Source organism: Aptenodytes patagonicus, chromosome 10 (genome assembly GCF_965638725.1).
Source record: "Aptenodytes patagonicus chromosome 10, bAptPat1.pri.cur, whole genome shotgun sequence".
Taxonomy (NCBI): Eukaryota; Metazoa; Chordata; class Aves; order Sphenisciformes; family Spheniscidae; genus Aptenodytes; species Aptenodytes patagonicus.
The window spans coordinates 19,798,231-20,086,588 of record NC_134958.1 but is presented as its reverse complement, the minus strand read 5'-3'; the positions used below and the strand labels follow the sequence as shown (position 1 = coordinate 20,086,588).

Genomic DNA, 288,358 nt, shown 5'->3' with positions numbered 1-288,358 from the left:
TAAAATGTTGCCACAAATAACCAATGATGATGTAACACAGCATGAGCATTGCTAGATGCAAACTTCAGTATCAGATATAGACCAAAATGCTGCAACAGCTCTATGAACATGATCAAATATTACATTATTGCACAAAAAAAGGATACCCCAGCCTTCCTGCTAATACTGGGAGAGAATGCTTAAGACTCCAGTTCTACCTGTGAAGTTGAAGGAGAGTAATTTTTTAACTGTCTCAGGAAATGGGATGAGGTGGACAATTCTGATTCTAGTCGATACGGAACAATAATGTATGATATATCATTATGCTGCAGATTGAATGAATGAATCAAAAAAACTGCAAGCTTTTCTTTCTCTCCAGCTCAGTTCACTAGCAGCTAAGCAATACACAAAATCTCCTCAGTACAAAATGTTTGGGTCTCTTGATCTCTATTCAAAGGACAAGAGATTCACATAGTAGAAAGGGCAGACAAGCTGTATTGGACACCTACAGCTGCAAGGTTCACCACTAAAAGACAAAGGATCAAGGGGAAGTTTCTGCCTGTAGGATTTTATTGCTCTTCCATTGGGGTTTCTAGTAAAAGAAGCCAATCACAAAGCCCCCAAAGCCTACAGCCTAGGACTTATTCCATGCTCTTACTATCCCTATCCTGTTTTCTAGAATAAAACTAGTAGAGATATAAAAACAAGGGTAGCATGAGGTTTGTGTCACTGCACTCCCACTTCCTGCTCTCTTCCAAGTATGGATATATTTGCAGTGACTCAAGAACCAGAAGTCAAGAAATGCTAACCCAGGCCCTGGAAAACTTTCAAGGCTTCCAGAGCACTTCCCTTTTCTATCACAGTTTGGTGTCAGAAGGAATTTAAAAACAGATCACCATGTCCACTGGACTTAGGGTTTCCATTGGCAGAGTAGCAAATAGTATAGTTTACCTCCAAAAATCAGCTTCTGGATCCGCTGACAGAACCCCAAAGGGAGCTGCTGCTTTAGACACTGTTTTTTCTGGAGATGCTGCAAGGTTCTGCAGACAGGCTGGGCCTGCATACCTGAAGCATTTGGTAAGATCAAAGTCCAGAAGAGTAAGGCAAAGAAAGTTCCAAGTGCAATATCAACTAATCACAAAACTCAGCAATCTGAGATCAATCCTGACTGCTGATCATAAGCTGCTAGAATAAAGATTCCTATGTTGCTCCTTCCTACCTGATTATATATGCCTGTCTGAATTTACTGGAAGTCCTAATTTAAGATCACATTTGCATCACAGCATTTATCTCAAGTCAGGTTACTTGCTTCCTGAAGAGGCAGTTGCCACTACACTCAACAGATTCTACTTTCTGCCCTCAGTCATCCTGACTCACAACAAACAGAAGAAATTAAAATCCAGATCTTCCTCAGCAGCTCCCACATGCCAGACCTTTCTGATGTCCATCTAAGTCCACAACCAGCTGGCTTATTCACTCACCAACTGTGTTTTAAAGTGCTGAGGGCCCTTAGAAATTAGCAGGCCATTTCTTGGGACGTCTTGTTTGATGCACTGAAAGGACACTGCCTCTCTGGCAGGGAGGAAGCCTCTGGGCTATGCTGCTATCATTCCTATGGCATCAGTTCCCACAAACACATCTGAGCTAGCTTGGTAGCACTGTTGCCATGGCGGTACAAAGGTAGCTGAAGACCACAGCTTATGTATTTAGCCAGCTTCTTAAATGGATTTTACAGCCTATTTTGCCTTAGTTATACTACTCCCAGTGGTGAAACAGCCTGTTTAAGGACAGAGGTATTAAACCTTCAGTCAGTGCCTTCCATTCTAATTCTGGTCTAGTCTAATGTCTGGAAGGAAATGTCTCCAAGAAAGCCATTTTCTAGGCATTTTCTTTTTAAAATACAAAAAGCAGAGAAGGAGAAGCAGAATCACGCTTAAAGCAGCTTAGAAGGAAATGCTGAGATCCCCAGAGGGGCCAGGAAGCATGCGGGTTTGCGATGAAAAGAACCAAGCCAAGAGCTAGCTGGCTACTTCCAGCTTTCACACCATAAATCGTTACATTCCTTAGTGGCCAGCCGGCTTTCACATGTAGAAAGAAACTGAATACAGTAGGATGTAGCAGACAAGGTACAGCTTAGTCAAGGGCACACTGTGTCAGGGATCCTTTCGTACTCTAGCAGCAGCGCAAAGAAAAAACTGGCACAAGGCCCAACATCTCTGTAAATCAATACAGCTGTTTATTTAAACCAAATGGCTGGCAAGGATATCAAGCTTTGATTGTTGTAGCCATTTCCAAAAGGAAATTAATAACATTTCAGGAGATGACAGCAAACCCATGTAAGAACAAAAGAATTCTTTCCAACTAAGTTTTTATTCATTATAGGGCATGCTTTCAGTTCACTGCTTGAAGTCCAATAATAGACAGTACCCATTATTAGCAGAATTGATTATCGTAAAACCCAACAGACAACCAGACAGATATTCCTCCCCAAGTGTTCCTGACAACAGAAAGTTCCTAAATGTATTTGTAGTCATGAATGGCATGGGTTTAAGCTTCTTGGTAACGTGTGGGAATCAAATCCCTAGATTAACTGCTGAGTATGTTAAAGACTGGCATGGACAAGTGCTGCTGCAGTGATATATAATCCATCGGGTGAGAAGCCAGACTTGGCATGACTCTGGCCCAAGGTTCTGTCTGCGTACAGGGGTAACTGCAGCAAGAACACTCATTTTCTGCAATGTGATATCTCTGTCTAATCCATTTTTTCCCTTTGTGGCCACAGCAGCAGATAAATAAATCTGTTACAAAAAAGTAGGAAAAACCGAGAGATAAAGAGAATTTGCATCTTTAACTTCCCTTCCCACCCTACCCTGGATCACACAAATGTTGGGTTTTTTTTTTTTTAAAAAGAGATTGCTTTTCATTGTACAGGTGCTCCCTTTCTATCTATTTTCAAGGTTGTTGTTCATTTTTTTGATAACCTCCTAAGAGATGGAAACAGATACTCTTAAAAAAAACTATGACCTTTGACATTTTTAAGTTATGTTGTCACACTTCATTGGAAAGAATTTAAGATGACAGGGCAGGATAAATTTGACAACTTCAAGTGAGCACTGGGAATATGAGACTAAAGTCTCTTCTTTTTACACCGAGTAACAAAATTGCTTGACTGTGGGTCAGACTCACAGTTGGTGCGAGAGGATAGCACAGACATCACTTTGACCCACTGTCAGTAAAATAACAGGAACCTCTCCTTGAACATTCATAATTAGGTGCTAGGGGATTTCTGGTTTGAGCAGCACCAAAAGATCAAGAGTGAGAAAGTGGGAGATTGAGCAAGTGTAAATTATTCTTTAGCCTGCATTTTGTCATAGCTGTTGCAGAAGTCACAGATTCCAACATATTCATATATTTTAAAAAAATCTAATTCCTGACACACAGGAAACTTTGCCTATGAATAAGGTAGCAGAACTGAGGTATTTTCACAAGAGGCCTCCTGAGCTGAAAGTAGGCAACATTAGGAAGTTAAGAACAATTACTGTAATACCAAGGGCCAATAATCTGCTCTATTGAGACAGGATTCCTTTCATGCAGTGCTAACCCACTTGATTAAGTGGACCATCTTGCTATTTTTAAGTCTGGTTTTGCAAAGAAATAAAAACCTGTGTGGCTGACGATTGCAGACTGCTAAAAGATGGCAGAAGAAAAGCTCTTTGTCACTGTGTTGTGACAGATTTGTAGGGCATAACAGCCAAGAAGCACCATTAGGAAGTTAAGTGTTTGGTAGTTCTGTCATTCACTCTCGCACTTTCTCATATTGCTGGAGCCTCTTGGACACAGTGATGATCCTAAAATTGGTCCTTCAATTCTCAGTAGAAGATACCTACACCTTAGATACAACTCAGAGACTCATGGTGAGAGGTGCCAGAGAAGCAGTATTTTCTTCCGCGTTTTATTCCTATTACTGTGATGTTATTGGTAGAAATTTTGGACAATCAGTACAAACATTTTTCTTTGGCATTTTAAGCCTGATTATAGCCATGGTAATCTAAGAGAGAAGGAGCACTGAAGACTTTCCCATAGGTAAGGGTGCTCTAGCTGGCAGCCTGCAGGACTCTCTCTAACCTGTCCCTTTCCCTTGCAGGAGCTCCTACATCCATGCTGACAAGCAGATGCCCTATTGCACCTATGCACAGCTAAGAACGTTGAACCATCAACCACTGCCTCACATAGGCTGTAATTGAGGTCTGAATTCCATTATTAAATGATTGTTCTGCCCTACATAATACATAGCCACCAAACATATGCACTCTGTACCACAATCAATCTTACGTTACATCTTGCCTTCTCCTCTAACTAATGCTTCAGTCATGGATTAATCTTTGTCAGTTTCGAGAAAAGATGACGGAACAGGAAATAAGGCCTATATTGCTTCAGGCACTACCTGAGCTTGGACCCAAAATCACAGCGCTTACTTAAGTAAAGCCAAAGCTGTATCAACAAACAAAAAGAGATTAGAACATTGAGCGATTAAGAACAGAGATTCAGAATCTGTTTTCAGATACCACAGCATCAATCTGGAAATAAGTGAGATTACTCCCTTACTTGGCTCAAAATAACAGTAATGCTAGTCAACACACACCTCGCCAAGTTTCATGGTAAAGAATGTAATACCTTCCCTGCCCAATAAAATAATGCATAGTTAAATACAATAATGCATAATTATGTTTTGTATTAGAGACAGGAAAGCAGTCTATACCTCTTCTGGGGTAGAAGTTATGTCCTGAAGAATCTGACTGCTGCTTTCAGAAGTCTACTCCCTCAGGAAAAACGTGCTTGTTCTGGCCTTTGGTGGGGCTGTTGCAATATTCTTAACCCTGTAATCAACGATGAAGTACAGACGTAACCTTACTGCTGGTCTGAAGATATGGACTTCATGATATTGTACATATGATCAAACACATGCAAAAATCTGCTTCTCAATATCCTGAAAAGTACTTATGATCAACAAGAACAGAAATTATACATATATATGGTATCAGGAATACTGAGTGATCTTGGCCACTGAAACACTGAGTAGGTCCTCACATTTAACTTTTTCAACTCCTTTCCTGACACTGATTTTCAGAACACACATCACACCTACCATGGAAGAGTATTTCTATTATGCATCTAGTGACAGGGGCACTGTACAACTCAGGGAAAGATCACATCACTCCAACCACTTCAGTCTCTGAAATCCAAATCTCAGGAACTGACTAGCATGGTCAAAACCACACTACAAATCAATAGCATAAGGGTAATTCATAGATGAAGGACATTCATATTTCAGTGTTTAGACAGTGCTGTGGGACACATGGCAGGAATGTGTTACCCGCCCATCTCTGCATCGAAACAAGCACATTGCTTCCATTCAAACAAAGAGGAGAGAAAAAGAAGAGGCCTGGAACATTTTAATATACGCATTCTTTAACTAAGGGACCATAGGAAATTTTAGGCTGACTCTTCAGAAATCCAGTTCTAAAAGTAGCATGAGTATATCCATCTTGCTGTGCACGTGTGTCTTACACTCAAATTTCTCTTGATGTCCATGATGACTAATCCCTGCAGGACATCTTGTAAGGATTGTTACAAAAATAAAGGCAGAGAAGACTCTTAGTTCAATTCAAACATATTTTCAATGGTAACAAGCTCATTCTTACACCCATTGGGCAGCTGAAGTTAAGTACTGTAGCCAAGAGCAAAAGGACGCTATCAGCTTTTTAACTGTACAAAATGCTGCAGGGTTTGGCAAGCTCTCTGTTCCCATTTCTATCACACCTCTGTATGCTTTCTCAGTCTTTCATCACTTCAGAGCTGAATGCCAACAGTTACAATGCGAAACTCAGCAGAAGTCAACAAACATGGGAATTCAGAGGCATGGGATGTGCACACTATGCAAATTGCTATTTTCATAAGGAACATCAAGTAGGGGCCCTGCCTCCTTTCCCAGGCAAAACAAGACAGCATTTTCAAAGGTAACAGGTGGAAATTTGGTTTTCAACAGCACAACTTTTTCATGTACTATTGAACATGCAGAAGACTTGTAATGGGATATAATGTTGCTCTGCCTTCAGGAAATTCCACCAGCGCTGAATGGCACATTGCTTTGAGGAGGGGGAGGGGGAAAAGAAAGGAAAAAAAAAAAAGAGAGGAAAAAAAAGAACAGGAGCTGGCTTAGCAAAATATTATTTCTGGATTCTACACTAATAGATGCATTAGAACTGCACAACTTGCAGAGAAGTAGTACTGGAGACGTGCGCATCTGTATACTCTTTAGCTTGAGAGACAGTGTATGGGAATTGTACAGAAATTACAAAGATTGATTTTGAAAAACTGGAAAAAACAGCTCATGTCACATTTACACGGTATAAAAAATAACAGCATCTGACATTACCATTTATTTAGAAGGTTGTTTAGATATTCAGCTTTAGTAAGAAAGAGTTAGGTGGAAGAATTGATCGTAATTCTGAAAAACACATTTCCTTGCTTATGAAACTAATATTTCTCAACAGGAAGATTTTCAAATCTGGAGTTAGTTCTTGCGCTGGCAACTGCACTTTCTTTTTATATTTCCTGTAGCTGAAAAAAGAAAGCAGACTTCTCTAGCCCAGGGCACTTCTGTCTCAATTGCCATGCACTAGTGTGTTAGGGCAATGTTTCTTGCAAAAACCTGATTTTTATTTTTTTTTTATTAAACATTTTCATTGTGCTTTTTTGAAAATCTGTTGATTTAAAAAAGCAAAACAAAACACCACTGTTTATAATCCACTATCCCTTTATCTCCTACCCAACCCCTTTTACACAGGGCTACTTCCTAGGCCATTTACTTGTAGTTCCCTTCATAAACCCAGGAAACAGAAAGAATCATGCTGAGCTAATGACCAATTAAGACCGATGCTTATCCCCCAAACTCTCTAACATTTATCAATGATCAATACAAATGGTTGCATGGTTGCCCAGTTAGTAATAAAAAATAATAATTAAAAAAAAAAGCAGCTGAAGACTGTCAGATCCAGCCCATTCCTGAATCTATTCTGCAAGAAAGAAGCAGTCCTCTGGTCTCTGTGCAGCATAGCTTGGAAGATATTTTGGGTCTCAAAAAAACAACTGCAGAAATACATTGTGACTTCTACTATCCTTTGATAGGTGTTATACCGACCTCTGTAAAGTTATCTTGGTGCTTTGGGATCTGGGCCATAACGTTTGGTGGCGGTTCTTCTTAACTTCTTCTTCCAACATTATCACCTTTATCTTTCTAGAGGAAATCTGCTGCTTTTTCACCAATGTATCTAACTCAGATAGATAGCTAACACAAAGTCACTACGAACATGGTACTTGGAGGTGTCAAAGAGAGAAAACAGAACTGTTCATATTTGTTGGCAGTATCTATGTTCACACTGCTTTAGGCTCTCTAATACGGGCAGCCACAAGAATAAAAGCTAAGTGCCTGGAAATGGAGCTGTAAATTCCACACTAACTAGTTTGAAAGGAAAGGACACAGGCAGCTTAGTCACATGTCTATAGTTATCTTCTTACCCACAGGTGAAAAAATTGAATAGTTTTTTGGCTGAATATCCATCTGGTCACTATTAGAGAGCAATAAAGACACAGATACCAGCAAATGGCAAGGGGGATTACAGGATTCAGTAGCATGCATCAATAAATGTCAGAATTTGTGGACACAGCAGCGGTTTAGGTGATGCTGATGAAAGCTTTTTCTTGCCACTTCATAATCATTCCAAGGACTTCTGGTTATTGCAGATCTAAACTACAGTGCCTGCATAGAGAAAAGATCCCTTACAGGTAATGATGTTCTGCCTCTTCCACTGCTCTGGCTGGATATACTACTATCATCTTTCCAGTCTTCGCAAAATTTAATGGAGTCTCAATTGGCTAACCTGAAGGGTGGATAGCCTAAGCAACCTCAATTTATATGGCACAGATACACATCACAGGACTCCACCTGGAGCGTGAAAGTACTTTTGTGAGCAGCACTGAGAGCAGTCACTAACACACAGACATAGTCTAGGTTTTATGGAACACTGTGTAGTGTTAAAAGCATTTCCTTTTGTCCACAGTGAACAACAATCTGCAAGCCTATCACCTCTGGATATGAAACACAGGAAGGCTTTTAGCCCTGGAGACCAAAACCCCTATGACAGTCTAACCATCCATTACCCACAAAGGAAGCCATGAGAACTGTGTGTGCAGTTTTCCATCATACTATCCAGCAAGAGCTTAAAGTTTTAATCCCCTCTGTGGACACCATGTTATGTGGCAAGAACAAAATACTCCTTAGGTGACCAACACACTGCCAAAGAGTGACGGGGGGGGGGGGGGGGAGAAAAACTGTCCTAGGGGACAAAAAGGAGAAAGACAGTATCAGCCAACAGAAATCTGCTGAGTTGCAGCCAAAGTGGCTTTCAACTACAGCAAAGCAGGGCTTTTTAACAACTCACCGCCCCAAGTTCCTTTCTTTCAAGAACATTTTGATGCTTGTAAATATATTATGCATGTCACACCTGAAGCAGTTGAGAAGATTGATTTTTCACTCAGAAGTTTCACATATGCACAGTTGCACAAAAGGCTTTCTATTTCAGAGCTATTAAACAACAAAATTTCTGATTATGCTACCTCTTAATCAACAGCCTGTCCCTATTGTAAGCAAATACCTGTAAAGAAGTCTTTTGTGTAATACAACCTACTAAATTTATCAAACTACTTTTGCTCTAGTAATATTGATCATTCCAGAAAGTGGACTTAATTTCTTAGGGACATGCTAGCCATCCAGAGGCACCTGGACAGGCTCGAGAAGTGGGCCCAGGTGAACCTCATGAGGTTTAACAAGGCCAAGTGCAAGGTCCTGCACCTGGGTCGGGGCAACCCCCAGTATCAATACAGGCTGGGGGATGAAGGGACTGAGAGCAGCCCTGCCCAGAAGGACTTGGGGGTACTGGTGGAGGAAAAGCTGGACATGAGCCAGCAATGTGCGCTCGCAGCCCAGGCGGCCAATCGTATCCTGGGCTGCCTCAAAAGCAGCGTGGCCAGCAGGTCGAGGGAGGTGATTCTGCCCCTCTGCTCTGCTCTGCTCTGGTGAGACCCCACCTGGAGTCCTGCATCCAGCTCTGGAGCCCTCAGCACAAGAAAGACACAGACCTGTTGGAGCGGGTCCAGAAGAGGGCCCCGAAATTGATCAGGGGGATGGAACACCCTTCCTGTGAAGAAAGGCTGAGAGAGTTGGGGTTGTTCAGCCTGGAGAAGAGAAGGCTTCAGGGAGACCTTATTGCAGCCTATCAGTACTTAAAGGGGGCTTATAAAAAAGATGGCGGCAGACTTTTTAGCAGGGCCTGTTGCAACAGGACAAGGGGGAATGGTTTTAAACTAAAGGGGGGTAGATTTAGACTAGATATAAGGAAAAAAATTTTTTACAGTGAGGGTGGTGAAACACTGGACCAGCTTGCCCAGAAAGGTGGTAGATGCCCTATCCCTGGAAACATTCAAGGTCAGGTTGGACGGGGCCTCTGCCCATGGCAGGGACGTTGGACTAGATGACCTTTAAAGGTCCCTTCCAACCTAAACCATTCTATGATTCTATGCTGAAATATGGAGCTTAAATGTTGTGGTAGCAGACATATGAATTAAAGGAAGCACCTGACAGGTTCTCCACTGAGGTGGTATCCAAGTTATCTTGATAAAAGCTGGAGGGAAGACATGACAGGGAAAAGACAGGTATAAGTCTATTGTGTACTTTCCCTGGACGCATCCACCTTTTCTTCAGAGGTAGGAGGCCACTCTGTTTGATAGGCCTTTTGTTTCTGACAGTAGTCATGTTGGTTGGCACTCTGCGTATTGAACTCGGGAGTCTTCCAAGCTAAACACATCAGCTACCACAACCTGAACTAAGGAGCTAACACTTTCTGGCTGGGGCAACAGCAGACTAATAACATTTTGTGGGTTGGGCACAGAGGGAGACTTACACTACAGGCTCACTGACAAGTTTCATTTGTCCAATTTTTGAGTTTACTGCTGGTAAATCTACATAAAAAGAATGTGCTGAGGAAAATTTCTGCCAAGTTGCTGTCAATTTGGGTAAAACCAGAGCCCTTGCAATAAAACCTGAAGTTGGAGCAGGCAATGTACATTCCAGTCTGAAAGCCCATTGAATTTTCCGTTTCATCCTTCCAGCCCAGTCATACCACAGGCATTTATTTTAACAAGTAGCTTGAGATACACATTTAAAACATTTATTTGCCTCAGTCAAAAATTCTGGGATCAGGGCTTCTCATTTAATGCTGGGGAATGACTCATTGTGCCTTAAATGTTTGACCTGTTGAGGCATTATTTACTAAAGATTTGTAACTAGTAACACTAAATAAATACATGTATCAATTATAAGAAGTGTTTGCTCTGCAAATGCAGGGAGGGGTCTCAGATTTCCAGTAATTCCCCTTCACCCAGTTGTACATGCTCACCGGGTCTTTACTATTACAGCTCCAGGGATTCCACAACATCCAGGCCCTGATAACAAGAGGACAGGTTAGTGATGAGACCAAAGGGAAGTGGAAGCCAGCATTCCAACATGCTTCTCTGCTTGGGGCTAACATTAATTCTAAAGACTTGGTATCAATTCAATCATGTTTTTAGACAGTATGGCTTTCAGCTAACTAACACATAGGTACCAGCAGCATGCTAGTGATTCCCCTCCAGAAAGCTCTTCTACAGTCTGCCTGCTGGTCACAAATGCATTAATTGACAGGCAGCGTTTTGATCTCTGATGCTTTTTCCATACTACTGGAGAACTCTAGGTCTAGGAAGGGGACACTGTATGTGCATCATTCAGAAGCTGCTCTCCTCTGATGGTTTGCTAGATCTTCAGCCTGATGACCTTAGTTCTAAACACAATTGTTTTCAAGGGTTTAATCAATTGATTAGTATTTGCCATAGGTTCTGTCAAAGCAGTATGGCAGGGATCCTGCCCTGGAAGCAGTCATGCATTTTGCTCTCTGGGAAGATCTCCAGATGCCAGGGCTATAGATAACAGTAGTAAGCCTTCAGACAAGGATCTTCCCCTTGGTTATCAACCTGTGCTTATAGAAGGCCAGGATCAACCTGAAATAATTTGCTTTGGTAGTCTGAATATGTTTGCACAATGCCTATTTACATTACACCTGGCTCATACCAACACAATGAGCTACTTACTTTCATTATCACTAAATACATTACCAAGCTTTAAAGAATGTAGCTGTTAAAAATCAAGGAGGATCCCATAGCGCTCCTCTGTTGAGAGCAATAAAGTTTGCCTTGCAAACCACCTGTACTTTTTTAAGCCTCAAAACCCAGAGCCAGCCTGAACCGATAGGAAAAAGGGGATGTGCAACATGAAACCACTACAATTAGGCATTAGCAAACACCATTCACACAAGCTTGTGAACTGGAAGGCTGACATTCATTTTACTTGCCAATTCAGCTTCTTAGCTTGCTTCCACAAAACCTAAAACTCATCTGCCAAAAATCTTTCTGTACGGGTTATGTCATCTCCATCCAAACATAATTTATTTCCCATAATGAGCTTACAAAATACCAAGAATACTTGAATATTTCAAAGGAAAGTACTTATTTCAATGCAAGTAATTATTTGTCTAGAACCTGTATTTTCATTAATGCGAGTTATGAATGCAATCTGTTTTGTAATTAGCGTCTCCCCATTAACAAGCGGCCTATGGTTTACTTGGTCCTCAATATATTTAAAAGGTTTGTCACCCAAAAATCTTAAGTGAAGGGTAACGTAACAGTCTGTGACGTGTTTTTCACAGTTATTTGTGATGAAGTCAGAAAGCATACTTAATTCCTGAGTCTTTCTGTAACTGGAGAAAGATACAGTATATGATATGGCATCTACTGTATCTGACACTGAACTGGGCTGCTGAAGATCTGGACTCCCTTCCTTACTTGACTGCACGCTTACTGACTGCATCTTGTCAGTTCTATTGACTATTAAATAAGTTAAGTTTACTGGTGTTTGCATAAGCTCCTTGAGGCAGACCCTCTCTACTCAGTGCTTGTACAGCCCTGAAGTAAAGGGTTCTCTCCTTTGTAATTGATTCCTCTGCAGATAACTGTAAAGAAAGTAACATATGACTAGTGACCTTATAAAAACAAATCAAGGCAAGACTTGTAGAGTGTATTTCTTCCTCTCATCTGTTTTTGAATGACTTCACATACCTGAAGGACAGATTCAGTGACAGACATACATTCTAAGGCTTTCCAAGGAATGGAAGAAAGTGAACTCAGTTCTGATTTTCTAGATTATGGACTAGCTATGCACGTGCACCCCTCCCTTCTACATCAGTCTCATGACAGATGTGTTTAACTTCATTTTGATGTTTTGCATTATCTGGGTTTTTATTTGTGTGAACCTATGCTATATGCATCCTAAATAAGAGTTGGCTGGATATATGGAAAAGAATTAATTGCATGAGATTATGGGGATATTGCTGATCCTCCGAAATCTTGAGTCAAACTCTCCCAAAGAGGTGAATATTCTAATATCCTAATTTCTACAATTTCATAGAAATAATAAATTGATGTTGGGTTTCTTCCCAGATTTTGAATTTACATGACACTTCCAAGCTTTTTGCCACACATAGTAATTTAAACAAACAACCTGCCAAATCTGAGATTCTCATGCACTCACATTACTCCAGGAGCCAGGTCTTATATTACTCTAGTGGTTGGGTCTCACTGAAAATGGTCATGTATTGTATGACCCCTGCTCAAACTGAGCAAGCCGTCAGACCTGGTAAAATAGGGGGAAATGGTCTATGTTTCAACTGTGCTCTTTATTGCTTACCAGTCACAGCAGACTATGAATCTCTCAATACAGGTTTATTACATACTGAAGAAATAGGAGTGTTGCACTGCTATTTCCACTGATTGTGAATGGAACCTAGACACAAAATTGGCATCCCAGAAACAAGCAGATTGTACATCTCCATGTCAGAAAGGGGACCTCTGACATATTCACAGCATGCAGGTGCATTATCCAACATCTCAATTTATTTCCTGCACTGTAATTGTTTGGGAGTTTTCAGTCACGGGAATTCTGCTGTTTGTCATCCCAGGCATGAAGGATATTAAACAAAGTAATCAACTGAATGAGCTCAGAAATACAGAGTGCTTTATCACATCAGAACCACATATTGCTGCTCTTATCTCTCTCAGAAACAACAAAAGTTTGTGTGTGAATGTTGCAGGTGAAACACCAGTGGAGTGGAGATTACCTTTTAAAAATTCTTGGACAGAGATCTGATAGGAATGTTTCAGTTTGTTATATTTATTTCTTTCATTTGTTATTCTTTTTTTTTTTTTTTTAATAGAAGGTGCAACACATGGTTTCATGTGTTTGCTCACTCTTCACTGAGGTCACAGACACAAACACTGTGGTTAGACTTCAAAAGCAATAAAGTAACATTGACTTTATTTCCTTTGAACATGTCTGAAAATACATGGGGCAATTTCAGTTTTCTCTGTGAGTGTGAACTCTTGTCATTTTGCTACTCAGAACAAAACACAGTTCAGCATACCACTGCCCAACAAATCAAGTAGGGCAGAGACAGTGTGCCAGCAGGACAAGAAGCAACATAGTTAAATACCTTCTCCACTAAAGTCACAGCAGTGATGATGAGTACAAGATCACTAGTTAGCTCAACTTTACAACTGCCTGGTTTGCTATCAACTGAGTTCTTGTACTAACAGGAACTGGTGTGGAAGGTGTGGAATAGCAGAAGTCTACTCGCTAAAAGGGAAAAAAAAGGTAACTTTCAAAGCTCTGAAAGGGAAGCTTAAAGCCCCTTATCCATATTTATTCTTATCTCTGAACAATGCTATTAGCTCATTTTACTAAGCATTAGCCTTGCTTGAAGCAGTGTAAATAAACAAGATCCTCAAACTGCATTAAGGCCAAATCTTCATTAAATTATTTTATGGATCCTTATTTAACATCCTATTCTGCAGGGTGTAGGTGTAGCTGCCTTTCCTCACAAAAACTTATTGTCACCACTTGCATTGTTTTCTGCAGTCCTTGCACCATTACTCTGGAGTCTGCTAGTATTAACTAATTACGAGAGTTGCTGACTGTGATTTTTGTAATTACAGCCTTCAGTGTTTAAATTTGTAACCTGAACTGCAGTGTCTGAATTAGTCTTAATTTCACTGTATGAAACAATTGTGGCTTTGTAGCATACTGCAGGACACAGTGCCCTATTTGGCTGAGATTAATAAAAACAGGTATGCTTTCCTGCTTATCTTCATTCACCTGCAGGAATTACAACTTTTTTCCACAATTCTTACAGTCTTCCTTCCTGACTGCAGTGACTAGCTCTACTCAGCATTTAAAGAGCACCATGAACGTCATTCCACGAAATAAATCAACACCAGTACCTAAAATATTTGCCCAACAGATTTTAAGAAAAGACCTTAGCAAAAGCAGTCCTCTAGACTTAGATGGAAAAATTTAAAACTGTTGAGAATCAGGGAAGTCAGGGAAGCCCTTAGTCAGGGCTGTATTTTGCTGCCCTTACTCAGATACATGATCAAACTACATCAACTCCGTAATTTTCCACTCATCAGCTGAGCCATGGCGACTGTCTGTAGTATCTGGTCTTAGCCTATAGCACACATAACTATACAGTTTAACTTAAACATCATACATTGGCCGGGTTTGATGGGGTTTGATGTTGACCAAGTCAACAGCTGCAGGGCAACTTGTTAACTTGCTGCAGCTTGATTGCAGAGCTAAGCCTTACACAGCAACTGGGGATGGGAGAGTTATCAATCTCCCAAGAACTTCTCTGAACTCTGTAGAAGTGGGCCTTAAATCAGCTCTTATAACAGTAACAAAATAATACTAATAAAAAACAAGAATGGGAACAGCAGCAACTAGCACTAATGTTTAGAGTAGCTGAGACAATGCTTAATCAATGAAACAATACTCCAAATCAAGGAAGAGTTTGCTGTCATAAACTGATCACAGTGCCGGGCAGAATTCACTAAATCAGCTATCCATGGACTTGTGCTGACACTGCTCCTTATGACTGTAGCATTTTATCCTCCAATTGATACTACCACATGAGGTTCATTCTCTTACTCGCTGCCAGGTACCCTTACTGCTCTGGAACTCGCAGATTCAGTTGAGAACTAACTTGATGCCAGCTGCTCCACCATTCTGGCCTCCCTAAGAACTTTTGCAAATGGTATTTGGACTGTAAACGTATTATTTCTAGTGTCTTCCCTCATGTAAAAACAAACACACAACCCAAAAGCAAAAAAACCCCAAACCTACAAACCCCCAAATACAAAAGTCTCAAAAAAGCCTTGTCAGAATATCTGAAAAAGCCGTATTTGTTTTAACAGCTATCATGTTGAATCAAAGTTTGTCTTACTGCATCTAATCAGTACTAATTGTACCTCTGTGTTCAGAAAAGCAACTCCTATAACTGACCGAGGTGATACAGACGGCAGCACTGAGTACCAGCAGCATACAATTTACATTCCAAACCCCTATGGAAGGGGGCAGTGAAGGGTAGAGACACACTCCTCTCTCCATAGGCTGTCACGATGGAGATTTCAGACTAGTTTCCAAACAGATATAATTAAGGTTTTCCACAGAGGGATCTCAGGAGCTTATACAACATGTGTATTTCAGTCCTTCTACAATTGCTTAGCAATCCCTTATCTCTGACTAGCTTTAAAATCAGAATTTGTAATTAAAATATCACAAGAACAGTTAGAGCTAGTGGTTTACTGGTGTTTCATTATTTCCAGCAGAGTTCCTCTACTGCATAGCATGAGCTGAAAGCTTCCATAAATTACTTGAAAAGTGAGAGTGGGCAGATTTTCATCTCATACATATTGTACAGAGGTATACTTACCTAAATCCATTCTTAAACATCATCATTTTCTTGTGTATAACTGATGATGCTGTAAGATTTTCGTTTGTTTTTTGAAGAGCAGAAGGAAAGAATACTGAACGTACTACAAGAAGGTCAGATACTTCTTCCTGTCATACAGAGTAAGGATCCCAACCCCTTCAGCATTTTTTGAAGGGTGACAACAAGGAAACTCACATCCAACTCCTTAAATTCTTTCTGGATCTGGTTTCCAGCCTGAAAAGAACATTTTATATAGGTTTATTTTGCCTGCCTCTAAAGATCTTTAAGGACTGTTTCTACCACAATAGAACCAAAGCAACAGAAATTTCATAGCCCCAGCTCATCTTCTGTTTGGGAAGGCAGTCTCAAAACTATCTCTGATATTGTAGGATCATCAAATCTACTGTAACTGGCTCCCACCTTTGCCCTCATCAGCTACTCAGAAACTCCTGTCTGAACGCTTTCCAGCTGGTTTTCATGCATGTGTACAACTTTGTTTCCTGTTAAGTACAACACAGAATGCAACTCCCTCTTATCTTTGATTAGTCAGAGTGCTGCACACATGGTCACAAAACAAGAAAAAAAAACAAGTACAAGTGATACTATAGCTCTTTAGTCTTTAACACAGTCATGTTCACCACTCCTTATCTGCAGCTGTGCTAACTGGGTTTAGTTCCCCACACTGAGATTTAGAAATACTTATTTCCTTTGTCATTGTTTGTTTAAGGATTGTTGCTGTCTGCAATTCATAAATGCCAAAAGCCCCATGTCCAGTTCCTCTTGCTTCTAACCTGCCCCTAGGCACTGAAATCTGCTCCTGAAATTTTTGAAGAAAGGGAAGCTCCCAAAAAGTCACTTAAGCCTAGGAAGATGAGAGTCTCATTGATTCCTTCTCCTGTTCCCCATCTCAGAAAGCTTGTTCATATGGCACTGTTCTGAAAGACATGAAGCACCTACTCCACATGGTCTCTTACATTTGGCTAAGGCTGCTAGGACCCTGTGGAGGCTTCTGCTCCCACTGACTTTCATGCTTTTCTGACAGTTAGAAGAATTGATTCCCTCACTCCTTCCCTTGTTCCATCAGTCCTGGAACCAACTCTTTTGCAGATACTTAAAAAAACTCATGTGTTGCTTTTGCATGACACTCCAATGCAGAGTCACTGTGAGTCACATTCCATCAGAGTAAAAAATTCTGTCAAAATCCAATGCCCACAGCAAAATAAAGAGCATTGCACTGAATTCTTTTGGATGAAATGTTAATAATATTGAACTATTGAAATTAAATGCTTTGATACTTTTTGTTTCAAAACTAGCATTCTGCACTAGCGGTTAATGGAACACACAATCTAAAAAAATTGAGACTGAACAAAGCGTTTCAATATATTCATAAGTTTCCTTCATCCTCTTCCCTCTCTAGCTTCTCAGCAAATCATTGTGGGGACAACACTACTGGACATAAGCCCAGATCCCTAGATATAAGTATGTGATAAATAGAGGGTCACAAACATATGGGGGGGAAAAAAAAAAGTATTGCCACTTCAGGTACCTGTCAGCAGATGCACATATACAATGGCAATTTTCCGCTCAGCAGTGTTTCAGACATCCTCCTCGGAACATCACGCTTGTTTTCTAACCGCTTCATGAGTATGTTTCTTTACTTCGTAATGCTCTGACATCTAAATTGTGAGCTACTCTGGAGCACAAATTGCTCTCTGAGTTACTCAATTCTGTTCAGGTTTTCTTAGCATGATTACAACAGCAGTTCAGGAACCAAAATGTCAAAGCATATGGAAGACTTACTTCTAGGGAAGGAAGTTACTACACCAGAATGATAAAAATTTCTTATTGCATTCCTGGGCATGAAGCTAATCCATTGCTGAACACTGGGGATACATTAAGCACAACATGACTTGAAAAAAATCCTGTTTTCAAAGCTGAAAAACAAAAAGGGGGCAAATTCTGGCAGATTCTATAAGACTTTAAAATCTATCATGACATGCAACTTTCTGCATCTTCTTCAGGGGAAAGGCAAGAATGGAGAACATTTCAAACTTTGTCCAAGCTACCTCTGCGTTTTGAGCCTTTTTAACTTCACTGATGCAGAAGCTGTAAAAAGTCATAATTTCTTCTGGGAACATGTGCCTGCTTCATGTTGACACTAGCAGATATAAACAGCTGTGAGCTGTATCGATAGCTATTTTCAGAATGGATAGAGTCAAGCACAGTGGTATTAATTCACGAGAGCAGAAAAGGGAGGCAGCATAATTAGCCCAAATGAAATATGAGAAATCCTTCATGTAAGAAAGGCTGGACAATGTCTTGTAAGGAAAAGTTAACGCATGCAACTTCTCACAGTGAGGTAAGATCAACAATTCTGTCTGAAATCCCAGCTCTCTGACATCACCAGCTCTTTAAATCACAGTGAGCTGAGAGAAAGGAAAATGCTGGCAATGCTTTGATGACATCCCTGAATATGGCCTCCTCTTGTCACTTGCCTTCCCTAGAGGATATAGAGGACAAGACTCATTCCCTTTTAAAAGGAAGAACGCTACCTTCCTATCCATGTTCTACATTTTTGCTTTCTCCCTTGAGAGCTGGCATATGTAACTACTCCTGCTTGATGCATTATTGAAACAAACTCCCAAGTAGAGGTTCAGTAGTAGTTAGTATAAGGGCTGAAACTTCAAGAGAAGGCCTCGAGCTCCTTCCTCATATTTCCCCTACTTCCTGTTTTCTTTTAGACTAGCAATGCCTGATTATGGCTCTGTACCTCCTAGTCAGAACTTGGGAGCACACAGAAGTAAAAGGTCCTGAAAGATGAAAGCTATCTGAATGTGGCTGACTTGAGGTTTCAGATATGGTTTCTGAAGAGTTTTTATTTCATAATTATACTCCATTGCTAGTTGCACAGTGATGCCTACATGTGCCAGTTCAGAAATCAAAATCCCACATTATGGTTGCTGCTGCCTCAGCACATGTGAGTTTCTGCTCCAAATACTGTTTTAGTTACAAATGAAAGAATCAAGCAGAGGTTTAGTGATAGTAACATGCAAACATAGCATTCTCATGCTGTTCTTCACTTCTGCTTTGCTATCAGTAAGTGCTGCAGCAGAAACAAGACTGAAAGAGGTAATTAGAAATATAAATCAAAAGGGAAAAGTATGCCTGACATACTGCTGCTTCTGAAGCCTAAGAAACAGAAAAGTAGTTTGGCACAACTGATGTTAACCCAACAGGCTGATGTTCATTGCTGTGTTCTGCCTCCACTTGCTTTATCCAGAAGGGCAATAGGATGGAGGTGGCAGGGAGCCAAGAACAAATTCCCAATCCTAAGACCAGTTTTACATCAGCCTCAGCAGCCCCGAGAACAGCATGATGGCACTAACTCCCCAAGGGCTGTAATCACAGGGGTAGTTAGAATGGAGATACTATCTACTTCTCTCACATTTCTCCCCAGACAGCAAATGTCAAGGCATAGGGCCAACTGTGCTGACTCTATGTCCACTCAGTATCTCTGGCATATGGTAAGTTTGCGCTTTTTGATGTTTTCAAAATATACAGCTGGAGCAGAGATGTGGTTTGTACATCATTGAAAGTGGTCTACGTATCTTTTGTGCTGACAGATATTGGACCGAAGGAATTCAAACTTGTTTACCCATCTATGTTAACAAATTTCCTAAATTTTCTACGGATGCCTCTATTTTTATACCCACCTTTCACATTCTGCTTTAGTCCAAGGTCGAACACTGCAAAACTGTTCTGTAGCTCCCTGTGTATTCCTGAGGGGCAGGCTCTTTAATCTGCAGAAGCAACAAATGATGCAATACATTTCCTCTAAGGCCATCCCCAGAAAGCTGGAACAATTATAGAGCCATCTCGTCAGTCTGGATTTGTACAGCATTTAGCACTATACAGAGGTTCTCTCTAACCCTGTTCATGTAAATTAATGAACTGTAGGAGAGCTAAAAAAGATGTAGGATATATGCCATGCAGTCTCTAGGCAGAAAATAGATATAGTATTTATGAAGTTTTCTGCATCTACACAGCAAACCTAACAGAAGGTCACAGAACAGTTGAAAGTTTCTATCAGGCATTAATTTTTCTGTGCATCTGTGACTATGTTCGCTTCAGCAGTATCATTGTAAATGAACTCCTCAAAAGATAAGTACAGACAGAGCAAAAAAGCAGTGTAGCAGACAGAAAAGTCAGCCCAGTAGCTTCTTTCATCAGTACTTTCAGTGGAAAAATCAGCGTCTCATAACATCAGCCACCATCAGCCTAAAAAGGAATCCCCAAACAAGCTGGCTGAGAGGAAAAAAACAAGGGGCTACGCAATTTAGACCTTTCAAAGATCTTGGAGAATTATTTGACAGAAAACTGTCACAAATGTCATTGCCACTGAGCTTGTCCGCTTTTATGTTTGCTACTGCAGTAAAGTGGAACTCCCAGTGAGTTCCTGAAGATTTATGCTCTTCTTTGGACAAAACAGGCTAATTGCTTGAACTACTGAACTCAGATGCCCAGAAAACAATAGCAACTTGTGCACTCAAAAAATGGCCAGGAAACAGGTGTGAACTGGGAATATCTGGAGATCTGTGATGGTCCAGAGAAAACGGTTCAGAAAAAAAACCAGACAGATTTCTAAGATGTACCCACAATGGAGACCCAGAAAAAAATCATACAAGACACCAAAACCTGTTATTCGGTACCATTTACAGACAATGTTACAGGACATTGTCTTTATTCAAGTAACACATACTGCTTCCCTATGTTTCCTTTCCCATTATTGTTTACTGTCTACATATTATAGAGGTCAATGTCTCGATGCTGTTTGTGCTGATAAATAAATTACACGATTCCTCTCTGATGACCCACACCGTACAGGGTAACAATGTTATGCCGCACTTCAGAAATATACAGAGACAATAAAAAACCCATAAGAGTCAAAACTGACTGTGAGGCTGGAAGTCACTCCACATTATCCCTCTGGTTACATGCTATCCTAATGTATTTAGCTGTACCAAGGGTTCGTTTCACAGAAGTAAAGGAAAAGCAGAATAGCACCTATCATCATCTGGCTGAACTTACAGTTCAGTCATGGAAATCGGTAGTTTTATTCTATTCTATACCAGTGATATAGAATATATTCTTTTCTAATACTCTGCACAGAATATTCTATTCTCTACCATATTCTACAGCAGTGGTCTAGCAAAGCTGTCAGCTCTGTTCCCTCATGGCCACATAGCTGAGCTCAGGGAACCCTCTCTTACTTCCACATTCAGCCATAACTTTAAAAGATATACCAAGGAGGCCATTCAAAAGGTTCACTAGCCAGGGCAGGAAAAAGAAAAATCCTAACCACAAACCATTTTCCAACCCTTTCCTCAGGGTCTATTTCCAAAGCCCATATTCAAATCTAAAACAAGCCAATTCAGAGGGCAGAGCAACAAATTCCCTTGTCTGCCCTTCCTGCCTAGGGAGCTGGAAGGAAAGGGGAACACCCTTCTCCTGATAACCTCAGCCCCAGCTTCCCCTCTGGGCTCAACAGCTGAGCCCAGATCAGCCAGGCCATCAGCAGGAATGGTAACTGCTTACTTGCCAGAACACCTCTAACTTGGCTGTAATATGACACAGAGCACACCAACTATTGGCTGTAAAGCCACTGGCTCAAGTCCTGAGCTGGAAAACGAATGTGTGAATAATACCTAGGATTTTTTGCTTAATCATTCAGCTATGTAGACACAGTATCCTTACAAGCAAACCATTCTGGACAGAGGAGAAAAAGACGACTTAATACTCTTCTTTCCTAAAAACACAACTAGAGATGTTTCCTCTAGGAAAATGAACGTTCTTGCCTCAAACTGGAACTTAATATAGTAATTTTTATTTTTTTAAATGAATTTGCATGGTCAAGCTATAGCTTTGAAAAGAAACCTAATCCATATAAAGTTAGGAAAAATGTGAAACAATCTAAGAACTTTTCCAAAGCAAAGGCTAGATCAAAAGAGAGATTCTCCAGGACAGAAAGAGCCTGTGAGGCATCAGTGGTAATCCATGAAGCAGCTCAGTTTGATTCATTACGTACATATCATAACAATACTTTGCAATTCTAACACAAGAATGAAATAGCATTTTACAAGTTTTGACTAATCAATTTGAAAATACTTAAAGACAACACAGGCATGTTACAAACTGCGGGGATTTTTTGGGGGTGTGGTGTGGGGTTTTTTGTTTGTTTTTTGTTTAGTTTTTTTAAAAATCAACTTCCCCAAACTAAACAAGAAATCTCTAGAAGGGAACTCGGGGAATCTGCTTTGCTGGCCCCAGTTTCAAATGGCTAGCATGCCCTCTGCTTTGTTTACATTTCATATAAAATAATGCATTTGAAAAGAAATTGAAGCTCTACCTGAAAAATAAAGGGAAGTGAGAAAACTGCTTAATTACAAGATAGGATGAGAGTTCATTTATCCTGTTACATAGCCCTGAAGAAATTCCAGTATCATTACTATCTTAATTTACAGATATATCTCAATACATGATCCAAAACAAACCACGAATAACCAAACAAAAAGTATTCCAAGCAGAAGACCCTGAAAACAACTCAAATTCTTACAGCCAAAATATAGAAGTGTCTCTGGAATTTGAGGTTTAATTTAGGAGTCTATTACCATGCTATGAAGTATTGCATATGCCTCCTGAAAGGAGGCTAGACCTGTTACACCCCTAGTGATAGGACTTAGAAGTATAGCAGATTAGTAATTATTCAAATAGAGACTTGTCATGAACTATGCACAAACAGAAGCAGCTAATCTAACACTGACACACCTTAAGAAAAATCTGTTCTGTGATTCACAGATGAACTATGATGCAACCCCAGCTGCTCTGCTCTCAATTCATAATGACAGTCTCAGGTATACTGCACAAAAAGAAAGTCTAGTATCTTGTTCCACTGTTACTTTTTCAATTCACCATGGTTTATAATGGTAGTCTTGGAACAGCCTCAGGGCCCAAGAACAGGCTCTTACAGATGATGCTCTGTCTACGATAGGCTTTCTAGGATTTACAAGAATTTTGTCTTGTCTGTCTGAGGAAATCAACTGGAATAGATATTTGGAAAGAGCAGTACCCTACATAGACATTAAAATAACTCAATTATCTTATCCTAGGATCTGAAGGACAGAAAGAGTATCAGCCCAAGGAAGACCTAGAGGAGGCTAACCAAGCATGAAGAATTGGCAGCAAGGGCGCTAATAATTTTTTGATGTGCAGTTTTGCCCAACAGTTTTCACTTAAGATTCTTTTTCCCAGGAAATCAGAATACACATACCTTACTTCCTCTATAAGTGTCAGCAATTCAAGTTGCTTGCGTGATTTCCGAAAGCTTCCCCATTTATCCTTCTCAACTTCCACAACACAATATCGATGTGGTTTGAATTAGACCTTCCTGATAGCATTTAAAGTGCTCTTTGATGCAGAGCATGTCTTGCTGATTATATTTGAAAGACATCTTGTAATTTCTCTAAGCAGCATAATTGCATTTTTGATTCATCCATCTTTTTATTGGAGTTTACTGTTCACTCAGTGAACAGAGTAAACAAAAGCATAGGCCTGTCAGGACTTGAAGGCACCACTGTGCTCAGCAAATGTGTGCTGCCTTTCTTCACTTGTTTAATATTTTAATAAATTGTTAACAACTGGTCTACCTATAAGCTAAATCAAGGTTCTGAAAAGAAATATTTGGGAAATTTGGATCCATTTTAGGTCCACCTCTGCCCACATCTTACTTTTCAGATGTGTCATAGATGTTAGGTATGACATTCTAGGTTCCCCTCTTTCCTCAGTGAGAGACCTCTGAAGCTGGTGCTGTACATGTACAGCAGCTAGGTCACCACACCGAGAAGAGACACCACCACCACTCATACTTTGCTGCAGAGCCACATCCTTTTAATCAGCCCACTCGCTTTTAGCAGGGTGGTTCAATTCCTAGTCAGGCAACAATGCTGCCTATCTTGGTAATTTTTCTGCTGTCAGTAAGGCCTGCCTCCAGCTGGTAACCTTATGCCAATATTATTCACTCCCCTTTCCTTGTGATGTTTATCCTCTGCCATTGCTTGGAGAAGTAATCCACACTCCCCACAAGCTGAGGAAAACAGATCCTAAATCACTGCTCCCTGCTAGCAATTTTTGAAGACGTTGCTTAGCATAGAACAAGATATACCAGTGATTTGCACAGCACCAAATCTCAACAACTGACAATGGAGAAAAAAGGACACCTCATTACCTTATAATTTTCTTTAAATTAGAGGTATGTCAGAACTCAAAGAAAGGGCTTCATTCCTAGAAGAATAAATCAAGTGACTTGTGTGACAGCAGATCCTGATTCTATGCTGCCCTTCCTCTACAAAAATACTCCCAAGCTCACTGAATACAGGGCTGCATGTAGCCCACTCTGCTAACTCATTCTTGTCTTGCTCAGGACAATACATTGGGAAGGATATTATGGGGCTGAGCCAACACACAGCCAACAGTCTGCTGTTATCAGGAATATGTACTTAAAGTTATCATCCAGATCCTCACCTCCCAGCACAAGGGAAAAGTGCCTGTTCAAATGGCCACTTACTAAGGAGAGTAGTGTGAAGTGTACAACAGCAATGAGGATTCAGTTCCCTGAATGTCACAGCTTTGGGGTTTTTTTTGGTTTTGTTTTTTTTAAATAAGGGGCAAGGGAAGAGCTGCAACCAGGCACAGCTTCTCTGAATACAGAGCACCTGTTTGTGACTGTGGTATAGTGGAAATTGATGAGTGGGATGGGACAGCTTTCTGTTCAGGTCATCAGACATTTGCTTTTTAATTAACCATTTGTTAAGAAAGCTATTTTCTACTCTGACTCCACACGCCTTCAATCAGTAATAAAATCTTTCACTTGCCTTTAGCAAACTGACCTCAACCTTATATGGAATTTAAACAGCTCACAAAGAATGCAGTAAACCTCTTGCCCCTTCTCTGAGGCAACAGTTCTTTAAGTGCTCAGCAGAATGATGCTAGAGATCCTTTAAGAAATGCAGGAATTTCAAGCTCAAGCTACAGCCTGGTTTGTAACTAAGAAGGGAAAACTCAGTTCTACTGTCTAGGAATTTTTCCAAAAATGTAATTTTTACAGTGGTAAATAAAACATGCTTTGAAATACTGAAAGGACATGACCATTTTAATCAGGGGTTCAGTACAATGAAGTTTCACGGCCTAAGTTTTAGCAGTACAAAGAAGATGATCTTGAACATCACTGGGTTAATCTGTTTCTGGGAAATAGTTTGTAGGCTTCCTACACAGTCTGATGCAGCACATGGCCCTTGCATGCTGAATCTCACAGCAGCAAGATCATAGGGCTGCTCACTCCAGGGACTTCCCCAGGATATCCCTGACCATGGGATTCATTTCTGCTAACAAATGGGGTCATCAGCAGACTACACTTTTAGGGTTCACCTTTGGCAAGGGTGGGGGCTACCAAGAAAACAGGCAATCTAAGTGCAGGAGCTGGCTGCAGGCTGGTTGGGCCCAGCAGAAGGACTTGGCAGGGGCAAGTACTGTCTGTTGCCAGGAAAGGGGATCCCATTTCATGGGTCTTTGCAACAAGACCGGTGACAGCCCAGCTCTATGAGCACACTCTGGAAAAAAAGTTAGGGCAGCCAACTTCTACTCAGACATTAAAAGAAGAGTTTTGACTACAAAAAGCTCAACCAAACAACTTTTTTTTTTTCTTTTTCTTTTTTTTCCTCCCCTATATCAGAGAGAGCTTTTGCAATGAAGTGACCTTTTGGAGCTGGATTCAGCAATGCATTCGTACAGAGAGTCTAAGTAAACCTATATTCACCCGGAACAACTTCTGCCTCACCTTCACTGAAAGAAGCAAGGTGTAGGGTAAGCAAGCCTGATTTAACTAAATACTGAGACTTTTCAGAAGTGCATTTCACAGCAGGGCTTGTTTGGACTGCACATTCATAAGCAAACTAGAGGTACAAACACTCAAAATTTAGTTGCCAGATTAAAAGTTCCATATCAAAATAGGATGAAGCTGGATGTAAAAAGCCCTATACATTTATGTTCCAGAGCAAGAGATGCACTGCCTTGCATGACTCTGTTAAAGGATACGTGTGCTTGATCCGTAGATAGAAAACTTCTAAAAATGAAAGGAGGCATAAGAGAAGTCTCTATAAACTTGTGAGAAAAACATCTGCCTAAAGCCTCCCCTTTTCAGCCCTTTCTCACAATTAGTCTTTCAAATTGAAAATCTCCTTTGCACTTTGACAGCCTGCCTATGAGACATCGCCCTGCTTTTCACCACCTTGCAGTGACTGGTATGCAGCAAAACGCAGCACGCTTGGCAGGTCTGTGGGAGAGTGAGGTCATTTTACTGAGGAGGCTGGACACACTTATTTCAGATATGGCATTCTCTAAAGCTCCAAGTTGTTTTGGAGATGGGAGAAAAAACTTCACCTCTTTGTGCAACTGTTTGCCCTCCAGGTAGATACCTGATAGGGAAAGGCTGCTCAAACAGGGGATGGAAGGAGTAAAGTCCAGGTTTTCCGGCACTGCAGACCAGTTTTTTCGTTCTGCCTTCCTCTTGTTAAACAGGCATAAGCTTTTAGTGCTCTGGCTTATACTTCGGGGGCCACTCATACAGGAACGGAAAGTAGAAGCTAGGCAGAATTTGATTTCAAGGCTCTCCCAAAACAAACACTTTGTAAAGAACAAGACCCAGTGTAGAAAGGTAATTCGTATTGACTCAGGAATGGTTCTTCTCTCCCCTTGTCACATTCCAAGATAAGTGAAGGCACCCTGAGCAAGAGGGGGCAATGCAAACCAGAAGATCCTAATCAGTTCGAATCATTTGGAGAGAGTTCAGTAACAGAGGGTGTGCAGAAATGCTCTCCTGTGAGCTCTGCGTAACATTTAAGTTTTTATCCTATCAAAGCCCACTATCCACAGAAGCCCCAAAGCAGTGAAACAGCTTAAACTACCACATCAGCAGCAGGCAGAGCTCCAGAACACTATATGACACAAAAAAGAAGCAAGCAAATAAACCAGCAAAAAAGTGCACTATACCTAGGGTATGGATGGGCCAGGGGAAAAAAAAAGAAAAAAAAAAAAAGAAAAAAACAAAGGGAAAAAAAAAAAGAAAAAAACAAAGGGGGGAAAAAAAAAAAAAGAGTCTTCCAAAGATTCTGATCTTTCCCTCAAAAGATACTATAATCGCACAGATTTTCAGACTTTTAAATCCTGAGACAAAAAGATCAATGTGGTTTGGGAGGGGCACTTCTGTTTGGAGGTCAGCTCACATGCATGCTTCTCCTGTAAGAAGCCTGTGTTTTCCAGTCAATCTGATCTCACCAGGGGAGCTTGCGATCTTGTTCTTCAAGACTACGCTGCAAAGCAGAGGATGTGGAACTGCAACTCCCATTTCCCTAGCTCTCTGCAGGATGGGATCTCCAAGCCCAAGAACATGCATAGCATGGCAAAGTGCCTAAGCACAGAAAACCTCGGCTGGCTGGGGAGAAGGGAACACAGCAAGCCTCCAGCCTCTTAGACACCACAGCTCTTAACGGGAGGCTGGCTGCACTCAGCTCTAACATCACAGGCAGAACACCATCACGATAGTATCAATGTTTTCTTTTTGTGATTCTAAAATTGCAATTTTGAATTTGCTAGTACACACATTCAGAATCACAGTATTAGAGTGGTGCTAGCACCACCACTGTTAAGCCAGGTAAAATCATGAGACAGATATCCAGCCTGAAATTTGCTCCACCCAGCTAAATTACCTCTCATCTCCTCCTTACAAAAGGCCTGTTCCAATGCCTACTATAATCTGCCAGAGTCTTTGCTATGGTTTTCAAGGTTTCTTCAACATTTCGAAGCTTCCCAGGAAAACTATATCAGAAATTTCTTAAAAGAAATGGCAGCTGAGAATAAGCTCCAAAACTCAAATCCAATTTTTAGAAAAAACACTGCTGGGAAATGTTAAGAACTGGGGTATTTGCTTGGGGTCTGTTTGGGTCAGAACATGTTTGGCAAAGGAGAAAAGAGGTGAAGAAAAGGTGGCTTGTGCTTGGCTAAGATTTGGCGTTGGTTTAGGCGCACTCCTGGTTTCAGCACTTTTCTATTCCCCCCTCAAAAAAGTAAATTAATGTATCAAACCCAGGGTGGCACTTCTGACAAAAATCACAGTTTAAATATAATACTGGATGTGCTTCCACTGAACAATACATAGTGAAAATGCCATTTCTACCTGCAAAGGCTGCCAGTGCAACTTGCTGCTCTGAATCCAAATCAGAGACACTGTTTATCTGGCATGAATTCACTGCTGAGGTTGTTTTAGTTCTTTCATACAATTTCATTTTATTTGGAGTAGGACATTTAGTGAATCATACGATATTAATGGTATGAATTCCTTAATGGAGAGAAGGCGTTAGATCAGTACTGGAACTGCTCTCCAAAACCAGACCTTACTGAATGGAAAGGGCACGTGTTTCAAATACAGTTAATGCTCTTTACTAAAATGCTTTAAGTTAAACAATATGTATTTTCCTCCATTAAAACTCCTATCTTCCTACAGCTTTGATACAGTAGCAAAGGAAGATAATAAGAGAACAAAAGGCGTCTTGAGTTTTTCTCTTCCAGGCTTTTGCTTTCAGGAAACTACGTATCTTCTGCCTTCAGAAAGCCACTCCTTTTTTCCTTATGTAACTAATGTGTAATAATTAAGGAGACACCTGCCTCAGTAGAAGTCCACAAAATGAATTGAACTATTCCTCCCTCAACCAGATCAACACCTGTTAAGAAGGTGGAGAATTTCTGGTAGCCATAGCCAGCCTGTTACAGCTTGTTATATGCTGGTACAGGGACCATAAGCAAAGAGCAATGAGTTTGTTTCTGTGAGAATTTCTGTTATGGTACAAATCCTGCACTGCTCACTCCTGAAGTATGCTTATACTCTGGAAGTCTGGGGACAGCGCAGGTCAGCACCCCTCCAGCATTTGCAGCAGGTGTGCAAGAAACTGCTCTGGCCTAGAAGTAACAGAACAAGTCACAGAGCAGGGAGGAAAAGTCCTCCCCACAGTAATTCCAAGCAGAGACCAGAATTGCTCCATTGGTGCACTGGGTAGGGATCTGTGACAGAAAAGAGCAATAAATATCCCATTTTCTCATGGTAAACTAGGCAGCAATAAACAGTTCTACATCTGAGAGACATCATGTTTTCCTTTTATTCTTACCTTCTGTATTTTGCCAGTTCGGTGTCTGCTGCGTTCCTTCCTTAGGGGCCTGCATTTGCTCTACTATGAATAACATTCAACCAGACAAGAAAGCAGCAGATTTTCCCTCCTGCAGCAGCCTCCTGTAGTAACTTTACTGAGCAGCGTGCTGCTCTTTCTTCATGCTCTTTATCCTGTTAAATTACATAAAAAATAAAGTAAGCCATGTGTGGGATACCTTCATAATGGTCTCAGTTCATTTTGCGCCCAGTTTCTTGAACAGGAATCTGCCTAGAGATGTGCCTAGGCTTAGGAAAAACTCTAGCATGCACTAACTTAGTAAGTCAGCTCTGCCCCAGTAGCCCATAAGATTGTTAACAGCACCTGCCACCACGTACAAAAATTCCAGTATAGCATTTTATAAATCAGAAACCTACCCTGATCCTGTCAGGCTGACGCATGTGGACTGTTGGGCCAAAACCAGTCCTGCTCAATGGCAGCCATTTTAGGCTTATGGCCTCCATGAAGCAAGCTAGAGGGACTTTCTCCCATTTCTTCACAGGGGCACCCCAAATGACATGGCTGGAGAAGGAGACAGGTCTGTCAGCTTGAAGGGCTCCATCAAGAGCTGGAAACCGCGGAGAAGGCCGGTCGGCCGGTGAGGAGCCAGCCCCACCGCCTCGCCACACGCCCGCCCCGCGGCGCCAGCGGGCCGCGCGCGGTCCTCAGCGCGTGCCGCGGCGGCGCCGCGCAGGCGCCGCGCAGGCGGAGGCGGCGCCGACCGTAGAACAGGACTGAGGCGAGAGGGAGGGATCGTGCCCTCCAGGCCGGGCAGCCCGCGGGTCCGGCCTCGGCGTCCTCTCCTCCCCCCGCTGGCAGCCACGCTAAGAGCTGCGGCGAGGAGAGGCACCAGCGGGTGAGGCCACCCCGGATCCCCTCGCGGTGAGCCCTCCTTTTTCTCTGGTGTGTTTCTGCTCCGCCCCCACCCCGAAAAGGGAGGGAAAAGCACCGTATCCAGTCAAGCAGGGATACAAAAGGCGGGAGGAAATTGTGGTTCAGAAAGACTGTTTTTCACTTCACAAAAGGGATAAAAAATCTGGGAGGAGAAGAGGTGTCAGACCTCTCTTGATTAAAGCTTGAAAAGAGGTTAGAGGAAGGTAACTTGCCAAATCCCCTTCCTCACACCGGCAGAAATAACCGTGCATTTGACTGAGGAGCCCTGGGAGGCCGGGTGCACCATGCCTGCGCGCAGCCAGGCCTCACTGCCCTGCCTTATGCCCCAACCGGAGCTTACCAGAGGCAGCACTGGGCATATGTACACACCTTGGGCTACACAGGCTGTGAGTAAACACCAAGGCGTTTACATGCCTGCCTGCATAGTCGAGGATGCAATGACACTTACAGAGAAAGACCTGCGTGCCAAAACCCACAAAGGAAAGGGCAGTGAAAGTGCCATTTTGCTCAGCAACATGTGGGTTGTATTATACAGTATCAGCCACAAAATCTTTCTAATGTGTATAGATAAAGCAGACTATTGTGCTGTTGTAAAGATCAGAGCTCAGTGGCTCAGGGAGATTATGAAATGGCCCCACAGGCTTTGACTGCACTCCAGATACTCTCGCCACAGCGGTTTGAAACATTATCAGCCCCATCCAAGTGCCCTGCCTCCATGCCAGCGCTGACATCCCCCACAGCATGAGGAGCAGAAGAGGAGATATGTCTCTGCACTTCAGCGGCTCCAGTATGTAATCCAGCTTAGTTTACCACAAAAATGAAAGTTGATTGAGCAAAGATACCAACCTGTGCAAGGGACAGGCTCAAGCATAGCCTGTTCCTTTCTGACAGCTCTGCCATGAGGGCAGTAAGCTTTTGCAGAGGGCAGAGTGGACAGCAGGAACAGTCATGGTTCCATGATTGTTCCATGATTCCAACAATCACTTACGAGGCTTTAGTGAGGTGTGTCCTTACCTTGTGTTAGTGAGATGAATTGATGCTTGCCTGTCCAAGCCCCCAGTCAGGTAAAATATGCCAGGCCTTGCAAGGAACAGAGCCCAGAACCCAGCTCACCTGGAGTCAACTCTGAGACACTTACCCACAGGGAAATAACAGCTGAGGTAAGATTTTTAATACCAGACAGAAATCCCATGATTTGTTCCGTATAAACTTGAAACAGTGGCTATCAGCCTAGCTTTCTTCCCTTTCTCTGCTCTGGAGTAACTTACTTGACTGTGTCTGTTTCCTGTGAGGTAGGATAAACCTCACTTTAAGGGTCCTGAACTTTCAGAAAGTTTTGATCACGTGTGGCAGCTCAAAAAGTTGTACTTAAATCACCTGCTGGTATCAGAGCAATATAATGACCCACAAGTTTATATTTACCTAGTTGGCTAGCTTAGAAAGAACAGCAACAGCTCCTCAGAGTTGGTAGAATAGTCATTGAAACATCAGGTATTTATTTGCTGCCTGCTGTGCAAATCTGAGTAAGGACTTGTCTAATGTCAGGACCAAGAAAAAATAAAGCTTTTCTATAGTATATTAGGGTTACTAAAAAACAGTATCGGTGCAGAAGAGAATCGCTTTCTGGTATCTGTAGAATTACAGAATACAAAACCTCCTGCAAATGTAGGGTAGGCTAGAGTTTTAATGCCAAAATATAGAGATTTTTTTTCATTATTAAGTGTAATTTTACAAACAGTTGTGCCCAAACATGCCCACACACAATTTACTGACTGAAGTAAGAGAGGCAGTGTGAATTACAGTGTCTTAAAAAAAAAAAGTTGCTAGAGTATTATGTGAAAATAGCAATATACTCACATATTTCTCAAGTGAGGCAAGCAAACATCTCTAACTAGATAAGGGCCTATCAGCCTTCCACATTCTCTCTTTTAGTAGCCTCAAAAGCAGCACCACACAATGTGTTGAACTTTGCTCTGTGCAAATCATAGTCCAGTGCTACGTGTACTACTTTTCCATCACCATAGCATTGCTGCTCAGAGCCTCTGGTCCAAAGTTTGCATGGGGAGACAGATCAGCTCCATTTTTAAAAACCCTTGGGTAGCCTTCTGCCTCACAGAAGCATAGGGGCGGATTCAGCGAGACGCTGAACAACCTGTGGGAGGATCACAGGTTATGTATACGGCAGAGATAACAGACAAGGTGCCAGCAGATGGCACTCAAGAATGTGAGCAGCAGTCCTGAGCTCATCGGAGCTGCAGCCCCGCTGGTTGTGTGATGCACTTGGGAAGTACTTGCATGCAGGCTGTAACAAGCCCAGTATGTTTCTAGACTGAACTCATGCAAAGTAAAAAATAAGTGCTTTCAGTGTTTCACATCTTTCATCAGGGATCTAATTCCTGTCTCCAGTTTAGGAAATCTTTGCATGTGTGCTGCATGTGACCAAAGCACTCTATAAAACAGCCTTTCTGGACTTAGATTAGGGCTGAGTTTTTTTGCTGCGTTACTGATAAGCAGAACCACTTCTTTGTTTTCTTGCCTCTTCCTTGGGTCCTGGCAGTTGGGTTAAGGAAATGGAATTTGAATAGTTATGGGTTAAGAGCTCTTTTTTAAAGGAAAGCTTTGGTCTCCAGCCCACTATTCTTTACTAAGATCACAGCGGTATGTTACTCCTACTGGTCTTAGGAAACGAGTCAATCATCTTCTATAGCTTGACTTTAATTAACAACACTAGATAGGCTCTGTCCACTAGAATTTTACTATTGGAGTCTACGAAATGCTTGGAAGGAAAAATCAGGCTCTGCCTGTTTATGTCACTGAGATTAACCCTCCTCAGGTCTACCAGCTAATCTACTTGCAGGAGCTAAAGACTTCAGTTGATGTGGAAGATAAAGTTACATCTTAGAAGAGAGACTTTAAGTAAGGAAGGGAGTCTTGTTACTCTGTAATTCATGAAGTTAGCCTCTCAGTTTTCTGACAAGAAGTTTCTTCTATACCTGGACTCTAGGGAATAAAGAGCGTTTTTTCCCTTCCTTTTTACACCATGACTGGGTTGAATATATCCAACATTCTTACACTCAGAGTTTTCAGAGTGCCTGAGTCATACTTTTTTCCTTTGGTCTAATATGGGCAGGTAAGAAAGAAGTCTGTCAATGCCAAAAGCATTTTCCAGAACTCTCCCTGTAAGGCTTCAGACTGAATAGTAAGGTCTGGGCTAAAGTCCAGCACACTGAATCCACAGAGGTTTCATAAGCTAAATGGAAGAACTAAATAACATTTCTGCAGTTTCAAGTGTATCCATAGCACCATGGGACTGAGTGTGGCATGCATCTGAAGCTCTTTGAAAGGGTCAAATGCAATTTCCAGTATAACTACAGTTGTACAGTGGTTAATAACTTAGCATTTAAATTGTGTCTGCTGAAAGCTTGGTATACAAGTTAACATGACAGTATTTGTCTTTTGGTGTCAAAAAATGGTTTAAATTGGTAATACCATTTCAAAATATTTTTGTGGTTTATTTTGTGGGGTTTTTGTTTAATAACCCATGAAAATAGGGCTTAATTAGGAAGCTGACATTTGCATACCGATCTGTTCTTCCCTGAGAAAGCCAAAGAAGTGAGCTCTCCACACACGCACGCAAACACACAGCAGCTCTGGCTTCCAGCCCGCTGTGACGTGAGCCTGCACAAAAAAATTTATTGCCAGTTTCCAGAGATTTCACGTGCCACTCATGAATGACTTAATTATTTGGGTTTAATTACCACAGCTCCAGTTGGGATACACTTGTGGGTGGCTTTTCATCCAAACTGTGCAGCTGTCCTGATTGAGGGAACAGTTGTTCAAAAAAAGGGACTGAACTAATTAACAGAAAATAAAAATATAGTTGAGAATGACACATCTATGATTATACTTAGGCTAATAGGTAAGATAGTGGCCTGGAAACATGTGCACTGAGATTCAACTCCAAATCCAGCTTTCTGCTTACCTTCTAACTTTTAGTAAGTCCTGGTGTTCTGAGTTTTCTTTTCCCCATCTCAGTTTTGGCTGGTAGTTCTAGTTAAACCAAACGTATTTACTAGGGGTATTCAAAAAGCTTTTAAGCTCTTCCCTTAACATTGGTTTGTGCAGTACATATGCTTGTATTATGCATTATGTCCCATGCTGTGTGGCTCCAAGGCCCTTAACAGTCAGATTGAGAGTTAAAATGGCCTCTGTCCTGAAGACCTGACCTCTCTTGGAGGCAGCTGATCCCTATGGAGCCTCTAGGACCACTGGAATGCTAACACCAGTTTTGATTCAGTGTTGCACAGAGACATTCAGGAGGAAGTTTGGGGCCTCTGTAACGTTCAGTTAGTTTTGTCTCTGCTACTTCTGCAATCTTGACCTAATTTTTCTCTTACAGTTTGGTTGAAGCAAAGGCAGTAGGTACAACAGGAAATGGAGTGGGGAAGTAAAAAAAAAAAAAGCCAGAAAAGAGTGGACTCTCACTTGGCAGATGAAGACTGAGGAAATATTAGATAGACATTGAAACATAGATATACTCTGGCCATAAGAATGGAGTTTTAGGACAGCAGTGAGCGCTTACGGGACTCAAGTGGAAAATGTATCTATACTAAAAATCAGAAGCATATAAGGTTAGAGTTGAAGGTAAGCAACTTCAGGGCTGTCATGGAGTCTGAGAAAAGACCAGACAAAAGAGGGGATGGTGTGAAATACAACCAGCACAACTAGAGATACCAGCTGGGCCAATTAAGAGGCATGGAGAATAAAGCTGCAGCAATAGAAAGCAAGCAGAGAGATCTGGATGCGGCTCCTGAAAGGGTGACCATCTCTCAGAATGTGTAACAACCATGATTGTTGCCATTAAAGGAATAAAAGCACCATTCTGAGAAAGAGCATAGAAGTTCAGCAAAAGCTTGCTGAAAAAGAGCAGAAGGTTTTGTAGATCATATTGGATTCTGTAGAGGAGGCACAATACATAGAAATGGCATGCAAGTGCTACACTGGCAGGAAAGGAGACCTGCAAGGTAACTGTATGCACGTTTTCCCAAATGCAATTCCCTTGCATAGTCAATAATCACATGTAGACTATGGATTGATCTTTAAGCATTTAGCCAAAATGTCACTTAAGGCAAATGGTAGCTTGACTGGAACTTGCGGTGGAGAGGAGGGGTCCAACACTTGATTCAGAAGCAGACTCTCCCTGGTCTAAATTTGAAATAAGCTCATTCTTTCCTAAGGTAGAAAAAGAAATCCAAGCCTTTCAGGATGTTTGCTTGAGGCAGTTTTGCCCTTGTTTTTATTTTACTTCCCTTCTGATCAGAAGTAACTCCAGGTAAAATGCTTTAATTGCAAGGGTAAAGTCTTGATTCTGATCTCGCAAGCTATTTCATGCCAGGATGACTTCACAGACTTCAGCTGAATTACTTCCAATTATGCTTGGGTAAACGACTTTAGAATTAGGCCCGGGGTGTCCATGACTTCACAATTCTCCGGGATCCTGAAGGTGCAGGTTTTTTATAATTGACACAGGCATGTGCAGAAGTTGGAGCATCCCTGGAGATCACTCCCACTTCAAAACAATTGCTATGGTGGAAAAAAGAGTTTACAAACAGCCGTGGTTCATTCCACCTGTGCGTTCTCCCCTCTCTGAATGCTAAAAGGGCGCCTGCCTACATTAAAACTGCTGTTGGCTGCGTACATAGTTCAGTGTTTATTTTAACACAAGTGAAACAGCTACCACAAATGGCAACTCACACGATCATCAAAGTGAGCAAATGGCAAACATGCGCACGTAAGGGAACAGCATCCTTTGATGGAATTCAGTCTTAATGATACAGCCAAGAGTCGCACAGCCCTCCATCTCGCCTTTAGGATACCAGGGTGAGTGATAGGTCTTGGCAGGCAGCTTCTGAAGAGAGGCAAAAGCATCAGGCTGAGCTCACAGCTGCAGTCAGTCCTGGCAGATAGGATTTCATAGCCATACTTGGGATTTCTCACTGGGTCGAGATTCTGGCTGCTCTCTCAAGCTGAATAAGGAAGTGTAAGTGAACACTGTCTTATGTTGCCCTTCTCATATTGGGAGTATTTGAAATCTCATCCTAGACAATGACAGTACAAGTCAAAACTGTAGCAAAATACTGTGATGGAAATTTTCACTTTGACCATTTTCTTTCTCTTCCTGTCTGAAATTACTTTTTTGAAGGTATTTCTCCATAGTAGTCTGAGTAGAAAAGCTGTAAATATCAGAGCAAGTTAGATTACATCTGAAGTTAAACAAGTATCCTCAAAACCTGCTGTTGTGGAAAACTTCAGGAAAAGCAAGACTGCGGTCTTTTGTCATTAATTCCATTTATAAATTGCAGTCTCACACCTTCCCACATTTCCTTTTCCTATGTTAACTTCCCTTTTAAAGAACAGTGAATGTGCTCTTGTTCATGTAACTAGGCACTACTGACAAATATTAACTCATCTATTTCTAACATCCCATTTCGTGAGCTTTATTTTTAATATGTCCCTTAATATGGAAATACTTTTATTCCTTCTGAAGTTTCATCTGTTATTCCTGTGACAGGGTTTAATCTTGGCATTCATTTTTGCATGCAATTAATCCATTTAATGGGTATTTTTATGAGAGATTGAAGAAGCATTATACTGAACCACCCATCTCAGTCCACACAAAGAGGTAGACATCTACACAATCTGCTAGTCATGTCAAGGTGGAGTGCAAAGAAGCAATCAGAACACATATTTCTCTGCCAACCACATTCTTTGAATTTAGGTTTCCTCAGCTTTGGGATTGGGAATCCCGCTACTTAGAACAGCTCCAGCTATCTATCCTTGGGCTTGCTGTAGCTCATATTTTAAAGAACATGGGGCAGTAGCTGGCAAACTTAGCTGACTATAAAACTACTGTAATATTTAGGGAATACTATTTACTAATAGTAGCGGGTTTCAGTGAAATGGCACTGACTTGCGCTAGCTAGATATCCAACCCAATAAATCTAAAACCATGACCAAGGGAATCTATTTATATATGTACATATACATATATGTGTGTGTGCGTGTACTGATAGTCAAGTACAATTGTATCAACGTTAGCAAGTAGAGTGGTGTAAAAGTAACAGATTTGTAGAGCAAAAAATTTGGTACTAGGGACCAGATTTTGCCCTATATACACTTTAGGGAGTTTTATTTCAGACTTTCTCTAGTCTTATGTGGACTGAATGCCTATTTGTGGTCTGACCACATCTTCTGGTTTCATCTAAAAGGTACCCAGTTTGTGTGCCTCAAGGCCACCCAACAATACAAACAAAAGCACAGGAAGTGAGGTTAACAGAGAAATTCACATCAAAACTACAATCGTGATCTAAATTAAAATGCTAATGAAGATATTTGTTATATCCCACTGGCAGTGCATAGCGCAAATGGGTGATGCAGTCAGCGCTGTACCATTCTTCTGATAACTGTTTGCAGAGAAACCTTCAGTACCATTAGATGTCAATGATATCTTGTCTATATCAGTAATTTCTCTTACGTACATGCAGCCTGACTTTTCCCTTGTGCTTAAATGCCATTCCAAGTTTATTGCTTGCTAGCATGGCTTTAAATCACGTTTAGCTTTCTTGTGGCACCTGAAGCTTGTAATACCACACCATAAATGCACTGTGCTGCCCATTGTCTGTAGACCTGAGAAACTGTTTGCTTTTCAGTCTTTTTTATGAAGTCTCTAAGTCATTAGTCAACTTGGTCAATCTCTATTTTCCACTGGCCTGTAAATTAGAAGGGAAAATAAAATATGCTAAGTTGATGCTAAAATACCATGACATACTTCGCTGATTTACAAGGGAATAAACAAAGGACAGATCATGCCTTTTATAGATGCAGGCTTCTCTGTGCCAAAGTCGTATAATCTGCCTTTGCCAAAGTTTCATTACACACAGTGTTTGTGGGCCTTTGGAATCACATCCTCAGTTAACTTCCATCAAAAAAATAAATCTGTGTTTAAGTATCTCACCAGAAGAATTTTTCCATCATGGGCAGGCTGTCATAGAGGAATCAACTGCAAAATAATATATTACCTATGAATACAGATGCTCTGCCTCCTCCCAAGGGAGAGTATATATATGTAGACATTTCTGATCCATCATAGCAAACACCTTGCTCCATCAATGCCAAGGACAGTAGAATAAATTCTGATGCCCAGGGCTGGCCTGATTATTTAGAAAAGAATAATAAAATCCCAGGTCTCAAAACTGGCTGAATGCTGCAACAGTCAGGATCCACAGCACTTAGGAGTGGGAAGAGAGGGATCATCTGAAGTTACTTACCCTGTAAGGTCAGGACACCACAAACGCAATGGTTTAGTCTTGTCAGCATTACTACCTAGTCTTGTCAGCATTACTACCAAGCATGCTAATGCCATGTGCTTAGGTAAACTTCAGACACCAGGATGCCTGGTGTATGTCAGAATGCCATAGAGCCCTGTTTATTACTGCAATAGTTCCTGGGAATATTTAAAAAAAAAAAAAAAAAAGTGAAAAAACCCCTGTTTCAATCACCTTTCAGCTAAAGATACGCATCAAAGAACAGATTATTCCTGCTGTACGTAGCCACTTGGAATTAGGGGGTTTCTGCTCCATTTGGCAAACACTACTTCTCCCTCTTATCACCACTCTGCTTCAGATGCAGATAGAACTGAGGCTGTGGTTTAAATTCAACTATCCAAGCTTCCCAAGAACAACACAGGCATTGCCAAAACCTTCAGCTGACAGAGCGTTCCAGGACAGGCAGAGAATTTTTAGGCAATCTGAGTAGCTCTTTTTTCAAATGCCTCCTTCCCAGCTCCCCATATAGTCATTTGGTGGCTACCACCAGCTGCTGAAGAGGACTGAGGTTTGGCTGTTCAAGAGGCAAGTGGGAACAGCAAGCAGGATCTGGCAGACAGCAAGATGATGTAAGTTTTGGAGTGCTTCTTTCTGGCCACTGGAATGAGCTAGAGAATAGAGCTTTAATCAAAAGCCACTAGTCTGGAGCTATTTTAAAGCTGCCTCGGCAGCTCACCTGACAACAGCCTTACACATGTGACTTATTATTGCAAAACGTATTATCCTACTGTGCACTGATTGTGCTCACAAAATTATCGTGATAACTATCACTGTTGGATTTCTGCTGCTGAGGCAAGAGCACAACTGGAATGCTAGCTGTGGAGGTATTAATGAAAGACAATCTTTGGGTGTATGCTGTTTGAGCTATCAAAAAAAGATTATCTGATTTATAGAATTCCAAGATATTCCTGAATCAGGAAGAATTTAGTTCTCCAAACTATGGTTTTAAGATATACAGGCCCCATGACTTAAAATGAGAATCCTGGCTGCATTGCTAGTAAAGCTGAACAGTAGCTTTTAACACATTTAACTTTTCCACATCAGTCACGTGATTTCACCCAACCTTGTGCTTACTGGTTACAGGAATTTTACCCACTGAGAAGTTGCCTCCTGCCTTTGTTCACATCAATTCCAGTGGAGTTTAAGGATATTGGATTCCCATGCAGGATAGAAGCCAAATGTTGCAGGAACCTGTATAGCAACAGACGGTGGTGCAGACTGGATGATTAAGTAGCCCCAAGCTCTGTCTGCCCTATGGACATGAACAAGGAAAAAGATGTTTTTGCCGATTATTTGACATTTCTTGCAGGATAACACTGTGTTGCTGAGCTCATGGTTTATATTTACATGCTTGTTCCTGACATCAGACATGCATAGTTACCCAGGAATAGGCACTGACTTCCAATATTGGAAACTCAGTTTCAAGTCCCTGCACTATTGGAATCAGCCAGAAATTTGAAGCAATGTCTCCTGCATCTGAACCGACTGCTATAAATGCAGCGCTGTTGACTGTATCATTTAATTGTAACCTTGCAATGTCAAAGTAGTTGCTAACCACAAAGAAGGAGTCCCAACTTGGCAAATGACAATGTATGAGAAGGAGCAGGGGAACTGGAAGAAGATGGTGGTAAGCATAACTGTTATTAAACAGTGTCAGAGCAAACCAGCGGCTTGGGAGGAAACTCTCTGTAGCTTTCAATGTATTTCTGAAGGCATCAGCTGTGCTAAGAGGGGGGTACATTTGGTCAGTGCAGGAGGGCCTGAGGTTTGCATGTTGTGCTGTACCACAAGTTTGCATGGCTATGTTTTCTCTGTTGTTGAAACTGCTTCTGCCTGTCAAAGAAGCGGGAGTTACCAAATTTGGCCAGTGGCCCTGCACTTTTCCTCTGAAACCCACTAAAAACATGGGGGCTTGAGCAGATTTCATCTTTGTCTTTTCCAAAATCTGGTTTACATTTTCCTTTTCTCTTGCAAGAGCAGGTACTAAAGGATTGATTCAGTGGGTCAGATCTCCAGGATGGCATAAACTAGCATGACCTATGTTAGGGTGATTCTAATGTAGCCACTTCAGTTTACACTGGTTGAACATCTTGCCAAAATTCTTACCCCAAAATGGCCATTATTCCATTTTGGCACATTTGCACTCCTGTGCTCCTCCAGATGACTAATGTTGGTATGAGGAGTCAGGGAAAGGAAGAAAAACCATCTGGCTACTTGCATTCAAAACTAGACATTCCTAACTTATTTATGTTCCCAAATCATGCATTCTTGCAGGGGTGGGGAATTTTCCTTGCTTTGGATTCTTAGCCTTGTGGTCCAGAATATATTGTCTGAAAATGAAAAAGCAGGGAACCAGGAATGTCATGGCTTCTTGCTTGTTGGTACTGGGCTACATAGATCCCCTAGGCCTGGCAGAAGGCACATAAATCTCAACAGAGGAAACATGCAGACAATCAGTAGCCTGTAACATTTACAACTAGCAGATTAGGTAGCTGCTGTCCCCAGTAACACATTTGAAGCACTTGACACCGGTGAGTGCCAGACAAAGTGTGTTACTGAGCTGTGGATGATAAGTCTATCTCCAACAGCAATAACTGCTGTAACTTACCCAACACATTCCCATACCAATTAACATCTTAACTGCACACACATTGCCTAAAGGATCTAGGGAATTTGACAAGGGATTAGTTTAGATAACTTGGCGTTATTTTTATCATGATCCTACCAGTGTTGTATCTTCCCTCTATAAAGATAAGCTTAACAGCGTTGTCTGGTAGGGAGCAAGCTCCAGTTTGTTACTGTTGCCTCCAGGTTAAGTTTTTAAATCTTGGCAAGTAGAAATAGGGACACTCCTGAGTAATACTAATGCAGCAGTCTGTTCCCTCACACTGACCTGGGAGACATCTAGCGTGCTGTAGAAATGCTTCCAGTATAGTTGCCTAGATAGAATGGCACTGGGCTGGGATGTCCTTTTCAATCCTGTTTACCTGCAATTATCTGTGGAGATAAAAACATGAGTACAAATTAGAGGCTGCTTTGAACTCCTTCAGAAAATACAGACAAACATTAAACAAAAAGGCAAGTCGTCTGTCCAGCATGGTCCACTGGGATTCCTTTTCTGCAGGAGAATTGGTAGGTGTCGTTCCAAGTTAGATTCATATTCACATCTCTGCAAAGCTCTCTAGGAACTAGACCAGTGTAAGATCAAAGCACCTCTCAGTCTTTAGTGCATTTAATCTATCTCTGTGAGGTTTATGTGCAACTATCCCATTTTACAGATGGGGTAGAAAGCGTAGAGGCTAAAAGACTTGACTAAGGCCATACAGGAAGTCTGTGGAAGGATGAGGTATCAAACTGGCTAACATCATCTCCTGGGTGACACACCATCTCCAGTGAGGCACTGGAGGTTTGCCTTTATCACTGCAGCGGACTCTGAAAGGAGACAAGGAGAGTCCCTGCTGACAGTGAATGCATCTACGTGAGCACATAAAGGGAAGGAGTAAAGGGAATTGTATGGGAGGGTTTACAGCTTTGATCAGTTTGTTTATGGTACTGTGATAAGATGTTAGAGAAAAGCAAGTCTCTTTGGGAAACCTAAAAAGAATGCAGCTCCTCTCCCTGCCATGGGGGGCTCTGAAACATCTTGGGATAAAAAATCTTGGTTCAAGCTGTAGGATATTTATTGATTAAAAATAATAGCTGATGCTTTTTCAATGCCGTTGATTCTAACACACTTTGCATGCTAGAACTGCTGTGACAGAAGTGATACTTCTGACATGCTGACACTTGAAGAGCTCCATGCAGATCAGCACACCACACCACTGTTGCTGAGGGGAGGAAATGTGGTGAGAATTAGGAATGCAATTATTCAGCTTGGAATTTTGCCAGAATACAAAGAACAACACCCAGCTTCTTACAAAAAAGAAACTCATTAGATCTTTAGTTACGGAATATGGAAAGATTAAAAAACCCTAACACAATAAGCTTTTCATGCTTCAAGGCAAGGACTGGGAATTTTCTCAGAATGCAATAGCTATTATCAAGACTCATTCAAATTTATCGTTGTACTTTCGGAAGCGCTACCCTATGACACCTCTAAGCCAAGATACAGCATATCCCTCAGTCAGAGGCACCACCCCTTTGTTTCTTGAAAAGACAGAAGAGTATCCAAGTCTTACATGTGACAGGCACCCTGCTTCTATCCTCTTCCCCTTCAAAGCCTGTAGGCATGTCAGAGCCTCCTGGCAGAGCTGCATGGAGCTGTGGAGCATATCCTGGAGTGTCTGTATCAGACTGGGTAGCGCAGGGCTAGACCAGACTGCTCACAGCTCTGTCACCAACTCTGCCTTCAGTCTGGGAACTGAGTGTTTGAAATAGAAGACTTTACACTGGTGCACCATGTTACTGGAAATTTCCCAATCCTGCTGGAATTTCTATGTAAAAAAGCATAACCCATTTTCAGATCTATCCATGTATCTATCTAAATAACAAGGCAATCTTACAAATGTCCGCTTCTTTGAAGCGGCAGGTTAAAACTCATAGATGGCCACAAAACTGAACATTGCTATGAGATGACAGGATAACATGCGTCACCTTTTCGATGGTGAAGTAAGAATTCATTTTTCTACAGTCAGCCTTTCCCTATGCCTGAAGAGACCACTTTGTGTAGTTTTTGTTTAGTTTAAAGAAAACCAAACCAACTAAATGAGAAACCCCAGCCCTTCAAACAGTGCTTTTATAGGCCCAGTGCATCTTTTTATCTGGTCTTTAAGGGTGCAGAATCTTCTTGGAAAGCTACTTCCTAGCATCAGTCTACATTGTCTACCCTTGGAAGCAGGTGGCTTTCAATACTGCTCTGGGGTAGAAAGGCAAAGAAAGTCATTAGCCTTTTTAACTGCATGGTTCTTATGAGGGCCAAAACTCTTCAGGTGTGACACTGAAGCTATCAGTTCCCCCTTGTAGTTTTGACTCGGCCAGGGGAACTCCTACTGCAGAAGGTTAGCAGTGCAGATGGGAACAATGTTAAATTGCTGTTCTCCTGCCTTGTGAATCACTGATGACAGCACAGAATCCACCCCAAAAGAAGGAAGGGAGTCAAACGTGCTTACTTACAATGTTTAGCTCATGGAGAAATCGCCAAACGATTTCTTTGTCCTTCCTCTGAAACATGTGGAAGTGGTTGCTGCCTGAGGTGTGACACCAGACTGCACTGAGGAGACACCAGGCTTGATTGAGGTGCGCAGTTCCAGAGGACTGAGAAAGGTTTGCATCCTAATGGGAGTATAGTCCCAGACAGGGACTCCTTTCCCAGCACTGCACCCTGCAGCAAGAGAATTGAGACATAACTCTTCATGATCAAAATCTCTCCCATTCTTTCAGGAAAACACTGTACTTTTATCCACTTAGAAAAAGCCAACTGGGGCCCCTGGGAACTACAGCAACCAATAAATAGCAAACAGCTACTAGAAATGTGGCTGGTATGAATATTGGCAAGTAGACATTTATTTCTAAAGCTGAATGTGACTTTTAAAGAGACAGCTCATAAAATTACTGAGGGAAATTACTTGGTCTATTAAGCACAAAAAATCTACGAGAGTTTCTTAGTCTCCAGCTTTGTTTCCCATTAGATTTTAGGGGCAGATGAACAGATTTATACACACTTGCTACTTACTTTTCTCTGCCCTGTCTCCATCATTTACCCTTTTTAGCATGGAAAGCTTTAAGACTACTGTAGTTAAATTCTGAATTTTCTCCTTTCTTTATCAAGCATTTTAGGCCCCCAATATGATGCTGTGTTTCCTAGCATACGCCCTAATTTCCTCAGAGATTTGGTGATCCCAATGAGTTGCTAAAAATGTCTCCTCAAAACCATTCAACATGACATACTGCTGCTCCAGGCCTTCCCCTATGACAAGCTACTCTTGTTCAATGACTCCCTCTTTTCTTTACACACCAAATTTACCTGGGAAGGAAGTCTAAACACTCAAATCAATGATGGAAAAAATTACAACACTTAAGAATAGTTTAGCTGCACAAACTGCAAAGTATCTCAGGGCTCAGATATTTCAGAGATTACTATGCACTACTGTCATTTGGAGCAGCCCCTAAAAACGTTATGTATGCAAGCAAATAGGATGCAAACAAGTTCAAAGCTGAAAACCGAGAGAATGTACTTACTACCTGGGTGGGAGAGAAGTGCATGGAGACTGACTTCAGTTGTTTTGAAAGTCTTTTTTTCTGTTTCTTTTTCAAAACATTCAGCATCTCTTTAAAGCTGTTTGACAACTCGGAAGATTGAAAGCAGAGCTTTCTAATGCACATTTAACAGCAGTCCAGGAATGCTAGCAGGATGCAAAAGCCTTCTGTACAACCAGACAGGGACTGTGAAGAGAAGTGGCCAAATATGGTACTGCTTCAGCATCCCAAAATGCCTTTGCAGATGCATGTGCCTGAGTAGCAGCAAGTTTTCATCACCACACACAAGAACTGGATTATAACAGAACCTTTTCGATGCTGCATTTTTACTGCAAAAACTACAAGTAGTTGCCCTCCCCCCTTTTTTTTTTAAATTAAGATAGTGGCTTGGAAAGTCCCAGTGTGATAGCCAGAGGAGGCTCCTTCAGCACTAGCGCAACTGAGCCCCTGCCAGAGGCTCTGTCTGTTGGCACATGTGAAGGAGAAAGTCTACACAGCCCTGCTTTTGGAAGGGTTTCACAGCTTGTGCAGAGCTCCCTGGTGCTGCAAGATGACAATTGCTGGCATCAAAGTTAGCAGTTAAAGGCCGTTTGGAGTGGTCAGTGCTTCACTGTGGGCACAGCGTATAAGTTAAATAAGGACAGAGGACGTGTATTGTGTGGGATTGCAATCTCGATGATTCTGACAATGGAGAGAAGGGTTAACAACTACATTTTTGTGTACAAAATGGATCTCTGCCTGCCTTATCACAACAATGATTTGTACCTCAAAGAAGAATTATCCTGACAAGAAGGAATACATAGACTTGGTGTTAGCTTCTTCCATTTGTAGAGCTGGATTTCTCACAGCAACGTAGTATAGAGGTACTCAAATTAGTCCTAAATGAGAGATTGGACACCAGAAGCAGTCATATGAAAAATAAAATACTTCTGAGGAAGACCTTCCTTCTCTTTGTTACAGTTAATGCTGCAGGTTACCACAACTGGGAAATTTCCCCTATTTTTTTTCCTTTTCATGATGAGGGCAGTTGATTCTGAGTCAAACATAGCAAGAATAAGAAAACTATAACAGCTTATTTTGAATTTGGGGGAGGGGAAAAGGGAAGAAGCTTTCTATCATTTCAATTCCTGGGTCTCATGCCTCTGCGCAATACTGTTCTGAATAGATTCTATTTAAAAAACAGTTTAAACAGAGCTGTCTGCAACAACTTGAAAACTAAATTAAGAGAAATTATTTTGTTGACCATTCCTACAATGCAGTTCAGTGTTTTGTGCCAAAACACATCGTTTCCCCCAAATCCTACTTACCTTAGACTCCTGAAGAAGGATGCTTCTCTAATTTAAAACAAACAAACCAACAAACCTTTTCACAGGTTATAGGAAAAGTTCTCCACAGGTATGTGAAATAATTTATTTTCCTATGTCCCCATGCCTGATGGGTACTGGTTCTACTTCTTGTACTTCTGTGGATTTTAGAGGTGTGGGTAGAACTCTTTCCACAAGAAGGGGGCAGGAATAGTGCCTAGCTGTGCTGCTGATATGTTTGGGTAAGTGTTGTGTTGTGCTGGATCTGAATTGTGGGCTATTCCAAGGTATGTTTAAAGAAGGTGATGTTCATTGGTTGATCTACTTCACCCAAATGCCTTTAGGGGGTATAAATAAAGAGGAAGCAAAATAAGTTAAAAGATAATCTAACAAGAGGCAAAATTAGCATTGAAGTTTATCCCATTTTTCAAATTATTATGTCATTTTTATTTAAGAACAGTTTAGAAGTGATGCCAAATTAACTCTTTGCCCAAGTTAACCCTAAATCTCTCTCTCTACTGAGAAAAATGAATGCCATTATCTACACTCAGTAAGAAAACAGAGAGAAGATTGCCAAGAGCTATGTAGCTCAATGGTAAAAGAAATTCAGCTCTCAGGCTTGAGGGCTATAGATCGTTAATGGAAGTTTTGCACAATGAAATAGTGAAAGTACAATTTCTGCTTAACAGTAGTGACAACAAGTATGGGGGAAAGCTTGGCATATTAAGGCAGATGCATAAATTCCACCCAGCTCTTTGTTCTTTTGTTTCCCAACATTTGTTGAATTCTTCCCACTTTCCATGGTTTATTTAAGAACTCTTGCAGATGTTTTAGATTTCTTCTAATCGCAGTTAAGCTCTACTTACATTATTTTTCTAAAAACAATATGCAATATATAATTTTGTATTAAGCTCCATTTTCCAAAGCCTATGTTCCCCTGTGCCTTTTGTTCTCATATGTTACCCATTATAAAAATGGGCTTGTTAACCAGAAATTATTCCACAAATATTTTCAAGCTTTGATCATTCTGTCTGTCTATAGACATTTCATCTGTCTCTGTAGTACAAGGATGCTGTGTGGAATTGTGGTCACTAGTATATTTGCAGTTTCACATTTTGCCTGAAGAAAAACTCTGATATAGTTCAGCATTGCTTGCTGAAGAAGAGGTGAACAGTAGTCGTGGTGTGGGATCAGGTGATGGAGCACAAGCAGCAGCTGTTCTAGGCATAGGACCAACTGACATCACAAGACACAAATGGGAGAAATCAGAAACACTTCCTGGAGAAGAACACTCTTACTGCTTTCCACTGCATATCCCTACAGTGCAAACAGCATCTGTGGCTGTGAGTTAGCTATGCAGGAGCTTTGTACGTCTCTGCGCTCCCTGTCTAGGATGAAGGCCCTGACTTTGTGCTCTGCTGTAGCCCAAACCCTGCCTTGGAGACTCTGCAGGTTTCAGACCACCTTTGTGTCAGAGAGGTGCTAACAAATCAAAACAGCTTTGAGAGAAGGCAAGAAGCCTGGAGAAACATTAACAAAGCTAATTTGGCTTGTGAGGCTGAGTTGGACTGCAAGCAGCAGCTGGGAGAAAAATCCTCCAGAAATCCATCATACGATGATGAAGTTTTCCTACTTTCTTCCTTCCTCCTTCCCTTCAGTCTCTCAACTACTTTCAAGCAAAGCCAAGTGGTCCCAAGCACCAGTATGCCAGAAACACCAGTTAGGATTGATAGAGCTTTTCTTTTATGTTCAGTCTGCAGGCAAGGAACAAATGGAAAATGAAAAAGCGAAGCTTCACCCAAAATGACTTCCTGAATCAATCACTTCCTCATCAACTCACCTCTCTCCTGTGGGCAAAGAGAGAGTGTGAACAGATGACACTGAGCAGGAAATGCTTTCCAGTCAAACACTCCCACAGTGATCAAGTGCAAAGACAGCAGAAGTGGGTCATTCACACAGGCATAAAGGAACTGTCAGCACTAGTAAGCACAGCTGAGTGAAAAGGAGCTCTGTAGAAGGTCCTGGGGAGAGCCTCCAAGCTCACAGTCAAATCATCACCTGAGCAAGTGGAGAGAGAGCCTGAGATTGCACAGCACAACGTATTTGGATTTCTCCAGTGACAGCACTTTTCTGCTGTCAATGAGTTGAATCTTGTCTGTCAACGGCATTTGCCCAGTAGGTGAGAGGTTTCTTTAAATCTCAGGATCTGTTCCCTGGTGAAATGGTGCAATTCAATTGGAGAAAAAGCCATTGAATTGTCCTCTATGGTCTGGTACACAATCCAGAGAAAGCAGATACTGTTCTGTCCCTCAAAAGAAAGGACTCATATACAGCACATACAGAGAATATAACAGCACTTGCAACGGAAGAGGCAGTACTGTTTTGCATGAAGTTTCAGCCATACCTGCACTCCAGGGTGCAGTTTGCATGTAGCGAGTGGCTGTGTAAGAGAAGTTTGCCTGACATATTCTGGAGGCAAATAGGATCAAGAAAATCTTGACACCTATTATTTCTCCATTTAGCACAGGCCCATATGTTAAGAAAGGTACTAAGCTACTAGCAAAGTCATCTGGACTCTCCCTCAGCTATTTCTCTCCATGGTTCCTGGAAGCAGCTGTTTTAAGTGATGTTTATAGAGGGGGGGATGCTGCTAACTCATCCAAACAGTAGGCCTCCTGCAAACTTTGAACAGGTCTCTGCTTGTAGCAGGCATAATTTTCCAGACCTTGTTAAATGTTATTCTGGGCACTGCTCTGTACCCTTGAGAAATTCCTTACTGAGCAGATTATAAGGGCAGCCGGTGACCCAATAACCTTCATTTTCCTGGGATGATGCAATGGCCGATTCATGCTCAGGAAGTACAGCGGGCCGAGCACAACGTGAAATGAGCTGCTGAAATTCCCAAGTCAGCGTTTTGTTTCCATGCCATCGAGGGTAAGATTTCAAAGTGTAGAACAGTCCTTTAAGTTCTCTCTTTTATGAGGTCAGGCTAAATGCTTCCCTTTTATATATGAAGAGAGGGTGATCTTTGCCAGAGTCCACACTGGGTTTGCTCTTGTTTTGATTTCTGCTTTGGTTGAGAGCTCTGTGTAGCAGGAAATGCAGCTTTCCACAGCAGTTCAGGCTTTGCTGGAAAGTGGCCCCTGCAAGAAACAGTGGGCTGCAGAAGAATCCAAGCAATTTAGCAGCAGCAGAGAGACTCTCTGCTGCAACCACATGATGTCTGCAGGCTTTGTCACTCAAATGCCCTTCCTTTCTACCCAGTCCTCAACTTCAGGACTCTGTATTTGATTTTGGGCAGTGAATAACATGTATGAAGGAATAAGAGAAAAAAGCTCTGAAGAGTTGGCCAGGCTGTGAGAGAAGGGTAAAGATTTCAACAAAACCTGACTGTGAGGCAGTGAAAGGCAGGTTATAAACACCTAGGATTGCGTGAGAGGAATCCTGCAAGATATTATATACCCCCATTTCCATCTTCTTGATTTAATCAACTACAGTTGACTTGACAAGAAAAAACAACTCCCAGCACAGTCTACAGGGACCTCCAGGAAAGCATTAGAAAGTATATTAAAACTGGTAGATTGGATGAAAGCACTGGAAAATGTCCTCTATTGGTAGTACCTGCAATAGCAGAGAAATTAACTGAATGCACTAACACACTGGTACATGGGTTGGCTTGACTGCAGACACAAGCAGGGACCTAAAGTCTGTACCAGAGAGAGCGCTTTTAAGATACAGCAGCCAGCAGAAGTGGCTTAGACACTAACTCCAGCCGTGTACAGCCATAGTTGTATCTGACCTTACAGTATGTCTCACATGATGCATGCTTGAGAAGCATGTCACAGTGAAATACAGTCCTACAGGAGAAAACAGCATTGTGCTGGAACACAGTTCCCAGAAAGCTCAGATTGGTTTCCACAGGCTGCAGTAATCTGGGCAATTATTTAGATTAAATGGTTCAGGCTGATTAACCTGTAACCCTAGCACTGGGTTCCCATCACAGATTTCAGTAACACTTGGTAAGGGACAGAGACAGAAGCGCCCTGAGGCCAAACCCTTACTGTGACAGTATAAGCCTGTTTCTCATTCTTGATGTCAAAAGCGGATTGATTTCTGCTCCCCTCTAGCCATGCTTAAAGACTAGTCCAGAATTCCCTTCCTGCCTAAACTAATTCAGGACCAAACCATATCAATTCCTCTTATGCCAACAGTGTTGTGAATTTAAATAGCTCCCTATCTCCCAAATCTGCGCTTACCTTCTTGCTGTTTTTATGCAGAGAAGCCGTATCTGCTCTCAGACACTTAAGGTTAAACAAAACACTTCTCCCTTTGGCTCCCAGGACAGACTCTCTTTTCCTTTCGATTTCAGAATTTCTGCCCTTTGAAATGCTGTGCTTTGACAGCTTGAAATTTCTGATCACAGAAGAGTTTCTGTAGGGAAAAAAAGTCATCAGGGCATTCAGAACTGGCACCTAGAATTAGTTCTGCGGGAACTAGCTTCTCTACAGAGCTCCCTGGGGCTCTGTGGAAGCAGTTAGGCTGAAGAGCTGCCAAGTGGGTTTCGAGCAAACAGATGCCTTTTTCTTTGAAAATCCGAATGAAACAACAGCAACTCGCTGCCGATGGAAGGGGCTGGACATGAGACTGGACAAATACTGCTAATGCAGTAGAATTTTCTAGGGACCATATAACACGTGTGGAAACAAAGCTGCAGCAGGATGCAAAATTTCTCCTTAGGGCTGCAACATTAAGAATAGTCTGTTCTTAGTCCAGAGGGAAACAAAATCAGAGGAATTTGATCCCATGTAGTGAACCAAAATATGCTAGGCATTTTCTGGATGTCTGTGTTATTACAGGGACCAGCCAGGGATGAGTTATTTGTCTTTGAGCTATACAGCTGTTAAAGTTCTAAGAAATGAAGTCATGGCTTTCAACGTGCCTCAGTTATAGCATGTATTTCTGTTTGAACTCTGAAGGTGGCCTGGACTCTCAGAAATTCACGGATGTCTCAAAAGCCACCACCTACTTGTCTGCAAGATCAAAAGGGACCAAAGCAACATCTGAGTTTACCTAATTTTAAACATGATTCTGTAATTCACCATCAATAGTGTCACTGCAGGTCTGACTTACCCTTTCAACACTGCCATTTTTACTGGCAGGGAGCAACTACAGATAGTGTAATCCCAGCTTGGAAGCAAATATCTGAAACAAGCCTCAAATGGTCTGCTTGCTGTCTCAATTTATGTATTTTTTAGAGTTTCGCTAGGAATTTGAAGGTAACCCAGCATTTACTTGTTACAGGAAAATCCAAGTATAGCCCCCCCTCAGTCCTTATCCTGTTTTCCTTTTGCAACATGGTAGAGATGCAGCAATATCTTTCATTGCGTCTATAAAGGGTGGAAAGCTGTTATCTCATGTTTTGCCCCCCTGCTCTTGCTCACAGTGAATGTTTTTTTCCTCCAGCACAGGATTTAGACTTGCCTGTGCTGTGGTGTTTGGCCAGCCCCATTTCCAGTACGTGTTCACACATATCCAAAGCTGTGCTGGCATCTCAATTCCACTGCAATAATGTGACCCACCAGACTTCGAGAGACCTATGCAAATCCCAAAGCCACTTCCTAACTTGTGCCTGCCTTACCCAGAAGAAAAGAATAGGCAGCTTTCTGTTCTGTATCCAGCAGCTCTCCCCCCACTCAAAGGCAACTAGTACATTAGGAACCATCCAGCATGTTAAGCAGGGAGGAAGAAGGGTGTGAAACAACAAAATAAAAGGAAATACCCGTTGTCTTCATCAACAGAAATTATGAATCTACTCATTATGAATCTACATGGGGACCAAACAGTGTGAACTCTGCTGCTAGCAAATACTTTTGAAAAAGGACTATAGGTTGAAGGTTCTCTTTTTAGTGGGTGTCACCCTTAAGAGAGGGAAGAAGATCTGCATAGGCTCGGACCTCTTCTGAGATGGGTGCACTGGCAACCTGTTTTGTTTTACAGAGCATTTAGTCTAGGAGATATTCAGCATATTCAGAGTTTTTCCAGTTTTAGGAGAGGAATAGGACACCCTTACAGATAAATTTTTGCATCTAGCCTCTTTTCAGAGAACAAGATCTTGGACAAACCAAAATATGAGTGATCTGGTCATGTAATAAAGAGCCACTCCCATGATTTGGAAGAGAGCTGAGATGACTCCTGAACAGTCAAGAAACGAAACAGAAAATTCTCTCTGTGGCTTGAATTGCTGAGCTACAGGATCTGGAAGCATCACAGGCACGTCACAGCAGTGGTTTGGCTTGAGAATTACCCTAAATAGCCTTATCACCACCACCAAATGATAGAGGATGGCAACTGGACTGCAAGCCAAGCACAACGGAATGACCAATGCAGCTGTTTTTCTGAAGTCTCCTTTTTGAACTCATTTTTTTCCCCCCACAGTTGTACGTGAAATCTCAGTAACACAAAGTCCCAGATCAGAAGAGATCAGCAAGAACAGCAACGTGTTCGTAGTAAAGTTCTCACTCACTTTCATTTTTCTGAGGCAAAAAGGAAACATGCTCAAAGTTATGCTGGCACACAAACGGTTAGCTAAAATCACTACTGATTTCATGAAGCAAAACTTCAGTCTAGGCTTGAAGAATATATCCAATTTGTTTCCTAACACTCCTCTGTTTGAAGTCATAACACAGATGTTCTTAAAATGTCTGGGTTGCTTGAACTCACTAATTTTCAAATCTATTTAAGAGAATGTGATTATTCATATTTATTTACCATACATACGAGGGGACAAATTCAGTTCCTGTACTGTAGTTTCATGAATTTAGGGACTGAGTGTCCTGCACTAATGACAGTTGATAAATACCACTGGAGGATTTGATCTTGTTTTGCAGGAGATACTGTTCCTGATTTTGGTAATAAATCTTTAAGTTAAGACCCCTGTTTTCTCCACAGACAGACACGATCGTGACTGAACCTGCACATACTGAAACATACTGACTTTCAAGGAAAAAAGCCAACCATGAGCAGATGAAAGCAGGCAAAACCAGATGCAGGCAAAAACCAATAACCAAAAAGAGAAGAGAAATAAACATTTAGCTGAAGTCTCCAATTATTTCATGAGACAAAAGTTCAGTCTAGACTTGAAGAATATACCCATTTTGTTTCCTAACACGCCTCCATCTTAGATCATAACTCAAATATTCCCACAGTGACTATATTGCTTCAACTCACTAAATTTCAAATAACAACAAATAACAATCTTTAAATTGTTAGCAAAGCAATGTGCTTTCCCCCTCAGTAAAAGATAAAAAAATTGTCTCAAGTATAAGCATTTAATATGCACTTGAGCTACTAGAGGTTTCACACCAACTTTGCCATGCATGCCACTTTTTTTTTTTAAAATAGCTAAAAATTTACACAGAAAAACTAGAACTAAACATAATCCTCAGACTGGATCTCGAGAAACTGCTAGCATTTTAGAAATACAGTGTCATTTCAACTCCTTTATCCTTAAAAATGCAAACAAAACGTAAATATTTAGAAGAGACAAAATACTCATGCTTATATAGCTGAAGGCAAAGAGTAAGTAATTGCAGACAGACCGGAATCATTACTGTGGTGTTCTTAATGTCTAAATCTCACGTAACTGCAGATGACTAAAGGCATCTCTGAGTAAACTTCAAACCTGGTTCTGTGGCTAAAAGTGTCACACTAAAGGCTTCAATGCCTCAGGATTTTCATCGTATTTTGCAGGAAGCTTTGTAAAGCAGGAGGCTGATTTAAATAAGCTGCAAAAGCTTTGTCCAAAGTATTAAAGCTGTCACTTCTTTTGTAGAAAAAGTCAGAGAAAAACGCTGCATTAAGTCCTTATTTACTGGAAGAGAACTGAGGCTGGTGCCTTAACAGAAGTGGTTACAACATAAGGCAAAGCCAAGGCACTGAGCAGAGATTCTTGCAGATTAAATTCAACTCTGGAAGACAGGATGTTTGTTTAAAGCATTGGCAGTGAAAGATGGTTGTTCTTGGCACTAATCACAATCACTGTTTAAGTCCCTCTGCTATACAGTTACCGAAAAAGAATGCATTTGATTTCTCTGGAACTGACAGAGTGCAGAAACATTAATGCAAAAAATAACGTAGACCAGTTAGTAACTAGATGGGAATATAAATATTAACCCTTTCCTGGATATGGCTACTACTGGTCTGTCTAGTTCTTGGATCACAGGAACTTGACTGGCTATTACATTCAGTGCAACCTGCTCTGTGGATTTGAATAAACTATCTCCCTTCCTGCAACATAATTTTGCCATCTGTAAAATAGGAGTGACTGATTTGTAGTGCTTTATGAACCACAAATAAGAAATGGTCTGTAAGAGCAGAGTATTCTTATTAATACTTGAAACCCACTGTGGTGATCTTGGGATGGATATGATGGAGAAGGTAGTTCTAACTAGCAGCATGCAGTAAAGCATATGGGCCGTGCATTGTCTCTCTGAGTGTCTGAAGCACTGTCATTTGGGAAATCCCTTAAGCATGGGCTTAATCCCATTTAGGTCAAGTTGAGGTAACTATATTCCAGACAGAGTATGAAGGAATTTTTTTTTTTTTTTTAATACTCTAAGTATGTGCTACAGCATTTGGTGAACTGGGGCATAAACACCTTTTCTGTTTCAGAAGCAAGGCTGATAAAACTATTATCTGGCAGTACATCCTTAATAAAATACGATGTATTTATTGTCAAACTGGAAAACATACAAAACAGTACGTATTTATAATATACCCACTGCCCCAGAATCTGACCACTCTTTCTAAGACTTAATCAGGTCAACAGTTCAGTGACTTATGTTCAAGTAAATAACTTAGAATATACAATGCAATTTGAATGCAAAGATCATCAACTGTAATGCTAGAAGAAACCTCTATATTAACCTTTTTACTTTGTCAATTGCACCTTACAAAATGCAAACAGCCACAAAGACGACTGATTTTGAACCATATTCAGAAAAGATGGAGCATAGTACAGGCAATTATTTTAAAACAAAAGGATTATGCTAACAGCCTAGAAAGTACTGAATATTGATCTGTGTGGGATTGAAGATTCCAACCACTATTATTAAATTCAGCACTTCAAGAGCAAGAACTGTGTTAAGAAAATAGCCAGCAACATTTTCTCACTGTCCTAATGCAATATCTTTTCCACAGACTTCAAAAGGCTTCTGAGACTGCTAAATTAACATTTGATTTGGTACCATGAGTGAATTTTAATCTTCAAAAGTTCTGAACTTAATGTTCCATGTATATTTTTAATAAAGAGATTTTGACTTTATAGCAATTCCTGTTATGGGTAAACGTGCCAAAAGAAACCCTCTTCACCTGGGATAAACCCTCACAGTGGACATTTTAGGATGCTAAGAAGTCACCAGCCCCTACTATCCATTTTTAGAATAAATATACTTAAAGAAAATAACCAGTAGGGAAAGAAAATAATGTTTTTTATATAAGCTTTACATTATCCAAATTAGGCATGGATAAACCCCACATATTAGTATTTCTCCTGCCAAGCTAGACATAACTGACTGACTTGCACAGGTGGAAAACTTAGTGTATATATTGTTAAAAGATGCTCGAGGAAGAAAGAGTCCAGCTTTCATAAATGCTCAGAACAAAAGAGAACGGGAAAAGCAAAGAAACTTGTAAAAAAAGGTAAGGTCAAAAGGGACCCAAGCATGTCAAACATTGTGGTTTAGTTTTCAAGTCCGTAGGCATTATTGTGCAAGCAGAAGAATTAACTTCCCTAGCGTCTCTAAAGTAGTGCCTAGTATGTTTTCAACACAAATTAAAATCGTGCTGCACAGAAAATAAGGACAGCAAACTCACCAAATGCTTTTTTCTAGCAGTTTAAAATATCTATTTTAAAAGATTTTAATAGTTATTTTTAAATATTTTAGCCTAAAACATGCCTAGGACCTCTAGAGCCCCCATTTAAATTCAGCTAACCAACCCTAGAAGAGGGGCTTCTTCCATCTTGTTTCTGTCATGGAGAACACATGGAAGAAAGCTGCCATATAATCAGAGACATGACATACACATCTGGTGATGGATCCACTTGTCGAGCACACAGAACGCCAAAAAGATCCCACTTTGACACAAACGCATTCATGCCAGAAACAGCCACTGCTGGTTGTAACATCAAACTAGTTACAATGCAACTGATCAGTGGCAAGATTTCTGGCATAGATTTCATATGGAGAATGAAGTAGCCTAACTGTACATACACACACAGAGTTATATTTGGCATGGAAAAACGTTGAATGAAATGGAAATCACAACATACATAAAAGCAAAACTAGCCTTCCCCCCAAAACCCCAACAATACCAAGCATCCAACACCCTTGAATAACTGGTGTTTGATTTTTTTTATATATTTATGCGCGGTTAACATCTGCTTTATTTTAAGGATATTGAATGGTCACTGACATATATCACAAAGTAAGCATTCATAGTTTTATCTATGCAGCAGAGCTTTAAATAGAACATTCTCCTTTGTCACCTGGGAATTCTGCCTTTTCCCAGCCTTGCAGATAGATACAACTTCTGCCTTATTTTGCTTAAGGAGCAAAATGATCCTTTGCACGACAACTGGTGCAACACAAGTCACAAATACCTACACGCAGAAAAAAAAGGAATTCCTTCAAGGGCTCATTGTTGGTGAAGAAAAAAAAATTATTTATTTTTGTGGCCAGATAAATACTATACATAATGGTGTGGCAGTATGACTACAAACTCCTTTGTGCCTTTCTTGGGGTTAAAACTTTAACAGAAAGGGAAGACATTAGAGTTCAACCCCCTAGAAACTCCAGCATATAATTACAAAACTGTCTTGAACAGAAGGTTCTTCCACTGCAACAAAGTGTACTAATTTGGGAGAAAACAGAAATCTCTTCTGCTTTATTATTTTTAAAAAGTTAAAAAAGTGACAAAATGGTGCTTATTTGTAGCTCAATAAGTGACAGATAATAATCTTTAGGCAAAATGAATCCTGTTGTCAGATATGAACTGTCATGGGTATAGCGTTTCCACACTCTAGGACACAGGGTTGCTTCAGCCTGCCCCTTGAACTGGGCCACGTCTAGTTTAGATCGATTCTCTTGTTAAATTTCTCTGGTGCTGAAACATTGCAGCCCAGAACTCTTCTGCAGTTATCTGCTTTATGCAGTGGCTAGGCAGATTACAAAGAGTTCGGCACAATCTTTACCATGCCTTCTGGAGACCTCTCTATAGCTCACATGCAGCAGGCTGAAAACAAGCAATACACAAAGTTCAGCACTGTTGAGTTTGTTGACTCCAACTAGGAAGTATCAGATTTGGGGGCCTAATCTGATACCGGGCAGTTGACGTAGGGGAGACTCTGCTTCATTGTGTTGTGCCTCAGTACCAGGTCCTCCCTCTGCCCAGCGCTGACCGAAGCAGCCTGTTTGGCAGTGCGTCCCCCTGTCCACTGTGATGAAAGTAGGGATGTTGCCTCTTGGGCTGAAGTACACCCGTGTGGCTCTACCCAGTGCTGCGTGCGCTTAGCAACGTTCGCTCAAGGATCTCTGCATCGCTTTCCACTGAACGATGCACTGCGCCCAAGGATGAGTTCACACATTAAAGGAAGGGTAGCTCATGAGCCAGATCCAGTCTGTGCATCTGTCTACCTCCGAACTAATTTATCAGACTCCATTGCAGGTGCTATGGTCAGGCAAAACAGCAATTTGTAAGAGACTTGTAACTCACAGGACCAAACAGTTTCTGCATCTGGCATCATAAACTTTGTGCCACAGAAATGTGTCGTTCCATTAACATGAACAACCACAGTGTGTTTAACGTATACTACTGTGAATACGGAAAAGCAGATTTCAGGAATCATGACAGTTATGGGCAGATAACTCTCTCTTTGTTAATCACGATGCAGCTACATAAGGACAAAACTTTTACAGTAGAAGGCCAAAAAACCCCCCAAATCCCAAATGAGAGATTAAGAAAAAAAAGTAGGGAAAATAAATGTAGTGATGGCACATGCCATACTCCTGGGGTGAATATCTTGTCAGTTTGGACTGATAAAAGCAAAAATGTGCTCATGAGCTAAACATTTCCATTGAGGAGGTTTCTAGATTATGTATTCATCCCTTCATTAGGAATTAAGTAATGAAGATGCAGAAAATCAAAGGGAAAGGGACAGATGAAACAAGAGTCTGGCCTTCAATTTTTGTTTTAAAACTTTTCTTACTTTGAGGCTTCTGATGTAGAAAAGTTAAGACGAATGATGAAATGTTCAAATTATTTTCTGAATAGTTGGGGAAACAACACTAGACTATTTGTACACAAACAACTTTGAGGCATTTTGCTTTTAATTTGCATACAATTCCTTAAAGTGAATTCCACATGAAGAAGGGTGAGATACAACAGAGCTCATTTACCATTTCACAAGTTAACAGAACAAAGTAAACATCTGCCCGTCTTATTAATTAGCTTCCGTCCCTTACTCCAACTTGTCACTTCCTGCTGCAAGTCTCCATGCCAAATGAATGCATGGACTAATTCCACAGATGTTCACATGTGGACTTCAGTGGTACTGCAAATTATAACAGCAAGAAAAAATTGAAATAGAAAGACTTTAGATGAGCTTATATTATCTTAATGTTTCCCAAATGAAGACCCAAAATTCAGAGTAAACAAATAATTCAGTTGTTCAGCTCAGCTACTCATCTGACTGTGGTTCCTCTATGGAGCACATAGCTAAGGAGAAAAAAAGAACAATACTTTCTGCCAGGTAAGAGGGGGCATTAAATCAGAAATAGAGAGGTCCCAAAATAACTGTGCTAAAATGGACTTCCCAAACAAATTTATCTGGAACACAATTTGAGCATGCTCTTTCCTTCTACATACTGATAAAGTTTTCTAGCTATACAATTTCCATACATAGTTGCATTTGACCAGGCTTCCAGCTTCTTTCAAACTGGCAAATACCATCCTGATCAAAATATATTACAACAGTATTATACCTACAATAAAATATTGGCATGGTGCTAAGGACAGCATCACCTTTCTTCGTGCTTTAATGAGACCAAATAATAGGTGAAACATAGGTTGGAAGGGAAGCAGTAACAAATCTGTCTGGCAGATCTTTCCAAAAAAGAGATGGGAATGTGAGGCTATCCAGGTTAAAAAAAAAAAAAAAAAAAGAAAAAAAAAAAAAAAAAAGAGAAAGAGCCGTAACCTGCAGAGAAGCTGGACCTACCAACAGCAGCAGAAAATCCCTATCACCAGAGCTGTCTTTATTTAGGTCTTGCAGCAATACACACCCATTTAGCCTTCTGCCTAAAAATTTACAGAAGCCTTTTTTTTGTGTAGGAATTCTTAACATTGAGATTCTGTGATGCTGCTCACAGTAGTTGAGTGAAAAAAATCAATTATGCTGAAGTGGAAAATGACAGAACTTGGAATTGCACGTATCCGATAGTAAGGGTTTGCATATGCACACAAGCCTACACATCACAGCCCATCTGTCGATGCCAGTGATTCCATTTGGGATTTGCCAATTTATTCCTCTCATGATTGTGGATTCTCCAGCAACTCTACTGAGTCTGAAATACATCAGTACCAGAGAAGAGACTCTAACAATAAAAATCTTTGTACACTTTAATATTTATTAATTCTCTAGTCATTTTTTGCTATATATTTAACACTAGTGTGACAAAATTCCTGATAATTGTATCTCATGCAGGTAACTTAAATGAGGAGTTAGCACTATCTAAACTGGTAAACCTACCACTAGGGGGGGTTACTTTTGAGTCTACAAGACAAGTATTTCTGCAACAATGACAACTAGGTGGGTATGCATACAACGTAACAGGCTCAGCTGAATGCACTTGGCAGGTATCTAAATGACAGCACAGCCTTCAGAAGGACTGGAGTGGCAACATCCTTTGACCTAAATAGACTTGACATTATTGTTTAAGAGAGCTTGAATGGAGTTGGAGGCATGTTGGAAATTGTTAGGAGAGAGGGTGTTTCTGTAGTTAGTTGAACAGTTTAGCTTTTTCTAGTTAAAGTTGCTGTGATTTGTGTTCTTTCTTTGACAGGGTAAAATGTGTTACTCACTCTACCCGTAATGCTATTGTCTAGGTCACAACAGAGATATTGAGAGCATACCGTACCTTTCTGCAGCTGAAGACAAAGATTGCTGATAGATTGCTGCTATTCCTTCTCTGCAATTCCTTGGTGAGTATATTTTCATCAATACCAACTATGAAAAGAAACTCCCTAGAGTCCAGATTTTTTAAAAATATATTACAGGAAAAGTCTACTTGTGAATCACTTAATTCTTTTCTCCTACAATACCCACAGGTTTCAAAACAATATAATTATAAATGAAATTATTAAAAGAATAACAAGAGTTGTGACAGTCTTTTGATGTACTGGGCATTTCCCTTTTTTAACTAACATACATTCTAACAGAAATCCCACAGTACGAACCAGATAACTTCAATTAAAAAACAAAATGCAAACTATTCAGTCCAATATTAGAGCATGTGTATGTGTGTATAATACTGTGAAAGTAGTCACACATTAGAGGTATATAATTGAAACAGCATTTTCCTTCATGAACCTGCTATTATTGAGGCAATGACAAGGTTTCCATTTCTTTGTTTTCTGAGCTCTTTAAAGAATGGCTATTGCCACATTTTGTAAACCTAAATACTGTACAAGTAGAAGCTCGTTGGTATCAGGTAAGGAGTAATACTACTAGTGCAAACAGGTGCAGAGACAATTCCTCCAGTTTTGGGGTGAACCAGCTATATAACACTGAAAGAGGACAGGCATCTTCTTCAAACCCACACTCAGACATACATCCTTCTCCGTCTTGGTCTTCTTTTTACAAGGGCAGTTGGGGGAGAACCACCAGCTCATTTGATATTTATCATATGAAAGATTTCTTGACTGTTTTCCTATTAATATTATGAATGTTTTATAACAAGTCAAGGAACGATAAATACCTCAAGCATCAGGAAAGTGACAATAATACTGACTTAGTATCTTTAGTAAAAAGTGAAACATTCTCTCCTGAGATATAAGTCAAGGAAGGAACAGGAATGATGAACCTAACACTGTACCATTATTTGATCATCATGCACCTCAGCTGACCAGATGAGAAAGAACAAGTGTTTATTGCCCTCTGCTCATCCGAAGCTATGACAGGCAGTTTATTTAGGTAAGTGCTTGGCATACCAGAATGTTGTCAGAGCAGTTCTCACTGTACTGTCCCCCTTTAGCTTATTTCTTTAAAAGAAAAGAAAAAAAAAAAAAAAAAAAGAGGAAAAAAAAAGGAAAAAAAAGAAGAAGAAAATCTCAGCAGGTTAACCCTCATCTTCTCTCAGCTCTGTGGGTAGAAATTTGTATTGCTGTTGGCGGATCTGAGCCAGTTTTTTCCTTGCCTCTTCCAGCTCTCTTTCCTTCTTCAGCATTTCTTCTTGGGCTGCAATGATCTAGAAAACAGAAGCATGAATTATGACAGCAAGGAATACTGTCTGTAAAACAAGATTTCTTTCTTGCAAAGAAAGAAGCACCAAATGTCAATGACTTCAGCAGGAATTGCTGAATTTTTTTCAGGTTCCAGGACTATGCCATCAAGAACAGTATCATATTCCCACTTGTTTCTTAAAGAGGACTAAAAAAAGAAAAAAAGAATCTACCAGCATAGCTTTACCATACATCCATGATGGATTTTATAGTGCTGTGCTCCCCCAACATTCATCGGGGTGAGGGGTTAGCACATGTAGGATAAGCACCATGTCTTAACATAATGTTTGAGTGACAGTAAAATTGAACACTCATTACTGCAGGTGTCCACAGTATTTTCCTGCATCTCAAAATGCCGAAGGAAAAATAACAGTACTACGGACATGCAGAAATGATAAAGTTCAATATCTTTTAAGTAGTGACCACAGTATATGGTGTTCCTCATTCATAACAGTGAAGCCAGAAGTTGGTACAGCCTCAAAGCCTTGGAATCTATTTTTAAATACTGTTATTATTTCCCCATATTTATTATGGTCACAGTAACGAAATAGCATCAGTCCTTATCTCTCGCTCTCTATTTCTTTGATTATATACATACAAAACTAGTGTTCCATTAAGATTTGGGAATATTTAAAGTACACAAGGGACGTTTGAAAAGAACCATTAACTTCATCAGAACAAAAATAAAAGATACTGGACAATGGTAACTGCTATTACAGTAAATGCTCAATGAAGAAGTGTAGACATCTTACAGCATATCGCTGTGCTGTTATGTCAGTGGTTAACTGACAGCGAGGCATCAAGTAATTTATCATCGATTTCTACACAGATTTGTCAGCCTGCAATGCAGCAGATGGACCTTGTAACACTATGCTATATTTCTGTGAGAGTTTTTCTCTGCTTTACTTCTTGGGTGATTGTACCAACCTGAGCAATGCCACCCACAAACTTTGTTTTGACCACAACATCGTCATCCTCTGCTTTCCCAAATGCTGCTTTTTGGGCCGCCCTGACAAGATTGTCTGATGCTCGCTTCACAGCATTTCCTGCAGCCTTTGAAAAAGACAAAAGAAATTTAGTAATAAGAAAAATGCGTAACTAACATGGATTCATCTGAGCATCAAAACTAAAACATCTTTACTTGACTACACAGGAAAGGTGTGTTTTGTTTTGTTTTTTCCAGTGAAAAGCAAATTAATCTTTCAAAATCAATGGTACAGAGAGGAACACAATTCCTTTATTTAAGAAGCTGGAAGTTGGGAAAGTCACAAACAAGATTTTTTTCCCTACGGTTTGAAATAAAACAGTGGATGAAATCGCGAGTTATGTTATGCACAACAGTGATCAGATTTTTGAGGAAGAACAGAAAATGAAAGCTAGTGTATAAAGAAACATTTTAAGGCAATGAATTTTTTAAATTAATGGACGTTCATCAAGGCAAATTAGCCACTTACAGAGCCATGATTATCTCACATTTAAACTTCTATTTCCTCAAAAATTATCAGATTTCTAAAGATAAACAGTCAAACATTTGTAATACATCTTTTGTTGTCTAAACTGCGTAGTGTCAGCAATTGTGCACCAAAAAGTAAAAGGTAACTAAGCTACCTGCATTCTAGCATGACAAAGCTATCTTTGCTATACTGTAATAGATACTGGCAGCAGAAATTCCACACTGCATGCTCAGTAATGACCATGTCCACATGTGTGGACACATCCACACATGTAATGGATACAGAGGAGGATACCAGAGGAGTGGCCTTGGAATCTCCTACTGTGATCCCCATGGAGATGAGTGGAAGAAGGGTCCTTGTCACAAACAAAATGCAAACCTCTCTTCTGCTAAAGCTAAAAGATGGAGCTGGCACCTTTTTTTAAGCACTGAGGTATTTCCTTGGCTAGGAAATACCCTGTGCAGACAGGTGATAGTAGTAGAGGGCTCAGCATTGTAAGATCTAGCACTGAATTTGCTCCAGTGTACTAAGAGATGGTGAAAGTAGTGTGTCCTGGTTTTGGCTGGGATAGAGTTAATTTTCTTCCTAGTAGCTGGTACAGTGCTGTGCTTTGGATTTAGTATGAGAATCATGTTGATAACACAACGATGTTTTAGTTGTTGCTAAGTGGTGCTTACACTAGTCAAGGACTTTTCAGCTTCTCCTGCCCTGCCAGCGAGAAGCTGGGAGGGGGCACGGCCAGGACAGCTGACCCAAACTGGCCAAAGGGATATTCCATACCATGGGACGTCATGCTCGGGATATAAACTGGGGGGAGTTGGCCGGGGGAGGGGTGACGGCTGCTCGGGAACTGGCTGGGCATCGGTTGGCGGGTGGTGAGCAATTGCATTGTGCATCGCTTATTTTGTATATTCTTTTATCAATATTATTATTATTTTCCCTTCCTTTTCTGTCCTATTAAGCTGTCTTTTTCTCAACCCATGAATTTTACTTACTTTTTTTTTTCTGATTCTTTCCCCCATCCCACTGGGGAGCGGGGGGAGCGAGCAAATGGCTGTGTGGTATTTAGCTGCCTGTCGGGTTAAACCACAACATGGTGGAAAGCTGGCTCTGGGAGAAGAATGGTCCATGGTTTAATAGGTACTGCACATGGAGGTGTAAACGAGATCTTTCATGTATCACTGGCAGTCCTTTAAATTTGTGAGTCCCAGATAAGTCATATGTCTGATATTTTGTATTTTAAATTGGTTGATACACCAAAATTTGACCTTGGCTTCTTGGCTCTTACTGGAATCCTCCTCCTTTCCACCTCTTTATCTATTCATCAGTGTCAGGACAGAGGCAGGAAAAGAAACTTCTGGGCTGATGTGGACTTAGTGCTAGGAGGGGTCATGGGTCACTCATTCTGAGGGACTGACTGGGGGACCTAGCTATATGTTTTCTAGTCAATTATACATACAAATACTGAAAGGTGGGCCCCCAAATGTATTTCAAGTGCTTTAGCAAAGAAACAACTTCACAGAATGGGGCAGAGCACCATTCAAAGATATTTCCACCTCCTGAGCAAGAGGAACACCTAGATCACCTGTTACCATGGGTAAGTCTTCAGTGTACAGTGGAATGCTATGGAGAGAGATCTTACTTAATTGTGAAGAATTTAGCTGAGATACCAAAAGCAACATGTTATCAACACTCCTGCAGTAACATAGCCTGGTCAAAGTGACATGAATTTATCACTACTCAAACTGACTTCTGTAATGCTGTACAGCATTACTTAGTACCAGGTACTCTCAAGGGCAACTGAATACTTCATGAAGAGAAGGATGTGAATGGTTAAATCTTGCTAGAACCCCTGCGCTGGGAAGGTGCCTATCCTGTAAATGAAATTTGAGAGCTGTGTGCTACAGGAGTGGATCTGCATGTCATTCAGCTATTTGTACTGTGTGGATTTAAACCAGCAGAAGCAAATGGGGACAGATATAGGTACAGCTGTCCTAGCTTAATCTACTGCCCAAGAAGTGTTAATTAGACTCTAAAAGTTTACATGGGGTCAAGGAGGACTGGATAAATTAAGAGCAGAAAACCACTGAGGGTTACTAAACATACAGAATCTGCATCTGTCTTGGGAAGTTCCTGAGCTGAAAATGCTGGGAATCTAAGAACACAGTAGAGAATAGTATCACGCATGGTTACCCTGTTCTTACTTGCTTCTCTAAGCATTTCCTACTGGCCACTGCTGGAATCAGGATATAGTTTGGGCTTAATGAACTTCTGGTCTGATCCAGTAAGGCTGTTCTTGTATTAAACCCTAAACCCTAGTATCTAACAGCAAATCAGTCAACACCACCAATAAACAACATCAATGCTTTCACAATGTGTAGAAAAAGGGTAGGTACTTGCAGTGTTGTGACAGGCAGTGAGAGAGAACAGGAGTAGAGTTCTCTGTCCCGTGGTTCCCAACGTCTCCAGGTGTCATGTGTGCTGAGAACACTCGTTCCCACACAGGCCACTAGCCAAGACAGCCTGCTCTCACATGCTGGAGACACCTGGGCACAAGGAGGGGAAGCCACATGGACTAGCTCTGAACCTGCCCCCCCTTTCCCAGTCCTATTCCATATTTCCAGCTTCATCTCCCTTTCAATTTAATTCTCTTCCCACCTGAAATGACCCAAGGACAAACCATCTGGAATTTGCTCTGCTCAGTCTGGACCTCATCCAAAGAGAACGGAAACATTTCCATTTGTTTCATTAAGTTTTGGAACAGATTCGGTAACAGTGCATTTCAAGTTAGCATTCATGGGAAATGGAGTTCAAATGTCTTCTCCCAAAGCTTGCAGTTGTTTGTGGGGTAGGAAAGAGAAAACTAATGCACTCTACCTCCTGAACCTAACCTACTGATTAAAGCTATGTGAGAACATTTGTGCTGGGGGCAAAGCCAGCTGAAAAGCCCCAGTAGTTTTGGCAAATTCACCAGTAAAAATATTTGGTAGACATCAACTCACTGGTTTTGCTATGATAAAGGACATTATTTCCAAATGCAAACTGCTTTTCCCTTCATTATTCATTTTGGGACTAATATGAAGCTTGGTAAAATGGCAAAGTTCAATTTCAATCCATGCTTGGGCTCATTTCCTTTTCACATTCCCCTCCAACTTTTCACATTCAATGTCTATTTAATAATATTTGCCTAAAGTGACTGAGTACCCTGAATTTCCTGGCAGAGCTGAGAAAACACAGTCTCTAGTATGTGATTTTGTTCCTGTTCCCATTGTTTGTTCTGCATTTAAAATTCCTTCAGACCCATCTTGGCATTTGGATATTAAAGTGCAAGTTGAATGACAGTCAGAACTACCTTCCAGTTACTGATACCTCCCCCACAGACCATTGACAAAGTCGATCTATATGAATCCACTATAAAGCACTAAAACCATCTCATCCCTAGAGATAACATTAACATGCCACTGTTTTCTATAGAAACAGATTTTTCACACGCTCATACATTTATGTTTTCCTCCTAAATATTTAACCCGTTTTTCTACTTTGAAGAAAATGATGACATCAGTTCCTCTTTCTCAGACAGATACTTAGTCATATGTATTTCTGTTGGACTTGATTCTGTGGGACAACCAGGGGATCCGGCCCAGCCAGCACGGATTCATGAGAGGCAGGTCCTGCTTGACCAACCTGATCTCCTTCTATGACCAGGTGACCCGCCTAGTGGATGAGGGAAAGGCTGTGGACGTGGTCTACCTGGACTTCAGCAAGGCCTTTGACACCGTCTCCCACAGCATTCTCCTAGAGAAGCTGGCGGCTCACGGCTTAGACAGGTGGACTCTGCGCTGGGTCAAAAACTGGCTGGACGGCCGGGCCCAGAGAGTTGTGGTGAATGGAATTAACTCCAGTTGGCGGCCGGTCACGAGCGGTGTTCCCCAGGGCTCAGTACTGGGGCCGGTCTTGTTCAATATCTTTATCAATGATCTGGATGAGGGGATCGAGTGCACCCTCAGTCAGTTTGCAGACGACACCAAGTTGGGCGGGAGTGTTGATCTGCTCGAGGGTAGGAAGGCTCTGCAGAGGGACCTGGACAGGCTGGATCGATGGGCCCAGGCCAACTGTATGAGGTTCAACAAGGACAAGTGCCGGGTCCTGCACTTCGGCCACAACAACCCCATGCAGCGCTACAGGCTTGGGGAAGAGTGGCTGGAAAGCTGCCTGTCAGAAAAGGACCTGGGGGTGTTGGTCGACAGCCGGCTGAACATGAGCCGGCAGCGTGCCCAGGCGGCCAAGAAGGCCAATGGCATCCTGGCCTGTATCAGAAATAGTGTGGCCAGCAGGAGTAGGGAAGTGATCGTGCCCCTGGACTCGGCACTGGTGAGGCCGCACCTCGAATACTGTGCTCTGTTTTGGGCCCCTCACTACAAGAAGGACGTTGAGGTGCTGGAGCGTGTCCAGAGAAGGGCAACGAGGCTGGTGAGGGGTCTGGAGAACAAGTCTTATGAGGAGCGGCTGAGGGAACTGGGGTTGTTCAGCCTGGAAAAAAGGAGGCTGAGGGGAGACCTCATCGCTCTCTACAACTCCCTGAAAGGAGGTTGTAGCGAGGTGGGGGTCGGTCTCTTCTCCCAAGTAACAAGCAATAGGACAAGAGGAAATGGCCTCAAGTTGCGCCAGGGGAGGTTTAGATTGGATGTAAGGAAAAATTTCTTTACTGACAGAGTGGTTAAACATTGGACCAGGCTGCCCAGGGAAGTGGTTGAGTCCCCATCCCTGGAGGTATTTAAAAGACGTGTAGATGAGGTGCTTAGGGACATGGTTTAGTGGGCATGGTGGTGTTGGGTTGACGGTTGGACTCGATGATCTTAGAGGTCTTTTCCAACCTCAATGATTCTATGATTCTATGATTCTACCTATCCATACATGAACTGTTATATTGAGTGTCCATTAGTAGCATCTGTGCAAATAAGAGAAAAAGGAAAAAATTCACTACCACCAAAGATACTCCATGTTGATGGTATGAAAAAAGGAGCTGAAATAGTTCTTACATTCCAGCTGAGCCTGCAGGACAGGATGTCAGAGAAGGCTGTAGCCATTTTTAAAATGAACACCCTTAAACAAAACTTCTGGAGACATTAGATTTTACCTGTTGTAACACAGTGTTAATTCAGTAATGGTTCATAGAAGCTCAATATGAAATGGATGTGTAATGTAAAAGGGAACCAGTTTCATGTAAAAAAGTTAATTCAGACTTCAGTTGAGATGTTGCATCAGCTTCTGTTCTTGATTTTGTCTGACAATGATTCTCCATTTTAGAAATGTTCTATCTACAATTGCTGTCTCTTGACTCCTAGAAACAAAGGAAAACTGACCACAGCTCAGGCTGGCACTTAGGCAAGTACTTAGTTGAACATATGCATAATCTTGCAGAGGTCAGGAGGATACTCATGTGCAACCAAGTTAAGTGTGCTTACCTGTTTGCAAGCTCACTGGGAGTCTAACTGAATGCAGAATAATTGCAGAGAAACCAACTATACTCACTCACTATAAAAATGCACGTAAGTAAACATTCTCAGCTCATGTATTCCTGTGGCTTATCATGAATATGAATCTATCAATATTGCACCTAAACCAGGGCTTGGCACAGGCCAGTCAGCATTTGCATCTCTCAACATCTTTTAAAAAATGAAGAATAAAACAAGCAGTGAGCTGTAGCTACTGCTGAATAATGACAAATGCACAATCACTTCATCCTTGATGAATGAAAGTGTCCCAGAATCCCACAAGGAAGAAAAACTGAACAGAATTCTGAAAATTCAAGAGATTATTCCTAAAATTTGGGGTTTGTTCACGCAGTGCTAAAACAGCGTTTACATGGCACTACTATGTGTTTTCAGTAATTAAGATCACGAGTACCTGTAGCCTCCTCATGGCTTCAGAGTCATGGTCAGCCTTCACTTTGCAAGCCACAAGCAATTGTGCTGTAGAAGCTGCCACTTGTTTGGCAGATGAGATGAGCTTCTCCTCACTAGCGTGGCCTTGCACTGAGGCATTAGCTGCTTCACAGAGATTGCTGGTTGCAGCTGCCACCATTCGGGCCTAGGAGACAGTAAAAAAAGTCACTGTGTATTCTCACAGGATATTATTTCTTCAGAAAAGGTGCTAGTTTTCCTTAAGAGAAGTAGTTACTCACAGCGGAAATAAGTCCCTGAGACCACTGTCCATCATCAGCTGCATTTGCAGGGATTGCTCCAACCTGAAAAAACAGTTCAGAGATGGCTTACAATGAAATAGAAAATACAATTGCTTTGTCTCAGATTTAGACAAACAGTAATCTATGAAAAAAGGAAACACCTGCACCCATGACTCTGCCCAGCACATACAGGAGCAGAAAATCCAACTGCAAGTTAGTTGTCAGAGTAACTGTGCTTCCAGCACACATCTGCCTGCTCGTGTAGCGTCCAACTTGCTATGCTGCTTGAATTGCCCCATCCTTGGAACATGTGTAGAAGTGCCAGAATAATGATTGTTGCAGCCGAGACTTTGGCCTAAGCAACAGTTGAAGCAGTAGTTCCTAATCTCCTGGCCGTTAAAATAACTTATTTCTGTCTCCACAACACATTTGGGTTTACATCATTCCTGAATCTCTTCTGATTCTGACACTAGGGGAAGGTACAAAACAGAAAGCTCCCCAGGGAAGCCCCCCAACTGCTTTTGTGCCTAATAATGGCATTTGAGGAAAGCAGCCCATTTTTCTTCATGGCTCATCCACTGAAGTGTTCATGGGATCAGCAGTACTGGCAACAACCAGCAGACAGTTTTCTTCCCACATCAGATGAAAATAATGAAACAAAATTCTACAGTTGGTTGCCAGCCCCCCACCCCCAACTGCCTGGGCCTGGGAGTTTTTGGAAGAGAAGCTGGAAGATATGAAATGTAAACATGGTCCAGAAACTTGTTGTATTTTAAAAGAAATGGAAACATGGATTTGTGCATAATGAGGATCCCAGGGATCGGAATCGAATCCTTATGTGTAGCATCAACATAAACAGACGATGTGCTCTCTCATAGCTATGGTGACACCATTTGTATAACTGAGAAAACAGTTATACAAAAGAATACATTAGGTCCCTGAATTCTTTAGGTTTCAAGGTTTTCTTGCCTAATCATCCCCAGAAAACATATTTTAAGTAGACCACAGATGCAGAAGTCTAGTTAGCGGTGTCTGAATTTTGCGTGTGTGTGCATGCATGAGTGAGTGAATAGGGGGGTGGTGTGGAAGAAGACAGATCAGATCCAACTTCCCAGACTTCATCTATACTGCAGAAATGGAAACGGTTGCCTAACATCAAATTAATTCTTTTATAACAATTCCACAGGGGAAAGTAGTTTCACTTAAAATTCCTTTAGCAAACTCTTCAACTACAATATTGCACCAATTTGCCCTGTAAGATACTTTCACAGCCTTTACCAACCAATGTCGGAAATTTATTTGGGACAAGAACGTGCCCAGTTCGCACACATCTATGCAGTTGGGTAAGGATTTCCCACCGCCTCCGTACCAAATAAAAAGGTCAGTGAGGAATCTAAGCCAATAGCCAGTACCATTTACTGTTCAGTACTGAAGTAGTGGATGTGGAGCAGATCAAACTTGTCCTTCCCGCCTACATGCCAGCCACGCTTTTCTGGGAGGAGTCCATACCACATACCTCAGAAGGTTTCTTACAAAAGCAAAACATTTCCCCCAATATCAAGAACAAAATCTTCCCACCAGGCAGGTTGGAGCCATTCACTGTGGGCAAGAATTTGGTCAGTCATTTTAGAAGCCAGCTTCCTGTACTTCTGGCTGACCTGGAGATACAGGCTACCACAGCAGTCAGAGGATACGCCATAGTAACAATTACCTAAGCAATAGTAATTAGTAAAGAAAGAAGAGAAGGAAAACAGGTTAGGACTTCATTATTTCAGAAGTATCTTAATGGCTTTATTTATTTGTGAGAAGTATCATGAGAGGACGTGCCACAAATAATTCTGAAGTTTGATGTTTCATTAAATTTTGATTTTGGTTGGGATTCGTTTCTTCCCTTAAAGACCACAGTATTATTTGCAGATCCTCCAAGCAGGCAAGAAACTATCAGTAAAAGCCATTCGCTGCAAAAATTCCTGATCTTTCAGCAAGTTACTATAGAAGAGTGACGGATAAAGCAAAATGGCTAAATTCAGTAAAGCAGGCTGAACGGATCTGCTAATGTGGCACTATATTTGACAGGTGTGCTTTTATTAGAACAGCAAGCTACAGCTTTCCTCAAACAGACAGATTAAAGTGGTTTTAGCAATTATCTGAACTTGGATGGAATAGGATGCAAGTGCTGTTAGCCTCAATCTGAAAGACACAAACAGAAATATATCTGTGGGAGCAAAGAAGCCAAAACTACCTCAGGGAGATTCAGGGCTGGTACCAGGACAGAAATACATTCTGTATTATTCTGTATAACTTTACAGTGGTGGTGGTGAGGAAAGTAAAGCAAGCTGTATGTCATAATGGAACTCAATAAGAACAGGTCTTATCACATAAAAGCAGACTGCACAATAATCTAAGCTAAGCAGGTAAGTCAAAATTCTCATTTTTTGTACCGTCTCCACAGCCAGATTTCAATGGGTATTAATAATATCTTGTTTTATGCATTATTGATAACTTCCATAGCTACAGCTTATGGTGGGTCATTTCAAACAGTTACATCACTATTGTTCTGAAACAAGCGCTCTGTGCTCCTGCTGGAACTAAAAGCACAAACTCCCCAGGAATCCTAGCTGAAGTAGCCAGTATAGCGCTTTTGTGACACGATCCGTGACACAGCCTGCTCAGAATAAAGAATTAAATGAAATTGGAAACCATAAGTATACAACAACAATGATCCTATAACAAATTGTTCTCACAAGCAACATATCTGTTTGGTGTTCAAATTTTAAGTTTCAAAGTATATTAACTGGGGAAAAAAAAAAAACGGTGATGGATATGAAATGAATTATGAAGACCTCAATCCCGACCAGACCAAAAGGACGACGCGTGTTATAAGCACTCTTTCTGTTGGTCCCAACAATAATTACAAGCACGTCCACTTAAATGTACTGAATTTGCATGCAGGCCTGTGTCCCCATTGAATCAGACAACAAAACATTGAGGGCACAATTAGTGAGGCCCTTTGCTATTCTGGTCCAGAGCGGTATTGTATACTGTGACATTTGTTTTTGTATCCCCAAGCTGTCTTGTGGGACTATACATTACTAGCTTGAATCGCAGATCTTCACGAAATTAAAAAACCCCACAAACACAAAAACTCCCCACAGCTGAAACATCTGAAGAGCCAAACACTTGATTACACTTGCGAGGTTTAAATAAACATAACTGTGGTTTTTTTAAAAAGAACCAGGTCTGGGCCATGTATTGTGATGAGCAATGAAAAGATTTACATTTTCATTAGTCATTCTCAAGCTCCTTTCCTACTGTTTTGACAGAGAACAGTTAAGAGACGAGATTTAATTTTGATGCTTCCCCCCCTACTGTTTCTACTTGTCCTGTTTACCCACCTTTCCCTGTGCCACCAGTTCTCTCTGGGCTGCTGAAGCTGACTTCACAAGGGCACTGGTAGCAGCTGCAATGGATTTAGCTGCTTCCAGGATCTGTTCTTCGAAATCCAGAGTCTCATCTGCTTGCTATAACCAAGAAAGAACAATGTCACACGTTATTCACCTGAAAGCAGTTGTATTTTCAAGATTGAGGACATGCACAAAGTGAGACAAGAAGATTTTGGAACGCGTCAATAAATTCAGTAAGATCTACAACATCATTTTCTGCAAAGGAGTTTCATGTGGACTAAAGCTGGGAGTCAGCATAAGTGAATTTAAATATTACGTTGCCCTTGTGGCTGCTCATACGTGAAACTGAGTATCACACAAGATACTTAAAGAATTGCCTTCAACTTTCTACTACATTACCTCCACTAGGGCTACTCAAAACTACATTCAGAAAAGTGCAGGTCTGAAAGAAATTCTTGTTTTTCCATATCAAGATTATCTTTGTAGTGCTATAATACCGGCTTCCGGGATTGCTAAACTAGGTAGAGCATTTTCTAAATACTTCGACTTAAAGCATTAAAAAAGAACAGTGACAAATGTATATTGTCTGATTCGCCTGTACTAAGAAATGTAAGAGAGACACCAAGCAAGTGCATAGATTTAACAGCTTTTGGTGAGAGCTGTCATTTCACAGAGAACAGCATTGTGAAGCAGTCCAGCTTAGTCATCTTGGAGATATGAAGTTCCAAAGGTCTGTCTGGAACACTTCAGTCATCCAAATGTGTCTTTCAACAAGCATGTGCAAATAGAGAGATCAGCTGTTCCTAATGAGGTTTCTTGCTATTTAAAATGCAAATCTATTGTTCCATAAAACAACAACTTCCCTAACTTTCTAATCATTTAAACAAATACTGAAAACATTTATCCATTTAAGCACACTTACTAGCTTCTGAACAGTTAACAAACTAGAGATAAATGGTTATTGTTATTTTAGACAGAACCAGGCCTGGGCCATGTATTCTGATTGTTTTTTACACAAAATAAACCAACAGAATGTATTTTGTTTGTGATCAAATCACAAGACTACCAGAGTCCAATGCAGTATGACCAGTAGGGCTACTGGATACAATACCAGAACAGACCACCTTGTGAGAGATGAGGCTTTTGAAATACAGGTGTCTTCCAACTTACGCAACCACAGCATTCTTTTGTCAAATAACTAACTTTAGGAACACCAGCTAAGTGGGCTTTGAGTTAGACAACTGGGCACTTCATTTGCAAGTCTAAGCACATCCATCTAAATTTAAGTCAGGTTTAGTTCTCCTGTTACTGCAATCTGATGAAATAGTAGTCAATTATAAAATAATAAAAGATAATTATGAGTAATTACAAATCATTACAAAATGGCACATCAAGCAGTGCTCAGTCCTACAGCACTTCACATAACTGCCACGTAACTAAAACAAAGTCCAGGAGATGAAACCGTAGCATCCATAGACACCAGAAAAACTGAATGATCTGAAAATAAAAACTGATGTGTAGATGAAGTTGTTTGGCGCTTTGAAGTTGTTCATATCCTTTAGGAAAAGCCACCTAATTCAAGGAAAAGTATTTGTCTTGCCTTGCTATTAGGCTAATCCCATCAACTGAAGCATATGTCTTTGTAATAAGAGCATAAGAAATTGCTTTGTAAAGTGAGCGAGTCACATTCCACATGAATTTTTGGCAATGCTTGCAATGTAACATCATGACCATTATTATATCTAACTGGTAATCCCGTTGGTCCTGAATTTATGCAACAGGCCTCAACTCTTCTTTACAAAACTCTTATTTCAATCACGACATCACAAAACCAAAGTGACTAAATGGAATTCAGTATAGTCACTATCAGATTTCTTTTCATTATTAAAATAGATGCATTGTTGACTTTGACTTAAATTGACTAAAGACTTAAACTGAAATATCAACAAAAGCACCACTGGATGATAGTCAATTTAACAGACTGTTAACTGCACTTTTACTTTTGTCCAAGGCTCCCTGCTACTGAGTTTTTAAATTTTCATTTCCAATGTAACAAAATATATTATGTGTATTATTCTTTATATGTCAGCATTGTCAGGAATTCAAACTTAAGCAAGTGAGCATTTCAGTATCTGCTTATTTATTATAAAGGTGGTGTCACTCTTTCGTAAAGTTTAATAAAATGCCCATGGCCATACTTTGATCTATTTGGCAGCTGTGTATGTGCCGAGATGGTATTCAATTTGTGAAAAACCAGCCACCAAAAAGAGGCTGAAGAAAAGTAATTCTTTGAACTCAGTTCAGCGTAGTGAGTGGACTAAGTATTGCACATAAATGCTAAACAAAAATGACTACTTTCAAAGGGAATGCAGAGAAATCAAATCTTGCATTACTGAGAATGCTATTGTACAATGGCTGGATTAACTTCCACCGTGGAGCAGCAGGTGGTCAGCAGGAAAACAGACAGCTAAACCTTAGTATCTCATCAGATAACAGATTTCCCCCCTGCCCCGCGTACCAAATGAATTTCTTTCCAATTATATTGAAATCTGGGGAGTGGGGAGAAGAAACCACACCCCCAGTTTCTCAAACTTCCAAATCCTGCATTTCCTGTCATCTCACAACTTCTTTTATTTCTGGAAAAAAAGAAAAAAGTTTTCTATTGACAGCTGATCCCTTCTGTGGAGAATTTATTTTTGAAGCAGCCTTACACAGCACTCAAACTGTGGAACTTCTGTTGAGTTTTCATCTTTTCTAACAAATCCTTGTTTTCTAGTCCTTCCCTGCAGTTTTCCCTTCAGCATTCTCAGGTACGACATCTAAGGGCTGGATACTCATGTTTGAAATGGGGAAGTAGGCACAATGCTCAGTCAGCGCTGTGGGTATGTTTACCTGCCTGTACTCTCCAAAGAGCATTCCTTCGCAATAAGGACATGTAGCAGTCCAAGGCTGAACACAGCAAAATGCCCTACAAGAGAAGTAATTCTTCCACCCATTCCCATTATTAAAAAGTATGTCCTGAACTGTCTTAAGTTCACACTCATCAACAGTACCCTCACAACATGTGTCAGTTCACAGCCTTCACGAACAGTTAGGAGCAATGATGCGATACATGGCAGAAAATTTCACCTTGTAAGATTTTAGTTACTTGAGAGGGCTACTTGGGTTTCCTTAGAAAACCAGATCTATGAGACAAGTGATTAGCTTCTTCCTCAAGTAGCCCCCATGAAGATCAGCATCTCTTTTTCCACAAGCTTAAACTAATAAGCTGTTACTGACTACGTAGGGGTATAAATGGATTGGAAAATGAAGTCACCAGAACAGACAAACCAAAATTATTAGGCTAGCTACAAAGTCTGTAGCATGAAATATCCTGAAAATGTTGATTGCACCATTAAAAAAAAAATAATTTGAGATGGTTTTGTACTGTATTTTAACCAGTTTTCTATAGAATCTCCATTATTAGGGGTAGCATAAATGAAGTCAGGGTGAATAGGAGAACAAATGAGCCCCCAATCTCATTGCTAAGCAGTATAAAAAAATTACAAAAGACAAACCATTTTATTTTGAAGCAGCTCTCATCTTCTATTTCATAAAGAGAAAACCAATATGGTAAGTTACTGCACTGAGCCATGGAAAACACAATAACCATTTCAGTGAAAGTCAGTTCTTGGCACAGCTGCTGCTCACTGTCATAAAAGGCCCTACACAACTTAAAAGTCCCTCCAAGAGCAACTCTACTGATAAAGGAGCCCTTCATGTATATATTTTAAATCAGATTAGGTTAGGAATCTGCAGGAAGTCTTCTAAACCTGCTTGTGAGTGAATGTACTCCTTCATATTGCCTTCTACTATGTTAAAACCCCCGGAGACAGGGCAGGACACTGTAGGAATATGTTTGATATATAGTTGGATTAAATAACAACCTAATATATCAAACATATCACACAGAGTCCTGCAGAAAAAGGCATCCAGGTTTGATTCATCTTGGGAAAAAAAAAAAAAGGACAAACTGCTGAAAGCTAACAGCAGGGAACTCTTATTGACTACTAAAGACACTTGTGTTTGAAGGCATAAGCCGGCCCAGAAGCATGAAGAGCATACCAACAGAATAGGGTAGGTACAGCAATGCTCTCTGCTGTTGTACCTCATCTACTGCACCTTCTTCCTTAAAAGTGTTCTTTTTCCAGTATTAGTGAAGCATGTACTTTTTATTAGACAAAATGTTTTTCTTCTTCAAAAAATGACTAATTCTGGGGGGTTGTTATTTTACAGCCGGTGGCATATTTGCATAACAGGAGGACTATGTGGCTGCATTGCAAGACACCTGACCCTCCAAAAATGGAAAACAGAAAAAAAGTCCACACTCAGGAAAAACGTAATTGTATTTAAAGGAAATAATATGATAGCCAAAACTTGCTTAGTAAACAATAAAGATCTCATTGCTTCACAGATCATTCTCCACCTTGAACACTGCAATGAGAATACTGAGCAGGTTTTGTGTTACGGGGAGGAGTAACAACACCTACTTAGGAGAGTCCTCAAAGTGCTTGCAAGATACAAGCTCAGAAGACAGACAGATATTAACAGGGTATCAATGGGGCAGTGGACTAGCGGACTAAGCATTTTAGGAGCACATTCACCAGCAGCCAAACGACCAGGATTTAAAGCAAACAGAATATGCATCATACAATAAAACATGGGCAGCAGTTAGCAGGTCTGTGTCTTATTAGAGATTGTTCTCTGGGATCAGGTGACTCCCAGTAGTGGAAAATGAAGACATCTCATGCTATTGGTCTCAGTCTAAGACATCAAGGGGGTATGATAGGTGCAAAAATATGAAGAGAAAACAAGGAAAAGAAGAATTAGAAAAATCCAAAAGTATAAAAAAAATTAAGATAGTGGAACAAATAAGAAAAACCCTACCGTCAACTATTGATTTTTTTCTTTAGAGGTAATAGACAAACTGGAACACACAAAGATGAAAATTTCAAGCCTAAATCAAATGACTCCCACTCCCTGCCGCAATAACAGAAGCTTACCCAAAAACAGAGAATCAGCCACCAATTAATAATGATGAAGACGATGGATTTCCTGCAGGCAGATTATTCTAAAATTACCAACTAAGGACTTCCCCGCAAGTTCACTTGATGATTACTGTTAACCAAAGCAGGATATTGGTCTAGCTGGACCAGCAGTCCGTCCCATTGCAGAAGATAGCTACTATTCCTGCATTTCATAGACTAAGCATAAGAAAAATCAATTGTATCAACCCCCTTACCTAGTCTAGGCATTCACACTACAACACTATGTATGTTGTCAAAGACGAGCATCCGAAAGACAGAGCCTGTTCAAAGCAGGAAATCCTACTCTGGGAGGATACAAGCTACAAGTCTTCAGCAGAAAAAGTGGTATTTGAGCCACTCTGATCTTCCTAGTACCTTCGATGTGTATTACAATCCATATTGTGAAAGGGATTAACATCTAAAAAAGGATGTAAAGGCTGTTTAAATCCCAAATTAAACAAACAGTTGGATATGAATTTTAGTTTCAGAAAATGACAAATAAACAGACCAATAAATCACAGGCAGACTGGATACTCAAATTAACATGTTAAATGAGGAGCAGGTGTGAGATCTGTATTCACTGGGAAATTACAATGACCCTGGAGTGGCTTAGATGTTGGAAGGAAACTGCTCCATGGTTACTAGGCAACACACATATGCTATTGTGCAGTGATTGTATAGAAAAGGTGATGGAGGACTCTTCCTCTTCTCGGACTCAGCCTGTGTCCTCTGCTCTGCAGAATCTCATTATAAAGGACCATTTTTCTTTATAAACAAAATGGATGTACTTGTTAAAAAATGCAGGACAAAGAGCATTTCTTTTTCATGAGCTAATTTATTCCCATCACTAAGCAGGGGGGGTGGGTGGGTGGGAAGTCCTCAAAGAGTGAAGCTACCAAGAACTATTTCATCTGATGTTCCTGAATGACAAAATACCACCCTGCACTGAAAACAATCATCCAACACTGAATGTTCTTGAGGCCCTGCTTTTTTTTCTCATTAGCTTTACTTAGAAAACAGGTTTGCACCTACAAAGCAGCATAAACAGGGAAACAGTCCTTTTCTGAGGTCAATTACACAACCAAAGCATGATTTTCATTTTAAAGAGATGCAATTCTAGGCAACATGGTAATTTCTTCTAAAACCTGCCTGTTATTGCACACTAGGCAAAAGGTACCAATTCTCTGTGATCCAGTCTTGTGAGCTGTGCATACAACCATAAGTAACAGCAGTTTCATATATTCCCTATGTACCACGCATGAAAATAGTTGGCTTAATTTTATGTAATATATTCAGAGACACGTTTGAAATGACCTGGCAACATGCAACACTACTTGCTTTCATAATGAACTGTAATTTATTTTCCTTCAGGAAAATTACATTGAAATGGTCATACCACATATCTGATTTGATACTGAAGCAGCTACTCTTTTAGCATGGCATAAAATGCTATGTTGTTAATCTTAGAAAATCCTGAAGGTCTTTCGCATTCTGCTGAACCCCTTCTGTGTTGCTGCTGCTTTCTCCTGCTATACTACATACATTCAGATGAGAACAAAGGGTCTTCAAAGGAAAGCAAGTGAGAATGACTTTTCACGTCAGTAAAATGTGTTTGGAAACATAAAAGTAAATAATCAACAGTAATGATACTGTAACTCTTAAAAACATTTCTAACATTTGGCTTTTCTTCCTTTGCTTGCTCACGGCTGGCGCTTGACTCACTCCCTGAAAAGCATCTTTTTACCCTCTTCCTTCAGGGGTAAGTCCCATCCAGTGCAGTGCCTAGTGGCACTGAGACTGATGCAAGGTTTGATTGTTTATACCATTATCATGGACAGTAACAAAGTATACACCAATATGTGGGCTATATGCATCTTCTGCTTTATTAACTTCAAAGAAACAATGGGGATGGACACTCACCTTTGGCTTGGCTCTTGGTTTCAGCTGCTCTAACTTCTTTGCTGCAGCCTCAATTGATGCTGCAGCCCCTAGTAGCTCTGTCTCTGCGATGACTGTTGGGTCTTCTGGATCCACCCACTCTGTCCCTGAAATTAATGGAGATGAAGACAATAACTTCAGTGCCACTGTGAGCTGCCATTCAAACAGGGTGATTTACAATCACACTTCAAGTGTCAAATACAGAATGCACATCGTAGAAAGCTGATTTTAGTACCATAGTGGCATAAAAACACTGTAGTTTATGCCACTGAGAACAAAATGTAAGTCAGAGTGAAAAAAGTATTTAGCAGGATTATTCTGTTATGAAAGTAAATTAATTAAGAACTGTGTAAGCAAAGCAGCTTCAAAAAGGGATACTGTCCATACTGGGAACAAAACTAGCTGTCACTCAAATTTCATTTATCAGAGCTCTTACTAAGATGGTTTCTAACTTGACCAAGTTGTAAGGTACATTGAGAAGTCTGAGAGAATGATAAAGAGGACATGTTATAGACAACAGAATCATCCACAGCACACTTTTCAGTCTGTTTTTTGGCAGTGGTTAGAGATGAAGCTAATATTGACTGAAGAAAGCACGCTTTTGGCTATGTGTTTCTAACAGCAACGTAGAGAAGGCCAAAGCAGTTTCTGTAACATATCCAAAGGTCAACTTTTTTTTTTTTTGGTTGAGTTTTTGGCATTCTCTTGGCTCGAAGAAATTTTGTAGGTCCACAAAATGAGTACTTGGCTGGAGGTGATCTCAGATTTTTAGAAGTTCTCAGTGCATTATTATTCTCAATTTCATAACATTATTCTGTGGATGACAAGATTCAGAAAGCATCCATATTCTGGATTGAGGGAAGCAATGAAACAGCCAAAAGGAAAATCAGACAGAGAGAGAAAAGGAAACCAGAAAGAGAACTTCTAAGTTCCTAACTCTAAGGGCAAGGGGAGGAAGTGGCGTCACAGATGGAAACAGAAAAGGATGGGAAACAGTGTACACCAGGCAAAGGAAGACTAAGCTAGAATGAAAAAAACAAAAGAAAAAATCTCTCAAGGCCTTGTTAAACTGACTGAAACTGGATTAGAAAGTTTGGGTGAACCTAATATTAAAATATCAACTGAAACATTAATCGTTATTAAGGAAGAGCGACTGGGGAGAAGGATACTGGCACTTGCATCAGGAATAGCATAACCCACGTCTGATACATCAAACATCAAATGAAATAACCTTGAATGCTTATGGATCAACATTGCACCAGCTACAGAATGAGGCAGTTTCTGCTATGGATGACCAAATTACAGGATAATACAAAATGGCTGGCTCCTATTTATGATCACAGAGTCATAGAATTGTTTAGGTTGGAAAAGACCTTTAAGATCATCAAGTCCAACCATTAACCTAGCACTGCCAAGTTCACCACTAAACCGTGTCCCTAAGTGCCACATCTACATGTCCTTTAAATACCTCCAGGGATGGGGACTCAACCACTTCCCTGGGCAGCCTGGTCCAATGCTTGACAACCCTTTCAGTGAAGAAATTTTTCCTCATGTCCAATCTAAACCTCCCCTGGCGCAACTTGAGGCCATTTCCTCTCGTCCTATCACTAGTTACTTGGGAGAAGAGACCGACCCCCACCTCGCTACAACCTCCTTTCAGGTGGTTGTAGAGAGCGATGAGGTCTCCCCTCAGCCTCCTTTTCTCCAGGCTAAACAACCCCAGTTCCCTCAGCCGCTCCTCATCAGACTTGTTCTCCAGACCCCTCACCAGCCTCGTTGCCCTTCTCTGGACACGCTCCAGCACCTCGACATCCTTCTTGTAGTGAGGGGCCCAAAACTGAACACAGTATTCGAGGTGCGGCCTCACCAGTGCCGAGTACAGGGGCACGATCACTTCCCTACTCCTGCTGGCCACACTATTTCTGATACAAATGATGTGCTGGGAGAGAACTGAAGTACATGGTACTGTAATCCTAGTGAGCTACATTTCATGCTGCTAATCCCTGTATAGTATGTATGTATTTTATATCAAATATCAAAACATTACCAAAGACAATTTCTCAGCTCAAATGGTGTACAAGATGAAGGAATTCTATATTAAAACCTAATATTGGCAGATAAGCAGGGAAAAAAATATTTTTGATATGGGTAGCATGTATAAACACAGTCAAAACCAAACTTGTAAAATGTAGCAGTTCCTCTTCAAAAAAAGACATTTCACAAAGGTGAAAACATTTACATGCTAAATTGGTTAGGAGACAGAATTTTATCATGTGTCTATAAATGAAAATTAGGAATGAAAATTGGGAATGGTTAAAAAACATTTTACTTTCCACAAAAGTTTCTAAAGTGTATAAAAAAAATCCCCTACAGGCAGTAAGTGAAAAAAGAAATAAAAAGTAAATTTTTATGTTAATGAATATGAATTAAAGTGTAAAAACTACTGGAAATGAATAAACGTCTCCAAAGATGAGGACAATAAAAAGATTTTTAAAAAGCATTTAGGGAATAGAAAAATTCTGATATTGCCTTGGCTTGTTAGCAAATGAAAATGGAAATTTCGAAACATAAGAAAGAGTGCAGAAAAGGCTGAAGAACTCAATAAATTTACCTGATCAGGAAAAAAGCATAATGTAGATCATTGTTATATGAAACAGAGTAACTATATTAAGACATAGAGGGAAAAAACCCATCAGAAAATAATAAGGGATTCTCATATATGAAAAGTGTTTAGTCAGGATTCTTTTCCAAGGAATGTGTACTGATAAAAGCAGGAAATAACCGAGGAAAACCTGCAGCGTATATTACTCAGAATATGAGAAAAATGAGTATAGTGTTCTCTGGCCAAGCTTAGGAAAGAATGATTGAACAAATACGAATTTACTAGAAGCCTTTGTTGGGGGGGGCAGAATTAAAAAAAGCGATTACAATGCTTTATTCAAAATATTTTACTGTAGCGTTCTATTACCTATGAGATTAGAATGCTCATATGCCTTTCTGATGGCTGTGAAGATTTCTTTAGACTAAAGTTTGCAGTAAATGTGGTAGTAGATGTGCTTCAGCAGTAGTGGTCTAATATTTAATAACACCACCCTTAATATGTATTAATCTCATTTAAAATGTAGAATGTTAGAACTGTTGTCCTATGAGTTCGCATGCATCACTGGATAAAAATTTTACTAAGGAAGTCAGTATCTGAGAAAAATATCACTGATCTGTTATAAGAACAGTGAACTTCTGCTAAGCAATGGAATTCATTGCTTATTTGAGTGCTAAATTTATATTTGTCCACAAGTTGTTCAATTCTAAGAGTTCAGGAAATCATCCAGACCACAGTTTTCTTAAGTCTCATTGTTTCATTAACATACTTTGTCAGACAGAGGACTGTAAGCACTAATTGACATCATTGCTAGAGGCTGAGTATTAATTCAGTAAGGTGACGGTATCCCCTTTTATTTGAAGTTGGAAAGCAACTATCACTGCAAAGCAAAGGACTTATTTTGACTGAACAAACATGAGTGTAAGGACAGGAACCAGCCATCCAATTACAATTCAGCCACCAGTTCAAGAAGAGTGATACTGTATTTTGTTTTCTGCTACTGTGGCTCGAGTGCTCTTCTTCATGGTTCCATCTTCAAAGGCCACATGATTTACAGATGACTTATGACAGATCATATGAAGTGGAAGAGGGTCAAATAGACATGTTTACCAACACTGTGAACACGTGAATACCAGCAGGGAAATTAAAAGAATGGAAGTAGGTGGTACCAAGACACCTAGAACATACTAAAAGGGTTTTTGTTAGTTTTTGGTTTTGTTTTAAAGTACAAAAATGACAGATCATCATCTCTGGAGTAAAAAGCACACTGTACTGGTAGCCAGGCTGCCCAACTCACCTTTCATTGCTTCTGCTGATTGGATGAGCTCTGTAACAGCACCAGCAACCCGCTTGGAGAAAGAGGCCAACTGATGCTTTAGTTCTGGAGTCGTTTTTTGAAGGATCTAGAGAAAAAGGTAAAATGTAATAATGCATATTAGTAAGGATTCCAGAGAACGCTGGAACATTCCCAAGGCACGCTAATGAAAGATTTATTTTATACAGCAATCGTCTGAGAGAAAACATGAGTCCAGTGAGAGAAATACAATTGCCAATGAATCACTAGGAGCAAAGGTTTGCACTGCAACATCTGATGCATACTAGGAAAGTGGCACTGCCTTACATTTCTACAGGAACTGACGATATCATCTGGAAGTTCTCAGTGCTAAAACTAGGACAGAATTCACCGAAACAGAGGTGCATGTGTGACTATGTGGGAGGAACACACAGCTTTAGCACTCCATTCTCAGATATTATAGTCGTTATACTTACGCATCAGGCTAAGTCTTTCTAAACTGCTGGAGAGGAGCTAATTTTCTAGTATTAACAAACTGGTTGGTCACTATTTCTAAGAAATAGAATTACAGAGTTCTGCAAGCTAGCGCTAGTTGCCTGTTCTAGAAAAAATCAGCAATGGTGAACACAATGGAAATGCCAATCCTGGCAAGACCCTTAAATAGAAGGGAAAGAAAGACAGCTCTGAACTGAATTTGCATCAAGTATTAAACTGTGCTTCTTCAAATGGAAAACAATCAGACATTCAGACAGCGAAGTTGAATTCTTCCCCTGAACAGGAACATTTGCATTTTTAATTACCATACTGTAAGGAGAAAAAGATTAAGTTCTGGAAATTCACGTACACTCAAAAACTACTTCTGAGAGGAGAGTGACAGATATATAGAGCGATTTAAGAGCTAAACAAGAGGTTGTCTGAAAAGTCACATTCAGGTGTGCATTTTCTTAATGTTTTCAAAAACTCCCCCGCAAAGCAGCTCCGAAAACTAGGCACACATTGAAAATACAGTCTATCTTTTTGTAAGCATGTTTCCCATTTCGCAGTCAAAGGCCTAACCCCTTACTTTGACAGAACTAAACTAAACTGAATTGTTTTCTTAACTTGGCCTGGTGAGAACTCTGCCACACGAGGAATTCTCTCTCTCTGGAACTGCCATGTCAATGTATGGGTGGACTGGTCTCCTGCTTCCTAAGGATGATCTTTAGTCAAGTAGTTTCCATAGTAAACAGAAGTACATGAATCCTCAATAGCTAAACAATCTGCAATGCTAACAAAATGTAACACCACAGTTATAACCAAGGTTTATAGACTGCATAATCCCTTAGCATGGCAGAAATTTAGCACTGAGCATCTCAAGGGTTATCTTCCCACAGAAGCAAAAATGTCCAAAAACACACAAATGTGGTCAGGACTATAGCAAAGAATGACATTTTCTGCTCCAGCAACTGTGACACTAGTGCTACCTATGACAGCGGTGACAATGTTGGAACGGAACAAATGGAGGCAAATTTTAAAATTAGGTGGTTTACAAACTGCATTGTTTTAAAGCCAATTTAGAACTCACAGCAGATTCTCATCCCCTGCAGAGTCATGTACAGGCATGGCATGAGAACAACAACAAAAGCTTCAGACTTCCCCTCAACTCAGCATGCATCAATACTGACCGAGGTGGAGCATATGAATATGTAGGAGGGCAGGTCAGTCTTTAACCTTGCTAAGAATACAACTTCCAAGTTGTTTTATACGAATTTGTGCATGCCCAACAGCTTTAATTAGTGTGTTCCCGCACCCTACCTCTAGGTAGGTGATTAGAGGAATATTCCTTTGAGCAATCAAGTCAGTTTTGTGCCGCTTGCACAATGCAACCTCTGCACAAGTCAATACACTGGCTTAAGATAGATATTGCATCTGACGACTCTTGCACCTAAAAAGTATCATCTTCAAAGAAATATGGCTGCTGAATAGTACTCCTTGGCATCCCTGTGTTGAGACACCCATGCAATCACCCCTAGCCTGACTACTAAGGGCATGACTGAACTTACTAACAATCGTATCACAAGGTGCCATGTGGACTAAATGGAGATTTCTAATCTGAGATGATCTGCATTTCTGCAGGTTATAAATTAAATGAGATTGTAGACCTAGGGGTTCTAAACTACCAGAGTAACAGGGATCAGGAAGCAACAGGATTGTCTGACATTGAAACCATCTTGCTATCATTTTCTTTTATCTGAGCAAGACAAATCTGAGCTAGGACATTAATTTAGCAAGATTGTGTATGGCAGAACAGCTCAGGTAACCACAGAACAAGCAAACAAATCACTTCGATTACAGCTAGACTGTGTCTCTGCCACAACTCCCAAGAGTTAGAAGTCAGGGGAAAGAGGGCAAAAGTCCCTAGAGCAAAAAGTCTGTCATTTACTTGGTTCAATGCTCCTCCAAAAGTGATCTTTTTTCCATCTACTTTCCAGATCCTGTTTACATTTATGGAGCACAGCATGAGTGTATTACGTGTGTATGCGACTAGTTCTAGACAGACTTCAGCAAAGAGTCAAGATGAAGTTACCATTCCATACATCTTTTTTTCCATGCAGGCATTATGTTCTTCAATTGTGGTTGTAGTCTGGGTCAGAGTCAGTTTTCTAAGGCAGCAAACATCGAAGGGGGGGGAATTTTCTTACGGCTTTAGGGCCCTGAATGTAAAGCAGCTTAAGGTAAGAAAGGCCTGTTCCACTTCATTGGAGGAACAGGCCTTTCTTACCTTAAGCCTCTTTACTTAAGCAGACAGAGAAAAATAAAATGAGCAAAAATTGACTCAAGTCTTTGGTCTGTTCTGCCATATAGTTTGAAACAAGTACTATGACTGAGTTCGGGAGACCAAATCTGAAAAACTCCCCAAAGTACTTCTAAACTAAAAATGGATCACACGTCTAATGCTAAATTACTTACTGCTATGCAGCTCTAGGAATTACATTAACAAGTTCAATCTTTCTTGAACTATTTTCCCTGCTAGTGGCAAGCATAACTGTGACTTTACTTCTATGTTATGTATATTTCAGCGAGTTGATGCAAATGATTAGACATGCTGTATTCTCAGCAGTAAAGCTGACTTGGATTTGCTAATCTGCAGTTAGTGGCTGCAAATTTCAGTTTCAGAGACTTTAATATGTCAGCTTAAAGCCACTTAAAAGAAATCTCTGGGTGTCCATGAAAATGATTGCTAATTTAAGACACCTTCAGAAACTTCAATATCTCACAAATGTTAGTTCAAACACACATTATTGCTTCCTAAAAATGTAACAGGAACAGAAGAACAATATATTATGTGATAATTATGTATGGTCAAGAAAAGCCAACTGACAGCAGGATTCACGAGTTTGGATTTGAGTGGAGAAGTTTTATGCAGAGCTTTGGGGGTGTCATGTCTGACATGAGTTGGTGAGCTCTTTGTGAGGCAGTGCTGGCTTGGGGTTTGGGGATGGCATTGAGTAGGTGCCTCTTATTTTCCCGGAATCAGGACTGCAAAAGGCATGTAAAAGTGCTTTCATAAAGATTATGTAACCTCTTTGGTCTGGAGGACAGGAGCGTGCCTAATATGTCTAATGCTCATAGTGGGCTTAAAAGAGTGCTGAAGTGTTTTATTTTAATTTCTTTGTCAGGGACCGTTTTTAGGTCAGGACCTGTACTGCCTCCAGATCTGATCCAGAATTCAGTCCCATTTAAGTACTTCCAGTCTTCCTTTTGCCTCACAGTTTGAGCTGAAGTACTGAGTTTACTTTAGCTTGCTTTTCCTGAATAACAGGAAAAAAAACCTGTTCATAATCTTGTGACAAACTGATGACACGTTTTTATCAGCAGCTACTATAGAAAGAGGTCAGAGAGATTATTCTTTTTGGAAGGGATCCAGACAACTCCTTACCAGGAGAACATGTTCCAGGAGTTCCAAGTATCCCAGGGTACATTCTGTTCCAAAGCGCAGGGCTCTCTCTCGAACTTCTTCGCTCACATCTGGGTGATATGATGCTTGCTGAGGAGGCAAAACAACATTAGTACCCCAAAACTGCTCCCACAAGAGGAGGTCAACACAGAGAAGATAGAGGAAAGAGAAGGGAAGAGATTTTTCGTAATGTGCAAATGACATTTGAGCTTGAGGGCCAGCCATTTCTGTTGTAAAGGTGTAAGCAAACTGTGCTTGAAGAGCAGCAGAGCTCCAGTTCTGAGAATGGCATTAGGAATACTTTTCCTTGTATCAGCACATCCTCCTGTCTGGGTGTGCATGTGCAGTCTTTCTTAAGTGTCCTTCCTTAGGTATTGTCAGCAGTAGGACTACTTCCTTCTGCCAGTTGAGAACAAATAGAGAAACCCTTGAAGAACCATCTGAAGATACAAGAGGATTTATGATTTCTTCTAATGAAGATATATCACTTGGAAAACACCTTGGGGCTGGAATGGGCTCTTGGGTTGTGTATATACTGTTCTACAGTGCAAAGATTATGCTATTGTGGCTCTTCTTTTTTACTAATACCAACAAAAATAAAAATTCTGTACTTTTGCCACCCACAAATGGCCGTTTACATCTTACAGGTTAGAAATATGCTAAAACCATTTTTTAATTGTAAGCCTGTAGAGCCTCCCATCAAGGAATGAAAGCAGAAATGGCCATCTGGTTTAGAGACCAAAGCCCTGGGCTGGCCCCAGAAGACTTTGGGCCAATCAGAGGTCAACCACCAGCCCAGTGGGCGGGTCAAATGTGGCCGTCTCACTTGTCCTTCTCTGTTCTGCAAGATAAAGATAATAGTTTGTTCCTTATAGAAAGCTTTGCAAACGGCAGATGAAAAGTGCTATGGAAGTGCCAGGATATCGTTATTCTACATGAGAGACAAAACCCAAACCAACCAACCCACCCCAAAAAAGCATTAGCTGTTTTTTGTTATCTGGTAACACATTGTAAGTAAAAGCTTATTAATGGCTTTAGCTTGACATAGGGATTTAAGACAGCAACAGGCAGTCCTGGAACCATCTGTTTAAATACAGAGAAGAGCAGCAGGGTCAGTTTGACTTCTTAAGGATTTCCACTAAGTATAATGTCTGACATAAGCCTGACTAATTCAACCATTTTATATTTAATAAAAAGTGAAAACTGCAGCCAATTCAAGCCTTGTATTTTCTAAAATAAACTTCTAGGGAACTTTTTTACTGAACAGAAGTGCTAGTTGTTGACAAGTGAAACTTCCTAAAAAAAATCTTAAAAATTCGCATTTCCTCTTACAGAACAGCTCCTTCCACCCCTGCAGCCTCATATCTTCCACTGGGACGGGGGATTATCTTGCTGCTCACTCATTTTGAGCCCTTCCTGCAACCCTCAACATCTCAAGCAAGCGCTGTTGTCAGCTGGGCCTGGAGCTGGTCTATGGGCTCCCTCTGCCGGGAAGTTCATCAGCAGAGCACAAAAATGGCTCTCATTAGCAACCTTCATCTCTTCATCTTGTCAACAAATAATCTGAAGGGAAAGGAGATGGGAGGAAGCAGGGTAGGATTTTCCCCATCTTCAGCATACCTCAAACAAGCTCCAGAAGCCCAAAAAATCCAGAACAGCTTATTTTTCATTTTCAAATAGGGCAGAAGGATGCCCCAGTGTTTCATATGAATACATTGTAAGCACCCTAATATGCCTCTTCTGCACTTAAATTTTATTGTTACACATGCAATTAGAGCAAACATCTGTAGGAGAGAAATATAAACTTCCTTTTATGCTTTGCATACGTAGTCAAGACTGATAGCAGAATATTTTGGGAGCATTTTTAAGATTCAATGAGTCTTAAAACAAACCATATACTTCCCAGCAGACTAAAGAGGTGATAAAATCATTTTAGGAAGACATTTTTGCAACCCAGAAACATCCCAACAGAAATCTCACTACACCAGTTAGGACTCACAACAGAAATGTTTACTTCTCCAGACTTGCACAGAAAGCCTGCCGAAGCATCTCAAACTGAAACATGTGTCCGAAGAACCAGAATACACATTTATTTCCTCAGGTTGAGGCTTCTCTTCACTATCAGCCCGCATTTTCTCTTTCAAAACAGTAAGGCAGCAAGCACTACTTGACTCTAGCACTACAACTTCTAGCCCGTCAGCACTGATGAATAACTCGGAGGTAAAATGTACTGAGATAGTCAGAGTCAAAAAATCAGTGCTGTTTGAAGGAACCTGGAGAATTCATGTAGTCAACCTCCTGCCTAAAGCTGGGTCAACATTAAATTCAGACCAGATCACTTAGGTCTTTGAAAACCTCCAAAGATGGAGATTTCATATCCTCTTTAGGCCCCTGTCCCAATGCTTAATTATCCCTACAGTGGAATAATTGGAAGTTCCTATGTTTCAATTTTTGACCATTGTGTTTCGTCCCCCTGCCATGCACCTCATGTAAATAGCCCGACACTGCCCCCTCTCAGCAATCTCCTGGTAGGTTTTAGAGGGCTGCTGTGAGGTCCCCCCAAAGCCATCTCTTCTCCAGGCTGAACAGGCAGTTCTTCAGCATCTCCTCACAGGGCCTGTGCTCCAGCCCCAGCCGTCCGGGTGGGCTCTGCTGAGCTGGCTCCAGTTTAATCAGTGCCTTTCTTCTTTTGGGGAGCCCAAAACTGGACACAGTATTCTAGATGCAGTGCAATAAGTGCTGAGAAAAGGTGAATAATCGTTTCCCTCAATCTACTGGCTATGTAACGATCTAAGTCATTACTCACTTCAATTATTTTCTATGCTTTTGATGGACCTTTCATACCTGTTTCCTTTCCAACAGCAATCATTAGAAATAGTGATATTACGCACAGGTTACTTACTGCACAGTCATTATTTTATACGAATAGGTAATAAAGACAGAAATTGTTATTACCTTAGGGCCTGCTCTAACCTTCAGTAAATGTAATTACAGTGTTTCCACTGACTTTAATGAAAGTTGTTTTGGTTCATTGTATCCTGCAGTAATCAACCTCATTGTCTTTTGAAATGACATCTACTTATAAGCATAGAGTTAGTAAGGAGCACTGTAAATTCACGTAGAGCAGAACAAGCACAAGCATATATATAACTGCTAATAAGTCGAATCCCTTATACTACTTGCCTTAGGCAGCTGGCAACGAAACAGAACTTTAAATTTAAATTCCTGACACCAGGGAAGTCTGAGTTATGTTCTATACAATTCTACCATAGATCATACACACTCAGTTTTGTCTTAGCCCAAAGGACATCAAAATCTGATTATTTGTCGGCGCTTATTGTACAGACTAGCTTAATCACACTGGAAACCCCGCCAGTATTTGTCAAATACCACAAAAAACAAGTTGCACTGCATTGCACAGCTTTTACAGCACAGTGAGGCTAAGACTGCTGGTTCCTACCCCTAAAATTCAAGGGATGTGGCTTATCATGGAAATGCCATGTACAGTAATCGATTTGTAGAAATTAATGGCATACGATTTCTAAGTCTCTGAGCAAAATTTGTAGAAACGGGATTTTCTAAATAAAGTCTGGTACAAACTGTGTATTTAAAAGCTTTGTTAAATGACATGGCTATTTTGTCATACATTTTAGATAGTGCATAAAATTAGTATACCTGGAGACTTTTATTCCTGTTTGCCCAATAAACCGCCCTTGATTTTAGGAAAGCTAGACAAGATAAAACTAGATCTTACTCCTTGTCAGTGTATCATTACAGGTAAGTAAAATGATTCCCAGCCATTTTCCTTCTGTAGATTGCTTTCTTTGTGAAGGTAATTCCCTGGGAGACCACGAACGCTCTTCCAGCATCCCTGACCTCCACTGTGCAGTTTGCAGGAAAGTTTCATCCTGTCGGCTGCTTGCAGTGCAGGAACTCCGAAACCATTAAATTAACTGGGAGCAAATGTAAACATAAAAAGATGAATGTTCATAATTAAATGTTCAAAATTACGTATCGGGCTGTATATTGTGTATGTGAGTGTGTTTATAACAGTTCTGGAAACAGAGGATTCTGTTCCTGAGAATTTGCTGCCTGTTTGGAGAGATCGAAACAAAAATGTGTCTGCACTAGCCACTTCCAAATGACAAAGGATGTTTAGTGCGCCTCAGCATCTGAATTCATGCCTGAATTGATTTGTCAGAACGTTGCACAACTGTGAACTGTTCTTAGCCTCCCTTCGAAGTTTCAATTAACTGGATTGTACCTGAGACATATTAGGCTATGGTAGTTCTCATGTAAGCAGCACAGTTGTTTAATTTTCCCGTGCAAATTAGAGCTGCTTTGTTTTGTTGACCTTCTGAGTTTATGAAATGGAGAGGACAGAATCAAAATTTGAAGCACGCAAAGTGGTCAAGAACTGTCAGACACTAAAAACCCTGTCAGAAAACTAAGTCAAAATAAAAAGTTTCATTCAATGGTTTTGTATAAATCCAGTTCTAAGTTATATTAGAACTTGCACTTTTGCACAAGGATCATTTTAAAAACAAAATAAACCCTTCCACCTGGGCAGTATTAGGCTAAAAATTGATCTGGGACTGACACAGGCAGTTAGAATTTGACCAAATACTGAAAATCAGACACTTCACAGGGAGCACCATTATTTTACTATCATCTTCCATACATGTAAAGGCAAAAATAAATAAATATAATTTACAGGCAAAGGCACTTTTGTGTTACTACTGAGGACCAAAAGGAATGAGATGTTTATAATCCCTTTTTTTAATTTATGCCTAGATCATTTTTATCATCAGAACAAAGCCAAATGGCTTAATAGCCATTTAATGACACATACTTTCCCCCAGTTTTGCAGGTTAGTTTTTGAAAGTTGTCTAGCTCAAGCAAGTGTAGAAAACAGGGTACCAATATTTTTAGTGCAAAGGCAAAACACATTTTTGAAAAGCACAGAAGAAATTGAGCAAACAGACAGGTTTGGTTAGGGGGGAAAGGATTACTAAAAATAGACCTGAGTGATTCCTTTCACCGTTCCTTTCACTGTTCCTAGAAATATTGAAATCATATTTGTGACCATAGGATTATTCGTATATTCTACTACTTGCACAGATTGTTTGTCTTCCAGTTTAATAGGAGACTGAAAACTAGGAAATTTCAGGTCAAATAAAACTTCTCATTTTCACAAAAAGAAAATAGGCAATATTAGTGCTGCTTCTTTTTTTGTGCATAGCACAGAAAATCCATTCTGAGAGACATTCTCTTAAAATTATCATAACCATTAACTTTCTCATCTGAAAAGCAGAGCATTAATACAAAGAAACTGAACAGAAACTGTAACATTCAAGGGATTTAGAGGCACACAAAAACCAAAAAAATTCCGTCTTAGGCAAGGAAGTGAATCTTTACCTTACAAGCTGTTAGCATGTCAGCTACTGCTTTGCGGCTCAGATTTGCTGTAGCAATCACATCCTCCTGTCTGCATGAGTTCCCAGCTGCAACAGCTTTGGCAGTTGCCATGGTGATTCCTTTCGTCATCCGGATTGATTCTTCAGGTGATGATGTCTTTTCTGGAACCTCGCTTGACTGAAACACCTAAAAGTGAAAGCAGAAGGAAAGCCTGATACCATTCAAGTCAAAGCAGAACAACCGTGAGAAAGAGACAGCAACTGGAAGCAGCCTTTGAAAAGCAGGAAATTAGAAACATATTTGGAGCACTCGAATATCATTTGTGCTTGTCACGAGCCTGGTCCTGATAAGCCTGCTCACCTACAGACAGCAGAGAGAAACAATAAGCTGAGGGAAGCATACCGAAAAAGGTTAACCCATTCATGTCATCTGCCATTTAACTACCTGGATGACAGTGTGTTACAGACAGCTGTTCAGAGTGTTACAGGATCAAAAGAATTACTATTCCTTTAATTATATTCTTTTTTTATCCTGACTGCTGCTTAGGCTGGTCTACTCACATGAGGACATCCTTCCCCTGCAAAGGCTGGGCCCTAGAAGCCCTTGTTGATAGCACAGTGCAGGACAGACTGAGAGCATCACTAAAATATTCAAATGTATCTTAAAAAAGTGGAGGTGGAGCGTTGTCTCTTACGCTATACTTAGTCTCCCTTCGAAACCTAAAGAGAAAATTTTGCAGGGTGAATCGTGTGAAGATAGTTCAAATTATCTGGCAGTACACAATACTCTCATGAATACTGGAATACATGAACTGTGGTAAGATGTAGGTAGTAAGAGCTGGGTAACCTTACTTTTATCTTATATTTCCTTTTCCCAAGATTTAGTCTGTATTTGCTTACCATTCTTTTACTGTGCAGGGGCAATTCGGAGTGCACAATTAATCAGGAGAGGTTTCTTGACTACACACAGTGCAACCTAAGCAGGCTAGTGGTTACAGAATGCAAATGTCTGGACAAAAAAGAGCCTGGTCTATCCCATGCTCCCGGTTCATCAGTTTTTCACTTTCTCGCTCCAGAAATGGAAGTGATGTTAAAAAATGAAGTCTAGTTAAATATCTGAAGGACATCCCTCAATGTTGCTCAGATTCAGTCCCCTGGAGTTCCAAGTCAAGCTCGACGCATTTTCTTGAGCACATACGTGCCATCCTCAGTTCCTCTCGACCCTCTCCTAGTACTCTACTTTTCTCCCCATGAAAGAGATGACACCACCACCACCACAGACCCATTCCTTAGCAATGCTGACAAAAGGAAAAGCAAAAGGAGGAAAATTTCAAAGAGATACCAACCAGACTGAGAAAGCAGATGTGATAATGCACAACACTTAGCCAGGCCTTCATGAGCATACACAACAGTAACATGCACTAGATATTGTACAGAACATTCCTGATCAGGTACTGAATCAGGAGTTTTTACCACTGCAGACACTGTATGAATTCCCAACAACTATAAACAGATATTAAAAAAAAAAAAAAAATTAAAAAAAAAACAAACCAAGAGTTATTTCTTCATTACAACAACACTGCTCACACAATGAAAAATAGATGTTTTATGGAGAGCACTTGACAAGGCAAAAGTGTGCCAGTGCAGTTACAGTGTAAGAATTGCTAATCCACAGACTATACAACAAAATATTTTCTGCTGAAGACTGTGTCTATAGGTTTTTTTTATAGAAATGGTCTGTAAGTAAAGGAAGGAAAAAATCAGGCTTCTTCACAAACACACAGGTATTAATTTATGTCACTGACTAGTGTACTAGTAAAAAAAATAACTGAAAGCTGCAGCTGGAGGCTGTACTTTTATATCTTAAAGAGGAAGTAAAACAGTTGTCATGGTCTAACACCTAATTTGGGAGAGAATTCCATGCTATTGTTAATTCCTGCTCAGACAGAATATCAGATAGCAGGCTATGTATCACTGGTAGTATCATTTCATAATAAAGGAAAAACAGAAACAAGATTAAACTGCAGGTGCAATATGGCTATGATGCTGAGGAGACATTACCAAAGCCAGGATCAAAAAAAAGTGAACAGCATTGGACTCAGAAAAGAACATCTGTAGCGAAAGCTTAACGTCTAAAGAACAAAGAAGCAGTTGCTTCCAAATTTGTACATGATGGTAGCATCTCAAATCTCAAAGTGGGGACTGGTAACCTCTGAAAGTAGATGGGCTGAAGTGGCGTTGTAATTGTACTTTCAGAGATGATTTGCAACAGGTAGAGAACCAAATTGCACCCAACGCACTGCAAGGCAGTGAAGCATAGCTTGAGGAGGAGTGCCTGGGCAGGCTGGTTTGAGTGTAAGAGCATACTTTCAAAAACTGCCCGGTATGACTATTTTGTTCTGTACCGTGAGTTCCTGTTTGATGTACTCAATTGTGGCCTCAAGAGCTCTTGTCCCTCGAGTAGCTTCATCTTCTACTGCTTTAACAGTCTTCAAAAGCGATGTGACATTTGTTACCATCACCTGAAGAAGAGAGAGGCAAGACAAAAATACGTGATTCCTTCCTCCCATTTTTCAGAGACAGCAGGCTATGAAGCAAGGCAAATGAAGCTAGGTAGCATTATTACTTCTAATAGGGCCCAAGAGGCTTCATGAACTGTACTTGTTATGGGACTAAATACCAACTCTCCTGTTGGCCAGTTTCTAAAAGTTCCCTGTAAGTTGCAGAAATGTAGCACAACTAACTGCAGAGCGATACCATCTTAAGTGGAATGTTTTGGCAAAAATTTTACAAAAAAATGGAAAATTCACAACATTTCCAGGGTAGGTCTCTTATACAGATTGATTATGTTAGTGTCTTTTCTTCCTGCACATCTTACACTGCAAGTTGAAAGAGATGTGAATCGAGGTATGGTATTTCTTTTTGAAATTTACATTGTTATTGTATTGTATTGTACATGTACAAAGTACATTCTCCACAATCAGATAAAACCCCAGGTAAGCAAGCAGCCAAACACCAGCCTCAAGCCCAAATGCAGATATAGAATCAGTGTTACTGTTCCCGTTACAAACCCAATAGTCCTGATGCAGAATAACCTAATTGTCACTGTAATAACTACACCTTTCCTATACCCCATATAGTATGCTGAGATACAAATGATAGCTACAATGAAAAAAGAAGAGACAGGAAGGCCAGCTTCTTGACAATTATGACTTAAAACACAAAGAGCTCTTCACAGCAGGAAGAGCCAAGAAGCCACTTTTCTTGACTAGATGGGTCCTTTTCAAGTAGTGCCTCGACAGTATACTGTTTTCGTAAGAGAGGCACAGGTCTTACAGGTAAGCAACAGACATGAGAGTGAGAAGAACTTCCAGCCAAGCAAGAAGCCACCACGACACTCTCATAATGTCAAAGCAGAAGTAATACCGCCTAAATCTCCACATCTGGAAATACTTTGTAGACATGAAGCCACAAAATCTTTGTGAGGCAAATGTCGTAATACGTGTCAGGTGCAGAGAAAATAAAGCACAAAGATATCACAGATATGGTGTAATCTGTGCGAGTTTTGAGCTTTGATACCTATGTACTTCCTGGAAAGATCTAGGAGAGAGGTGTCAGAAATGCACAATATCCTACTGTAGTGTTATTGGACATTTGTTTTCTCTTCTTCCCTCCCTCCCCTTCTCCCCCCCTTCCCCAACCTGCAAGGTCTAAATAAGGAGGCCGCATGCTTATCCTGAGCATATGTCACTTTAGAATGTAGTATTTAGGTACCATTTTATACTGGATAAATTTTAGTTTATAACATTATTAAAGGAGAACCTGCCCTCAGATATGGGCTTGCAAAAGAAAGAAGTTTCTCTTCAGAAAGATTACAGTTCTTTCATTAAAAACACACCAGTCATCTGACAGCCTACAAAAACCAATAGCTTCACAGAAACTCAATAGTGTCGTCTTATTTTTCTGTATCATCCCAGGATGATAATGAAACAAAGAAAGAGATGAGATTTCAGGCAATCAGAAATTGCTGAAATCCAAGCTTCGCATGTCTATCAAGTGTGATTGCAGAGATACTTTCAAATAAAATGTAAAAATAAGGTTTTACCTTGGCAGCACCTTTCAGCTGGTACATGGATGGATCATCTGCTGGTTTGCTGGCAGCTCCTTTGGTAGCACCAATGAGATCAGAAAGGGCCTTTGCAACATCCTTGATAGCATTGATCAGGACAACCTATAGGAATGAGAAATAGCCGTAAGCCTCAGGCAAGAAATGGTAGCCTGGATGAGGGTGTGATTTTTAGAACACAGCTAAAAAAAAAAAAAAAAAAAAAAAAAAAAATCTACTACTGGTACACAAATAGCACCACCCTCCCTCTACCACAGTAAAACACGTAATATTCTGGAAGAGAAAAGCTGTGTTGATAGCTACAGTATTTCATACAACCAGTCAGAATCTATAAAAGTGACTGTTTCCTGTGAAGAAGTTGGAATGCCGATTGCAGCTGGGATTTCCTTCCTCTGAGCTTCCCTGAGAGGAGGTTTACTTTTCTCCACGTTCTTCACCCTTTGGGTGGAAGCGGGACGAGAGCAAAAAACCAGACTGATTATAAGCTTACAGTCTAATGCTACAGTTATGTACCAATTCTGAAATCACCTACTGAAAGATCAAGTGTACTTGCTACGGCTAGGTGTTAGAGGGAGACATTCTTTCAGGGAAAAGGAAGTTGAACCTCTGTAAGAGGCTATACAGAATTAAATGCTGAATAACTTGGTTGGCCTTAAAGTCAGGAAAAGTCAAATCTGGAGATACTGTCTCCTAAATCCAAGCTTAAAGACAGAAGTCCTAGACAAAATACAGACACTACAACAGGCTTGTTAATTATTTTAGGGTATTATTGGAATAATTCTCTCCTCCAAATCCTTCTCCTTTGCCCTTTCCACTAGTAGAAAAACAGATGTTTTAAGTATTTTGCTAGAATTCAGAAGAGTTCATTTTAAGGAAAATGTTGAAAGATGCATGAAAAATGAGAAAGCTCAGAAAAAAAAAGGTGTGGAACAATCACTTCTCAATAACTAACTCAATAATGCTACATTTCTGTAGCATTATAAATAATAGGAAAACAGCCTTATTCCTTTGTGTTTGTAGTTCAATGTAACTTGTACAGAACTGAAGCCTTTGCTTTTCCTGAAAAGTTTATTTAGCTTTTGGTAGCTCGGAAGCTCTTTGACCATGGCAATAAGAAAAGAACCTGAGACACAGGACAGACTGATACAATTCTCTGTTGTCCAACTGCCTACGTTGCGTGGCAACTTGCAGTGTAAGACATCTGAAACTCTATCACACCAGGTAAAGTTAAGTGTTGCTGCTATGAAAAAATGTTGTGACAGTATCGTGTGCTAAAACTATTAGAAATGCTCCATTTAGGACACATGATGCTCCTACAATTTCAAACTGGCAATACAAAATTGCTCCAAATAAATAATTACTTGTGCACAATAGCTTTTATTCTACGTACTGTATTCTCGGCTTTTACATATAGAGAAAAACAATGTGTGATAAATGTTTTGCAAATGTTGCTAGTTTATGGAAATCCTTCTGTTTAAAAAAAAAAGAGTGTGAACATCTCGGAAGTTTAGTCCATCATACAGGTCAAGCAAAACAGAAGAGACATCCCTTTCAGAGCATTATGCAAATGAGCAGGCTTTTTCAAACTAATTTGGTACCACCACAGGCACATCTGCAATATGCTTGCCAACCTCCATTTCACTAAGATCCAAACAAATAACTGAAGAAATATTTGAGATCATCTACACTGAAGGCTGAAGTTATCGAGTTAAATGAAAACCAACTCGGATATAGCTAGAGAATGGCAAGAGCTTGTTAGCCTACACAAGTAACACACAGTGCGCAGCCCAGTTGTAAGCTGGATAAGTAGCTTTAAAGTCATGCAAGCTCTTTAGAACAAAATGGGATGTCAGGGGTCCAATCACAACTTAGTGAAAACGAGACAAATACTTTGCCAAAAGCATCCCAGCTGGAACACACCCATGAAATAAAAGCAGAAGTGTTATACAAAGGCCTGTCTAGTTCCACTCAATGCTTTAACCTCTTGATTGTATTCTAAAAAAAGAGCGATGTCTGAGTAAACCCAGAAAAGTCCCAGGAGAGATGAACCCTATTGTGCTGTTTAAAAGCAAAAGTCACATAAAGTCTTATCAATTGAAAACTGTCTCTGGTCTCCTTAAAAGTATCAGAAAAATCTTAAAACATCTCACCTGTGTTTCAGGATCATCAGATCCCAAGCTAGCTGCTCCCAATTTTACTACCTCAGCAAGTTGAGTGATGGTGTTAGCTGATGACTGAGCTGCTTGGGCCAGTTTGTCCTGACTCGAGGCAGCACCAGAAACCAACAATTTTGTATCTTCAACTAAAGCTTTTGCCGTTTTCAGGATATTTTCCCTGTAGCAAAAAAAGAGGAAGCAGTGAAGGAAGTGGAAAAGAAGAAGAGGAAAAAAACGTGTTTTTCAATGTTATGGTGACTAACGGCTACATAAAAGAGCTGATGTAAGTCATCATGCCAGTGTCCACTCATGATAATATACCACAGGCCAGGTTGCAAGTAAAAAAAAAAGACGACTATTAAAACAGTAGCATTATATTTTGGGCTAGATGCAAGGCAGTTTATTAAAATGACCTCATCTTGAAAAGAAATGAGGTAGAGCAGTAGCAGAAGAGAGCATTGCATTTTAACACCGAAAGAAAATCTGTCCATGCTGTGAGGAAAGTAACAGCTGTCAAACCTCCATCTTAATCAGCATATTGTAAGGAAACTAAAATAATTATTTGTGAGGAAGGCAGTAGCAAGAATGGCAAAAGGAACAGAGAATGTGACCTAGTCAGGGTTCCCCCCACCATATACATGTTTTGACACGTCAGGACAACAAATCCAAAGCAACGTTTGGGTAAAAGAAGAAACCATTTTGAGTACGCACTTCACAAATGAGTCAAGTTAACTGAGAACTAGAACCATATTCATGTAAAATGTCAGCCTGGAAATTAACGACACCTGTATGAAAACCCCTGACTTTCAGTCTGCAGAATGGCAGCAACCTACACACCATTGCATCTTTCCTCTTTCTTGAGCAACTGGCAAGGCGGGAAATAAATGCTGGCCACGCAATTGTCGTGTAGGCCAACTAGGCTGCGAAGCAGTAATTCAGTGTCTTGGCTGCGAAGCCCTGGGTTTTACAGCAAAGGAAGTAAGAGTCAGATGCTGCCAATCTCTTAACGTGATGAAAAATGCTGTGGGATTATTTTGTTGCAGATGCTACTTGAAGGGAAAACAGGCTTATCTCTGCCAAAGGGGAAAATGCATGGCATAGCTGTGCCGTTTCCATCACTGCTGTCCACAACAGCATTAACCATAAGCATGATTTAGCAAGACAAACAGCCAGACAGTCAAGAACAGCTGTTGGAAAAAAGTGTGTAGAAGATTGCTCTTCAATCTCACAGACAGCTGATTTTCACTAAGGAATAACAGCGCATGGTAGTCTACACAATGAGACAGCTTGAATAAAAACAAAAAAAAAGCCAAAATAGTGCTACAGTTGCGGTCTTCTGTTGGAAGTGCTCTCGGCAGATGTTCCCCAGCTTTTTAAAATTCTTTGCTCGCAGAAATAACCAAAGTGAAGTTTGCTGTCCTCTATCAATATCCCAATTTTCCTATTTCTCTTCTCACTCCAACTGCCTCATTCAATTTCACTCATGGGAATCTAGAAAGGTAAAAATTTATCTCCACATGCCGGTCGCTTCTGCCAGTTCCACTGTTGCCCCGTGCATGCACTCTTCCATCTTTTTCAACTACACTGACCTGTGGTCTGCAAATGATTCGTTGTTCTCGGCATTAAGGGTTCCAGCAGTAGCAAACATGATAGTGGTGTCTAGGTCTGCAATTATCCCAGACACGGCACTGGCCGCAGTAATACAGGCTTGCGTGCCTTTGTTTCCTGCTTGAAGGGCAGATAAAACTAAGGAGACCTGGAAACAACATAAAGCAACAAGGTGGTCATCAAAAGAAAGCCTCATTATGGGATGTTGAGTTAAGCAAGCTGTTTAACATGACTGGAATCAACAACGGAAATTCATTCCACAGTGTCATTTTGCAAACTTTAATAAACCTCTCCTTCCCCTTTCCCTTATTTGCTCTCTTTGTGCAGTAGTCATTGTGACGACTAAAGATGGTCTCAAACTAAAGGGGACTTCAGCTAGGAAGTCCACTTTTCAGACAGAATGAAGCAATCTGTTCATCATAGGATGAACATCAGTTAAAACTTCCTTGAAATACAGTCAGAGGTAATGCAGTGAACTTCTGCCAGGATAAATGTCAGAGCCAAGAGCTACTGCTTTTTCCTTAGCACGTGCAAATAAACACCGGCCTCAAGCACCCCAGGAATCATGTACGTACACAGATATAAACTTTAACATCAGAGAAATAGAAACTATAGACTCTGAATCAAGATAGTAAATATTGTTATATTTCTAGAAAGTTATAGAAAGACAATATATGGCTTTATATCTAGCAACATTTTTGATCACTAAAAAAAGCTAGAGATCTCCATTTCATCTAATTGACATTGTACTTGCAAAGCTCCGCAGCAGGGGTCCAGCTCTCATGCCATACTACGGTCCTAAATTCTGCTTTTGCAAGAAAGGATCCACATCTGGGGATATGTATACTGACTTCTAATAGTACAGTTCTTCCTGAGGTTCTGTTCAGATTCAAAGTTGTCTCTGAACAGGATGTCCCTGTGATTCATTATTACTCTGCTTAGCAGTTTTAACTCTTCTTAAGAGTTAAAGGGAAGGGCTACAGATGTCATCTATCTGTACCTCTGTAAAGCCTTTGACATGGTCCCCCACAACATCCTTCTCTCTAAACTGGGGAGGTATGGATTTGATGGGTGGACTGTCCAGTAGGTGAGGAATTGCTTAGATGGTCACATCCAGAGGGTAGTGGTCAACGGCTCAATGTCCAGATGGAGGTTGGTGACAAGTGGTGTCCCGCAGGGGTCCGTACTGGGACTGGTACTGTTTAATATCTTCATCAATGACATAGACAGTGGGATTGAGTGCACCCTCAGCAAGTTTGCAGATGACACCAAGCTGAGTGGTGCGGTCGACACGCCAGAGGGACGGGATGCCATCCAGAGGGACCTGGACAGGCTCAAGAAGTGGGCCCAGGTGAACCTCATGAGGTTTAACAAGGCCAAGTGCAAGGTCCTGCACCTGGGTCGGGGCAATCCCCAGTATCAATACAGGCTGGGGGATGAAGGGACTGAGAGCAGCCCTGCCCAGAAGGACTTGGGGGTACTGGTGGATGAAAAGCTGGACATGAGCCAGCAATGTGCGCTCGCAGCCCAGAAGGCCAGCTGTATCCTGGGCTGCATCAAAAGCAGCTTGGCCAGCAGGTCGAGGGAGGTGATTCTGCCCCTCTGCTCTGCTCTGGTGAGACCCCACCTGGAGTCCTGCGTCCAGCTCTGGAGCCCTCAGCACAAGAAAGACACGGACCTGTTGGAGCGGGTCTAGAGGAGGGCCACAAAAATGATCAGGGGGATGGAACACCTCTTCTGTGAAGAAAGGCTGAGAGAGTTGGGGTTGTTGGGTTTGTTTGGCCTAGAGAAGAGAAGGCTTTGGGGAGACCTTATGGCAGCCTATCAGTACTTAAAGGGGGCTTAGACTTTTTAGCAGGGCCTGTTGCGACAGGACAAGGGGGAATGGCTTTAAACTGAAGGGGGGTAGATTCAGACTAGATCTAAGGAAGACATTTTTTATGCTGAGGGTGGTGAAACACTGGCCCAGGTTGCCCAGAGAGGTGGTGGATGCCCCATCCCTGGAAACGTTCAAGGTCAAGTTGGACAGGGCTCTGAGCAACCTCCTCTAGTTGAAGATGTCCCTGCCCACAGCAGGGGGGTTGGACTAGATGACCTTTAGAGGTCCCTTCCAAGCCAAACTATTCTATGATTCTTACAAAATACTGCCTACCCCTGCCTAAATTTGGAATTGCTGATACTCCTGGGGCACAACATGGTGGAAAATTTGTACAGCTGAGAGCACACTAACACAAGCTGAACAAGTGATGTTTGGTGAAATCTAAAAGTAACTGACATTTGACTCTCAATGTTTGTGCCCAACAAAAGGAGAGAAAGGCTGGCAAAAAGGTTCAGCAAAGCTGAGCTACCCAGGCCATCTGTTTGAAGTGGACGTTTCCAAAGACCAAGAAACCCCAGACAGTTTGAAGATGCAGTTCTAAGAGTGTTAGCTTGGCCCAGTCTTAAAAGAGGAGGATGTTGCTACATGAAATCACGTGTCATCGACCAACCTCATCTCGATAACTGTGGCCTTAGTATATCCACGTGGACTTAGTATTTCCAAGGGAGTGCCTCATAAGGCACAAGTGCCATCTCATGGCTTAGGGATTAGTTTTGCACCAGTCTCCTTCCAGTATGAGGCTGAAGTTTTATTACGAGACATGAGGAAGAGCTAATCATGGGCTAATCTAGCACATGAACTGCACCGAACACTTGAAAGAAAAGTAAGAACTTAGTGTAATTCAGCCAAAATTGTACTATCATGGGAAGTTAAAAAAAAAAAAAAAAAAAATTTCCTGAACCCAAACTGTTTCACTGCTTTACTCCCTGGGGAAGCTCGGTAGACAAACACCATGGGGCAACACAGAGGGATGTCTTACCTTTTCTGTGACAGCACGAGCACATTCTATCAACTCCCTTTTGGTGTAGCTGTCTGTAGGGCAAATCTGGAGAGCTCCAGCTTTTTGCACAAGAAAGATACAGCCATGGCCAAGTTCTTGCACCCGAGTCCTGATCTGGAACCCTATCTAGATGGTAAAGGAGGTACAGGGAAAAAGGAAGCAAGAACAAAGTGAATAAATAAATGTCATGCTGGTACATTGTGTCAACACAAATGGAAACATGGTCACTCTGGTGAATCTTTATTACCAATACTCTGCCCATCGCTATACTCTCTGCAGAAATCAGAACAAAAGGACAGATGTAATACCATCTACTCATGTAGCACGACCCTATAAAAGGCTTACTAATTAAACAGGAGCACTAGTGAACTGGACCCTGGGAAAGAGAAGGCATAAGGTGTGTACCCAAGTCAAGTGTACGTAATTCAAGCACACACAACTTTACCACATTCGAATAACACTACTTCATCTCCTAGAACTGTACCGTCAGCGTGAGCTGTATTCAAGGTATGTACGATAGGTAAAAAGTACACATTTACTCTACACTGCTGAAACCTGGTCAAAAAGTGTATGACTCAGTTTGTTTGTTTTTGAATCTCGCACAGAGTCTCAACTCTCCAGAACTGACCACGTACATGTGGAGCACTGAGATGTGGAAAATCCTGCCCTCACCGCTTCTGATTTATTAATAATCCTACGGCATAAGCTGCGCGGTCCCTGATTAGAAACACGTGAGAGTTTTAGTACCTGCAGGTACTTAGGCATATAGGTGTGTATCAGGATTAATAAGTAAGCAGGAATCACAGCCATTAGTATCACAAATGGAATTATTTCAAATTCAGGCAGAAAGTAACATGCAGAAATGGTAATTCAATTTAACAATATCAAGCCAAATGCAAGCCGTTGCTTTTCACGTAGCTACCGAGCATGAAACACTCAAGTAGTCTATCAGTGATGGAACGTCAAAAACTCTTTGAAGGTCTTTTATCTAGATAATCTGATACATCTGGTGATGGTGAGATACCCTCTTACCCCATCTCGACAAAGTTTGTCTATGCTCCGTAACCAGAGGCACGCAATGAGAAGAAGAGAGAGGTGAAAGGATTTCTGTAATTGTGCTCAGAGAATTTGCAGCAACTACTGTAACAGGTTAATGCAACTGAGGCGAATAATCCATATTCCTCTGTTAGCATAAGGTGTGTAAGACCGCACGGGGAACCCGCTTCTCCTGCATCGTATTCTGACTCTGAGGTACAAAAGATGTCCCGTCAGCAAACCAGCTCCTACTGGTTGCCTGCATCTCACTTTCAGGACAGGAAGTTATACTTGAAATCGCTTACAGGCAAGATAAAAAAGCATAGATATGTTTGTAATTCATCAAAACATATGAGATCGAAGGAAAGCTGTAGAGTAAATAATTAAGAGTTTTCTTTGTATTTGCAAGTTGTCTGTAAGCGAGAGTCCCAAGTAATTTAGGAGGTTCTGTCCCAATCTACAGAATTGCCGACTATTATTGCAAGCTGTTTCTTTCTGAATCTGGACCAAGGTTTTGACACAAGATTTCTGTTCTTTGATTGGGTAATTCTTATAACAAGGCTTGTAGCATAAAAAGCCACGCTTATGAAGTGAAATGTTACGTCTTTTGCATAGTCCCTAAGTGTTGTTAAAAATCTGCCAACTCATAGCACTCCTAGGAGAAAACTTGTTCCGTAGACAATTCACATGTATTGAGAGCAATGGGAGGGCTGAAGAGAAACAGAAGTGAAGCCGATTCGAAGTTCTGAACGTTCACTGAGAACATTTTGTAGTAAATCCTAATTCCTATCATTATACACCCGTGCACATGAGCAGTGCTAAAACTCAGGTGTGTTATCAGTAACTATGTACTCTGTAGTACTATGTGCAGCTCTGCCCCAACCTGTGAAGGCACACTGAATAGAGACTAATATTTGGAGGAGGGAAAGGTCAATATCAAAGACCAAAATAGGTATCTCTCCGCAAACCATTAGAAGGAAACTACTTACAACACATACATGCAAATAACTGTTGATATTCTAAGATTTCACAGCATTTTGAAAAGACGCACAATTTCACTATGCTCATCAGTTCCTTTCCATCCAGTGAAAACAAACTCGGTAGAGCTTTTGTCTGGCTGCATATAGTTTGTGTCTTAAAAGTCTGTTTTTAGCGAAAATAGGAGTAGATTGTAAAAGAGACAGATCTGTATAGCCAAAGCACGCCTATAATGTTGACTCGGTTCACGTCACTGTTTCAATCAAGCGACAGTAGGCCAAATGAAATTCTTCTGGGAACAGATGTGCTGTCCTGTCCCACGTTTCAAGCGTCAGTGGGCCAGAGGTAGTGCATCTGTTTGCCTATCAGACAGAGCACACATAGTATAGACAGTCCTTGTGTACAAAAGCAGCTAACGAAGCAAAGACAGTGGAAACGCATCAACTGCATTCATTTTAGAATCATCGCAAAGACATCTGAAAGAGAACACATTACCCAACGGCTCAAAACCTATTATCTGTCTGATCATACAAGGGATGTATCGCATTTGGCAATGGCTGCAAGCCTGTTGCTGCAACTGAGTGAGGTGAATACCCCTTGTCACTTCGCTCTGTATTTATTGTACTCTCTACAGTAAAAGAATACCCGTGTTGACGCCACCGTGTACAGAGAATAAAGAGGTCTAAAAACTGCAGACCTCCTCTGGTTCTGCTGTAGCTGCAGCCATTCGGCCCTGGAGAGCCAAATGCCCATAGTCATTGGTCATTTGTGATGCAAGTCCTCCCAACTCTTCCGGGTTAGTAACCGACTTAGTCATCTGAAAAAAGAACACAAGCAAGAGAAAAAGAAAAATGACAGGCATGAGAATAATTTGTTAATACACTCCAGCTTAGAAGCACACTCATTTGTTTGGCCACATTGATGAAATGGGGTAAACTGCTTGCCATGTAAGGGACCTGTCCTCCAGCAAGAATTCCATGAGGAAACTCAAGCAAACATGCTTTATTAGAGTCATGGTAACCAGGCACTCGCAGAACATACGGAGTAATCAAAGAGCAGCAGTTAGAGCTGGTAATTCACTCTTTGACACAGCGGGGCAATAGGCCAGGTACACAGTTACTCGGACCAGGTGGGGAAACAGGTTTTGCGTGTCACAGCCACCTTATTTAGTCAAAGGTGAGCTAGCCTACATCAGTCTCAGCTGGCACAGCATGGGAGCATGAAAATGGGAAAAAATCTGAGGACCAATGCAAAACACGTCTGAGACACGGGAAGAGGACCAAGAAGAAATAGGTAGGATTACGCAGAACACCTCAGTAGAACGTCAGTATAAATAACTGAATCTCTCTTTAGAAAAAGCCTACCTTTTAACAGAAATATTTCTTCTGTCTCCAATTTATGATAGTAAAAGCCATGGAATTCCATCCTTGGGGCAAAACTAGTTTTAGACAAATTTATACCGTTTGCCAATAAGCTGCAATGTCGTAGATAGCAGAATCATCAACCTGTCTTGACTGCAACAGCAATTGATTTTGTAAAAAATCCTGTCTGTAGCATATGTAAATAATCCCCTTGCCTCTCTTAAAAACAAACAAGCAATGGAAGCACTCTTCAAAAGGCAAACGTGTTATGGTCAGCATTACTGTGAAACATGAGTTAAGAAAATCTCGATTCAACAAGTCCTTTTTTCTTTTGTTAAACCCAGGTGAATCACAGAAATGCAAGAAAAGAACAATTTGAGATGTTGATCTGCATTCATTCATAAGTATTACAGGGGTCTAAAAATATTGATGTTATTTCACAAGCTAAATGAAACAGTAATTGTGAAAGGATAACCTGAAGTCATCAATAAAAATAAGGTGGTATTTCAATGACAATTAAACAGGCCAATGAAAAAGTGTGTAGGTGAAATGTTTTCCTTTTATTTCTCATAGAAGATGAGTCAAATAAAAAGTTTTTGTGCAGAAGGACCACAACACAATCCAGCACTCCTCCTGTAGAGGGCCACCCCTATGATCACGCCACTAAGATCCAAGAGTTAAATTGACAAAATTATCACTTCCTTTGCTCCATTACCCCTAAAGAGATAAGGTTATTGGAAATTAGCATTATAAAGAGTTTCACGACACTGTGCAAATCATTCCACATTCCTTATGTATGCAGAAGAGTTTGTACTTAGTTCTAACCAAATATCTTACCATTTCCTGTGCTGTTACAGCAATGGCTTTAGAATATTTCACCACAGTGGTCTGATAATCAACAAATGTTCCCTTGGGATCTGGAGGCGTACCTTCATCCAGCTGCAAGAAAGAGGGAAAAATACGGCAGAAATAATAAGGTCATAACCAATAGCATACTTTACAAGTAATAATGAAACCGTATTATACATTCATTTTTATAATCTCCTCTCTCTCAACATATGCAAGTGAAGACATTGCACCAGGATGTACGGAGAAGCTCAGAAAAGACTTTAGCCCATGTTATGAGTATGGAACACTCAGAGAATTTACAGTGCAGAGTTTTCGAGCGCAAGGTCAACTTCTCATGCAAGGTCAAACCACCTGGAGTTCTCGGCTAATGTAGAAAGGAACATGCAACGGTTTCGAAACAAAATGTTCTTGCAAGAAGATAACTAAGATTCCTTTACGTGGTAAAGGCTTCAGTCCTGCACACCTTTAACTTGAGATAGGGAAAACCAAGTATTTGGATTGAACTAATTTACATTTTGCAACTATACATTTTCAGTAGAATGCTTCACAAAGCATAGCAGAGCACTTTGGGCTTTGACATCTTCTCTGAAGGTAGTTGGCTTCAAGGTTGGCCTGCTGATCATTTAAGAGACTAACATAACAAATAAGTAGGAAAAGGAAGCAAAAATAAAAGGCCAGTTGACCTAAGATGGCAGTTAAATAGCAGCATATTACTGAATAAAAATATTTTGTAGTAATTCTACCGACAGGTACTGTGTAGGTTGTTAATGCGAGCACCACCGCCTATGTGAGTTTGCTTTGCAAAATCAAAGAACCTTTACGTTTCCTGTCATAGCGTGGCGGTTACCAACCATTGCTGAAGTGAATCAACAAGCAGCTCTTCCAATCCCTTGCAATGTGGATCGCCTTGCAAGTGCAAAATGAAAAGGGGGTCTGGATTTCTATGCTCACCTTGCTCATTGCCTCTGCTATCGAGTCTACCATACCTCCAACCATGCCTACTTCGCTCGCAGCTTCATTTAAGGTAACCATGATATCATCCACAGCCTCTTTCATCAGCTGAGCGGCCTCGGTGATTGCATCGTGAGTATGGGATGCCTGGAAAAGAGAAAACGAGAAAAAAGAGATCATCAGAAAGCATTCTATGCATAAATCAACGTGCAAATCAAAAGCGTAATTAATGAAGACAATACAATAACAGCTCTGAAAATCCCCTTTCAGGTCAAAAATGAGAAGCTAAGTCTAACGGCAACGTCGACAGAACAAATCTTGTTTCGACAAGAAAACACAATGTTGAACAGGAGTCGCTTAGGAAAGCAACAGGACCTTTTCTAGAAAAAATGATGAAAACGACTCGTACGTAACAGAAGCAACAAAGATAAAGGAAGGCAAAAATAGCACCAGACAGTGAAACAGTCTACTTCTGTACCAAAACAAAATGCTCAAAAAAGACACATGTAGACATATGAACAACAAGAGAAAACACTTGCCCTGTAAAGGAAGAAAAAATATCACAGTCATAATATCACTAAAAAAAGACTGTAACTGAAAACACTCCTAAGGAATTATTTCACAAGAATGGTTTTTCTAAAACAGTAAATAAAAACAAACAACAAATACCAAAAATCCTCTATCTTCAGTCAAAAACCTACTGCAAAAAAACTGCTTGCTGCTTGGATATTCATGAAAAACTTGTAAAAGAAAAAAAAGAAAAAAACCCACCCCCAAACCTAGAACAAATACAATTAAAAAAAATGAAAAACACATGAAAAAAGGCATGAAAACAAGCGGGGTGCACGAGCGCCCCTCAGAGAAAGGTGCAGGAAGTGTGCCAGAGGAAAAATGTCGCAAGACGGCAGCTCTCTATAAGGCTTGCGGAGCACACCAGAGGAAAAGCCTCTCGTGGTGGAGGCTCTATGTATAGGTGCGCAGCGTGCGCCAGAAAAAAAAAAAAAAGCATTGCAAGATGGTGGTTATATATAAGGGTGTGCAGAGCGCACCAGAGGAAGAATGTCATGAAACAGCAGCTCTTTATAAAGGCGTGCGGCGCACACCAGAGGAAGAAGTGTTGCACGCCCATGGCCCTCTATAATGGTGTGCAGAGCGTGCCAGAGGAAGAAGCATCGTGAGAGAACAGCTCTCTATAAAGGTGTGCAGAGCGTGCCAGGGGAAAAATATTGCCCACCTGCGACTCTACAAAGGCACGCAGAGCACCAGAGCAAAAGTGCCATGCAACAACGGCTCTATGTAAGGGCGTGCGGAGTGCGCCAGAGAAAAAAGCGTCGCAAAACAACAGCTCTTTTAACAGAGATCTCTATATAAATGATGGCTCTATATAAGGGTGCGCAGTGTGCACCAGAGGAAAAAGTGTCACGAGGTGATGGCTGTATATAAGGGCACATACCAGAGGAAAAATTGTCATGCGATGACAGCTCTCTATAAGGGCACGCAGCGTGCACCAGAGGAAAAGCACCTCGCAGCTAGGGCTATTTGTAAAGGTGCATGAAGCGTGCCAGAAGAAAAATGTCTCAAGATAGCAGCTCTCTATAAAGGCGTGCAGCGCACGCCAGAGGAAGAAGCATCGTGCACCCATGACTCTCCATAAGGGCTCACGGAGCACGCCAGAGGGAGAAGCGTCGTGCACCCATGACTCTCCATAAGGGCTCACAGAGCATGCCAGAGGGAGAAGTGTCATGCGATGCTGGATGTATGAAAGGCATGCGAAGCACAGCAGAAGATAAGCGTTGTGCAACGCCACCTGTACAAAAAGTCTCACATGGCGGTGCCCATCAGAATAAGGTGCATGCAGCAAGGCATGAAAACAAGCAGCGTGCGACGACATCCCTCAGAGAAAGGTGGGTGCATCGCACCGTAAAACAACGGGAGAACCCCTATGGGCAAGGTACTGCTGGAGGGGGCCATGACATACGTGTATGCAGGGCAGGGGGTGTGCCTGTTCGTGCAGTTGTTGAATGGCATGGGGTGTGGTCTGTCACACCGTCGGGGGCAGGACTGGCTGCCTGCTGGGAGAAGGCATGAGTTCTGGGTCGTGCACCCTCCTTGTGCTCTCAGGTGGTTTGTGGGATGGTACGCGCTTCCACGTGGAGCTCAGCAGCAGAAAGCAGGCCCTGTCCTATCTTTGATGCAGCCAGGGCGTCCCCCACGAGCATCAGGGCCAGGGGGCCTCACCCACTGGGACGTGTAGCAGACAAGCCCTGTCTTTTAACCGGTTGGTTTCTGTAGTATTGCATAGATATTTGCCATCAGACCCTGCCTTTGTGTCCCTTGTGAGGATGCTGTGAGCCGGACTGGAATCCTGTCTTCGATAAGTGTTTCCACTCTCCAATGAGAGATGCCAGGAGAGCCGTCAATGGCATTTTCACTGCAAACATATCCCTGAGCCATGCAGTAGGTAGGTGCTGTTTTTTCTGTCTTCTCCCCTCGCCCGTCTCCAATAATCCCTTAGTTACACGTGGCAATCGTACCTTGGGGTTTCCTCCCCCTTCTTTGGCAGCATACAACATCTGTAAGGCAGATTCTGCTAGCGTCTTGCTCTGGTCCAACACGGTCATCTGTTGCTGATGATCTAGTGTTTTGGATGCCACGCCAACTGCAGCTAAAACCAAGGGTTCGAAGTAACTTGCCAGTTGCGTTACCTAAGGAAGCCAGAACAGCCACAGAAAGCCATTAACCCCATTTCTCAGGTGTAACTGAGAGGAACCATATTCCCTGATTACCATCGGGCCATGGGTTAGCTCAAGTAGAGCTGTCCTACCTAGTGCTTCTGCGCTGTACAGCGTTTAGTTTGTATTATGTGCCTGTGTGATTCTGACTCCCCTCACCTTCAAATTCCTTGATAAAGCCATGTGTCTCCTCCCTCAGATGCACAGAGTCCCTTGAGGTCAGATGAAATAGTTTTCAAAACTGTCACGGGAGCTGCACACTACTTAGAAGCATCCATGACAAGTGTCGCCTCCATTCAAGGGAGGAATTTCTCAACCTTCATTGTGGATAACAGACAACAAATGGGACCACACTGGATTTGGACCTCTCTGTTCACCTCAGGGACTGCCTGTATTCACAACCTTTGCTCCCTAACCCTCAAACCCTCTTCATCAGATTCCAGTGCAGACCTGGACAGTTCTCTGCTGTGTAAGACACCAGAGTGGGCACAAGTGCTAACATTACCTCTGGACACAGTTCATCACTCCTGATGTAGGAACACTTCCCTGTGACAACCCTGCAGTGTTTCTTGCTGCTAAAAGGGAGACTAGTGGTTAAGTGCTAGTCTGCAACACAGTAGTTGGTATAGGCCAATAGGAATAGGCATGCTACAAAGACTGCTGCATTCTTCCCTCAGTAAATTACTTGGGCTCAATACAGTGTTTGGAATATCTAAAGACACAGTTCTGCTAGCAGCTTCTGTTGCTATATTTTAGTCTTCAGAAATCTCTGGAGTTGGTCTCCGTTTTCCTCAGTTTCTGATCTGATTTACACTTGTTCTGAGGAAATAACTGCTTTTGGCTATACACGTATTCTAAGAAAATAAGTGAATATTTTTATATGAATGAATATTTTTACAGTCTACCTGCGATCTAACACATCTTCTACAAAACCACAACAGCACTTGGTTCCTGTCAGAAATCCATGAGACTTTGCTTTTACAGTTTTTACTGGATGCGAAAACCCTGTACTGCTTTGGGCCAATTATTCCACAGAACATGCACAAATAGCCCACTGCGGCACCATCTGGTACACCTGAAGCCTGAGAAGTTCAAGTGTGCGCATGTTTGCAGGGGCTATAAGCAGCTTTCAAAGGTTGGCATGGGAAAGAAATATAGCAGTACTTCATGTGCAGGAAAAGATATTGAAAGGTTTACTCCATCTAAATGACTATGTGGCTAGCTAAGAGCCAATAAAACTTTAAGACTTAGTCAGACTTCTTTTTCTACTTTCTTCCTCAGAGGATTAAAGCAAAAAAAAAAAAAAAAGGGAAAAAACTTAATAGTAGGAATGATTTCACAAACATAAGGTCTTTTAAACTGTGTCAAAGTAAATGGCAGGAATGGTTTCTTCTGCATTCAGCAGGAAAAACAGGTTTAAGAGAAGTGCTGTCGACTTTGGTCAACATTTACCTAAAAAGTGGGAGGAGGAGTGTGACTCCCTAACTACCTGTATCTTAGCAATCCTGATTTGTTATGTGCCTCAAAGGGCTAGGTAAACCAAGAATCAAAACTGCAAATAGTTGAGACGTTATGAAATACTTGATTGTTATCCAAAGCTAAACGGAGTTACTTGGGTACAACTCTGGAAGAACTCTCACACTAACAAAGTGATTCCCTTCCAGTATTAAATGCACTGACACAGAAAACTTGTATTTATTTTTCTCTCAAGAATATATTGTAGGATGAGGAATTACTATCTGAAAAACTACTGAAGTCTTGTAATAACCACAGTAAATAATGCACACTTCCGGTACACATGTTGTTAACGTTTCGTTTTTGGACAGAGATCTAATAAGCACAAGTTCTACCATACTTACACTCCACATAACAGAGGGACATGTTTACACAATGCTTACAATAGAATGCAAGATTGTTATAAGTCTTTCTTCCCCCAATCCCTAAAAATTTGCAGCAGGGGCTGAAACTCAGGACTGATTTTTTCCTAATAAAGCTCACGCTCCCTCTACAATCAATGGAGACAGAGTGCCTCGCTCAGAAGGTGGAAAAGCAGGCACATCACACTCCTCCTTTGAAACCACAGTCTAAACTACCCTCTCCTCAGACTGCAGAAGCTGCTTCAGGAGATGGGCCTCCATAGGCCAGAGGTAACCTCTGTGCGTATCCCACACTTCCCTCCTTGCTTCATCATGAGCTGGCCAAGAAATGGAGTAGCATGCTTTATGCAAGGACGTCAGATCAGGATAGGATCTGACAAACCTTTGCCAGACTTCATCAACTGGCCAAATTCTGCCATATATACATATTCAAACTGTAAGTCTGTGATCTGCCGAACAAGCCTGGAGTGTGATGGGCCCCAGGTCCTGTGGTCACCTTCAACACAGCACAAGAGACAGAAGAACCTACACATATGTACAGCTGCTGGCTACAACGGCCAGAGGTAGGGAGACCTATAATGTTGCGCTCCACCCTTCCATCTTTGCTTTTCCCTCCCCTTTCTTAATTTGTCCTTTCTCCATGAACCTGCCCTTCACCAAAAACCTCAATGAAAATATCTTTCTGATAGCCCAAAACATAAACAGGTTTATTTGGTCTCAGCTCCAAGTATTTGGAAATCCCAGATCTTTCCTCCTTCCACATGCTTTCTTCTGCTCTTCTGTAGGAAGTGAAAAAACTACTAAATCATCGTCTCCCCTAATGTCCAGCTGTCTGAGATTTCAAATACCTTCTTAATGGTAGGACAGTACCTTGTGCCCAAGCTGAGCTGCCTCTCCCCGAGCTGCAGTAGCTATGGGATCAATGAGGTGGCCAATTTCCTGGACGACCGATGTCAGCTGCTCCTGTAGAGCCTAATATAAAGAGAAGTTGTCAGTTACTACCACAGCTGTTCTTTTATCAAGTTGTACCATACCGTAACAATCACCCTCAGACCAACCAACATACTCGGAATGCTGTTCAAATGACCCACTACAGTAGGATGCAGAAATCCACGCTGTTGGCTTTCTTTATGTACTTGCTCAATTCTTCTCCTTTACCCTGTTTCAACAACAAGAACCCTGAGGTAGGCCTGCTCCTCTTTCGATTTATATGGCAAGTCTGGGGAGAGCGGAGGGAAAGATGGCTCCCTCCTACTCCAGCTGATTGTAGCAAACTCGGGAGTAGGTGTCCTTTCTCATTGCAATGTGACAACGCCCCTGCCCCTCACCAAACTATTCTTGCCCTGCCAAAGATTTAGTATCACTGCACCGATCAGAGAAACCAGCAGGAGCTCCAATTTAAATATGAAGAAACATTCTTCAAAGCAGACAATACAGCACAAGAGCAAAAAGCCCTACTGTAGACTTTGAAGCTAGCAGGAGAATTTCACCTATAAGGAAAGACAAAGGAAAAATATGACATCTCTGAGGGACAGAGATGTGGACTGACCTCCTGAATACCATCTGCGGGACAGGAGCATAAGAAAAGCATATTCCTGGGCTTGTCGAGACATAAATACTGGCTTTTAATTCAGAGCCACTTAATGTCTTGCCAGCCACTGGAATTTAGCTCACTCTCATGAAAGGCAAGAGAAAATAAATACTATGTTTGCACTTTGTTGCACTCCTATACTGCTTTAGAAATAACTGCCATTTTCACTAACGTTTATTTCAGTTCAACATGGTGTCCAAGATGACTTCATTATTTAAATAGAAAATAATATCTATGACATATTTCCTGTAATAACTTATTTTGTATAGCTTCATTTAGTCTGAGATGTTTCTAGTATGCAGTGTCACAGCCCAAAGAAACCACTGGAATACATAAATCGACATGTAATTTCAGGAAGCAATAGTACAAAAAGACACTAAATACCAAGCTGAGAATCTGATCATGAGTTGCTGACTTTTTGTAGGCAGTCTGGCATGATGGCCCTTCCTCAATTAGGTAAAGGCTGAAATAGGACAGGATTGGTCTACATTACCACGGGGCAGGGGCAGAAGGGAGCTTTTTTAATGAGAACATATCAACATCAACTGCGGATTTCACTGACAAAATGACAAAATAGGCATTAAGAAAAATGACAGAGACTTTTAAATCACCGGACTTCTAGTAATAGATTAGTTTCAGAAACATCCTGACTTCTACGTACGTGGCAAGGCACCAGAGAAACGCTAACTATCAGTCAGTCATGTCAGCACAGGAAGATGGAGTAATATGTGGGTGATGGTTAAAAATAACTACTTTCACCCCTACTTTTGCCTGGTGATTCTGGTATCTTTCTACAAGTGATACACTTTGGCCAGCATGTGATTTTGCCTGGAAAGATTCCACTAAGGATACTTCTCCCCTCACAGGTAGATTGTGCCAAGTGCTCAGCTCCAAATCTTCAAATGGAAAGAAAAGCAGCAGGGTAAGTGAGGCTGCTTAGCATTACTCTGTTTGTTCCTGTGCTATCTCTCCCTTACCTCAACTGAGATGTCATCCCTGGTGGCCAGACTCTGACTGACGGCTGCAAGGGAGGCCTGCTCAATGTCTCTGATGCATCTGTTGATCCCATCAATGGAGAAATCACATTCTCGCTGGCCTGGGGCCTTGTCCCTGAAAGACAGAGATAGTAAGCTGAGCATGGTGGGAAGGAGGCAGGCTCTTTCATGAATGCACACAAGCATACTTCATTACCTGACAATACATTAAGCACGTGGGAGGACAGCAACAAGGACAAAAGTTAGCTTTACTCTACCTATGGGATTTTGACGTATGTACAGGGTACTCTGCACACTTTCATACACACACATATCGTTCCTCTCTTAATCATTAGACAGAAAAAAATTTGTTGCCTCAGAAGAAAAGTGCAAATTCCATCTCCTCGGGATGGCCAGACTGGCCCAATAATGAAGGTCAACATGAAAATGCAAGAGACACCAGGAAAAAATATTCATGTTTCTGTACAGTGCAATTGACTGTCTCAGAAAACAATTCCTTAGGTATTAGGTGTTACATTCAGTCCAAGGTATCTTTTAACGAAGGTTAGTTTCTGAGTACTTTGTCCTGACATACAGTTTGCTATTTCAGTACATTCATTATCAAAGATCAACAAAACTGTAAACACTCTTTAGTTGACTGTTTTCATACCATTTTAATTTAATCAATATTAAGAGGTTAAGTATAGAACTACACTTTAAAATTTTCAGTAAGAAAAGGATAGACAGGTTTAGTCCAAAAAATAAAGAATATTCACTTCTTGCTACAGCATTCTTGCAACTATGCCGAGAACACTATAGTAAAGAATAGATAGCAAAGGTAATTTACACACTGTCTGACCCACCTCAAAAAAAAAATGCTGTTTTCCAAGTACTATATGTTGCTACATGATCTGGATGGAGGTAATATTAGCTACTGTTTTTTTTATTCTACAACATTCTCTATTACATTTACCTTAAACTGAATCGGAGGTGGAACCAGGGAAAGAGAACAGAATACAAACAAAGAACAACTCTATGCTGCAGAGTGCTGCGGTCATCAATTACGCTTAAACACCCAGCATAACTGGGGAGATATTGTGCATCATAGAATAAATAATTTCCATTAGTGAAAAATACCACAGTACTAATGGCCATACAGTATTATTCTTTATGAATGGCTGCTCAATTATTACGGCTTAAATGTGGACACAAAAAAGTTACTACAAAAGACATACCTGATAGAGGTTATAAGACTCTTGATAGAATCTGAGACAGTATGGGAATGCCCAGCTAGTACGGACCACGTAGGAGGGTCTTTTGGATTGATAGCCAGAGAACGAGCAGTTTTGATCAATAAAGACGAGCTCTCCAACATTGTCTTAGCAGAAACCAGAATTGGTTCCTGTGCTCGCGATCCCTGTGGTCAGAAAGGTACAAGAACACAAAGAACATTTAAATAATTATTTGAGTTTGTCCACACTTTCTGCTCCTAAAAATCTGTTTAATTAACAGCATTAAAATGGCATTATCATTTCTCGTATCATACTATTATATTCACGGATAGTCAACATGAAAATAGTACTAAAGTCATTGCAGTCCAACTGTTTTCTCTGTAACATACTTAAGAAACACTTTTCAAGTTTAGAAAGGCACCATCCAGCTGAGAAACAGGAGAAAACAATGACACTTGTCTTACCGTAGACTACGGAGATATCATTGAAAATAAACTTTATTTGTCACAAAACTTGCAAGATCCAACCAAGTGTGCTCTTTTCCCAGGAATTCGTTGGACTACAACACTCTAATTGGGTCATCATCTCTGTGTCTATTTTATTGCCAGTACTTTGGTAAACCCAGGTACCACAGGCCTGGAGGACAGGCTTAGATTTCAGTTACAGCCCCACAACTTTAAGATTGCAACAGTTACTGCATCATCTGATCTTGCCAGCTGGAACAGAGGCTGCCAAAAGCAGGAAGGAGCGGTTGGAGAGTCAGTAATGATAGGTGACCTCTACTTCGAAGCTTTTATGAAGCTTGAAGAATTTCTTTTAGGGTTTTTTCCCCCCCTAAAAAACCCCCTTGATTAGTTACTTTAAATACTATTCTGTTGTAGTTACAGGGATTGAGGACGGAGAACTCAGGAAAAAATACAGAAGCCCCACAGAAAGTTATTCTTCCCAGAAAACCTGCTTCTTGTCATCATGACTGCATCATTTTTGGAAGGGAAAAACCCCAGCAACATCCCTTCAATCCTTTTCAGAACTAATTACGTTCCATTTGTTAAAGCTGCTCTTGAGGGAAAAAGGAGTATTTATTACTTAATCACATGGAAGAATCCAGCTAACAAGACATGCGAGTCACCTGTACTATATCACTTTACTAACAGGAGACTGGCAGCACTTACTGCAGCCTAACTAGTTTTATCCTACCGGTGCAAAGTTCAAGGTCAGAGGTTAAGCGACAGCCAGCAGAATGCCCTATGAACACGCAGGAACACAGAGAGACATTTCAGGGTCAGGTCTTTACACTCACTTCCTCTCTCCTGATACACGACTAATTCAACATTTTCAACTTTTTGAGGGTGGAAGTACAACATCCTGCCTTACCTCAGTGCTGATCTGTGCTGGTATGCTGACAAATTCTGGATTTGAAGCAAATGCCGTCAGATTTTCTACAGCCTCTATCAAAGGTGCAGTAGCAATTCTGCACTTGTTGCGGTTCTCTTCAGAGAAATCACCATCCAGGGCCTGGAAATTAAATCACAATTGAGTTCTGTCTGAATGATTTCTTTGCAAAATTGAAGAAAGATGGTTTAATTCTTCATAGTTTTAAACTGTTGTGTGCTTATGACATGTGAAAGTTCCTCCACAAATGAGGCTGATGCAAAGAATGTGATCCTTTAAGCATGTGTTCCTTTACTTAGCTGGTTGTTGACCCTAAACTTAAAACTATTGCTTTGGTTCATAAGACCGAATAAAGGTTTTCTATCATTGCACTCTGATGACTCTCATAAATTGTGTCTCAGCAGCTCATGCTCCAAAGGGTGGAAGTGGCTAACAAGGCGGTTCTTTCCTATAGACTGATTTAAAATTTTTTTTTTTTTTTTTTAAGCAAGCCAATAATTTATTACTCTCATTTTCACACGAGTCAACTGATCTCTTTCATAGTCTCATAGGAAAGATTTCAATATGAAGGACCTTCTGTGTAACGTAATAGAACCTTCCAGTCCTAAGAGCATAATTATTTTAAAAGACTTTCAGTAGCAGACCAGCTAATGGCTTCCAGAAGGGTTTAGAATCATGAGTCCTTTACGGCTTAACAAGTATTATTTCTGCTTGCATGAGGAAAAGCTACCTCCTGCCAAATGGCAGGCAGGTATCTGGAAAATAAAAGATTGCTATTAACAGGAGACTATTAAACAGCAGCAACATAAACTGCTTCTGTTTGGTCCCCAGTATTATTTCTTTCTTTATTTTTCCCTAATAAATATGGTAAAGCTGTCAGAAATACCTCCACAAACCTCTGGATATTGAGCAATGTAACACCTTTGAAAACCTCCACGTTCAGTTGTTTGCAAATTATTCTCATGGTGCAAGCTCATTAAGTACATCAACACAGAGTTGTCTCATGCTGGATGGGCCAGCTACCTCTCCTAACACTAATATTGCCCAATTCTTTCCATCTTGACTATGGCACAGTTATACCACTGAACGTGTTTTCCAATTCAGGTCTTCAAAAATGTAATTAATGATTTCTTAAACTATACATATCACAGAAGGTAAAAAGATATTTCTAACTGTTCTGATTCTGTCTCAACAGAAAAAAAAAAAGAAATAAAAACACAAAGGAAGAAGGAAACACAATTAAGCAGCATTTGTACCTTGATAGTTTTAACCAGGTTAGCAGTGCTGTTTGCAACTTCCTTGGCAGACTGCACAAAGTGTCTCTTGGCAACAGGATTTGCTGTCTTTGATGAAGCAATGCGACAAGCATTGCACAAAGCAGAAGTATGTTTGGCCACAATTGTGGCAGCTGATAATACCTGTACAAATAGATGGCACAAAACAAGCAGATTGTCAAAGGAGCATGACAGTCGCTATCCTCTAGCTCTGCAAAGTTGCAGTTCAAAGCCATGCAACAGTTTCAAACCAAAACTCCTTTGCTTGGTCACAAATAAAGCGAAGTCACATGTCCTAACAATGATGGTCTCACTGCAATCCTCTGGAATCACCTGTGATGGGCTGCTTGCTGGATCTACCAAATTCTGGCAAGCCATCTGGATTGCTTGATTGGCTCTGGCAAATTGAATTGGGTCAACAAGACCCTGCTGACCAGCCTGACTGTTTGGATCTGAGATGCCAACCAGGTAAGCAGCCTAGAAATGGAGAAAGGAAGAAAACAATCCTAAGAAACAATGCTAAATCCGTCTTGGTTCTTTGATAAGCTTGCCACATATCATAGCACACAGTGGTCAGAGATTATCCAGAAATCATAGTGTGAAGTACGATTACCATTTTTTTTAGTAATTAATCTCCAGAATCCTCTGAAACCAAGAAAACTTACCCTTACGCTTGTGAAAGTTATTTAGTCAAAACAAAACTCTCCACTGTTTAAGCAGCTGGTATCCCTGAAAATGTTATTTTTCACTTGCATAGCCAATGGAAAGAGCTTTAATGGTCACAAGCATCAGCAAATTATTTACTGGATTAGCCACAGTTGGAAGTGGTGAGGGATCTCATCAAGTCTGAGTAGAAAACCAATTCACAGCAAATGCACTACTGCTGAGTTTAGGACCCATCAAGTCTGCAGTTGTTGGTCTCACTGCAGCTCAAGATGTCTATGGCCAAACTTACTTTCTTTCTCCATTGAATAAAAGTCTCATGCCTCCCAACAAGGAGGAATTGTCTGAACTGTCAAAACTGTATTTAAAGATTTCTTGATGAATTTCCATTACAGATACAATTATCTGTCACCTTGATATGCCAGTAAGGCAACGCAGGGATAGATGTGGAGCAGATTAAGTCTGTACTGAGACATTCCGTATTTGGGGAAATCAGGAAGCCGTTTCCAGATGCAGAGCATGATCCCCCACAGCCAAATCCTTCACTGAAGAGGCTGTATGAGCTCTCAAAAGTTCAAGTCACCCAGTTATGAGATCAAGTGAAACCACAGTGACCAGTTCCAGACTCTAATTTGTTGTAGTAGCTTAAGAATTTCAGTTATTCTCAAAGTATCTGAACAGCTGAAACAGGTTGCTTATTATTTAAAATGTCTGAAATTAGTAGTGCTCCTTACGAATTTTTACAAACTAAATCAAACTTGATTCATTCATTTTAACTGTGGCTGGTTTTTGTGTGCTTCTCTATGATATCATAGTTCAGAGCTTGAGCTGCAAACGTGAATTCCATCTGCTACAGCTTTGACATTCACTTTATCCTCAGGGAAGTTTCCTTTTTGATGCCATTTCCCTTCCTTATAAAATACGCATGTTATTGCACTCTGCTGCTTCTGCAATGTACAGCAGTGTATGTACAATTTCTGTGTATCTACACAGAGCATGCCGTGTAGTACAAGGTCATCATTTGTTTGGCCACAAGGAAGTGAATCTCAGATTTACACATGCACAACATGAGCTTTCTAAAAAAATAAAAACATACTTGCTTTACAGACTTCAGTAGCTTACCTGAGCTGCTGCCTCTGTGAGGCCACAAAGAGCCTTGGATGCAACTCCAACACATTCTCCAAAGACTAAAAGATCCCCAGTTTTTGCATTCTGGGAAATGCCCGCCATTGATTCTCCAAGAACCTCAGAAATTAAAAAACAAAGTTACCTTCCCAATATGCTTCCCTACCACTCAAAGGCAAGTGATTCCTGGCCTTAAGCCAGTTCTGGCCCACAAACCTCTTTGACTTGGCTTCCAGAAATTTTAGCTAGCTACCGACTTCACTGAATTGGGCACATTCCTCTGTGTGGCGTAAGGGATAAGGCACGCAGATCAACACTGGATTGACAGTGCTGAACATAAACACTATTATAGTGCAAATGACTACGAGGATACAGAATTAACCCTCATTATTTTTGCTATCATCCACTAGTCATCACAGCTAGCCTGGTGCTAGGATTTCATGGACTGCAGAACATGACAGCCAATCCCACAGCTGCTGTTGACACATCCGGGATCTTCTTTGCCCCCAAACTCACGGAAACTCAGTGGAAATGAAACTGCATCTAGTCTGCTGGAACCATCTGAATGTTAGAATACACATTAATTCCCACAGTGTCTCCCACTGAATTCAGTTTATTTTCTTTTAAAATTCAAAACAAGATCTGACTGCAGTAGAGCATTAGATGCAAGGTGACACGCACATCCATTAAGCACTTACTTTTTCTTTTAGAGAAGGAAATTTCTGAGACAATTCCAACACATCAAATAATAAGGACATAATAAGCTTCAAAGAAAGATGTATAGCACGGTATGTTCAAAAATAACTTAAGCAATTTCATACAGATTTTCTGATGTGCCAGAATATTTGGACTGCTCGGACATTTCTCTAAAGCTGTTTTGCACAGAACAATACAACGATATTTCACTCCCATTTATGCTTTGGGCCATTCTAACATAGCTGCAGTCAAAATATATCATGGAAGTATGACATGCTGTCTAATAGACAGGAAAGCAAGGGAGAGAGAGGGAAACTGTAACAGCATTGCATACCAGTCACTTAATTAAAAATTTCTTACCGAGGCAATATGCCTTCTATGTGACCAAAAACTGAAATCACCTGTAAGAGACCTATCTCAGGCTGAGTTTTATCAAGGAATGCAGCATACATTTTAGCTATAAACACTGTGCTGTGTTTCTAACACATTTGATATGCATGTTGAAACTTCTGATAATCGAAACGCACTTTACAATTGGCAGAAATGGGAAAAGGAAATTACCTTTGAGTTTTCCATTACGCCCTCAATACAATCAAAATATGAGAGATCGCTCACAGGTTCATTGGGGTTATCCAGCATTCCCTTAACTGTCTGAAACAATGAAAGATACTCTGATTATTGACAGAGCTTGAAATACTGAGCTGAGAAGAACACAGACCATCACAACTATCCTGTTGTATACCAGTATAATCTGACAACTTTGTCTCCAGCAAGCAAACAAAACTACATACTCACTGAGAGCTCACATACAGATGAGCGTGCTACACATTAAATGCTACCCTACATTAACTGAACTGTGGTAACTACACATTTGTGAACTTCAAATCTGTTGGAAGTATAGGCTAGTGCGGTTTACCTTGTTTGTGATGAGTGATTTATGGTCGGTTAGCGATGCTCGGCTGACATGAGGTAATGTGGTTTTCTGTCAGTCGTCAACAGTCTAATACACGTTTTCAGTACTATTTTAAATTTCATAAATGGAATTACAAGAGTGATAGGAAAACAAGCTGCCATTTGTTGAGTACTGTCTAGAGACACAAAGGGCTACCAAACTAAGTGCAAGTCAACCACCTGCCTGCCTCTTACTACTGTCAACAGATTCCACCAACATAGCTCCCTCTGCCAGAAAACTACATATAGTAGTTGGGTTTAATTTCTTTTTCTGAGGTGATTCTGATTCCTGGAAATAACAACGTGAAAGTCAGTCACATATTCATTGAGAAGAATCAATGCATTTAGATAACAAAACTTGTAAAAAGCTGCAAAATGCAGCAGACATTCTCTTATATGTAAAAAATCTGCAATACGCCTTTTTCCAAGTTTGGAGGAACACTATTTTCTGCCGAATATCAGGTAGGAAAGACTTTTAATCTTTCCGATGAAAGTGAAATCAGTAAGTATAGAAAGATACTAACATCTGTATCTGACGTTTGCCTTCCACCTGAAGGAAATCTAGGCATGATTTTATACCCTTGGACTTTTCCCATAACTGAACTCCTAACATTAAGATACAACTACAATATTTTTAACAGCTCAGCTATTGCTTTTTAGAAGCCACAGTCTAACTTAAAGCCCTACAGCAATTAAACTGTGATAACAAGGTGATGTGAGGAAGAAGTCATATCTAGAAAACCATTTCCAGTTGCCTCTCAACTCCTTCTCAGTTCTCACAGACATTGCAGCAACTCTGATTGTTGTGCTCCACCTTTAAAGAACAACTTGTAAAGCAAACAATGTTCCTGCAGTACTTGCACTACTATGGAGACAGAAGCATTCGGAACGTAAGGAAACAGAACAGTGAAACACAAGCCAGCACAGCTTCCCACTGACATAGATTTGCTATTACTATAACACCTTTGTTAATCCTTTGTCCTGGTTTGGGCAGGGACAGAGTTAATTTCCTTCCTAGTAGTTGGTACAGTGCTGTGTTTTGGATTTAGGATGAGAACAAAGTTGATAACACACCGATGTGTTAGTTGTTGCTAAGCAGTGCTTACACCAGTCAAGGACTTTTCAGTTTCCCATGCTCTACCGACTGAGAAGGCTGGAGGTGCACAAGAAGCTGGGAGGGGGCACAGCCAGGACAGCTGACCCCAACTGCCCCAAGGGACATTCCATACCATGGGACGTCATGCTCAGTACATAAACTGGGGAAAGCTGGCCGGGGGGGGCCGCTGCTCAGGGACTGGCTGGGCATCGGTCGGTGGGTGGTGAGCAATTGTACTGTGCATCACTTGCTTTGTGTATTATTATTATTATTACATTATTATTATTATTTTATTTCAATTATTAAACTGTTTTTATCTCAACCCACGAGTTTTTCCTCACTTGTGCTCTTCCATTTCTCTCCCCCATCCCACCCCGGGGGGGGAAGTGAGCGAGCGGCTGTGTGGTGCTCAGTTGCCGACTGAGGTTAAACAAAACATCCTTTCAGCTGAAATTCTGGGCAAGTTTAGCTATCTCATTGGAGGTCATACAGTAAGGTCCTCTCTAAAGACAGTTTTCCAGAGTCTCCAGGGAAGATTACAGAGCATACTGGCAGTCTATCAAATCCAAGCTGAGACACTCTTTCTACAGAAACAGTACTTTTTAGTACTTCTAAGAAGCCTTAGGGAGAAGAGAAATAGTAGGCGATGAATTGGGGAAATGCAGGGAAGAGGTAAGAGCTTAATCATTGAAAAGAGAAATTGAAAGTTAAGATTACTAAGAATGCTTTCCCCAAAATTTGATAGGTTCCTCAGGTCACTTTGATACCAGTCTCCAGTCTGGTTTCAGGACTGTGTGATTTTGCCTCAGTCTCCCTTTCCTCAGAAATTAATCTAATTTCATACACCCAGGCTTTTCTTGCTAACTGTTCCTCTCAGGCAAGTGTTTCCTGAAGTTCAGGATGCTACAGATCTTCCTTTTGCCCTTCCCAGGCTCTGCTCGCAATCCATGCAAGCCATGCTATTGGCACAGAACCAATATTCTGCAATGGCTTCTTAAGGCTGTTCTGCTCTACATTTCTCCCCTATGCTCTCAGTTTTCTGTGGCTCATTAGCTGGGAATTCTGACCTTTCACATCCCTGCTGTTTTGCAGATCTCTCCCCATTAGTCTTTCAAGAAGTCCTGAGAAATGGCACTTCATTCCCCCTGCTTGCTCCACCCCTACATTCTGCAGTGATTTCAGGCAGCCATTACATTACGGCCCAAATATCCAGTTTTCTCTTTCTATTATTTGGACTTGCTGCCACTCCCTTTAACCAAGGAGAGAACACTTCTAAGCTCAAGAAGCTAAGAATTCAGAAGTACAAAGCAGCTCCTAGGCACACTCCTACCAATATTTTGGGATGATGACTGTGGACTTGCATATTACAAAAGCTCACAATATCCTGGAATGCACTGCAATGACCTTTGCGTCCTTTTGATACCAAGGGATAGAAATAAAAAGCTTGAAGGTGGTGTGTTTTATGTTCTCTACACAGGCCAGTCATCCCTCAATGTTCTGACCTTGACAGCAAACAAACATTTAGTTTAATTAAAAAACATGCCATTTCCTACTATTGTAAGCAGCTGCCCCTGTAATCAGTGAACAGCCTTAGAATTAGGCCTTTCAACTGACCTGCTACCCACTATTTAGCCAGCCAAACACTTCACTCATGAACCAGAACATACCTTGCAAAAACCTGTATTGACACACGTCATACCAGCTTGGCTGTGACAGCAGATACAAAGCATCAAAAATCTACACTAAGAAATGGCAGGGAGCAACAGGGTAAAAGATGGGAAACATCACCCTGAAGTGGGATGTCAGTAACAACATTCTATAAGCAGAAAAATCAAGATAGTGCAGTGCACTGCTGGTACTGGGAATGTCCATCTCATCATGATTCTTCCTTAATTCACAGTAAGTATGAATAACAAGGACTAAACTGTACCTTTTGAGGGGCAGGGAAGAGGAGATGTGGACAGGGCAGCAAATTTCATTCTGGCCAAAACTACAAGATGTTCACAGAGGTTCTATGCTTACCTTATACGCAATTAGAACCCCTGCCACAGATATCAAGTGAGAAGACAGTGACAGCAGCTAATTGGACAAAGAAAACAAAGGAAATGGGGCCCATTTTTATTCATAAGAACTTTTGAAATGTAGTAATACCTCTAGTTCTCTGAGTGCATTATCACATTCCTTCTGCCCGGGAGCTTGCTGTGTGCACAGTGTGATGAGCTGGTTTATACTCTCAGTCACAGCTCTAGGGAGAGTAGAAGGGAAAAAAAGGTATATTTTGAAGTTAAACTATTCCTCTTATTAAAACTTTTGTTTCATTAACTGTACACTGCATAAAAATTTAAAACTTTGATGTTCTACTACATTTTTTCTGTTCAGTGTTTGCGGATTAACTGGATGTTAAACAGTTCACCTAGAGACCTCTTCTTTAACAAGCTTCACAGGAGCAAAAACATTCTCACTAAAGCATTTGATAGTGATCCACACCTGAAAATCTATCCCTTCAGTGTGAACAACTAAGAAGTTAGTCCAGAAGAAACAGAAGCTTCATCTCACAGCAATAAGTGTATTGTGTGTCTGTGGCAAGGTTTTGGCTGCAGGGGTGGCCTCTGTAAGAAGAGGCCAGGAGCTGCCCCATGCTGGGCACAGCTGGTTCTAGACAGCTCCAACAGACTCATCACAGGACACAGCTGAGCCCAGCAGCCAAGCTGGTGGTACCTCTGGGAAAACATCGTTAAGAAAGGGCAAAACATCATCTGGCACCACGCCAAGGTCAACCCACTACACTAGCAGAGTGACATAATTTAGTTGCTAAAAGGTATTTTAGCATTTCTCCAGGTCTGATATTAACCGAATCATTTATCAACTAGCACCTCAGAAGCCTTAAAAAACACAGAAATAAGTGGCTGGTATGTCAAAAAATGTTTGAATGTAAAGTTATATTCTATACCCTTCGCTAGCAAAGTCTTGTGTCTTGTCTGACATACTGTATTACACAGACGCACATATAATCCTGCTATATATTTCTACAGTCTGTTATCAAGTTGAGATTTTTTCCTCTTTAACTAATCATTGATATTCTCTGAGTCAACATGCATCGGCTCCCTTCGGTTTAAATCTACAGAGAACAAGATATTTTTGCATTATGTTTCTGTGGGATTTCACAGTTCCGGTGCTCTTGAACACAGGCTGAATCTGACATACAATATAGTCACTATTTGCGTTTGCAATGAATGCTCTGATATTAAGCAAAATTTTTTATAACTACATTCATTTTAGACTAATGGCTAACCACCCAGGAAAGTAGCTTCTAGAAGAAGAGGCTTTGCAGGAGGAAGTAGAAGTCTGCTGTTCATTGTTATTAATCAAAGACCATTTTCTATAGCTAGGCATGTTGTCACCAATTTGCAAAAACTTAGCTTGTATTGTGACATTTTAGTGGAATGCAAGTTCTTTGTGTTGTTTCCCATAGCAGATTAGAAAATGAGTGAAATCCAAGCGCATGGAGAATATGCTTTCCTCTGGCCTTGAAAACTCTGCACGGCATTTGGATTATTTTCTGTTTAAGAAAACTGGCACTTGACAACATGATAGGTAACATCAATAACATGATTACCTAGATGGATGGTATCATACTGTTACAAAAGGAAGCAGGGTGTGCTTATTACATATACACGAGGTTTTATGTTTAATTCCAGGGCAAAAAGAATGGAAACTAATAGATATATTTGTTTAACTGAAAATCCTACCCTTTTCAGTAGCTTTGGTGTCCTTGTGGAGCCATCTTTCCCGACTTCCTCTGCCTTTTAGGACTGTTACATACATATGTCTTGTGTCCTGTCTGGCATACGGTATTATACACATGTAGTCCTGCTATATATTTATATAGTCTGTTATCAAGTTTGTTTTTTTTTTTTCTTTAACTAATAATTGATATTCTCTGAGTCAATGTGTGTGTATATACACAAATATTTTTACAATTATTATCCATCTCTGAAAAACAACATGCATGGCTTCACCAACATAACATCAATACAAATGATGGATTCTCAACCTCCTGAACATCAGTGATTTCTATGCATCAGAAAAATGTCATTGCATACAGACATGAATAGATGGCAAAAACGGAAGGTTCTGTTCAATCCCAGAGAAATTTCATGCAAAAATATCTTGTCTGCTGTTGATTTTAACCTAAGAGAGACAATGCACGTTGACTCAGAGAATATCAGCGATTAAAGAAAACCCCCCAAACTTGGTAATAGACTAGAATTGTCAGCTTTGTAGAGGATGCAGCATGGTCTCATGAATATCATTACTACACACCAGGTACCTGTATCTAGGAATACACCCAAATCTACAAGCATTACTTTTAAAACTATTTGGAAGCAGTAGAACCAGGAAGGTGGCCCCTCAAACACCAACTCCAGAGTGGAAGAGCACTGCTAGGACTCTAAAAGCCACATCTGTTTTCATCAAATACAGCATATAAATACTTGGATCCTGCAGGGAACTCAGCCACTGTTGCAGTCCTATGAGACTGTCAGAGGAAGTCAAGAAAAACGCCTCCACAAGGAGGCCAAAGCTACTGAAAGTTTGAATGTCTATTATAGCTGGAACAAAGGGGGAAGAAAGGAAAGAAAAACACAAGAAGATTAATCACAGTACTGTAGAAGATGAGAGAAAAAATGAGAAGATAAGCCATCTTATAAACAGGAAGCAAAGGAAGCTGTGCCTCTTTCTTCATTTTCATGAGAAAAAAGAAAGTAAAAATACTTGACCCTGACCATATCATAGCAGGGAATGAGAACAGAGCCCTGGCAAGCTTGTCACAAGCAGCCATGGAGGATTTGAGAAGGGAAATAGGTGTCTCCTTAGCGTCTTAAGGACAAACTGAGAATTGATACGGTATTTACTTTTCAGGGTTATCTGATGTCTATGTAAAGTCTTATGCATGCAGACACACACACACACGCTAACAGCATGGCAAAATAGAACATCTAAAGGCTCTGCATGGCTTGTCTCCCTTTTTTTATTACATGCTTCTACAGAGGAAATACCAGCCTGGTAGAAACTAACAACTAACTGGGCTTCACTGGGGACACTAACTTCCTCTACGCTCCAAACAGGAATGCTCCAAGCCTAAAGCAGAAATCTGTAGCAGTCTGATGCTGCGGCAATAACAAAAGCTCATGCAACTCCTTCACTTTTAAGCAGTGTGCCTTTGATTACCTACAATTTTCCTAGAAGCTATTTATTTCTGGGGAGACAAGATGGATGTGAGAATATTTTTTTTTTAAACAAATATGACAGTAAAGTAGCATGACTTCTTTAAGAAGCCCTTTATTAAAGGAGTGGACTTATTTTTTAAAAATAAAGTTATTGCTATTAGAAAGGGTCCAGAACAAACATCAACTACATTATCCCCAAGGAAGTAACAGTTTTAACTTACTCACATCCTCTCTAGGCTAATCTTCGTGGGTGTAAACATTTTGGAAGTCACATCCACGCAATCTCAGACATTCATCTGATTTAATGTTGACATTTCTAGGTGCGATGTCTATCTGTCCTTCAGCAGTCCCTTTCCAATTTGATATTTGAACACTCCATTTACAAACTTCGATAACTGAATAAAAAGTTAATTCGGGGGAAAAAAATTGTGAAAAGGATTTGACAAAGTGAAGGAGAGGCGATTATCCAGTCAAACACTGCAATGCGGTGTTATTTTTCACATAAACACTGAGCAGGTTGACTGAGAAACAGGGTCCACAAGATGAAATTCAGGGCACGGTTGACAGAATCCTTAAAGTAAGGGTATCTTCCACCAAATACACATAACATCTAACCCTTTCATGTGTTCTTGATCATACACACATACACACTGTTAGTGATAGGTAGCCACAACATGATTTTTTAAGTACATTCTATAGAAGAATATCATTCATTTTTTTTCTTTGTTAGGGATTGAGAGGCTTACTGATAGCTACTGCCTTGTCAGAACACAGATGGCAAAAAAACAGTAGGTAAAACACACTAGGTCCCTTTCAAAAGCCAGGCCAACTCTTCAACTGCTGGTTCTTATTTCCACCAAGGGTAACAAGTTATGCCTTGTTAATAAGCAGTTCTCCTCCGGCATACTTTCATTTAAATAGAACTGCAGGTTCCGACCACTTAGTTAACTGTCAATAGCAGAAGAATATATAAACATATTATAAATATCACAGAGAAAAGCTAGTATCTTAGGAAAACCTAAAGCAAGCAACACATCCTTACCTTGCTGCTGCTGCTAAGAGGTTCTTGGCATTAGGAGCTCCAGGATCAACAGACAGAGACTTGGCAGCTAGTAACAGCTTGCTGGAAGCCATAGAGATGCTCTTGAGGTTACCTATTACCTGAATCTGGTCCTCTTTAGTCTGCAAAGCCACAGCAGCATAACATTAAGTGCAGAGTTTGCAATAAAGAGAGTGTGCCAAAAAACACATTTGGAAACCCAGTTTGTTTATCCACCTGAAACCACTGACATGCAGGGGACCACAGTCCGGAGAAGGACATGGAGCAAAACCTCTGTTCACCTCGACAGGTGCCTCTAGCTGTACTTAGATAACAGAAAAAGAAACCCATATAACAGATAGCTTGGTTTCTAACAATGGCAGTATTCACAAATGAGCAATGGAGAAACTTTATTACTTGTTGAACAATGCTTTTGTTGTCAAGACTCTCATGCGTCTCTGCCTGGCACAACTGATCCACATTATTCAGTGTACACTGTCTGTATTCTAGCATCCTCTGTGTAACCCACAGGCTCTCTAGCATCTAACTGGGATTACTCATACAGAAAGATCCCTCCCGAAAGTCCTCTATCCCAAGAAAATATGTTTCTATAAGCCTACTTTGGTAAACATTCTGACTTGGATATTCTATTACTTATTTTAAGCCATTGCTTGAAAAGGAAAACCTGCATATACATACAATTACAGGGAAGTATGCATTATCACAGCAAATAGCTGTGACTAGATTCTTCTGTCAATGATCCGTAGAAGTGAATCTGTTCTTTCTAACTGTCTGTTCAGGGTTTTATGTAAAAAGGTTGTATATTACTCAGCTGATGTGAATACCTTTTACTCTATGTTTACATTCTGCTTCCTCCCTACCCCCCCATTTTGCTGGGCATCCAAAATACCTGGTATTGCTTCTGTTCAGGCCAAATAACTAGACACAGACAGAAAGGAAAGCATTCTCTTTTGAAAGATCAGCCATTAATAACTAAGATGGTTATCATCCCCTATGTCAGCAGGATAAGCAAATTGGCAAGGGCCAACAAGGTCCTCAGCAGCTGGAATTCTCTTTTCAAGTAGCTATTTGCAGTATCATTTCTACCTTTGCCTTCATTGAATTGCCTCAAACAAAACATTCTATAAGTCAATGAGGCCCATGGCTAAAAGACAGTCAGGTACCTAACTCCTACTCAATTCCAGAGAATCAGCTGATATTTGGTGCCTAACTCACTTCATGGATCTGGAACCTGAATGATTAAGTTTTGATGGAGAATAATCAGCAGTCATTGTCCGATCTCTCTACTCAGCTCTATCTACAAAGCATCTGCTCTATAGAGACACTTCATAAATGACTTCAAAGGACTGGCACCTTCGAGACTTTCTGCCTAGTTTTCTTTCAACAATCATTTCTTAGGTTTGCAAGTTCCTCCTACATAACTAGGGCAAAACAGTCTGCAGATTCTTTTTTCTGCAAGTCCTCCTAGCTCTCCTGGTACATGACCCTTTTTTATATGCTGACATTTGTTATGTTAAATAATCTCCAAATGACCAATTAGTGTAATTCAGTACACCTAAACCCAGTAAGATAAAATGAAGAAGATATCTCCAACTTCAAATTAGTACCTAGACTACTAGGAATAAGCTACGTAATATGTGACAACATTCCTGATTGTTACCGAGTTCATCAGAATAGAACTCTGCCAGATTCTAAATCACTAAACAGAAGTCCAAGTGCTTTCTGTCAGATCCATGGCATTTTAGCCAGCCCTCTTCAAATGCTTGCTCCACTCTGTAGCAGGTCCACACCAGCACGCACCATAGAGCAATATCAAGTCTGGATTTTAAATGCATCTTTTCCTCCCTCTACTTAAAGCATTTGAAAATTAGCGAAGAAAGGTGCTAAATTTTGAACAGTGTTCACATAAATTATGCTTCATGGTAGTTCTACCAAAATAGAAGCAACCCTTTCCATAAGCTTTGAGAGGTTCAGAACACCTTTGTACCTTCAGATATACAGCTCAAATTAGTTAACAGCTCAAACTAGACAGAGGAGTATGAAGTAATATTTTTGACTGGGCACAAGAACAAATACCAGTACCCTGCATAAAATGCAAATGTTGAGTTGACTTCACTCCGGATAACCTGTTACGGATGACTGCTTCATAACAACATCACCTGTCATATTTGGATAGGCTCACACTAGCATATTGTACTGTGCTACAAGACAACCAAGATACTGCACTGCAAGATACTATACCTAAGATAACCCTTGGTCCCAATTAGCAAGACAAAAAACTTACTTGTGCTTGGCCAGCCATTTCAATACCAGCATCGAGAAATTCATCAAAATCATCACTGAATTTTCCAGAAGCTGCAGCCAGTTCCCCACTTTGGCCCCGTGTAGCATGGACGACTTCTCCTGCTGACTGATTCAGATCTGCTGCTGCCTGGTTCAGTTCACTCTGAGCTTCCTGAAATGACTTAGAACTTGGAGGTAGCTGTAAGAGACCAAGTGCTGTATTTTATTGTCTGTCACCTCACACCAGTCCTTCACAGCTGGAAGGTTCAACACAATTCAAGAACACTAAATACAGTTGTGAGCTTCACATACAAGCTAGAACGGAGTACTGCAACTGGACTATTAGTGATTCAGTTCTGAATGCAGAATAGTCCAACTACGGGACAGCTATCAACCACAAATCTATATGTCCCGCTGTTTCTTTCAAGGGAGAGACAAGTACGTAAGTCTTTCAAGGGACAGAGATGACGATAGCTATTTTATGGTTCAACTACAAAATTCGAAGTGGTGAACTCAGTGGAAAAACTTGGAGAATTTTGGTCTCCAAGTCATCGTTCACTTCCACAAACAAGCTTTCCAGAACACCACACAAGTATTGGCAGCTCTTCACAATGATTCTAAACTTCTGACCTAGTTTTACAAAAAGGCATTACACAAACGTATCAAAATACAATTCCTCCTTCATTCACAGGGTAGCAGGATCACTGGTAGGTGCAGAAAAAAGCTGTTAAAATCATATAAACTTGCAGCAAATTACCAGTGCACAAAGGGGTTTTTTTGACATGGATGCAGTTCAACAGAAATATAACAATTCTTCTCCTTGCACAAAATGACCACAGATGCACCAAATATTTTTTGACCGACCACAACACTCCTTAAACTGAACTGATCACTTCTAGGTGGGAGATGGATTATAATTTTCAAATGTTCATATTCTTTAAAATGTTAAGTCAGAGTTGGCATTTTCAAAAAACCAAAGTAATGGTGATCTATGACAACAACTTTAATACTGCCTTCATAAGCCACAGACACATTTTACCTTTCCCATAAACTAGAGCAGCATTTCAGCCAAAGTAGCAGCTACTTAAAGTTGCATAAACTTAAACAAAATTTAAATGAAGTATACTTAGGGCACTTTTACTACATAATAATTTGACACATGGGGAACCCAGATCTGCTTTTTAGTTCTCTGAAATTTATTTTCTATCTTAAAAGACATCTCACCGAATCAACAAGGAGCTTCTTGCTAGATTCCCCAATACTCTTCAAGGCCACATCCACATCCTTTTGTCCAGGAAGACAATTCACACAGTTATTCAAGGAGTGAGACACTGCTTTTGCCACCTACAACACAGAAGTAAACACATCCACACCAAGAAAGGCTTAAGTGGTCATTTATGTAATAGGAGGCACATTCTATAGCCAGCAATTCCTACATTCCAACTCTAACAAGATCGTTCTTGAGGCTTGAGACTTTCTTGGTTTGCGCACCTATAGTCTAGCAGTAGTCATTATGTATGCTCACCCATTTGATAGGACAGTGCTGCCAGGGCAGCTCCACAACTGCTCCTGGCACCTGGGATAAAGGCTGCAGCACTGCAGATAAGGGAATGCCCCTGAAGTTAACCATATACTAACCACAGAAATCCTTTGCATGCTACTTCCTGTTTTCAAAGTCCTGATTAAAACAAATGCCTCCTCATAAGAAATTATTTAAGATACAGGCCAATTATAGAACTTTTCAAACCAGTAAAAAAGAACCTGTTGACTTACGGTAACACTGTTACTCCTTAAAGTCTTCAAAAGCAGTGGTGCCACATGTGTAGAAAACATGCATTCACTTTTTGAATATAACACGAATACAGATGTTTCATTCGATAGTGATCAGTTTTAACAGTTGTTTCATTTTTGCAGTAAAGCAGCCTACTCAAATATGTTGTGGGTAAAAGCACTTAACTGCATCTATGTATAAGTTTATTTTTCTAAAAGATGACTAAAATACCATACTTTGCACCATCTGCAGTTTAACATAAGCATGCTGTTACTATCTGAGAGTTGCTGGAAGGACTAGAAAGCTGACATTCCTTGCAGCCTTATTTTCTGTTGTTCTCTCTCATTATTTAATGCTACGTTTCACTGGGTGTTTGATAATTCACGTAGCTGCCTAAGTTGCAACTTACCTGGGCTAATCTCTGCTGACTGTCTGCATCCCCTGGGGCAGCCAGAGCCTGCTTCGCCTCCTGAATAAGCATAGCAGAGCCTTCCATGACATCCCTTGCTGAATCCAACATTGCATGTGCTGCCACAGGGTCGGTAGTAGATGCTGCAACCCCTCGTGCTGCCTGAGCCAAAGTCTTCAAAGCCTGAGCAGTTTCTCTGGCAGCAACTCCTATGTTCAGATTTCATAAAGGATTCTATTAGTACCCTTAAAGACGATCTTTGTATTTTATGACAGATGAATTTGCAGGTAATTATCCCATTGCAAAATAACACTGCAAACGCAGTTTAAAAGAAAATCTTCAAACATGAACACATTTGAAATACACAGCATCATTTGCCTAGAGAAATGTCTGTAGTGAAGCCACATAGTAAATATTATACCCCAAAGACCATGTTCCAGGCACAGCTCTACATTAGTGACTAAATCTTAGTGAAGCACTGAAAAAGAAGAAAAGCTAAAACCTGGAAATGAGGAAAAACTCATGCTCCAAGCTATGGGGGAAAATTGATTGTCTGCAAGAACCGTGTACATGACTTCAGAGCAACAGCGTCTCTGCCTCTTCTGAAAATGCAACTTCGGATTTTTTAGAGAATAAACACAGCAATAATTTAAGTTCAAGGAATTAAAAAAAAAAATAAAAGAGATCATTAGGGATGATATAACTTGATATAACCTAACATCATTGCGAGTACAAGCACATAAAAATAACTGAATGAAGTCACAGAGAGGATGTCATGAAATTAGTTTCTGTGGTCTGTCATTATAGGACATTCATCAGCTCTAGCGCTAAAGTGTACAACTGTATGAATAATGGTCCCATTCTTCTATTTTTGAGATTTAATTCAGCTCTTAATGAAAACCAATATAAAATCGTCTTCTAAGAGACCTTAATTAGCACATAGTCTAGTCAACAATATATGCAATTAACATAGGTGGTATATTTTGAGTGATAATGTTAAAATCATGCTATTCCTACCAAAAGAAAGCTATAGAAAAGGTTTACATTTGCTGTACAAGACCTCTTGGTTATCCATATTTAGGCATTAAAAATAATTAGAATGTTCTAATATCCCTTCTGGAAACATTTAGAAAGCTGGGACGTCACAACCAAATACAACCCACAAAGTAGCTACGTTAGCATTTTAATACCAGTGCCTTTTAACATTTTCTCTTCCGATCAACTGAACATTTTTAAATGCAGAAACTTCAGAAGATAATGAAAAGCAAGTGATACTATATGTCAAAGTAAAGCCAAGCCAGTCAGAGAAACAGTACTGCCTACGTTGCAGTTACAACCTATTTGACAAACAACAGAGAGCTTTCTACATTCTTAATTTAAAGAAAAATTCAGGAAAAATACCCACATGTTTTGCTTCCTTTATTTAGGGTACCAGTAAGCCTCTTCTAAGTTTGACTTAGCTTATCACAGCACCACAGAATAAAAAGGTCTGATTGTTTTGCTTTCAATTTGGTGCCACTTTCATCCTCTACAATGACTTTCAGTATAAAGTGAAAAGAAACTTACTGTGACAGTTGCAGACAAGAGGGAATTATTAAATAGTGAATATAAGCTGCAAAGAATTTTTATCGCAGAGAAAAAGCAGAATGTCATAATACCTGCAAACACTCAGTGTTTGCTTGAGCACACAACAGTTTTTGCATAACAAGACAGTATGAGATAGAAAACAATTATACGAGCTTTGAAAAGGAACCCATCGATTTGTAGGATTTCCCAACCAAACAGCTCTTATAGCTTGATGTTGAGAGCTACTAGATTCAATTAATTGGTATCAGCTGCAAGCATCTGTATTCCTTTGTCAGATACCCAGTGCTAACTTCTGCATAACTGTCATAGAAACGCGAGTCATCTTAATGCAATTACATCTGCTTCAAATGAAAGCAACTGCAAGTTATGTAGCCCTGATACAATTACATCCAATGAAGTAGTAATTGCCATAATGCTTTTTATCAGTAATGTTTAAAAAAATCGTATAGTAGCATTTGCATCAACAGCTTTCATTTCTTACAGAAATAAGGAGACAGAACATTTTACCATCTAAGAGTAAACCTTTTTTCCCCCCCTGCAAGGAGCATTTTCCTTATTAAGGTGTTTTTGGTTTCTAGAAGTACAGGTACAAAGCCAAATTGCAGAATCTGTGTGCCCACATTCCCTGTTGGCTTTAACTCAAACTATGCAAATGTGATTGATGAGTCAGAGAGACTAGCTGCATTATACATGTAAACTGGTAACATCTAGTAAGAGATGCAGTTTTAAACGTCACCAAGCTATCCAAGTATGTTTGCATCCTGTGCTTCAAAAAATATCCAAAGACCCTTTTAACCTTCTGAAAGGACATAGCAACATTTCCAGTGACACTGACCTTTAAATTGCATTACATTTTAATTCTGTCCTTCACAGAGTTTATGGCATATATTTACAATAACAACAGATGTCTCAATCTATTCTGATTATATACAGACACACAGCAAATTGCAACACTATTCTTTTATGAAGCACATTATTTACACTAGCAATTCCCAGTAACTTGCCACGATTCACTATCAGCATAAAAAAAGTGAGCAATTCCTTGATTTAAGTAGTCTGTGATAAGAAAACCTTCTATGAAGTATTTTATGGAAAGCAGAGGTTTCGCAGAGACATTATGAATAAAACGCTACCTGTGTAGTGCTCGTTGCCTTGAGCAGCACAAGTTAGCAACTGGGCCATTGATGAACCGACTGCTTTGGATGTACTTCCCAGGTCCTGAGCGCATTTCTCAAGCTGTGAAAAATTGCAAAGGACAAAATTCTTTGTTTAAGCTCAACTAAAACACTTAATTTTTAAACAGTATTAAAAAAATTCCTCACTCCACAAAAACCAAGCTTTTACCTCAGCTACCGAACACGCACACAGTTTCTCTGAAACCTGATTAGCATGTTTTCCCTGTCCAGGGTGAAATAAATTAACATATTTGATAATATGAACAACAGAACTATTTTATAATTAGCAATGGAAATCAATACCTTCATCTGAGGAGAAGGGGGTTTTTGCCAAATAAAACATTTCACTTTCTAAGCCTACCAGGACTGGTAGTCTTAGCACTATTGAATTCTCATCTTTGTCACTATTGAAAAGAAATTCTTTTTGACAAGAAAAGACCGAAACATTGCTGCTACTAAATTGTAATTTGTACAATAGAGAAGGAGGCCTTACAGTCCTATGAGTAATTCTGCTTCTGGTATAGTAGGAATATATACTCTTTTTAAGAGAATTAGTGCAAGATCCTATCAGTGTCATCATTATCCAAAGTCTCACAACTTGTTTTGCCTCTAATACTTAAAATTTTTAACAGCTAACTTTGTTTGTTTGTTTTTAAATGAAGAACATCCTTCCTCAATTACAGTTTCTCCTGGGAGAGGTTTTAACTGTCCATCCACCGCTGCCATCTTCGCATCTTGCAGTTCATTTTTGAGTGTCTGGACGGTATTCAAAGCAGAATCGATTTCCATTGGGCCACATGCTTCATGAGCCTATTCAGAAATCAGATCAATATCACTGTTAGCAACTGTAAGCCACTATCAGAAATAGTAAATGCTTCAGATATAATCTCCCCCTCCCAAATTATTGCTCTCATGACTTTAGAGGCCATTGTGGGCACTAAGTGTTACACATCATGGATTCCAAACTCCTGCACAATATTCTTAGCTTGTGAATAGAATAACACTGTTAAAAGCCACCAGGGGAATGAGATGCACTTATCTTGTGTACACATACCTTCACACTAGGCAGTCCAGGTACTGAGAAAATAACTGCTGCAGTCTGGACTTCACCTTTGACAAATAGCCTAACTGCTTCGTGACTTGAGTCACACTGAACCCTCTGATATGGCAGCCCACAATCATCAGTACCTGAGCTGGAAATTTTAACGTTAGCTCGGGTGTAGCCACCTATATGCTACAATCCTGGTTTTGGGCCTTACTGTAGACACAAAAAAAGAGCAGACTTTCCACAGATACTTTTTTTTTTTTTTTCCTTAAAACCCATACATAGTTTAGAAATCTGTGCGTGAAACACAGATAGCCTCTGCTTCCCTGAATTTTAATGGTGATAGCTCCAGTTCACAATCACAACATTGACCACAGCAGTGCTGTATCTGGGTTCTCCCCAGCTTGGCAAGTGCATGAGATATGCTCCCCTTTCCCCGCTCTCCTTCAGATGTAACAGCAGCTCAGAGCTTTGATGTGCTGCTCTGTGTATACCCTCCTCCTGTCTTTCTGATATGGAAAGTGTAGCACAAGCTTTTCAGTTTTCTTGCCACTTCTCCCTCCCCTTTCTGTTATGACACAGAAGCCACCTAGGAGCCTGAGCAAACTGTGCACAAAAAGCAATACTGAGAAGTGAACGCTGCCAGAGCATGAGCTTGCTTGGGGAGACACAGTGGGCCAAGCAGGAGTGAGCCTGTGACCACCATCCAAGACATCTTGCTTTAGCTGATTAAAACTAGTATTTACCTACCTTCTGGGAGGCGGTTCGTAGCTCAGCTAAGCTGGTAGCAAGATTCTTCGCACACTGACTTAGCTGCATTGCTGCTGCTTGATCAGTCACAGTGGGGACTGCAGCTTTAGCAGATGCCACCATTTTACTTCCAGGCTGTTCAAAGAAGAGCAGTGAACACAACTGGGTTTACTTGCTCATTTTCTTTAAAGAAGGCTTAGGGTTCAATAAACAAACTGGTTCCTCCATTCACACACTCATGAGGTTTCTAGATCTTCTGCAATGACCATTTCATGCACTTCCCTGCTCCTTAACCATGCACCTTCTAGATCCCAGCCTTTTATTCATATGGTGCACCCTGTCATAATTCCACATTGCAGTGTCCTCTGCAGCAGGACTCATTTGTGCTTTACTAGTACAATGACTGATTCACTGGTACCAACGTCTGCCTGAGGCCTTTGAGTACTCATGCAGACTACTTAAAAATATTTAAGTGTGCGGTTTTGCCATTCAGCACCCATGTGGTATGAGTAAGTCCAGGTGGCACAGATGGCAAATTTGTCTCAATGTTTCCACCAAAATTCTATAAACTGAAAACTATAATTCAAGCAATGACTCTTCACAGGGTTTGCTGCTAATACAATTAAAATACTTTGCTGATTCTCACCATCACCATGGTACACACATACAGCCAGAGGGGAGATGAATCATTTTAATGACTCCAGAGGAAATCATATAGCAAAATACTCAAATAGAGCAAGTGCACTGTTTGCGATACTTCTGCCTACATGGGACCATAAAGAACCTGCTAACAGCAACCAATGAAAGGGTTCATTTCCATTCCACATTTAAGGCAGGACTAACTGGTGCCAAGTAATGATCATGCCATTACACAGAGAATTGGTTTCTTCTGTTTGTTTCTTGTAATGTCAACAATAAACCCAATAGTTTTGTTATCAATGCTCAATATTTTATCTTTTTTTTTTTTTGTTAAGATGTTTTGGAAGAAGCACAGAGTCAAATTTTGTGTTTTGTTCAAAACTTCAATCAAGATCCATTACATATGCAGGCTAGTATCTAAGAAAAATGGTAATATTCCCTTTTATTTGTGAAGAATTCTGGAGCTTGTTGCTGCTACACTAACTTTACTTTCACTAAGAAAGATGACAACAGCATCTCACAAATTCAGACCTCTGCTTAGAAAGATGCTAAATTCTCTCCATCTTGTTCTTTAAACTCTTTCCCAGGAGGCAAATGCCACAGCAATGAATGTTTCTTCTCCATACACTTTAGTTTTCTTGTTACTTTTATCCTCGATTTTGGCAGTTTTCACTCTCCACAGATTCAACATATTTCAGCCATCTGACCTGAGGAACTAAATTCTCCTTAGCTGCGGCTCACAGTCAGTGATGAACTTCTTTACATGGTTCTTAACAGTTTACTGCTTATTTATCACAAATAAAAACATACAGCACTAAAATACGCTTTTTGCTCTGATGGAATCTACTACAGTGATTGATTCACTTCACCTGAAGGAAGTTCTGGCTGGAATTTATTAGAGCAAGCTGGGCACTGAGGTCTTCTGCCTGAGCTTGACTTCCTCTTACACCCTGCACCAACTGAGGAATGTGGTCTGCAACATTCTACAATAAACAAAGGGAGAAGCTTTTAGTAGATAAATAAAAACTCCAAACCTTCTGACACTAAAGCAAGCCCTCTCCCCACCCGCCTTAAAGACAACCTGTAGTATTCACAGGTACAATACTCTTGTGCCTTCACAGAATTTGTTTAGGAGTCCGTGGAACTAAATTAATACACGATAAGATTTTTCCGAGACATTCTACTTTTAAGAAATCTTTATTCAAGGTACTCATTAGTTTAAAGATCCTACAAGACAATCTAAGATTTTTCTGCAAAATTATGTACACAAAGTACTTTGAATTACTTCCTTTGCATGTTCAAATACCAGCAGTGGAGGTGACAGATTATTCAACAGAATGTCTTGCTTTCAGATTAACATTGCCTTTTACACACAAGCACCTCAGCCTACTTTTTCTTGACTTCTAACAATGCAAACTTTATAGTATGGCTGCAGCATTCTGAAGTGCGTATTGCTAAAACTTTATTCCTGGACTGCCCCGATTCATGCTCCTTGTCCATCCATTTCACAGTAACACTTCAACAGTGCAATACTAATTTTTTTCCCCCCAAAAAAAGTAAAAGAGTAGGTATCAGATCTTCTCTATCTAGTAAATCATCATCAAGATCAAATTAGAATGAACTGTAAACAATACAGTGATTCAGTTTTTTTTTTTTAAATTCATACTGAAATAGCAGCTGCCTACAACACAATCTTGAGATGTACTTGAGCTACTTTATTTAATTCCAACATTACTTAGGAATACCACTGTGACAAGAAATAATTACTGAATGTTAGCATGGCTTTTAACGATGCCTTCTTTAATGGTTTTGTTCTTGTTCCCCACATAACTGCTCTTCCATCCAGAAGAAAACCCTTTTGCATTCTATTGTCTTTTTCAATTTTTTGTTTATATGCAGTTTCTTTAAAAACCCTGAAGCAACATTAGTCAGAGCTAGAAATTAAGCTGCCAAATGTAGCTTAAACACAAGAGAGAACAGCTTCCCATTAGACTTGGAATTCTAGCTTAGAACTATAAAAATGTGCTTGACTTCAGGCATACCTTGAAATCTGTGGTCTTGGCAGCTTTAACTTCAAGCTAGGAATCATGCTAACCCCACAGTAAGGTCTATAACTTATTTTTTACAGTGACATTTAAGGCCCCAGTTGCTTGTAGGCTGAACATCAGAATAGCAGGATCAGTGTTGTTATATAATATATAATTAGTTATATAACTAATTATTTAACCCATACATTAAATAAGGATTTCACTCCATTATAGTATAAATCACTATTGCTACTCCATCCTTCGTTGTGGAAAATTCAAACATTACCTTTATTCCATAGCAGACCTCAGTCCCATTTCACTGCATGTATCATTCAACAGCCTGTTTTGATGATCATAGAGCTACTCACCTACTGAAAAGCACATTCATGTGCTGAACGCATGGCCAAGACTTCTTGCCAGTGTACAAATTTCTGAGCAACCAGACCCCTCCACACAGTGCTTCTAGCATAGCTCTGCATGTACAGTACTGCTGACTGATTTGCAGCAAAATTTTTACTTAAAGCACTTCAGGTGAATTTGTTGTTACTCAACAGATACATGCTGAGGTGTATAAGCCTGTCCATCCTTTCTAGAAAGGTGTTTGCAGGGGTATTTGTAACAGGCAAGTGCATAGCTCCGCTTTTCAAAGCTCTCCACACAGTAATGCATGCAAACTATGGATAATACAATAAATGAGGGTTCTCCAGAATCCATACAGATGAATGTGTGTGGTGGTGGTTTTGGTTGTGGTTTTCTTTTTAAATCTTCTTTTGAGGTTGCAACAGTATTATTATAGAAGGTGATCTTCAGTTCCCCATAAAGCAGAGTTCAAGAGTTATTATCAGTGGGTTGTGATATGTTTACCTTACAGCTCTGCACAAGTTGCTGGTGGGCTGCTGTGTTCTTATTTGAAACAGCTGCATTCTGAGAAGCTGCAATAGTCTGAGTAGCAGCAGCTGCAGCTTGTTTAGCTGCAATCTTTGGAGAAAAAGAAACAGAATTAAATCAGTGGAAAAAATCTTGAGTAATTCAGAGGATGAAATACATATTATAGGTAACTTTGACAGTAACAACTTTGACAGATTAATACATTATATTCCTTGATTAATTTGATTTGCCTTAAGGAAACTCAGTATTGCTCTTCTCTCAAGATGAAAATGAGCTGAACACTATTATCCACCTCTAACTTGCCAATAAAGAAAAAGGTGGAACTAGAAGGATTCTAAGCTCTTACTCCTTCATAGCTTAGGTTGCAATATGACCAAAAGAAGTCAATTACAGAGAGCAGAAATGGTCTAATCAATTAGCTCCTTACAAAGAAGACCAGAGAAAACAGGCAAAGTACATACAGTGCTTCACACTGCTACATTAACACCTCTGACCAAAGACTCAAGGGAGCCAACAACTTCTACTAAGATTGCTCTATGGCAAAAGCAAAGGTACTAAAATGATGCAGAGGTACAAAATACTGGTATTACTGAGTTTAAAAGCACTGAGAAGACCTTCTTCAAATATCTAAGAGTCTTATTATCAACCTCTCCCTATTCCAAAATTAAAAATTGAACAATTTATCCAAGGTATTCCAACATGTTGTATAATTCTTTCCTTTAATTGGCTAACTAAATACAACCAAGCATGAAGTTCATTCTCATCATTACACATTTCACTCCTTTGTAAGGCAGTATATGTTATAGCAGCAAAACAAAAAAGGTCCTTTCTATAAAGCTTTCTTGCATGCAGTTAGAAAATTGAGACATCAGCCTTTATTTCCTGAAATACTCCTGATTTTTCGTTCTAGCCAGATACAGTAATTTAAATGCACTTCTGGAACATAGTTACCTACTTAGATCTCCTTGTTTGTCTAATCTTGTTGCACTTGAATCAGACTACTGTAAAACCACAGTTAGAAACTAGGAATTATGAAAGGCTTCTTTTTTTTAATCTGTCTTTCCTACATTTTAGCTGAGAATGGGAAGATCAAACCTTGCCTACAAGACCAACTTCAGAGATATTTTATCCTTAGTGCACAGTAAATTGCCTTTCTCCCCCTTGGCTGCACTACCAGCTACGATGTATCTTTTCACTTTCCTTTCTGCTTCTTTTGATTCTCTGAATAACTTTCCAGTTTAATTAGATATGGTGCAATACAACATATCCTTGTAAAGAAATTTACATGAAACTCTGGCGGATATACTAGTAAAACCACCAAAAGATATTGTATGTAAATGACAGATCGTACAGATAAATTAAAACAGTAATGAAGTAGTTTCAGCTCTGCTGTTTGAAACCTCAGCTGTTCTAATTTTATGACTAAGCCACCATCAAATGCCTTCTGAGTCAAATTCTTTCACCAGCTTACTACATCAGTGATACAAATTGCTCAGTTTTGAGGATTATGGTATCATATGCTGGCATCTCTAATTCCAAGCCTTGTACTCTGGAACTGAGCTTACAGTGCTATCATTCTATGCTTAGCACTTTTCCTGAAATATGCATTCCTACTTGCTTGAAATTATCTACAGATACTAATTATCAAAACGGAGTAAACGGAAAATTCAACAATATCTAGTTTCCAACCTCTAATCTATTGACAATTTTCTTCTTAATAGCATTCTGTGCAGCAGCATTTGTAGCAACCCGCAGTCCCTCTGCTGCTTCTCTCAGACGCTGCTGTTGATCCTCATTTTCAGGATTGGCTGCAGCTCCCTGCACAAAATTTCAGAGCAAAAAACATGAGCCTCAGTAAAGGTTCCTGGAAAAAATGTAGATGAATATCAAGGCTGTAGCTCCAGACACTGTCTGCTACATCAACCTTAATTTTTCTTATATTATCTTAACCAAAGTTAGAAGAATGTTAAAATGTTACAAGACTGAAGCAGAAAAATTATTGCTAGTGCAAGGTTGTTACTGTATATGTTAGGCAGTTTGAGGAAGGGAGTTGAACATTTGCTTCATATACTACTTTAGATGCTTGGGAAAAAAGCCTTTGTAAACTGCTTCCACTATGATCTGTAATAACGTACTTTGATTATATGAATGTAGGTTTTGAAAAAAAAACAGGTTTTAAAATTCCCAATTCAATATGCCTTTCAGTAACTGCAGTCCAAACCTTGAGATTTAACACAGTAGGTTTTCTCCATTTGAAGCTGAGGAAGTACTGGAAAGACAAGGATATGCTCTGTGGCAGGCATATGGGCCTTCTAGAGCTCTAGCAGAATGACTGGCCCTGATCTGTAAAAAATCATTTAAGTACAGGATCTGGGAAACAATTCAAAGAACATATTCCTCCCTAGTGGATTTAAATAGGTTTCCAGCACAGAAAGGAAAGAAAAGGTTAGATATTTGCCTCACTTGTGAGAACAGGGGCTGGGGGAAAACAGCACAGGCAAGATTCCCCAGGTGGAAGAAACTGTTCCTAAGACAAACAGAGGCAGAGCTGTTTTGTTAATGGCTTTTGTAAGAGATGTTTGTAAGGGATTGCTATGGGTTTGTTGTTCCATCTGTATTGGTAGACTGGTACAAGACTTTGCATCACAGTGGTTATGGCTGGCGGTAAATGCCCTAGATGGCTTGAGTCATAACCACCCTGCACACAGGTGAGCAAAGCAGTGCAAGAAGAGTTTTTAAAACCAAAAAAACCAGGTGACTAATAAATTGGTTTTTCTGAATGTACCTAGGATAAGTCATTAAATACAGAACATTTACAGGATAAGAAAATTTGTCTCTACTATCAGCCAGATCCTATCTATAATAGCCCACATAGCATCTCTTCTTTGTGTATAACCATACAATTTTAAGCTGACAGTTAGTTCATTTTCCTGGTACCTTTGCAGCTTCAACCATGCGGGCTGTAGAATCTGCCAGGAGCTTTGCAGCAGCCAGAAGCTTCTTAGAGTTGTCCATGTCGATTTCTGCTTCAGCATCGGACCTCATGGCATTGACAAGATCAGAAGTGGCTTGAGCCAGTACCCTGGCCTGCCGTACCATTTCACCTGTGGTACACAATTATATTTTTTCTTTCCTTCTCTCTGCATTTCAGTTTCGGTTTCAAAAGTCATCTCAGCAAGATGAAAATAAAGTTACATTTGCTGAAGTATTCTTTTGACTTGAAAATGATACACAAATAGTTCATAACTTAGAAGCTTCATAAACAAAATCTTGGATCGCAACATAAATGAAGGAAACCGCTACAGTGGAGATTAAGAAAAAAGGTAGTATTTGCATTCTAGATAGCAAGACAAAAACCAAAAATCAATACTTTAAGGTAATTTTGAATATACAGTTCAGGGAAACTCCTGGCCCAGTGAAGACTAATAATTTTGCTTTCAAATTACAGCCAAGATTTCACTCCTTTAATAAAAATTACCCATCTTTCACCTATTCTTCTTTTGGTAAAGTTCTTTTCGGGAATTATCTTCCATCTAATATAAACTAAATTAAGAACTCTGTCAGAAGAGACTCAGCACCAATTAGGTGGTTTCGGCCAAAAATAAGGTGTATATTTAAGATACTGGAGTTATGTTCTGGTCATGGTGAAGCACAGAGATGAAACAGCAATGCTTCTGAAGTGGATACATACCCTTTCTAGAGCAAATTCATTCGGTCACTAAAACATACACTTGAACTCTTTCATAATAGTCTTGAACCCATAAAGTCTTTGGCTTTCTTTAGGTTATCAAACCAAGTAAGACATGTTTGGGTCTAAGGCCTCATTTTTTTCAAATGCTCTTAAAAAATCATGGGAAAGAAAATGAAAGCAGCATTTTTTCATGTGTAAGGGTGACTTGTGGGCTTCAGAATTAAATGCCTTCTTACCAGGCTCCTTTGGTCAGCTATAGGCAAAAAAATTAAAGTTTTCTAGCTGTTATCAACTATTTCCCACAGTATGCCATTTTGCAATAAAAATTTTTATCAGTAATGGCTAACTCAGCTCCCAGTCCAAATATTCCGCTTGAAAAAATCCCTTTAAATGCCATTTCTTACAGCATTAAGCTAGTAAATTAAACAGAACCTGCTTGGGCAATAATACAGCAGTCACAAGCCAGAGTCTCTTTGCTGTTAAAATTGCAACCACAGGAGTGCAATGGTAAGTTGGAAACACCGAACGGAATCTGAATGCCTTCTACTAAAAACTAAGTATTGCACAACAAGATATTTGACTGTGAACAGAAAATAAATGCTATCCAAGATCATCTCTTTTACTGCATCCTTCTGTACAGAAGCTGAATGACAAGTGACAGCTAGACATAAAACTTGACATGCTTTCTCGTGCACATCTACAGTAATTAAATTCCTTAGGATACCTACAGAGCATTAGAAAACTTTTTCCACAGCTTTCAATTGGAAGATTAGAAGTGGTTTAGTAAACATTCCTATGCATCTTGTAAAAAATTTAATCACTCAGATTTCGCATAAAGAAGATTCTAGGGTCAAAATACACTGAAAATTTCATTAATTACTTCCCTGGACATGTTCCTCTAGAAGAATGCTGCACAGCTGAAATGACAGTTCCTTAAAAAGAGAAGCATCTCAAAGTTTTACCTCTTAAAGGTAACAACTAAGATGACTCTACAAGAAAAGATTAGTTTGTTGATATCAGCTGTAACATGAATACAACTGTGACTGAAATATTTACTTTCCTGGCCTTGTGTTTATATAACACAACAGAAAAGACGAAAACCATACTATTCACCGTAACTGCTTTCAAAAACTGATCCCATTTTAAACTTTCTATGAATTGTCTTCATTTCAAGTTGATACTGCCCCTTCATGGTATTCTACCTCATAACATTTATAACTATTGAAATTTCATCATTCTAAGTCATTTACTGGTTCTTTACCAAAAATTCATGTTGGATCAGTTAAATGTTAGGGATCTCAAGTTTTGGTTCATTCTAGAAGCTGCACATTTTAGAAACGTCATATGAAAAAGCAGAAGTAAGTTTCAAAACCTACCACAAAATCTAAGCATAATGAAATGAATCACTGGGAAGTATTCTTGAAGTGAAGCAGTGGTAGAAAACAGGCAAAATACAACAGTGATCCCTTAGCGTGATATTGATTGTTTTCACAGAATAGTCATTCTATCTAGCACACAGATATGTGCATTTTGCTGATTTAATATTATGGGTTGAATGACTACCCATCACGACAGCATTAGCCTAGAAGCACAGTACATTTCAGAGAAGGTTTTTTACTTGCATTATTTGAAATGTGCACATCTCTGAACCATGGAAAGCTACTGTCCATTAGAGAAACTTACCAGCATCTCCCATTGAACTGAAAATACTCTCTGTGACACACATGATGGTATCCGTAGCCTGGTCATAGCGTCCAATGGGCTCTCCCCTGCTCGCAAACTGGCGGACATGCTGCAAGAGGTCATTCAGGGCTTGGCTGACAATGCTGGCAGCTGCACTGACCTGCTTCAATAACTCAGTGTCATCTGTGGCAGCCTGGCAAGCCCTCACACAGTTCTCCACTGAACGGTCTACCAGTTTCCCTGCCTCAATCAGCTGTTCCTGACACACTGGAGAGCTGATGGTGGGACTCACAACCTGCATGGGGAAAGGACACAAAGCATTTAGAAAAGGCTTATTTGCAAATTTCCTAACTACTAACAAGTGAAATACATACTACATTAGTTTTCAATCTTTAACTTATCTGTTTTCCCTAGACAGAAAACCCTGAAAGTGAGTATTTAAATAGGTAGCTTCAGACATCTAGATTAGGAATCTGGGCTCTGCGTATCGTTAATTTAATCTCAACTCAGATTCTGAGAATGGAGGCCCCCACCTCGTTTCATGTTTCTTCAGCAGCTACTGAACTGAGAAAACACTAGACAGTGGTTCTGGAGGGCAGGCATGGGCCAAACTCCTCCAGAGTAACTTCTGTACTCTGGAATTCCGAAGAAAATGAAATCTTAATTGGAACTGGTCCTGTAAAGCCTTCTTATATCAGCCTTTTGTTTGTTTGTTTAAATAAAAGTAGTGCTTGACATGAGCCAAAAAACATTCTACTTCTGAAGCCACAAGACAAGTAATAAACCCTGTAATCTACAGATTAGAAACAACCCTCCCCCATTTTGTTCAGCATATCCGGACAGCTTTTAGCAATGGGAAAACTGTGCATATCTTATGAGGAAAACAGGATGCCACTGGGTGTCTTATGCCATATTGAAGAAACTCACAGGCAGTAAGAACATCAAGTCCAAATAATGAAAATTCGTATATATGCATTACAAAAAGCCCTTGTAGCCAGAGAAATAAAGAAGAAAATATTGAAAATTTAATACCTAATATTGGCTATTAATTTTAATATAAACCTTCTGGACATTTCACAACAGTTGAATACCCATTTCCCTGCAAAAGATGACACTGCAGACTTCAAAAGCAGCATCCAAGTAGGAAATGTGAACTGTTTAATTTTTTAAATTAAATGAGTATTTTATTTATTTCTTTTTAACACAAAAAAGGCTGCAGAAGGTGTAACGCTCCAATTGCAGACTTCAGAATTTGAGGCCTGATCTCAAGTCCTTTGTAATTTGCTTAGACTCAAAATCCGTACTTGGCCAAAAGCAATGGAGCTATTAAAACGACTGGCCTACTGTAAATTAGTGCAAATATATTTAAAACCAATGATCACCAACTTGATTTTATTTTCAGCAAGAATCCCAATTTTTAATTATTTAGCTTTAGATGAGGTGAACCCATCCTAATTCTAGGCTTTATTAGAAAACTTACATAGTCCCCCAGGCAAGCTGTGCTTCTTGAACCAGTATTTTTTACTTTTTTATTTTACCAATATTAGTAATTCATCAGATGGGCTCTGTTATCTGCGGAACCTTCTCTGCAGATTACAGTAACACCTCACATCCTCTGGGCTCCTGATTGCCACTGTTATGGGTGACAATTTATTAATCAACAACTTCAATATTACATAAATCTAGAGCTATGATATTAACACAGTATATTGCCTGAGACCGTTGGAAATACACAGAAGCATACACTCAAAACGATGCCATGCCACCGCATGAACACTGCTAGCCTCACCTTCGCACAAGCCACAAGCTGGGAAGTAGAGAGTGCACACTGTGTAGCAGCAGCAATGACCCTGTTCTGCAGGACTGTATCCTCAGCGACCTGTGCTACATTCTTGGCCTTCAGCACTAACATGGCAGCAGCGTTTGCAACAGCTTTGGCCAGACTCATCAGAACATCCTGGCAAAATAAAGGGAAAACTCAGACTTATGAAGAAAAAAGTATATACTTTGTTTATAGTAAGATCAAGTCTCCTGAAGGCAAGACATTCTCCTGTATCAAAACTTTTTTCTGTTCTCAGTACAACCATTTCTCTATTTACATTATCAAGTTACTGGACTGAACAAGTATGGACTGTCAAATTTTGAATTGGCTCAGAGTCCATAAGAACAAATTTATGTCCCAAATTGCCATGTGGTTATCTTCATCTCCTGAGAATATGCTACTAGTACAAAAACATCTAGAGTTCACCACTAAACATGTGATAAATATCTGCAATAAGGATGACAACCTCAAGGAGCAAACTGTTGAGGACAGACAATACTTGAGTTAATACTAAATTCAAGTATTTAATTGTGCTTAACAGTAACGACAACTGCCACTCCGTTTTTGAAAATGCCATTTCCAATCACAATATTTCCTTGTCCATGATGTAAATACAGCCCTACATATTACTGCTCCAAAATATAACTCAAACCAGGTCTTAATTCCAGAACATTTTCCCTCGTACAAAAATAATTTAGTTAATTCTGAAACTGCAAAATGAAAACATACTCGTGTTAATTCCTGCAATGAAAAAGGTCAGAAAATTTCTTCCCATTTTCCCACTTAAAATGCTACCTTCCGTATACTTCAGTTTTTTAATGGGATGGAGTCTTCCTAATGCCTGTACTGTTAATATGACCTGGCTTTCCTGTAAAAAGATACTACAGATACACTTACGCATAATTTTAACTTCACAGCAGAAAGAAAATCTTGGATTTCAAAAATTAAGAACACTAATTTTCATTTTGCTTTTCAGATATGAAGGCATGATAAACCATCCCTCTCCTTACCCACGTTCTCCAACACTCCATAGCACTTATCAGAATGTTTAGGTTCTTTCTCTTACCCAAGAAAGAGAGGGCTGCAATACATACTAACTAGGAATACAAATGAGAACTCTGATGAAACTTGCAGACAGATTTACTAGTGGATCAAGTCTTTAAAGTGGCCTGTAAGTTATATTAGCAGACATCTTGCATACAGTGCGCTCCAGAGGTCTATCTGTTGCTGTAAATTACTTCCCCTTGGTTCTGGTGCAAAGCTTTTCTTGGTATTGAGTGAAAAAATCCACACGTGCTTTTAAGAGAGCATTTAAGAACAATGGTTTTAAACTGCTAATAGCTAACACTGTTATTAAGTCATACAGGCATTATGATTTGATAATTGATAATATTAATAATCTTAAAGAATTTATGTTTGTAATACAATAATTTTCTTCTACTCAGTTTACCAAAAGATTGCGTAAACTTTTGGTTTACATGCATACATACAGACACAGCAAACACTTATGTGAAAACCACTACATTTAATGAGAAGAAATACTTGTTATTTATTAATAAACATTCATACATTCTTCATAAATACATGGCATAATAGGTCATTAGTTTGCAAAGACAGTGAAACATGAGGAAACACAAGGATTGAAGTTGTCTTTGTGCCTATGCAAGTTTTAATACACTGCTTCCCACAAAATCCCTATGGCATTCAGAACAATTGATTAAGACTACGCATGTCCTCCTGGAAAACTCAATCATAATCTTGCATCTGACACAGTGTACTTAGTGAAGATAGGCAGAGTTTTTAAAAATAAGTTGTTTGCTGTTCCTTATTTTCTGTGTCTGACTTGGCACTGTGTGATATAATTTGCACTGTGCTGCAACTGAAGCAAATGGGAACTGTGATTAAAGCATATCAAGCGTGACACAATGTCAAGAATTTTAGAGATCAACAGGTCGTAGGGTATCTCAAATTAGCAGATCTCTGGACTTCCATTCCAAATTTTCCATCTGTAAAATAGAGTGACAGTTCCACATCCTACAGGAAAGCTATAAAAGATATTATCCATGCAAAATTGAGGTACTGAAAGTCACCATAAAAGAAGCCAGCGATGAACGCAGTGGTGAAAGTAAAAAGCAGAGTAGAATTTGAAAAGCAAGAGTCTGACCAGTATGCAAATAGCACGAGCCATGCATTTTAAACACTGAGGGGAGTACAGTGCAAACAGCTCTCCATGAAGCAAGAAAGCATCTGTATGATGCACAGAATGAAGTAGGGTTCCTATGAAATCAGCACTCTGTGATTGTGTAATTAAAAACAATTTCATAATGCATTAACCTCAATTAGCATTGAGAAACTTCAAATCTAGCACTTCCTAAACGCACTTTGGGAAGCCCGGTTTTATGCAGGCCTCCTCATTAGAAAGCTGCACAGTTCTGACAGTGACAAGAAACCCCCTCATTACCTGGAATCTTTCATCTGTTTCATTCTCTCCAATCTGTCTCAGTAGCTCCCCACTTGCTTGCCCAATGCTTCCAGCTGCAGTCAAAACTGTCTGTCGAGGCTGGAAAAATATAATGATGAAATACATTAATTCAAAGAAAACGAGCTTTACTTGAATTTTAGATTTCCTCAAGGAACTTCTGCATTAGCCTGCAAGCAATACGGCTAAAAAAAAATTACAGAACAGAAATACTTTGGAAAAATCTTTACTTTTCCACACGCACAACTGCACACCCATATTTCAGGGGTTTCATCTGAAGTGCTCCCAGAGAATGTGTAAGGAATTTTGAAGAACTTGAATAGACATTGTTGTAATAACTCCAAGGATAATTAAGGATGGACAGTCAATATGCCAACTGATCTGAAACATCAGGAGATTTCATGTTCTTCAAAACATAAACACCTGAAGAGATCTAAGGCAAACTGACTGCAGACTCCAACTCATAACAACAAACTGATCAAGACAGTCTACCCTGGTCAGCACTACTCTCATTTCAACAGAGGGATTAACTTCTCATTTTGTATGTCAAAGTAGACAAAGATAGTAAAGAAAAAAAATCATGAATGAGTCTCTCTCTACTTCCTATTAAAATGAGTCATAGTACTGTTTGAAATTTGTTTCTAAAAGAGAATCTAGTATCCAGATAAATTAACTATTTATTACACAGATCAATTAACCTCTGCATATAACAGAGGTTCAAATATCAAGGTTGTCCTGGTTTCGGCAGGGATAGAGTTAATTTCCTTCCTAGTAGCTGGTACAGTGCTGTGTTTTAGATTTAGGATGAGAACAATGCTGATAACACACCGATGTTTTAGTTGTTGCTAAGCAGTGCTTACACCAGTCAAGGACTTTTCAGTTTCCCATGCTCTACCCACTGAGAAGGCTGGAGGTGCACAAGAAGCTGGGAGGGGGCACAGCCAGGACAGCTGACCCCAACTGCCCAAAGGGACATTCCATACCATGGGACGTCATGCTCAGTGCATAAACTGGGGAAAGCTGGCCGGGGGGGCCGCTGCTCGGGGACTGGCTGGGCATCAATCGGCGGGTGGTAAGCAATTGCACTGTGCATCACTTGCTTTGTGTAGTATTATTATTACATCATCATCATCATCATTATTATTATTACATTATTATTATTATTGTTATTATTATTTTATTTCAATTATTAAACTGTTTTTATCTCAACCCACACGTTTTTCTCACTTCTACTCTTCCAATTCTCTCCCCCATCCCACCGGGTGTGGGAGAGTGAGCGAGCAGCTGTGTGGTGCTCAGTTGCTGACTGAGGTTAAACCACGACAAAGGTGCAAGCCTTAAAGGCATAAAGACAGAGACAGATGAAGGAATAAGAAGTAGTCAAAAGAACTGCTTGCACAGGGGACATTATGTGGCACTGAGCATGTGAGGCTTAGAAGCTAACATGCCTCAAAAAAGCCAAAGCCATACACTTCAAAGACGGAACTTGAGAAGTTTCCATTTACTCACCTCTCCTGAAGTAGGTTGCACAGCCTTCAACAAGTCTGAGACAGCACTGGCCAATGTTCGAGCAGCTTTCAGAAGGTCTTCTCCACTTCCAACTTCATCATCCATGAGAGCAGCAAGCAATTTCACACCTTTAGACATCTCAGTGAGGTTGGAAGAAATGGTTGTAATTGCACATCCCACAGCAGTGTAATCAGTGTCAACTGGGTCCCCTGGAGAGCAAATATTTTTTCATGATCAGAATGCTTTAGTGGTTAAAAGGGAGAAAGGCAGCTACCACAAGCTACACTGGTGAGAGACAAAAGAGACATTTCAAGATAGCCAAGCAATGCCTACTAAGTAATTTCATTGTCACTTTAAAAAAATTAGACTGCTATAATTTCTCCAATTTCTACACTACTTCTACAAGAATTTATCTTCTAATAGAATTTCTCTTCATTCAATGCAATTTGCTGAGAAGTCCACAGTATTCAGCTATTTCAACATTGAAAGAACCCAAGGTAATACAGTATTGATCCCTTTAAGCCACTCGCAGATCCTTCAACTTGTAGTTTGCTGAAGAAAAAACCACTGTCAATAAACACATCATCTCTCTTTAACAACTGTCAGATCAATAATGCTTTTTTGTAGTAACCTTGCAAACACTCTCTACTCTACTTTGTTGAATAAGCAAGCTACATTTTATCTTCATCAATGGTTGTACCTTTAGTGCAAGGGATAAACTGGAGATACAAAAATTGTGTTGGGAGGGACAGAAAGCTTGTTCCGCACGTCAATGCACTTAGCTATTGGGGTATTCTGAAGAAAATTTTTCTCCAGCTGCCCCATACTCAGTCCCTATGTTACTTGAATTAGACTGATAACTAGGAGACTGCAAGGAAATCCTTCCCTTTGCAATTTACCTGCTGTAAGGTTAACAACAGACGCAGTTCCTGCAGTGATAGCATCAACTTGAGAGTGTATTTCATGTTTTGATTCATCAACCTTGTTCTGAACCCATACTCTCGATGCCTGAAGAGCAGTAACAAAAACAAGAATTCAGGATTGCAGTGAGGTTCTCTAAAAGGAGATCCTATGTAAATATCTCGTTCCTTCATGAACCTTTAAAAGTGAAACAGAGGACAACCACCAAGCCCTTAAAGTGAAATATGAAAGCAGACATTTTCTTTTGCCGACTCATTCACTACAGGACTGCTATCACATTTCAACAGCTGCCCTTTCAAGGTAAATGCCACAAACAGTGCATCCATGAAGGTTAACCACTCTTGACTGACAGCTCCCCCTAAGCAATAGTCTCTTGATCTGTCCTCCTGCCCTAATGTGGATCAGGAATGACAGAATCATATTTTGTTCTTATAATAAATAGGATTCCAGACATGGTTATGCAAGGAAGTCTGCTACATCTAATCTCAGAAGACTGATTAGAGTGAGGTGGAACACTGTACATTAATTCCTTAAAGAGAGCACAAAAGTTTTATCCCATTTTAAAAGCTTTAGCGATACCATTTTAGATTCGGGGACAATGACTAAACTGATCTGTAAACACCCCAAAGCATTAAGATCCATTTCTGTGAGGGATTAGAAAAACTCACCATGTCCTGCCCTAGAGGTGGTAGGTTATCAACTTCACTGAGGTCAGCTTGTGCCTGTTGAACAGCATGCATACTGGTATTAATAGTCCCCATCAAGGCCTGCTGAGCTGAGGTCTGAAAGGCAAAACAAGGAAATGGTCGTGTGCTATGTTCCAAATGATACTTCAAGCAGATGTTACATATGCGTGAAGACACAATGAGTGACAGCAATCCAGCAATCACACCAGGCCATTTGAGATAGCTAGCTTTTCCCTGGTGCAACGGAAAAAGCAAAGCTCTCTAACACTCCTCTCACACAGTCTTGATTCTGTCTATACCATTTTACATTCCTCTGTACTTTCACACATTTATAAAATGCTGAACTTTCTCAGATCAAACAATGCCCAATAGACACACACAAAAACACCAAGCTGCCATCAATATGCATAAGCTAACAGAAAACTGAAGGGTTTTAGGTAGAGCGGGATGGCTTTCTGTATTGGGTGTCTGCAGCAAGGTTTTGGCTGCGGGGTGGCCTCTGTAAGAGGAGGCCAGGGGCTGCGCCATGCCGGGTCCAGAGCTCGTTCTAGACAGCTCCAACAGACCCACCGCAGGACACAGCTGAGCCCAGCAGCCAAGCTGGTGGTACCTCTGGGAAAACATCGTTAAGAAAGGACAAAACATCACATGGCAGTGACGGGGGAAAGAAGGTCAAGAAACAACCCTGCAACCACCAATGTCTGAGAAGGATGGAGAGGAGGTGCTCCAGGCAGCAGAGCAGAGATTCCCCAGCAGCCCACGGCAGAGACCATGGCAGAGCTGGTATTTCCCTGCAGGCTGTGGAGAGGGCCATGCTGGAGCAGATATCCACCCTGCAGCCCACAGAGGACCCCACACTGCAGCAGGTGGGTATTTCCCTGAAAGAAACTACAGCCTATGGAGAGCCCACGCTGGAGCAGGGTCCTGACAGGAACTGCAGCTCATCGGGGACCCACACTGGAGCTGGTTTATCCTAAAGGACTGCAGCCCATAGGAAGGACACATCCTGGAGCTGGGGAAAAGTGTGAGGAGGAAGGAGAAGCAGAGAGGGGCTGTTATAAACTGACCATTTGGGAGCAGGGAGTAGAATAGTCAGAAATGAAATAGTAAAGTTGAGTCTGGGTAAAAAAGGGGGTAGTGGGAAGGTGTTTTAGTTTTTGTCTGTTTCTCACCATCCAACTCTATTTTAATTGACAATAAATTAATTAATTTTCCCCAAGTTGAGTCTGTTTTGCCCATGAAGGTAATTGGTGATCCCCCTGTCTTTATCTCAACCTATGTCAAGATAAAGCTTTTTTTATCTTATTGTCTCCACCCCACCCCCATCTTGTTGAGGAGTAGGGGTGAAAGAGCAGCTGGGTGGGCATTTGGCAACCAGCCAAGGTCAAACCACTACACATACTACACTTCTAGTGGTATGTCATGATCCTAAGCATTGATTATATTCTCTACAGCCTGTTTAGGCCTTTTGATAGTCTTTTAATTTAAATGAGAAAACTCAGCATTAGCTTTAAGCCTGCTAAAAAAAAAAAAAAAAAAAATCTAAATTGGTGGGCTAGTGATAAGCTGAATGTAAGCTTTTTTCTTTAAATTGCTTACTTTTGCCAGTCTTTAAACCTTTTTTTCTGACCTGTGAATACTAGTTTAACTACTTAGAAGTAAAGAGAAGGCTGGAAGAACCGGCTTTAAGGAAAATGAGGAAATAAGTCAAAACGTGATACCCTAAATATTTCAGGGATGCTCAAAACTTACGTTCAGTAGGACAGCCAGGAAGTCACACTCAATATTCTCCTCCTGCTCTCAGTAATATGTATAACATGCTATTTCTGACTACTTGCAGCACAGAGAAGTTTCAAATGCAAAAAAAAAAGTTTCAAATACAAGTTTCAAATACAAAACAAGGAGATTCCTCACAAGTGGGGGCATATGTCCTCTGTGCATCTGACCAATTGTGACTTGTTGCTGGGGAGAAGGCATGATGCCAATGTTGAAAGTCTCTGGGCCACTGGACCCTGAACGCATAACAGCTGGTAGTGCCACAGAGCCATGCTCCACCTTCCCTGTTCGGTTGAACTGCTGCTGCAAGATGGTAGATCTAAAAACAAACAAACAAACCAAAACAAAACAAAAAAACACAAAAAAGAAAAATCCAATACGGAGAAAATTAGTTAGCTCCTGCAAATCAAGTCCTGCCGGATGTTCTTCCTTTAGGATTTTAAATTGCATTTCACAACATTTGGAGAAGCTGGAAAAATTTACAGTCTTTTTTTCTAACTGTTTTCTAGCATATTAGAAAAAAATTAATCTGGGGCTTTTGGCAGATCAAATATTAATAGCACTAGTGAGCAGGCACTAAGGAAAGAAGGCAATGTGCAGTTTTGGTATATGTGGTACAATGGCTTTACCCCCCTAAGATGCATGACAGACAGAACCAGAACAAGGTTTACAGCATAACAACTGCTTTGTTTCAGTTGTATCATAGGCTGGATCAATAGAAAATGGAAGCATGAACCCTGTGGAGATGCCTTTTGCAAGTAATCCCTAAATTTGGGATAAAAACTAACATTCTTTCTTCCCTCTTTATACACACATGCACACACAGTACTTGCTAATAATCTGGCAGCCTATCAGATAATGGGCAGGGAGGCACGATACTTTCAAGAATAATAAAGTTACTGTCATCCATGGTCATGAACCACTTTGCCAGATATACTGCTCATACTTAAATATGGTTCAAGCTTTAACAGCGAGAAGCGTTGACAGGAATTCTGGCTTTAACAACAACAATCTGCTGGGGAAAAATGTAATTTCAGTTGTGAAAAATCTTGTATTCATCTATTACAAGTTTTGGGCTTCTCTGCACAGCACTTAGCTAACAGTATACTCTGGAAGTGATTTGGAAAGGGCAATGTCAAAAGAAAGCACATTTGAACATGTGTGATCCATCAAAAGTTGAAATTTCACATAAGGCCACATTAAAAATCTAATATAGGAGATACGGTCTATCTCCTATAAACTGTATGTTTAACAATAAATCAAATAGACTTTTCACATACACATTGCTGACACTGCCATCCTTGGAGTTCCAAGAGGAGACTTCAGTGGCTCATTACAGCTTATAACATCACGAACCTATTTCTATGTCTTCACTGCAAGGAAAGATTTAATATTCCTTTTCAAGAGTATGGCCAGCTCTACAGTTCTGCTTTTTGCTATATTCAGATACCGTCCATCAGAACCATAGCTTGACCTACTAGTACCAAAACCTTACCTTTACCCACACCGCATATATGATTGATTTGTCTAAAGTGGTTTGGTGAAATAAGCCAGCTCTGTTCATGACACAGTGTACTATTAAACTGACAGGAGGCAAATTTACTGGAAGCCATGGACCTAGCAGACACAAGCAACTAAAACCTTGTAAAACCTAGGTGTTCACATGAAGATCAAAAATCTAATATGACGTTTTCAGCTCTGCATCATTACTTTCTCCCCAGCATTTTACTGAATTATGGCCTGAGTTCCTTTGGTCAAGGGTCAAGTTACCACAAACTGGTACTACTGCTGGTTGCCTTAACCAACAATTTTAAGACAAATCTTGCTCTTCAATCCTCAAATGAAGCTAGGAGCCTTCTGAATTGCCTGGGGATAGTACTTCCTGCTGTTAAAATACCCTGTAGGAAATTATTCTTTAACAGTAATAACTATACTATTTCATTTGAAAAAAGCTGCCACAGCTAAAAGGTGTCACTCTTAAATAAAGAGCATTTCCTCCTGTTGTATACACTCACTTCTTGGGTGAAACAGATTCTTCCAACATGGTTGATTCCTCATCACCTTCAAGCCCAAATCTATCTTTACTTTGTTTCTGGAGGGGGGGAAAAAAAAAAGTTAAACAATGTGTGTCGCTTTTTGCTTTCTCTCCACCATTTCCTCACCATTTCTCAGAAACCTAGTTAAATCATTTGCAGAGTCTTGTCCAATGCTGAACACCAGACTTTTTGGCAGTGTGTGACAATATAACCTCCACCTCAGAAGAGGTGCCCTTCAGCATCTAACACCAGTAGATGTTCTAAGCCCTGGCAGATTAAGTACATAAAGGAAAAAAGCCTAGCGGTGCCTTTTTGAACAAAGTGGTATAAAGAAAGTGCTGAGACACTGTCTTTTCTCACAGAAAAAAAAAATGTTCTGAGTACCGAGTGATATGCAACAACAGCAAATCCCGGCACAGATAGGACACATACCATTCCCTTTCCCATTCTCTTCTAACTCAGGAACATCAGACTGACTCAGCTAACTAGAACTCAGCTACAAGTCATATTTAGCATCCTGAAATGTTACTATATGGTGCTACCTACCACTAGGAAATACATATCCATAGAAAAGATGATAAATTTAATGCCAAATCCAAGTTATTTTACGATAGTTACTTCAAACTTCTGGACAGTCTGCACATCTGACTTTGTGAGGCAGTTTTTTATAGTGGTATAAGGGAGGTAAATATACAGAAGAGGAGTAAGTATAAACCACTAGAAACAACAGGAAACTACCATAAGTCATAAAACTAGTGCCCTGTAAAAACAGCCTATTTCTACTTGTAACCTAGTGCAAAGATACTGTCTGCTTTCCACCTTGTTAAGTGATTTGTAGTTTGAATATACATATATATGTATAGAGAAACATCCACTACGACCTTGGGTACATTTAACAGGAACTCCTCATGCACATCCATACACCCCTCCCCCCAACTTTCTCCAAAGAAGTTCTTACCATTATAGTTTGAGTTTATGCATGAACTGAAACTGCCTATTTCTAGTCAAGATTGTGCCTTACTTCCATATTAATGTGAAGTAAAAAGATATATCTAGATTAAAAAATGGTAAAAGTTACTCAAGTTCAGGGTTCCCTGTCAACTGATTAATGACCTATCACTGAAATTGCAGGACAAGAGGGTTCGGGGGTAGGGAGTGTTACACCAATAATACTTTAACTGAAAAAAATGTGCCACTGATCCACATCAGAGCAATATAAGTTGGAACACTCCAAAACACACCAAGAATTAACATTATGCAACTGAGAGCGATAAACCGTACTTTTAGGAATGCATCACAGAGATAACTTGGGCTCAACAATTGAAAACTGCATGCTTCTCATATGCACCATGAAGCATCATGGGTGTTTATTACTTAACCTGTTCCTAATTCATTAGTTTTAAAACTGGCTGTGTCAGCAGATTGTAAAGAAGAAATCAAAGGACTGGAAGGGAGTGGAAATGCACACATCTGTGTGCTATCCAGACAGAAAGGCTGCTTTCGCTTGGCATTAGAAAGCAAAGCTACTTTTGAAGTTTAAGAGCTAGAATCAAGTTTTAAACCATCTATAGAAACCTGCAGTTTATTTAAGATTTATTAAATCTGAGACTGACAGCCTCAGAGAAAAAGGCACGTACTGTGATGAATTCTGGCAATCCTCCTCAACCTCTGATTTCATAACATTTGATGTTATATCCTACACGGTTCGCATGAACAAAGGCAATAAATTCTCCTGTGCTGCTTAACTTTCTGTCATTTTTTTACTATTAAAATCTATTACAGCAAATAGCAATGTAGTTCGGTTGAACCTTAATAAAGTAAAAATCTGTCAAGGAGCAACCAGTGCTATTTGAAACACCACACTTTTCTTAGACTTTTCTTCTTACATGCTTAGAGTATGGCCATTCAGCTCCATGTTTGTTGGCAAAACCGGTATTTTTTTGCTGTTGCGCTTATTTACTTGTGAATACTTTGAATGCTGGAGATACGTATCAGCCTCTCCTCTCTCCTGCCAGGCACACTCCATAAAACCAAGTTTCAAGACAGTCTGGCCTCTTCACAAACACAGATTTTATCTCTCTCTCTGCATAACTGAGATGTAATTATTTGCTTAACTGATCACAATATTTTTAAAGCAATATAATTTTTTTTAACTTGTTTTTTTTTTTTTTTTTTTTTTTTTTTTTTTTTTAGTTTTGCCAAAAATCTCTCTCAGCTTTGATGCATTATGCACAAGAGCTGCTGGACCACTATTGTGTAGTCCTTAATGTAGTTTTAAATACTGCTTCCACGGGATCATTTCTTCCCACCTGATGCACTTTGGTCCATAGCTTAAAATCCATAGTTGAAGCTTTAAGCTCTTCTCTGGATACACACTCACAGTCAGCAGTTCACCTTCCAGACAGAAAAAAACAAAGCCCAAGCGTGCTGTACTGACCCTGACCCATACTACCCCTACAGTTAACAGCCTTGATACTTTCCAGAAGCACTCACTTAAGTTAAACAGAAAGAGCTTATATTACTTAAAGGTAAAAATAAATAACATCAAAACATAAGATACAACACTGACTTCATAAGAGAAAGAAAACTGCAGCTTGCACACATTTGAGCTTTTGCACTGCTGTACAGTGATTTTTACTGCATTTTTACTAAAAGTCATCTTAACACTATACCTTCTTTAGGATGATATCAATGTAACCTGCAATTAATTGAGAGATCTGTTCTCCTTCAGTGGTCTGTACTGAGTAATAGCTTTCCTGATATTCACCAAAATCCTGAGGAGGAAAAAAAAAACCAAACCTCTGAGAATGGAAAATAATAAATGAAGAAACAGTACCAAATATGAGTGAGAGAATTCAAATTTTAAAATTCTTTGTATAGACATTTTATTATATCCAACAGTAAATGAAACTGCTCCAAGATTCTAAACCAGTCATATGGGGGGTGAGGGAGGAGAGGGAAAGGATGCTTTTTATTGCAGCTTAATCACAGATGTTTCATAAATTGAAATGCCAGAGGACCAAGAGATACTCAGTCTGACTTCAGACTCAGTCACTGAAGGATGGAGAAAAGTCTTCAGAATTTTATTCTAAAGCATAATCACCCATGCAATTGGAAACTAGATGCACATGATTAAAGTGAATAGAATTTTCTAGCCACTGTCTCTTGCTCTACCACTTTAAATAACCTTTTCATATCCAAACTACTCTTGTTGCAGTGGTCTCTTATGGACCAAATAATTAACAAAACATCACATTCATGAAAGTACTTGAAGTCCATAATCATCAAATGTATTAATGAACCATCTAGCTTTGTTTATGCTCATATCTTGCAAGTCACAAAGTGCATTACAAATGGCAAGCACCATAAGGGTTTAAGCAGGTGTGAGTAATGATGTTTTCTTAACTGTTTTAGTGGTTAGGCACAGAACAGATTTAAACAGTGTTTTTCGAAAAGATTTAAACCGTTCTTTTGGGGAACCGGTCTGTCTAGAAACATCAAAATACGGACTGACCTTAGACACCAGTATGGGCCAGTTTATTAGTTTAGGACTCAGTGACTCTATATAGTGCTAGAAAATTATGGATGGAATAAGTTACATTAAAGAAACTGCTCTGAGTATAAGTCCATCTTCCTTTCTCCTTGCCACATAGATCCCTCTTCTTCTGAATATATACAAGAAGATTACCAGAGTGAAGCTTTTAGGTGAGGCAGCCCAGCGTTTCACAGTTGTCAGCGGCCATTCCTGCAACACTTCTTTGGTCTTCTCATCCACACGCATCACTGAGTCTTTGGTGACACCCAGCAAACGAGGAACCAGCTTGTTTTTGCCTTTCATTTTCTCCTATAACAAGGTGTGGAAGATTGTTTTTCATTCAAATGGAGCTCGCCATAGGAGAAAATAAAAGCACAATGGAGTATACTGACAAAGGGAAGCAACTGGCATGCAGACGAGGACAATTTAAAACTCCAGGCTCAGTTTGTCTGGTCACAGACAGTGATTTTCAAGCAATGCATTAACATTAGGAAGCTCTGGTCTTTACTGGATCGTTACTATGCAGTTCAAAAGACATTCCCTCTTCTCCCTCCTGCAGGAAACGGAAGCATTTTAGGGATTGTGGTAACAAGTCTTTGGAAGTTACTTTAAAAAAAAAAACATCATAGCAGTCCTTCTAGACACAAGACCTCCTCTGTAAAACCATATTAGAGAAGCTGAATGGGAAACTGACATCAGGAGCACTGAGAAGTTAGGTTGCCCCCACCATTTCCCTATAAAATTTCTGGAGAGGTAAAGGAAAGGAAGGCCCACTGGGGCTGATAATTAGGCAAGACCAGCCATAATTTGTCCCACGTTTTGGATTTGAAATCTTAGTTACTTTCAATCCATGAGAACACCCTAACCATTGTGATAAAGAATATCACAAGGGGGCTGCCAGCTGGTATCTCCTTATGTGTTGGACATTCTGCCTCTTTAGTTTCCCAAGGTTGCAGAGCATAGGCCCAAGCTAACAACTTGCTACATAAAATCCATCATAAAACAGAAATGAATCCACACGTCCCATTCCCCTGAAATTATGTAAGACGTAAAGAATCAATTCCTATGTACATAGTAGATCATTTGATAGACTTTTAAGAAGACCAGTTATTCCTTCCAACAGAAGTTTCATGACATGGTTACTTGATTCAGTGACTGTTTGCTTTAAGCTATGACAAAAGAAAGCAAGATATTAATGAAAAGTACAAAGGTATTTTTACCTTTTACCATACAGGTCAGCTACATTGCGTTAACAAATCCCCACTGAATTAGCAGCTTGTTCTAAATGTGCATACTTGTTAGTTTTAATATTTTAGTTACTGAAAACTGCATACCATAACTTTAGTATAGTTTCTAATAGACAACTTAGCTCAACAGCTCCATTAGAGAGTTGAGACTCTTTTCACCATTAATGGTGCCTAACAAGACATTTTTGCTTGAAGGAAGCAAGACTACGTAATTCTTTCAAAGCATACCGTATTAATAGCAGTATCCTCTGCACATTTTTCATTGTATTTTCACCCTCTATCTGCTTCAGTAGAATTTGTGGATGACTAAATACTATAGGAAAAGACAACCTATTGATATTCAGCAACCTACAAAGATTCTGTACTGTAACTGTGGGAACCTAAGAATGAAAACATTTGCCTAAGTTTAGCCTCCTTTCCATTGTATGTCAGTGGTTACTGAATATTCAGGCACTCATGCTTCAGTCCAGTTTTCACAGCAGAACGTCAGTATGTTGGTACCAAATTGTTACAAACAGCCTTAAGACCATGACCTGTTTTACTGTAAGGATTAAGATCATGCAGCTGATTAAGTTGTTCATCAGATGCAATTCATATCATCATTAAACTGCAAAACAGGAATAACTTATGAGTTCTTTGTTTTTCTGAAGACAGTACTTTGTTGGTAATCAAAAGAAAAAAGAAGAAATGTCAATTTAAAGAAATTAAATCATGACAGACTCAACTTTCTTTGTGGAAGCAGTATGACAAGGATCTAAACTGAAATTATAATTCTGTCCCACATAGTAATTTACACATTTTTCCAAATGCTGCTTTCAGAAAGAATGCGGAAAGAACATCTTTGACCTTCACCTATTGCAGAATCTGAGGCAATACATAACCAACCATACAACATGGTCAGCAAGATCTACATTACCTTAACAAGAAAAAATGACACTCCGTAGGTCCTCAGGGAACGGGCTAGCTTCACATACTTCACTTTGGCTTCTATTTCAGTCATCTCACCACAGTTTTTGTGCTCCTGTAAGGAGAGTTCAGTATCACTTAGGCAGAAATAATGCTTTCTGGAAACAAACAAAAAAGGGTATAGCTTTTACCTGTTTTAAGGATGCTTAGTTAATAATCATTACAATTAGAATATTTGAAAAAATACTGGCTAGAAATGTTAGTAAGACTGTAACCCATAATTCCTCACATCGGAGAACATAAACAACCTGTGCAAATGGAACACTCTTCTTTCACCAACATCCATTCTATCTGTGCCTCAGATCAAGCACATTTAAACCACTTCTGAAACAATTTAAAATTCTAGGTATCGCTGCTATTTGACACCATTAGGTTTCATACAACTAATGCCTCTTTACTCGGCTTTTAAAAACCATTTAAAAGTCCCAGCTCCCATATTTTTTTTTCCAAGAACAGACTATTTATTCCTGCTTTGTGCCCAAACCTTCTGATTCATGAGAGCCTCGCGCCTTGTAATTGACCATTTGTCATCTCTTGTAGGTCTTTCCAATGGGCTTTTTTTCGCCAGTTGCACCGTTATCTACAATTTTTTCATCACATGAAAAGAATTCTACAGGTGAGGAAGAAGCAATGATTTTTCTAAATATTTCATCCTGAAATACTCATCTAGGTGTGTCTTGTAACTCAATTTCTATTTATTATTTAAACAATTTACTCATTAGTAAACTTTATTACCTGTAAGTAATGACAACTACCAATATTACCTATTCAAACTTCATCTTAGCATCTGCTCTCCTACCCTAGACTGTTCTGCTGAAAATCCTATCCCAATGTCCTGCTATTTAAATACTCTTTGTTGGATTCCCTATCACATCCCATCTTCCCCTCACATTCTTCTGAACTGCTGATTGTCACCTCTTTCATGCAGATTGATGGCAGCAGGGGGAGCACCAAGAACACGGGAAACACTTTCCTACTCCAGTTTAAGTTACCATCTTGACTATGTTCCACCGAGGAGCACTGGGAGGAGCAACTGCAACTCCAAAAACCCTTTTGTATTCCAAGGACATAGACTGATCATATCTGTCAAGTTCAGCACAGAGAACACAACCACGATCCCGAAAGAGCAAGGAGCTCAAATGTAGTTATTGCAGATGGAACGTTTGACGAAAATCACTTGCCAAACTCAAGAATTTTATAACTCAGGGAAACAGCTAATTTTTTCCAAAAGACAACTTGCTTATTCTACCTTGCTGTTGTATCTTTGCCCAGCATCAGTGCCCTCACTGATGACCTTCTTGTCCATGCACTGAAGTATGTAATGATTGAAACTACTCAGAAATCATATTTGACGTGGGCAAAAATCACATGCTATGAACAGCATGATAGCGATACTCAGAAGTAAATGAATCTTTTTTTGCTTAAACTGCAACATCACTGCCACCAGCTAAAGGTATATGGAAAAGCGTTAGACACCCTCACCTACGAGGAAGTACTACAAGCTCCAGGTAGAACAGACTTACTGAGTTACAGAATTCCTAGAGTGGGAGTGTAACAGACATAGCAAAGTATGTTATCTGTTCCTACTCTTCAACTTGCCTCCCAAATTGAGATCACCGATCACTAGTATGTCCTTCTAGAAACCGTATGACTTGATTTCAGCTGTTGACCTCAGAATTTTTCAACTTATATTGTATTGCCAAACTTGTATTTCAGTAGGCACAGATATTTAGTGCATCTACAGTACTCAAACTCTGAGACCACTTCCAACAGTATCAGTACATTTTATACTCAGCTGCTTCAGTCTTTTACAACTGTGTGATTCCCAGACACATCACTGAACTCAAGCATTAGCTAGCAGAACTCTGTATTACTTGAAGCTCATGCTTGAATAATGAAGGCATGAAATTAAAACTGGTTTTCCTAAATGTGCTTCTATTTTAGTATAAATACACATCCTTACATTTCAATGCAACTGAGAAAAAGGTCTTAAGAATATTGAATATTCACTCTCTCCCCTTCAAAAAAGTACACTGAATAATCATCAGTGAAGAAAAAAGGATCAGAACAATAAATCTGCTGAAGAAAGAAAAGAAAAGCTGTCAGATTCTTTACACTTGATTTTCTGATAGTTATATAATTCAAGTATACACAGAGTATACACCTGTGAAAGCTCATATTTTTCTTATAAAGGAAGTGAAACTACAGGAGGTTTTTCAGCCTCACAATTACCTGAAATATTCTCTTTTCAGCCCCTCTTTGTTTGGTATATTCTTTAGGCAGGAATTCTTTTAGGCTAGAAAAAAAAAACCAAACAAGTCCATAGTTAATGGTGCCTTCTTGAGGAAGGATACTTTCCATACTCCTTTATTGGCACTAAGTTCCCCAAGCTTCCTAAAATGGGCATAAAATACCTATACAATGAAACAAAACTCTGGCTAAGTAGGGTGAGAGCAAGAGGATACCTTGCATAATTAAGAAAAACACTTTAGTTACATCCCCATGTAATAGCTCTTCATGTTTTGAAAGGTCATAAAAAGTAAATAATAGCTGGGACACTTTCCATTCTTAAACTATACGATGTCTCTCAGCAGCTCAGAGAGGTTCACATCTAAATCCAAATACACTCATCATAATCTGGGGGAAGAAGGGGACATCAAAGCTTGAGCCAGCTCTGCGTCTGAGTTCAGACACTGCTATTACTTTCCAGTAGCACTTTGATTTACTGACGTGCAGGACCAAGTTTTTCCTTTCTGTCTTCCAAGAAATGTTAGAACACTAATATTTTACTGAAAAAATGCAAAGCCATTTAAGTGGACACTTAATACCAGCCACTATCTCAAAAACAAAGTCATAAATAACCAGTCCTAATTTCTGTAGCGCTCAGATACTAAGCGTCTCAGAATACAACATAAACTAAGCAAGTTCAGCCTCCATGACAGAGTTTAATCAGAATCTTTAAACACCTTACCTGTACCTCCTTGCTGTGTAATAAAATAAACCCTTTATCTCAGCCAAACATCACCCCAACTTGAAGACATTATCAACTTCATGCTTTAACAAACATCAGTTCTTTTCTGGATTGCACCTTCCCATCTGGAACACTCTACGCTGATGAAACTATGTCATATATTGAGCGGTTCTTTTTCAGCCTGAAGAAACTTCCACAGTTCAAAAAATTGGTTTCTAAGGATCCCCCCTGCTTTGGACTATTAAGAAACACGAAAAAGTACGACTGGAGAATCTCCTCCTCATTTTGACTTATTCAGTAAGCAAGCACACTATTAACACAGAAAGCTAAAACTACCTACTATCATGGAAAGTTACAAGTTTTGAGAAGGATGGATTTTTTTAAACAGGATTGGCAAAAAATTCGCCTTGACTGTTCTGTGGGAGTTTTTTTGGTTTTGTTTTTTGGGTGGATGGGTGTTTGTGGTTTTTTTTTCGTTTTAGTGGGCTTTTTTTGTTTTTAAACACAAAAGCCTGCCATTGCAGACAACAAACAACAAAACTCAAAAGACTAAACCAGGATTTTGTGCTTTCTTCAAAAATACTATTCAGTAGTGAGATCATTCATTTTGTTCTTTCTACAAAGCTCTAGCAATATAAATCAAAGTAAGAACAACTGTCCTTGCTAATCTTCCTTCCAATGCTCCAGTAGTTACATCTCACTAATACATGATAATGATATCTCTTCTCACGACTTATTTACACAGACACATCATGGGGTGGGGAAGGCTGGAGAGTCAAATTAATTTTGTAGATAAGGGCTGAATACAGCTTATTATCCTAAAAAGCTAGTGCCTTTATTCTGAAACAACTAGTGCTTTTATACAGAATTTCATAGGTTCAAACCAGTTTGGTTAAATTCATTTCCAAGGCAAATGAAAAAAAACCAAACAAACAAACCAAACAAACCTGAGTTAAACCCAGTTTAATTCTGGAAATGGATTTATATAGAAAAATGATAGGTATTAAATCACTTCCAATTCTTATCTTTTATTAACTAGAGTTAATTTTGTCAGCTATCTGTATGTAGAGAAACTATTAAGCCCATCACATTTTTAAGCATGTCTACTTACTTTGTTAACTAATATACACTTCAAGAAGACATTGCTGAGCAAACATTATTTGGAACTTCTTAAGCAGCAAGAGTTAAGAAAATAACTTTGCGCTTTGTCCACTAAGCACCAATTGATATACTCTTGCACATGTAGCTGGCAGTTAGATCAGATGCTTTTTCCTTGTATCACCTGCCATTATTTTTCAATCAATAGACAAGTAGTCACCTCAACTGAAAGGGTGAAATGCTAGTTGTAAACAGACTGAAATTATTTTAATGCTACCTATAATCAAGATATTTTCTTTATGATGCAACAAACAATAGTTTCACTTTATTTAGCAGCTTGTTTAATGGAGTTAGCAAAAACATCTGGAATATATTATTTAGCCTTCTTTAATCTCTTTAATTACACATTATTACAATGGACAATGAACTCAGTTAAAAAAATCTAATAGCAAGCAGTGTTTATGTAACTTCATTTACTGTTTGTTCCTACAGTTCTTAAAAAAAATTATACGAGTGCCAACATATTGATTGTTTTTCATCAGCATAAGGTATATCCAGTGTTCTTGAAAAAGACAGTTTAAGACAGTAAAACAGGCTAGATTAAAGAATTGAGCTTATTGGTCACCAAGCATGCTTGGAAATAAAAAGCAGAGGTGGGCAGTTTTAGCTGCTCCTTTCCTATCTCTATATGAATAGTATGAGTTCTTCGTTAGATATTGTCTCAGCAAATTTAAACACAGTGTACCTCTGTAGGTGCAATGCAAAACTTCAGCTGTATGAGGAAGGGCACGAAGAAGGACTATTTGTAATTTGATAGTTTAAGAGCTTTCACAATTTACTTTGGCATGAGCTTCAAGGAAATTCCAACAACTAATACCAAAGTGTTAACAAGATGCAGACAATAATCTTCATCTGTGCCAAGAATCATTTATCAATGACAAAAAAGGATACAAAAGATCTCTCTATATAAACATTGCAGACGTGTCAAACTAAATTAAGCTGTTTCAAAACAATGCTATGAAATACTAATACTATTCTGTTACATGCTGTTTTCTGTATGAGCTGGCAGATTCTCCTTAAGGGAATCTGTAGCATGTTCAGGTTTCAGTGGTGAGTGAATGGACACCTCTGAAATGTACTTCATACTGAGCTACAGCATACGGTTTACATAAAACATAACTACTTTCATACTTGAACAGAATCAATGTTCATCCACCAAAAAGTAGGAAATAGTTGGATGAAACTTTAAAAAAGCTCAATCTTTTTCAAGAAAAAAAACCCCCGAACCTAAAAAGATTTTTTGAAAAGATGAGAGATGCCATTTTCAGGGGAAAAAAAAAAAAAAAAAAAAAAAAATCAGCATTTATCAACACTTTATATATATTGTTCATAATGAGTCAGGAGTGCTTGGCTTCTTTAGACTCACAAAACAAAAGCATGAGATTTCACAAAAAGGCTGTCACGAAGACTATGTATAGCCAAATGCATACAACACTAAATCATAAACATGTACACTTGAAATTAGAAGGCAGTGACTAGGGACTTATGGTTCTAGAGCAGGCTCCTCTACAGAGGGCAGAAAGAGAATTACTTCTAAGTCAGAAATCCTTAATTTTATGAAATTGATTATACACCAGGACAGCGAGCAATTACACTTAGTGACCTGCAAGGCTTGATCCTAATACAGTCAAAGCCCATTTAAATGAAAATAAAACAAATGTAGAGAAAATTCCCTGCAGAAAATAACAAGGTTCTAAATCTTGGAATTCCGGTTCTAAGTGATTTCCACTGAAGTAACGTTCTCTTTCTAACATGTGTTTCAGTTATTTATACCTTTCACTTCTATTAGGATAAAAAAAAAATAATGCATTTCATACGTGTGATGACTTATTCTGTGATGGACTTCAAACGATCTAGCATTGAATACAAAGTAGAAATATCATCCAGACAGCAGTTTCAGTCCACCATAAAACACAGTTAATGTATGTGAGTTTAAAAAACAGAAAAAAGAAAAAAAAAATCTTTACATTGAAAAGACCACGTAGAACACTTAGAAAAACCTAGAAAAATTTAAGCAACTGAACTCTGCACAGCAGTTTGCTTTAAAAATTAAAACCAGCTATTGCTGGGAACACCTAGCTCTTGAAATCATAACCATGACACAACAATAGCTTGTCATGAGGTAATACCCTAATGGTTTGCTGCAGGAATACCCTTGAGTGAGTGGAGGGAGAAGGGAAGAGTAAGTAGACAGTGGACAAATCCCAGAGAAAGACTGTTGCGTAACTGGTCACAATTCTAGGGAGTAAGAACCAGGAGTACACTAAAGCTATTACACTGGGTCCCCGTAATTCTTAGAGACATCAGTAGCTCTATTATGAAATGTTCATGTGCCTATTGGTAGCAGACAGATAGTACAAAGAAAAGATGATTATTAATTGGAACTGGAGGATGTTCGTTCACATGGTTTGTTTGCATAACCGAACTGCTACTTCAGGAAAATCTTTCAAAAGTAGAAGAGTTTCAAACAACCAATGTTGCAGTGTTGCATGTTCCAAAGCAAGCCACCATTTTAAAGTGATCCCCTGAGATACAGTAAACCCCAGATTCAGGCTCACAAAGGAAGCATAAGAGTCAGCACTGAGCACTTGGCCAGTGGAACAGGACAGAAACCAAATATGTACCCATTGTTTTGTGCATCCCATTAAGGTATCTATGAGCCTCATATGCAGGCAAGGCTTGATGGACTGTGCAGTAAACAGCCATCTTTTACCTTCCTGCATTCCTTTCCTCAGACTCCAGTCCTCAGTTGATTCTGCTGCACACAAACCAATCAGAAAATCAAAATCAGTAGAAAGATGGGACATCTAAGTTTCAGTCAAACCAAACTTTCCTTGCTGATAGCAGTAAAGTAAGTATCACTATAAAGGTTAAAGGATGGGTCACTTGTAAGCAGGACTCCTGTCTACGTCTGAAACAGAGCACAATTCTAGATACCTATTCATACAACGGCATGAGAGGGTGAATCTGAACAACTGATTAATGCCACTAAAAGCTTTGGAAAATTTAACCTCTACACACAGCAATATTAACTTTATTCAAATGACAAAGCATCTTTCCATTCATTTTCCCAGCTAATCAAACATCTGTGATATATAAAGCGTTAAACCACGACACTGACGTACGCTTAATTCACACATGGCATTACTAAATGCAAGCAGAAGTAGACTTCTAAGGAAGAACAAAATCCCAGTTCTCCCACATTACCAGGTGGTTGGGGAATCCAGCTGTGTACTTAACTGGCACCCTGGGGGGAGCTGGTGCCCTGCACTGCCTAATAAGCCACTGCCAAAGGTCCCCTCATCAGTTGGGTTTGCTGACTTGTGCAATAAGGCTCCTTTCACAGGGAGATTGCTACAGAAAACACACTGAATCTGATTACCTCTGCTTGGAGTACTAAAATGCATTTAGTCTGTGACAACTCAACATTAGTTACATTTGAGGTCACCCAAATTTAGAAGTTAGAAATGTTTACTCTAAAAATCCAGGTTTGTGTTTGTGTTCTACATGAGGTCCAAACTGGATCTGTGCTTGAAAGCCTCCAAACTCGCAGGCCTTCTCAAAGGAGACAGGATGGGAACCATTCAGAATGTCATCACGAGCCTATAGGAGGTAAGCAAAGACAAGTCAGGGACATCCAAAATAACTATTCCATCTCTGAAATTCCTTGAAAGCTTGAACATGGCCCAAGAATCCAGCACCACACTTCTTTGTCTGAATGTCTTTATTATTCCATTCTGGATGTGTTTATGAGTAATAAAATAAAAAAAAGGGCTAGATTATTTTCTGGTGAATATCTACAGAGACTTATTGAAACCACAACTGCAACAACTTTCATCAAAAAGAGGACTTGACACCCATTTCCTGCCGTACATGTATATAAAATACAACATATGCATATACACTTATGTGTATGTACACATACATACAGATATATATGTTTGTGTACATAACACACATGTAAAAGCTTTTATCTTACCACCTTGTAATAGCAGGGAAAATGATCTGCATAACTAGTAAGTAAAAATCAGATTACTATTACAGAAATGGCAACAGGAGAAGGCAAACAGCATTCTCCTTCCTTTTGTTTAAATTTAGGGGTCATAGAAGATGATGGATGTTATAGCTCTGGCAACAGAAGGCTCATCTATTCATAGACAAAACAATGACAAGGCAGTATCAACACATACTGTCATAACAGTAGCCTGAAAGAAATACCCAAGTGGCAGGAGAACAGCTCAGTGTGATAGTCTTCTAAAATACTTGAAAAATGTAATGCAGTCTTACAAGCAATGCCATCTTTATCTTTTGTCTCAGAGTTTTAAAATGTAATTTAGAGCAGGCCCATTCGAATCAGCTGCAAGTATAACAACTGAACATCCCATTAAACTTCCAATTTTTTTTTTGTTTTTACTTTTAAAAAAAAACTTTAACAGAGAGTTTAAAAGCCTACTTTTTTCAGACTGCATTACAGCCAACTGCACTGGAGCCTTCAGTTAAATAGTTTCTTCTGCATAAAACTCTTAACTTTTCTAAGGTATGTATAGTACCTCTAAGAGTTTGGGGAACCTGCCTAGGTGGACTCCCACCACATTACATGATATGGTCCATTTTGAACAGGAAGCCTGCCTGCCTTGTGTGCTGTCTGGGTTGAAGACTGGAAAGGGAGTGCAGAAGAAGCTCTCTCACTGATCAGGTGGAAAAGAGATGAAAAGCGGAAAGCTGGCTGCAAGACTGACCTGAGATTCCGTATTACAGAGAAAGCATCACCTAAAGAAGAGAATGGGGAGAAGAACTAAAAAGAACAAATTAAAAGACTGAAGACATTCATGAATTTTAAGGAAACCAAGACAAGGATGTGAAAGTCAGTGGATTTTTGGTTGTGTCCATTATTCGGTTGAAAGTATTTGATTAAAAAGAATCAGCAAAGCCACTGTACTATCACGTGTTCTTGGAGGGATAGACAAAAAAGTAAAATCAAAGCACATCCAGAACTGGAACTCTACAAGATGGACTATCTCAATGACAAAATTTTTCTGATTAACCTACACAGGTTTCCTCAGACAAGGTAGAACCTGTACTTCTGGTCCACATACTGTACCTGAACATAAAGCAAATTAAGCTGAACAGGATCTCTTGAATCTACATTCTGGTCTGAATAAAAGAACTTCCGTCTCAACAGTAGTGTTTCATTTTCATCGACTCCTTGTTCTCTAAACGTTCGACTGTGATCTAGCCAATTTACTGTAACAGAACCACAGACATGCACATTGTTAAATACGCAGTGTTGCCAATGTTAATAGCTGTTGTGAAAATCATGTGATAATTGGCATTTCCACTGGAAGGGAAACTCCACAAAAAAAAAGTTGCTTTCATTTTTGTTTCTAATCATCAGTGTTGAAAGTTGCTACAAATGAGAATTGAAGAACAGCACTGCTGAGAAACAAGAATTTACTACAGCATAAAACACCATTAATATTGTTGAAGAAACAAATATAGTAAAGTTTTAATACTAAATTTAGATCTTCAAAGCTTCATTGCAAAATTACTTAAGTTTACGACATTTTCCCCCCTAGAACCAATTGTTCCGTATATCTTTCTTATCCCTGAATACAATTTTAAAACATCTTCCTGCCAGCCACAGTTAATCTTAGCGCCTTAATGTAAAACAGAAAAAATGGTTCTCACGACTTCACGCATAAATCAAATACTGTCTTAGTTCTTTGGCAAACTCCATTTACACTTAAAATTTACACCTTCAAAGACAAAACTACCTTTTGATGGCTTTCAGTAGGCATAAATATTTAAATATCCAACTTTAATGAAGGGGAGAAAATTGTCATTATGGAAATGACCCTTCACACTTAAGTTAAACTCCCCTACCAAACAACTAACAAAAAACACTTCAAAAGATCCGCTAACTCTCATAGCTAGAGGCAACAACTTGTCCGTTGTCCTGGTTTCGGCAGGGGTAGAATTAATTTCCTTCCTAGTAGCTGGTGCAGTGCTGTGTTTTGGATTTAGGGTGAGAACAATGTTGATAACGCACCGATGTTTTAGTTGTTGCTAGGTAGTGCTTACACTAGTCAAGGACTTTTCAGCTTCCCATGCTCTACCAACTGAGAAGGCTGCAGGTGCACAAGAAGCTGGGAGGGGGCACAGCCAGGACAGCTGACCCCAACTGCCCCAAGGGACATTCCACACCATGTGACATCATGCTCAGCATATAAAGCTGGGGGAAGAAGAAGGAAGGGGGGGACGTTTGGAGTGATGGCGTTTGTCTTCCCAAGTAACCGTTACGCGTGATGGAGCCCTGCTTTCCTGGAGATGGCTGAACACCTGCCTGCCCGTGGGAAGTAGTGAATGAATTCCTTGTTTTGCTTTGCTTGCATGCGCAGCTTTTGCTTTACCTATTAAACTGTCTTTATCTCAACCCATGAGTTTTCTCACTTTTACCCTTCCGATTCTCTCCCCCATCCCACTGAAGAATCTAAAAATGCATTCCTGTCTGGTTTTCTTGAATTATACTGCAGAAAGATATTAATTGAAGAATTATCCTAGAATACACTACTCACAATCATCATCTGTATGAAGCTTTGCCTTCAGTTTTTCCATTTTTCTTTCATCACGCAACAATGTCCTATCTTTCTTAAGCGTTCCTGTACTCTCCTCTTTCTTCTCTTCGATGCTTTCCTGGATTAAGGAATATTCCTCATAATTTGTTATTCCTGGAATTATAAATAAATCCAGGGTTTGTAACAATAAAAATTTAATACATTTTAGGACGGGTGAAATATTCTTTTCCATTTATTAAAACACCAATGGTTCACTTCAAGTATAGTAAAGATATTCCAGATGAAATGCTAAAACAGTGTATGGGGAAGGAGATCCCAAGAATAATCTACAACTTCTACCTTCAAGACATCTCTCCAATATCCGGCATTATCCTTCAAATACATCATTCCTTCGTCATATGCTGCATTTGTCACTTTTAGAAAGATATTAAGTTTTTCTGTTATCTACCAAGAGAAGCTGCCAGTTTAAAAACATGAGGGAATTTAAAATAGCAGTAAATTCCAGAATAGAGATGCCATAGTAAATTTCCTTTCATGGATGCCTACAATTGCTTTCTGAGAACTGAGTAATTTCAGCTTGCCCACGATGTACAGAAGAAATGTGGCAGAGCAGACTGAGGAATAGAAACCATGTGAAATACATTATTTTTTTTTAGAGTTTTAAAACTCAACTCTTCCTATGAATTTTACATGAAACTGAATCAAAAATCAGTTCACAACATTCAGCATATATGCTAAGTTGCTCTCATTTCTTCTGCTTGGTTTTTTCCACTGCTTGGTAAAGCACGTTTATGTTATACAGGAAAGCAAATTAAAAGCTCACCTACATGACCGTATTCATGAAAATAAGTCAAACTAATTTTTCAAATAAATTAGTTACAGCACATTAGAATCCAGCATAGAAACACTCAAACAAAATTGAAATGGATGAATTTAAATTTAGCTTAATTCACTTTCCAAGTAAATGAATCTAAATCAAATTAAGGCCACTTTAATTCTAAATGAGAACTAAGCAAGGGTTTAAGATGATTTAAACTAATCCATGTTAGATGCATGTTTATAGTTAAATATGATCTAGTTTTCCAAAATGTCTGTATTTAGATAAATACAAAGACAGATTACAACCAATACGACACATTTTTGACCAGCTGCTCTGGATGGCTTCCGTATGTCATTTCACAAATGATACCATACTGTGACCAACTCTTAATCATAACAACATAGAGCCCTAAGTTCAGATATATTTCAAGGTTAACAGTATTTATCTTTCATCCCATTAAAATTAAGTAGAAATTTAGTTCTAATTCTCTACCACATAGCAGGAAAGCGTATGTAAAAGTTAACATATAATAAAAAATTCGTAACCGTACTGTCATATAACTTTGTGCCTTCAACTACTAAATACTGAAATTTAAGGATATAACTAACTCTTTACTGACTTTCATAAAACCTGGACAACAGATTTCAAAAAAGTCTTTGGTAAATGTTAACTGATAACAAATATTTTTTTTAACATATGTGCCAATTTCTAGCCAGTAATACACATAATATCCTAAAAATCAAGATACAAATATAGCAGAAAAACAAGTTCTTAAGTATGTGGGTCCCAAAAGCTTACCTATCCTGCTGCAAATGGTAACCAGCAATTCACCGACTGTTTTAGAATCATCCACCATGACTGTTTTCACTGAACCATCCAACATACGTATTTTCTGAGGTCTCTGTTTCTTTTTGTACTCCAATACATCCTAGGAAGTAAACAATACTGCTTCTAAATGCTTTTGGGAGTCACCACAAGCCAACCCACTAACTTAGATGCCTAAAACAGGATTCCCTCCCCACCCCCCAAGGTGGATTTTTCCCTTTGTTATAGTATAGGCAAACTTATTCATGTAACAAACTTGAGAAGTGACTACTTTTAGTTCTGCCAATGTCATTTTTCAAGAACTTGTGCTAGCCGGCAAGACCAAAACCTAAACAGGGCAGGATAGACCAAAGTACCTTTGTGCTGCAAAAACCAGTTTAGCATTTAAAAAGGATAGCAATGCCTTTTGGTTTTAAAGCAAGCTGGCCATAATGTGAGCAAGTATGATCTCCTCATCTTCAGTATACAAGCAACCTACACTATAATGCAAGGTCACCTCAAATATAAACCTTATTACAAAACTTATTTTTCATCTTTCTGTTCGTCATTCTATGAAGAAGCTATTGGCCAGAGTAGCTCACAGTCACAATCAAATGCAGGAAAAAACTAACTACTGAGGCACAGCAAGGAAGAGAAGTGGGCCAATTTCAGGAACAGACTCAAGACCCTCCTACCCTTCCAAATGCTAAACATTCTTCTTGCTACTTGGGAAACAAGTTTTCTAAAAGCGTGTTGGTGAAAGAAGCAACAGACTTGCACCATACCCCATTTCTCAGCATGTAATAATCCAGTGTTCTTCCAGCCTCCAGCCATATACCTTTTCGAGGATCTTCATCTGACAAGAACAATCCATAGTCAGAGGCTGTGGAACAAAAAAGACAGAGACTCACTGAAAAACATCAAACCTAATAAAGCCAACATAATTTTATTCACGCTTATTCAGCTTCAGGTTTAAGCTTCCATTACACTTACCTTCCATTTTTAATGAACTTGGACAGAAATTTTTTCCTGTGCTTCAGAAAATATTTAGCTTAGCAGCAGATAGCAGGGTAGACGAGACTTTATAGAAGACTTGAATAAAAGCTTCACTAAGCAAGAACATGTCACATCTACTGTGTAATTTGTATTATATTTGTAATTAATTCTCTTCAAGATGACCTTTTTTAAATGCTCATAGGTCCTGCTTTGGAATTGACTAACCAAAAATACAAGCAGTTTGGGCTTAACCATAGTACATTATTTCAAGCAGTAGTTCTATTTAAAAAAGTATAGTTTGTTTTCAACCCTTCACATACTGAGTTTATGCTAAACTTTGGAATCTTTTTGGTAGATGCTTCAGGTTTATTTATTTATAATAAATAAAGATATTTATTTATATCCATAATAACAATCTCAGGAAAAACTTGCATCTATTGCAGGCTAAACACAAGCCAATTGATTCTTTCAGAATCACAAGGAAATGATAAAACTCTCATTGTCACAGAAGAACCAACCCTGGCTTAGGCTTCAAAGACTAAACTCCAGGCATACAAAGTGAAGGCATATGACTGTCAAATTAAGGCCCATCCAAAGCATCTCTTTTTGATAAACATTTGCATGAAGAATTGATACAGAGTACGCTTCACTATCACAAACAGTGTAAACTATTGTTCATCAGCTGAGCCTGCTCTAATTGCAGTTCTGTAGCTTAAGCTAACAGCTTTTTTCATACAAGCTGGCCAGCTGTGTGCGCACAGCCTGTTAACAACAGCTCGGTGCAGGGACTGTACCTTGTTTACTTTCAGCCATGTGTTTGGACCAGGTAAAAATAGCTACAATTTTTGGACAATGTTTCATCTTTAAATGTCATGTATAGCAACAATGTACCTTTATGAGCATATATTAAACACATTGTTATTCATGCAAGTATATAAAAGAACTTACACTTAATTAATGGAAGCGTAACCGACTTACAGATACACAATTTCGAAGGAAGAATCCTTCCAAAAAACAACTGAACAAGAAGAAAAACTTTTCCTGTTGACCTTAATTAAAAATTCCACTGAAAAGCCAAGTGATCCATACATACAGAAATGCTTATGACACAAATTCAGTACAGAATCAGTTACGTAAAATTTTAGAATTTGTGCCTATAAATAGGTTGTGACCTTTAGAAGCACACAAAGCGCCTTGCACAGATCACAGAATTACTGAGGAAGCACAGACTGCTCTGATACTCATTTCTGAGGGATGCACCCTAGTAATGAAATAGTAGTAGCTGTGCAACTTGCGTGTTAACATCACGGCCACCTTTGTGCCAGCATGCAAGCTTGTTGGAGAAATGAAATGTGCACTGTTGACAGTCGTAATGCAGGACAATTACATTTTCTGTTGTGCAGGAACTAGTTTGATCAGCCTGTGCTACACCTCTGTAAGTCTTCTGAACTAACAGGCAAACAACACACATTTTAACAGCCACAGAGAAGGGGAAAGGATACGTTAGTAACCTTGCTTCTGTTCATCACTCAACTTCATAAAGTTGTTACAGTTTATATGTGACTGCAGTGCAATTATGAAGGAAAAGCCCTATTGCATAATCTGAAGAGAGTTCCTAGGCTTTTCTGTGAGGTTCACAACATTCAGGGATATTTATTACTCAACTTCCCTGAATTCAACAGCTGTTCAAACTAACTGCCTTGAGAGACCAGTATGGTAAAAATGCACAGCTTGTAACTGAAAAATTTAAGATATGTAACTAGACTTCCTAAGGACTCCTGCAACTTGACAACTTTGACTACATTTAAACCAGAGCTTTTGTCCAAGTGAAGACATATTTCATAGTCTGCATTCATCTAATTTGCTCAATAGGCACAGAGACAGTTAAATTTGACTAACACGTAGCAGCATTCTGAGTATGGTATGCACAGCATGGTGATCCTTTTACTTACTAACCAGTTTCAAACATTTCCCTTTGTACATTTTGGAGATGTCCAGCCATTCTTTTGCAATTCATGTTGTCCCTTCCTTTGCTGATGTACAAAATAAGTCTGCCCAGATTTTCCTAGAAAGCATTGCCACAAACATTGCTTTAAAAAGATGGTACCACAAAAATTGCTCTCCAAGCGGGGAAAAAAATCATCTTTCAGGCAAACAAGCAATTTAAGAAGTCAAAGTTCCACAAAAAAGTATCCTTTGTAGAAAAACCTCTATCAGGATGAAAGGAAGTAAAAGAATGCAGCTACCTTCTGTCACTTAAAAATCTGTTTGCACTTTGTGCCTTTCACTCCAGAGCCTTATGGTTTAAATAAAAAACCAAACCCTCCAACCTGCAAGATAAACGGAGGAACAGAACAGTGTAAAAAACCAATGGGTCTATGTTTATTTTCAATTCAGCCAATGAATTGACTAAGGACAAATACAGGAACTCACCTTGCCCTGTTTGAGCCTCTGGCACTCGTTCACGAATAACTCTACAGGCATCATACACTGCAGTAGATGGTTCAAACTGCATCGTCTTCACTACATTGCATTGGCGGACACAGATCTTCAAGGAAAGAGCTACCATGGTGTCAAGTCACTTGCAAGTTCCTACTAAAGTATCTGAAAAAGCAGTAATGGCATTATTGCTTAGAATTTTCCATTTAATGCTTTAATACACTCAACTTTCCATTAAAAAAAAATGAAATTAGTTCAATAGAATTATATGTATTCAAATGCAGTTCTATATAAGTCTCATTAGCATCATCAAGCTAGATACTATCCAAACCATGTCTTTCTCTTAGTATATTGGAAATTCATTTTCCAAAAACTTGTGTACACATACTTAAAGGCTGATACTTTGTCTGAGGTATGTCAAAATGGTGCATAGGAAGACAATACACTTACTGGGTGTATTGCCAACGTATTTACTACTGACAGAAAACTATTCTTCTCTTACCACACCTCTTTATTAGAACATTTAGATTAGCTGGTAACTAACAGCTTAGAATAACTAGTTAAATGAATTCAGGATTTTCTTAGTACATAACTTCTCCTTTCTGAAGATACTGAAGTGTGCAATACTGTGTTGTGTTTTTTTTCAAGTCTCCACATAGATCTGATAAATGTTGTTATCCTGTTGCACAGCTACCCAGAGCTTAAAGAACAAGCTATTTTTCATTTCAGTTCTATTTCAGAAACTTCACTGAATTTGACAGCATTTGTCTACAGAAACAGGAAGCTACAGATGCTTTTTGTTTTGTTTCATTTTGTAGATAGTCTGGGTTTTGTCTCAAGTGTCTTCCCTTGCTGTCATTAACACTCCAACCACTCTTCCATCATCAGACTTTCCACAGTGATCTCCAAGAACTCTTCAGAACTGAAGTCCTTTCTGCATAAATACAGAATCTACTAGAATCCCCAAATCCTTTCTGCATAAATTAATGTATGTGTATTTTAAATAGGAGGACGTGAGATTCTATGTACTACTGCCGCTGATGATAATTTGAGCAGGACAAATTCCAGTAGTTAAACAAAAATTTAAACCCCAGTTGTGCATCTTTTTACAGCCCAAATACTCAGGACTGTTTGGCAAAATCACTTTAAGGAATAGGAAGGAACCACCGTTTACATTTCATCAATGCACCGATGCACTGAGCTCAGTGATTGTATCCCTTCTCCAAGGCACAGACAGCAGACAAATCATTTCTCTACCAGTAACATTTAGGAGCAGCTTTGGCTCTAAAATGTCATCCTCCCCTGTATTTTTGCGGCAGCCCATCCATCTGCCTCTCAAAAGCAAATCATCCTACTTCATCTTTTTTAGTACTTCCAAGACCACTCACTACCAATATGAAATACTAGATATGATAAGACTATCTGACAAAGGAAAAGGGGTGAATGAGCGAAAAAACATACAAGAAACATTAATGTACACACCTCAATGCTTTCCTAACCTATCAGTGTCTGATAACAAAACAATCTGTATTTTGAACCAATCATTCTAGGCAGTGGTCTGATAAATAAATGAAGATCTTTCCCTACTACTAAATACTAGTTCCTAAAACCCACCCAAAAGGTCTTTACGTTTCAGAAGTAATTGTTCAGTATAGCAGCAGCACAAAGTAAATGCAAGACAAAAAAATAAATCTCTGCAGTATTTCCATAGAGATTCACCATAACTGGGTTCAGTTCAGTACTTTTATCATTTATACATAAGCAAACCTCAGAGCATTACAAAACCCAAAATATCCCAAGGAACCACAGATTGGAACAGTTTTTCACCATCCAGAATGGTCCCAGGAAGAATAATTATGTTCATGTCTGCTTATGTGCACTGTTAAAAAAAAAGGTGGCACACTAAACAGCTGGAAAAGAGACAGGTCAGCTTGGAAAACAGTCTGACCGAGTTGCTCAGAAGGCAGTTCTAACTCACAGGTGACTTCTGAAACCTGGCTGTCAGCTTCCAGTGTGGTAAGGTGAGACACAATTCCTGCTCCCTCCTCTGTCTGGTCAATGTGTTAAAGCAGGGCCATTATAATGCAACCCTCTGAACTCTCTCTCCCCCCCCTATTTTCTACTCCTCTTAAAAAGAGGAAACAATATAAAGTGACACCAGTGAACAGGTAAGTTGTAGAAAAAGCTTTCCTCTCCTCTTTGCTTTCTATTGCACCTGAAGGTAAGACTTGCAAGCCACACACATCACATCTTCAGACTTCATCTGATTATCTTGTCTATTAAAAGGCAAAGTGGATACTGACCCTTTTCCTGTCAACTTTCCCATGAACAAGCTGCAGTCTTAACTTTTGGTATGAATGACTTTGGTTGAAGGGAAACAATCATTCAGAAAAAGTGTAAGCACATTCAGCAATCTTCTTTTAAAAAAAATATCTTGAGTAGAGGCATTAAAAGAGGTCTCCTCTCTTCTGCCAACATATAAAGGAGTAACACAGATGACTGAATCTGTATTCTCTGACATTAAAGCAAAGTGAATATAATACAGTTGCACAGGCACATTGCAACACCTTCTGAAAGACTGAATTAAACTTCCTTTAAGGTAGAAAATAGGATCCACCTGAAAAATCTTTGTGTGTAATGAAATGATTGACTGCTTTCTAGTGTGGAATACTAGACAAGTGACTGCAAGTCACCTGACTTGAAAGTTTCATGCCATACAAATCCTGACAGTAGTGGTTCTCGTGTAAGTTATGGTGATGTAGTACTATGCTTCCTATGTACAGCTGAATCTTTTAATATTTCAGAAAATAACATTTTCTTTTAAGGTGAAGGGTCACAAGGTTATGGCATGAAAATAGATACAGTTACTTGCAAACAAAAAAATCTACTTAATCTTTTAGTTAACCCTTTTATATGCAACATTCAAAAATGGATTTTTAAAAAGGGCACTAACTCACATCAAGGAACATCCAAATTCAGTCCAGTGTCTAATCTCCCTTTATCAATGGAGAAAAAGGAGTAAAGAAAAACCAAATGGTGAAGACTGACCATGAAACTTTAACCAGGGAAAAAAAAAAATTAAAATATTCTGGTAAAGTTATGGTGATTTTTCAGTTTGTACTGCTGCTTTTACTAGGTTAGCATAAATTTAGCAAAACAGAGCATTCAGATAAACCTGATCTCATCTGTGAGATCCAGAACAGAATAAGTCAGAACTCGAAAGCAGTTTAGCCAATACAGTATTGTGTCACACACTTGATAAATTTAAAAACAAGCAGAGGCCCCATTTCTTAAAATTTAGACAAAAAAAGGTTTTTTAAAATACATTAAGTAGTTTCTCAGCTTGTTAATATTTTCACTTTGTGATCGTCCGCCACAGAAACCATAAAAACATGTGTCGGAAGGAACCTCAAGAGGCAGCCTAGCCTAGTCCCTTGCATTGCATCCCTATGCTGCTCCTGCCAGATGCTCATCTAATACATTCTGACAAAGCTCCATTGAAACAGAGTCCACAACATCCACAGGGAAGCTGCTCCATTTTTATTTTTCTTTTTCCTACATCTACATTTTGGGTGGTCCCCCCCCCGCCCAAGGTTTCAACCTAGGTCTTCCACTTGTTCCACAAAAGAACCTTTTTCCCTGCCCTACATAAACAGACATGGCAAATTGATCCCCGACATCTTTAACAAGTTGGGAACCTGTAACTGTGTCCTCCCAATGCCCCTCATTTTTTTCCAGGTCAAATTCAACTCCTTAAAGAAGGAAGGACCTAAATGCATCAGTGGTCTGGTCGTCTTCAACTCGGTGCTTTTGGTTTCAGAGACACCAAAGGATGCTTTATTCAAAAAAGAGCTTATGAAAAGAGCCCATGAGTTATCAGCTTCCTCCAACAGTGTGTTCTCAAACTTCAGAGAAAGGTTTTCATCTGCCTCCTCCAAATTACCCTCAGGCTCTAAACCTCCCCACTTGGCTTTCAGTAATATCCGGGACAGGCAGTTTCCATCTCCTGGGTAACAGCCAAAATAGGACACCTGTTTTTTCTCAAAAGAACTAAGAACTTGGTCATGAAAAAGGGCTGAGATCACAGAGAAAAACAAGGGAAAAATATGTTCTGTGTTCCCTTTATCTTCTATACATTGATTCACACCACATTTAAATATTTCTCTGTGTGAGTAGTGGACTCTCTTTGCCCACCAATATCACTCAGCCTCTGGAATGGCTGACCAAAAGTCAAAGGGTTCCTGGAAATTAAGAGGATTTTGGAAGGAATGGTTTGCCTGGTATTAAGTCTAATGCTCTATGAGTAATGAAGTAGGTAGTTTCTAAATCAGACTGTGACTGATATGTGCTTGCAAGGCTGGAGACTGAAGTAATAAATTGTGGATCTGACAGGTTTGGGAGAGGTAGCAGCAGCTCCGAGCTCTTAAAAAAAAAAACAAACCCAAAACAGATCATCAGTGAGAGAACCCAGTGTCTCCAAGTACATATCTGGAGTATGTATGTCAAGGACTTAAGTTGAATCATCACAGTACCCAGCTTCTGGGAAACAAAAACAAGATTATAACCAGTGGTTGAATCAAAATGAGCAGGCCTCTGGATGCCCACAGAGATACCTTGCAAACAAAGCAAACAAGCAAAAAATATTTCAAATATATAAACCCCAAGATATTAGCAAGTGCTGAAAAGTAAGACATAAGAACGAGGCAATATTATGGTTCTTTAGAGTAAAGTAACTTCAAGCTGGAGGAATGCCTGCCATTCCGTCTGCAGTTCAGTAGCGGTGTAGCCACGGCAGCAACCAGCTCCCCTTCAGCTCCAGAAGTTAACAGACCCTCTCACAGCTGCCAACATTTCTGTTTGCATAATCACTTTCTCAACCAATTCTGACACTTTTTTTTTTGTCTTGGCCATTGCATTTTTGAAGAATATTTCCCTTACTTTTTGACAGAACTGGGTTATGGAGTGATTATACTCGTGATTTGCCAGAACATCCAAGGCAGTAGTACTCTCCAGCAGAGGAGCAGGAGCAACGTGTGGTAAGGAATGGTCACTGTCCCAGCTGGGTCACCATAGCCTCTGGTCACTGTACCTCGGGAGGATAAATCTTGGAGCAGGCACCTGTACTTCCATTTGCACAGCCTTACTTCAATTCTCAGCTGAAGTTACCGTATCCTTCCCAAAAGCTCCCTGCATAGACACATTCTCACAACAGCTAGAGCTAGGATGCTGTTACTGTTAAATTACAATAGGTGTGGGCTTAGAAGCAGATACATACCCAATGAACAGTTAAACTATTTTTCTTTAACAATTTCTCTCATTAAATTTTCTGAAATTCTAGGGACTAATATTTACAAAACTAAACATCTCTTCATCTCTTGTAAAGTAGGTACTTTCAGTGAAACAGTTTGAACACTACATACAGAAAAACATTCTTCGCTGAAATAGCTATAAATATTTATAGATCTGAACATTCTATTTTCCCTGAAATAAGTTTGCAAAATGCTTTTCTATTAATTTAATTTTTTGATAGAAAATAAGCCAGAAAACAAAAGGTAACTATTTGTTACAATAGTTACTTGACAGCAAGTCACAAAATAATAAATCAAACAAAAACTTAAATGTATTTGAGAAATGTCTCTAAAGTAACAGGAAGAAAGTCAATGTCAAAGCACACACACCCTTAATTTCCACTGGAAATTTATTTAGAATTGCTTTTCCTCCTGGTGTCATTCAAGAGGAGCAAAACAGAACTATCCAACACTTAGCAGGACTGCCAGAGCTGAGTAACATACTAATTTCCTCACGCCCTACTGCACCTCTTCCTTCGTCGGTCCTAACAATAATTTCTACACACTGTCTGTGCTACCACAGTAAGAAGTGAATAGCTTTTGCATGGATTTACTCTCCAAATTCCTTCTTCCATATAGCTTGGCTGTCTCCCTTTGAGGGACATCAATATAACTACACAGTCAGCCGGAAATCTACTTTTCAGATAAACATTCAAGAGTGATTCATGGCCCCGTGCTCTGTTCAGCAGAAGCACAGCGTTCTGTACCACATGGCACAGCCAACCTAGCTAGCATTTGAACTGAGGCAATACCAATACGCTACAGCTGTTGGAGTAACTATACTATAGTGTAAAATCAGTAAATAATAAAACCAGAAAACAGCGTCTCGAACTTTAACTAAACTGGTGAAAATTAACCCCACAATTCAGTAATGCCAAACCAGTGGTGTAACAGGATTAAGGGATGCCCAATTTTAAGTATGTATAAATGCTGCATGGTTACAAATGCTCTTTACTCAGGCCCCTAGTGCAAACCCCCTACCGCAACTATAAACTACAGGAAACCAAACCAGTGGGACAAGAAACGTATTTCTTCCAGGTTCCTCCCAGGTCCTCTATATCTCCCCTCCCAATAGACGACTAGCACCAACAGTACCTCCCTCCTCCTAAAATTCTCCCTGAATGTGGAAAAAGCAGCACATCAGGGATTGGCACATCCTGACAAATGCTTAGGTCCTTTGTACTTACTGGAATAGTTTGTATGAAAACTACTAAAAAGTAGTTTACAGAAAATGCACCATCTAATTCTAGCTACCATATTACGTCCATACGTTGCTAACAAATCTGGACAACCAGATCTGACATTTTACAACACTTACTGTAGTTGCTGGCTCAGTCTGCCTACCAATTGAACAACACAGCGTCAAAATACAATGAAAAAAACCACAGATTTCCTAGAAATATCAACTACAGTTACTTGCAGTATGAGGGAGCACTAAAATATTCTAAATGGTTGGCTTTTAACAGTGATGAAGTTCGTGGATTTTTTTTTTAAACTCACGATGACACACCAAAGGTTTCCCAAATCACTTTCATCACAGTAATAGATCTGCACTGCTGATGTATCTTTACTAATTTGTTTGTGCTACTCTATAGCCAAAGTATTTTCTGTTAACAATAACAAAAAAGTGAAACAGGCATCTACAAGTCCCTTTTCTCCATAATTTCTTCTGTGTACAGTATGCACACTTTTCTTCTTAGCTTGTGTGCAAAAAGAGCTCATGGAAATGTTCAGGGCCCTAAGCAGCAGCCTGTCCAGTCATTCTCAAGCCAATTTAAGGAAAAACCCTACATGATTTCTCTCCTGGGGAAAATATTTCTAGAGCAAGGGAAGTTTTAATGCATCAAAATTTACTTGGACAAAGTTTTATTCCAGTGACTCCAGAAGTCAACGTCGGCCTGCTCTATTTGTTCCATGCTTCAGAGAGGTATCCCACTGGTTTTCGTTCAGGAGCTTTTGCCCAGGAGGTATCTCACCAGGCATTGCGAGGAGGGGTACTAGTGACACAAGCTGTAAGCTTCTGCTCTAGTGGGAAACTTCTCAGTCTTTCTGACCATGAGAAGAATGTACAGGAAACCAAATGGCACCACCAAGGAATCTGAGGATCCCTTGGTTGTTGGTAAACTTCTCTGCTGCTCAGACAAATGGCTTTCCCAACCAGCTCCTTAAAAAGCCTTCTGTAACAGTTCGTAATAATGAGTTGTCTGCTGTTTGTGAATTGGTTTATGTTAAAAGCATTAAGATGGATGACTCCCGTACTGATCAAGTTCAGACTTGCCCTAGTTAGAAAACTTACATTATTTTTGTCAGGCTCATTAAGGGAGTGCTGAATCAGTGAGGGATCCAACTCTGTGCTACTTTAAAAGTTTACAGGTCAAATCAATACTATGGATGTGAGTCTCGGGTAACGTACAGAATGCTTCTCTGTCCCACAATATCTTGCTCAGATTAACCAGTATAGTAAAATGACAATTACAGAAATTCCACAAAAGATTCCGCAAGAAACTAAATGGTACCCGAGAGCCCAGCTCTGCTAGACTGGGAAGGTGGCACTGATGTTACAACTACCTCATCAGCTGCTATACAAAGAGACAGACTAAGGCAAGGGTGAAGCATTTTACAAGGACTCTCAAGAGACATGTAACCCAGGGTAAAAGGCTGTATTCTCTGAATATTGACAAGGACAGAAGTTTGCATCACGTAATTCCAACAGGAATCAACTATCATCAAGCTAAAAGCATACAATAAAACAGCAGAAGAATTGCTTACCAGATGCATGGGAGAAATGAGATTTAGAGGGGAGACCAATTAGTGAACACTAACCTCCCTGATTATTCACATACCCACCTGGCTTAATTTGTACCATTCCTACCCTAATGTCTGTGGTGTCTGACAGCTGATGGGGCCATGACATTATCTGTATATTTTGAACTACATTGCTAAGCAAACAGAGAACGCAAAATCTCAGCTTAATATTATCTCTGATTAATGCTATGAGAATATGAACACTTCTTTGCCTTCCATTTCACACCCTTGCCAATAGAGTGTTTGAAGTAAAACACAATCCAAAAATATCTGCATTTCTAAACTAGGCAAATGTGGAACAGCTAACACTGACACTGTCAAATATGGACTACACCCACCCAGTTAAAGGAAAGTTGCCGCTGCCAGTGCTATGGTTAAAAGCAAAGCTCTGCTATGATTTAGTAGAGATCTGTCTCCCTGGAGATATTTCTTAACTGGTTCATTCAGGCTTGAGCAAATACAAATCTAGGTCATGAGACTGTCACAGTCTAAAAGCCTGCATGTGTACATGCTAGTATAGGCAAAGCTACATATTTTTATACTAGATTAACTTTGTAAGAAAATCCAGTGGGACAAAAGTTCTCTATTCTTTCCAGTACTCCCACCACCTACCTGCTGGCACAGGGCACCAGCAAAACAGGACACATTACATTTTCTGTTGTTCATGATGGTTGACCATCTAAGTCTATTGCAACATACCAAATACTTGTTTAATGGACTGGTGCCTGGTAAGACCACCTTAAGCAACAGGCACTCAAAAATACAAACCCAACTGTACTGATAGCTACATGTGATATTTCCAAAATTATGAATGCAAATGAAAGTGTCATCCTTCAAAATCAAGGATGATGAAACCACAAGGCAGGCAAGTGGGCAGATGATTGCACAGGCACGGAGGGTAACAACACACATTTTGCGACAAACTCACAATGGCACTTAAACTAGTTGGTCTTTGCTGCTGTTGGTATCTTAGGTGCTTATCATATAAAAGGTCACACTGCTTCTTTCCAAGGAAGATCGCCCTCTCTTTAGTGCTCCATTGCTGTCAATTTGTAACTCATTTATACCACGATGCTCTCAAAGGTGCTTAAGGGGTGCTATTAATATGCTTTACTAGAACACTAGGCTGATTCTCCACCAGAACATTGTATAGGAGCTGAATGATCATCTGTGGGTTGTATGCCTGAAACGTATGTCCATATGTCATAGCAAGGCCTTCATCATCAACTCCTTGATGGCAAGACACTGAAGATGTCATCACTGGCCAGCTGCTTTGCCATTCCACTGAACAGTGTAGAGAAGTGCTTCAGGAACAACCATCACTGATGTGCAAATATCACACTTATAAACACTGGACTGGAAGTTGTGTCTTGTCAGTAAGTTTAGAAGGGAGCAGCATGCACTCTTCTGGTGATCAGAAAGGAAGAGGGGGGGGGAATCTCCCTTTCCCTCTAATAAGCTCAAAGATGAAGGCAAGAGCAGTAAACCAATAGATTAAAAGTTGATGTTCTGAACGGGCACTGAGTACAAAGATACAGTTAAAACCTTCAAGAATCTCAGGAAAAATTCACAGCATTTATCTGTAGCATGCAATACTGAATCTTAAAAACAAACCACTTGAAAAACAGTAAAATGAAGGTGAACTACGGCAAGCTTTGAAAGGTTACTGTGAAAGTAGGCTTTAATCATTAGTAAAGCATTAATCATGCCATTCTCAGTTCACACATAGTCGTACAAGAACAGCATGTATTTTGCTAAGAACGCAGCAAGCAAGTACCCTCAAGCAGAATGATTTAAGAGACCAAAATATTTGAGTCTAATTAAGAGTTGTTTATAGGACAGTCAGCTTATTAGCAATTCAACTACAGTTTGCTTTTTAAGTCAAAAGGCATATTTGCAAACTAACTTGCTTGAATGTAATTTCAAAAGGAGGTATAAATTACAAGGGACTACAGGAGGAACATCATTGTCCCAAACAGAGCTGAAACAGCGTTTAGATAACAAAAGCAAAGAGCTTTACTGGAACTAGTTGTAACAGAAATCACTAGCATCAGTAGAAGCCTCCAATATGGCAGTCAATAACTAAACTCTTTGAAGAGGCCTTCCAGGCATTTGTTCTTATTTTACAGGAACACTGCAGGAGAACCTGAAAACAGGGAACAAGAGTTTCTGTAGAAATCAGAAGTGAACCAACATCCTTTTACTAGGTTCCTCTCCAAATGAAGTGTTTCTGTTGTAGAGATGAGCCCTTTTAAGAGAGTCCTTGGGAGGATGGTAATAAAGATGTTCACAGATGCCAGGAGTATAATTAAAACAGTATCTGAGATACAGAAGACATTTTTGTTTGGTGGGGTTTTGTTTGGGTTTTTCTGAGGAGGGATTTCCTTTACTTTTTTTTAAACTGAAGAGAACTGCTTGTAAGGTTAATCTAGGTCCATCACAAGAGCTGCAACTTGCTTACAGTGGGATATATACTTATACACCTTCAGATATATTTTCTGATTTCTGGTAATTTAAGAGCACATAGGTAAATTATAGGATAAGAAGTATAAACGAAGATAACAAATACTTTCTTTTCTGTGGAAGAGTTAAGCTGATACGAAACTGATTTTCCAAAGCAGCAGATTTGAGTATTTGAAGCATTTCACCCACAGATTCTAAATCACACTAACAATAGTAATAGGTTGAACTACCAAGTGGGCTGTTAGATCCAGACTTGCACAGTTCTGTATATTCACACTATTTTCAACTGCTGAAATGCTATAATGTTTTGAAGGACAATTTTTAAGCTTTTATGTCTAGGTTCACAACCTTTGGGCACACTCACTTCAATGCTTTTTTTCCACCGAATTAGTTCAAAGCCACCACTCAAAGTTCTGAACCATGCCTGCCTTTCCTCGCAACTGCCCCAAAGTAGGATGTAATAAACCACTCAGAGTTATTAATTTAGTCATTAAATGCCACAGCTAGGATATGACCTCTTGGATTCACCTACTGTGGTCTAAATATTACTCTTCATTTCCTCTTTTCTTTTTTTTGAAGTGACATGAGTAGGCAGAGTTTAGAATATGTTATGAGTTTTGTACAGTAATATACTCTGCCCATTCAAAAGAAAATCAAAGAATCAGTTTCTTCAGGTACACAAACAGTATTGCTAAGTTCCAGATAAAAGTGTCATGGTAATTCATATATGGATTCTTCTGTTACTTTCCTCCCACCCTCCTGAACATCACCTGATGCCACCCTGGAACTTTTTGATCATTTTCTTTAAGGAGAGTGGTGGTCAACAGTTCATAAATACTCCACTCAATTACCTACCTTAGGGAACATGAAGGCAACTAATGGTCTGCTTGAGTTTCTTACAAGCTTTATAAACTCCTTCTTCATTCGTTATGGAAATTGAACTACTGAATAAAATAAAATCCACTTAGCTACTGAAATCACTGAAATAAATCCATATTGATCATTTTGATCAGCATCATCATGATGAATTAGATGGGGTAGACAAGTCTTCAGAAACAGCTTTGCTACACAGAACAAGAAAATTAGTGAGGCTCAAGTAAAATTACTTTTTGCCAGTTCTGTGATGGGGTGTATGTAGAACAGTTCTCTGCTCTCATTGATTTGATCTGAAATGGTGGACTTAACGGGCACTGAAATCACTTTCAGTAGGTTTTGATCCATTTATGCCAACAATCAGTTAATAGAATAACTTAAAACAGTTCACTAAAATAGGAAGTGAGGCAGAAAAAAATAGTAGACATTTATAAAATGTTATTTGAATGAATGCAACTAGTCTACCAAGCTAGCATTCCACCTATTTAAGTAAGCTCAGAAGAACCTGAAGGAGGACTACACAGAACTGGTAGTCATGCTGACAACAAAACCATCATCTCCATGATGAACTTCATCTGCTCATCCAGAATCTTCACAAATTGAGGATGAAGGCAAAGGAATTCCTGACTTGGAAAACCATTATTTCTTGCAGGCCCATTTTGAAAGCAGGATGCTTGTTAAAGAGCTCAGTCATTTAGTGAAAATTTAGGTTGACAGCTTAGAGACTGATTGTCATTTATATTAAGCGAAGCATGGCAAAGCAGGTCCTAGTGAGAAAGTTATAGCTACTCTCCAGGCAAGCTAACTCAAATTTTCTCTGTTCAAGTACATAGAGTGCGCTAAAATTCATTCTATGTTAAAACAGCCATATACAGAAAGATGAAGTGCACTTTAAAACTGTATGGTTCGATATAAATCCAAGTGCTTGAGCAACCATTTTTATTTAAACCTTCAGCATCTACTGAGCTTGTCGGGAATACAAATGATAGCAAAATCACCGTCATAGGAAACATTCATTTCCACAGCGTCTTTTGTTCTAAGACGGTGATTTAAAAAAAAAAAAAAAGGGACACTGAATGCTATCTTGTCTGTCTTTCCCACCAGGATATAAATCCAGAACTTGTCATATCAGTACAAACCCCTCCCACCCCAAATGCTCAGCATGCAACATAACACTGAGTTCCACAATACACTACGTATTATGTATAAATATAAAATATATTTATATAAAACATTTAAATAAATATATTTATACATATAAATGTATAAATATAAAACAGCATCAGATACTGATGCTTCCTGTCTTCTTGTTAAACCCTGCCATTATGTGCCTTTTGTACAGGTCAGATACTTATTACAGTTACAATAATAAAACACTGGTCCAAAAGTAAAGAAAAGCATATTCTTCTGATAGCCCACTGTGAAAAGTCAATTAATAGAAACTAAAGAATAGGTAAGTATGTGCAGTAAACAAAATCGTAGGGTTTACTCTGAGGTAAATATGATATGGTCATTCAAGAAGCTACTACATTCTAATACAGGGTTAAATAAAATCATAATTAAGAATCAGACAGTATTAGAAAGCATATAAGAAGCCATATGGTACGGTCAACTACAAAAGGACTGAATTACTAGTGTTAGGTATTTGATTCTCTGACCTGTACACATAACATTTTATAGTAATTTTTGCTTTAATATTTAGGCACCTCTTACTGTGACTAACATCAACTATCATTTGTTGTTTTTCCAACAACTATCAGACATTTTAGATTTAAATTGGTTGTGTAAACAGAACTCTGCTGCCATCATGGACATCTCTCCTTGAAACAGAAGCACAGAACAAAGGAAACATGAGTAAAATTACCCAGTTGACACTAAGCCCAAATTAGGGTAAGACAAAAAAAGCCCAAAGGTAAAAACTGCAGAAGAGTTTTTACTCTCGTATTATTTTGCAAGCAAAATAATTCCTTGCTGGATTCCTAACACGAACCACAGAACATATGGTTATGGGCCTGGAGTCAAAATGGAAAAACCCACTAACTGCTTCCCACAGACACTTTTCAGACTCGGAGATACATTTTTGGTGTCACTTACACAGAGTGTTACCAGCGTCAAAATTTAACATGAATTTTTCCCTGCAAAAACAATTGGACAAGAATGGTGATCCTACTGACTCAACCCAATGCAATTTTTTTCTGCACAAAACGTTACTGAAGAGGCCTCAGACAGGAGTCATAGCATGGAGTTTTTCGTAAAAAAAAGTACCTGACAATTCACTGGAAAGGATTGGCCAAAAAGACACTTGCAAAAACAATTTTGAAAAGACATCATGTGAACAATGTAAACTATTATATGTGATTCCTCTCCACACCTTTCAGTACCGCTTGGTATAAGTTCCATGAAGAGGCAGGTTGTCCAGGATCAAATGGTCAAGCAAGTCCACCAGAACAATTCACTAATGGCATTTCTTCAACATTTGCTTTACATAGCTATATCCATTGGAACTACCCCACAGGTTGCTGAGCTGATTCTTGAAACAAAGTGTTTCTTAGAAACTGAGACACTGGACACTTTGCTCAAGATCAATTAGAATACCCGTGAATGTGAAATGTTTTTCAAAACTTGAACTATTACTCTCTTACTCCCCCATGGCAATCAAACTAAATCAGGTTTCAAAAAAACAAGTACACAAAAGAAATAAGAAGAAATAAAACAATCCATATCAAGTCAAACAGCTTAACAGCTTTTTTTTTTTCATTAGCATCATGTAGTTCACTACAGTGAATACTTTAGCACACTTTTCTTTCCACCTAATAATATTTATTGGAGAATTCAAAACAAAGCCAATCATTATTTGAATATAAACTATAATTAATTCAGTCAAGTTTCTACCTCTTAAATACTCTGGTCTCGATCCCATCTACTGTAGTGTTCTCCAGACAATTTTTCCTCACAAGCAATCAGAATTTGGAATCAGTATGAGATTAACACAATTTCTGTATAAATCATCATTCTTTATCAATTTTCTTGGAGATAAGAAGGCTTACAGAAAAAGAGTAAAAAAAAAAAATCAACAAAAAATTTGCATGTCAGCAAAGACAGCAATACTAATCCAACATACATGCCTCACTAGAAAGGTGGTCACATAGAACTGTGATAATTTCATCATATCCTGACAAATGCTGGGGAAGTATATGCAACAGTTTACAGAGTCCATGACTCAAATGACGCATTCATAAAACATGTCAAATCAAAAACCAGCAGATCATGCAATCTCCTTCCAATACATTTAAATAGCTACTAAAAAAAAAGCTTTTCCTGCTCTTCCAACCTCCATCACCTACTTGAGATTTAGTACGAATGCAGTTACCGATCATAGTTTACAGTATCTAGAACACCAATGGATTTGTAGATGGTATTGCAGCAAGCTTGAATGAGCTTAGTGCATGCTCCTTTCATTTACTGATGCTAGCAACTGAACAGAGGAGGAAGAAGGGACAGAAAAACAGGGTGTCTCACTACTTAGCCATTTCATGCCATCTCAAAGGGTGAATGCTAGTTGTAAAGATTTTTTTTAAACATCAGGTTTCTGGTAGAGACGTCGGGCTTCTCCGTGCTTTTTGATTAATAAATTTTTTTTTTTTTTTTTAAATAAGAACACTTTTTCAACAGAAGAAAGAAACAGGGAATGGCTAGTCAAAAGAACTTTGGGTAAAACATGTAGAGGAGTAAAGAGAAAAAAAGAGTAGCCGAGGAAAGGAACAAGACCTATAGCAATAGACTGCGGAAGGCGCAGTTACTACCAGAATCACCGATGCTAATGCAAGCAGAAAAGCTGAGCAAGGACAGTGCGATTGCACCTGTCAAATCAACATCTCTGACACAGCCACAAAACAGAACACAGAGACTGAGACACATGAGAAAGCTAACGTACATTAGAGTGAATGTTTCAAGCAAGCACCACAGCATTCATTTCACTCCAGCTTTAAGAGTGCTCCATACCCTCAAGGTAAAAATCTCACAACTACTCAGATAAGGAAGGGAGGAGATTATAGGTTGGTGTAATCCTTATGAAAATTTCTGAACACGTTTAAGCTTGAGAAAAACCTAAATCTCTGAAGAGACCAGGATTGAACCCCAAAGCAGCTGCTACTCCTACAACAGAGACAGAAAGGAAGAGATCATAAAACACTGCTGAACTTTTAACAGGGCATAACAGTGTGCGCAAACATTACATGTCAATTACATTATACTTAGCATAGCACACTGCCAACTGTGTGCTAATCTAAGATAAAACCTCCTCCTACATCAAATGTGCTCAGAAAGAGACTCTGCTGCTGATCCTACTGAAAAGCTCAAAGTCAGCTTGGCAGACTTCAAATGGTTGAGCCTGAATTCAGATATCCCATTATTTTTCTTAGCAAAGCGTATTTCAAGATGTACCTAAACCACTGGATGATCCTTGTGCCTCGTAGCTATTTGCTCTCGTAAGTGCCTTAAAATGCGTTACTAATGCAGAGCAGGAATATACTAGATATGTGCTATAGATATGGAAGAACACACTTATTCTACACCTACATACATAAACATATATATGTATATATGAACAGATGTATATGAACACGCACACTTGCACATACACAACTGAAAAGATAGGATGTTGGATAGGCTAGTATTTGTGACACAGGTATAAATTCGTAAAAACAACAACAAAATGCACTGAACTCCAGCTACCACTGTCATTTAAAATGCACTATCCAGAAGAGGATTACCGAGTGCATTCTCCACAGAAACCACCCCTCCAGAAAACTCCGTTTCTTAAGTCAGAATAAAATGACCTACCAGGACGTCCTCCACCTCAATTGATGGTCAACAGCATCAATGGAGAATACAGTTTAGCAGGGAAGTTCATAGAGCAAACAAGACCACAAAGGAATCAGCACCATCTTGGACCATTACACATCACTCCTATTTCATTCCAATGTTCTGCACTACATACAGCCTCCTAAAAGATTTAAGCCACCACCCTTTGCAATGTACAGAAAAAGACCAGAGGGTAATAAAAAAAAGTTACTGCATAAAAAGGAGAGGAGCTTGTTTTCCAAGTGCAGGTGGGAAAAATAATCTGTCACTATCATGGCTTCTGTTGATTATAGCCAGCAGCAAATGGGAAATCAACCTGATATCCAATTTACAACCACAGATATAATTTCCTATCTAAAAATATGAGATTCCAGCTAGGGCTTCCACTTGTTTCAGCTGGGATCAACCTTTGACAGTTATCATTTTGGCTACCTAGGAGATACTCACCAAGTAGCCCTCTCCAAGATTTTTTACTTAATGTCTATTGAGGTGGGAATCAGAGGAATGTCAAACGCAGATAGTCAGAAGTGTTTGAAGTGGTCCTGCAATTCAAGCAACTGAGCTGCAAATCGGGGACAGACACTGACTTATTCTCCCTCTAGGGTTTCTACCTGCAAACAGATTTTCCATTAAAAAAGGTCTTACGCTAAGGAAGGCTACAATAAGTAGGGCACTAAGATTTCCCAGTTGGAAATTTCACAGATTCAGCAACAAATCGAAATATATGGTCTGAAAATACCTCCTCCTCAGACCACATCCTTAAAGGGAAAAATCACAACAAAATGACTTTACAGCAACTTATTTAAAAGACAGCAACAGCTGAACATCTCTTTTTCACTCCAATATATTATAATTCATGTTTCTCATTTCTCAGCTTCTGTGAGGAGTTCAGTGTTAATTTCTGCAGACAACATCACACAGCAAAACTGATTTAGTTTTCATTTTTATATACATTCTAGGGTGTTCCCAGCTCTTACTCCTGTGCCAAAACTTTCATTTTTACTGCTGACTTCCACAGTGAGTTTCAGGCACTTCCAAAAATAAATCCATGAAAGATAAGACAGAAAATAACAAGACATTTGGATAAATAACAACATAGGGGACAGCTGTGCAGGGAGATTCATTCTTTCCATCACTGTGTAAAGCCTCTCCAGCTCCAAGTAGCTACAGAATCATGGAATTCTGTTTGTCATGAGATGTAGGCTCAACTTGCCACCCAGCAAACAGACCTTGTCTGGAACCAGTGCTTCTCTTCTGAGAAATAGAAGTGTTCACAAGGTCCTGATGTCATGCATTAATTTTTCTGTTTATTTTCTTTCAAGTGTTTAAATGAGTTTTGAAAACAATTCCTGGCTTAAAGGAACAGTAAGTCCAACAGAATCCCTAAACCTAAGCTATTAATGTTGTGAAAATTCAACAGAGGTATAAACCTGTATTTAAAACCAGAGTATGTTATAACATTATCCCCCTAACTTCATACTATAAAAACACAAGGATGGGTGTATTTCTAAACAAAAATCCCTATCCATCCTTATCTGATCTCATCAAGGTTATCTTCTGCACACAGTGCAAAGCACTGGATGTTTTCAAGCATACTATTTCTGTAGCAAACAACTAAGCACAATGTATATGGGCAAGAGGTTACACCAATACTTAATAAAGATCTGTTAACTATTTTGGTATCTATTACCACCTGACAAGGAACAAATAAACCACAACTATAGAAACATGTAGCATATTCACAATCAAACTACTAGAAAATTCAGCTTTATTTTTAAAAACACGTGTGTTAGTAAAAAGGTATTAAAGTGACTGATGTGGTAAATAACATGTTTAATGATGTATCAAGTCTCAATTTTAGAAGTACTACTTGGCTTTGATATACTATTTATATTTTTACGTGTGTGCATACAAACACACTAATGTTACATAAATACAGCATATTTGTGTGTGCATGTGTGATACAAGCACATGCACACATACATCCCTAAAAATCATCATGGCTTTTAAGCACCGCATATCATTGAGAAAGTTTCCAATTGAAAAAGGAATGAAGAGAATACGCAATTCCCTAATATGCTGTCCAATGCAATGAGTGCACTCAAGGTCAAAGCCCTCCTCCTACTCTTCCTCCGTCCACTGTCATCCCTGACTGAATGGCTGACTACTTTAGCTGTAAATTTAAGACCTCAACAACACGCATCAAGCTTTTAAAATATAACCTCCTTATTGCTACTGCAGGCTCAGCATCATTAATCAACTCCAGTTGCAACGGAATGCTCATTGGATTGCTCATACTGAATTATATATTTACAGTCTGATTAATAATGCAATACTTCAAAAATCTGAAGTAATCCTATCCATGAACTAGCAGCAGAAGGATCTAGAGAAAATATTCAATTGAAAAAATTGAAATAGAACTTCAGTATAATTGCTGATACTAGTGGCATTATCTCACTGTTTTTTTGGAGGGGTGGGGGGCTACTACCACAGTTAAAAAACGTCACAAATTGGTGATTTTTACAAGATATTTATCTAAACATATTTAGAATTAAGCATTGTGCTAAATCTTATATTACGTACTTGAATGATGTACAGCATTCACCCAGCATTACACAATTTAAACCTACACTAGAATTCTTATGCATAAACATGAGATTAATTGACCTACTTTTTCAAGCCTTCCACATCCCTTTTACTCTTACAGAAATGTTCCATTATAGGGAAAAGTCCTTTTATGCTGTTGCATTTTATTTGCTTGTGCAACTCCAATCCTTTCCCTCTAAGATGTACCTTACTGTAACAACTAGGCAAGACAAAAGTGAAATGTTTTCTTGTGTAACACTTTTCTTGCCTACTACAACCTAACCTGACACCACTATTTCCCAATCCACTCCATATTTTGCATTAAAAAATCAAACAGATTTTTTCACAGTTCCAAGTTCTATTTACATCCTATTCTCTTGGTATAAAATATATACACTCCGTTCAAAATGGGAAAAAAACACCAAAATACTGAAATATTGAAAATCACCACAAACAAGCCAGGTATTAAAAACAGGAATCTATCCAGCTTTGGCAGGAATCTCAGTTTTATTGCAGTTTCCTACTTGCCTATTATGTGCTATGTCACAACTATTCTCCACTGGAGTGCCCGTTTCTTGTGGAAAGTGTGCTACAGCAGTTGCTTTAAGTGCAACTTCAATGTTTAAGTGACAGTATTAACAAAGCCTGAAAGTAACACCCTGTTTACTGTTTAGGACACTGTTCAGGGAAAGAGACTTGGATGCTGCCATTGATTTGCCTAGATCATCTTCCCCCCCGAGAGTCTCTTCTTCCCCACCCATTCTTTGTCAGAACCAGCACAGGCCTTCAACAATGCCTTCTTCCACTAGGCATTTACCCAACGCTTTTCTTGAAGTATGTGAAACTAAGTTTAAATTACTTATGAGTTTCTCACATTCAGGAAGACAGTTATGTTTTGCTGAGCCTCAATAATCTTAACACTGGAAACTTAGGAGAGTTGAATGGGAAATTTCAAAGAGAAGTTAGTTATACACTGCTATTTTAATGAAAGTAACAAGATTAAATATGATTTTTCATTCACCCTGAAGAGAGCTATAAAACTTTTCACCTGATTATTTATTCCCCCTAAATAATGGTGTCAATAAGAAGTTGTAATTTCTCATTTGGATCACGTACAAAAAAGATAAAGATGTCTCAGAATAAGTCAGTTTAACAATAAACCAATTTACTGTGTTCTCACTCGAGCAAGTTCTTCCAGTGCTGATACAGCAATTCAGAAAGCAGCCATTCAATAGCCTTTTGACCATTTTCATCTTTTGTCCATGTGTTCCCAGAACTAGAATTGTACACATCAGCATGTTCTTGTACTTACAAACTCCACAAAGCCTTTTTTGAGAGTTTTAGTCCACAGAACAGAAGCAAAGTAGATTAAAAAGCTTTCCATCTTGGGGTGATAATTTTGAATATTCAACACATGCACTACATGGAAATCCCCTTGATCCAGTGATCGAGGATGGGGACTTAAAACCAGCTCACTTATTGGTGATAATGTGGTTTACAAAGGCTACAGTTACTGCACAATAGAAAAGGGTGACTAATTTAAGCCAACCCCCATGCACCACCACCACAAAAAAATCCAAACCGAACAAAAACTCAGAATGAAGGGAGCAACACTCAAGAATTCTTGCAGCACAAGACCTAATTCTGATCTGCTTGGCCTGTGCGACTGTAACGGCTGCAGAAGTTACATGCTGACACATGATATTTACCTTTGGAATAAGTCCATAAGCATTTCGTGCATCATGGTATCATTATTGCCTTTAAAAAAGTTATTCAACTATCACCACCATTAAAATAACATAAATGGTAAAACATACTAAAATGAATGTGACTTCATTTTCTTCAATTTCATAGAAGGAAACAGCATATCGTGGTGAGCTAATCTCCAAGTAAAACATTTTTTTGGTTTTTCTTTTTTTTTTTTTTCCCTTCCTTTAAGAACTAATGTTGTACAATACGGATTAGGACACAGAGGTGCATTTTCCTATAACAATATTTTAGAATGTTTTCCACTTATGAAAGAAAAAATAAACAGAACAATTTAGCACACACACCCTGCTTTTTGTCCTTTTTTTTTTTTTTTAATATATAAATAGGTTTTACTTTGCTTACCATCCAGTGCAAACATGTTGTTTGGCTCTGCTGTTTTACAAACTAATACAGCTTTTAACTAAATTAAGAAAGGTTAAGATTTTCTTTTTAGAGAACTGTTAGCCAATCTACCCAAGATCAACAACACAAGCAGCTTTTCAAATTCATTCAATATCAACAAGCGAGCCACCCTATCAAAGCCGTATGAGGGCAAGTTTTCTTTAATATCAAGTTTCTCACGTCTTAATATCTGAACTACCTGATGCAGAAAAAACACTGAATCATGGCAGACAGGCAAAAATCAGCTTCCTTGGCCATTTTTGTGTTAGTAAATTCCAAGTAAACACATGCCCTTAACTCTAAAAAAGTCTTCTAATGAATGGGATTTCCGCAAAGACAATCACGTAACATTTAAAGCTGACTGAAAGAATTTTCAGAAATTTTAGCTTTTGTCTTCCTTCCAGTGTGTGCATGAAGAGAAAGGCTTGAACAGTTCCCTACTATTCATATTCTTCACAGGCAGTGATTCCACTAGTGACTATGGTTACTTTCTGCTACTACTGGGATATTGTTCCATCAGTTAACCAAGATCCCGTGTGAAGAGGTCACTGAATTTCTTGAGTACAAGTTTATTCTCCTACCATTCACTTACATATAGAACAGCCAGCAGCACTGCATATGGCCAACAGAAAGGAGGAAAATCATTGTGGACTTTGAGAGATTCATTCTTGAATCAGGCCAGCATGAATGAATTAAAAACGTTTCCTGGGGGGGAAAAACTCCTTTCACAGTTAAGAAAACAAGAATATTCCCAAAAGCACCTGTTTTGTCTGATTAATAAGTAGTTACCAATCCAGTTCAATCAGTTGTACAGCCAGATATAATTAGTCTAACTACACGAAGAGAATATTTTTTTTTAAATTTCTAAAATCAAAAGCTAATTAAGATCTTTAGCCATGTTATTTGATACCACAATTCATAACAGTGATCTGACAACAGCATCAGTGAAATGAGGAAAACAGAGACATTACAAAAGAGGACTTAATGCAGTGTTAATTCTTAAAAATAAAATAGTTAGAGGTTCTTGCTGACAGGCTTGATTATAAGAATGCTCTATAAATAACAAGAACAAAACAGTGTTGCTAACCATCTAGCCTTCTCTTCAGATTTGCACCTATGATGAAATGCATATCCTAAATAACTATTTACTCTTTAGTGATTTTACTTCATTTAACCTTGTCCTTAGACATATCTGATGTAAACTGACATGCTGCTTTAATTATAGGCTGCTTTGAAAGTTCACTAAAGACATTTTTCAAACATGGAGAATAGCAGGACAAAATTCCATTAGCGACCTTTTAGTATTACAAGCACCATTTCCAGATGAGCAGTCAAAGCCAGAGATACATTTAGAACAGTAATGTGTACAAGGTCAAAATAACTCCAACAGATTAAGAATCTGGAGCGAGATTTATCAACATTTTGCCCAAAGCCAGTCTTACCACTTTGTGACATTCTCTTCTGGAAGCATTACAGTATAGAAATGGTAATGTATCTGTGAAGTTATTCTAGTAATGATTTTTCCTTGGTCTTCTTGCCACCTCTTTTACATGTATTAAGATGAAACAAAGTTAAGTCATCTTCTCAGCTATTTGTTCTCATACCAATGAAAGGCATGGCCCTTTTTCCTAAGGCTTAGAGAACTCATTTATTATATGATCATATTCTCCAGTCTCCCTGGAAACTGTTTAAAAATAGTCAATAGCTGTAATGGTCAGGTTAGTCTCCTGGCTGTTAATTACAATGTTTACTTGGAGCTTAAATATTCATGCATCACATTTATTTTTCAGCTTGATCTCTCTCTTCACAAACACAGCCACAGCTGTACACATTTCATGCATTCTCTAAAAAAAAAAAATTACGTTAATATATACAGGCAGCAGATACAAGTTTTTAATTACTGTAGGAGTTTTTATGTTATTATATACATAACAAAGAAAATTAAACAGAACCTTACCTCAAAATTATACTTCATTTAATAGAAAATAAGCTTGTCTGAAAGTACCGCTTGACCATGTGGAATGCTTCCAGCAACCAGGTCTGTAACACACGATACAAACAAGTTATTTACTTATCCCCAGTCCATTAATTTCTAGTTTTAAAGTCTCTTCTGCCAACACACTGGAAAGGAAGCAACTCAGGAAGTTATAAGTTTCCTTTTCTCTTTGGGAGCTGGAATTTGCATTGCCAAAAAGAATAGCTTTAAGTTCAAGAAAATAAAATTCAATCCAGGCTTCCAAATTACACTTAAAAGCTCATAATAAATGAACTCTGAGTTTATACAGGTAAATACCTTGAAATTGTCTAGTCACTTATCAAAAAACTTGCAGCAGAAGTCTGGGTGTTAACATAAATTAAACAATCACATTGACCTCTCAAAGACGTTTATTTTGCATTAACTGTGCTTTTCTATGGTTTACGGTCTCTGTGTGGAGTAACTTAGTAGAAAACAGCACAGCACAAGCCTCTCCAGGCAATTTCCCCTCACAGTGAACCCCCTTCTGAGAGTACGATTGCAGAAAAATAAAAATAGAATTAACAGTTCTGTTTTGTTTTTAAAAGATGACAGAAACACTATTTCAAGGTTTTGGTTGTTTTGAGGAAGTAGACTCTGTTGTTTGGGTGTTTTTAGGCTTTGTTTTTTAGACTTCGTTTTCTTTCCTAGGATTCTTAGGATCATTTGTAAGTTTTTACTCTAAACAAAAGTTAATATAGCATACAGGTTTAATGCTCATCTCACGAGGATGGGCAAATCAGTTTGAACACCAAAATAAATTGCAATTTATCAATCTCCCCGCCCCCGGTCCCCACAGTGCTATGAAATAAACACCACCTTCTCTTCAAGTATCTCAAAGTTTACAAGATTGATCAGTTTTCCAGGCACAGTAATACATCTGGACAGATAGAAGATGGCCTAGATCTTGCTGCTAGCGAAGGCCCATGTATGTTCCATGTGTGCAGACTGTAGTTATGGAAGGCTTTTATCCCACTTTCAGATCTCTTGGAGCACTCTCTTACCGCAACCAAAATATTCACATAAAGTTCTGATCCACAACAGCTATCCAAATTTGAAACTAGTTTATGTATAAATTTAGAAAGACCAGGAAGTTAAAGAATCAAGTTACACATGTATACAGCTACATAACAAGGAATGCCTCTTAGCTGAGAAAAGCCTACAGCAACAAAGGAATTCTTGCCAATTTTAACCAACCAAAGCTGGCAAAAACATTTCCAATAGAATAGATTAATCATAGGATGTTTTTCTTGCCTAGGTTGGCTAGAAAAGTGATTTTTTTTTTTTTGCCTTTCAGTGGACTTTTAAGAACATCAGCTCTATGCCAACACAACTATTAACTGCAGGTTAGCAGATTTACTGCAGGTCAGAGTAAACGCAGTCTACATTACGACAATTATTTCAGCATGCAATGGATCACCTGCATTAAAATTGGCATTGTAGTAGTTTGCTACTTTGAAATTTAGACGCCTAATCCACGCTTATTCAACTTTTCAACATCTACCAAGTCTCCAGTAATGCACAAAGAACGTACAATTAAGTTTAATTAAAAGGTGTGCCACCAGCCTGGACCTCATGGATTTTCTGCTAAAATTTAAGGTTAGGATAAAAGCAAGTTCAGTGCACAGAATGTCTGCATATCTAATGCATTCCCTTAGGTGGCTATATCGGTCTATAAAGGATTTATCTGTAATACAAGTATTTGTATTACAGTAACATGCCAAAGTCCTGTTCAGTACAGCCCATGAATTTGCCAGCCACCCTACTTCCTCAAAGCCACTATTTACTTCTCCATACTTGCACATATTTTAAATTTCTAAAATTTGTTTCAAATGCGACCATGAAGCATTTCAGTCACTTGCAACATTGATACCTTTCTTCATTTTCAGTCCTTTCTGATGACAAAGGCATCAGAAGCCCTTTCAAATCCCACAGTTCTGACAGCACTGTGGGGGTCGGGGGCAGGGGGATTGATAAATTGCAATTTATTTTGGTGTTCAAACTGATTTGCCCATCCTCGTGAGATGAGCATTAAACCTGTATGCTATATTAACTTTTGTTTAGAGTAAAAACTTACAAATGATCCTAAGAATCCTAGGAAAAAAAGAAGTCTAAACTACCCCCCAAGCACTAGCTGGAAGCATCTTCACCTCTACTCAGAGCCTTCATCAATTAAGGCTGACACTTACCGGACTTGTATCAAAAAATGAATGTCTGAAGAACATACCACATCTAGGGGACAACAAAACCTGATGTAGCAGAGAATGAAGTGACCATCCCAGTATTGCTTCTTTCTAGTTACACCTGACAAAGGTCCCCAAATAAATTTTCCAATCCAATACACGCTGTTCATTTACCATCATTGTGATTTAAATGGTTGGGAAACTGCTTTGAAATCTGCTCTTTTCAGATGCAGTTCTATAACAGAATTGTTGCTTAAAAAAAAAAAAAAAATCAGCTCTTGTTTTCAAGCTATAAACCAAATATGGTGAACTAGAAATTTATTCTTCTGTAGTTTATCAGGAGGGTCTATCTACTCATGTAAGTGTTAATCAGAAACGTGACTGGGAAGGAAGGAGGTGAAGGAACTGCTCTCAACATTTTACATCAAGGGAAGGAACAAAACAATGCATTTCCACATACTACCAGAGCAACCTAATGAGTAGAATACCATGTTTCAAAATTACAGCTTCATTTAAAATTTTCAGTTATCTGAATATTTAACAGTAGAAAAATGAATGTATCTTGTGGAGTCTGAGAAAAACAAAAATTGCTTATAGTATGTAACATTTTAAGACTAGCTTGAACAAATGTGACTGTGGAAAGAACATTCATTTTTCAAGTGGGTTAATTACTGCTGAAGTAGCCATATATTTTTTTACTTACCAATTGGAGCTAAAAAGAGCCTAAAAACTATTAATCACTGTTTGTTTATTCTATTGTCCTCACTTCCTGGAATGCAGTCAGAGATGGAACTCGACTGCCCAAAAGCCCAGTCAGCAAATCAGCTGCCCTGAACCCTGGATTTGTTCACAGCATGAGCCTACTTACATTCTTAACCTATTGTAGGGTGGGAGCAACGAGTGCATAAAACACCTAATTCTGGAAGTTTACACAAAATTCAACAGGGCTTTCTAAATATTTGGAGTATTTTTTAGCATAAGCCCCCCCCCCCCTTTTTATTCTTCTTAGTTGCGGCTACATTTCTATGAAGTGTTTCTGGTTCAAGTGCTAGTGATGTTATTTATAGAACAAGAAGATTGAATAAAGAAAAGCGCTGAAGTAGAACGCGCTTTCTCAATTCCATTGCAGAATCCTACACTGTGAATTAAAGGTAAACTATAGTTTTGCCCTTTATAGATATTTCCTAGATATTCTGCATTCTCAAAATTCTTGGTGATAACGCAGTTTAATTCAGTAGCATTTGAATTACAGACTCACTGAGACTACAAAGATAAATTCCAGCATCCTCTTATACTACATTTTTTGAATGTGGAAAATATTTCTACCCATGTATTTCCTTTGGGTTTATGTGCATTTTCCTATACTGTGTTTTGTGTGGGGTTTTTCGTTTGTTTTCAGAGGTTTTTTTGTTGTTTGGGTATTTTTATTTTCTTATTGTTAGCCAAGCATTGCTGTAAAAACCAAAAGCAAATCAAAATACATGGTCCATTACACAAAGCATGGATTCCTATGCTTTAATCCTGCTGGCGTTCATCACCACATTACTGTATCATCCCTGCTAAAGGAATCTGCTAACAGCTTAATATTTTGAGCTATAAACAGGGGAATAGTTCCTTTCCATCCCCTCCCCAAGACATTGGGAAGTTTAGTTTTATGATGTATGTTCTGTGCTTCAAAACTTTGTGTTCCTTGCACACAATAAAGGCATTGAATGGTCATTTTAAGCTGGTACTAATTTAGATGTTTCGTAGTGTGTGACTTCTTTCAATTCTTAGTTCCTCCAGTTATCTGTCTTCTTGTATTATTTTCTTAAAGACTACAAGAGAGTAAATTACTACAAGGATATGAAATATGCAATATCACGAGGCACAGATATTTTAAGCATCATCTTCAGAGGCTCAATCCCTGCTACCAGTCCCATCCCTATAAAACAGGGCTGGAATTTCACCAAACAGATTTAAGGAGAGGATGGTCTATGCAGCCACTCACAGTGCACTGCAAAGAACATATTCAACAGAACCCGATATAGTCCCCAAAAGCAGATTCCCACCTTCCTTCAAAACTCTTCTCAACAACTTACTACTTTGATTCCTTTGCATCCTGAATCTGGATTTCAGCTCCATATACTAAAAATACCCACAGGAAGAGAGCTCCTATCCTCCTTTTAAGTGTTTCCTCCATTCTCCTCTTCTGACATCTCTCTAATCCCTAATCAGCACAACAAACAAGATGCATTCTGTAAAACAACATTCTGAGAACACGCTCACACCGCCACATATGCTCAGGTAGGAGGGTCTGCAACATGCTTAGGTAGGATACACTGCACTCAATGATTGTTTAATAATATTGCAGAGTTGCAACGAAATTGCTTTTAGTTAACTCTGTATAACAAACAGGTAGCCTGGAAGGTGAAGCAGGAAGCATCTTCATTGGGCAAAGATGACCTACTGACCAGTACAGATCAGTTCCTATATTCTAATAAAAGAACTCATATAGTTACAGTACAGAAAAGATGGTTTCAGAGTGTGCTAGTACAAACACAATTTAAGTAGGACGTGAATATATCAGAGGAATAATTGGTAAAACCTAATTCTGTTATAATACAAAGTTCCTTTTTGATGTAATGCTTGATACGATTTCTACCTTCACGGACAAGGATCTTCACCACTTTATATAAAAACCACACACATGTGAACATTAAAGAAGAATCATTCAAAAGTTTGCCTTGCAATGAAAGCTGCAACCAGGCTTCTAGACCTTGATTTCCCATTCTTCTTCATGTAAAAATGTTGAGTTACCTTCTGCTGGCAAATGTAGCGTTCATGCAACAACATCAGGCCTACTGATAACAAGATTACAAAGTATTAAGAAAAAAAACAACAAACTTAAGTCAGTTAAGATTTTAACTGACAGTTAAGATTTTAACTGACTATTTGGAAGTGCCAAGTAACACGCATTTCAGGTTCTGTTTCAAGACTAAGGTGGTATTCAGCTCAATAGCACTGGGAAGCATCTTAATCAAGTGAAGAAATGGTGGGACAAGACACCACCAAAAATACACTTGAAAGCTACAGTAACTTTAAGGTTGTCTGAGCATTTACTGGAAACAGCCATATGCCTGAGTAAAACTGAGCTGACATACAACTTTACTTATCAAACTGACATTAAAAACTAACAGTAATGTTTTTGTGTAGTAGATCAATGTAGGATTTTTCACAATCAAAGCAATCTCTGGCATTTACCACATTAAATATTCTTGTAACCGACAACCATATTTTTGCAGGTGCTACCTCCTCCTAAAGCATGGCATAGCACACACAAAACCAGATGAATTAGCAACACACTGAGTTTATGCACCTCGGGTAAACCCACAGGCTAACTGCAATTATGCCTGTGCTCTCCTTTCTAGAGGGCAGACTGGCTCAACTAGGGTAAGTAACACAGCACGAATTGCCAGGAATCAGGGGTATCCAGTGGGGCGGTCTGAGATCAAGCATGTGGGTATATGCACTCCATGCCAGGACAAGTGCATGAAGAGCCCATCACAGAAACACAACCAACGACAATCATGCCCTTTTATATACGTGAACCATTATTCACAGAGTCTAACGAAGAGCTAATAGAAATCTTAGCCTGACACTACTTGAAGAAGTTCTCATTTTAAAAATTTTCAAAGTGTTTTGTATTAGGTTTTAATCTAGGTAACACTTAATTACCAAAAGCCATTATGATAAAGCTTTAAATATTTTATATACATGTTCCTGTACTGGAACTACACTAACCATGAAACATTGAATGATCATACCATAACCATTACTACACTCCTCTTGGTTAATGAGGAAAAGTTATTAAATTATGAGACTAAAGCCTCCTTTATGCCTGCAGCCAGGTTTCAACTACTGATTTTCAAGTTTTAGGCGTTGCGCTACCTTGAGACCAGCAAGCTTTTCTAGCTGCAGAAGGTAAACAGGAGAACGCTGCACATAAACCCAGAAATTCTGCATTTAGTTTCATCACATATAACTTGCTCAACAACACAGAACACCCACATGCTTTGCTAGTATGCTTACTATTTATGAAGGATAAAAACAGGCTACAAAGGGGAAAAAATGACCAATAAGCACCCTATACCCCAAAATGGCTGCTGCAGGTAAATCAGTTTTTAATAGTATGAATTGAAGCACAACATTTACCTTCGAATACAAAATTCAATTTTGGTTAACTTCCCCGTGTCCTGTCCCCCCCCCCAGCAAAGTATTACAGGAGACGTTCATTATAGTGGGAAATCCATTTGAGAAAGCAGAACAAACTGATATGCAACGCCATTTCTTGCCCTTCCTCCCCACCAGACACATATAATATATCATTTACACATTAGGTTTGAGAAACTACCATTTATCAGATCATAATACAGATTACCCCACTCTCCCTAGATAACAGGCCACTCAGGTTGTCTCCACCCCAAACCATCCAACATCCAAACCATCCAACACTTCTGTGTCTTTTTGCCTGGCATCTGTGACTTCAACCAGATTAACTGTTCAAAATAACCAAACGGGTTCTTTATTGATTATAATCAGCAACATATACCACATAGTTTACTGCTGTGTCAGATACTTCATAAATGATCAGAATTCACCTACTGGAACAAGGTATTCAGGATCTAGGCAAATTTTACTATCCCCCAGGTGAAACTATACTCTCAAATGCAATTCTTCCTTTACACTTGGAACTAAACATTATTCCTTAAAAATTGTGAAGTTTATGAAAATGGTGCTTCAGTGTGAGCTGAAGCATTCAAGCTAGACTCTCTTCCTTTGTACCTCACCGATGGTGGTAGTTCAGCCCTGCACTGGTCTGCCAAAACTCAGCTTTCAACCTCTAAGGATCTATTACTGTTTCACTCTATCCGATCTTAACTACTGTTTTGAAGCTTCTATTTGTCAATCTTTACAGCATCCTGCACATACAGGATGATAGTTTTGAGGAGGTCAGAAAAGGCACAACAGGTAAATTCTGCAACACAAGGGGAAAGTATGGCATTAGTTTCTTCCCAAGGCAGCATGTTTGTATACAGCAGAAAAAAGTGCCTGTTGTGATCATTTAATGTCAACTATACTCTGCTATATGTTCAAAATTATGTAATCTCAGATCTCTTACATTATGAGGCTGAGACAACTTTCTGTGATTAATATAAAAGATAAATATCTTCCTGTGTTTTCATAAATTTGAAGTTTTTGTCAGGCAAATACTACTTTACTCCTATTCAGGGCTCTTCAAGAGCAGTAGATAGTTTTCCATAAAGGAGCAGTTATTACTCAAACTTTATTCTGAACTCCAGCTTCCTCTCTAGGTAAGTTTAAAAAAAGGTTCTAAATTTGTTGTCTAGTAGAAAGACAAAATCTTGTTTAATGTGAATTGTTATTCCTTTTAAGGTAGGCAAAGAAGGTTTACTAAAAGCTAAATGGTAACTTATTTCAATTTTTATTATTATTGTTGTTACTACTACTATTACAGAAAAAGCTACAGCAAATACGCACATTCAGTCACGCTTTGTAAGTTCTTTGAAACACATTTGCCCGGAACAGTATGTCATCCTGGCATCAAACTGCAATGCCTTTCCTTTGATGACAGAAAGTAAGTTTGACTGATTCACAGGAGTGATATGAAGTACAAGGCAGTCATGCTTTACTGCCCTCCTAAGAAACCATGCACTAGAAACATGCCATGTGTCAAACCCACCTATCCTTCTGTCATGATGTGAATGACACTCACCCTCTGAGTACAACTACAGGAAGCGTCCAGAGAACAAGTACCAACCACTGTTAAGTATGCCAGATCTGCAACGTCTGCAGAGTTAACTACAGCCATCATCAATGGTTCTTCATTTACTGTAAAAACTCTGGCTCTAGATTTCAGCATAGAATATAGTCTTTTCAAAACAGAGCTAAATACATCATTTTCAATCATGTGATACAATACATAGTAATTGAAAATGACAGGTAATAATGTGAAATAACAGGTCTTCAAAAATGAGTACATGGCACCTTCCTCATCAGGGTACCATTCACACTAACTGTAATTTCTGACCTTTTACGATTTGGAATCTATGCTAATGTTATCCTTCATTTCCAACCAGACAATCTCTAAGCAGTTTAACAACTGTAAACAGATGTTAAGCCTATTTTTCATGAGAACAGAAAGGGTAGCTTGCCTTAGAACAGTTGCAGTTCTCTATTGGATATTAACACCTGAGCAGTGAACATAACTCCATAGTATCAGAGAGAAATTCCTCAGCATAGAGTCTATTTTCTTCCATGTTGTGATACTATACACTTAGAATATTCAAATATGTACTTGCACTCAGGTCAAAATTCATAAGATTTCTCATCCATTTATGCTGACATACATTACAGCATCAATTATTCAGTAATCCATTGCAAAGATTCACTGGTTCAGTGGAAGCTATTGAACCTCAGAAGTTCTATGGCAATATAAATAAACAACAGTGTATTTGCATCATCTTTATGAAAAAGTGTGAATTCAGCTGTCATAAGTAACTACTGTGAAAAAAAAATATGGGAACTTCTACTTTTTCTTTACTGTTAAGTCATGAATCACGCAGGCCTCAAACACTTCTCCTAAATAAGCATCTTTTACACTAGGTTCACATTTCCCTTCAAGCTACTCATCCAAGAAAGGCATAACAATCCATGATATAACACTGGCCCTGCTCCCAATCCCCAGTCAAGCTTTCCTCTTCAGGAAAATATATTTAACCTTCACTTTCACCAAAAAAACCCCAACCAAACAACAATTAGCCTAGGCTTACAGTTGGATCAAAGAGGAAATTTACAGCATAAGGCAGTTTAGAAAAAATCCAGTCCTAGGCAATTAAAATCACTGCCCATTACAATAGCTACCATTTCTATGTTTCTTCTCAAAAAGTTAAAGAAAATACATTAACAAGAACATTTTAAATAGCTTGACTATGTGCATGGTAGATTTTAACCCCATATAAAATAAAACTATCACCAGATCCAGGTCTTACATTAAAATCCCTGCAGGAAGGTGGCTGGTTCCAAGTACTGACAGTTAAGCTAACTGAAACAAAACATCTATTGCATTGCCAACATTAATTTAAATTAATAAATTTGTCACTAACAATAAATTGTCATTGATATTAATAATAAATTGTCACTTTTGAGAGATACTACAAGGTTATAATCAAATTATGAGGTTGTCCGTAATGTGAACACTTCCATCTTGAATGATGACATGAAATTCATATACAATTTTGGCTAAATACCTGCAAATAAAGTCATTAACAACATGAGTATTAGTTTTAGCAGTTGAAATTTCATGTCCAGGGTCGGTGCGTGAACTGAATAAGCAGTAAAATAATAAAAGTAATCTTTCAATGGACAGGTAAAAGAGAAAAAAAAACCAAAAGCACCACAAGGTGTTGTTGGTACAACTTCTTCACAGTATGTTACCAAAACAGGACACCTGCCATTCTAATGGTATAACTCTCAAGCTGTCTATATTTAGCATAAAATTTGCCAGCTAAATCTGTTCACAACAGAACTACCGTCCATTTGCACTGTAGCAGACAAAGCATACAATTTACCTCTTTGGCATGACTAACAGGAAGTTTGCCAACTTTCCAAACATATTCCTCGAAAGCTGGGCTGCTCTATATTTGCATCCACAGGGTTAGCACAGTATTGGTTCAGAGACTCCAGATACAGTGTTGGAAATCCAACTTCAGTAGAAATAAAACTTGGATTTTCCATTTTTACATTATCCTCACTGTTCTACTAGACCGAAGAGATTCTTACTAAAGAGCAATGGTTTGCAAAATTTCCTTATCTTCAGACCAAGTTATTAAATACTTAACTTCGGCAACACGTTAACTACCCTGACAGTAAGAAACGTACTGAATCACAAATACATTACATATCCAAAGTTCATGTTAGCATATAAATTTATAATGTTCGGAAAGAGAAATGATTTTGAACTCAAGCCAGAATGATCCAAACTCACCAAAACAAAAACGAACTTAAATTCCACCCGATCTTTTTGTTAGTATGCCAACAAACCTTTAATGCATCATCTTGTCCAGGTCTACGTGCATTACAGAGAATCCCTGAACAAATGGAACAGGTCCTAGACCTCCTCAAAATGAAAGCTGATTATCAAAGAAAATGCAACCACGCTGAGATGTGCAGATAAATTACTCTGGGCCAACTCTATATACATGCACGCATACATGTATATGCATGTATATTATTACTTTAGATATGCAAACACACACAGCCTTCTTATAATGGCTTTAGCTAGGAGGTCTTCACACTACACTCCATCACATAGGGACAGCACACCCAGCATTTTCAACACAGTCAAGGCTAGAAATTTCCAACAGGAGGAAGTCTATCGCGTTTGAGGTAAACCCCAGCTTCAGAACCCCATCAGCAGTTAGGAAAAGACACAAGTCTGGAACACCTTCCTTAAGGCCCAAAGAGAACGTGGAGAACATTCACTGAACCATTCCTGGGGGAGGTAAGTCTTTACAGTACTCACCAGAAGGTGTACCTATCGTTTCTCCAATTTCAAACCAAATGCTATAAGGTGGTTTTGCCAATGGTTTTAACTTCTTACCTTGAAAAGCTCATATTATAAAGCAGGGAGTTAAGTCACACTGTATTTTGCATTATATGCACTGTAAAAATACTCCATTCTCTATTCATATGATTTAGATATTTCCAGAAGAAAAGTCAGTCACAACTTCAGTTCCTTTTTACTTGAATCCTGTTTTCATGTAAATATTTTGTGCCTAGGAAATTCAACAGTTAAAATTCCATGAACATAATTCTAGCTATCGTTCAGCTGCTAAAACTACATGTATTTCTGTAGAGCTGGCAGTACACAGACCTATGCCGCCAAATTCAGGGTGCTGAAGGAGGGAAGAACGTGGAGTCAAACACAGTATTGGATTTTGTAGTACTGGAGAAAATTTATGTCAAGATATACCAACCTGCTAACAAACTCCACAGAGGTGCCCAAATTCAAGTAATGACTATGAAATTGATTCATTCCTTTACTCCATTCTTGCACTCCAGAAAGCTATTCTTAAAATCCCAATACCTTTAGAGAAAATAAAAATTGACATACTATGCCTGGTCTTTGGACTTCACAGCTTAAGATACAATTTTCTCCTCAAATAATAAAAAAAAAAAAAAAAAAAAAAAATTATCCCAGTCAAAGGCCATTCATCTATCAGGACATCTTGAAAGTATACTTACAATTTGCTTTCAAACTACACAAATGAAAACTGTCTTCTGATAAGACCACACAAGCAGAAGGCTGTCCAGAGCAATCAGGTACTAAAATGCAGTTCTGGAAAGCAGGTTACAACTTTCTCTGTATGTTTACCATTATAGCTCTATAACTTACAGTATGACATCTTAAGACCAGTTGTTTGTAATTGTTATGACTACTTAAAAAGTCTTGGAATTGAAATAACTTCCCTCATTAAAAAAGTCTGATTTTCAAAATTCAGTGGTAAATACAGTTCTCTTTCACAATTTCTTCCTATAAAAACAGCCTTTGTAGATAAAGTTATCTACTTCTGGACATCAAACTACCTCAAATAATCAGTGGGCACACTATGATATCATTTAATATCTGAGTTTCACATCACTTTAGAATTGGAAGAGCTAAAATTTCAGGAAGTTTCCACGTGCATTTGTGTTACGTAAACTATGCAGTTGTTCCCAATCTCAGTATCATATCTTTTCCCTCTATATATTTATCTAACCACATACAGAAATGAAGCTCAAACTTTCACCCCCAGGAAATAATTTCCTTGAGTTTATTCTAGTAAGATGAAAAAAGAAACATTATGTACTTGAAAATAATTTGTTTTAGTCTGCTACCACCTCAGTAATGAAAAGAAGTATACCCAAAACTGTTTTCTATAAATGGCAACTGCTAATTCAACTAGTGTGCACGCTTTAAATAGCTGTGAGGAGTCCAAAATGTGATCATAAGCAGCCACCTGAGACCCACGGACATCTTCCATCAATGGAGGCTGTCACTCCAGCCAAGCTCTTAAGATTGTAGAAAGTGAGGTCAAAAACAACTGGCATTAAAAGTTACCCAGAGTGAATATGGTTGACTAGAACTGAAGCGAAGCGCTTCCTGACCCACAGACACTCTTCTCCTAGCTCAAAGTGAGCCCACTGTCATCAACAACTGTTCTAGATCTCTCCAGAGGAAGAAAAGTGCTCCTCAGAGCAGATTACCAGCAATAAAGTTTTGTACGGATTTCCAAGACAGTACTTTTTCATTTTCTTGTATGCTTGAAGCTTCTCTTCCCAGCACAACTACTTGTTATCAAGCTTCCTATACAGTATGTCAACCTTAGCAATCTGTAATTTTTAAATTACTTTCAATGCACTTCCCTCTCCAAATAACAGCCATTTATGCAAGTGCGTGTGGCAGATGCACCCGCGCTGACAGAGACTGGGGGCATTAAGAGTGCTGCATCCTTACTTTTCGCGCACTTACTTTCGTGCCTTTAAGGTGGCGAGTGCTAACCGTCACACACACGCTTTGGGCCAGTAATTATGGTCATGTATACACCTCAGGCGAGGAGTAAGAAAGTTAAGGCCCTCAGCCAATTAGAACTGACCGTAGATCAGATTCGACCAGGGTATAAATGGAGCCCCACCAGAGGGCAAATGGAGTCAGTCCTCCTCAGAGCAGCGGGTCTGCAGCTGGGGACTCTCCCCTTGGGTCGGGACGCCGCCTAAGGAAACTCCTCGAGGTTGAGAGCCCTCATCTTATAGGTGAATGATTGTGCACGTTTTGGATCCTCATTTCTAAAGCCGGCTGTGCAGTATTAATCCCTTGTACACCATCCTGAACCTGTGGTTTACTGATGTTATCAGAGTGTTGATGCCTCATTTCTAGTTAGTTTTCTGCCAAACAATTTTGGTTAAAATAAAGTTTATCTTTGAATCTGTCACCTGCCTAATTTGATTATGTGAGCATCCGCAACAGTGCGTGAAGCAACATCAAACAGATTAAGAAGCTGAGTGGCTACCTCTTACATTAAGGATTTGTTTTCTTGTAGGAGGTATAAGTCTTTTGATATGACCGGGGGGGGGGGGGGGGGGGGGGGGGGGCAGAAATTTAAGGGGCAGCTTCAGTAACTACTACTTCTCAGAGTTCCTCAGTGATTGAAAATTTAGTAGTTCTACAGAGTGTACACATAACTGTTGTACACTATACCAGATACGCATAAAGCAGTTCTCTTTCTGCCTAATATGTCTTGGAGAACATGAACATTTCAGAAAAAACCAGCACGTCCTTAACTATGCAGCTGCCAAATCAATTCTTTCTGATTAAAATATACTTTGAATTTCGTAAGGTCTTCCCACAGACATAAATCTTTCAGTCCCAAGCACTTCCTGTCATTTTAATTGCTACACTTCAAGTCCCCCAAAGAACAAAAATGATGCTTTGCAGTGTTCACAGACAGGCTGAACAGCACTCATTGTGTCTCAGGGGAGAACACTGTCTGGAATGGCTATTTAAATGGGGGAAGAGGGAGAGACAATGCTGAAAAACACGTACATAAGAAATACATGCTGTTTATACTCTTTATTGAAATCAAACATATGAGAAGCTCAACCTCCTCCTCACTCCCCCCTCCCAGTAAAAGGAAGAGAGATGTCTTCTCTTGACAGGACTAAGCTTTCCAAGCATGTGTTTCTGGACTGAGGCAGTGTCCGAGCTATGTAGGAGAACATGAAATAACCCTTTTCAAGATGTTTTCGCTACTTCTAGCTACGTGGTCTTAGTCCAAATTTTTTTATATACAGCATTTATGTTTATTCAATAGGGTAAAGAGCAAGTAAAACTCCATCACACATCTGCACTGAAATGGTCTTGAACCAAATCAGCCCTCCAATTGCGTACACAGGTTGTCTAACCCCAAATACTATCCTTTTCAAATGCTCCCCATACAGGAGCTGCTTCAATTTCAGATCTCCCTACCTCACTATGGTTCACCTTTGGAGTTAGCTCCTCTAAGTTTCCTCCATATAACAGCCCAGACTTCCATAATCTTTCTGTCAAGAAACTTAAATCAGGTCAACCCGAGGCATTTTGCTAGAGAGAATCACAGAATCATAGAATAGTTTAGGTTGGAAGGGACCTCTAAAGGTCATCTAGTCCAACCCCCCTGCCGTGGGCAGGGACATCTTCAACTAGAGGAGGTTGCTCAGAGCCCCGTCCAACCTGACCTGGAATGTCTCCAGGGATGGGGCATCCACCACCTCTCTGGGCAACCTGGGCCAGTGTCTCACCACCCTTATTGTAAAAAAATGTCTTCCTTGTATCTAGTCTGAATCTACCCCCCTTCAGTTTAAAGCCATTCCCCCTTGTCCTGTTGCAACAGGCCCTGCTAAAAACTTTTTACCCATCTTTCTCATAAGCCCCCTTTCAGTACTGATAGGCTGCCGTAAGGTCTCCCCAAAGCCTTCTCTTCTCCAGGCCAAACAAACCCAACAACCCCAACTCTCAGCCTTTCTTCACAGGAGAGGTGTTCCATCCCCCTGATCATTTTTGTGGCCCTCCTCTAGACCCGCTCCAACAGGTCCGTGTCTTTCTTGTGCTGAGGGCTCCAGAGCTGGACGCAGGACTCCAGGTGGGGTCTCACCAGAGCAGAGCAGAGGGGCAGAATCACCTCCCTCGACCTGCTGGCCACGCTGCTTTTGATGCAGCCCAGGATACAATTGGCCACCTGGGCTGCGAGCGCACATTGCTGGCTCATGTCCAGCTTTTCATCCACCAGTACCCCCAAGTCCTTCTGGGCAGGGCTGCTCTCCATCCCTTCATCCCCCAGCCTGTATTGATACTGGGGGTTGCCCCGACCCAGGTGCAGGACCTTGCACTTGGCCTTGTTAAACCTCATGAGGTTCACAGGGGCCCACTTCTTGAGCTTGTCCAGGTCCCTCTGGGTGGCATCCTGTCCCTCTGGCATGTCGACCGCACCACTCAGCTTGGTGTCATCTGCAAACTTGCTGAGGGTGCACTCGATCCCACTGTCTATGTCATTGATGAAGATATTAAACAGTACCGGTCCCAATACGGACCCCTGCGGGACACCACTTGTCAGTGATCTCCATCTGGACATCGAGCCGTTGACCACTACCCTCTGGATGCGACCATCCAACCAATTCCTCATCCACCGAACAGTCCACCCATCAAATCCATACCTCTCCAGTTTGGAGAGAAGGATGTCGTGGGGGACCGTGTCAAAGGCCTTACAGAGGTCCCAACAGATGACATCCATAGCCCTTCCCGTGTCCACTGATGTAGTCGCTCCATCATAGAAGGCCACTAGGTTGGTCAGGCAGGACTTGCCCTTGGTGAAGCCATGCTGGCTGTCTCGAATCACCTCCCTGTCCTCCATGTGCCTTAGCATAGCTTCCAGGAGGATCTGTGCCATGATCTTCCCAGGCACAGAGGTGAGACTGACTAGCCTGTAGTTCCCCGGCTCTTCCTTTTTTCCCTTTTTAAAACTGGGGGTTATGTTTCCCCTTTTCCAGTCAGTGGGAACTTCTCTGGACTGCCACGACTTCTCAAATACGATGGATAGTGGCTTAGCAACTTCATCCGCCAGTTCCTTCAGGACCTGAGGATGGATCTCATTGGGTCCCATGGACTTGTGCACCTTCAGGTGCCTTAGATGGTCTCGAACCTGATGTTCTCCCACAGTGGGTGGCTCTTCATTCTGCCAGTCCCTGCCTTTGCCTTCTGTGGCTTGGGCGGTGAGGCTCGAGCGCTTGCCGGTGAAGACCGAGGCAAAAAAGCCATTGAGTGCCTCAGCCTTCTCCGTATCCCGGGTAACCAGGTCTCCTGTTTTGTTCCAGAGAGGACCCACATTTTCCATCATCTTCCTTTTATCCCTGACGTACCTATAGAATCTCTTCTTGTTGCCCTTGACGTCCCTGGCCAGATTTAATTCCATCAGGGCTTTAGCTTTCCTAACCTGATCCCTGGCTGCTTGGACAATTTCTCTGTATTCCTCCCAGGCTACCTGTCCTTGCTGCCACCCTCTGTAGGCTTCCTTTTTGTGTTGGAGTTTGTCCAGGAGCTCCTTGTTCATCCATGCAGGCCTCCTGGCGTTTTTGCCTGGCTTCCTCTTTGTTGGGATGCATCGCTCCTGAGCTTGAAGGAGGTGATCCTTGAATATTACCCAGCTTTCGTGGGCCCCTCTTCCCTCCAGGGCTTTGTCCCATGGCACTCTACCAAGCAGATCCCTGAAGAGGCCGAAGTCTGCTCTCCTGAAGTCCAGGGGAGTGAGCTTGCTGCGCGCCCTCCTCGGTGCCCTCAGGATCTTGAACTCCACCATTTTGTGGTCACTGCAGCCCAGGCTGCCCTTGAGCTTCACATTCCCCACCAGCCCCTCCTTGTTGGTGAGAACAAGGTCCAGCATAGCACGTCTTCTCATTGGCTCCTCTATCTCTTGGAGAAGGAAGTTATCATTGACTCATTCCAGGAACCTCACAGATTGCTTATGCCCTGCCGTGTTGTCCCTCCAACAGATATTGGGGTGGTTGAAGTCACCCATAAGGACCAGGGCTTGTGAGCGTGAGGCTGCTCCTATCTGTCTATAGAGGGCCTCATCTGCTTGGTCTTCCTGGTCAGGTGATCTGTAGCAGACCCCCACTGTAATGTCACCTGTCCCTGCCTTCCCTTTAATCCTGACCCATAAGCTCTTGGTCGGCTCCTCATCCATCCCCAGGCAGAGCCCCATGCGCTCCAGCTGGTCATTGACATAGAGGGCGACACCCCCTCCTCGTCTCCCCTGCCTGTCCTTCCTAAAGAGCCTGTATGCCTCCAACCCAACACTCAAATCATAGGAGCCATCCCACCACGTTTCCGTGATGCCAATAAGGTCATAGCCCTGCAGGTGTGCGCACGTCTCTAACTCCTCTTGTTTATTCCCCATGCTACGTGCGTTTGCATAGAGGCATTTAAGTTGGGCCCTCGATGAAGCTGTCTTACTGGCTGGAGTTCCTTTGTGCTGCTCTTCAGGCACTCTCCTGCTGACCTGTGATCCTTCTCCAGGCTCTGGGCATCTATTGCTGGCCCTGGCATCAAACTGGTAGGAGTGGGATGGATTGAGGTTCCCCTCCCCCGGCATCTCTAGTTTAAAGCCCTCTTCACCAGCTTGGCAAGCCTATGACCAAAGATGCTCTTTCCCTTCTCACAGATGGACCCCATCAGCCCCCAGTAGACCAGGTTTCTCAAAGCGAGTCCCATGGTCTAAGTAGCTGAACCCCTGGCTGTGGCACCAGTCCTGTAACCATTTGTTGACTCGACAGATTCGACTGGCCCTTTCAAACCCCTTCCCTTTGACCGGCAGGATTGATGAAAAAACTACCTGCGCTCCTGAGTCCCTTACCGCCACTCCCAGGGCTCTGTAGTCTGAGAAAGCTCTGTAGAGAGAAAACTTTGTTTGCCTTTGCTCTCAAATACGCTACTTAAATACTGCAAAAACTTGAACTACTCAACAATCTTAGTCACTCAGAGCTGGTTTCAGTTGTTTAACATGATTGTAGACCTGCAACACTGCTGCTGCCCTTTACCTGCTACTGAGAAGTGCAGTTAGCATGGTTGCCACTGTACAGCTGTAGGGTGGCATGGCTTTAAAAAAAAAACAAAAACAACCAAACAAACCCAACACAAAAGCCCCACACATTTCAGCAACAAGTCAAGCTGTTTGTATGGAAGAGTGGACTGACTCCTAACACTTTCAATAACAGAGACCCCAGAAAGATATATTTTCATGCGTTGTCCATTCATTGTCCTGGAGTTGAAGCCAAAAAACCCAAGTAAATCAAGCAATTTTCCTATCTGGTCTTTTTGAAACAGGTCACTGTGACACCAGTCTGCACAGAACTAAGGCTTTAGAAAGGAAGAGGTAAAACATTGCATTCTTAGCTCCAGTATGCATATAGCATTTCAGTATTTTCAGAATATTGTAGAGTTCATATCCAAAGTTAATTCCAAAGGTTTTTTCATGCACTGTCTGCCCAAGGGACTGATTCCACTGCATTCAGAAAGCACATCTGAAGTGTTTATTGCTTCCAGATTTTTAAAGAAGAAATTACTGTTATAAAACTCAGCTGGGTTGTCTTAACAGCTCTGCTAAAGCCTCTCTGGTTTTCATCCCAGAGTCTCACTTCAGAATAAACACATTTCCTGTGTATTAGTTCTCCAAGTATACAAAGCTCACATTCAAGTTTTAGGCAGAACAATCCATTTAACAAGGAAGATGAACACAAAACAAAACTTATATTGCAGACCACTTGAAACATGTGCAAAATATTTGGGAACTTGAGTTGCTGCATATAATACTCCCTCACCTTTTTGCCATTCTCTGCCAAAAATCTGAAGCGCTACATTCAGAATTTGCACTAAAAGCAAAATTTGATAATCACAACCTACATCCAATTCTGCCCTTAATGGTTTTATTAGATCAAGCTAGCACATAGGTGACAACTGACCTCACTGTCCCAGATATGTGAATTATGTATAACGTATAACAAGAGCAACAGCTAACACAGGTCCACTCAAGTTAATGATAAATGAAGTTAATATGTAACATTCAGATCTGAAGGTCTAGCAATGTAACGGCCCAGCTACCAGCTTGACCCTAGTGATCAGAGAATGGACACTAGTCATAGGCACAAAAAGTCCGAAACACTTGCCCAGCTTTTGCTCTCAGAAGTCACAGACCTTAAAATTAAAACACAAGAGTCTACTAAGAATACAACTGATTGTTGAATGCAATAACTAAAATACCTGCTTAGGAACATTAATTTTGTTCATAGACCACAGGTATGTAAGAACCAACATCAAGTAAATGATTACCACAAAGCTATGCATAAGCTATTTGGATGAACAGAGGAAGTGAGCATGTCCATGAAAACTGGTGATATAATTCAACTGTATTTTGGTAGGTAGCATTTAGCAGGTCAAAAGGCCGAGTGATACTGTCACATGTATTCTGACAGTAGCAAAAAACCTTCCATCTTTATTGCTATGTTTCTACATCTGCATTTTCAGTTATTACATGGATTTTATCATTAAAACCTTTAAGTGCTCCTCATTATGCTTTTAAGTGATAGAATCCACTTCTGTCATAGTATACTTTAGAAGCAAAGCTCCTGACTTGTCTGAAAATTCTGAGCAGCCGAACTCAGGGATACAGCACATACACCTTGAGAAGCTAGCAACAATTCTGAGCTATTACTGAGCCTGGTATTAGATAGTAATTATCTGCCAGGGAAATCACAATTAACAAGGCCACATTTAAATAGCATGCAAGCTTTTTTGAGCTACTACCTTGAAAGCAGACACTTCAAAGAGACATAAGTGTTTCTAGAAATTAACTACCTTTTTATCAATTTATTCCAAGAGGAAGACAACTGCAAAATATCCTTTAACATCAAATTTTAGTTTGAGATAATTCAGAACTGTCTTCTGGATTGACTTTCACTCCAGCTGTTCTCGTGAATGATTAACACTCGAGTCTCCTACAACTTTGTGTTATTGGCTCCTTGGACAGCACTTAGCTGTATGAACAGATGGACAACAAGCTTTTGGAAGCAATTCTAGCCAAGAACATCCAAGCCAAACCCTCCTTCTGGACTCGCATGGGGAGGGACGTGGCGGGGGGGGGGGGGGGGGAGGGGCAGGGAAGAACCACACTTCTGATTGACATATTTACCACTTGGCATGTTGCCCTGAACTTGCAACTGGCAAGCATTTAGGAGGGGCAACTTTTTTCTTGGTGAGAAAGCGACAGGGGACCCATCAGTCTGAGGGCATGGAAGATGACAGATCGAGTCTTATACCTGAAAGTACCACTCTAGGATTAAAGAGAAGACTAAATACAGTATAACCTTAGTGCAGCTTAGAGAAATACACACAATAGGCAGAGGAACAAAGTTTTATCAATGGAAAGTAATCACTTCCAGGATATCCAATTCTTCTGAAACATTTCTGAATTGCTGGAGGGTGTGTGTGTGTCTGTCTGTCTCAGCAAAAAGACCAAGGATACAGTACCTTAAGTCTGAAGAAAACTCCAAAATTGCCTAGAACTTCCCCAGTGCGACTGAGAAAAGGCTGACCTATTCTGGCACTGTGTTCTACTCTTTGTATCTTTGCAGCTGCACAAAAATTTGTGAAGACGGAGAGCAGTTTCCTCTGATTGCAAAAGTCCCTAGGGACATGGATCCAGAAATGAAGGCCTAAGAAATCTGAGCAGCAGAAAAGATTTTTCACAGCAATCAGATAGTTGGGGAAGCAAGTAAAAAGCCCTATGATGGACAGTCTGTGTCTCTGAGCTTTTACATCTTCTATCCAAAGGACACACATGCCTGAAGTGACTGAATTACTTTAATTAAACTATGATACTGAAATTCTAGTCACAGGGAAAGCAATGAAAAAAGATAGAAGAAAAACAACAATTAAAAATTAAGGGGACAGCCTCTCACTGAATGTAAACTGAATGAATGTAAAACCTACCAAGTTTTCAGTCTGGTGAAGACTGGATTAGATAGATCCCTCAGTACTTCTAATAAGGAAGAAAGGCTGCAGACACTTACTGCTTCCTACTTTTCCACATTCAGCTCAACCACTGACAGCCATGCGTCACTGTTGGACCTTCAGTCCAACAGACCTTTACCGTCTTAGCTTCATACACTATACATCACCACATCAGTTATCTTGACAGTAGCACAAGTATAACATCAAAGTTCAAGTTTTAGAACCATTGGGAAGAATGCTGCAGTCAGTGAAATTTGATTACAGAATTTTTTTACAGAATCAATGCAAAACTCACTTGTCAGAAATGGTTTATATTGGTTTTCCACAGCACTGATATATCTTTGCTTTTTTTCCATTTACTTCCCCGACCACCTCTAAATCAGTATGTGTCACCCCGCTGCCTCCACTCATACAAACTTTGGATCATTTGACCAACTTGAATGTAAGCTGAAGACAATAGCAGCATGATTTGAAGTTCACTTCACAGAAAAATCACCTAAATGCCCAAGAGATTACCTTAGCCCGTACTCCCATTTCCTATGGAATCCACAAACAATTTTCATTTGAGTTAACTCACTCACTCTGATCTCTTGCTGGAACTCTAAGGAGTCTTCACCCTATTCCACGGCTGGTGGAGCGTGCTAACAGCCATGCAATAAAAACACATAAGACAGACTGTATGGCACATGGAGCAAGGAAAGATGTGTGGCCACAAGGAAGTTAAAGTGCTAGATAACCCTGCTTGAACTGCTATGGGCAGACCAAGGGATTAGGAGGACTGAGCAGGAGATGCAGCAGACCTTTCATCTGCTTCCCATAAATTCCCTATCTGTTTGGGCAATGACCACACAGTCACAAATTTCCAGTAGCTAAAAGCAACAACTCATTCACCTCTGCAAAAAAATCAACCTAAAAGCAGTAGTAGCAATGTGAGTTTAAGCAAAGCAAGCACTTTAAAACTTCCTAGTTGTAACAAGCTCAGGACATATAAGCAACAACAGATGAGGAAGTTACACTGCTGGGTAAATGTTCATCTGCTGCTTATCAACATTTTTATTCAACTCAAAGACTTACACCTCCTGGATTTTTACTCTACACAGGCTACCTCATGCTACATCTTTAACACATTACTGATGTATGCTTTGTAATCAGTTTCCTGAACACGCTAAGGATTGACATTGCCACTACAACTCAAGGAATTTACAGAAGGTCGACAGAAGTGGCATACCTCTGGAATACCAGTAACGTTCCCTTGTGGACTATGACACAGTTTACATGAGCTTCAGTACCAGTCTAGAGCAGTATGCCAGGTCTTCCACATTTCGGCACTCACAACAGTTAGAAGATACTACCCATCTAAATGCGTAAGATGAAGAAATTAGTTACTGAAGGCAACAGGCTGTCTGTGAAACAGCATTTATAGTTAGCAAGTTCTTTACTGTGTTCTGTACTGGAGGATATTTTCCAGAGAAACTTAGTTTACGATAGTGATCTTATGCTTCTCTCCAACCTGTAATTCAACAAGATTTGTTGCTTATTCCTCCCCAGATTTTTTGGTCTTACACTCCAAGAAAATCATAATATCATCTCTGTGTCATCTTCTTACCTTTCCCTAGTAAACCAATATGGTTTTTATTCTTCTTTTCACTTAGAGTAGCTCTCCTCAGTTCCCAAACAAAAGTAGGGGGGAGGAATTTTGTTTCAGATATTCTGGCAACAGGGAATGGTAATAGTACCGCAGAAGAAAGATAAACAGGACACCAATGTACATCCCAGTCATGAAAGCAGCTTCTGGAACTAGCCCCTCTTAAATCCACACATGCAATTCAAATTCAGTCTGGTGTTTTATAATCCTGTTCAAAATGAGAGACATCTAATCATTTAGTCAAAGCAAAATAATGAGAAGAAAAAACTTATCACACAACACCTGCACACATAATTACTTAATAGGAAGCCTTCTTTGTTTTGCATAATTGCTTGTTAAATTGTATACTGGATTTTTGAGGCCGTGGCATCTTTAAATGCTTGACTGCAAAATAAAATTAAGATTCACAAGTATACAAAAGCAATCTATTCCTCAATTTACATTGAGCTTCCTTGCAAGAACCTTACAAAAGTATATACTAGTTTGTTTACCCAGGCAGAGAACGCATTTTTTGATGACCAATAATGTCTGTGGCTGCAATGCAGACTCTGTTCTGGGTTTAAAGTTTTCCAAAAGAGCTTCCCAAGATCTTGTAAGGATCTGATCACAGCAGCTGTTCATGAAGTTCCCACCCATCAAAGGAACAGTTGCAGAAATATGGAAAAAATCCTAAGCTGCAGAGCCAATTTCCAGAGTTTTTGCCCTTTTCAGCAGGCTGCCTCACATACAAAGCAAGAAGTCATTGATCTTGCAAAAGGATAAGCAGCAGCCTAGTTCTTGGACAGCAACTGAACCTGCAGTGGAGAAAGGGGGTAAAATGGCTTCTGCTACAAAGATCTTTTACACATGGTAAAGTTTGTTCTATAAGGCTAAAAGGGAATATGCATAAGGCACTCCCATTTCTTGAAAATCTTTGAAGTCCTGAGTATTCAACTCCACTATTAACTTCTTTATCTTACATAATTTCATACAAAAGCTTATTTATAGAATGTTGAACACTCCAAGTCAGAAAAGCACAACTTTAACTCTGTTCCCTTCTGTTATCTAAATAAGATCTTTCTTTAAAGGACCCTTGATGAAAGGGCCCTACAAATCGTAGATGCATGTGAGTAATTCCTTTCAACCATTTCAAATATCACAGCCAATGACCTTCTGAATACTCGAAGCTGTTGTGAGTTTCCTCCCGTTAGCTGCATTTCTAGTTCCTGTACACCTCAGATTCCAGGAAAAGAACTATGTTGTTACGGGAATACATGCAGTGACAATATAAAAACAAATTTTCAATTATGCACTATGTATAATAATTTGGTACTATAGTTCCAGCATACTTGGTGGCTCAGTGGCTCATGCCCTTAATTAAATAGCAGACTAACTTCCCATACAATTTTAATATTCCTGAAGGGGTAGATTAATTTAATATGCAATTAAAGTTGCACTTCAAAATAAATAATTTTTCTCCATCACAATAATGAAGTCTAATATAGAAGTTATCCAACTTGGAAGCATCAGGATACCATACCTTTGGATTGTATTATTTCATTGCCACCAAAATGTTTAAGCTTTCCTTCTGTCTCCCCTTAGCCATAAAATGCATCTTGTTCATTTATTTAACTTTGTCAAAGCAGCTGTTTTGAGCTTGATATTTCTTTATGCATTTTCAAAAGATAACTAACTTCTCATCTATTTATTTATGAAGATAACAGCTTCTGGCACATCCTGAAATTAATCTGCCAGAACTGCTTATCTGTTTATTTGAAGTATGGAAAGCATATACAAGGAAAAAATATTTAGTAGAACAGAATATTTAAACTGAAGTTCTCTCACAACTTAAGAAAGTGAAATAAACACACTCCTTCCTACCTCTCAGAAAACAGGTTTTCTCCATAAGCCAGATCTCAGAGTCATAAACATTTATAGGAGAAAATATAAATCTAAACCACTTGAACTGCTCTCCGCTTAAAGCAGAAATTAGTGAGCCATTTAATGAACCATTAGCAAGCCCATCAACAGTTTAAACACGTTATATGCCCAGAAAGCTATCAGAATAAGCAGCCTGGACCTGCCACAGGAAGTGTTGGAAGCACACTCTATAGAGGAAAAAAAGAAGCAAGGGGAAAGGAATGGAGAAAGCCATCGGCTCAAAAAACCACACACCACCACCCCCCCTAAAAAATAAACACCACACCAAACCAAGCAATAAATATTCTTTGCTGTGGCTGCCTTGGGAAATAAGGGCCCTCTGGGACTGAACTCAAAAGCTGCTCTGGAGCAGGTGTTAGAGGAATTTTGGCGAGGAGAAAGCAGGGAGAGACTGGAATACAAGTAGAATGCTAAGGCTGTATTGGGATATATAAGGATATACGAAAGTCTTCCAACAGTTGTAGAACAGGAACACAAAAAAGAAAAAAAATCACCAATTTGCCAACTGCCCTCACCTTTGTGATACTGAAGTAAAAGCTCTTAACATTCTAAAGAAGAAACTTGATTTTGAGCATTAAGACTAGCAAATGTGGTTTCCTGCAGACATAATGCCTTTCTCCTAACACTTCTCTCCCCCAATAATTCTAACTCCTTCACACACTACTCTCCCCCCAATAATTCCACTCCCTTCAGACCGTACATCCCTGCGACATCTTCCTCCTCCTCCTCCAACAAAAGACTTCGCAAGTGCTTTGCATAAGCTGAAGCTCCACATAGCATGAGTAGCCAGCTACAAATCATTTCAGATAATACACAAGAGTGAAAAGAAAATTTGTGATATGTACAATACTCAATAGATGGCACGTGTCAAGACAAAAGGAAAAGTGAAATTCAAACAAAATGAAAGATAAAGCAGCTGAAAATACCTAACAGAACTAAGAAAACATCAGAAAATTCTCCAGATATTGCCATAATAATAATGACGATGACTGATAAGCCAGATGCCCTGATTGCCAAGTCTCACAAAAGTCCACTATCAATTTCAAAGCCATATAAACTGGATTGTTTTTCTTTGCGACACTGCACAGAGAAATCTAAGGGAAAAAGCACAGAGGTAGACAACTCTGGAATAACAGAACAGGAATAGGAATAAGAACTCTTAAAATTTGGACAGATGCAAAAGAAGTGTCAGGCCCTCCTACTTAGAAGCATATGGAGAACTAAGAGGTTCAGAGAATGTAAACCAGTGTGCACACAGTTTAGTTAAAATGCATACCATTTAATAACTGATTTAACTGTGATTTCTTTTTTTAAATAAAATAAAAACAATGCCTTAGCTTTAACTTCAGGACAAATATTTCAAAGCCTATTCCAAGGGGTCTTTCCCCACTGCCAGAAAAGGCAAAGGAACCCCCATTTAGCTTTACAACAGTCTGCACATTTCTTAAAAGCTTTACATTTCCTCAAACATGAATTGACACGACTTTCTAAAACTCAGTCATAGTACTGAAGTTTTCTTTATGATGCTGTATAAACTGTCTCTGCAACTCAGAGGGCAATTTATTACAGCAACACTGAGCAGTTCTCACAAAGCTTCAAAATGCCTCACAAAAAGAACCTTTAGAATCTTTGAACTATGGGTCCCTTTTAACACACTTCATTAGGATAGTCAGCACAAAAATATTAAATCAAAAGTTGCACATTTTGTAGTCATAACATCCAGTGAACTACTGTACTTGCAACAAACCATGCTTGTCAGCAGTATACAAATACATAACCTAAGGCTGTAGCAAGTTTTTGAAGAAGCCGAACAACAAAATATTGGCAAACTTCCTAGAGTTCAATTTGAACAGAAGTCAAGGACACTTTGGCACCACTGTGGGATTAGTGATATAGCACAAGACCTACCTATAACAAAGAATCTTTCAGTTGCAACTTAAACTTTGCTTATGATCAGCCTTTACAAGCCAAAAAGCCAAGTAACTTGGGAAGCTCTGCCTGAACAGCGACTTTATTGTTGGACTGGTACAGGTTGGCTAACTTTGGGTATGTCAGGCTGAACATTCCCTCATCTGTAGGAGAGGCCATTTTATTACTCTTTCCTCCTCCCTAAAAGCAGTTTTGTTTTCCTCAAAAAAACCCCACACCACAATGCAGTAGAAAGCTAGCATATAATTAAGAATTGTTACAACCTATTTAAATAAACTAAAACTAGGGGCTTGTAAAAGTTAATCTACAAATACGCACAGTGAGAGAACAAAAGAAAGTAAACAGAGCAAGTAAAAGATACCATTTTCATTCTTTCGCAGTACTTTAATTGTCTTCAAATCTGGAAAATTTCAGTGTTTCTCTCAGTGTTCAGAGCATTTAAAAGTTAAGAGCTTTAATCCATGGTTTCAACTTAATTTAAGGCTCAAACTGCCAGAGTTATTACCTATTTGCACAATAAATGTCAACACCTGAAGATAATTTAGCATCCATCTGCAAACTGAACAGTGGAGCAGTTCAATCAAATAAACCATTCTTGACTTCACAGACCAGTAGGAAGAAGAGCCAGAGTTTTGAGTTGAGAGACACACAGCATGGGATATAGTAATTCATAAAAATTCATTAAAAAAGGATAACATGGCAACTATAAAGTTCATTAGCAAGCAAGATCCACAGTCAAAACTCACTATTTAACTGTTTCACTATCTAACATGAAGCATTTTTAAACGTGTTTAAATTCTCTGGAACAGCAGAGCCAAACCTTCCTTGCGATAGCTGCGATCATTAATGTATATGTAGTAACAGCCCCGAACATGAGCGATAAATATCAGCAGGGCAGTAAGCGGCTGAAGCAATCTTTAGGGGTGAAAATTCCAGACAAGTCTGAGTGTTCGTACTTCAAAATCAAGTCAGTATCAAAGTCAAGTTAGTATTCAAAAAATTAAATGTAACTGATAGTAAGAATCAACTGTATTAACACAAGAAAGTCATGTCAATGGAGACAGGAATGTCACTGGGAGGAAAAAAAGTGAATTCTATTTACACCTGAACGTTCTTGTGCCTGCAAATAGCCTCAAACAAAATACTGGGAAAGCTAAGTTACCATGCCACTCTTCATTAAAAAAAAAAAAAAAAAAGAATCAAAATGCTTGTCACATGATGGAGAAATCTCATTTTCAGAGCGGGATAACTTATGAAGACATCAATAGATTCTCTCAAAGGGAGAAGTGCAGTTTCCAGTCACAACATTTGAACCACATTTTGACTGAAGTGTTTTCATGTTTCTGCCTCCAGTCATAGTAAGTTGAGTTGATGATAAAATATAATCTAGCATTTCCCATTTTTGAACTGTCACAGTATGAAATACTTGCGACAAAACCAGTTTTTCCTGTTCAGATGTTTCTCTAGAACCCAATTATTGCTGGATGACAGGTGTTTGAAATACCATGTAGTGTTTAGTATGGTATTCCCAGTAAGGAGCACCTGATGAATTGCTTGAGACAAACACTTTTTTCTTTTTCAGTGTTCTTGGTAGAACATTTATTTCAGCAACCATTATCTTCATTTTCCATTCCTCTACAGATAATACCATTTCCTCCAGAGTATTTGTTCAAATATGATATTCCTAGTCTTACCCATTACTTTGCAACAACGAGACAATGCAAAGGCACCCAAGTAGACCCCAGAGGCTGCTCTTATTAGGGACCAACACTCAGTTTTCTGAAATAAGAGACTTGAAACAGTATATTCAGTTGTTCATTGAAGAAAATGCACGTTGGAGATTACACACTTTGCATATGCCCAAACTAGAAAGGCCTTTTAGCATGCCTGCTAAAGCTTCAGCTACAGAGGCAGCCAGGAGGGGAACCAGGCAAAATCAAAGGCAGCAGAACTTGCTGTGCATGAGATCAGTGAGAAAACCAAGTCAGCTGCTACAGCTACAGTGCTTCAGTTCCTGAAGCCAGCCCAGACATCTCAGCAGAAATACGTCATCTAATGGGGCACTCCCTGGGCGTTTAGAAAGAATGCTGCTTGGACAGCAAGACTTGTTTCCAAACTAAGCAACTGCAACAAAATAAACTACAAGGCAAATCCTTCTATGCATTTACCATGTACCAGTATACTAATAACATCCTAATAATTCACATGCTGAGAACACTGACACGAGGTTGAACACCACATATACTACATGATGTCCTGTCAAAGATGAGAGTTCCTAGTAGCAAACTCCAGACTGTGAAATTAAATCTTATCATATTCAGTTATTTTGAATTCTTCCTCCTCCTATTGATGCAATTTTATAGGTTAGGCAGTCAAATACTTTCCCCAGGATTTTAAGACTGTAAAATAACAACAGCCATTGAAGAGACATACATTTTATTAACAGAATTTTCTGCTATCTTTTTTACATTTAATATTTTCTTTAAAGGATAAAGATGTAAAATGCATTTTTAAGACAGCAGTGCCTAAACTTTGATTATTGATCTGCTTTAAGTACTAATTGCTAAGGGCTAAGTCGTATAAAATAAATGATGCCACTAGCTACTTGTTTTGCAAGGCTTCTTAAAGCACACACAACATCACACTAACTAGTACTATCTATCTTTGAGGTACACAGAACTTGAAATGACAGTAAAATATTCCCCCATACCATTGTACTTACTGGTTCCTTCCTGCCAATCTGGGACCTTAGAATACTGGAACAGGTCAACAGGACAGTCCAGCAGCAAGCAAGACCTAGATGTTAACTCACAGCAGATTACTGTCAAAAAAAAAAAGGCATGGGAAGAAAAAAAAACATGTTAAATATTCTACCTAAGCAAAGAGGTTAGTGAAAGCAACAGCATGTTACGACACTGCTCTTCAGAATGAGACACACCAAGCCAAATAACAAAAAAAACCCAACAACTTGAAATGCGGCAGCAAAGTGACCCATACTGAAGTCCTTCAAACTGAAGTTAATAACAAACCAGGGCAGCTCATATTGCAGAATTTACCTGGAGTGACCTGACAGCAGCAACTGCTATCCAAACATACATGAGCTATGGCAAATCTAGTGTTTGATCAATGCTCCCAAGAACGTGCACATTGGAGATGTGTAGAGATAAAGGAAACTCTTGATAATTAATTTTAAGATTTGCAGTGTCACTATTTCTATCACCCAACACTTGTTTGTAGACAAACTATCATTATTTTCAAGATAACTGTGGTAAAATACTATGGCAAATCAGTGACTCTTCAGGCACCTAGAAGTTGTTTGTGAATCCAGTTTCTCTTTAAAATGCCAAAGTCATTTGTCCTCAGTGACATCTATGAATCTGAATGTCACAGTCTGAGACTGTCAAAACCTATACTATTTTGGCCAAATCGTAACAGAGTACCTTTAAGAAATGCCATATTTTACATACCTTTTAAAAATCCCATATTTTATTCTCATGCAACTCACCCATTCAACATAAACATCTTTGGGCTAAAACTTCAGATAGCAAACTAAGCAAAAAAAGTCACACTACAGCCAGTAAAGCAGTAAATATTGCAATCAAAAGAAAGATTTTTTGGTTAATTTGAGGACAAATGCATCATCTACAACTAAAATGCTTCTTCCTGGACCTCATCTCCCTTTCAAATAGCTGAAATTCAGATTACATGGGCCTAACAAATAACTTTTCTTATTTTAATACTTGCCTTTGGAACTTGCAACATGCTCACAAAGTTTTTAAGAATTACTCAGTGTTTAAATAGAACTTAGAAGATGCTGATGGTGTTACCCAGTGATGCAAATACACATGGAACCATACATATGCATGCAGATATACAAGATACACAGTGTACCTTTTACTCCTGACTGGTTTCATTACTCCCAACCTCAGTAATGAACATGCCACTACAACATGCTGTTGAAGGTTCCAAGGATTATTTTACAAGTGGTTAGCTTTTAACAAAAAAAAAAAAAAAAACAAACTAGGAAATGAAGTAATTTGTTGGTTTTAAAACTATACCTGCCATCATTACCATTCATTTTAGCACTGTTGCTCATCTATGTAGTAAAGCTGGCATTTCAGAAGACATCAGTTATTCACAGCATGAGCGCCTGCCTGCTTGCCCTCCAATACAGAAGGGTATCGAAGTCCACTATTCTACAACTACTCAGGGTAATCTACAAAACTTATGAAAGTAATGTAAAATATTAGCTTTTTCCCTTTGATTAAAAAATCTGAAGTGAATTAATAGCTCTTCTTCAGTTTTAAGGCTCAGCAGAAGGAGGTACTTCATAGACACAGACAGATGAATTTAAAGCCATTTAATCTCAAGAGTTTACAGATAAGGGCAATGACAACTTTATCTAAGAAAACTGAAGGCATGCCAGAAATAATTGCGGATTCAAAACAAACCTACACTGTAATCTGTTCTTAGGTAACTATCTTACCTTTAGTCCTTACTGGAACCATCATATGCCTGCTGACAATAGACAGCAACCTTACTTTATTTCTTCTTCTACAGATTTCTCTGTTGCATGATTTAGAAACACAAATACAAGGTGGCACAGAGAAAGCCTAAACTAATCTTAAAAAATTGACTCTCGTATACCAAATAAATATCTGCAACTGTAACTGAGAACTGCATGCAACTTGTCTACTAGAGTAACACTAACCAGAGATCAACCTACAGCTCATTGATTTGACATTTAGTATTAGTATTTCCTCATGCATCAATAAAGACATTTTGCATCTTTTGATGATTTAAATGTTTAAGACAGACCGGATCATCCCTCACCTCTATACTCAACTCATGCAAATACTGAGGCAGTGCTCTAAATCCTTCCCCACAACTGGGTTGATTGTGTAGATCACAGAAGCAGCTCTCTCCTAGAAGCATTGTCACTTAGTTTCTGTTCTGGAGGAATAACTAATGATATGTTCTGAAGATACTTTTGGCACTACAAATCTGTACCAACCTAGTGCCCCAAAGGGAAATTGTCAGTGCATCCGTCCTGTTAATATGACTGGGAATGAGAGGAGCTGTGGCATGGGGCACAGTCTGACACAGACTGGAATGCCCAGATCCCCACATAAAGAAGTGGCTCAACAGGAAGCTTGTTGTTTAACGGATGTTAAAAGTTAAGCCAATCATAGTTTGCCCTGTATCTGCAATTACCTCCCCATTTTACTAAAACAAAGTTGTTTTCTTTAAGTAGCTCAACTACTAGTAAAATCCCCCTGAACAGCCAAAAGTATTGTAAGGAATATTTTCCACTCTCACCATGCTTTCATTCACAGCATTTTACTGGCGCAGACAAAGATCGCCAAGAAATGTCATGGCAGCACTTAGTGTTGCTTCTCCTTTGCTCAGCCACACAGAATAAAAGCTAACCACTCAAACTGAGTTGCACCATAGCTTCCCCCCCTTACCCTCAGCAGCCCACACATTCATTCACATACATAATTGGTTCACACTAAAACACATTTCTACACATGCTTGATCTTGAAGTTGCCTTTCAGACTGGTCTGCTAATAACAAGTGAGGTAAAATTTTCAGTGCAACTTCTTAAGGGACTTTAACAATGCCACACTGAGATATGCCTTTTAGCAATTCAAAATAAACTTCATGCCTCCATGTCACAAAGAACAAAATTATTTCAGGCACAGGAAATACCTTTCTGTCATCTTCCAGGACTGGAATTCATGGCTTCACATTTACTTAAAAAGAAAATGCTAAGTGATGAACTAATTAGGTTTTTTCCCCCCTAATGTATTTGACAGCTAACAGCACAAATTACTGGCTTTTCTACTGCAGCAGAATCTTCTAGACTGCCAGTAGCCAATCTTGAACATCTGCCTTGCAAGTTATTTGCTCAGACTGACAGCAGTAGGCACACCCACTTGAAAACCTGCTCTAAGTGTTCAATGCTCCAAAGACTTTCCAGTCCAGCCCTGGAGTTAGTCTATCTTTCCCCCCCAAAAAACGCTTACAAAAACAGCAGCTGTCGTTTCCATCATCATCCACAGAAGAGACTCGCAGTAACACCTCTGAGAAACTTTTCTGTTACATTCAGCTTGAGAATTTGGCCATTTTAAATTCAAAACGTTAAGAACAGCATTCTGAAACCATGCTATTTGAGTTTGTCACTATCTTTATCTATAGGCCAGGTAAATACTACTGACCTGTCAGAGATACTGCTGAAATAGTACCTCAGAGCATCAAATGCCATGATGAATTCTGAGGTCTCAGCACTGCAACTGTAAGACTCCAGCAATCCACTTGATGAGAATTTTGGAGAATGCAACTCTGCCAGCACTGTTGTAGCACTGGGTGAACTCGCTGCACTCTTGCGGAATTCTTACAAGACTGGTTGTTCCCAAAATGGGAAACTATGATCTCTGTATTTTTAAGATACAGAATGTAGTATTATGCTACAAAATTCCCTAACAAACATTCAGAGATGCCTTCTCCTGCGTACGTAGTGCCCACCACAGATCAGGGAACAGTAAGGACTTGTAGTCTTTCTGCACTTAGATATTAGCAGCAGGCTGTAAATAGTACTGAAAGAATATTCAGATTCTTCTCTATGACAGCTGGGTTGAATTTAAAGATGCTCCAGTTTGTACATGTCAAAGTCCTTGCAGTGTTGACTAAAAAATACTGCTCAGACCCAGCTTTCAAATGGTTACATAGTCAGAGCAAGAAAACATTGCCAAGGTACTGAATATCAATAAGCTAGTTACTCAAAAGTAATTAGATTCATCTCAGTGAAGTACAGATAGATAACACAAAACTGATCCCATTTACATGCAGTTCAGCTAGTTAATTATATTTCACAGATCTTCCCAGACTGATATTTATACAAATATTCTGATCTGTTGCTGTTTTCCTCAGTAACAAAAAAAAAAAAAAGCTGATGGTTGTTACTACTTCTAAATCTGATGACCCTAAATTACCCCAAAATTAGCCTTGTCTCAAGAGACAGTTGATGCTCTGTCAAGATAATTATACCTTACTAGTGGGCCTAGCACTCTACGATCTCCTGCAGTTTCATACAGGGTGCATTAATCCTTGAAATACATCATTTATGCATGGTACATGTAAGCAATAGCCTTGGCTGCAACAGAATAGCTATGCGAAGAAGAAAGAGATGAAGTTGAGTAGCTTCCTTCATGTATTTTAGAGACTACTGCTGAGCACTGAAAAAAACACAACTAGTTGTTTCTTAATCTCAACAACCAAAAGTAGAAATATTTCTCTCCCCTTCATGTTAGACAACAACCTTCTATCAGTGTAATGGATTTGACTTTCATGTGGGTTCAAGATTTTCTACGACAATCAAATGCAGTCTCAGGGCCAACCAGCATGGTCAGCATTGCCAGAACACAGTACAATAAAACGGACTGGAAAAGGTTCTGGGCTGTATGGGAATTTTAAAGAAACCTGCAAGCTGTAAGAGATGCTTTAGTTAGATTTCCTGCTATGGTTTCAACCCTTCTTCCATGGCATCCAAGAAGAAGAACAGGGATGGTAAGTGCATACCAGGAAAACTAGGCAAGACTTTCCATCCCTAGAAACATGCACGTACACATTTAAGATGCACTTGGCAAGCTATTATCCAGTGAATTCAGGTTTATTACTATACACTTCAAAGCACAATGGGTATTAGCATTAATGACATTGCCTGTAAAGCACTTGCATATTATCTTCTTAGCCTCTAGTGGATTATGTGTATTAAGATAACGTTTCACGGCACTGATCAGTACTGGATGACTTGTTTCTTCTATTGACCCAAGGCTTGCACTAAAAGTGTGTGTGAAATAGATATGAAAATAAGTCATTCTGTTACCTTTTACACAAAACTGGCCCTCAAGTGCAGAAAATAATGCTTAATTAACTTTTAATTGACAAAATTTAATTAGTATACTGGATGTTTCCAAATAATTTCAACAGAACAAAAGTCAATCTATATTTGCATGGCCTGATGTATTGAAGTATGTTGCACAGTAATTATAGTTATCCAAGTTATTAAACACCTATTAGACACTTCAAAAAAAAAATGCTACATGAAAGTTAAATTAGGTAGAAAATTCTGCCCATAAATGTATGTCAACTGAGGTAACAAAACTCAATTTAAAAAAAAAAGCTAACTGCTTGGAAATTTAATTTCATCAACAAATTTGCAGCCACTCCAATTCTGATGCACAATGCCAGTTGCAAAAGCCTGCAGCAGTATCATTTGATCCTACGAAGTATGTCATATGCAATTAACTAACTGTAAGACTGTCAGGTCATTTAACTGGTACTTAAAACTATCGCTTCTAACCTTGCCCAAATCAGAAGGGCTAAGTTGTAATTGGTACCGTAACAATACCATCAGCATATACAGTAGTCCATCAAGATAGATCTTAAAACGCTCAGCCAACTTCCCTGACAGTGGCCAGTATGAGTCCAGGCAATGAAATACTCTTCAGAAGCATCAGCTCTTCAGAGGCAGATATTGGGTGAACGTCACAAGAAGATTCAGAGAACAAACTTCAAATACAGAGTTCCCTGAGGCAGATACCTTAATAGCCGTCTTCCTGTACAGCATAACTTTGAAGACCCAGAAACTCCAAGCATAGCAATAAAGCTACTGTTACTGTGACACAAATCCTTTACACTCCCATGGGCAAAGTCTGCAGAATAAAATGCAAGACTTGCTATTGCTTTTATGTGTTCTATTAACATCAAAGATCAGTAGGTTTCAAACACTCTTTCAGTTCTAACTCAATTCTTTTTGCAGCTTCACTTCATGCCCTTCTGCAGTTCTGGACATCCAACTAGCATTACCCTGCTCATTTCTCTCAACAGATAATTTCTCACTACAGCACATAATAATACAACTTTTCCAAAATGGCACCACGCTTTTCACATTGATTTGGCTATGACTCAAAGAAAGCCCTTAAAACAAACACAGGGCTGTTTGCTTGCTTCATATCCATTTTCCCTTATGCGCATCAAGTGAACTTGGCCAAGATAACAGCTCAGTCAATGCCTCAATTAACAAGTCACCCACTGGTATTTAAAAAATACTTCCATCAAAATCATTCATGTGGAAACTGTGGTGTAATAATGACTGCTGAGTCCATTTACATTAGCACTCAAAACAGGTGCCTAAAGTCTACTCTTCCTACCTTCTCTTCCCATCTGCTGCCTCTATCTCTAGATGTGATGAAAGTGAAAAGCACAGAGATCCTCAGAGCTGCACTCAGAGCAGCAGCAGTCTACTATCTGGATGGTTTTATGTAGGGTTACAGAAGAATACTTTTGTTTACTTCTCAGACAACATGTGTTTAGTACCTTGTGACAAGAACATTCATCACTGTTACAATGCCCATACAACTCAGCACAGGTCAGCAAGCTAGTGAAAGAAGGCTTACTCACAGTAAAAGATGATATTTGAGAGTTGTTTGTTACTCTCTTACTCAAATTGGCCAAAATAACAAAACAGATATGATACAACCTTCAAATCTTTGAAAGAGCTAGCTTTTCTTCAGCTGAAAATAGATTTACCATTTTGTAGGTAAAGGACCCTGTCCTTTCCCATTTTTACTGGAAAGAGTCAGGAGAAGAGGGGGAAAAAAAAGAGTAATACTAAAGAAATCAAGTGAAACAACACTGATTCAGAAAGTCAAGTTATTATTTTAAAAAGCCCACAGTTTTATACACGATACAAGGTTGGCTAAGAAAGAGAGAAATCTCCCCCCAATAAATTTGCCTCCACATGTTTCCCCCCCCCCCCCTCTTCAAATCTATCCACTCTCCCTTTCAATTCTTACTTGCTCAAATTTTAGGAGATGCGCAAATGGAAACACATTAAAAGGAAACTGTCCATTATAGTGTTTAATTGTATACTACAACTTAGTTTAAAACAATCACAGAAGAAGCTGAACCATGTAAACTGAACTCTGCTTAAGTAACTATTTCCTTCCCAGGGGTCCACTGCAACAAGACAACCAGACTAATAACCCGCATGGAAAACAAGAGATGAATGATGCCAGCTGTAGTCAAGCAATGCTGCATAACCTGAGCTCACTTGAAGGCATTAAAAAAACCTTACCATCCATAATTGCACTCCAGAAGAAACCTTTTTAACCAGCCCAAACTAGAAGCTCATAATGCTGGGGACATTAATAATCTCACCCCTACCAAGCAGACCACTTCTACTAAGAGAACTAGATTCCCTGGGGGTGCAGGCCCCTGTCTCAGTCAGCATTGCCACAATCCCATCCTTCCCTTTACCCGACTATGCAGTTCTTCCCATTCCCACCTTACACTGGCACTCAGCCCTGCCCATAACAAGTAGGTGCAGGGAGCTACACTATCCAACTTTGTCTCCCTCTCCACCCGCCTTCTCCACAATATTAGTTTTTAACTAGGCTGAAATTTCCAGTCTAGCTCTCTGCACAGTCAGGCTAATGCTAAGGTTGACACAAGGGAAGAAGGGAGGAAGAGCAAGACAGCACTAACCTTGGTTCAACCTAAACCAACCCACCTTGGAACTGCACCCTTAAAGAAGTGTTTCTACATCAGTAGACTTTTATTATATACACTATAGGCTTCCTTCCACACACAGTGGTTATCAAGATACAAGGTAGACGTGGGGGATGCATGGTAACAGAAAAGGCAAAGGTATTCTCTTCACAGCAGTCACAGCACCTGTTCTGACACCAGGACAACATGGCACAGATACAGGATATCAACAGAAAAGCCAAACTTCTCTTGCTTTAGCTGAGGGAGGAAGAGCATACCAGAATAGATTTTGCAGTCTAAGGGTAAAGGTACCAGGAAGGCCCACACTGCTGATCTAGCCTTTTAAATCCTTTATAAAGAGAAAATACCCAAGCACAGATGCTCCAGAAGTAGCAAGAAATAGCTCAAAGAGGTTCTCCATCGGGTTCAGTTATTGTTAGAGTATATCACCAATGATGAAGTTCAAAGTTAGGCTCTCTCTTTTGCTGTTTTCACTGTACTGGAAAAGGTAAACTCTCACATGTGTAATTTTGCACAAGAACGAGCTTTTTCAGACAAAGATTTATGCAAATCTGCCTAATAAACAGGTTTCATTATCACAGCTTTTACAACAACACAATCAGCGTTCAGTTTATATTCCAAGTTCACGTTTATGTTCCAAGAACAGCACCTATGGCAACTTTTGTCAAAGGCAAATGGCACAAGGTTATCACCTTTTTTAAACAAATTATCATGCTTATTTACTCCCAAAATTCACTCATTCCACCCATTTCAGCACAAACCATTTACACTGTACAGCAAATGAGATGAGAGGAATAACATTTAATAATTAATTTATATAAAAGATTTCAGATACTTCATTGCAATGCTTGTAGGAGACTACAAGACACATGGAATGGAACAGAGTGTTTTATTAACATCAGGTTGGATACGACAGTCACCTCTACTTTCTACATTTGTGCCCAAGAATAATATTCCACAGGTAGGGAGACTGCATTTTATTTCTCAGCTATAGGGTTGTAACCAGAGAAGAGATGACCCTTCTACCTTAGTAGCTAAAGCAGCTATCTAAAATGTAGGATAGCAAAAATTTCTCCATCCTGTCCTTTAAATATGTAATATGAAAAGTGTTCCCAGCATTGAAACAACTCAAATTTCCCAACTAGCTCAAGTTTGACTAAAAATTGGATTTATCGTGTCTTATCAAGATGCTTTCTCATAGCTGAAAGAGCACTGAATATGCGAGTTCCCTGCACGCATATGAGCATATCTTCTAGTTTCACAGATGCTACAGATGTCAAAGCTCCTTGTGAACATAAGTTTGTAGTGTACAGTACAGTTAAACAGCACAGGCCTTCACAAACACAAGGAAACAAACAGCCTGGGTAACAACAAAACAAGTAATTTTTGTAAGCTACATCGCTCTGGAATGACAGCTGGGTTTGTCCTTCTCCCAATTCTCATTTAAGCCTTTACTCTTAATAAAGGCCATAGATATTGCAGCCTACTTTATTCAACCGCCATTCATTTGGAATAAATAGAGGCTTTGTTTACAAGTTTGAAATACAGAAAGGCGGCCTACCCCACACACTTGACAAGCAAGCAATCTGGAATGCAACAGCATAAAGGTCTTCAACTATTAGTGACTTCATGTTTACAAGATAAGAGTTTGTCAAGGAGCTGTCAAAGCTGAAGAGTTAATACATTAGCAGTTCTCCACCTTAACTAAGTACTGGATATACCACAAATGTATGTACTAGCAGCATGTAACAGATACTTTTAGTCTACCTGACTGTCTTGATTCTCACCCTCTACTCTGCTCTTATGAGACTCCACCTGGAGTACTGAGTCCACCTCTGTGGTCCCCAGTACAAGACAGACATAGACCTGTTAAAACGGGTCCAGAGGAGGGCCACGAAAATGGTAAGAGGGCTGGAACAGCTCTCCTATGAAGAAAGGCTGAGAGGGTTGTTCAGCCTGGAGAAGAGAAGGCTCTGGGGAGATGTCAGTGTGGCCCTTCAATACTTCAAGCAGGCTTATAAGACAGAGACTTTTTACCAAGGCCTGTAGTGACAGGACAAGGGGCAACCATTTTAAACTAAAAGAGGGTAAGTTTAGATTGGACATAAGGAAGAAATTTTTTTTTTACGATGAGGGTGGTGAGACACTGGAACAGCTTGCCCAGAGAAGTTGTGGATGGCCCATCTTTGAAAGCTGCATGGGGCTTTGAGCAACCTGATCTAGTGAAATATGTCTCTGCCTATGGCAGGGGGGTTGGACTAGATGATCTTTAAAGGTCCCTTCCAACCCAAACTATTCTATGATTCTATAATTGTTATTAATAAGCAAGTCGAGACCAGCAACTTCCACTGCACTGCAAAGAATCAGAAAAGCATGAATACCTAAAAGGTTGCATCGTCTCCTGTTGTTTTCATGTTATTCCTATTACACCATAAGATGTAAAGGTTTTAGCCTTGTTTCCTCTGACCATTTCAAAACTCCCACTAATACTTCCTTAAGGAATTTATTGTTCTGCAAAAAGGAAAATTGAAAAAGATTATACTTCAAATCTGAATGAAACACACTTTCCTGCAGTACTCCAAGTGACAAGAAGTGACCTGTTCCATTAACGCCAGCTCAATGTACTAGACAGTTGCAAGTGAAATTCCTAAATACGCAGTCTGGAGAACCAACAGCCTCAATTTTTACAGAAGTGTCACATTCGAATATATTTCACCAAAGATGAGACAATTACTTCTGACCTTTTCTTATTTTCCTCACACAAGATATATGGGTTCAGGATTTCTTTATCAAGCCATTTTACACTCACATTTGTTATTCTTTCTTTAAAGAAAAATGTCAGTAGAAATAAGCTGAAAGTAGGGCAGAGATCACCAACAGAGATGGAAGAAGAGCAACAAGGTGACCAACACAGCAGTTCATTTCCTTAATTAATATTTGCACTCAGCACTGCAAAAAGCCATCCCATCATGCTGAGTTAATACCACCTGCAGCACTACCACTTCTCCAATTCTGCTGTTTTGAATTACAGCTTATCTTAAGCTTAGCTCTACGATTTAAAAAAACACTTAGAAGGTGGGAAAATGTAGCCAATGGAATTGTAGCTGTATGAAGCAGGAACAGCTGCTCTGCTGTCCAACTTGTAGAAGCTAACCTATGCTGTAATTTTATAGCTCCAAACATAGACAGCTGTAAAATCCCCAGGCTCCCCGCTCACCATCTTTTACCTTTAAGACACTTGCTCTTCTTCAACCAAGAAACACACCTGGACTCTTGTGCATAGCCACCACAGGGTAAACACTCTCCTCTTCATCTACATAATACCTTTAAAAATCCATAACCCTTTCTTGGAAAGATGAAGAGCTAAGATCTCATAGAGGAGAGCAAAGAATTGGCTTAGGAGAAGGGTGAAAAGAAAAGACAACAGATTAGTTTCATTCAGCAAGTAACAGAGTTGGGAAGTGGAAAGTTAAAATAACAGTCCTGGCTTAATGGGAAACATCTATATAAACACGGGCTGTGCATGGTAACAGAAAAAAGTGAGGAGAATTTGACCTTGAAAGAGAATTTTGAGTGTCTAACAATCTTTCTGTTGAGGGCTATGTGGGTGATTCAAATTTCTGTAATACTTTTTGAAAACAAAGACTGCTATTCGACCAAAAAAAATCCCATGTTTAATATTTCAGTCATCTAAGTTTAAGTCCAAAAGCCATCTTCATAAATCCAAAAAAGTTCATAACGACAAGAGAAATTTATATCAAAGTCATCCCATTTGTCTGCATTTTGCCCACATTCCAAGCTTTTAAACTTGAGGTGACAACTCAGGTGAAAGAGACATTGGACCTCATCTTCCACCAGTGACCTATTCATCAAAACCATAGACTAATTACCAAGACTGCTATCTGGCACTGCTTGATATTACAACCTGGCCCATCAATAGCTCTGACCAAAAATATCAAGCATTTCCAAAGAGATCGCTCTGCTGATTCTGTAGCTTTACCAATGGGTATAAAAGTTGGTTTGACATCTGCCACCATAATCCCTGCTCATCATCTAGATAACACCATCTCCCCCCAGAAGTCCCCTCCTTGTCAGTGCTTTAGACTTCTCATTTAACAGCCCCATTCACCTCACACTGCAGGTCACTTTCTCACGTTGTTCCCCTCTCCTCTCTCAGACAGGGAAGTCTGAGTAACCTCTTTTCTCATTGCACTCCTATCACAGATGTCTTCTGCCCTGTGGTTCATACCTCACCCATGGTAGGTAGGAATCCAAGCGCATGCCAGGAGGAAAATGTAAACCTCCACTTTTGAGGTAACTTGCCAAAAGCAGCTTCTTCCTTCTCATTACACAAGACCACTGACTTGATTCCTTACATTCCTGTCTTTAAGACACAAAAAACCCCCAAACTTCTCCTATTACATAGCTCCAAAGTACACAGCGTTTCCACCTTCATTGACACACTCAAGAAACACTTCTGTGAACAAAGACAATTCCATAACTACCAAGTAAGCGCCAAACTTGAGTTAGAGTATTACGCTGACCATCCTGACATCATCCAGGGAGCCTGGTAATGCCCGGAGAAGAAACAGGAGGAGCAAGTACATCCAGTTTGTCAAACTAACCTAGCTCTTTCACAGGGATTTCTACAATTACAGCCTACAACTTCAGGATAACAGCAGTCAGAGGATCCAGCAATTGGTTATTAGAGAGAGACCGGATGTATGCACACACATGTGTAAGGGAAAATTGTAAACATCTCTCCTCTGACCTTAAGGATCAGGAAAACAGGGACATGGACTTTTCAAGCCACTTGAACTACTTAAGGTTTTCCCATTATACTTTCAATTATGCAGCAAGGGTTTCCCATCCAGGGAAAATTATTCAGTCTTCAAACCAATGGCTGATGCACAAAGAAGCTTAAGTTTTTCAAACTGGAATGACCATATTGCAGATGCATTACACATGACCACGGACCAGAACTGGCACAAATTATTCTGGAAGAGAACAGCCAACAAAAAAAACACCCTTTTGAGTTTTGGTCACTTGAAATTGAGCTGGTATCAAGTTAACTAAAGCATTAGCAGGATTTTAACACCATGTTGCCTAGCAAGTTACAAAATAATGCCCACAGATACATTCAAAGCAAAAGCTATTAAGTGTTGTATGGTTTCTGGGCAGGTCTGTTCAGGTCCTAACCAGAAAGATTCTACAATTTGTCTTAGATCTACACTCAGAAAGTGTGTGGAAGTTTTTTAATTAAGCAGCACACATTCTCTAGGATGCACTCCTTAAAAATCAACTAGTTGTAAACTCTTTAATTTTTTTTTCAGTTTTCAAAGGAGTGATGCTGGTCAAGCAGCTGCCTGCATGAGGCTTTAGTGATTCACGAAGACTACGGATAGTTGGAGTAAAATCCAAGAAATAGTAACGTGAAAGATTCAGGCCTCCTGCTAGTTGTAGTTTCTCCACTGAGAACCCTATTACTACAAATTATGTTTCACAAACCATACATGTACAGTAAAACCTGCAGAGACACTGCCTGCCTCACTACCCTAAAAATAACTCATACGTCATGCTAGATAGGCACTTCCAGTACATACCTCCAGTTTTTCCCACTCAAGCTGAACTGAAGCCAAAAGCCAGACTTAATGAGAACTCATCAGCTCGAAACTTCTAGTTCTTACCATGCTAACACCTTTTTACATGCTGAAGTTCTTTTGAAGCTGACTGCACCAGCTTAGGGCTCCACTGAAAAATGGCATTTCCTCAGTGTTACTCTCAATATACAAGAAAAATGAGTTAGACTATTGAACAGAACAACAAGAACAGACCAAAAAAAGGCAAGTTTTAAACCTAATAAACAGATGAAGTCATCTCACTACTAGGAGGCAGTTTTCTCACCTGAAACAGAAATAAAAAGGTAACTAATTTTGAGCAAGGATTATCCCTTAGAAGCAGAAGAACCACCAGAAGTTACTGCCAGCATACCTTTGGGGAAAAACGATTCTTGCTAGTTATCCCTGATAGCATGAAAACCTAGAAACTATTTTGCAGGTAGAGTCAAGGAATGAGAATAGAATATTTCAGCTGGAAGGGACCTACAACGATCATCTAGTCCAACCGCCTGACCACTTCAGGGCTGACCAAAAGTTAAAGCATGTCATTAAGGGCCTTGCCCAAATGCCTCTTCAACACTGACAGGCTTGGGGCATGGACCGCCTCTCTAGGAAGCCTGTTCCAGTGTTTGACCACCCTCTCAGTAAAGAAATGCTTCCTAATGTCCAGTCTGAACCCCCCCGGCACAGCTTTGAACCATTCCCATGTGTCCTATCACTGGGTACCAGGGAGAAGAGATCAGCACCCCCCTCTCCACTTCCCCTCCTCAGGAAGCCGTAAAGAGCAATGAGGTCACTCCTCAGCCTCCTTTTCTCCAAACCAGACAAACCCAAAGTCCTTAGCCACTCCTCATAGGACATTCCTTCCAGCCCTTTCACCAGCTTTGTTGCCCTCCTCTAAATGCATTCAAGGACCTTCACATTCCTCTTAAATGGTGGGGCCCAGAACTGCACACAGTACTCCAGGTGAGGCCACACCAATGCTGAATACAGCAGGATAGTTACCTCTTTTGACCAGCTTGTTACACTGCATTTAACGCACCCCAGGATGCAGTTTGCTCTCTTCGCTGCCAGGGCACACTGCTGACTCATATTGAGCCTGCTGTCAACCAGCACCCCCAGATCCCTTTCTGCAGGGCTGCTCTCCAGCCACTCCTCTCCCAATTTATACTTGCACGCGGCAACAAATGTTGCCGAGCACAAGTATAAATTGGGAGAAGAGTGGCTGTTGTTGAATGAGTACTGAAGACAGTGGAAAGGAAGACATGACACAAGGAACACAGCTGAAAGACTGGTTCATCATTAACTGGTTCAGCAGTCTTAGCTTCAGCATTTTGAATTAAATGACAAGCATCACAAAAATTCAAAGCTGTTAAATTATAAAATGCCCATTCTCTAAAAGAGAATTACAATACAATGAACAAATGGGCAGGGGGGGAACACAAGTGAGAGACACGCTATGAAGAAATAATCACCACTCATAACCTACTTGCGTCAATCATGGAGAGGTTGAACCAGACAAATCTGGTTTTAGTTTGTCCAACAGGAGCAAAAGGATGGAAGAGGATTGACATGAGCCTATCTGCAGCTCACATTTTTTATACTAATTCTACCTTCTCCAACAGTTTTGCTGTCTTGATTTGGGAAATCACATAAAACTAATACTAATGTAAAATCAGTTTGACTAGCCCTTCAATTAAGTCAGAAGCCAAGCTTAACTTCATTTTCCCTTCAAAACTAAATCACAGTGATGTACAAAATAATGGTATACCACTAATTCTGCTCTATCATGCACCTAACAGATACTGAGTATTTTATGCTGTGTTAGAGGAGTTGGGTCTTTTTCATTCAATCCACTAGAAATCATTGATTTAGGAATGACATTGTCCCAGCGGCATTACTTTCAAGATCAAGAATCAATCATATAATCACATTTTAAGTAATGAACTGCTCCCTCCCAACGCACCAACACTTACTGCATTGCAAAGTTTGAGATATAAACAGTATGACTTGAAGGTGAGGTAAACTGAATGCCAGTACCAACCTACATTTGGCCAAAGATGTATTTTAGTAAGACAATTGATCAGCTGGTCAGCCACACAATATATGTAATTAAATGGTTGAGAACAGTTAGCACTACTAATATTTAATTACCTTATTTAATAAGGGTGTATTTTTACTAATGCTTCATATAACAGGTTTTTTTAAGAGGTTTAAATATGTTGTCTTAAAGAAAGAACACACACCAAAACATTACTAAGTTATTTTACCATTTATTTCAAGTGCTTAGCTTCCATAACAGCTACAGTACAAGAACCATAGTCCCTAAGAGAAAGCCATACTAACAATGAAAAAGTGTTGTCCTTTCAAGCTATCACATACACGAGATTTATTTTCTTCAAATTTCAGGCACAGTAGTGTTTCACCATTAACAGCTTCTAACACACAATTCAACATAGCCCAGATCAATGCATGGAGCACACAAAATAGCACATGGCGATGAATATCAAAAGGGCATTGTTTCAATGAATGTTGTGGCATCTCTAATTCTACTAACTCCCGGGGGGGGGGGGGAAGCACTTGTATCACAGCAACTTTACCTGCTCATGACCTCAAGTACATAGTTTTTGGAATATAACCAAATTTGTTTCAGCATGTTGAGGGCTGGAAGTCAAAGTGCACTGTAAGACATAGTTTGAACCAAAATAGAAAGCCATGAATGGGGGTTGGCAGCAGGGGAATCCCCTTCCTTCTTGCTGCTATTTGTAACTGAAGGCAAGTAAGGTCATTTCCAATTTAACACCCAGTTCTCAAAGCAGCTTCTTCTGCAGGGGAGGGAAAAAAAAAATGAAAGGTACAAGTATTTCAAACACAACATTCTAAGGCAGTGATTGGAAAGCTTTGTAAGCCAGCAAGACACACTTTGACCATTTCTACAACACGAACCAGTCAAAGTCAACATTTAGCGCTCTGTGTATAACTTATTTTAATGCCAAATGCAGTGAACTTGGAAGTCTCTGGCCTTGAAATGAGGAGTAAATAAGGAAAACTAATACTAGCTTTTGTACAGCTTTTCAACTGTAGGAAAGAAGAGATTTTGCATTGGTTGAGCTCATTTGAAACTTTGGTTTGGCAGCAAGTCTGCTTTATAAAGCAGACTTCAATCTTTGGAAACAACTTCTTTCAAAGGGAACCTCCAGCTTCTAGCTCAACCCAGAAACAGTGTGCAAAATGAAATACATTGTTATTTGTTTCCCACAACAAAAAAATCAAAGCATACAGTTGATTAAGACTTCTGTCCTACTGTCAGGCAGAATCTGTCCTAACACTGTCACACTAATTTAAATTTTAAATTATGAACATTAAGAACGCTTTTAATTTTGAAGGCTGAGGAGAGGAATCAATTTGCCAGGCACACTGGAAGTCAACTAAGTCTTCTGTCAATACACTGCCCAAATATTTTTCTGTCCCATCTACATCAAGAGGCTAGGTATTGTACTACAGTCTGTTTATGCTACTAATTTCTGGAAAAACTGAATGGTGGTCAGCAGCGTAGCTAATCACGTCAGGAAGCTGGTTTGTAGATGTTTCTGCACACAAGAGACTGTAAATCAGTTTGTTGCACTGCAGGAAGGGTCACGAATTCTTCACAACCACAATAATCAGCGGAGAGTTCTGCATTCTCTTTGATCACCTGAAGCAGGAAATAGGCTTTGGAACCATGTTTACCAGAGTGCTTAATACAGAACACTGGTCAGAATTCTATTCTTCAAAGTTGGCACAAAAAGTTTCACACCTTCTAATAAGCAGTTATCACAAACTGGTACCAACAGCAAACCAACATAACTTTCCCTGAAATGAAACAAAAGGGCTTCCAGAGAAAAACATGGATGAAATCATACTAAGTGTTGATGAGATTTGCTTTAAAACATAGCTCAAAAAGTAGAATCCAGATTAAGGGACCACTGGTTGAATCAACATCCTCTTGCGTGGATTTAATACACTCAAAGTCTTTCAAAAACTGTATTTGAGAAAAAGATGACAAGTCACAGCCATTCACATAACAAAAGCATCTCCAGCTTCACTGTACTTCCTGTGTGCACTACCACACACAATGTGTTACCTCCACAGCAAGGTTAGATTTCTCACTACTTTGCGAACTATGCATGCCTAAATCCCACCCCTTAATGTGATGATTTGACAGCAGCATTTCTGCAAGATTCAATACACGTCAATCCATGAATAAGTTCCCTATCTTTACAGAGAATATAGCAAACTGAGAAGAAAATAGCATTAATGACAATTGTTTAGTATGGATGGTGCACCTCTGTGATGCTCGAACAACTTGGTAACAAGCATTTCTTACAAAGATTTGGAATGAGATATTTGTTGCCAAACATATCCAACACAAAAACAAGGATTGTCTTTAGCATTAGCACCAGGCAACTGGAATAGATGTTTCCTATTAGGAGTGGCTAAGGAAGAACCAAATAAGAGCAAGTGTCTGTCCTGTGATGTGTCAACCCTTCAAAGAAAGAACTGCTTCTTACAGCAGCCAAGTGGTCTATCCTCGGTAACTGGACACAGGAAATTATTTTTATGGCATTCATCTGAAGTATTGAAACCCAAACCTAAAGTGACACATTTTTCCAAAGTCTTAGTTTTAATAAAATAGGATTGGCTCTTTCCAAAATAGAAACATAGAATACTAATTCTAGCAATGTATAGAACAATAAGTGCTTGCTATGCAGGCAGACACTCATCTTCCAAAGAATGACCCCTTTATTGTCACAGGCTGCACTCCAATATGCAGCTACTAAGTATTTCAGTAGTGCTTACCACAGCAGTAGTTTTCAGTAAAAAATGCCCCCCAAAAATGCGCAAAAACCTTGGTGGGGGGACTTAAGAACCAAAATCCAACAACCAAAATCCAAGAAGCTTATTTTCAAGTTTTGGGATAAATAGTAACCGAGGGTAACTGAGAATGGATCCACTTTTACCTTCAGTATACAAAATATTTACAGCACACCAAAAATGGGCTGCTCATGTTCCAGGTGCAAGTCAAGGTTAGCAAGATCTTACCATATCCTCTATTTTGCTATTAGAAACAAGAAGCAAGCTTAAAAGCACACACTTAACAGTTCATCTTAATTTTAACCAAACTTGCAACATATAAAATCCTAAACAAGGCACAAGTAGAGAGCAAGCCAGAAGCAAAAAACCTCCTTACAAGTTCTTCAGCCAAAGTGCCATTAATATTCAGGAAGCTGGAATAAGCTGTAAGTTACATGTCACTGCAAGGTGGGGTCAGTTGCATCACTCTGAGTACAAAAAGAGAAATATATCCCCAGGCAAAATGGATCAAACACTTTTAACCTTTCCTGAATTGCTACTATCTCAAGATAAAATATCATTAGGTATGTAACCTAGCTCAAAAACATTAGGCTTGATTTTTAATATTCACTGTAAGAGATGGCAATTCACTCAGCAAGGACAAAAGGTGCACTTTCATTATCAAAAATAACTGAATTTGTCACTGTACAGCATTATCAAAAAATACTGAAACAAGTGTTTTCAGAAGTGTTTTTCAGATTATTATGCCAGTACCTTGGATATCCAAGCTTATAATAGAAGGACATGCTTCACCTGTTCTTACCCTAAAACACAAATAGTGTTAAATACAATAGCCTCCTTCACCTATATTGTTTAATTTTATCCTACTAACTAATAATTTTAGAAAAAAATGTTGCTACATTTTAATCATAATTGTGGGTAATTCCTGTTCAGTGATACTATAAACACCACTGTATTCTGAATATCAGCTGTACAGGAAACAAAACCCCTACAATGAGGTTAGGCACGTCATTTGTTGACTACACTTAAAGTAGCATCTATCAATCAGCCAGACCTCCAATGAGCCACCTCTGGAAGCCGCCTTTTTTTTTTTTTTTTTTTTTTTTTAAATAATGCAACAATTTGAATGTATTAGGTTTCCTGAAAAAGTGCAGACTTTTGCAAATTAAGAAAAGACTTTTAACACTATTAACACTGATGTGCAAAACCTACTCTCCGAGTTTCTCAAGTATCATCAGAATACAGCAATTCAGATTTGTTATTTCCATCATGCTCAGTGAGTACATAAAAGATTACTGGAGAATGGCATGTGAAAGAAGGGATAGAGGGATGCAAGTTTAATAAAGCTTCAAACTCAAGCTGTAGGTCAAAATATGCCTGCAAAGTCAGTATTTCAATTTAAATTTTCAAATCCAAACCTGACATTTGGGCTCAGGAACTCAATTAGCTATGACACAGAGAGTTACTTCCCCCTTGCCCATCAACATCTCTGCCTTCACCTTTGACAGAGAAATTACATACCTGTAATGCTTCTGAGAAGGGTAAAATCCTGATCACTCAGCCAACCCTATATATGCAATGCAAGGAAAAAATTGTTCCCCCTAGGCTCTCAACTTAAATTGTGCTGTCTGTGGCTGAAGTTGAGGACTTCTATTGTAGCATGCATAACCACATCAGTCCTGCCCATACAGCTACCCAGCTCTCATCCCCAAAAGTGCCAGAGTCCACAGATTGGCTATATGCTGCGTGAAGAAAATGAAGTATCAGATGACAGAACTTGACCTTAAATTATCAAACCCACTTTTCTCTAAGAAAGAATGCAGAAACCAAAAATGGATGCCAGTAATTCATTGATACAGGGTACGATACATCATCATTCTATGTTAGAGAATGCTGCAAAAACAGTTCCAGATTTCAATTCATGTCTAGACACTTTGGCAGCTTAAGCACAAAGACCAGTCCTTGTCTCTGACTTACAATAACCATGTTAAAGCATTCAAAATCAATACCGTGTACTCCTGAGTCTTTCTATTTATCCTTAAGAAGTCAAATCATCTTAAAGTTAGATTATTTCCATTCTTCAAAATAAATTAATATATAGTTCAATATATGTATTCAATATTATCTAAGACATATGTTATATACTCATTATATCACAAATGAATATATAGTATATCAACACTAATTAGGTGGATTTATTTTGATGTGTGGGTTAAAATATCAAAAGTAGTCAACTGCCAAGGCCACAGGCTGTATTGGTGCCCATTTAGACAGATTCAACATGTCATATACATGCCTATTTACACAAACATTCCCTCAGAGCCATTACTCTCATGTACACAGATTTCCATAGTGCTTCAAAGGTTTTGACGCATGCCTCATTGTATAACTGAAAATGTGTTCAGTAGATTAGAAGATACCAAGTATTGCAACAGAAAGCACAACTTCACCATCTCATAAATAACTTATGTTGTCTTCAAGTGTAGTAACTGTCATACAGCAAAGTTATTCTTTTGACACTTTATGGAGGCAGCCCAAAATACTACGTATAAAATGCTTTTGGAGTCATTTATAAAGTGTAATTCATCTCTATAAACTTCCTCAAAAAACAACAGAAAACCTTCCTTTACTTGAACACTACCACAGTCCCTCTCTCTTATAATTACAAAACTGTGTTTTATATTTTATATTCTATGCACAGGTTTCTACATTGCCTGAAGAAGTATTTTTCTAAGTTGTAAGCCTAAACCCATAGGGCCTAGGTGTAACCTAGGGCCCTAGGAAGTAAAATATATTTTCCTTAATTTTCAGGATCCCGTGGTCACCACGGAGACCTAAACAATAACTATCTCTATTTTGCATTTCCAGCTTATATGATTGTTAACAACACCTTAAAAACCACTAAGTGCAGTCAAAGCAGTTGCATAGGTATCTCAGTGGGACAAGAACTTGAAACAGCAACTCAGAAGATGCAACCACCCGGTTCAATGTGAGAAGGTATCAACATTAGCACACACTTCGTATAGATCTAGAAGTATGCAAACCTCTTCCTGTCTACACTTTGTTTTATGTAGGACTAACCATAAGTTTCTATGTATTTGGAATCATTAAACAGCAGGCACTACAGCAGGACAACAGAGCGTGCATGGGAAAAGGAGAGCACGTGGGAAAACAAGATTTTTCCCCGATTCAAGGATTTCAAAGTTGAGTTACTGGGAAGTTCCTTTCCTCCACTACCTGGTAAACATTGCCTTTTGCCTATATATTATTTTATCTCAAATGCTCAAGAAACACTGCTCCTTTGTTCAGTTGCAAGAGACAACTATTGCAAGACTTGCCCCCAAACAAGCCAAGCACAGACATTTAGAAACCACTAGCTACCAGTATAAACAAACTGAAATCAAGGTTTATTATACTCCTAAGTTGCAGCACCCTGCAGACTTTACCAGAGAATCTCAGAACAGTTTAACACATCAGCTTATTTCTTCCAGCTCAAAAAATCAGACTCTTCTAAAGTAAATACTTGTTTCAAGTGCTTTAGTTGTTTATTCATTCCACTAGGAAGATACAGCACTGTATCATTCATTTGCAGTGTAACATCTAGGTTAGAGAACCTTGAGCACGCTCGGTCTTTATCCCCCTTGAGTGGAGACAGCAGCCACTGTCCACTGTGTATTGGACAGATAATTTAAAGCTTTGCATAACAGAGAAGTCTTCTTTGACAAAGCAGCTATTATTATCAAAACTCTCCTAAGGGTATCCTCTTTACACAAAGGATCTTGATAGGTAGCTTTAGAGCACCATACTGATTCGTGTATTCCACTGTGAAAGGGATGGGAAGCTTTTCCCTCCTGTGTGCCAAAAAAGCCTTTCAAAGTAGGTATATCTGAACATGTAGCAACAAGCGCCATAACCTCTACATATCTAGCCACGTAAGTGGCAATCTGGAGCCATCCATGTCCCCTGACACCAGACTTAACTCTGAGGTCAATGCTTGTTGATGGTGTCATTGATCCCTACTTTGTTTCTTGAATAAGCAAACAAGTCTTCAATGGAAACAAAGGGATGCTGGAAATACACATTTTCAGTCTTCAAAGTTCTGCCCTAAATCCACTCTATAGTTAACTATTAGTCAGGATTTCTGTCTTCCACATGACACTAAAGCTTTTTTGCTCAACACAAATTCCTTGTTACAAACTTGCACCAAGATACTGCATACCACTTGAGTTTTATTTCATTGCTCCCAAGATATACATTACTGAACCAGAGTATGCCTAACAATAACCCAGATTCACCTGTTTACATTCTTCACCAAGCCTTATCATTTTGAATTTTTTCTGCAAATACTTCAGTTTGACCCCATTTTGCATCAGCTGCATTCTGGAGAACGAGCTGATTTTGTGCAAGCATTCCATAACTCTAAACAACAAGAAACATTAAAGAGAAGCAAAGGCTAGCCTCTGTCCTACTTGCTGCAGCTCCTGTATCATATGTGCAGTTGTTTCACTAGCTAATGGTCACTGATAAACTCACACTGATCAAAATATAAGATTGTCAACAAACACTATCAAAAGACTGCATTCCACTAACTACTAACAAGACAGTCATACTCCTTAGGCAAACTTGATTATACAAATACTAGGTTTTCATTAGCTTATTACCTATAAAGAAGCATTTTCCTATTGCTTAGTTGAATATCCCCTGAATGTTGTCAGAAGAAAGCTTTTCTAATTCTAAGCTACTTGGAGATATCTTAAGTTTGAATTGCTTAAATTTCAAATGGCAAATTCCCAACAAGCACAAGTATTTCAAACATCTAGAGATTGACCAGGAAGAAAGAAAATAACTGACTTCTACTGAACACTAGAGGCCCAAAAGGAAGATAAATTTCACTTGCACAAGTCTCCAGCATCCTGATTCACTTGTCATGTGTCATGGGAGAGTTAGGTCCCATAGAATAAATGTGAAGAAAAATGTCCCAAATAAAAGAAAACTAAATTGGAGACTTTTCTTACAGAACAACTTATCTCAAGAAGAAAAAAAAATTTCTATTAAACACATCAGAAATAAGTGTTGGTACCAAATACGCTCGACTGTTCTAGAAAGTCTGTTTCTATGAAGATATGGCTGCTTACTGTATCTGATCATGGTAGTACAAAGACTATTTCACAGGTAGCAATGCAATTTTAGTTTAAATAATGAAACGTACACCTTAAGCAAGAAATTTGAAGTGAGTATATAGTCCAGAAAAAAAATGATTCATCAATACCACACTACTGCAAATCTTCAGTCTTTACAAAGCTGTAACTACAGTTTTAAAAAAAGATGCTTTTCTCATTTTTCTTTTTATTCCTTTATTTTCTGTCTTCACTCTACATTTTTCCTTTGGTTTTAAGAAGTGCCTTGTAAACAACTTTCAAAAAGCAACTCCCTGCTTTATCTTCCCTTTTTACCCAAAGGACTGTTATCTGCAATCCCACCTTGCTTTTGCATCTTCTTCAGGAGCTAAAGTTGTACTTCATCCCTTACAACTCACATGACAGCTACAGAAAGCTGAGCTGTACATGAAGAGATACACTTATTGGGTGAGTACCAAGACAGTACTGGTGCTTGATAGCAGATGTTTAGCAGGTACTTGAAATTTATCTTTGAGGGAAGATGCTGTAGCCTCAGGCAGGATGAGAACTACATTGTGTTGGCTGCTAAACAAACTGAGTCATAATTGCTGTCCCTTCTTAGAAGTCCCAGACAGAAAAAACCAACAACCAAACAAAACTTCAATCATTTAGGAATGCTTATTTCTAAAAGTTTAACTGGCATGACCTAAGGCCACAATTCACAAAGGCATGCTCATGAAAATTTGCATGCTGTCACAACACATGTGGGTCACGTTACTAAATACCATATTTTAAAGTACAAGAATATGAGGCAAGTGAAGACAAAGAATTCTAACCAGGGAAATGGACAAATGGTTTAGGGCCCTCTGCAGTTGCAATCTTGCTCAAATCACCTCTGACCCTGAAGACTCTGAACTGTTACGTTATGTCAGATACACAGATGCCATGACAGATTTTGCTTTTGCTTCAAAATCCATGCGCACCAACTGATCTCCTACCCCCAGTACAAGCTCCTCATCAGACACATTATGAGGTAAAATCAACAATCTAATCAGATCTGACAAAAAGTTGGCCAAAAAAATTTGAAATTATGAAGATGACTATTTGAAATATGGATTTACATCTGCTATCATTAATGATGAACCTCACCCTAAGTGTACATTATGCCTTGAGATATTAGCTAATGATAGTATGAAGCCATCATGATTAGCAAGACATTTAAGAACTAAGCACGCAGAACATGAGGACAAATCTCCACAATTTCTTCAGTACTTTACTAAAAAAAAAAAAAAAAAAATCACTGAACTTAATGATAAATCTTCAGAAGCCTCTTTTAAGGTTTCTTGCTTAATAGCGAAAGAGACAAAGCCACATACTATTGGGGAAGCACTTGGTCTTCCTGCTGCAGTACAAAATGGCTGAAAATACATGGAAAACAACATGGCATTCCTTTGTCAGCAAATACTGCTGGAAGACACATAGAAAACAGCCAAAGATTTGAAGAAACAAGTATTAGAACAAATTATGCAGTGCGAGAGGTTTGCTATATTATTGGCTGAAAGTACAGATGTTTCTAACATGTCTCAGCTTACGGTATATGCTAGATTGTTTCAGTGATGAAATACACTGGGAACTACTTTTTTGCGAGTCACTACAGGAAAGATGTACTTGAGAAGACTCAACATATTCTCAACAGTAAATTATTCTTTAATAGAAACAATGTTTTATGGAAAAACTCTGCAAGTGTAATCACTGACGGAGTGGCTGCTTTGACTGGAATAAAAAAACCCCAAAGATTCCAGCATAAAGGTTACAGATAGAACCACATATGAAATTCTTTCACTGCATCATTCATAGGCAAGCTATTGCAGCAAAGTTGGAGCCAGAAGTGCACAAAGTGCTACAGGATGTCATTGGTATGGTTAATTTTATAAAAACAAGATCTTTATACATAGTAGAATCTTTACAATACCTTGTAATGAGATGGGGAGTGACCATGAAAGTCATATTCCAACACTGAGGTTTGCTGGGTATCTTGTGGCACAGTGCTTAAAAGAGTTGTCAAACTTAAAGATGCATTATGCATTTTTTTCCACAGAGACAACTGTTCAAAATTTGCTGACCTTTTCTGTGATGACAAGCGGCTGTCAGTAGTATGCTACCTAGCAGATATTTTCAAAAAAATACACACTTAAGGTGTCTCTTCAAGGTGAAGTTGACGTTTTAACAGTGAGCAAGAAAGTAACTGCTTTTTGAAAGAAACTCACTCTACAGAAATTGTTTTGAAAATGGATGTTTGGAAATGTTTCCATTGTTAGGTGATTTTGTTGCTGAAAATGATGTGTCACCTATAAAAACCTCTCAAATCTGTACACTTGAAAGACTTGGAAACAGAATTTCCTAATCTGTTTAAAAAAATCTTCCAAAAGAAGAGTTTCAGAGGGTTTTGAATGCATTTGTTAAAAATAGAAGAATGCAACACTTTCCCATTAGTTTGCAAGAACAACTGATTGACATCAGGGAAGATGGAAATTTAATAAATTAATTCCAAGGAAAACTTTTGCATAATTAGTATATGGGAGTGGAAAGCGAGTATCATGATTTAGTAAGCACAACCAACACCGCACTTCTTCCATTTGGATCTATGTATCTTTGTGAGATGTCTTTTTCAAGCTATGACAGCCATTAAAACCAAGTATTGAAATAAACCGAACTTAGAACCAGACTTTCGAATAGCTGTATCAAAGTGTTCAACCAAGATTTTAAAAAAAATAGTGAAGCATATTCAGTCATATAGCTCTCACTAAAAGATTTTTTTTAATGCGAGCAAAAAGAGTTTTTGTTAAGAAATAAAACAAATTTTTAAAATAGTGTTTATCTCATCCTTTCTTAATTTCCAATTTTTATATGTTTTATAATGTATATAATATTAGTACAGTAGTATATGTGTATAATTTATAAATAAATATACATATTTTGGGGGTGCATGCTCACAAATCTTTTACTGATAACAGTATGAGATCAAAAACCTCTTTGGAAACCACTGCCTTAAATGACCTGGTAGGCTGGTAATACTATTCCAAAGAAATTAAGGCCATTGCTGATTGTAGTAAGATCCACATGGAACATAGTGGGGTTGTTTTTATTTTTTAATAACAGGGTTTTTTGCCCTCATATGCGGATGGCATTTTTAATGCTTCAAACTTCAATTTATCTTTGAAAAGGAATGATAATAGCATTAGGTAGGAACACATTTTTCCTGCACCGATATTCACAGTCATTACTGAGTCACTTTCACAGCCTGGCCTTATAGTTGTTTCAGTAGTGGTCTGCTTGGTTCCTCAGAACACATCTACCCTTCTAACTGGTTCCAGGCTTTGTTTATCTGTGTTAAATAATCTCCAACAACTGCTGCACATAAGTAGTTCACCTTAACGACACACTTGTACCACAATCAAGGTATTTTTCTGCCTTATCTCTTTGCCACTAAAGCCCTGCCATTCTGTTGAAGTGTTGTTACAAAGTCAGCTACAGTTCTGACAAAAAATCTATAAGAATATCTTTTCTGCCCAGGCCCTCCCAATATTTTAATGCTTTGTCTTGTAGGATTCCTTACAGGAAAGCCAGAGAATTGCGAAACTTAAAGCCCATGGTTTCTCATTTCATATATCTTGCTTTTTGTTAGGCAGAATGGATTAAAATTTGGCTAGCACCTTGATCATCACGACAATTAATACAAAAAAGCTGCTGAAAGCCTCTGCTTTCAAGAAGCATGCAAGAAGTAAAGAAGTAGAATTTTAAGAGTACTGTTCAAGAAGTCACCTGAGAACAAACAGCACTTTCCTAAATCTTCTCATGGAGCAATTCCACTCATGAAATATATGCATTAATGCTCAGGCAACCATCAACTGTTGGGACGGATGGGCTTGTGCTGCAAACCAAGCAGCAGCAAAGAAGTTGTTAGGATAGCAAAAGTGACACCTCCTCCTTCCCCCTCAAAAACACTACCAAGAAATTTGCATACTTGAGCTTTCTAACTGCACTAGGTGGTCACCTACTGAACTTAACTGTTCTTTTCCTCAAGATCATCAAGCTTCAAACAATTATTTTCCATGGTACTAGAAGGCTTTGTGTTGATGTTGGATGGTTTGCTGTGACCGCTACAATGGGATTTTTCAAGACTGGACCATTTTCTTTCAGGAACAGCCACACAGCAGTGGCTGAGCATCTCCCTCTAAGAGGTAAGTATCTGCATGTTCTGGAATGAGGTGGCCATTTTGAACAAAACAACAGGCAGCATACAAAAAGAGAGGAGAAAGACTGAAGTGTCTTAGGTCCTCTAACTATCCACAGCTAGTCCAACGGATGCAGGTAGCACCACTAACAGACTGTCTTCCTGCTCCTGAGAAAAGTTAATTTTGTTTAGCCTTGCCTTTGCTTTCTTGGCTCTCTACGGACAGAGAGAGGACAAAACGTCACTCACCCATACAGCACCTGCGACCCCATTTGAACTGACCCCTTACGTATCCATGTCCTCTACATACAAAGGCCTCAGACAAGGCCCATTAGATCCACTGCAACCCCCCTTCCCTCCGTGTCTGGGTTTGTTCTGTACTTAATCCATAGTCTGGTCTGTCCAATCTCACCAGGCAAAGTTTAGTTAACTACCCTTTCTTCACAGGTTTCAGTCTTCTGTACATTCAGTTATGCTTCTCTTCTCCTCAGCTGCTTTTAAGTCTGGTTAGTATCACAGTGCAGCTGAACAAGCAATCCAGCTACAGTCAGGCTGATCTGGACCTTACTCACAACTGCAAACGCAGCCACTGAAGTTTTTTTTTTAATTAAAAACCAAATGAATATTTTTCAGGGTTGGTACATACTACAATATCTTGGGTTCTGTACATCCTCAGCTGTTGCACATAACATTTCCAGAGAGTACTTTAAACATCACAACAAAGTGATCTCATTTCCCACAGCCTTTGCTTTTTTAAACTGAAGTTGGACATTTATCTCTTCCTCCCTGTAATAGTGTCTTTAGTGATACCCTGACCCAGGAGACGTGCCACTGGTTCCTTCTGCTTGACCCTGCATTCCTGCTGTGCAGTAGTGGCTCCCACTTGATCCTTTCCCCAGATAGTTCAGATACCTCCTTGCCAACAGGAGATGTTTCCTTATACTGCAACAAAAATTAATCTAAGAAAAGCTTTTCGTGAAAAATGGGAAAATTACAAGGAAGAATTACAAAACTTTGTGGCTACAGTTTTCTGTAGCCCACAAGTTCGGCTTCCTGATCTCATTTATTCATATATTCATTTGTAGCCCCATTGCTAAGTTTTGACTCTGTCCTGGTATTTCAACATTTCTATTGTGTCTAAGCAGCATGTGCCTCAGTCCTACACCACCACCACATTCCTGCCACAATCCCTCCCATTAGATTACCATAGGTCTTTTCTTCAACTGGGTTTATCATTTCTGTCAGACATTCATAACCCGCCTTTGCTGCTTCCATTCTCTCTGCCAAGTGCCACCTTGCTGTTTCCTGCTACACAGCATTTGGCATGTTTAAATTGAACAAAGGTAAAAGGTACTCACCATAAATGCCTTTAAGGCTAATTAATGTTTCCACCTGTACAAATTCGAGCCTGATTTTTACTATCAGTAAGTTTCTGAAACTATCTTATGCTCACTTATTTATGTCATTTATACCTGAACTTTAAATCTCACATTCCAGAAAAATCACAACTTTCCCAACAGTACATACCACAACTGTAAACAAGCCACAGTATAAGCTAGACTTGAGGTAGCTGAAACAAAAGGTTATTTACCATATTGCAGATATCAACTCCCAAGAAAGGTAAGAGAGATCATTAGATGAAAATAAACAAGAATATGTAATAAGAAAAACATTACACAACTCTGAAGGCCTTTCTAAGCTGAAGACAATCCTATTGTTTAAGAGGTTCTCACACCACTACGCCAAACACTTCAGCAAAACACTAAGCACTTTGATATACTATAGTAACAAATCTCTCTACCACAGCTGACAAATGTAAATTGTTATTCAACTTGAAAAACTAAACAGCCTATGTAGTACCATTGATTCTTTATCATCTCAATTGTTATTTGCTGTGATTTAGAAGACTGAGAGCCTCCTGCTTATTCCTGGGTTACATGTCACTTTTTCATGGAAATAAGAAATCTCAACCTTACAAAAGCTGCCAGATAAAAGACACAAGGTTCATTTACAATTCACTTCAGTTCACACTTTCTTCCTGCTGCCTAAACACAGAAAGATGAGCTACCTACTGAGAATGCAAGGAAGGCAGTTTCAAGTGCCAGCCTGACCCATCTTGGCAGAAATTCAGCTGGTTGCTGCCAACTAAAGGGACTACAAGTAAGAAGTCAGCACTGTAGTACTGTAACAATATTTTAAGTTATTGTTGTATGATCACCCTCATCTTGTGAAGTCAGTCAGTGCATTTTCTAGCTTTATGAAGATGCTTGGGTAAAAAGGCACTGGAGCTTTGAGAATTGAGGGGGTGGATCCCTGGGGATGGAATCCCAGCTTGCAACTGGAAGTGGAAAATATCAAAATGTTATCACAATTGCTTCAAGTACACAGGCTAATTCAAACTCAATTCCAAGATAAGCATGCGTGCACACAACACACCCAGGGAAATGGTTCTCTGACACTACTGTGAAATGGGGTTTCAGCAGCATTAGCAGGGACAGAAACCTAGAAAATTCAGTGTTCACAGTTACAAGTCTGGCATCAAAACTAACCACAGGCTCCTCGCCACCTTCTCATCCCCAAGCATCAGTCTCACTCAAAAGGCATGTCTTTACTGCACCCAAAGACAGAAGGCCACAATTCTCTAAACGTTGATCAGACCCAGGATTTCAGCATCGTGTGGATCAGCCTAGCACTTAAGCATCTAAGTAGCTTGGGCTACCTTCAAGGCAACCAGACATTCTTTTTGAAAAGGAATGGATTGTTTAATCACAACAATAAAAATAAGGCATAAAAGAGCTTAAGACACAACACGATGTCCATAATCATAACAATCTCATCCACAGAGTTGCAAAAGCCTAGATTATTCTGCTTAACATCGCCTCTGGAACTTGGGAGCCAGGCTACCCTGAAAAAAACCTCTGCTTTAGCATTTGCATCTCCCCTGCACCCAAAAGTTCTTCAGTTCAATTTAATTTATACTCTTATAACCACATGTGGTCAAAAGCAGAACCCCAGAAGCAAAAACCTGCATTCCCCTTCAGGTACCAACAGACAGGACCATCTGAAACTACGATTTCCAGCTATATACCAGTAACATTTGTCCCAACCAACACACTAAAATCCAAAAGTAAACAACTGAAACCTAATATGCAAAATACTGCCTATTAAGGCAGCCTCCCCCCATTTGCAACAACACCCAACCATTTTGTTTGCTGTTCTCAGTTTGCATCAGCAATCTATTGTCTGCAGAAACATGCATAAGCAGACTTGCCAAACTGTTTAAAGATTCAAGAGCAGGGAAAAAAAGAATTTTTGAAAGCTGGATACAGTGGTCTGTAAACACATTCACACTTCTTTCCTAATTATGGCCTGGTGCAAAGGCAGCATCTGGATAAGAATTTCTTAGCAAGAAACTCTGCATGTTTCAAAAAAAATCAGGATGCCTACACATTTGGCAATTTATTGAAATCTCTGAGGTTCAGATAGGACTAGGAGCTGAGAATTACTTCAAATGGTGTTTTCGGTACTTTAATGCTAAAATTATGGATTGGAATGACACTTCAGCAAATGGTATTGCTCACATTTCATGAACATACAACACTGATATCCCAACAGCTATCTGACACTACAATGCCACAAGAAGGAATGGAGGTGGATGTCTGTACTACTGTCTAGCTGTGGTGACTAATTAAGTACTGGCATTTTTGGAAGCTGCCCAGACCTTGCATTTGCATGGATTTAAAAGATATGTATTATGTAGGTAAGCATATAAAGTGACACAATCCAAATATTAATGCTTCAGAACATCCTTGCTGTGCGGAGTCAAATCTTTGTAGAAACAATACCAAATAAGAGAAGGTTTTCCCAGCAAAAATTTTAAGTCATCATGAAGATTATGCAGTTCAAGCTACGCCACAGCCAGATAGTTCTTTCAAGCCCACTCATCCCTCTCCAGAATAAAAGACTTGAATCTACTGTAGTGGTGTTTTGTACTAATCAGTTATATTTATAACTATAGATGCATTTCCTAATATAAGTAGAATTCAGTGATTAGATTAGCTGGCAAATGATGAAAGAAGTCTAAGTAAAACCGTACAACAAACCAAGCTCAGAGTAAAATTACTCAATCCTTTGCAGTTCAAATGCAAGTTCATCTTTCTCAACATCATCTACTCCTAACCAATCTACCCATCACACATACACCAAAAAACCTCTCGCCCTCTCAGGCACTACTACAGTGCAATGGCAGCATTTCAAATCAACTTAAATTAGGCTGTACTACATTCCATTACATGATATCATGCAACAGATGTTACTCTAAGAACACACAGGACAATTATTCAGGGTAAACTGCTATAATTTGAATGGTAAAATGAACGGGTATCCTATATGAAATTGCTGTAGTCTTTATCAAATTTTATACTGAAATTCAGAACCTAAATATTGCCCAAGTTTGTCACAGTTAAACCAGAGACTTGGCAACCAGAAGCAAGAAGTACTTTTATCGTAAAGCTCAGTAATTTTGCCACCAACAGATAAGTTAGATGAAAATTCCACTTAACCCTTTAGTTCTGCAGTCACTAATGAGTTAAATGAGGCATTATGAAACTCATGTGAAATGCACTTCCCAGAGGCAAGAGATTTCCCCCCCCTGCCCCCAGCTGTGTGGTAACCTTCAATCTCAAGGCACTGCCTTGAAAATTTCATGTTTTGAAAATTAAAACAGAAAAGGTAGTTCAGCCAATTTAATTCATAGTTCACTTAGCTAACAGCTGTACTGTTGGAAGAACAGCTGACCATTATCTCAAACAGATATGAAAGCTTTTCATATACTACAATTCGTAAGGTATTTGTAACCAGCACTGGCAGCTTGCACTCATACTTGCAACACACTGCCATACACATATGAGTAAGTGATGTTTTACATAAGCAAGAGCAATCTCAGAAACACGTTGCTTGTTTGCTTTTTAATCATATGAACATTTTTCCATAGCTATTGGGCTGTCTTGACAGTGCAGAACTCCTGATGCCTTTAAATAACATACCTCCAAACTCAGAACTGGCTTTCTGGTTTGAAACTTAATATGGCTCAAACTTGGCTCTAAAATGCAGGTCTGCAAAATATACTTTTAAAAGATTTGGAGGGAAGTGGGCAATTGTTTAATCTGACAGAGTTTTTTCAATCAACAAACATTCCCACCATCTTTCTAACTAGACACTGCAGCAGCGTTTTAACACACAAAAAGTAGAGCCTAAATAAATTGAAGTGGCTAGTCAGCAGAACAAAAGCCCTACAGAAGGTGAGCACAAACACAGCAGACGCCCCGGTTCCCAGATAGGTGTTCCCCAGCAGTGCCCAGGCAGTGGCACTGTGTTGGGGCCCTCTAGTCACCCGAAGGCAAGACTGTGCCTTGCACCCAACAGCCATCTGCTAGGATGGCATGGAAGAAAGGTACCAGGACACGCAGGGGTACCCCAGCCCACAGCATGGACAGGCCCTCTGCAAGCACACACCGCCACCTCGCACCAAGGGAGATTTTGCGCTTTGGTACAAAGGCCTGCTGCACCGGGGCACGTAGCCCAGAGCCACTGGCCGCTTGCATGCTCCCAGGCCGGCCCGAGGAATGGGGAGGCCGCGGAGCAGCGCGGCTCACCCGCCCACCCATCCTCATCTGTGCTGCGCAGGGGCGGACGCGTCCTTCCCTCCCCTCCGGGGTAGCTCTACGGGACAGGCCTACGACCCGCTTCCAACCCGAGCCGTCCCAGGGGTCTGGTGGAAAGAGACGGACATATACACAGACAGGCGAATATAGATACACGCGTAGACACACGCGGCACGATCGTCCTTGGGAGGTCGTCGCTTCGCAACGTGTTGCGAAAAGGTTTTTTCTCCACCGCGGTCGCCAGTAGCGCCCAACGGATAACAGCTCCGTCCCTCGAGCAAACCTACCCCCCGACCCGGCCACGCGAAGCTCCCCCAGACAGGCTGCTTGGGGCCGGCCGCCCCCGCACCTCCCTCCCGTACCAACCCTATATGGCACAGAGGGGAATCCCAAAGGAGCCGCGGTTTCCCTCCCACCCCGGCTCCTGACGAAGGGAGGGTGAGCCGAGGCTGCTCTCCCCTTCCCGGGGCTCAGCCGGCCCGGCGGCGGAGCCCCTACCGGGCCGCGGCAGCCCGGCTCCCCGCACGGCATTGGGCCGGGCTATTGCTGTCTTCCCTGGAACCGGCAACTTGTTGGGCGGGCAGCGCTCCGCGCGGGCGAGGCTGTGCCGGACGGAGCGCAGCTCCCGCCTCCCGCCGCGGGACCCGCGACCGGCAGCTGCCGCCTGCCTGGCTGGGGGCAACGCAGCGTCTACATGCGAAACCCAGTGGCAGCTCAGTCGCCGCAGGCACGGAGCGGCTCGGCGCTCCCGCCGCTCAGCCCTGCGCGGAGTCTTCCCCCTCTCGGCGGCTCAGCACGGACCAGACACTCCATGCAACGTGCAACGGCAGGGCAGGACAAGGGGGTCCTCGCGGGCTCCTACCGGGAAAGGCGTTACTGTAGCATTGCAAAGCGCCTAAGCCCCGCCGCTCGCTCGCTTCCTTCCCCCCCGCTCGCCTGCTGCCCGCTCCCGCCTGCTCCGCCGCCGCCCGCAGCTGCCGCCGCTGCGGACTCCAGGCGCAGACCCCCGCCGGGGAGGGCAGGAAGCGCGTCATCACTCCGGGACCGCTCCACCGCCCTTCGCCCGGCCCGGCCCGGCCCGCTCCGCCGCCGCCTGGCCCACGGCGCGGGAAGCCCGGGACGCCCACCCTCCCAGCCCGAGCGACCCGCGGCTCCCGCCCGCCCGGCCCTCCGCTGCGCCCGGAGACCGGCGGGAGAGGAACCCTGCCTTCAGCCGGCTCGCCGAGCCGAGGTCTTAGGGCCCCCCTTACCTGGGCGCGAGGGAGCGGCACCTCCGCCGGCCGCGGCCCTCGCCGAGGCGATGAGGTAGCGTCGCTCCCGCTCTGCTCGTCCAAGACAGCAGTTACCGGAGGAACGGCGGCTCCTCAGGGAGGAGGAAGACGGCCGGGGAAGCCCGGCATTTTTTACCGCGAGAAGGAAAATAAAGCTGTAGGGTCCAGGGAGCCCCGGGGCGGGGGGGCGGCGGCGGCTGCTACCACCGCTCGGGCGGCCGCCGCTGACCGCACAAGGGCTGCTGTGGAGGCGCGAGGCGCCCGCCCGGCCTCTGAGGCAGCGCGCGCGCGGCCTCGCGCCTCCCGCCGCCGCTCGTGCCGGCGCTGCGCGGTGCGGAGGCGCGCGGTGCTGCAGCGCTCGGCGGGCTCCCGGTCGCCATAGGCTAATGCTGGTCCCGAGGGCTCACAGCAAAATGCCGAAGTTGTGCACGCGCGCTGGGAGCAAATGTGGGCTCACGGCCCACACCCGCGCCCTGAGCCGCGGCGGTTTTCCCTCCCAACACCCGGGAAGCGCCGGCTTCGCCCAGGCCCTGTCGGTGTTATCCGGATACTCGCGCCTCTTGCTCGTTGACAGGAGGCTTCAAAGAAAACTCTGTGGGCAGAGATGGTTTCAAAGTAACAAAAATGCATAGATAAAGCAATCCAAACTGCCCTTGGATTTTGTTGTATTAAGCATTTAAAAGTAACACCAGCAAGAAATTGACTGCTGTAGCAGCAAAGGAAACTCGACTTTCCTTGCACAGCATGTGTCGTTTTAACTGTGCTGTTACAGTTGTGTAAATGGTTTCCATACCAATATATTGATATCAATATGAGAAAAGATAGTTATGCAAACTTAAGTCCGTTGTGTGAATTAGTTTCATATATACTGGGGCCTCTATCAGTAAAACTGACAGTTAAAAATCATACAATTAAAATAAATTATTTAGCTGAAGTACAGCCATTAGTGAAGATTTTTACTGGTAACCAGATTAAAGAGCTGCATCACTCTACAGCTGGTTTTGCCCTCGAGGAATTTTGCTCCAACAAATTAACCTTAAGACACTGAACTCATGTACAATTGCACGGTGACACAGTCCAACATAATTACCCTTGTATCAACACACTTCTTGGTGGGCATGTTTAAGACAGTCTGTAGTTACAAAAACTAACCAGGTTATCTTATACACCCACACAGAACTAAAAGCATCACAATGTTAACATCCATAATAGTCACTGTGAGCTATGTCAGCTTCAGCAAAGGAACAAGAAGTGTCTGTCCTGTTAACTAAAATAGAGACTACACAGGGTTTGCTTTATAACTTGCAAATACTTGACAATATACCTGTTTTACAAATGAGTTATTGTTATCATATTTGTTACTAAAGATACTATCATGTCTGTTATTAAAAGAAGTGATAACTAAAGTATTTCTTGTGTTTTAGAGGTAGTTTTGCAGATGTAAGTTACCTGTGAACAGCCATTTTGCATAAAGAGCAGGGGGGGGGTTCTGGCATTTTACGTACCATAATGATAAGCTTCCAACCATGCGGCTTTCCCTATTTGGCGTACAACTTTAACTCCCCTCTTTCTTACAAAATATATAATGATCACTTCATTCTCCTCTACTCTATTGCTTTACTTCATTGCATTAGCTTTTTCTGTCTTATGAGCTTCACTTTTAAACCTTTTCCTAGCCTATGTGTTCTCCCATGTAATAACATGCAAGTCTCTATTGCTCGTCATGTCTGTGTTCTCCTCTCCTCTCAGTTCACAGGAAGGCTGTTTAAACCTCTGTACTGCATTGCCCTCCAAACAGCTCCTTTGAAACCTCTTTATCATGATGTCAGCAAAAATACCCCCCAATCCCAAAGAACAAAATCTTACTACAATATGGAGTGCGATGGCAAGACCAGGTTCCCCTGTATCATTTCTGTGTCTTGCTACTCCCAATATGTCTGTGTGTCTGGACACATTTCCTATCATCTCCCTTTGTAGCTAGCTAGTGACTTGCCTTGGGGCACAAACCAGCTTTTTTTTTCTCTGTTTGCATCGTACCAAATACAAGGGGGTCTGAGCACACACCTGGGTTCTACAGTAACAATCCATGGTAATACTATTACAATAATAAATCAGGTATCCTGTCAATCTGTCATTGGAGGATCCAGCTTTTGTTATTTCAGTAATGAGAAATATCCATATTTTTGCTGCAGTACAGTGGATATAGAGAACAGAAGTATAGCTTCCTGGTTCCTTTATTTCAACTTATCAAAATTTGCAGATAGGTGCCTTTCCCTTGAAAAAAAAATAGTCACAGTATGGATGAAGCTGAATGTGCTTACGTCAATGTACTCACATAATCCAAAACTTCTTTAGCATTTCTACAGAAGTTTTGGCTTTTCATTTCTTTTCTATTCAGTCTGCCACTGGTTTCCTGGAGAATTGTTAAACTGATCTTACCAGTCATAGCTGCGGAGTTTGAGATATTAGTATCTGTGTGGCGTAATAATCTCCTGAGATCAAATCAGACTCCAGCTGCAGTTACCAGCTGTGACAGGTAATGATTATGATTTGTTGTGATTGAGTGGAAAAATAACATTTAAAGAAAAATAATAGAACATTTCTAGGCTTTATTTGTATTCAGAGAACATTTTAAAATTAAGACATTCTGTCGGGCATCTGACCACTTCTGAGGTTACGTTTTCCTTCCATACCAGCTGTTCTAACACTTTATCTTTCCATCTCCTAATTACTAAAGCCCAGAGCTTTAAGGGTAAGTGTGCTTTGTCAGAGCAAGAACTACAACAACCTTATGTGCTTCTATGAAGCAAAATGGGACTGGTGTGTGAACATCAGGGACATTCTCTAGTGGTTTGCCAGGTGGGACAGTAAGGTTGGGGACTTTTTTTTTTTTTCTTCAGCTTGGGAGGCAGGTGTTAAAGCAATCCCCCAAAAGAGAGGCATAAAACATCTACACAAACTATCCATTAATGCTGTCTTACTCGTTTGTAGCCCTCTGTTAATCCTTGTATTGAAATTATTTTAGGACTCTGGTACTTAAAATAGCCTGTGGATGACAGTAATACTGGCATATTTACTGATATTTCGGGTGAAATAGAACTTAGTCAAGTGTGTGTGCAGGGGCCTTCAATGAAGTATGCTATAAACAGTTTTCTCATCTGTCATTTCAAATACATTTTAAATCACTGTCTCAGAGCAGGTTCATTAAAATGCAGCATAAATCATACCCAAGCATGTAAACTAGATTCTCTGTGTGTGTGACCAGACTACTTTAATAACTGCATTAGAAGGCTTTGAAAGATAAATTTAAGACACATAGTTACAAAAATGGCATTTATAATGAGTCAAACTTATCCTTGATGAGTAACATTAGGCAAAAGTCAGCACTGTAATTATTACTTTAGCATTAGCAGGCAGTAATATTATAATGGTTCTGAGTGTACTAATAGCCCTTAATTGCCCTGACCAACCTGGGGCCTCCACCCACACCCACTGCCCATGGGCCCAGGAGCTCCATATAAGCTCAGCCCTGAGCCTTTAGCCGCTGTGTGAGCTAGGTTGTAGGATTATCTGTCTTTAGTTATGGGCTCTGCTGATTTAGACTCTGATCTGCAGACTGACATTCCTGGTCTGACTTTTAACCTGCCTTGTATATAGACCTGCTGTGGAGACCACTAGACTGTGTCAGACCCTGGTTACCTTCACTAGGCATCGTCCTGACTTGTGGACTGATTTCTTGGCTGCACCTTGGATCTGCTTTATTGATGTGAACATTTCTAATGATCTAGGTTCTTGGTTGAACCTGTCTGCTATCCCAATACCTGTCTTGTTATCCTTGCTTGGGTACTGTAGGAGGGTTTCTGCTCTGCTGGCTGTATTACTGTATGTGGTTCCCAATTTCCCATCCTGTAGGAAGTAGCCAGCCTTTGCTGCTCCCTGGCAGATATAGGCTAAAGTACAAACTAATTTCTCAAACTGTTATATTACTTATATCCCTTATTGTTCTAATAATCTTGCTATTGTTTGTGTTATCACTGTAGAAGGAGGTCTAATTTTGCTAGGCATTAAGCGAACATGGAATAAAAGCTCACTCCTTGCCCTGAAGAGCTTACTACCTAACTATGCTGTAAGGAACAGCAGCTTGAATGAGACAGGGAGTGTAAGATGTTGGTGGCCAGCATCACATACTTCTGTTTCCATGCAGCAGCCTAAGCTATTGTTTGTTACTTTAAAGTGCTGTAGTAAAGGGAAGTTTGGAAGAGATATGAAGGAGACCAAGCAAATGCCTTCAGAGATATCTGAGGCGTTTTTTGTAACGTGCAGGGTGATAATGAATCGTATAGTCATAAAAATGTAGGGCTGAGAGAAATCCAGGAAACCAAATTTCTGCACAATGGCAAGGTGTGTAGGTCCTCCAGAACTGCTGTTTGCTTAACCTCTTTGTTAAAATCATCAGGCCAGGAGATGCTGCAGCATCTCTATGTAGCTGGTTCTGGTGTTCCACCAGCCCTACTAGGAAGTTTCTTTGAGGACCCAGTCCGGCTTTGTGGTGCTAATTCAGATGATTTCTTATTGTACTGCTCTCTTTGGTCATGGTAAACAAATGGATCGTGATTCTGACTTTACATTTGTTGAAATTATAACTTTATAATTGGAAGAATCAAGTTTTTTCTTTCCTTTGCTTGACTAACACCTATTTAGGTGTTCCTGAAAAGATTACTAATTTCTTTGGGATTCCTGCACTCTCCTCTGGGTCATTACAGCTTTACATAAGCCTTTCAAAATCTGGTGCAGCCCTCTGTATTGGCTTTTTAGCTTTCATTTGTGAATCAAATTAGCCCTCTAGATAATTTCTGCTATTCTGATACTGTGCTGATTATTTTCTGATTGGTATTTGTACACGGGCTTTTTCTTTCCTCTTTGAACCTCTCTCTACTGAGTTTCTTGGCATTGGGGCATTTCTTCGGTTTGTTCCGATCATTCTGGATTCTTGACTCTCCTCCAGGAGTACTCACAGGTATTTTAAACTGCAGAGGTTACCTCTGCTAGTTTGAAGAATGCACAAAGGGTGTCTTTCTGACACCGTGGTGCCTGGTACTGTGGGCAGTTCATGGGCTTTACAAAGACTACTTAAGTATCTCTGCTACCTTGGGTCACATTGCTGCCATTTGACTTTATCAGAGTCATCACCTTCCTTGGGCAACGTTCCAAGACCTCCCTGAGAGTCAGTGGCAGCAAAAGGACCTTGTGCTACAGGTGGAAAAGGCATAGAGGAAGGGGGTGGGTGTGTTCTAATTTTCTTTCCCATTATCACCCCTACTTACAGATGCAGGGTATCCACCAGCTGGTGTAAGATAGCATATGCCACATCTGAATGTTAAACACATTCAGTGAAAATCCTAGGTATGTGAGGGGAAAGTGGAATTTTGGGTAACAATTTTACTGCTTGCCTTGTGTCAACACTGCTCCTGTGTTTCATTTAGGCTATATCCATATTCCATACCACTGCACTATACAAAAAGCACAGCATTACTGTGTTACAACTGTGTTCTTATTTTAGCTTTTTCATTCTCATAATAATTCATTCTCGTAATTCCAGTGAACTTCTGACTGGTCCCATTTAACATATAGAGATACAACTCTGTAAGGAAATAAGTTATTCTAAAGAGGCTTTATAGCATTGCTGAATCTTACTCTTCAGATTTGCACAGTAACTTCCAGAAATTAATTAGAAAAAAATCTCTTTGGACTGCTGCCCTTAACAAAGAAATTAAGTAACTGAAGGGATCATCTCGTCTTACACTAGCAGACATACAGTATTCAAGGTCATGCACAGAGTTGTAGAAATCTTGTCATGACCTTACCAATTTTTCCCAGCTCCGCTAAATTTAGTCATGATGAAAAGACAAAGCACTGACTGATGTCTGTCAATGCAGGATCAGCTGATCTTATCAAATTCTTTTTTAGCTCTGTAGTTACATTACAGTCTAAAATACAATTTCTCTTTGAGATTGCATTTCTCTTGTGTGGTAGTTGTTATATCTGCAGAAAATCAATCAGCCGTTTCTAAACAAGAGAACGAGTTTACAGAGTTAACACTTTTTGATAAGAAATACTCAAGACCAAGACTGCAGAAAACAAAGGAGATGTTTTGGTACTTAATCTTAAAGGGAACAGCAGTTTCAAGAGCTCAAAGAGAATGAAGGATAGGATTGTAATTCAGATCTGGTTCCCACAGAAAATGTCAGTCCCAGCAAAGTTAATGGGACACAGATTTGGCAATGTGGGAGGTCATCAGACTAAGAACAAGAGTAGTATCCCTCTCAGTTGTATCCCACACAGTAGCCAGAGTGGAAGGGTCATAAATTGATCCCCTAGTCAATCAGTCTGGCTGCCCTCAAGCATAGTATTTGTATCATCAGAAAAATTCTACCTCCCAAACAGCAGTGTTTTCTGTAATGCTGTCCCTCAGAAGGCAACCCAAGTTGCCTTTTGATGACAAGCCCCCTGTGGCTTCTGACAAACATATTTTAACATTAATGTTTGCAACTGAACTACATTCTGGTCTGATGAACACTTCTAGGTTTTCAAAACTGCTGTGGGAAGAATCAGAAAGTAAACATGAGGACTGTTGTCCACAAACCCACATGTGTCTAGCTAAGTGATAATTCTCAATATGAACAGTAAGTAATACAGAGTCTTTGGGTTCCAGATACACCTGAGTATAAATATACACACTTTTTCTGGTTGTTTTTAAAAGCACCTACTAAATTAGCATTTATTTTTAAAAGTTTGGCCTTTTATTTAGTTTTTTCTTGTCCATTTCTAAAGACAGAACATAAAGTTTGCTGCACAAAGTACACATGGAAATATTGTATTACAGTTTTGAAAATAGGATTTAGTCTTCTAAACTGCTTGTGTATTATACAGAGTGATCCAAATCAGATGTGACTTGTATGGAATTATGTTGAACTTTTGGCTTTGTCTGAAATTCATATCATGCAGCGATAATGGTGTTTTTTCAATTGCCTGTATTTTAAGGATGCTGATAAAGCACTGGAGCAATGCCAGGTATTTTAGGAAATACATTGCTGTTTCCGTGGCTCCCCAGATGTTATAATACACTAAGTTTGTTGCTGGAATAAAGAGTAATTTTTGCTATATTTCTGTAACTATGGTGATTCCATGTTATAGAAAAATCTTCACCTTTAAAATGAGAGATGTTGTTAGCACCTTGTCTTCAAAAAAATAATTTAGATAACATGCTCTATAATTCTGTTTCCTTTCTCTTTTACAATCTCCTTCAATGACTGGCAACAGCTGCGCCTCATTTTTATCATGTGGTTTTATTGTTCAGAACTGATTATTTGTTATGATTTATAACAGCAAAAGTCTTTGATGCTTTAAAACAATGAAACACAGACTTGGACATATTCAAATGAATCCAACAGATGCATTGTCTGAGTCTGTGTGGTACCAAAGGAGAGAGCTATAGTTGACACAGGATTATTTCCTGCTGGAGGTTTGCCAAAGAAAAATTGGCGGCAGTCACACTATTCTTTATTGCGAGTCTACTCTAATATGTGCATTTAATAAAGCACTAACATCTGGGCCCACAGGGTAAACTTCATGTGTACAAACAGCATAACTCTTCAAAAATCAATATTTATTTGCAAACTTTTCACTCAAGAAAAAACATCCCAGAGTATCAGCTTTGGGGCCATGTGCTACTTTAGCACTACTTTGGGTTTGTGGAGCTGAAGTATTAGATAAGCTTTGTTCCTTCCTGTGCCTCCCGTTCAATTGCTGTGTTCTCTTTATGGCCACGCAGGGATTTCCATGGCATGGCCCCAGGCTTCTGCAGGCAGCCAGCACTGCTGCAATTATTGATCTCCACTGGAGAGCCAAAGAATGAAATCACAGGAAAATGGAGCTGTGTCTTGAGATGGTTACCTCCAAGGTAAGGCACGTGGTAGGGCAGAGCACAGGAAGACATCAGTCATCTTGGTTATGGGAAGCTGCCTACATTCATTCCTCAGTCCATTTCTCCCTTCCTTGTTTCTGTTTCTTTCCCTCACCCTTGTACCTTACTTGATGCATAGCAATTTGAGTGGGTGCTGTAAGCGGGTGTAACTTGAGCATGGAGCTGTGAGCATGTATGTTCTGCAAAGGCTTGCGTTTCTGGCTTTTTCCACAGCGAGAGGGAAGCCCTGCTGAGTGCTTGCTTCTGCTGTACCAGGTTGCTGGCCTTTTAAAATAGCTCTTCCCATGCCATGTGAGAATCTGGTTGGATTCCTTCCTAGATCTTTGGATTCCTGTTGTGTCTCTTGTTGGTTTTTTTAGTATGTGAACCAAATCCTGAGGCCTCCTCAAACAGGAGAAGCGGGAAAGTTCTCTTTCTTTTTGTTAAGCAGTATACCTACATACAAACATAGGTTCTTGTGTGGTAGAAATATGCTAGTGTATTTGCTGAACAGTATCTTACTGTATTGCTGACAAATACTCACCTAATATCTGAGAAAAAAGGGGTGTGGAAGATAAGGGAAGTTATTCCTCATTGCTGGTGCCAACGCTTTGAATAGGCTGAGGAGCTCTGAAAGAGATCCCAATACGTGGATGGAATTTTGCTCCGTAAACAAAGTGGCTGCATAGAACTAGACAATCAGTAACTTGGGGGGACAAAAGGAGTTACTATAAAGAGGGCAGTAGGTCCTTTGTAGTCTGTCTTCTACAATAATGTCTTAAGTCAGTTTATCCAACTCTATCCAAATGGGTGAAGAATGTAGTATTATAAAAACCTGATGAAATAGATTAGCTTGTACGAGGCCTGTGTGGGAAGAAAAGAGCCACTCCTGACATTAAGTGGGAGAGTATAATTATACGTAACTCATAACTTTTGCATAATGTATCTTAAGGGTAAATGTGCAAGTGGAGTCCTTGTCTATTAGTGCTGAGCAAGCAGCCTCTACCTGTGTGTATGTTCTTTGTGCATATCAGGATGGCCTGTATTTAACTTCTTAAATGATGTCTAGATCTTGCGATATTCTTTTTGGTAGAGGCATTTTATAGATACTTGTGCTAGTGCAGTTACTTCTGCTTCCTCCTCTAATCACAGCACATCTTGTTGTTTGTGCATACCCAACCAGGTTTATAAGACTAACATTCTCAACCAAGTAATTAACCATTTCTGATTATCAAATTCATACATAATCAGCTTTTCACCCATGGGAATACCAAATTAGATCTTCCCTCAGTAAAATGAAAAATTCACACTCTTCATATGAAATGACTGACAGCACATAATTACTATAAAAATATAAATTACATGGAATAATTTTATAAAAAAAAAAAATTGATCAGTGCATCCTTTATTTTGTTTCCTATGTATCCTTATCTTAGGCTGCTTCAAAAGTCAGCTGCCTTTTCTGTGTCTTCATTGATAAATCTCTTGACTGTTGTGGTCTGTTGTTGATGTATTAAGTCCATAATGATTTAACAGCCTTATTTTAATGAGAACTGTACTACTTTTGGCATGCCTGAGGTCAGGAGGGAACATAAACATAACAGCCCTGACTCTCTGTTAATTTTATGCTCAGCTGTGAGACACCTTTGTACTTTCTATTTTTTTGGGACATTTTAGCATTCAGGGTTGGCCTCACTTATGTTCAGTTGCCCTACCTCCTGCTGGGTGGTGGGAAACCAAGGATGGCTGGCACGGCTCCTTCTCCCATCCTCTCTGTTTCAAGCACATGTCCCTTGTATTTCTATAGGAAGCCACACTGCCAACCCTGTGCTGTACATCAAACCCCTTCTCTGGACATTAGTCCCTGAAAGGGACCATTTCCATCCCTTTTCTGCTGCCTGTGTAATGCAAATGAAGTGGGGTGCCCTGGGGCAGCTAATGTAACTACATGCATTAGAACAGGGCTAAACATTCTCTAATCTTTTCTTTTCCATTTTAAAGATCTCATAACAGAAGAGTCTATTAACTCTACTAATTGTAATCAGGACTTGTGGATTTGGCAGTTTTCCCTTACTCCCTAGCCAGCTTTACTATTTCTGCCAAGCCACCCCTTCCTTGCCAGAGCTGACCCAGCACTTTGCAAGGCTGAACCTGAGACAGCTTGTCCCAACTCTGGAAAACAGACCCATGGACTGCTTTCCACAGATGTAATGAATTCTGCAAAACCGTTTGTTCTTCTTTGATTGTATTCATCACCTCGAGGGCAAAATTCACTGTTTCAGTGCAGACTTGCATTCCCTCCAGAATGCGTTAGTGTTCATTGCATTATATGCTCTCCCTCCTCATCTTGCAGGAAGGGGGAATGAGAGCACAGCAAAAGCATCAGCTCTACAACTTTTATATGGATAAATCCCTAATGCTTTCCTTGCTGGAATATATTGCATATGAATGTTAACTATTACGCATTTCATGGTCAGTTGCTAAGAAAAAAAGATATCCCACAGCTGGGGAGCAGTACAAGGTCTCTTATATCACTCCAGCCTTGTGCCCAGGGAGTGTGTTGTGGGATTTTTGAAGTATAGTAAACCTTTCTTAATCATGAAGCATGAGCTTAGACTTCACTGGGGCATGTATCCTAATGGGAATTTGGCGCATACTTAGGCCCTGACATATCATTCTACACCCTGCATTGTGCATATCTGGCTTTATAGTTTGTATTTTTTTTTTTCAAGTGCCCTTGCAACAATTTGATTGTTCAAATAAAGCACGAAGCAAGTACATTCCCTTTTGAATGGAGTAGGTGTCTGTGCGAACACGTGTGTACATGTACATGCCTACCTAATTTATTTACCAGACAGAAGCAATTAATAGTAGGGACCTTGGCAATTTGGACAGAGGTGGTATTTTTAACATAATGCTGTAGATTTCATTAAGAGTTAAAATCCAGACAAGGTGGAAACTGGCACATACTGTATATAAAGATGCACATAATTTTCTATTTCACCCTTGCAGGCAAGATTATTGATATATAAATAATTTCTAGTGGGATGAAGGTATATACATAGCTAGAAAGCATAGGCAGAGTTGAGGTTGGGATTTTTCTTTACTTTTGGATGACACTAATCTCTCGGTGCTCGGCAAGGCTAGATCTAGGCACAGGCAAAGGAGGCAGCAATAGGGATGGCAGAATGGGCCCTGGCAGAGCCCTGAAAACCAGACTGGCGGCTGCTGCTGCCAGGAGGGGGGATGAGAATGTATGAAACAGCAGCTACTTCAGGAAAATGGGGCATGTGAGCCTTTTCTGGATCCTGTTCACTTTTCTGAGGCAGAAAAAGCCAGCTCTGGGTATAACCTAGGCACTTCATCCTCAGGGCAGCACAACTTAGTTTGCTTATGCTGATAAGAAACCTTGAGCCAGCTCTGGTGGTTGGCTTGCATTCACTGTTCCTTCCAAATAATATGTGTACAATTACTCATTAGCCACTTCACATAAGTCAAACAGATACCATTTAAAAAAACCCAAACACCTTCAGATAAAGCTATTTTATGAATGGCGGCAGACATTCATGGATATTTACAGACAGATGCAATACTTAGATCTACGTGAAATTAAATATGAAAGATTAGCAGAACAATTGAGGAAAAACTCAGCTGTTCTTGCAAAGCAGTAAGTTTCGGACTCTTACAAAATCTGAAGACAGAGGAGAAGTGGCAAAATGGAGAAATACAGGAGAGTTGTTCCAGATGTCTAAGTTGCAGAGAAGGCTCTCGTGTTATTGTGAGACTTTGTGAAGGGACCTAGAAGCAGCCAATTCTGAACTGGTGGAGGAAGCGAGGGATAAAGACAGTCTATGAATAATCATCTCATTAATAAGTGTTGCTTTTACTTTTCCATAATTCTATCCAGAAAGAACTGTAATGATGTCTCCAATTGTTGCTGAGTCCGATGAATAAGTTTCTCCAGTGGCACACATCCAACCATTTCTGTCTTCCGGGCTTTATGAGATGGAATACTCTTCCCTTGCCCAGAAGCGTGATCTCGTCTGTGGCCACTAAACTGGCCAGAGATCTGAATTTCTGTGTAGGAGTCCAGACTGCAGATTCTTCCAAATACCTAAATAAATACAACAGAGGCTTATTTGCACAATTTTAGGTGCAGCCACCTCTACATGAGACAAATATTGATGGATTTTGCAGGAATGTTGCCATGCCAGGGGCAAAAATGAGTCATCCTTCACTATTGCACTTTGAGGAATGACACTGAAGTGCCACAATGTACAGCACTCAGTATCTGGGGATAACTCATCCATGCGATTAAATGTGTAGTCAATTGATCTACATGTTACAATGCTCAAAAAAAGAAAATCCACTTTGTTAAATGTATTTCTTCCAGAGTTTCAGTAACTATTGGCACCTTTAGAATGCTTTCCTGCTTGTCACGCTTTCTTTGCATTGCCTCTTTCTACCACTCTGACAAAGCACTGTGTGTCATTGATTCTTTTTCTATGCCCAGATTCAGCAGCTAGCATCAGGATTGAATGCCTCAGCAATAGCATCATAGTTGAGAGTTGAGAATGTGGCAATAATGAAAAGGTAAAAGCAGTTAGATCTATAGTGGCATCCTTTTTCTTGGAGGAAAAACCAGTTCAATGGGCAAAGACCAGTTTTCTAAAGGCACCTGTCACCTAAAAAGGCCAATAGACCCTTGTCGCAATTTTGAAAATCAGCACAAGTCCTGCTAATCTGTGCCCTTATCTGTGAAAAAATCTGTCCTTTACTGATTGATCTTGCACCTATTAAAGTTGATGGCACAAGTCCTGCTGAATTCCATGGGGCAGGATTAGGCTTTAACACAGCTTGCTTATGAGCACTAGCATCATTGCTTTCCTGACAAGGAGAAAATACACAGTGAAGTGATGAGGCAGTGCCCTGTTTTGCAGCTAAGCAGGCACTTAAAGGTGTTGCTGAGTTAAGGCCATACAATATGATAGTATCTGACCCCTGGCCTGCCAGACATCAACTCTCTCTGTGCAAGTGTTTAGGGAATGTTAAAAATGGTTGGCATGGTGCTGAAGCAATAGCTACATCACAGGATTAATCCTTCTGTTTTATCAGGTATTTTTTAGAGAGCTGGGAACTGCAACCCGTGTGACACAATGTGCTGGGCTATTCCACTCACTGCTGCTGAGGTTGCCAGCATCATTTTATGGAGTCAGGCAGTTGCAGTATTACAGCAAGCAGTACTAGATGGTACTATTAAATGTAATCATTCTGCCTTAGGGATGATTTCAGCATTCCTTCAATAATATGTAACAGTGCCAAACTAGATATCACACAAATTAGAAACACAGCTTGCCCAGAAATGTTTTGTATCCCTTAAGTATTTAGTTCAATTTTTTCCTAATATGAATTTACCCTAGCAGTTCTACTTGAATTTTACGTAGTGTTACTTTATACTCATAAAATTGAAATAGTTAAATATTTCTTAACCACCTAGGGAGGAAGAAGTTTCTCTCCTGCAGCAACAGAACAGGCTCTGTAGTGTGCTTTCCACTGTCAGTGCCACTCTTGCCCTCAGAGGCTGGCATGCAAGCTTTGCAGATATCTCAATCTTTCCCTAGGAAACATGACTTTAGTTTCTTGTGTATCATGTATGTTTGGGGGTAGGGAGCAAGTAGAAAGGGAAAAACAGATATTTTCCTTAAGTCCCTTGTTGAAGGTAATGATTTACTAAAAATGTGAGAGATTTCTCTACTTGTTACCTGCCCGAACTGAACTTTTTCATCGTCGTCTACTGCAGCCCAAGAACAACAGATGTGGGGAAAGCATTTGTAACTGCACTTCATTTACAGGTTTAGGAACCTGGAATCCATTTTGTAAATATTTTGATACTGTAGTTACCTTCCACAGTCTTGTTAACATAATGTAGTCTTGTGTATTTCTGTTGCGCAGACTGATTTGACACAGAGTTGAACAGGGGAGGGAGGAGGAGGGGAAGGCTGTGCAGTGCAGCTTTGCAGCTACAATGTGGAGTCATCTGTGCTATAGTGGTAACGACAGATCTTTGTGCCCTAACCACACAGCAAAAGGGACATCTGCCCCTTTGCCTAGGAGATAGTAAAAGGGACATCACTGATATCCTGTGAATTGGATGTGGTTGAGCAGCATCTGTTGCATACGTTTGCAATGGTTATATCTCCTTTTTGTGTAGCAGATATTGGTCTTGGAGGATTTGCCAAAACCAGAAAATAGAAGTTGGTACTTGCTCTACCGGTTTATCTGAGTAGCTGCAGGAGTAAGCTGATATAGCCATGTCTCCTTCCAGAACCCAGTCTCTTCAAGTATTGAGTACATTAGCTGTAAGCAAGAGCAGCCTTTTTGTGTTAAGATTTACAATATGAAATCGTCTTACACTTGATATTCACCCCTGTTTTCCCCTCTTTTTATGCATTGTACTTTGGTAAGGCAGATTTCCATTTGCTCAGCTGAAAGCTCTCCAAAGCTGAGACGGCAATCTGTTGTGAGCTAGTAAGAGCAACCAGGGGTTTGCATGATCACAGTGCCCTCGTGTTGAGGCACTGCTGGGTATGCAAAGTATCGAAATAATGCTGCCCTCAGACAGAGGGGCATACGCACAGGTCTCAACTGAGTGTTTTAATGAGTGTCAGAAAATTAAGAATGACATGCAGCAAGGGGTCAGCCCAGGATGCGGCCTGCCTCACGAAACAAGCAGGGATCACTATTGCTTTCCTGTTTGTAAGGTAGGTAGCGTGCCCTCAATACAGCCATCTTAAATGGTATACTGCTTCATTCCCCATCCTATGGACCCAGGATGCACATCAGGTCTCCAGTGTGACTCGCTTTTCAGTTATCTGAGAAAGGAAAAATACAGTGTTGATAAGCCATAAGTCAGATTTCAGGCTCAACCCAGATGGAAAAAAAATGCTTCTTCCAGTGAAAAAAGGGGAAATGGAGGCCAAATGAAAATGCAGCAGTGACTTCGTAAGTGCTTGAATAAAATGAAGATACCTCTGAATATGTGAAGGACTAGTGTTAGTGGAGAAATTGGATTCCAAGATGCCATCCTGTTGCACTGCGTTAGAATTAATGGAAACTGAACTGACGAACATAAATCATTTAGTCTTGATTAATAGAATAATTTGTAATTTCACCCCAAAGTTTAATTTTAGATCAGCTCTGTGATGTTCCATGTCAGTAACTGGTTTACTCACTGGAATTTATGGAAAAAACCTAACCCTGTAACGCTTGTCACTTTAGTGATAAAGCAAAAGGCTTTGACAGGCATTACCCCTTTCAATCTCTTCTCAAGTCACCAGAGTCCATGCAAACACATAGCTGAATCATGAGGTCTCAAAGATTATGCTGCTCATATACCAAGGGGGCCAAGGCCTAGGTGCTGAGGATTTTGTGGCTTTCCATACTTCCTGGTCAATGGCTGGAATTGGCACTAGCTTATGTGGGACATTTTGGTGTCTTTTCAGTAAGTACTGATGTTCGCAGTACAATACTCGGAGATGGAGGAGGTTGAGTGAGGTGCATCTCTGTCTACAAGTCAGGGGAAGGGGTTGGAGATAGCTGGCTATTTGACTAGATGTAGCTGGGGGCATGGCATGTGACTGAAATCAGTGTATGTTTTGCTATAGATTTTAGTGAGATCTGAACTGTTAAGGGGCTGAATTCAGGAAGGCATGTAACTGCCTATGTAGATAGATAGGTAGCGCAGACTGTGAAAGCACCTGAGCTATAAGTGTAAGCCACGTAATTTAGATGCTGTTTAAAATCTCATTTGAAGACCCTCTATCAAGCATCTCTTCACATCACTGAGTGCCTAAATACATCTGCAACTCTGTCGCTACACACTTAGTTCCTTTGTACTTTGCCTCCTTAAAAACAACCATAAGCACTTTTCGTTGAGCTATATGGCTTAAGTGTTACTGAAGCAGAGCAGAAATCCCAATCAGCTTAGAGTCCACTCAGGCGGCCCCTGGTGCCAGCCAGGTTGTCCCACTGCAGGGAAGAGGTCCAGCACTGTAGCACAGGTACAGCCCAGCCCATCACAAGGTGCTCTCCAGTCGTGTGTGACTGGAGATGTGCAACAGCAGTGAGTGCTGGGAAAACAGCTATAAACTGGTTACAGTTTGAAATAGCAAAGATATTAGACAAGCGGGAAAAAGGAATGGGAGAGCATGGCATTGGATTTTCTATGCACTGGAGACTGTGGAGGGAGTCAGTTACAACTTTATAGTTTTGCAAGGAAATTTATACTGCTTCAGAAAACTTGGCCACAGGGCAACAGTGCCTACCAGTCTCACAACTTGAAATCCCTTTCTGGCTCTTGGACAGGTTTTGCAGATGTTTCTTGTGTGCTTAGACACTGCTTCTGCCCAGCAATTCAATGAGGGAATAGTAAGTATTCTCCTACCCAATGCTAAAGTACAGCCCTTCTAACGGGAGCTATGCTTATCACCAATTCTGCTTTTTTAATGTAGAACGTTTGAGGGGAAAACAATCCCAAAATAAAACCAAACAAATCCCATGAAGTAAGATGCTTTTTGTTTTATACTTATTAGTTGGAACCATGTCAACAGTGAACAGCTCTCAAGTTTTTCTGGAGATTTTAATACCGTGGTGCAGACTAGATTCTGCTACCAGAGCCCAGTTTGTACACCTCAAGTAAGCCTCTATATTTCAGTGTGTCTCCCCAAGAGGGAAGAGCCATTACTTCAGTGAGCATGGCCAGCTCTGGGCTTTTGCAATAGCGTGATTCATTTCCCCCCAGATAACTCAGAACTGTGTTTGTCACAACATCAAGTAGTAAGGAGTTATGATTGTTACCTGCATTTTTACAGCTGACTTGACAAAAGATGTTAAAATTAAGTCAACATGTATCAATGCTTTTGAGAAAATTGTGCCCTATTATTGATAAACTCAAGGATGGACTTATGGGTCAGTGAATTGAAAAACATGGAAATGATGCACTGTATATCTTTGTCTCCCTCACTTTTAAATGAGGTATTCAAGATAGAGTAATGAGATTTTTCCATCTCACCTTTTGGCAGGTTTTTGGTGCATTGGTTGTTTTATCATTTCATATCCTATCTATCGGTTTATAAAACTTCCAGTTGTTTGGCTTACTTTGTGCATATTGTTAAAATCAAAAGAAAGTTCAAAAAAACCCCCAAACCCTAGGAACAAACAGATATGGTTGTGGGCCTATATAATTTTGGGGACTCCTTAAGTAAACTCATTAAATGTCTACTGTTTCACTGACAAAACTTATGTAAAATGTTATGATTACCTATGATCTTAAATCCTCTTCTGAGTTTGTTACATGCCCTGATATCCTGCAGAAGAATTAAAGCGTCTGAAAAAAAAATTCCTTCCTCTCCTTCACTATGAATTTGCAAAAATTGAAACCAACAGCTGTTCCAGAGCCAAAAAGAAATAAAAAGCATGTAGCAGGTGGTACCATGTATGTGTGTCTAATTGCAATCTAACAATCTGCTAGCCAGTTACCAAATAGTGAGGAATTTGATCATGATTCAGGCAAAGGGGAACAAAGAGAATGGGAAAATGAGAGAAAAAGTTTTGGCCCAGGAAATCAGTATCTTTATAGAGGAGAGTAATGAGTGTAGCTAGGAGCAGCGAGTCATGATACTCTTTCTTTTTGAAATGTTCTCCTCTTGACTAGTCACTATCTAGAGAAACTGGCTGTAGATGCCAAGAATACTGGTGAAATGATGGCATGTCCAGTACAGGGCTCAGTATAAGTAAACCTGATGGACTTTCTGTCAGGTGGCGTGCAGCTCATGGTTCAGAGACTCATACAAAGCAGTGGTATGTGTGCTTCTGGGGCTTCTTTCACATATAATGCATCTCTACATCTCTGCTCATACCTACCCTTTGAAGGATCAGTGATGTGAACATATCTTTTCATTTGCAAAGTCCTGATGGCGATTCTTTTCAACTGTGAATGGACTGTTTCCACACAGCTTTCTCCAGCCTGTGTCCAGAAAATACAATTTATCTGGGTTTCTGTTGATGACCAAAATCAAAGTATTCTGCCTCTCCCCTCTAACATAAAGAAAACCTTTGCTTGAAACACATTGTGTGGGAGGATTTGGATGACGGTGGAGAAACTTTGCTCTTTTAAGCAAGGAAAAAAGAACTGTCTTCCTTGAGGTCTGAAGTAAAAGAAACCAGAAGAAATTCAGAGCTGCAAAATGCATGGTCTTGCAATTAGGAGCAAGAACAAAACCCTCTGCACCAAAATGTGAGCCATTCGGGGGGAGTGGCTTAGGCATAACAGTCAATCATGAGATCACCATGAGCAGTCCTGAAAAAGATGTATTGGGAGATCCGTCTCCCTCAGATACAAGGAATATTCCTGTTTTTATACAAAGCACTAGTGAGATCTCCTATCACAGGCAAGAATAGGACTATTGTCTTCTACAAGAGGAGACTAAAAGACAGTGATGCTTATCTGCAGAAAGGCCAAAATAATTGTCCTCTGTAGAGCATCGGAGGGTGAACACTGGTGGAAAGGAAGAAGGGAAAGAGTTGTGTGAGGTTCAGGAAAATGGTGGTGTAAGAACAGATAAGCCTGGACTGGCCATGAATAAATTTAGCCTGGAAGGATCGCAGCAGTGATTGAGATCTAGAACAGCTTTCCTCTGGGAAAATCATATTTCATAGAAAATCATATTCTATGAAGTAGAGCTGAAACCTGACTTCCTTTCATGATGCAGCAGGATAAGATGATGATGGGGAATTAGATAACGCAATGTTTGCAATAGAGAGGGATTGTGCTCAGAGACTGAGGAAGCCTCTTCCAGCCCTGCATTCCTTGTCCAAAAATGGCATAATCTGCAGACTTGCCTTGTATAAATAGTCTGGGCTTTAGAGAGAAACTCCAATACCAACAGTAGTTGCTGGTAACAGGAGAGGGATCTCTAGATCAGTCATACACAGCCAAAGCCTTATCTTGTCTTGGCTGCTGCTTCTGCTTCAAACATCTGCAAGAATGGGTTTAGGAAATGGATTTGATGCATAAAAACAAGCTGGATTTGGAGATGGCAGAAACCTGATGGGCACTTGGAATTCTGGAATGAAGTGTAATCTATAGCAGGACAAAAGATAAAAGATGAGACAAATTGGAATGAGGCAATGGTATCTGCTAAATGTTTCAATAACATTTTATGAGATGCAATGTTCCAAGTCTGCTAGATTAGCTTTCTTTGGCCAATATTTTATGGTTTTTCAGTTGCATAAAAATGGGAGTGAGAAGAACTATGATAAATGGATTTCTATTCTGACTAGCACAAGTATAGATGGAGAAATAAAAGGGTGGCATGGGAATTGTGCTCTATAAAAGGATCAGTATTGAAAAAAATCTAGCAAAAATGAAAAAGACATGAAACGTGCTTTGGGAGCTCTGAAGAAGGAAATTGCTACTGTTCTTGACATTATAGATTTTAAGTGAGATGTTCATTCAAAAGAAACATAAAAGAAATGAACAAAAATATACCAGCAATTGCCTCAGAAAAGAACTTTCTTGAAGCACTGTAATTATTTGTGTGGAGCTCAAGTGCCCCAGTGAAAAAGATGTTCAGGATAGATAGGAACATTAATGTTGGAAACTCTGGAGTCACAATTGCTAAGTTTGGTCAAAGCTAGCATGGCATGTATTTGGCATGTGATTCTTTTCTCACTTGTGCAGTGAAAGTCTGAAGTCAGCAGGATTACACAGAGGTAAAGCCAGCATGACTGAGAGGAGGGAGCACCGGCCCATTCCCAGCTGCTCTGTCTGCAGGGTCTGATGGTGGTTTATTTTAATGCTGAGCTTTTTGCTGACCCCCCTAAAGGTATAATTCGTTTGCATTTCCTGTGATCAAATCAATCTTCCATCTTATTGTCAGTCATTCACTGATAGCAACCCAGTTAATTCTTTGTATAATGCTATCTTACCATATAGATAAACCATAATAGATTTCTTTGCCTGTAGGACATGAAATGCTGCTAACTTAAACTGATTTATGAAATGCTTTTCCAGAGTTTTACTGGGCAGCACGCTGAAGGCAGTTTTCAAGAATATTTAAAATCAAAGCATTCAGTATAATAGCACAAGCCCAAGAGTGCTCTTTTCCCTTGTTTGCCACTCTTTTCAGCGGGTGAAATGTGCTCCTGCATAGTCACAATAAAATCACGTACCACTGAAA

General features: G+C 39.9%; 1 protein-coding gene across 6 annotated transcripts; it reads right to left on the bottom strand.

Annotated features, from left to right (window-relative positions):
* Positions 1 to 58,402: 58,402 nt before the first annotated feature.
* Positions 58,403 to 268,348, bottom strand: TLN2 (talin 2). Of its 6 annotated transcripts, XR_012996198.1 has the most exons (60): positions 267,748 to 267,798; positions 233,547 to 233,645; positions 204,454 to 204,536; positions 181,402 to 181,572; positions 178,758 to 178,855; positions 177,967 to 178,096; positions 176,349 to 176,501; positions 174,875 to 175,017; positions 173,249 to 173,376; positions 167,877 to 167,940; positions 165,595 to 165,699; positions 163,585 to 163,740; positions 162,569 to 162,670; positions 159,876 to 159,952; positions 157,999 to 158,179; positions 156,067 to 156,180; positions 155,377 to 155,485; positions 154,478 to 154,686; positions 152,951 to 153,049; positions 150,457 to 150,624; positions 148,668 to 148,962; positions 146,231 to 146,397; positions 144,983 to 145,111; positions 143,270 to 143,383; positions 141,248 to 141,361; positions 139,740 to 139,874; positions 138,626 to 138,754; positions 137,903 to 138,005; positions 135,183 to 135,391; positions 134,227 to 134,346; positions 133,004 to 133,201; positions 130,702 to 130,841; positions 126,583 to 126,676; positions 122,946 to 123,035; positions 121,686 to 121,808; positions 120,234 to 120,377; positions 119,883 to 120,044; positions 118,609 to 118,749; positions 117,238 to 117,419; positions 116,006 to 116,138; positions 114,308 to 114,409; positions 111,363 to 111,533; positions 108,829 to 108,975; positions 107,866 to 107,967; positions 106,365 to 106,484; positions 103,634 to 103,780; positions 100,757 to 100,923; positions 99,162 to 99,345; positions 96,991 to 97,116; positions 95,291 to 95,407; positions 92,887 to 93,072; positions 87,451 to 87,558; positions 83,535 to 83,640; positions 79,621 to 79,745; positions 72,626 to 72,751; positions 69,231 to 69,293; positions 68,954 to 69,136; positions 62,520 to 62,645; positions 60,230 to 61,558; positions 58,403 to 58,644 (listed from the first exon to the last, which is right to left on the bottom strand). XR_012996198.1 is itself a non-coding variant. In XM_076348381.1 (59 exons), exons 4-59 carry the CDS (start codon positions 181,535 to 181,537, stop codon positions 61,430 to 61,432), a joined length of 7,629 nt encoding a protein of 2,542 aa, XP_076204496.1. In that variant the 5' UTR covers positions 181,538 to 181,572; positions 204,454 to 204,536; positions 233,547 to 233,645; positions 268,136 to 268,348; the 3' UTR covers positions 58,403 to 61,429. The 6 variants fall into 6 exon arrangements, 5 of the variants coding, with proteins under 5 accessions (XP_076204496.1, XP_076204497.1, XP_076204494.1 ...); XM_076348381.1 differs by lacking the exon at positions 267,748 to 267,798 and adding an exon at positions 268,136 to 268,348 and having other exon boundaries at positions 58,403 to 61,558; XM_076348382.1 differs by having other exon boundaries at positions 58,403 to 61,558; positions 233,535 to 233,645.
* Between the last annotated feature and the right edge of the window lie 20,010 nt (positions 268,349 to 288,358).

Bases quoted from the DNA above. Each gene is read 5' to 3' on its own strand.
- TLN2 (XM_076348381.1), bottom strand. From the start codon at position 181,537: ATGGTAGCTCTTTCCTTGAAGATCTGTGTCCGCCAATGCAATGTAGTG. The intron at 167,941-173,248 runs GTAAACATTTCT...TTTTTTTTCTAG, and splicing joins CACAAACCTGGATTTTTAGA to CCTAAAAGAATTCCTGCCTA. The intron at 120,378-121,685 runs GTAAGCTACTGA...CTCCATTTCTAG, and splicing joins TCACAGAGGCAGCAGCTCAG to GCTGCTTACCTGGTTGGCAT.